At 42.6% G+C, this 238,186-nt stretch overlaps 3 protein-coding genes, 3 long non-coding RNA genes and 3 pseudogenes across 19 annotated transcripts; 4 read left to right on the forward strand and 5 right to left on the reverse strand.

The window, feature by feature from the left end:
* Positions 1-35,347: 35,347 nt before the first annotated feature.
* LOC147584095 (tax1-binding protein 1 pseudogene) lies at positions 35,348-39,270 on the reverse strand (annotated as a pseudogene).
* On the forward strand, positions 37,556-45,690 carry LOC147584096 (uncharacterized). Its single transcript, XR_015241060.1, has 3 exons — positions 37,556-37,644; positions 41,618-41,821; positions 45,185-45,690. It is a non-coding gene; the product is annotated as an uncharacterized LOC147584096 (long non-coding RNA).
* On the reverse strand, positions 39,033-40,083 carry LOC112860466 (tax1-binding protein 1 homolog pseudogene; annotated as a pseudogene).
* A 1,028-nt stretch (positions 45,691-46,718) lies between the features above and the next one.
* LOC147584097 (uncharacterized) lies at positions 46,719-51,993 on the reverse strand. Its single transcript, XR_015241061.1, has 2 exons — positions 51,898-51,993; positions 46,719-48,197 (listed from the first exon to the last, which is right to left on the reverse strand). It is a non-coding gene; the product is annotated as an uncharacterized LOC147584097 (long non-coding RNA).
* Positions 51,994-97,097: 45,104 nt separating this feature from the next.
* ZBTB35 (zinc finger and BTB domain containing 35) lies at positions 97,098-128,079 on the forward strand. 11 transcript variants are annotated; one of them, XM_025924661.2, is made up of 9 exons: positions 97,099-97,317; positions 97,564-97,701; positions 98,223-98,361; positions 99,393-99,494; positions 106,195-106,339; positions 117,456-117,816; positions 117,919-118,141; positions 125,328-125,458; positions 126,166-128,079. In XM_025924661.2, exons 3-9 carry the CDS (start codon positions 98,238-98,240, stop codon positions 126,850-126,852), a joined length of 1,773 nt encoding a protein of 590 aa, XP_025780446.1. In that variant the 5' UTR covers positions 97,099-97,317; positions 97,564-97,701; positions 98,223-98,237; the 3' UTR covers positions 126,853-128,079. The 11 variants fall into 11 exon arrangements, with proteins under 11 accessions (XP_086534327.1, XP_086534311.1, XP_086534376.1 ...); XM_086678201.1 differs by having other exon boundaries at positions 97,098-97,317; positions 97,564-97,741; positions 117,456-118,141; XM_086678185.1 differs by having other exon boundaries at positions 97,098-97,317; positions 117,456-118,141.
* Positions 128,080-137,943: 9,864 nt separating this feature from the next.
* On the forward strand, positions 137,944-203,847 carry NIM1K (NIM1 serine/threonine protein kinase). Of its 3 annotated transcripts, none has more exons than XM_086678267.1 (4): positions 137,944-138,141; positions 185,631-186,657; positions 200,728-200,996; positions 202,958-203,847. In XM_086678267.1, exons 2-4 carry the CDS (start codon positions 186,366-186,368, stop codon positions 203,705-203,707), a joined length of 1,311 nt encoding a protein of 436 aa, XP_086534393.1. In that variant the 5' UTR covers positions 137,944-138,141; positions 185,631-186,365; the 3' UTR covers positions 203,708-203,847. The 3 variants fall into 3 exon arrangements, with proteins under 3 accessions (XP_086534393.1, XP_086534407.1, XP_086534399.1); XM_086678281.1 differs by lacking the exon at positions 137,944-138,141 and adding an exon at positions 153,937-154,016; XM_086678273.1 differs by lacking the exon at positions 137,944-138,141 and adding an exon at positions 162,716-162,801.
* On the reverse strand, positions 142,156-142,802 carry LOC147584098 (N-alpha-acetyltransferase 20 pseudogene; annotated as a pseudogene).
* A 7,725-nt stretch (positions 203,848-211,572) lies between the features above and the next one.
* Positions 211,573-233,105, reverse strand: HMGCS1 (3-hydroxy-3-methylglutaryl-CoA synthase 1). 2 transcript variants are annotated; one of them, XM_086678302.1, is made up of 11 exons: positions 232,950-233,105; positions 227,170-227,230; positions 220,601-221,058; positions 220,149-220,274; positions 219,453-219,617; positions 217,938-218,103; positions 216,971-217,141; positions 216,390-216,496; positions 214,920-215,045; positions 214,530-214,693; positions 211,573-213,394 (listed from the first exon to the last, which is right to left on the reverse strand). In XM_086678302.1, the coding sequence occupies exons 3-11, from the start codon at positions 221,046-221,048 to the stop codon at positions 213,305-213,307; spliced, it is 1,563 nt and encodes a 520-aa protein (XP_086534428.1). In that variant the 5' UTR covers positions 221,049-221,058; positions 227,170-227,230; positions 232,950-233,105; the 3' UTR covers positions 211,573-213,304. The 2 variants fall into 2 exon arrangements, with proteins under 2 accessions (XP_086534428.1, XP_025779950.1); XM_025924165.2 differs by lacking the exon at positions 227,170-227,230 and having other exon boundaries at positions 232,950-233,103.
* A 307-nt stretch (positions 233,106-233,412) lies between these two features.
* LOC147584099 (uncharacterized) lies at positions 233,413-237,693 on the forward strand. Its single transcript, XR_015241080.1, has 3 exons — positions 233,413-233,648; positions 235,418-235,579; positions 237,414-237,693. It is a non-coding gene; the product is annotated as an uncharacterized LOC147584099 (long non-coding RNA).
* The last annotated feature ends 493 nt before the right edge of the window (positions 237,694-238,186 follow it).

The raw sequence follows: 238,186 nt of genomic DNA on the forward strand, positions 1-238,186 counted from the left end.
TTTATTGATTTTTAATATAGGATTATCAATGAATAAGTAAATACGTGGGGCACCTGGGTGACTCAGTCAGTTAAGTGTCTGAGTTCAGCTCAGGTCATGATCTCGCAGTTCATGAGTTCAAGCCACACATCTAGCTCTGTGCTGACAGCTCAGAGCCTGGAGCCTATTTCGGATTCTCTCTCTCTCTCTCTCTCTCTCTCTCTCTCTCTCTCTCTCTCTCTCTCAAGAATAAACAAATATTTAAAAAAAAGAATAAGTAAATACAAATGCAAGCACATATGTCTTCAAATAAGGACTATGATTACTCTATTACTCAATGCCATTCTTCTAATGACCAATTTCTTAAAGGAAAGCTTGTAATAAATGTTTTGTAATATTTTTATACTGAAAACACTTATGGATCAGGAAAAAATAATAGAATGGAGGGTGTAAGGAATTTAGTAATTGTGTGCTTGGCATAATACAATGTATTGATTCAAAGCCAGAATATAAACATCACAGACCTCTGGGTGTTATATTTCTTCTCACCATGTGTTACTTCCTGTGCAATCTTGTAAAAATAGATGACGTGACTCTCTGAGCCACCGTTTTCAGGAAAGGCGGTGAGTTACTGGGGACAGGTCTGGCCCAAACAGCTGCTAAATTCAAAGTACAGGATTTTTGTTTTTTTATTTTGAACCACATTTTAACACACATTGACTGTGCCCTAGGCTTTTGTCCCCCAGTTTTCCAAAATACAAAAGTAAATATAACTATGGCTACTATCGAAAAAGAAGAGAGCAGATACCTTAGCAAGGACATGGAGGAATTGGAACTCTTGTGCACTCCTGCTGGAATGTAAAAAATGGAACCACCGCAATGATAAACAGTACTGCAGTTCCTCAGAAATTACTGGGGCGCCTGGGTGGCGCAGTCGGTTAAGCGTCCGACTTCAGCCAGGTCACGATCTCGCGGTCCGTGAGTTCGAGCCCTGCGTCGGCTCTGGGCTGATGGCTCGGAGCCTGGAGCCTGTTTCCGATTCTGTGTCTCCCTCTCTGCCCCTCCCCCGTTCATGCTCTGTCTCTCTCTGTCCGAAAAATAAATAAACGTTGAAAAAAAAAATTAAAAAAAAAAAAAAAGAAATTACAAATAGGATTAGCATACAATCCAGCTAAATTCCCCTTTGGGGTAAAGACAGAAGAAGGGAATGCAGGAACTCAAACAGGTATCTTTACCGCCATGTTCACAGCAGCACTGTTCACAGCAGTCAGAGGGTGGAGGCAGGGGCATCTGGGCGGCTCAGTCCTTTAAGCGACTCTTGATTTTGGCTGAGGTCATGATCCCAGGATCTTGGGATCGAACCATCACCAAGCTACTCTGGTGGTGGATTCTCTTTGTCTCCCTCTGCCCCTCTGCCCCCTCCCCCTCTTGTTCTCTCTCTCTCTCTGTCTCAGCCTCTCAAAAAAAAAAAAAAAAAAAAAAAAAAAAAAAGAGTGGAAGCAACCCAGCACCCATCAGTAGATGAATGGCTAAGTAAAATAAGGAATATGCATACAATGAAGTATTATTTGGCCTTAAAAGGAAATTCTGACACCTGCTACAATACGGATGAAGGAAGAGGACACTATGCTAAGTGAAATAAGCCATTCAAAAAAGGCAAATTCTTGGGGCGCCTGGGTGGCTCCTCGGTTAAGCATCCGACTTCGGCTCAGGTCAGATCTCACACTCTGAGAGTTCGAGCCCCACATCAGGCTCTGTGCTGATAGCTCAGAGGCTGGAGCCTGCTTCAGATTCTGTGTCTCCCTCGCTCTGACCCTCCCCCATTCACGCTGTCTCTCTCTGTCTCAAAAATAAACATTAAAAAAATTTAAAAAAAATAATAAATACAAAAAAGGCAAGTTCTGTGTGATTCCACCTCTATGAGGCACCCGGAATTGTCAAAGTTACAGAGACACAAGGAAGAATGTGGATTGCCAAGGGCTAGGGGAGGGGCCAATGTGGAAATACTTTTTGTGAGCACGGAATTCAGTGTTGCTGGTTGCACAGCAACGTGCATGTAGTTAATGCCACTGACCACACACTTGAAAACATGTCAATGGTAAAGTCTACATGTGCGCCCTCACCACATTAAAAAAAATTTAATGGAAAAAAATGAGTGTAGACTCAGAACTAAAAAGAAAGAGACTGACACAATTGAATATATAAATGCTAAATATTCTTTGTTCTCTCCTCTTAAAAAATTTTTCAAGGGGCACCTGGGTGGCTCAGTCAGTTAAGCGCCGACTCTTGGTTTTGGCTCAGGTCATGGTCACGGTTTGTGGGTTCGAGCCCGATGTCAGGCTCTAGGCTGACATTGTGGAGCCTGCTTGGGACTCTCTCTCTCTCCTGCTCTCTGCCCTCCCCCACCTGTGCTTGCTCCCTTTCTCAAAATAAATAAATAAACTTAAAAAAATTTTTTTGGAGGGGCGCCTGGGTGGCTCAGTCGGTTAAGCGTCCAACTTCAGCTCAAGTCATGATCTCACAGTCTGTGGGTTCAAGCCCCGCATCGGGCTCTGTGCTGACAGCTCAGAGCCTGGAGCCTGCTTCTGATTCTGTGTCTCCCTCTCTCTCTGGCCCTCCCCTGCTCATGTTCTGTCTCTCTCTGTCGCAAAAATAAATAAAAACATTAAAAAAAATTTTTGGAAAGCCAAAGAAAAATTGGAGAAAATAATTGCTGACAAAAATTTAATTTCCATAAACTTAATTTTCAGAAAAGCGTCCTTCAAACCTTACCTCCAAAGGTAAGTTTAATCTCACTAAAATCAAAGAAATGCAATTTAAAACAATGACTATAATTTTGCCTAGGGCATTAGTACATATTACACTTTTGTTATTATTCCCCATTTTGGTGACAGCTTGGAAATTAGTAACTCCCAAACACCGCTGTGTTCTGTCCCCATGTCTTAATTGCTAAAAGTGACTGATTAACACCAAGGAGAGGTCAACCCCATTGAAAGAGAAGTGTACTGTTACTCCCAGTGCCCCTAGAAGTGAGAGGCGTAGTTCACCACTCAGGGCCAGTGGATTACACCCGGTTTTAGTCAGGAAGCAGAAGCAGGAGTAAGCAGTCAGTTAGGCCAGAGCCTTTATTGGAGTTTCCTTGGAGAAGACCAGGCATGCGGAGTAAATAGTTTAGGATTGGCAAGTTCGAATATTTAGGGCCAGCTTTGGGCTACAGGGGTGGTCCCCAGTTGCCTGGCACCTGGCCCTGCAATGATTAGACACAGGAATATTGCCTCCAGGAATGTACTGGCTGGGCCATAGGAAGTATGGCTGTGGATTGGTTTGTTTGCACAGCAACGGTAGGCTCCTGGCTGGGTCCTTTGCTACTTCTAAATGGGCTTGCTCTGGGAGGGGCGGTCTGTCCACAGACAGAGAGGTTTTCTAAGATGTCAAAACGTCACAAGACACAGAAAACAGAAAACGTGATTAATACACACCAGTAGGAATAAATTTCAGAGGATTTTTGTAAATTCAATAGGGCAATATGCATTAAATATTTAAAGGTGAATACTCTTTTTATCTAGAAATTGCTCTGCTTCTACAGGCATGAAACTGTAACAATTTCACTGCAGGTTCATAGATTGGAATAACTCTATCACCCTGGTGAAGGATGTTGACTGATTGTGGAGGAAGCGATGCCAGTGTAGAGGAAGGGATACATGGAACTCTCCCTCTTTACTGCTCAGTTTTGCTGTGCCCTACAACTGCTCTAAAAGAGAAAGTCTATTAGAACAAACAAATAAATGTGTTTTTCAGGAAAGAGTTGGGGGAAGCAATGGTACATCTGAAAACCCAAAACTATGCAGCCCTTAGAAGTAAAATGAAATAAATTATTTTGAAAGGCTGCCCTACAGAACCACAAACCCAGAACTGCGTGCACTAGCGGTGGCCACACCAAGGCTTGGAAGGAGTGGACAAACCCAAGTTAGAGAGGAAAGCACTATGGCTAAACCACCAGGTTAGGGTTAGAGGGGGCAGAGTCCCAGGACCTCTGCCTGCGTGGACACCAGGTCTCAGATCTCTCAGCTTCCACCAGCAATGGCATGGCCCAGCTTTTCTGGGTCCCACTCAGCCGTATGGTCTATAGGACTCACCTCCCCCGGGTCTACTATGGCCCAGTCAGAACCTCAGTATCAGTTCCCAGGTAAGCCCATCTAGGCAGTTTTTTAAAGAGTTGGGGGCACAGACACAGTCTCCACCTTCTCCTTATTCCCAGTAGTCTGGGGCATTCAACTGAGCCTCCTCTCTCAGTACCTGGATCCGTCCCAGACCCAGGCTGGTATCACGAGCGAGGGGGTAATAACCCGGGCTCTCAACTTTTGCAGGCAACAATCAAACCCACCGAGCAAGAGAGATGAAGCTCCAATCCTTCAGGCTCCTAGATGGTTAAATCATATGTCCGGGCCAAGAGAGAGGAGAAGGAAGCAGCAGGCTTCCAGCCTAGGACTAATAGTTGTCAGACACAAAGTGCTGAAAACTGGATGTTGATGTTAACCTTCAGTGCAATTTGCTTCAGAAAGCCTGGGCTGGTGAGATGAAGCACATAAACATGCTCTTTCTGCATGATTTTAATCAAAGGAAGTTCAGCATAGCTTTGCAAGTCTAATTGATTGGGTCACGCCAGCATTAGATGGTGGTGACAAGCTTATTTGCATCTTCCCAGAAGCAAAATGAAACAAACAAACAAAGCTTCCAAGGCAGATATTTACATCTGCCCTTCCTCTGTTGAGCCAATGGCTGGAGAGTATTTTGTATGCATTCATTCCTTCTTCATTCATGAACACCTTCTAAGTGCCTATATTGGGCTACATGGTAATCAAGGCCCTGGAAATACAGCAACTGACAAGGCAGACATGAGTTCTGCTGTAAAGTATCTGACACTTGCGTGGAAGGAAACAAGCAAGACACATGCTCACAAATTAAAGAAAGAAGACTATGTGTGAGTGACAGTGCTATCAAAAATGTTATGCAAGTTAATTAGAAAGGAATGTAGCTGGGAGGGTGCTGTCTTAGCTAGGGTAGTCAGGATAGAATTGTCAGAGATGTGCCAGTATCCTTTCAACTTAGATATGAATAATGTGATAGAGGGAGCCATGCAGAGCCTGAGAGAGGAGTTATCATCAAGAGAGAACATTAAACTGCAAAGGCTCTGAGTCTAGAACAAGTTTCATACAATCACGGACAGACAGAAGGCAAATGGTGGCTCAGGTGGGAGGTATCTGGACTGGAATGATCCTGTCCAAAGAGGGCCTGCTGGCCTCCAGGCAGACCTAAGAAATGATTTAGATGAAAGATGGAAGTTTTGGTTCACTTTCAATTGATTGCTGACAATAAGACCACTCAAATATATGACAGTGACCCAATCAATTATAAGATTGACCAGACATATACCCAAGAGATTGGCAAGGGAGATCCAACCAAATGTCTTTGGAGATGTGTTGTTACATTTTCTTCCTAAGTGTGTCAGATTATATTACCCCATTTCATTTGAGCTGTTTAGTTTCTACATTAAGACACACAGACATTTTCCAGAATAGAATAGAAAATAAAAAATGTGTAAGAATAAAACATTATTAAGAGATCCTTCAAGGAAACTTTCATGGTCACTGGAGACCAGGAAACCAGTACCATTTGATTTAAGAAGAAGAGTGTACTTTTAGATTGTGTAAATCAAGATTCCCTAATAGAGCATCTCCTGCTGCAGTGGGTGGTTTCTGTTTCCACGAGACTGACATGGAACTAAGGCTGCTCAGCAGGTCTCCGCCTGGGTAATGCAGGTTCCCACTGGGAGACCCTCTCCACTGTGTGTTACTGCCCTCCCCCGTCCCACCCACTCTCTACAATGCAAATGTCTACTGGCTCTTCACCCTCGGGAGACATATCCCTGCTCCTTAGCCCAGGAAATGCTGATGCCACCTTCCTGGGGTCACCACTACAATCCCCAACGACCACTTGCCAGTTGGGTCTGCTCTTGCTTTCAGGGTCCATCCTCCAGACAGCTGGAGTCCACCTCCAGGAATTCACATTTCTCAAGAGAGTTCCCATTCTTGTTTTTAAAGAAAGCTTCACAGGGTGCTTGTGTGGCTCAGTCAGTTAAGTGTCTGATTCTTGATTTAGGCTCAGGACATGATCTCACGGTTCAGTCCTAAGATCAAGCCCTGCAATTGGCCCCCCATTCCCTGTCCTGAGCATGGAGCCTGCTTAAGATTCTCCCCCTCTCCCTCTGCCCCTCCCCACTTTGTGCTCTCTCTCTCTCTCCAAAAAAATGAATAAAAATAAAGAAGGATTCATATTTGTTAATAACATAAATATTATTTGCCTCTTCTTTCTCTAGACTTGACACAGCAGTGGAGTGGGGGCTCATTTCTCTGGATTTCGCATTGGAGCAGGGAGGACTCTTTGGAAGCCACGTTATTTCCCCCCCCTCCCATCTTACAAGGAACGTACATCATTTTTATCTTCCTTAAAAGCAAATTGAATAGGTTCTATAGCCATTCAGCAGCCACATGACTTTAGATAATGTCTCTCCAGGTAGGAAAACAAAGGTGATGGCTTTAGATGGGGGCCCTGCTGACTATAACAGAGGTGTGGGGTCTCCCAATGGAGAGCCACATTACCAGACTAACCACTTGCTAAGCAGCCCCTCATGCCAACAAATACTTAGATTCTGGAAAGCTGCAATTCCTTACCTATAGAATAGACATAATAACATCTAAATAAATGATAAATAAATAACACAATAAAAATAAAACATATAGAATAGTACATAATATATAGTAAGTTCTTCAAAAATATCAGCATAATTTTTTTCTAATGTTTATTTATTTATTTATTTTTTTTTTTTTTCAACGTTTATTTATTTTTGGGACAGAGAGAGACAGAGCATGAACGGGGGAGGGGCAGAGAGAGAGGGAGACACAGAATCGGAAACAGGCTCCAGGCTCCGAGCCATCAGCCCAGAGCCTGACGCGGGGCTCGAACTCACGGACCGCGAGATCGTGACCTGGCTGAAGTCGGACGCCTAACCGACTGCGCCACCCAGGCGCCCCTAATGTTTATTTATTTTTGAGATAGAGAAAGACAGAATATGAGTTGGGGAGGGGGAGAGAGAGAGGAAGACACAAAATCAAAGCAGACTCCAGGCTCTAAGTTGTCAGCACAGAGCCTGACACGGGCTCCAACTCACAAACTGTGAAATCATGACCTGAGCTGAAGTTAGACACTTAACTGACTGAGCCACCGAGGTGTCCCTCAGGATAATTTTTTAAAGGAAAGTGAATAGAATTATTTTATTACTTTTGAGTTATCGCTAAACATTTTACCACCAAAATGATACATATTTCTTTCCAAGTGAAATAAAACAGTAAGATACAAAGTAAAAACACAAGTTATACCTTCCTTTTTCCTACCTCCCAACGGTTAAGTAACCACTATTGATATTTTTGGAGTATTTCTATAACGTATACAAATGCAAACAATCAACTTGTATTTCCCTCCAAGGAAATCGCATTACGTACAGGAATCAACAACTTGTCACTTATTCATATTTTGGACATCTTTCCTTTTTTACTCAAAAATAGTGTCTTCTACTTAAAGCAGCATGGTAATCCAATTTATAGACTACCCTCTAACATAAGTTCCTAGATGTAAACTTATCTAGAGAAAATACACCTCTTTGGAATTACTCTACTTATAGGGCACAATAATGGTTCAAATCCGAATCACAATATTACTGGTTCTGTGCAATAACCAGTGCTCACCAGATTATTTCCCATAAGCTCCACATCACAGCCTTCCTGTAAGTCAGGTGGGCCACAGATGCCACCTACTTGCATTACCAGAGTAAGAAACACCACTGTGGTTTTCCTGGGATGAATCCTGCTTTTTATCTGATTTCTTTCTCAAAAACCAAAAGATTAGCTGAAAGAAGGCAGTCACTCAGCAAGACCTTCTCACCAAAATCTAAGAGATAGGACAGCGTGGGGGGGGGGGGGGAGAACAGGTGGGTAAAAAAATACAATTAAGAGACCAGTGTTCCCCTGGGAGGCCTAGGACATTGTCCGTTAGAGTCTATCCTGAGGTGCCTCCTAGTACCTTTGGATTGTTTATCATTTGCACCAGTGTTTCTTGAACTTCCCTTCTCCCGCCAGAAACACATACACTTGTTCGCTTGTTCGGTGTCACCTTGGGAACTCAGAGGAAGTCCAAGGAAGAGAGGCCTCTGTCATCTGGGATTCCCGGTGAGGGGATGGGAGATAGGAGGGAGTCCACTGAGAATGGTGGCCCAGACATGGTGAAATTAGACACCTGGCCCATGTAGGCTGAAGGTTTCAGTGTTAGGATTCTGCTGTGGTCATTCTGTTGTTCAAATCTCTCGCCTCTTGACGTTCAAACGTTAGTTTATCTCTTCTGCTTCATTTTCCTCATTCAGGAAAACAACGTTCAATTATACATGCCGCCACATCAATGTGTTTAGACGGTGTACTCCCTTAAGCACACATCCAGCACTACGTGATGTCGATAAATATTAACTGGGATTTTATGCCATTTGCTCTTTTCCAGCAACTTTGGGAGGACAAATTTCACCAATTTGTGGTACTTGAATGCCCTAGGCTTTCATCCCCAAAAGCTATTTCCTAAACTCCTTTCACCCTACTTTATTTTCTGACTGGTCTGAGGCTGTATGGAGCTTATCCAGTAAACAAGCGTTGGCCTTTCTTGGAGAATTGAAAACCATTGTCTAGTCCACCTGTTTGGCGACAGGATGATATTCCTGCTGTTTCAAACTCAATGATGATTTCTCCGGTCATAGTTGGCTTGTGAACATACATTCTACCCCCTGAAGAATTGAAGACATTGACGTATGTTATAGATGCTAGTGTGCCTTTATTTAAACACAGTAATTTGTTGGTTCTGAGTGAGTGTATGTAAGAAAAGACACAATCATTGAAGATAAAATTGGCCACAAATTACACTGTTTCTTTTTTCTCTACCTTTCCTTTTCTTGTTTCCAAAGCAATAACTAATCAATGGGGGTTAGGGAGAAGGGATAAACTGCTCCTGTGTAGACAAGAAAAGAAAGGATTCTACAATCCTGCTTGCCAATAACCACTGGTAGAGTGTGGAATACAGTTCTAGAATGTCTTACTGGAGATTCTACAGTCCCAAACTTCTTAAAGCCTGGACTCTCTCCACACACACAATTGGCTCCAAAACTCTTTTGCATCAAAGCAGACCTGAAGTGAAGAGAAGGTATATCACACTCTTTGTTTCTCCCAGTTAACAGAGATAGTGATACTTTCCACAATGGAAACATCATGTGACAGAGTGGTACCAACCACAAGTCAAGATACTCAGGGTTATGTTCTATCAGGATGGGCACTCACTTGCCTGTCTAGAATTTTCTACCTTCTGAATTTTAAACCAAACGTGCTCTAAGTAATTCTTAAAAGCTATCATGTCCTGTATGTGTTCTAGTTATATATAAATATGTAATCATGATATAGACACCATTGTGACACACTTTTACTTTTTAACATGTTTAATACCCAGCCAACTTTTATTATGCCTACTAGTGAAACTGCTCTCTTTCTTTTACCAACTGTATATGTCATTTTGAGGGGTGCCAGAAATTTTTATTTCCAATTTCCTATTTTTAGACATTTCCCAGTTTCTCCCTTTTGGCTTAAATCATCTTAATCCTATGGAATGGTGGAATACATTGCTGGAAGTTAAATTTATATGTTGTATAAAGTTCTTGTGTTATAAATTTTATAAATTTAAATATAGTTTTACTGCTAATCAAAATTCAGCAGCAACAAATTTGACTTAGAGTATATGGCACTGCCCTACACTCTTAATGCTCTTAATAACATTGGGTATCATCAACTTAAAATACCGATTACAGGTAAAATATATATCCTCACCTCTTCTGTTCCAAGATCCCATCCCATGCCCCACTCTCTCCCTCCTCTCCTTCAGGATTTTCTGGGCCACCTCTGCTGGTGTGCATGCTGTTGCTGGACCACTGTGAACACCATGTCCTCAGTGAATTGCAAAGTACTTGCTCCTCCATGTCTTGGACCACAAGGGGATTTTCCCTTTGCAGTCTCAAAAAGACAAAACAAAACAAAAGTATCTAAGGGAGGGATTTTTTTTCCATATGAGCTAGCCTACCACCCTAGGAACTGTTATCATAGATGTGTTTTGGAGACATTAATTACTTGACGTCTCTCATTTTCTTTTTTGGCCTCCCCCCTCCCCCCACCCATTGGGAGGTTTGTTTAAGAGAGAAGATAAGTGAGGATGGGAGATAAATTATTGTCCAGAATTGAATTGTTTCTATATTTCATCCTCAGCTTTTCTGGGGAGTGATTTCAATAGTAACACTTAAGAGGAAGGGGGTAATAAATGAAACATGCTTTCAATTCACTGAGAGAATGACAGTCCCTTAAAAACCCACTTGTCCGTAACTGAGGGGATTCGGAGGAGAGTTCCACAGTTCTTTATTAGCAATGCCCAAATCCAAACGGTTCTGCCAGCCTACAGTGCAAGATGGAGGCAGGACTGTGGAACTCGTTTGGCATCAGACCCAACCTGCACGAAGTTTATTCTTTTGCTAATCCCAGCTTGCACAAAAATGCTTAGGAAGAATTGCTTACTGGATGCTGTCCATCTGTTTCATTCAGAAGAAAATTTTTTAGCGTGAAAACTTCACAATCTGCACCCTTTGGGGTGGAATAGGACAGGGAGAGGAAAACTGAAGGCTGCGCGATAACCGAACCCTTTGCCCTATCACACTCCCCACAGGAGCTCCCCACGGTGCCGGTGGCCTCGGGGAATTGTAGTTCTGCGGGTCGGGGTGAAGGCCCAGAGCGATCTGCACTGAGTAGGATGGGTCGAGGGCGGGCGTGCGCTCTGCTCCCTGACCTGCGGTGCGGGGGGGGGGGGGGAAGGGACCCACGCCTGGAGCCCGGCCGGACGCGACACAAAGTCCCCGCGCGCTGGGGCCCCGGGAGTGAGCCCGGGCGGGAAGGAGCCGCGCCCCCTGCCCGGACCCGCCGGGATTCGAGTCCACCCGGGGCTGGAGCCGGAGGCGGCACCAGGAGAGGGCGGGTTTGGCCCGCGGGCGGGTGGGAGCCGCAGAGCCGACCCCGCGTGCGCCCCGCGCGGCCCGGCGGCCCCGGCTGTGTCCAGAGAGCTTGGCGCGGGCGGACCCTGCGTCGCCAGAGCCAGCCCAGCGGGACCTTGGAGGGGGTTCCTCCCGGGCCTTGAGTCGTCAGGGACACTGAGGGAGCTCAAACCGGCGTGCATTCTGGATCCTTGTTAGGTTTTTGTGTTTCCACGCGAAATCACCTTCGTTTGCGCGAAGAGAATTTTACAGGCTTCACCTTTACAATGAGTGGACATTCAGGGAACTGGGGAACTGTTTCTGTTCCTTTTGCAAAATATCAAACTTTAAAAATTATTCTTCCCAACGTAAAAGCGCATTTGCCCGCAAAGGCGCGGGGCGGGGGGGGGGGGGGGGGGGGGGGTTGGGGGGGGTTCCCCACTGCGGGAGACGCGGAAGGCGGGGAAGCGCGGGAAAGGCCACTGAGCTCGGGATGAAAGGGGTCTCCCTGGGCCTGAGGGACCCGGAGCCGCCAGGGGAGGGGTTCCCTAGGCGTCGCTGCCGCCCGGGGGGGGGGGGGGGGGGGGGGGGGGAAGCGACGGCGGGACTGGGCTGAGGCGCAGCGCCCAGCAGGGCTGAAGAGGGATCTGGCAGGGGTGGGAACGATAAATGACCCCATGATGGTCTAGAATTTTAACAGGGAGAAAAAAAGAAAAAACAAAAACAAAACAGGTGATCTGATTCGGGCGAAATTGCCCAGCTTGAGCGCCCTTTGCGCCCCCAAAGTACCCGAGTGGGGCGCCCCGCATGCGCTCCCGGACCCGCTCCGCCCCCTTCGCCTTCCCCAGACTTTGAGAGTCCCGGAGGGTGGGGGGGGGGGGGCTTCTTCCCCTGGCTTCTCCCAGCTACGCCTCAGGGGGGTAAGTTACTTAACCGAAGGCCAAAACTGTTGTGAGGTGGCCATCTCTTCCGGCACTTCCTTTGTACACCACTCGTTCTCCTTTCTCCCGTGACCTAGGGGGCGACTGTTTCCTTCTGGTGCCAGCCCTGGCCTGGAGTGCTTCCCTGTCCATTTCCTTTAACCTGCCCCCACCCGCCCTTTGCGGGGAGTCACTCCGTTAAACGCTTCTCAGTTATCCCTGTGGAGTGTGCATTTGTTTTGTGGCAACGTTGATGCTTACAGGCCTCTTTTCCAACTGCACAATCACTCCAAGATATTTAGGAAACCAAAATATTTAGTCCTGGGGGCATTGCAGAAGCCGGGCACGGAAGAGACGCCCACCGACCCAGCTGAGAAGGAGCGTCTCCTTAAGTACAATAGAAACAAGGAGACTGGGACATCGTGGCAGCCAAGGACTATGAGGATGGCGAGGATAAGAGTCCCGTTGTGGAAATGACAGTGTTCTTGTAGACGTTAGGAGAGGCTGGGAAGGGAAAGATGGAGATGGTGAATGTGTGCCCTTAGGGTGACTTTTTAAAGATTTTCACTTGGGGGGAAGGGGGGCCTGGGTGGCTTCCTGGGTTGAGTATGGGACTCTTAATTTTGGCTCAGGTCATGATCCCAGGTGGTGGGATCAAGGCCCGGCATGAGGCTCTGCCCTGAGTGTGCAGCCTGCTTAAGATTCTCTCTCTCTCTCTCTCTCTCTCTCTCTCTCTCTCTCTCTCTCCCCCTCCCTCTCTCCCCCCTCCCCAACTTGAACTCTCTTTCTTTCTCTAAAATAAATAAATAAATAAATAAATAAATAAATAAATAAATAAATAAATAAAGTGGTTTTCACTTGGAAATAAGTTGGACTTCACAGGAAAGATGCAGGAATAGCCTATAGAAATCCAGCAGACCTTTTACCCATATGGCTCAAGGTTCAGGATGCCACGTTTCGTCTCTCTCTCTATCTCTGTCTCTTTCTCAGTCTCTCAGACACACATCCACACAACTTGAAACTAGATTGCATATATTATCTCCACCTATAGCTAAACATTTCAGTGTGTATCCTCACCTAAGGCTCTTACCTAATTAAGCACAGTACAGTTATTGGACTGAGGACATTTAACCTGTACACTATACTTCTATGGAATCTAAACTCCATAGTTCCACTTGGCCAATTTCCCTACTCATGTTAACAGCACTTTCACTACTCCAGTTCATGATCTGGTCCAGAATCAAATGTTAAATTTAGTTACCCTGCCTCTTCAGTCTTGCTTAAGATGGAAGAGTTCCTCACTCTCTCCGGCCTTGACATTTTAAACAATAGGGGCCAATCATTCTACTGAACAGTCCTCAATTTGGGTTTGTTTGATATTTCCTCATGATTTGATTGAGATTATGTGTCTCTGGCTGGAATGCTGCATAAGTGATGTGTGATTTCAAGGCATCGCCCTTGGAAGTATATAATGTCGCGCTCCCCACTGATGATGTTAACTTTGATAATGCCAGTAGGTTGTATGTGACGCCCCCACCCCACAGCTAATAAGCAATCTAAAGGAAGAGAAGTTGAGATAATGCAAATATTCTGCATCTCATTAAAGTCCCCTTTGCATATTAAGCATCCATTGGCAACTGCTGCCCAAGTAAACTTTTAATATATTGGTTGCAAATGATTTTCCAGTGCTAACACTCTCTGCACATTTGTCTACTGGAATTCTGCCGTAAGAATCCTTCATTCTTGCCTATTTTAAAATTAGTAGAGACTAACGGATTTCTATCTTAAGTATAACCCATTCTCTTCCTATTTTCATCTTCAAATTCTTAAGTGCTTTTGCAGTGAAATGGACAAATAAAGTAGCTGAAGAAAAGTGAGGATTTTCTAGATTTTTAAAAAATGTGTTCCATCCATGTGTGTTTATGTCCCAAGGGGAATAAATGCATAGTTAAGGAGAGATTCTTGATAAAGGACAGGGGGTATATTTTTCCTTTAAGTTGGGGAAAGGAGATGTAAAACAAAGAGGGTTTGGTCTTAAACAGAACACCTTTAAAGAAAAACTTTCTTTGAAATTCACCACCTACAGCTAACCTTCTTTATTCTTCCTCTACATCAGACACAGTGTGAAAGGGAAGCTCCTTCTGTGGTGGAAATTTACTTTGACCACAGTGCTGCACTGTCAGCCCTGTTGACAGTTTGTTTCAGCCATCTTTTAGCCTTGACCTTTTAGTCTTTGCTTATCTGGGCAAAGAGCAGGCAAGAGGTCTACAGTCTCTCTGAAAGTGCCTCACAACAGTGGCCATTCTGAGGTAATTCTGTCCTTTTCTGCCAATCAGGCAGCATCCAGTCAAGCAGCAAAATGTCTTACTTTCTTACAAGTGCTTCCTAAGTGTTCTGAACATTATTCCTAGGACTATACAACATCATTTGCCTTCTGAGAGATACATCTTGGTTACCTGTTGGATGGGATATTGATGTGAATGCCACAAATTTTTCTACTCCTAGGAATTCCCTCTGTGACTCTTCAATTTGTTGAGTTTATGTATATTGTCTGTAGAGGAAAAGGATCACGGTATTTTGAGTTACTTCCTGTTAATTCTGTGGGGATGTTTCTCGAATCTATAGTGCCTGTTACACATTGATTTCATTTTGAGAGCTTCTGTCATAATAAGAAAAATTAATTCCATGGGATGTAAACTCTCCTAGGACTTAACTATGTCAGGAACTTGAGCAGAGGGAATAGTAACTTGTTAAAGATAATGTTTGCTATGAAATTTTTAAAGAGACAAGGAAAGGTAGGAGTGCAAAAGCCAGGAAAAGCATATAATGTGTCATCCGGACCGGGACACTTGAGAATCAAGGGAGAGGGGGAATATTAATGATTTTACCAGGACAAGAAACCGGGACTATCTCAGGCACACTGAAATATGGCTGACCTAGTTTGGACCAAAATGGAATTTGAAATGGCTAAGAGTGAAAATTGACAGGAATATGATGCTTTCTAATTGAATAGTTTAAAGTAGTGCGTGGATGGAGAAGTGGAAGGACTGCACGAGAGACCATTCTGGGTAGTTCTAAGGAATTTGATCCATTAGAGAACTCAGCTGTGTTTCAAGTGTTAGGCTCAGTACATTGCCAGCATAATGGCTAATTTTCCCAGGCACTGGACCCGATACACCATTATCACGTGTATATTATCATTATGTGTGTACATTTGAGGTTCCGGTAGATCATATGATTCAAACCCATATTAAAATCCACAGTGATAACCACAGATATGGTGGTAGATCTGATAAATTAGATTTTGAGGCACCAGGGAGCACTGTGGCACAGCCAGGCGAAAGGCAGGCAGCAAGGAGGGCACTTGGGAATGGAGAGACTCATCTGTCATGTTGAGCAAGTGATTGTTTACTTTAGTACAATATTTTGAAGAACAACATAGAAATGCCAATCAACATTATGTTAGTCAAGTAACATGAAGAGTCTTAGGAATTAAATCTTCTAGAACTCTCTCCTACAAAAGTATTCCAACTTGTTGAGAACGGTGATAATATAGAGTGGGGAATATCAAGCAATTTTAAAAATTGATAAACACCATACACACCCTCATCACAAATCAGGCCAGGATTTCTTTACCAAAGAGTCTAAATACATTGTGTATACTCCCCAAAGAACAAAAGCAAAACCAGAAGCTTTAAAAAATGCGGGATTGTCAAGCGCTAATAAGGGAATGCACACCTATACTGCATACTCTGTCAGACTTCAGTTTTCAGTCCATACGGGAATATTTGGCATCCCCTCACCTCACGTCATTCCCCCCAGTGATGAAGTTGGTACCCTTTGCTGGTGCTGCTATAACACAACACCACAGACGACGTGACTTAAACAACAGAAGTTTATGATCTCACAGTTATGGAGAGTAGAAATCCAAGATCAAGGTATCTGCAGGTGTTTTCTCCTGAGACCTCTCTCCTTGGCTGGCAGATGGCTACCTTCTGCATGGTCCTCGTGCACTCTTTCCTCTGGGTGTCCCCATGCCTGCTGTCTTTGTGTTTGACCACATTTCCTCTCCCTGTAGGACAGCAGTCTGATTGGAGTAGGGCCCACCCTAATGGACTCATTTTAACTTAATCACCACTTAATGATTTTTATATCCAAATACACTCACATTCTGAGGTATGGGCAACAGGCCTTCAACATAGGAATTTGGGAAGACCGATGCAGCCCGTGAAATGCGTCTTACTCTTAAATCTAAGGGAAAAGATGAAAATAAATTCCTAGCAACTCTTCCACTTCAGCTTTGTGCCTTACCTTTCTTACAGGCATTCATTTGAAATAAAGGCCAATCGGAAAGATCACAGTACTTAAAGAACCACTAATGTCCTTAGTACCTATTGATTTCTTTCATTTCTTGGGTGTGTCAATGTGCTCTGAGCAAAGAACACCAGGAATACACTTGCAGTTGAATAAGTTTATTACTCTTCGTACAAGATCAACTTATGCCTGGGAGGAACCATGAGGCATCTCAAGACGAAGGGTGAGACTTACAGGATGTGAGTGGGCTTGTTTGCTGACCCTGTGGAGGATCTCAGCAAGCAGCTTTTGCTCTGCATTACATACTATGAGCAGACAGGGGTAATTCTATGATTCACTATCTTAATAAATCTCTCTGGAAGGATGGAAGTCCGGACAGAGAGGACAGCTAAAATTGGTAAAGAAGCAGCAATCCACTAATATCGTCGAGGACAGGTGTGTTTGCTTATTTTTGTGGTTAGGAAAAAGTTCATGATTTTGCCTCTGATCAGATACGATTATAGGGTGGTCTTGTTTTTTGTCCTGATCCATATATTGGCACTGGGTGGCCACATGTGATGGTGTTGTCGTATGAAACTGTTTATATTCAACTGAAGAACATCAATGCCTACCTGTGAGTGCCAGGCTAGCTCATGGAAATAGTAAGTCACAGTACATAGCACCATCCAACTCTTGGATGTCAGGACTCCTGTTTCCTTTTAGGTGCTAAAATATAATAAAATAGAGACTAGTCTCAAAAATCTTCCAAGCAGACATAAGGTTAGTCACATAAACAATGTAAGTCAACTGATATCATGAACATAAGCGAAAGGTAGGTTATTTCTTGTAAATGCCTCTGGTCTTCATAGATGATGCATACCTTCCCAAGATGTATAAAAATCACTTAACCAATCGCCAGCCATCTGGAAACCACAATTGTGATAACCAATCATTGTAAAGGTCAGATTCCTCTCTTTCATTTTATAAGCCGCCCTATAACATCAAGGCCCCGAAGTTCAGACCACTTTTGCATTTCAGTTTTCCCTCTTTGTGAACAGTTTGCTTCTCACTCACAGAAGTACTTATATTGATTTTATGGTATAATTTTTTTGTACAGTGACTAGCATCAGAAGTGGGATTTGAAAAAGACCCCTGAAGAACCCTGAGTCCAGTGAGTAATGAGTGCTGCACCCACGGAGTCCCCTGCGGTCACTGCTTTCTTGCTGATCATGGAGTTCCAGGTACTGTCTCCCAAATCCAAGCTCCACTCCCTTTATGTTGACCTTTCCAATTAATTGAGCAACTTCGTTAAAGCTTTTTGGTAAGTCACACTCTCGTCTGTAAGGCCAGAATACCCATGCTTCTCAGGTTTGGGGGCAGTGGTAAATTAGTGAGTTCTGGGCAGATTTTTTGTCTTCAGGAATCTAAAGGCAGAGATGGGTTCCACCTGGTCCCAAACTGGGAGCTGGATCTTGTTCCTTTTTGGAAAACTGGTAAACAGTTTGCAGTGGCCACTTTAGGGAAGCTTTAACTTACATAAGAAAGCCTATTTCAGGGAGGATGCCCTTAAAAAAAGAGAATCCCAAACCTCTCTAAGACAATGGAATGCATTCTTTTATTAGGATGTAGAAGTTTCTAAAAAAGCAAAATGACTCCAAAAATAGGTTCTCTAAAAAAATTCTTATGCTAAGGGCACCTGGGTGGCTGAGTAGGTTGGACTTCTGTTCAGGTTATGATCTCAGGGTTCCTGAGTTCAAACCCCACATTGGGCTTGCTGCTCTCAGTGCAGTGCAGAGCAGGCTTCTGATCCTCTCCCCCTCTCTCTGCCCCCACCTGCTTGCGTGCTCTTCAAAATAAATTTAAAAAACAAAAAAAAAATCTTATAGTAGTAAATTAAAAGCTTTACTGAAAAGCTGTACCCATCCAAGCAGGTAACCTTAACTTATACCACCTGCCAAAACCAGTTTAGACCCAACTATTCTTTTGAACTTTGAGTTATTGTACCTGACACATGGCTAAGATTTTTAAATGATTGCTATAATTTTTGCAATTGTGTGTTTATGTATATCTGTATAGTTATGTAAAACTATGCAGGGATATGTATTATCATGCACTAAAATGCAGTAGAGAACTGATGTTAGCCCTCAGTGGGCCATTTCAAGCAACCTCAAGGAGATCTCAGAAACAGGAAGAACTGGGGCAGGGGGAAGAAAAAGAAAAAACAAAAACAGAAAAAACTGGAAAGACAGTTAAGTGGAGGTATGCAATCAATCTTTTTGAAAAATCAGAGATGAAAGACACATAATGTATTAAAATGATCTAAGGGTCTTTCACGTGTCTATGTGGAAATCAGTAAACTTTAATTTTTACAACCGAACAAATTATACATTGCGATGTGCAAATATTTGGAAAAATGCTTGCAAGTACTAACCCCTTTATCCACTTTGTACATCAAATGTATTGTAGCTAACAAGCTTCAGAACAGTTCTTCAGAGCAATCTGAATATCTGCTTCCTGGGCTATAGTCCTCAATGAGACAATGAATAAAGCATTTGCTAGCCAAGATTGATATTGGCTTTCTTTCAGTTGACAATATGTATATGTGATATTCTTTGAGAGAGAGAGAGAGAGAATGAGGAGGAGGGCAGAGGGAGTAAGAGAGAGGATCTTAAGCAGGCTCCCCGCCCAGCCCGGAGCCCCACACCCTGGGACCAAGACATGAGCTAAAACCTAGAGTCAGGCACTCAATGCTCTGAGCCACCCAGGCACGATAAGTGTGATGTTTGTTAGAGACCTGTGATTAACTAGCATAAAGAAAAATATGTGCTTGTATGAATTATGTCTTAAAGTCTAAGAAATATGGAACAAACCTTGACGTTTTTGTATACAAAAACATACCTGTTCAGGTATACATGATTGAGATATTCTTCAGTAAATTTTAGCCCTGGATTACTTTTCGCTTCCCGTGGGAGCTCAGAGCCTAGCGGTGGAATGGGGGAGGCACAGCTCCCTTCCCTGAGACCAGCTCTCCGGCCCCTGCATTCACCAATCAGTGCTCTCTGCTGGCTTTTGCTCCTTCCATCATCGTCTGGCGCCCGGCGTTGGCAGGTGTCAGCCTCCCCTCCACTAGGTGCATGGCCCATGATGTGCGGTCACACACATCATGGGCCATTCTGGCAGAGCCGGGCTGGCGCTTTCCCGGTGGAGGTGGCTCTGCTTGGCGCGGAGCTGGGTGTGTTTCCCCGGTGTCGCCCATCCTTTCGCTTAGCGGGGTGTTCCGTTCCCGGCCCCACTGGCAGCCGGGAAATCGGGGTGGGGGTGGGTCAAGGGGCAGCACCTGTGCATGAGCCCAGCCAGGTGTTCCTCGGGGGCAGCTCCGCGCCGGTACCCAGCAGCCTGTTTCTCGTCACCACTTTCGCGAGCAGCGCCCACCAGATAACTCTGGGATTTCCGTGCCACCACTTGAACTCCGCCCAAAGTTCAGGGTCGTTGGGTGCCGTCCCTTCCTCTGCCCAGGAAGGCCTGTGCCGGCCTTCCGGTGGTCGCCCTTCCCGGCCGTCCCCTTGCCACTTTGGCCAGTAGCTCCAAGCCGGCGGTTTGTCTGTCACAGCCCGGATTGTGCACAGGCTCTGTGGCAGCACCGCCCACGACCCGGCCTGCACTGTTTCTCAGTGACGGCCCCTATTACGTGACTTCGCGGTGCGGGTGTTTGTCGTAGGCAGCACCGCTCGTCTCCCCCAGTTTGCATTTCTCTAATTGTCCCGATCTGGCCATTTGACAGGTGCAGTTTCCCTAGTTCCCCGGAGCATTCATTCTGTGTCTTGGTGGCTGCTCGGCGGCTAGCGTCCAGACCGCCGCTGCTCTTTGGCCCTTTGCTAGTGGAGATGCGCCGGCGCTCGCTCTTTTCGCAGAGAGGCCAGCGACGTCAGAACGCCTCCATCCGGACATTGGAACAATCACTGCCTGTGTTGGTCGGGTCTCGGTCTCCAACCCTCCAGGTTTCACCGTCATCATGCATTTCTTCCTTCTAGCACACCTGGAATTAGCGGTGCGTGGGATTTCCTTGTTGTAGCAGGTCCCGTGTAGTCGCGCCTGCGATTTCCAATCTTGGCCGAGTCCGAGAACAGCGGCCAATGAGATTTCTCCGCGGAGCAGATCCCGCTTTAGGCGAATCAAGGGTTTAGCCAGGCCTGGACTTCTTAGTCAAAGGAAGTCCATGTTGATTCTGGCAAATGAGTATTTAATCCTGCCTTGCAGATTTCTATGTCTGACCGGATCCCGGTTTAGCGACTTACCAGCGTAGCATGAGGTGGGTGCTTCAGTTCAGCCTAAGATTTCCAGTTGTAATAAGTCTGAATAAACCCATGTCTCTGGTATATCTGAGATCAGGTGAGCTCAATGTCAGACCGAATGTGTCCAGATTTGCAAGGAATCTGTACCTGTTCATCAGGCCTGCCATTTCTTTTTTCTTTCTTTAATAATTTATTTAACATTTATTTTTGAGAGAGAGAGCATGAATGGGGGAGGGGCAGATAGAGAGGGAGACAGAATCTGAAGCAGGCTCCAGGCTCTGAGCTGTCAGCACAGATCCTGATGTGAGGCTCAAACTCACAAACTGCAAGATCATGACCTGAGCCAAAGTCAGACCTTAACTGACTGAGCCACCCAGGCACCCCAGCCTGCCATTTCTTAATAGTAGCAAGTTGTGGTTTGGAAATGCCATGACCTGTCATATTTATGTTTGTTATTAGGTCCCACAGAAGTAGGAATAGATTGGCAAAACCAATTTCTTCTTTGTGCTTATTATGTTAGTTGTTTTTTTGTTTTGTTTTGCTTTGTTTTGTTTGCAATAGGAAGTCCACCTTAGCTATGTTTTTTATTACTAAATCTGGGAGAAGTCAATATCAACAGAATACAAAAATTTCTTATTTGTGGAAGTTTTAGGAAATTCAGACTTAACTGTTTTTGATTATTAGTCTCCTAGAAGTGGGTGTATATTTGCTAAAGAGATTTCTGACTTGGAGTCAGTTCTGGGGTGTTCTACTTTAACTATGTTTGCATCATTAAACCCTTAGAAGCCGATGTGTACTGGCAAAGCGATTTTTTAATCACAGCAATGCTAGATTCCACACCGGAAGTACCCTCCCCCCATTTACTAAGTCCTCTCAGTGTTGATATAAATTGGGGAAAATAATTTCTTCATCCCAGCAACTTCTGTAAATCAAGATTTAGCTGTGTTCCTGTTTATTATGCTGTGAAAGTCGGTGCGTATAGAGACAAAAGCAGTTTCTTAAAATTGGAAGTTAGGGGTTGGAAACACAAGGTCTGCCAATCATTTGTTAATAGGAAATCTGTGAAAATCAGTATACACTGCTGAAAACGATTTCTTCACTGTAGGCAGGTTTGGTTGTGCAAGTGACAGTCTGCCTTAGCTGTTCATTTTGTCGATTTCCTAGTCCTTCCAAAGTATGTTTTTGCAATAGGAAGTTCAAACTTAATTGGTTTTTATCATGAAGTCCCCTAGAGGTCAGTGTCCACCAGCTGAAAAGATTTCTTGTTTGCAGACAGTTCAAGGAAATTCTGATTTAGCTATGGTTTACTTTAAGGACACTGTAGAAGTCAATTTCTTAATTGCAACAATGCTGTATTTGCAACTGAAGTCGGCCCCTTCTCTTTAAATCCCGTGGAGTCCCTGCAGACTGGCTAATGAGATTTTTTTTTTAGGGTTAATAAATATTTGCTTAGCAGTGGCAGCTATTTCTTACTCCTGCTTCCTCTGGGTTTGTGCTTACGGAACACACGATTACGCCGATGGGAACATCTGGGAAAGCAGCATTTAGCATGTTTGCAATTTCTTTCTTTCTCTGAGGGGGAGGGGTTCTATGAATGCATTTGCTCCCTTAGTCTTCTATTCTCCTGCAGTGTATTTTCCTTGGAAATCGATGTGTTTTGGTTTCCTTTTGTGTTCACAAGGGTCAGGATCCATGTGTTTTGATTTCTATTTAGATTTAGGCAGTTTATGATCATTTTATTTGTTATTTCCTGAATTTAACTTTGTTATGTATCCTACTTATTTCCTTGCGTGTTTCACCACTCAGCTGCATGCTCTCTGACTTGCGTTCACCTACTGAGAGCAAGCTCAGTCTCAGCCCCGCAGATGCTGGGCTCCCTGTTTCCTGCAGGCTGCACCAGTCCTTCTGCCAGACGGGAGGCACACACTGTCTGCTTTATGGCCTGGAGCGCCAAGGACAGTTCCTGGTCTGGGCGCCGTTCCTAGTACATAGTTTCTCCCACTCAGGACCCCAGGGTTCTCTGTGCCATCTTCTCAACCCCAGCACAGCTGGTTCCCCTGGGCTGGCCTGACCTTTGTTGAGCATGGACATGTGAGGCCAGCCGGTGTAGAAATTGTGCTCCAAAGGCATCCTCTTCTTGCCCATAATATCGAATGTTTTATTTGTTGGGTTAGTTTCCGTATGGTTTGCTTTTGTTTCGGTTTCATTTCGGTTTGTTTTCCTCCTTTCGGTTTGTTTTCCGCCTGTCCGTTTGCTTTGCGCCTGTTGCTTGGTTTTAGTAATGGGCCTGTTGCTTTGGTTTATGCGTTCTCTGCCAGGTTCTCCTTTTTCCTGTAGTCTCCACTGATTTGTTACCACTCAGTCGCGTGACTTTCTCCAGACTTCTGCCTTGCTTCCGCCCACACCCGGAGACAGCATAAGTACCCAGGCTGCCGTACAGCTGAGGGCGTTGCCAGCTTCATCTGTGCAAATCTTCAATCATCCAGGTCAGAGACCCACGTGATGGAGCGGCGTTTTTCTGGATGTGTGAAAGGGGTTAGGATTTCACAGCAGTGATGCCAGAGTCCCAGGCCCCATCTTTGCTGTACGCAGAAGATTCTGGGTTTTGTCCACTCCCTTTCTATCCTGTGCTGGGAGAATCCTCAGGCCACGGTGGTGGTTTGGTTTTGGAACTGCTTTCCTGTCCTTGTTGGCGGCTTCGCTGGGTCTACCCGCAAAAGGAAGTCTTGCCCAGAGCCCAGAGCACCCCGGGGCCAAGAGCCACTGTGGGCCTTTGGCCAGGGACACAGAAGAATCCAGAGGCATCTGCAGGAGAGATGGACCCTGATGAGGAATGCCAGCAACTCTGTTTCCTCACCTCCTTTTTTCAGGTTAATATATACTGTTGTAAACAATTTCTTCATCCTAGCAAATTCTTGAAAAACAGGACTCAACTTTGTTTGCTCGCTAACCCGGGGAAGTCATTGTTTGCTGGTGAAAACAGTATCTTCCTCCTCACCAGGTCTAAAAAAACATAGGACTTAACGTTTGTGTTTCCTGTCTTCCTAGAAGTCCGTGTTCACCGGGGAAACTTCTCCTCCAGGCCAATTTTGTGCAACTGGGACTTGGGTTTGTTGATGTTTGTTAACCCCAGGGACACTGTCAGATATACTGGGGATAGCGGTTTCTTGTGTGAATACATGTTTGTTTCATTTATTATTTTACCTCTTCTTATTTCACTTTTTGATGGGCCTGAGCATTTCAGTTTTCACCCCTCTGCGCTCTAACCCAGGTTGGCTGCGCAGCTGGAGCACCCTGCTGGGTCTCCTTCCTCCTCGAGAAAGACCCCGAGAGTCCCTGTGCTCCTCCCCTACAGGCCCGAGTTTCCTGCAGCACTTTCGCCAGCAGCTCAGGAGGCTTCCTCCCTCAAGCCAGAGCCCTGGTTTTCAAGCTCTCTGGGATGGTTGGTGCTTCCTTCGGTGGCATCTCTGTCCCAGGGCACCTTCTGGTTGCGTCAGCTGGTTCCTAACGGCAGCCCTGCATCTGCATAGTGCCAGTGTTTGTTAGCACTTTCCCTAGTGGCGCGGGGTCACCATTTTTCCTGTCACTGGGCCTCTTGGCACCGAGGTGGCCTTTTCTCTGGAGCAGCACCATCATGCTGCCTTGCCCAGTGTTTTGGGTGTGAGCACTGCTCATTCCTGGGACTGGCTTCTCGGTCACAACAGTACCTTTCCTCCAAGCCCACTGGGTCTTGCCAGCCACACGCTGGGAGGTGGAATCTGGCACTTTGCCCTAAGGCTCTTACTAGCCCAGTGTAGCTGGGCTTCCTCGGTTCCAGTACCGTTATGATGCCTTCACGTTTTTTGTGGGTCTCAGAGCTGAGGGACAGATCGCCCCCACACACTGCTTTCCTCGGCCTGGCCCTTGGGCAAAATGTGCAGACCAGTGCCCAGCGATACCCTGGCAGGTTGGACCTTTGGCAGACCCTGGATGCTGCAGGGGGCTTTCTCCTCCCACCTGGAGAGCAGTGAGAGCTCTGCTCTCACCGCAGCATTGTCCACGGGGGTCCAGGTCTAGGAGCCTTGAGATTTCTGCTCACGGCTTCTATTGCATTTTTCTCTCCAAAATGAATATTATTTACAGTAACATCTCTTCGTTTCCAAAAAAAAAAAAGTTTGCCTTCATGTTTCTTTGCAAAATGCTGCCTGTCTTTCTTAGTATAATTACAGAGAAATATCAAAGGGGCGGGGAGGCATTTAGGTGCCTGTTTTTTGTTTATTTTTCTGCTTGACTTGTAGTACCACCCTGATGGCTGAGGGTGGCAGTGTGGAGAGTGTAAGGAGGAAGCAAGGGTCCCCTGATAACCTGAGGGCCTGGCTTCCCTAGGCGTTGAGACCTTTGACATCTGACTCTTGCCTGACTTTTTGAACGTTCCCTCTGGAGGAGCAGGTTTAGGGCCACTAACAAAAGTTGCTGCCCCACCTTACCTCAAAAAGTGAGCCTGAACATCTGAGCAGATCCAGTAGAATGCAGGTGGTAGAGAGGTCCTGACCTGCAAGAAGCACCCCCACTTGATATGCTGCAGCCCTTTCTTAGAGTTAAAGCCCTCAATGTTCAAGGCAGAGTGAAAAGGTGTTACTTTATTCCACAGTCTGACCACAGGGTGATATTTTTGCTATTTCAGTTCAAAATGAATTCCTCCTCATATTTGTACCTAGGCTTACCATTTGACAGCTATGGCTGAGAATATACTACCTGAGAGAGGTAAAAGCAATTCCAAAATCAAAGAGCGGGCGTGGTGCGTGAGTTCGAGCCCCGCATCAGGATCTGTGCGGACAGCTCAGAGCTTGGAGCCTGTTTCAGATTCTGTCTCCCTCTCTCTCTGCACCTCCCCCGCTTCCGCTCTGTTTCTCTCTCTCTCTCAAAAAAATAAATAAACATTTTTTTAATTTAAATTACAAAGTGTGAGGTGGTGCTCTGTACTATGCCTTAGTGTTGCCCGGAGCTGGCCTGGGACTCCCGGGTAGGCACTGGTGTTCTCCTCTTTAATATAAAGTTTCACAGGACACCAAATCAGAGAAAACTACTCAGTGCCATGGGTGGATTAAGACAAAAACAAAACCACTCTGCAGTCATATCTGAACACAAACTCAGGAACAATACCTAACCACAAAATGCTACCTGTTCGGCAGAAATGGGTAGACTTAAGTCCGAATAGCCACTAGGGGGAGGCATCCCAGGAGAGATCCTTGGATAATCTGATACCTTCCCCTAGAACTTTGGAGATCATGGATAGACCTGGAAGTAGTCTGAAGTTCAGAAGCATGACCTTACAGGGTGGCTTATAAAGTGAAAAGGAGAAACTTGTTTAACCTTTACAGTGATTGAATATTACAAGGGGAGTTTCCTGATGGCAGGGATTGGGTACAAGTGATTATATTACACTATTTTGGAAAGATGATAAATTTCATTTATGATTATCAAAGGCATTTAAAGAAATAACTTAAGATTTGCTATGTTCATGAAATAGGCTAAATTGAGTTTTCTTATGTGGCTTAAATGGTTTTATCTGCTCCAGGGGTTTTTCAACCCTGGTCTCCATTTAAATGTGTATGAACCACAAAGACACCAAATATCCAAGTCATTGTGAGGAAAAAGAACAAAGCTGGAAGCATCATACTTCCTCATTCTAACTGTGGTATGAAGCTATAAAAATAAAAAAATAATAATAAATTAATAAAAATAACATAATACTAGTACACGTGCAGACACATAGACCAATGGAACAGAACAGAGAGCTCAGATTTAAACCCCCCACATGTACAGTCAACTAATATTAGACAAGGGAGCCAAGAGCACCCAATTGGTAAAGGATAGTCTCTTCTACAAATGGTGTTGGGAAAACTGGATAAACAAGTACAGAACAATGAAATTAGACCTCTACCTTATACAACTCACAAAAATTAACTCAACATGGATTAAAGACTACATTATACTATTGTAATCATATTCTTTAGTATATTCACTACAAATTTTCTCCTTGTGGTTACCATGTGCTTATTAGTTTAAATGTGTAACACCCTATTTTTTAAAAATTATTTTTCAATTTATTTAAACTAAAAACAATACCCATTTCTCCCACCTCTAATCCCCCACCTCTGGCAACCATCCATCTGTTCTCTGTATGTATGACCTTAGTTTCAGTTATATTTATTTCAATATTAAAAATATATATTCGCTATATAAAATACATACATATTTTAGGTTCTACATACAAGGGATACCATGTGGTATTTGTCCTTATTTGTCTAATTTATTTCACTTAGCATAATGGCCTCTAGGGCCATCCATCTGGTTGCAAATGGTAAGATTTTATTCTTTCCTTATGGCCAAATCGCATTCTACTATGTGCATGTAACACCCTATTTTGAATTGATAACAAATTAATATTGATAGCATTTTTAACTTTACAGTTTTACTTTCCCTCACATTTAGGTTATTGATATTATAGTTTGCATATGTTATATTGCATATCCAATAACATATTGTTGCAGTTATGGCTTTAATACATTTGATTTAAAAATTTTATTTTCTTAACTTATTTATTTATTTTGACAACCACACACAAAGTAACCACTTGAGCTAAAGCCGACCCAATTATTTTGAGAAGGCAGGGAGGAGCAGAGAGAGAGACGGAGAGAATTCCAAGCAGACTCCTGCTGTCTGTATGCAGCCCATAGGTCTCCATCTCATGAACCGTGATATCAGGACCCGAGCCAAAATCAAGAGTCAGAAGCTTATGCTGATATCGCTAGCAGAAAGATATCTTGTTCACCTCTATGCAAGGACTTCGACTGAGGTGCCAAATGTAAACAAACTCTCAAATCATGATTTTGCAAAACTTGCGACAAGAAAGACATAGTTATAATATTTCCCTATTGTACACCAACTTCTGAAAAGTGAAAAAGGAAAAAAAAGAACACGTCTATGTCGTACTTTTAAAGATACAGGTCACCACTATACAGGTGGCAAATGTGAACAAAATTAAATCGTGATTTCCTAAAGCGACTAGGAACACAGAAAATATTTCTCCCCCCTGTTCACCAACATCTAGAAAGTGAAGAAAAAGGACCAACTCCACGTGGTAGTCTTTAGGACAGTGCTCACAGAAAGATATCATGTTCACCGCTGCACAACGACTTTCACTGAGGTGAAAAATAGCAACCAAGTTAAATCGTCATTTCCCAAAACCTGTGAGGAGAAAACAATTGTTTTTCACTACTGAAAAGGGAAGAAAAAGGAAAAACTACGTGTTGTACTTTTAGGGATACTGGTAGTAGGAAGATATCATGTTCCCCACTGTACAAAGGCATCCACTGAGGTGGCCAATGCAAAGTTAAATCGTGACTTTGCAGAACTCGTGAGGAGAAAGAAATCGTTTTTCACGCTGTATATCAACGTCTAAAGAGTGAAGACAAAGGAAAACGTCCACGTGTAATTTCTGTGGTATTTCTAGCAGAAAGATACACTGGTCACCATTTGACAAAGACTTCCACTGAGGTGGTAAAACTAGCAAAGTTAAATCGTGATTTTGCAGACAACATGTTACGAGAAGGAAATCCTTTTGCATGCTGTACACTGACTTCTAAAGAGTGAAGACAAAGGAAAACGTCCATGTGTAATTTCTGTGGTATTGCTAGCAGAGAGATACTGTGTTCACGGGTATACATGGAAGAGGCAGATACGAACAAAATTAAATCGTGATTTCCCAGAACTTGCCAGGAGAAATCCTTTTCACCACTGTAAACCAACTTCTACACAGTGAAGAATGAGGAACAAGTCCATGCGGTAACTTTAAAGATATTGGTAGTACGAGTTATCGTGTTCACCTGTATAAAACGACTTCCACTGAAATTGCAAACCTAAGCAAAGGTAAATCGTGATTTTGCAGAACTTGTGAGGAGAAAGTAATCGTTTCCTAAGCAGTAAACCGACTTCTAAAAGGGGAAGCAAAAAGAACAAGTCCATGCGGTAATTTCCATCATTCGGCTAGCAGAAAGATCCTGTGCTCACCAGTATACAAGGACTTCCGCTGAGGCGGCAAATACAAACAAAATTAAAGGCGATTTCGCAGAACGTGCCAGGAGACAAAAGTCGTTTTGCCCCAGTGTACACCGACTTCTAGGAATTTAAGAGAGAGGAACAAAGCCAAGTCCTACTTTTTACTATAAAATATGTAAGGGACCCGAATGTAGCAATCAACCAGAAACGAAAAGTAGAAACCTCAGAGAATGAGAAGAACTGGACAGAGAACTCTGAAGGGCACATCTTAAGAGATTTTTATTTTGTAAGTTTCACAAATGAGACTCTTTTCCGAGGGCAGCTAGGAAAGGCTCCCGCTGCAATCTCAGGGCTCCTTAGTCCCAAAGATGCTCCTGCAGAGGCCGCTCCTCAAGGTGTACACGGTGTGACCAATCCAGTCCAAGCAGCCTGAGAATGCTCCCACGGGACTCCACCGAGCGGGCAGGGGTCTGCGGTGCTCCGAAGGGTCCCCGCGGTCTGGTCTCCTCCAGCCTTCTGTCGCCAGGCGCTGCGTCCTGGTGCAGGGAAGCTGCTGGTGCGAGAGTCCTTCGGGTTCCTTCGCAGAGTCCGCCTCTCCTGAAGATGCCTCTGGCTTCGTCTGTGTCCCGGGCCAGAGGCCCACAGTGGGCAGAGCGGGTGTGGGTTCCGAGGTGCAGTGGGATCTGGGCAAGACTTCCTTTTGAGGGTAGACCCAGCGAAGCTGCCAACGAGGACTGGAAAGCAGTTCCGAAACCAAACCACCACCGTGGCCTGAGGATTCTCCCAGCACAGGATAGAAAGGGAGTGGGCAAAGCCCAGAATCTTCTGAGTTCAACAGAGATGCAGGCTGGGGCTCTGGCGCCCCCGCTGTGGAATCCCAAGCCTCTTTCACACGGCCAGGAAAATGCGGCTACATCGCGCTCGGGGCTCTGATCTCCAGGACTCAAGCTTTGCACAGATGAAGTAAGCTAACCTACAGCAGTACTGCAGCCTGGGTACTTATGCTGTCTCCGGGTGTGGGCGGAAGCAAGGCAGAAGTCTGGAGAAAGTCACGCGACTGAGTGGTAACAAATCAGTGGAGACTACAGGAAAAAGGAGAACCTGGCAGAGAACGCATAAACCAAAGCAACAGGCCCATTACTAAAACCAAGCAACAGGCGCAAAGCAAATGGACAGGCGGAAAACAAACCGAAAGGAGGAAAACAAACCGAAATGAAACCGAAACAAAAGCAAACCATACAGAAACTAACCCAACAAATAAAACATTCGATATTATGGGCAAGAAGAGGATGCCTTTGGAGCGCAATTTCTACACCGGCTGGCCTCACATGTCCATGCCCAACAGAGATCAGGCCAGCCCAGGGGAACCAGCTGTGCTGGGGTTGAGAAGGAGATGGCACAGAGAACCCTGGGGTCCTGAGTGGGAGAAACTATGTACTAGGAACGGTGCCCAGACCAAGAACTGTCCTTGGCGCTCCAGGCCATAAAGCAGGCAGTGTGTGCCTCCTGTCTGGCAGAAGGACTGGTGCAGCCTGCAGGAAACAGGGAGACCCAGCATCTGCGGGGCTGAGACTGAGCTTGCTCTCAGTAGGTGAAGGCAAGTCAGAGAGCATGCAGCTGAGTGGTGAAACACGCAAGGAAATAAGTAGGATACATAACAAAGTTAAATTCAGGAAGTAAAATAACATGAGCATTGGATAAACTACCAAGATGTAAATAGAAATCAAAACACATAGATCCCAACACAAATGAAACCAAACACATCGATTTCCAAGGAAAATACACTGCAGGAGAATAGAAGACTAAGGGAGCAAATGCATTCATAGAACCCCTCCCCCTCAGAGAAAGAAATTGCAAACATGCTAAATGCTCCTTTCCCAGATTATTATATTTCCGTCAGCGTCAGCATAATCGTGTGTTCCGTAAGCACAAACCCAGAGGAAGCAGGAGTAAGAAATAGCTGCCACTGCTAAGCCAGTATTTGTTACACCTAAAAAAAAAAACCTCATTAGCCAGTATGTAGGGACTCCACGGGATTTAAAGAGAAGGAGCCGACTTCAGTTGCAAATACAGTATTGTTGCGATTAAGAAATTGAGTTCTACAGTGTCCTTAAACAAAAACATAGCTAAATCAGAATTTCCTTGAACTTCTGCAAACAAGAAATCTTTTCAGCTGGTGGACAGTGACCTTTAGGGGACTTCATAATAAAAAGCACAGTTTGAACTTCTATTGCAAAAAATTAACTTGGTAGAACTAAGAAATCAATGTAATGAACAGCTAAGGCAGACTGTCACTTGCACAACCAAACCTGCCTACAGTGAAGAAATCATTTTCAGCAGTATATACTGATTTTCATGGGATTTCATATTAACAAATGATTGGCAGACCTTGTGTTTCCAACCCCTAACTTACTATGATTAAGAAACCGCTTTTGTCTCTATATGCACTGACTTTCACAGCATAATAAACAGGAACACAGCTAAATCTTGATTTACAGAAGTTGCTGGGATGAAGAAATTATTTTCCTCAGTTTATATCAACTCTGAGAGGACTTAGTAAGTGGAGAGAGGGTACTTCCTATGGCAAATGCAGCACTGCTACGATTAAAAAACCATTTTTGCATCACACCTTGACTTCTAAGGGCTTAAAGATGCAAACATACTTAAGGCAGAACACCCCAGAACTGACTCCAAATCAGAAATCTCTTTAGCAAATATACACCGACTTCTAGAAAACTAATAATCAAAAACAGTATGTCTGAATTTCCTAGAACGTCCGACCAATGAGCAATTTTTGTATTCTGTTGATATTGACTTCTCCCAGATTTAGTAATAAAATGTACTTCCTATTGCAAACAAAACAAAACAACTGTTCTAATACTACCCCCAAAAAAGGTAGTTTTGCCAATATACCCCTACTTCTGTGGGACCTAATAACAAACATAGGCATGGCAGGTCATCGCATTTCTGAGAAACACTTGCTACCATTGAAAAAGAAATGGCAGGCCTGATGAACAGGTACAGATTCCTTGCAAATCTGGACACATTCGGTCTGACATTGAGCTCACCTGATCTCAGATATACCAGAGACATGGGTTTATTCAGACTTATTACAACTGGAAATCTTAGGCTGAACTGAAGCACCCACCTCATGCTACGCTGGTAAGTCGCTAAACCGGGATCCGGTCAGACATAGAAATCTGCAAGGCAGGATTAAATACTCATTTGCCAGAATCAACATGGACTTCCTTTGACTAAGAAGTTCCAGGCCTGGCTAAACCCTTGATTCGCCTAAAGCGGGATCTGCTCCGCGGAGAAGTCTCATTGGCCGCTGTTCTCGGACTCGGCCAAGATTGGAAATCGCAGGCGCGACTACACGGGACCTGCTACAACAAGGAAATCCCACGCACCGCTAATTCCAGGTGTGCTAGAAGGAAGAAATGCATGATGACGGTGAAACCTGGAGGGTTGGAGACCGAGACCCGACCAACACAGGCAGTGATTGTTCCAATGTCCGGATGGAGGCGTTCTGACGTCGCTGGCCTCTCTGCGAAAAGAGCGAGCGCCGGCGCATCTCCACTAGCAAAGGGCCAAAGAGCAGCGGCGGTCTGGACGCTAGCCGCCGAGCAGCCACCAAGACACAGAATGAATGCTCCGGGGAACTAGGGAAACTGCACCTGTCAAATGGCCAGATCGGGACAATTAGAGAAATGCAAACTGGGGGAGACGAGCGGTGCTGCCTACGACAAACACCCGCACCGCGAAGTCACGTAATAGGGGCCGTCACTGAGAAACAGTGCAGGCCGGGTCGTGGGCGGTGCTGCCACAGAGCCTGTGCACAATCCGGGCTGTGACAGACAAACCGCCGGCTTGGAGCTACTGGCCAAAGTGGCAAGGGGACGGCCGGGAAGGGCGACCACCGGAAGGCCGGCACAGGCCTTCCTGGGCAGAGGAAGGGACGGCACCCAACGACCCTGAACTTTGGGCGGAGTTCAAGTGGTGGCGCAGAAATCCCAGAGGTATCTGGTGGGCGCTGCTCGCGAAAGTGGTGACGAGAAACAGGCTGCTGGGTACCGGCGCGGAGCTGCCCCGAGGAACACCTGGCTGGGCTCATGCACAGGTGCTGCCCCTTGACCCCCCCCCCCACCCCGATTTCCCGGCTGCCAGTGGGGCCGGGAACGGAACGCCCCGCTAAGCGAAAGGATGGGCGACACCGGGGAAACACACCCAGCTCCGCGCCAAGCAGAGCCACCTCCACCGGGAAAGCGCCAGCCCGGCTCTGCCAGAAACTGTGACCGCACATCTTGGGCCATGCACCTAGTGGAGGGGAGGCTGACACCTGCCAACGCTGGAAGGAGCAAGGGCCAGCAGAGAGCACTGATCAGTGCAGGGGCCCGACAGTTGGTCTCAGGGAAGGGAGATGTGCCTTCCCAATCCCCTGCTTGGATGGGTACTCCCAGGGGAAATAAGGAGAAACGGGCTGAGATCCCTCAACGGAGCTGCCTGAGCGACCTGCAGTTCCCTAGAAGGAGTGGTGCTGGGACACTCCCTGTGCCAGCACAGCAAATGGCTGTGGTGGAGCCAAAGATGAACATCCCTCCTCCCAGAGCAACTGTGGTGCCGGGAGGAACCAGCGGTTCTGAGCATTCTGGCAGCTCTAGTGGGAAACCCTTGGTTCTGAATCGGGGTTGCTGTAGCCCATAAACTAGCACCGGGTGCTACTCTTGAAAAGTGGTACAAGCACTACCGCTTCCACTGTCCGTTCCCAAATCAAAAGCACTGGGTGGAAGGAAATCGTCGTTTTGTTGTTTGTTTTGTTTCGTTTGTGGCAGAAGTAGTCCCCACTCCCTCCCCAGTAACACCCTACCCATCTAATGTTTCCTTGTTTGGGAATACACAGGCAAAGCCCTGCTGGGAGTTATGGAGACTCAGGGTTCCTGGCCACTTAATCTCTGGACAACCAGCTTCTAAACTTAGGAGCCTAAAACTAGATTCTGTCAGCCACAGCACCCTTCTGCTGGCCCTCCACTTCCACATAATAGCCCTCTACCTCCTCTGACCTTCCCCAGCTTGATTCCACTACCAACCTTGTCCCTTTCCCTAACCACCAGGCCTAGCAGCCACTCCAGGTTCTACCCCAGGAATTGGCGACTCCCTGGGGCTTGTCCCACCTTCCCAGGACAATTTCCTCTATGCCACTCTGGTAGTCCAGTGGGACAATAAAATTTCAGTCTTTTTTTTTTTGCCCCTATTAGATACCAGGGCCCAGGTCACTGTCATTCCATGAAATCCCTCTCGGTTCCCAAAAGGAAAGTCCTTATCCTTATAGGGAATTGCTGACAAAACAATCAAAGGTGTATAAACCCATTGGGATGTAGCTATTGGGACCATTCACTTCAAATGGCCTCCTCTGGTGGTGGCCCCCTGGCGCTTTCTTTCCTTACTATATGCATGGATGCCTTGACAGGATGCCATGCTCTTGTTCTTCCTAACTGGCCTGCCAAATGGATGCCTTGACCACTCCTCTCTAGTCAAGACAGTTAACACTCCCCAGTACGACTTAAACAAAGCACTGAAGGCCTATCCCATTATTAAAGATATGCTTCAGCCAAGAGCCATGGGGGGCCTGGGTGGCTCAGTCGGTTAAGTGGACTCTTGCTTTCCACTCAGGTCATGATCTCAAGGGTTCATAAGTTCCAGCCCCATATCCGGCTCTGCATGGTTGCTTGAGATTCTCTCTTTCTCTCCCCCCTCCTCCACGTATGCACACACACTCTTTCTCTCTCAAAAATAATATATAAACTTCTTTTAAAATTTTTTAATTTTTTAAATATTTTTTTAAATTTTATTTATTTTTTTAAACTTACATCCAAATTAGTTAGCATATAGTGAAACAATGATTTCAGGAGTAGATTCCTTAGTGCCCCTTACCCATTTAGCCCATCCCCCTCCCACCACCCCTCCAGTAACCCTCAGTTTGTTCTCCATATTTATGAGTCTCTTCTGTTTTGTCCCCCTCCCTGTTTTTGTATTCTTTTTGTTTCCCTTCGCTTATGTTCATCTGTTTTGTCTCTTAAAGTCCTCATATGAGTGAAGCCATATGATTTTTGTCTTTCTCTGACTAATTTCACTTAGCATAATACCCTCCAGTTCCGTCCACGTAGCTGCAAATGGCAAGATTTTATTCTTTTTGATTGCCGAGTCATACTCCATTGTGTATATATATACCACATCTTCTTTATCCATTCATCCATCGATGGCCATTTGGGCTCTTTCCATACTTTGGCTATTGTTGATAGTGCTGCTATAAACACGGGGGTGCATGTGTCCCTTTGAAACAGCACACCTGTGTCCCTTGGATAAAAGCCTAGTAGTGCAATTGCTGGGTGGTAGGGTAGGTCTATTTTTAGTTTTTTGAGGAACCTCCATACTGTTTTCCAGAGTGGCTGCACCAGCTTGCATTCCCAATCTTTATTTATTTTTGAGAGAGAGACAGAGTGTGAGCAGGGGAGGAGCAGAGAGAGGGAGACACAGAATCTGAAGCAGGCTCCAGGCCCTGAGCTGTCAGCACAGAGCCCAATGCGGGGCTCAAACTCACAAACCGTGAGATCCTGACCTGAGCTGAACTTGGACGCTTAACCGACTGAGCCACCCAGGCGCCCCTAAACTTTTTAAATTAAAAAAAAAAAAAAAAGTCATTATTCCCAAAGCTCCCCCCTTTCAATAGCCCCACAGGCTGGTATTAAGCCAACCACTAATGCATGACACCTCACCGTTGACTATCTATCCAAACCTCACTGCTTAGGTTCCCTGATTTAGGCTCCAATTCCTAATATTATAGAACTGATTATAGGACATACAACAGGCCCAAAGAACATCCTTCACAGTCACTGACCTAGCTAGTATGTTCTGTTTTGTTCCCACTGTGTACGAGTCCCAGGCCTAATTTTCTTTCACTTTTTAAGGGACTCAGTATACATTTTCTTAGCTCCCACTGGGATATTTTTAAACAGTCCTGCAATTGCACATCACCTCTGCGAGCAGGTTTGATAGGATGTAAGTACCTTACAATTGGAAAGATGCCTTTGGGCATTATATTGATGACATTATATGAGGACAAAATGATATAATTCCCTCTGAGGAGGCAATACAGGCATATTTGCACATCCTCACAGACACATTTACACAGGCCCAGTTTTATCTGTCATGTTTCCAGGCATCATCTAGTCCTTTCATCGCAGAAAAACTAAAAGTTACCCAGATATGTTAATGCTATCTGGGAAAACTGAAAAAAGAATATGCTTCTAGAAATTATGAAATGTATTTATAAATTTGCAAATTTAAAGAATGCTGCTATAACACTCAGTTCACAATTGCTTAGTTAGTTTTCACTAGAAATTAAGGTGATTTAAATAATATATGCAATTCAAACTACTGGAAATAATAAGGGAAGCATCTTCATGTGCCAAAAAAGTAGGATATGTTTCAATAAGAGAAGATATGAGGAAAGGAGGTACATTTTTTTCTTAAGGGAAAAGAAAGTAATTTTGTCTCCAAGTGAGGGTGTTTAAAGAAGAAAAACAGGAAAAAATTGGAATGCAGAAAAGAAAGTTTGTAGAAGGATTATAGATAAGGAATTTTAATGTTTAATTTATTTTTAGAGCAAGAGACAGAGCTTGAGTGGGGTAGGAGCAGAGAGAGAGGGAGACACAGAATCTGAAGCAGGCTCCAGGCTCTGAGCTGTCAGCACCATAGAAAAGGAATCTTTGAAAAGGAGTTGTAATGTGTAGTCAAACTAAGATTAAAATTAATTTACTTAAAAATGAGTTTTAATATCAAAAGTAAACTGGTGCGAAATTAAAATTTTGTTTTCTCTCTGTTAAAAGGACAGTTTTCTTGGGATTTATTGTATGATTATGATATACTGTGTAAAGTTTCTTTACCTTTTTTATGATAAATTACTTTTATTACATTATATTTGGTAATCACACTCAATCAACAAGGTCAACAGAAACTTGTAAATATTGTGCTAAATAACACACTCTATGTACATACATTTTCAGTACAGTAACGTTAAAATACTCCATTTCTTTTATTCATATACCTTTGCAAAGTGGGGAATAAATAAAGATACAAACACAGAGGGGCACCTGGGTGGCTCACTCAGGTAAGTAGCCAACTCTTGATTTCAGCTCAGGTCATGCTCTCATAGTTCTTGAGATCAAGTCCTGAGCCCTGCGCTGTCAGCACAGAGCCAGTTTGCAATTCTCTCTCTCCCTCTCTCTCTGCCCTTCCCCACCCTCAAAATAAATAAATAAACATTAGAAAAAAAAGATACAAACACAGAAAAACGTCTTATCTTGAGCTGGTAAGAGTAACAGAAGTTACAATTATATTTATTGATAAGCCAATGATTGACCCTGACACTAGCAACACATAACTAAAAAGTAGCCCTTGTTCAGAAAAGTGTGGTAGACGGTTCATGGAAGTGATACCGTGTGGTCTCCACAGTGGTCTATTTGAGGTGATTTTTTTTTTTTAATGGCTAAACTGGATTACTAACTCATAATAAAATGTAACTAGTCAAATTTAAACCATGATCAAAATGGGTCTACACATGCCTTTCAAAGCCCTGCTGGTCACAGGCAGGAGGGGACTGCTTGCTGCACATTGTGCACACCTGCCTGTGACTTTCAATATGTTCTTCAAATTTGCTCTGATTATAGTTGGGAGGGAACATTAATTCGCAGAGGGGACCCTTCTTGTGAACATCAAAGCTGGAATCAAAGCAAAAGCCTGTCCTGCGCCCATGTGCCCATGTAAATGCTGACTTGGAGGGTCAGGAGCAGTGGGCACACTCTCATCTTCTTTCTTGTCCTCAGATCTTCTAAACCATCAGGCCGACTAAGGTATCTGGCAGGCTGGCTGCAAAGACCATCATCTTCAGTCCTCAAGTGGGCTCTCACAGGTACCCTTCGGATTTCATCTGGGTAAAAAGCACCATCTGTGGGGTGCCTGGGTGGCTCTGTTAAGAGTCAGATTTCTGCTCAGGGCATGATCTCAGGGGTTCCTGAGTTGGAGCCCTGCACGTGCTCCATGATGCCAGCACAGAGCCTGCTTTGGATCCCCTGTTTCTCCTCTCTCTCTGCCCTCCCCCACTTGCTCTCTCTCAAACATAAAATACATTTTTTTAAAAAAAGCACCATCTGCTCCATCTCTGGTTTCCTGTGTTGCACAAGGATTAACATATTGCAGAACGGGTTGTATATTCAGCACTGCAGCAACATGACCATTTTGCTCTGAGCATATGTTGAGACACTGTGAAATCTTCTGAGAACCCTGGAAATTCTGACCTTCCGTTTCCTTTCTGCTTGATTTTCTAGAGTTCTTTCAAGTTCCTTGCTCCTGGAAAGGTTTTCCAAATGTGAAGTTAGACCATCTATTTCTTTGTCTCTCTCTCAAGCTTGTCATTGTCCTGTACTTCAACCACTGCTGGTTTTACATTTCCAGCAATCTTCACTTGTTCTTTCTATTTTGACTCCACTTTTGCAAGTTCATCAGCATATTTATTGCATTTTGTTTTCTCATCCTGCAAGAGTAGTTTACATTTATTATATTTTTGTCTTGTCAGCAATGTCCTTGGTCATTTCACAGACTTGCCCCTTTGTTACAAGGGCAGAAACTGTCTCAGCTGCAGACAGTGATGGCTTTTACATCTACAGTAGAGCCAGCAGTAGCTGGGTCTGTGTTTATTGAGGCATCCTTTACTTTCTGCCGATTCCCAATTTTCATGGTGAATACGCTGTTGCTACTGGCTGATTGGTCTGAAAGTGTATTTATTTGTTTTGGGCCCCTCTGGCATTCCTTGAATTATCTTTGTAATTAATGATCTGCTGCCATCTGAAGATGATGTTTCAAATCTTCCACTTCTCTTCTCATATCGTGCACCCATGTATCAGTCTCTTCCTGATCTCTTTTCACAGCATTTAGTTGACGTCCTGCCACTGCATCAGCTACCTGCTTTTTGACTTTCTCACTTTCCAGCTGTGCAGCATGCAGCTCTGCCATTGTTTGATCTCCCACATTCACAGCATCACTATGTTCTTTGGCCAGAAAGACCATTTCTTGCCCAGTTGCCTGAATCTGTTCCTCTGCTTTACAAAGTTGCTCCTTTAAAAGCAAACAAACAAACAAACCACACACACACACACACACACACACACACACACACACACACACACCCCGTAACTTCCTTACTTGAGGTTATAAACAAGAAAGCCCTTTGCAGATTTTCCTTTTCAGCCAAACAGAACTGCAGCCTCCCAATGTCTTCTTGGCAATAAGTAATCATGCTTTTTTTCTTAAGTTGTTTTTTTTTTTTTTTAATTTAAGTAATCTCTATACCCAACATGGGGCTCAAACTCACAACCCAGAGATCAAGAGGTGCATGTTCCCCTGGCTAAGTCAGCCAGGAGCCTGACTAATCATGCTTTCTTTGTTCCCATCTAAATTCTTTAACGTCTGGACCTCTGACACGGCTTGGTATTTTATATTTCGTATTCTTCAAAGGTACCTTAATAAAGTTCCTTCTCATCCTTTTCCATCTTCAACTAATGTTCCAGTTGTTCTCTTTCATATCATGCCTTCCTGAGTTTGTCCTTTAAACTGCCTCATGCAAAATAATAATAATAATAATAAAAAAATAAACTGCCTCATGCAGTTTCTTTTCAATTGCTTTCTGTGTCACTGACACAATATCTTCCTCAAGCTGGAGAGCTTTGCATGTAACATCACTGTATCTCTTCTTAAACCCTTCATTTTCCATTTCTAACTTTGTGATACTTCAACAAGACCCTCTTGCTCAGATTGCAATTAGTTGGTCACATCTTTCTTTCTCATGGTTACCTTCTCTTTGCATTCTTCCAACTTGTTCTGCAAGTTGTGCTGGTTCTTTTTCCAGAACACCAATGAAATGTAAGAGTTCTTCTTTTTCTTTCATGGTTTTCTCAATTTTCAACTCGAGAAGGCCAACTTTTGTGGTCACCACTAACATGTCAGAATTTCCTTCATCTTCCATAGTAAGTAACTCTTCAGCTGGAGAAGTTCTCAACTGGAAAGGTGTACTTGCTCCACGAATTTCACCCTAATGGGTAACATAACAGAACTAATAAAATGCTCCATCATCATTTGGAAGGCAATATCCTTGAAATGCAAATACACAACTAACGGTGGTTCCTTCTACATAATGTTCAGGCATACAAGGCCATAACAATGTGTGATAATCACAAGCAGTACTCCATCCAACCTTGAATATATCAACCCAATCTTTTGGATGTGGATGGACATACGGAGTTACGGTGCAATGACATTCCAGGTGTGAATTAGGAAGATAACTCTTGGGCACATATTTTTTTTAATGTTTATTTATTTCTGAGACAGAGAGAGACAGAGCATGAGTGGGGGAGGGGCAGAGAGAGAGGGAGACACAGAATCCAAAGCAGGCTCCAGGCTCTGAGCTGTCAGCACAGAGCCCAACGTGGGGCTCAAACTCACAGACCGTGAGATCATGACCTGAGCTGAAGTCAGGACGCTCAACCAACTGAGCCACCAAGGCGCCCCTCTTGGGCACGTATTGAAAGATGACATGGGCAAAGTTGGAAGTCTGCAAGGGGACTTGTTGAAAAGATGTCATTGTGAATCCTTCAAGGGGCTCTAGGACAGAGGGAGCATTAGAGAGCCTCTGAGCCTATACCACCATCAGCCTTTGACCTCTTCCACCTCACTGCCTCGCTCCACCAACTGGCTATACTCCCCAAGTTTCTTTACCTTTTAACTATTAGGTTTCATAATCATCTGTGGTCCTAAGTAGAGAAGGGCTTTAAAACTTTTTTTAAAATATTTTTTACAAATTTCCCAAAGTCAAATTGTAAATGAAGTCTTTTTGACCTACAATATTTCAAAGTATTTGCCAAACTAATTAGACTTATTTGATATGTATATTTCATGGGAAGTATTGTCAAATAATACTAAGCCTTCTTTACATTGTATTTGTAAGATTGTGTATTTGTAAGATGTAGAGGAAGTCCATTCTCTTTCTGCAAGAAATGGGCCCACACTGCCAGACTTTTGCCATCTTGATGTGTTTATGACATGGCAACGTTTTGCTCCTGAATCAGAGAAATTAAGATGGGTAAACAATTGGAGTATTACTCGGCAATCAAAAAGAAGGAAATCTTGCCATTTGCAATTACATGGATGGAACTGGATGGTATTATGCTAAGTGAAATTAGAGAAAGACAAAAATCGTATGGCTTCACTCATATGAGGACTTTAAGAGACAAAACAGATACATAAGGGAAGGGAAACAAAAAGAATATAAAAACAGGGAGGGGGACAAAACAGAAGAGACTCAAAAATATTGAGAACAAACTGAGGGTTACTGGAGGGGTGATGGGAGGAGGGATGGGCTAAATGGGTAAGGGGCACTAAGGAATCTACTCCTGAAATCATTGTTGCACTATATGCTAAATAATTTGGATGTAAGCTTTAAAAAATAAAAGATAAAATTTTAAAAAAAGAGATGGGTAAACAATGGTTGTAAATTAAATGAACACTCAGGGATATGGGAAACCCAAGACACTTGCTTGGTTCCTCCTACCTCCCTCGAAAACCCCATTTTTTGCTTTTTGCATTCCTTCACCATCCTAAATGACCCAACTTATGAATAAACATTGTGTGAAAAGCTTCAATAAAGTTGCAAAAAAAATTTTTACCAGCAATGTCTGATTTCCATCTAGGTCCATAATCCTATAAAACTGGTTTTGTTCCCAGAGGCTTCAGACCTCCTTCTGGACCCTTTGAACACCTACAGCTAGACTTCATTCAACTGCCACTCATTATTGGTTATGAATATGTTCTTGTTATTGTATGTGGTTTTCCAGAAGGGTTGAAGTTTTCTCCTGCTACAAGGCTGATGTCCTCATGGCAGCAAGGAAACTGTTAGAAATTGCGTTTCCCACCTGGTATACCTTTCCCAATCTCCAGCGACAGAAGAACCCACCTTCACCAGGCAAATCAAGGAACCTGGATGAAAACCTTGCAAACTTCTTGGAATTATCATTGTCCCTATCATCCTCAATCTTCAGGTAAGGCTGAGAGAACTAATGGGATCCTCTAACTTTAAACTAAACTTGCCAAAACAACTGTACTTTCCTGACCGAAGGTATTGCTTTTGATTTTGCTGACTACTCATGGTATCCCTCTTGGGAAACACAAACTCATTCCACATGAGATAGTCAGCAGGAGACCAATGTCTATGGGTATACAACTTTCTCCTGATCCTTTATTATCTCATGCTAATATGACTGGCTTCTTAAGTCTTCAATGTCTTATGGTAAAGCCTATCATCAACAGGTTAAAGAAGCCTCTCCAGACTCCAATTCAAAGGATCTTGTTGGTCATAGTGGGGAGATCGATGATTGGGTATTCTGGAAATAGCATTAGAGAAAACAGTGTTTGAGCCTCATTGAAAACGACCTTACCAAGTGCTCCTGACCACTGACACTGCTGCAAAATTGGAAGGCATTGAGCCTTGAGTACACATGTAACAACTGAAGAAGGATCCACCTGATATCTGGTGGTTTACAGACACTGGAGACCTCTGAAACAAATTGACAGGGAAGAGAAGTAGCTGGCATTGAGGTAAACTGCTTCTGCCCAAGACAATGGATCAAGACTTCATACTTTAAATATGAAATAGGTTGTCCCTCTTTTCCTTTTCTTTACTTTGGCATTGGCCTGGAAAGATAATGCCTCATTCGTAGCTCCCAGGCCATTGCTAAGGGAGGTAACCTTCCAGATTGCTGGATTTGTCATCAAAGATTCTGATCTTTCCATGATGCTAAAGATCCTCTAGTCTTCCATGTGACCAATTTATCTTCTTTTCCTCCTGTCCCTGTAAAATACAATCAGTCACCTCTAGAAGTCTCTTACTTTGTTCAACTTTTATGGACAGAGCATCCAATACCTTCTTTTTACCTTTCTCCAATAATAAATGTATTTACCAGTATGTGAGCCAGCCTAACACCATCTTGAACAAATCTACCTTGATGACCATTCCATGACCTGAAGCCTTCTTGAACATAGCATCCTCCCCATTTTTTTTTTCTGTTTAAGCACACCCTAAAGTACAGTTTTAGGGCATAACATCCTTGATATGTTCTGGAGATATGAATGTAATTTTCAAACACTTCCTCCTAGATGGTCCCCAGAACATACTCTCCAGCCTTTGAGACTATATTTAACATGCCTGCACTCTCTATACCATCAGGCAAAAAAGGGAGTGCATCAGCATTGGGAAGAAGAACATCAAGCTGCCTTTGACCGAGCTAAGGTAGTAGCTGCTCAAGCACAGGCTTTAGGGCACCTTTCCCTGGTATACCCCGACCTTAGATGTGACTGCTACACCAGATAAGGTGAACTGGGCTTGATGGAAGGAACAGCATGGGAAGTTAATTCCATTTAGCTTTTGGTCACAACTCTGGAAGGGAGCAGAGAGCTGAAATTCTCCTATTGAACAAGTGTTGAGTACATAAGGTCCTTTAACAAGGGGAGCCCTTAATGACCATCCCTCTGATAAATGCCTGGATCAGTCTGCCTATAAAGGGGTGGACAGATGGTATATTTGCAAGAATGGCATCTGCAGTAGCACAAGCCTCTAAGATGCTTACTTACAACAAAGGAGTGTTCTCTCCACTAGTCCATCGGGAGCTGAATTACATGCTAACTTTGGGCAGCAGAATGTGAAATCTTTAATGCCCCCCCAGCCTCCTATGGAGAGACCCCATAACACATAAAGAAAGGCAAATACCATATTCCTAAAGAAGCTTGCTATACAGAGGGGTTTATTAGAGAGAATCCCAGTACTGGACTACAGTAGCGATCTAGCCCCAGACTGATACTATCCGGTTTGAGACTTGGAATAGGCTAAAAGCAGCCAATGGGCTGAATTGAGAGCTGCCTGGATAGTATATATACACGCACCTTGGCTCCTTACCCTCTGCATGGACACTTGGGCTGTCTATAGGGGTTTGAAAACACAGGTGGCCCAATGGGCTAGGGACCCACAGAAATCATTATAAGTAGCAGAAATATGGAAAGATATATAGGAAAGGATACAGGACTCTGCTGCCTCCTATACTGATTTCCAGGTCTCGGAGCATAGGCCTCCCTCACCCCCTGAGAATATTGAGACAGACCCCTTAGCAAAGATCAGGGCTCTTACCCCCATACAAAGTTTAGAATTAGTTGCAGGGGTTCATAAGCACAGTGAGCATCTCAGTACAAGGGTGGGATGGAGCATAGTGAAGTGCTGTACTGACCTCCTAGCAGCTGTTAGCAACTGCCTGATCTCTTACAGTCTGAGACCTAGGAAGGTTCCACACACCACACAATCCTCCTGGGATCCAACCAGTTTTAGACTGGCAAATTGATTGTATTGGTCTTCTACCCACAAGTCAAGAAAAAAAGCACATCCGAACTTGTGGTGATACGCTTCTGGGCTCACACAAGCCACCCCTGCAAAAGAGCTAATCAAAATGCCAACATCAATGGCCTCGAACAACTTTGTGTCATGTATGGATAACCTCAAAGGATACATAGTGATAGGACATATATTTCACTGGACACAGGACTGGGCTCATGAACAGGACATACATGGGCAGTTTCATCTAACCTATAATCAACAAGCTGCTGGACTCACTACAAGGAAGAATGACATTCTCAAAGCTCAACTCAGAGCCCTCTTACAGTGGCACATCTTGCCAGAAGCCATGACCTTGTTAAATTTGACAGCCTGTAGCCACACCCCAAACCCACGGTTAGGTACCAAAACCAGCATGCCTTCTGGAAAACGAGGCCTGAAGCACTGGTTCCTGAGCTCAAAGCAGGCCAGAAACAACTGTATTCTGTGCTCCTCAGCCCATTCTCCCTGGGGGAGGGGACGCTTGAATGGGGCTTGGAATGGCAACTTCCCCCAAGTTGAACAGGCTGTTTCTTGCCAGAGTGTGAGAAATATCCTGGAGGGCTAAAGTGGTCCCTGTTGATCCTGCTGGAGTTGGGGCCAAAACAGTCAACATATACGTATTCCACACAGGCATCGATACCACAAAGCACGATATGGCTGGTTACCTGACATGCTTGTTTGCACCACCTTTAATTTTACACGGACAGGCTGACTCTTTGGCCTTAGGCAACGTGTCTGGTGTGTCCCTCCTGCTCATGCACCTCAGACTCCCTCTGTCCTCACGACAAAGAGTGAAGCCACTAGCATCATACTGAGGGAGAGGGTTTTCCCAGACAGTACCCACTAAGCATTTATTCTTTTGTCCTTAGCCTGCTGCTCCTCTCTCATGCTAGTGAAGGAAACCCTTTTCTGCAGTGGGCATAGACCTACAGAGATGGTTTACAGTGGGATTCATGCTAGCAATGAGGTTTGCTCCCTTTTTCAGGGGTTTCTTTTACTGCTGCTGTCTGTACTGCTGCTGTGGTTTAAGCCCTCAATTTGAACGCCGTCTGGCAAAAACACCTACCTCCAAAAGCCCCTCCATGATGGCTCAGGGAATATGGTGGAAGAGGTGGGCGTGTGAGGTCGCAAGAGCTGGACTTGAGGGGTGGAGTGTCTGAGCCAGACGAACACCATCTTGGACAAATCTGCCATGATGATCGTTCTGCGACCTGAAGACTTCTTCAGCACAGCAACACACCCCTTATTTTTTCTGTTTGTTTAACCGCACCCTTGAGTACACTCTTGGGGTAGAACATCCTTAACCTGCTGTAGAGGTATGACTGTGATCCTCAAACATTTCCTCCTGGGTAGCCTCCTCGGCACGTACTCCCCAGCCTGGAGTGCTATAAAAGCGAGTCTTACGGGAGGTGGGGTTGTGGAGATCTATTCACTTTGTAGCTACCCAAGACCTACCTCTGTCTGTAAGTCCCTTTAATAAACCATTTCTTGTCAAGCTGGACTTGTTGGCCTTTTTCTCCAGTCTTACAGCTCCTCCAGCCTCTGCGGGGTGTTTTCCTTTTCATGGAATACCCATCCTCCGTGGAAGGCATCCTTGCTTGCATACAAGGCAGGAAAAAGTCAAGCCACTTATGGCTTTGGCAGTGTAATCAGAGCACGGTTGCTCAGGCTCACACAGCATTGGCCGCTTGAGTTTCTCTTTTCCTGACTGAACTTGACAGGTAGAGTGTATGTGACCAGGAGTGGGTTCAGAAAACAATTTAAAAAGGAGAATTTAGAATTGGTTTTCAGACCCAGAAATCAACATAACCCTAGAGGATGAGTATTGGTAAATTTGCTAAACTTGAACATGAATGCTTCATTTCTACTGAAACATGGTAGACAGGTTATAACTTTTTATTATCTGCAGTGAAAAATTTACTGAAGTCAAAATACTGAAGTCAAAATACTGGTTGTCTTTGTAGACCACTTCGATGAGAGTGAGGGCTACAATAACCACAGGGTGTGATGGCTGCCTCCACTGAATTGTAGGAGTCACAAAAACAAAAGATACAAGGATTTAAATTTTTGAAAGAAAAAGTTTCAGTAATGCCCCTTTAAAAAGCCTTATTTCTCATAGGTACAGTGAAGAGAGGGCCAAAAATCAGACCCAAAATTGGAGCCTTTTAGAGGCTGAATTAAAATAGAAGGTGAATTCACATCTTTGCCACACCTCTCACGTGCAAGCAGGGGGACTGATGAGCAAGTAATAGGACTCTGTGGATTCAAATGGGTTAATGTGGGTGGATCTTTGTCAATATAAGAACCTTCAATCCCCATATCTCTCTGAGCTTCCCTTGAAGAACGAGTCCCTCGTCTCAGGAGGCTAGCCCTTCCTCGATTAAAGACACAGAGAAGATCTCACCTGAGAAAGTTAGCTTCTAGAAGAATGTCAATTCACCTAAAGTCATAAGCATCATAATTCATTCCAAACCCATAACTAGCTGCAGATACTAGAATGCCCCAAAGGGACAACTATAAAGTGTGAATTTGGATTTATTGCTCATGTATCAAAACAATTGCAACAAGTAGTTAACTTACATTGGCAGAAACCTTTGGAATGTGTACAGAAATGAATCTTAAAGGTTCTATACTAAGGTCAGAACATGACATGAAACATACAAAATTTATTTACATGGACGCAGATAGAATTTCTAGCTTTCTTGTACTTAAGCAGGCAAGAAAGTCTCCAGTAGGCTTAAATAGTTGGGTAAAGTATTTCTTCAATGGAAGCCTACATAGAATCAGGCTCAGTTGTCACAACTTGCCTGTAAAATGAGGAAGAACTTAAAAACTTAGGAGTATCTCATAACCAACCAATTCTATTCCAAGGTCGACACACAAGAGAAATTCTTACACATGTACACCAGGAAACATAGAATAGAAAGTCCAAATCTTCACTGTCTACAGCAACAAAATTCTGGTGGAGAGGGAGGAATCAAAGGCCCATCAATTGATGAGTGGATTAAATGATCTGTGGTATATTTACAGAATGGAATATTTTACAAGAATTCAAATAAACTACAACAATATTCAAAATCATGGTGGTGGTACACTATTCAGAGAAATAATAAGGGTAAAAGACCACAGGGTCACCCGAGTGACTCAGTTGGTTAAGTGTCCACTTCTTGCTGTCGGCTCAAGTCATGATCTCAAGCTTCATGAGTTCAACCCCTGCATCAGGCTCTGCACTGGCAGTGTGGAGGCTGCTTAGAATTCTCTCTCTCTCTCCCTGTCTCTCTCTCTGCCCCTCCCCTACTTGTGCTGTCTCCGTCTCTCTCAAAATAAATTAACTTAAAAATTTTTTTAATTTCAAAACTACATACAGCACAGTTCTGTTTTATAAGGAGAAAAACAAAAATATCATTAAAATATGTAAAATAATATTTAAAATATTAAATTATACTCATAAAAAGTAAAACTATACAAAAATGAAAGCGATGAATAAATCAACCCAATTGCAGCATTGGGAGGATGGAATACAGGAAAATCTTACCCACAAGAAACTAGACTTAAAGACTCATCTTATATATCTACACCAAAAATGGATTTCTCAACACTGAATGGCAAACTTACATCCATCCATCCAGCCACACGGACAGCTACACACCTCAAACTTCCCCAAATGGGGCTGTAGAGCATGGAGCAGCACGCACACTAGAAAATGTGTTTTCCATGGATAGCTGGCTCAAGTAAGAGTGGGATTGACGGGTGGGAATTTTCATATGCGGATTCACTTCCAAACTCTACAGACAGATAATCCACTCAAGCACTGTGGAGAAAACAAACGAAGCAAGAAACAAAAATTATTTCTGGAAAATTGCACCTTATAGAAATTGCAGGAGTGGAGAAGATGATTTCCCAGTAACATAATCCTTTCAGCCTCCTGAACCACTCTGTGAAAAGACAAACTTCTGTTCCAAATCTGGTGAATACAAAGCTGAGTATAAACTCAGAACCTAGGAAGAAAAAAGAGCGACACCTTTACCATACACAAAGCTACATATATTGTGCTCTCACCCAAAAAATACCCACCATCAATTTAGTTGAAAAGGAAAGAAAATTATGGGAAATTTTGAAATTGTTGACAAAAGGTGGTACAAAGAGCTCCTTCAACAGAAACTGTAAGCTGAAACCACAGGCTTCATCAGGAAGTACTTCTAGAATTGACCCCCCAGAAATAAGAATTCCCACTTATTTTTTTAAATAACAATTCAATTCTCTCAATTTTTAAATTTATTTACTGTTATTTTATCTTATTTATTTTTAACATAATGCCCTATCATGGGGTTCGATCCAACCAGGCATCCCTAGGAGGTTTTCTTTTCTTTTTTTTATTTTTTCCAATTTTTAAAAATATAACTTATTGCCAAATTGGCTTACATACAACACCCAGTGCTCATCCCAACAAGTGCCCTCCTCAGTGCCCATCACCCATTTTCCCCTCTCCCTCACCCCCCATCAACCCTGTTCTCTGTATTTAAGAGTCTCTTATGGTTTGCCTCCCTCTCTGTTTGTAACTATTTTTCCCCCTTTCCTTCCCCCATGGTCTTCTGTTCAGTTTCTCAAGATCCACATATGAGTGAAAACATATGATATCTGTCTTTCTCTGACTGACTTCACGTAGCACAATACCCTCCAGTTCCATCCACGTTGCTGCAAATGGCATGATTTCACTCTTTCTCATTGCCAAGTAGTATTCCATTGTGTATATAAACCACATCTTCTTTATCCATTCGTCAGTTGATGGACATTTAGGCTCTTTCCATAATTTGGCTATTGTTGAAAGTGCTGCTATAAACATTGGGGTACATGTGCCCCTATGCTTCAGCACTCCTGTATCCCTTGGGTGAATTCCTAGCAGTGCTATTGCTAGGTCATAGATCTATTTTTAATTTTTTGAGGAACTTCCACACTGTTTTCCAGAGCGGCTGCACCAGTTTGCATTCCCACCAACAGTGCAAGAGGGTTCCCGTTTCTCCTCCACATCAGGAGGTTTTCTTTTCTTTTATAAAAAAAAAATTTTTAACGTTTATTTATTTTTGAGACAGAGAGAGGCAGAGCATGAACAGGGGAGGGGCAGAGAGAGGGAGACACAGAATCTGAAACAGGCTCCGGGCTCTGAGCTGTCAGCACAGAGCCCGACGGACTCAAACTCACAGACCGCGAGATCATGACCTGAGCCGAAGTTGGCCGCTTAACCGACTGAGCCACCCAGGCGCCCCGAGGTTTTCTTTTCAAGGGGGGAATCTAAAGGAGGTATGAAGCCTAAGATCAAATAATTAAAGGCATATGGTAATATTTTAGTTTCAAAATTAATGCAAATTTTGTGCAAATTTTCATAGAAATTTCTTATAGACTGAAAGATAATATTCATGATAACCATTACAGTTTCTTTCTATTTTTTAATCTAAAAACACATAGTTTCTATATATACTAATATATATCGTTTTTAAACAAATCAAAAATTTAAGGTGTCTCTATTAATAACCTTCTATATTAGTACAATACTTATTTCCTATAAGCATTCAGATAAACCATGCTTTATTATTATTGTTTTTGATCCAGCACAGTGGCGCCCGAAAAAACATGCTGTAGAAAGAAAGAATTATTAAGGAAGCGGAGAGCCTCCTCTGGAACTTCAAGGAATAAAGTGCGGGGCATTTGGTCCTGTTAGCCCCACTGCGCACCCCGCGCAGTCACATTGAGACGCTGTTGTGGGAAAGCGGCTAGATAAGTTTTCTCCCACTTTTGGCTCCAAATCAAACAACCGGAAAATGAAAGCTATTACTCTCCTTCCCTTCACCATAAGAGGACCCCGACCGGACTGCGGGGATCTAACACAACCGCAGGAGGGTCTGGTGAGCTTAGGTTGTTAACATCAGAAGGGAACGAAGAGTGGAGGAATGAGAAAGACCGGGCGTGACTCTCGAGAAAGAAAGCAGAAAAGCTGCTAGTCCTTACAGTGGGCGGGAAACCAGCCCTAACTACGGCCAGAGTGGGGTCAATGCCAAGCCTCCTAAGCATTCCAAGCACTCCTATTTTGGTTTCTTCTGACCCTACTCCTAAACCTCCTCCCGCTCTTTTTGTCCTTTCTTTTCTTGTCATCTTTCTTCCTTCTTTTCTTCTTTCTTTCCTTCCTCCCTCCCTCCCTTCCTCAGACCTGCAACGAAGGAAAGCGGCACAGCCTGGAAGAAGGGCGCCTTTCCCCTTTTCCCCCAAATCTGCTCCTCCGCCGTGGGCCTCTGGGTGAGCTCGGCCCGGTCCTCACCGGTTCCTCCTCCCGGGTCATCGACCCGAGTCCGCGTGGGCCAGGCGCCGTTTCCTCGGACGCCTCAACCGAATGCAGGAGCCTAGACGTGGGACGGGAGGATGCCAAGATTCGCTCGGCGTCCGGGTCCCCGCCCACAACTGAGGTCCTACCTCCGTCCGGCGGCCCCCAGGCTCCCCTCCATGCCCCGGCGCTGCCCGCGCCCCCAGCCCTCGCTGCCCGGCCCCGCTCCCTGGAGGCTCCGGGTAGCCTAGGTCCAGAGAGGAGCCGCCCCCCCCCCTCCGGTCCCCACCTCCGCGGTAACTGCCAGCTCTGCTGCCCTCACGCCCACCCACCCGCTCCGAGGAACCCTCCTTCCGCCTCAACGGTCAAACTCTGAATCAACCACATCCGTAAAGCGAAAGAGAAAAGTTTTGGTATATGGTAAAATGTCATTACGAAATGATGTCCTCAAAACCAGTGAAATTTTTAGGCACTTAATTTTATGGATGATTTGGGGACACAGTTATGGAAGAAATGAAATGATTTAAAACTGAAGAGTTAAATAAATTTCGATAAGTAGATTTCAGGGAAGCAAAGTTTCGGAGCTGGAGGACCCAGCAAGGAAGCACTCCGCGCAGGCGCAGTTGCCGACCTGGCTGCCCGTCTTCCGCCTCCGCGGCAGTGCCTCACCGAGCTCCTGACTCCCACGTGTGCCCCGTGTCCAGAGACGGCGCGGTTCCCAGCCTGGGGAGTTTGAACAGCGCCCCCACACTTCCCGTGACTATATCCGGTCTTCGTGAGCCCCAGGCACGCTTTTGCATTCCTTGGGCCCTCAATCCATAAAAGAAAAAAAACCCATCTCTTTCAGGTTGGCATTGGTTTTAAGACCTTATATTTATATTAAATATTTTCTTTGACCAAGGACTTCATTTTTCCCTTTTGATTTTAAAAGAAACTAAAAGAATTTTGTGAGGCCGTGAACTTATTGTGAGGCCCCAGGCATTTTGCCTAGTGGAATAGTCAGCCCTGCTCGTTGTGCTGCTGATTCCTCTTGGCTCCGGGCAGTTGGTGCTCAATCTCCAGAGGTGGTGGGTTCTAAAGCTTCCCAAACAAGATTTTCCTTCCTCCGCCGCAGCCTCCACAGTTTTTGCGCTGAGAGATGCGGCAAAGGCTTCAACAACTGCCCAGCTATAAGGTTTTATGCTGCCTTCGAAGGACTCTATGGTTTTTGTAAATAAGCAAACCTCCCACAGATGGAAATTGTTCCTTCTCAGGTCATTCTGCTAACATTAGAACAGTAAACACAATAGTTTCTTTCATTGGAGTGAGTTGCGCAGATAAAAGAAACCTAAGTGAGTTTCCACCTGCGAACATGTGAAGCAACGTGCAGACGCCACGAGACTCACCGAGATGGAATCTGAGCACAGAAGGGCCAGGGCCACGGAGCGGGGACATTTCCCGGCTGCGTGGAGTTCTCCCGGCTGCTGGCTGCCCGGGTGCCGCGTCTCCCGGAAGTCCACCGCGCGCGGGCAAGTTGGACAACCCGCCACGCCCCCACTCGGCCGCCCCCGCGCGCACGGAGAAAACCCCCACCGCCCACCCCGTGCACTGCAAACCAGGCGCCCCAGGGTCCCCGCTCGGGGACCGGCACCGGCCACTCCCGCTCCTGCGCCTCGTCCTTCCCCAACAGCCAACCAAAAACGTAAGTGAAAAATCAGAATTAGAGCATTTTTTGTACCATTTTATTAAGAAAGCTAAAGGAAAATCTCCCAACGTCTGTGAAGGCCAAATTCTTACATTGAGTAATCAGAACAGATTACTAAACGGGGCGGTTACTGTAGCCTAGTTGTCCCAGGAGATTCGTGCCCGGAATGCTCGCAGGGGAAGTCTCAGGGGCCCTGGGCGCTTCAGACGGGCGGCGGCGCAGCCGCCCCGGGGATCCGGGCCACAGCGCGTGGGACCCAATCCACGGAGCCTTTGAAAGCCGAGGGGTAGCTCGTCTGGCAGGAGGAGGACGCCGCTCTCAAGCGTCTTCACCGCGAACGGCGGTCCCGGCGACGCCGGCGCAAGGAGGCTCTGCCGCGGGGCGCCTCTGGTTGCTTGCAGGCCTCGGGACATTGAGGCCGCGGCTGGCCGCCCTGAGCCTCGCCTCCACGTGCTCCGCTTCTGGGTCCGTGTCGCCAGCAGTACTGGTGCAGCAGCCCACAAGGGCGACGAAGCAGCTCTTGGTTGAAGTCCAGGTCGTCCCTAGAGAGCTGGCCAAGCTTCGGATACAAAGGGAGCGGCCAGGGCCCAGAGCTCAATGAGTGCAAAGTCAGCGGCGTGCTGGGTCCCTGCTCCCGCTGGGCCAAATCCCAGGCCTGGCGCACGCAGAGCGGATGGATGTGTCCCATGGATAGCTGTGCCCCATTGCTTCAGCTGCCCACGGGAGGGAAAGTGTGCACAGACTCCTTTCTTGCAAATTTATACTCTCCTGGGCGCAGGGCATAGGCCCACATCATATTAGGATGGGTGGGGACGTTTTCTAAGGTGTAAATTGCCTCGGAAGTCGGCGCCCGATGAAATTAAGGGCAAAGTCAATCATCTTGGATGGAGTTATCTGAAGTTGAATTGATTTTGTTGACTGACATTAAAGAGTGTTTGTTTTAAAAGAAAATTTGGGTAGAGGGGCTTGGTCAAAACAAGCTATTTACAGGGTTACTCTTTTATTTACGAAAATCCTAAGGGAACTGTGTGGCTCCGTCGTTAAGTGTCCGTCTTTGGCTTTGGTCATGATCTCAGGGTTGGTTAGGTCCAGCCCCAACTTGGGCTCTGTGCTGGTAGCTCAGAGCCTGGAGCCTGCTTCAGATTCTGCCTCTCTGCCCCTCTCCTGCTTGTGCGCTCGCTCTCTCTCTCTCTCTCTCTCTCTCAAAAATAAACATTTTTTATAACAAAAAAATAATTTTTTAAAAAATCCCACGTGACTGACAATTTTCGGTAACTTTCCATCCATTGATTCTCATGGACATGCTAGCAGATTTTACCCAGATGGCCAGAGTGAGAAGTGGCTGGCTATCTCTGCATGAAATCACACTGCTGGTTAGTGACAGAAGTCAGATTCACACCCTCATCTTATATTTGTCTGTTTCCAAGTTAAAATAGCTTCAGAATTTCAGCCAGTATGTATGATGGGGTGGGGGTCAAGATCTAAGGATCCAGATACTGTTTCTGTTCAAGGTCGGTCCATCATTTCTCTATATGGGACACTCAGCTAGGACCTAGCCTCTCTTATCAACATATTTTCATCTATTGGTTGGAGATAAAACTCAACATTTTACAAGGTAGCCTTTATGATTAAATTGGATACAAAGGCTATGTAATTAAATATCCCTGGCAGAAAATAAGTTGTTCTGTTACAATTACTATTTTCATTGTCATCATTGGTGATATGGCCACTGAGATAAATATAACATCGATAAATAAAATATAAAATGTCTTTTTGTATGTGATTACTCGTGGTGGATTGCTTTTTCCTTCCTGCATCATATCTATCGTGAAATTGAATCCTATTACATCCTTCCTCAAATATTTCAGACTTCGTACATCCATTTGGTAAATTTGTCAGTGCATCCTAACCTACATTTCCTTGATCAGACGTTTATCTTCAATGTAACAAAGTCAGTTTAATTCCAAGAGCATAACAAGCATGTTTTGAGCACCCGCCATGAGCAGGGTGCTGTGGTTGGTGCTGCACATGCAGAGTCGAAGAACGGGTTCCTGCTTTTGCATAACTCACATTTCAGGGGGAGAACAGAGTCACAGTCAGGAAACCATGGAGACACAGACAACTCTTACTCCCTGTGGTGGTTCATTTGATGCCAGGAAAGAAAACTTCTAATGTTTGAGATGACTCCCACCAAAGACCGTCTTTTTCATGAGCTGAGGAAAAAAGACAATGGTAGAGGTAAAATGAGAAATAAACAGGAAAAAAGAGGATAGGCAGTCAAAGCTGAGAGAGAGAGAGGGAGACAGAGGGTTGGAGGTAGAAATAAGGACATAGTAAGGATGAAAACATGGACAAGAGAAGAAGCAGAGGGTTGGAAGCTCTGGTCAAGGCAGCTAGTATCACTAAGTCGAAGGAATTCATTGGAATAACATGGTATCTTTGCAGCTAACTCAGGGCATGGGATACAGATACTCCAGACAGAAAGCTCTGTTGCGCTGAGTCCAAGAGTGGGACAAACATGGTTCAACATCCCTGTTCTCTTTGAAGGCTCAGCCTGCAGCTCACTGGGTTTGGTGGTGTAGAACCTTCCCAGAGAATTGTTTGAACCACAGTGATAGCTGCTTCCCACCAGTGAGGTTAGGGGGAGAAAGTCCGCATTGTAGATGCATCAGAAAGAAGCCTCTACAGTGAGAACCAGCAATGTGGACAGACTGCAGATGATTAGCCCCCTTCTCAACAAAGTGGGGATCGCCAGGATTCAGACAAGATCTACTCATTATATTCCATTGAGATGTCTTAAAATCTCTTTTCATCTATGAGATCCCCATCTCTTTCATTTTTTCCCTTTTATTTTGTGAAGAGAAGCATATGTTAAGTATAGCATCTCCTCTGTTTTTTAAAGTTTCATTCATAAACAACCTTTCTGAGCATCAAAGCTAGGAATATTCCACTGACCCTGTGTGTTGGCATGGAGCAAGTTCATCCTTCAATACTGGGCATGTGAAGCAGCAAGGTTTGCCTAGGTAGCAATTTTCTCAAGACAAGAATTAAGTGATTTCAAGAAGACAAGGCAGATGGGGCACCCGGGTGGCTCGATGGGTTAAGCGTCCGACTTCGGCTTAGGTCATGATCTCACGGTTTGTGAGTTCGAGCCCCACATAGGGCTCTGTGCTGACAGCTCAGAGCCTGGAGCCTGCTTCGGATTCTGTGTCTCATTCTCTCTCTGCCCCTCCCCCACTTGTGCTCTGTCTCTGTCTCTCAAAAATAAATAAATGTAAAATAAAAAAAGGGAAAAAGAAAAAAGAGAAGGTGGAACATGCACCCTAATGTCCATAGCAGCATTATCAAAAATAGCCAAACTATGGAGAGAGTCCAAGTGTCAATATATACAATATTCCATAATGGAATATTACTCAGCCATCAAAAGGAATCTTGCCATTTTCAGTGATGTGGATACAACTAGAAAGTATTAACGCTAAGTGAAATAAGTCAGAGAAACACAAATACCATATGATATCACTTATATGTGGAATTTAAGAAACAAAACAAAGGGACAAGGAGGAAAAAGAGAGGAAAGCAAACAATAAGAGTCTCAACTATAGAGAACAAACTGAGGGTTGATGGAGAGAGGTGGGCGGGGAATGGGCTAAATGGATGATGGGATTAAGGAAGGCATTTGTTGTGTTGAGCCCTGGGTGTTATATATAAGTAGTGAATCACTAAATTCTACTCCTGTAAACCAATATTACACTATATGTTAACTAACTAGAACTTAATTAAAACTTGAAAAAGAAGACAGAAAGAATATTTTATAGACTTCACAATCATTGAAATTGATATGCAAAAATGTAGATGGATTTTAGAATAAAACAACTCCATTTCTTATCCACCTATACCAAAAATAAGTTTTGGTCTATTGTTAAGGAAAAAGGTAGCATGAAAGAATATAGATTTGTGAGAATGGTTAACAAGAACATGTATAGGGAGGGATTGGACTTCCTCAGTGAGAAAATCAAGGACAGTCTCTGCGTGGGGCAAGAGGGTTCCTTTTTCTAGGGTTTGGGGTTCTGGTCTTAGAATGAGGAGGCCTTGCCTACTGATTGCTGTCTTATTGCTAATCTTTTTGCTTTTGAGAAAGAAGTCAGGTAAAATGCAAGCTCCTTAAGGGGGATAAACCACAGTAGAGTCTCTCACACCTAGTGCAGAAATTGGTGACAGCTGTGGGCCCACCTTACTTAATGAAGGGGCGGATGTGATTTGGAGCTTACAGGATATCCGGGTAGCACTAGTTATTGCATAGAATCGGTAAGTGTCTGATTCTAATTTGAACCCTTATTTTCCCCTATCAGTAGACTACTTCTAAAGGGGCTCATTTTTTTTCTAGAGGGCCATAGGGTACTCTCAGCAATGAGATTTAAAATGTAGCTTAATTTTCTCCATTTTATATTATAATTTCCTGCAATCCTGTCAAAATTGATACAGCTGTTTGTCTTCAACCTTGTGTAACAATCCTTGGTGAATTGCAGGGATTAAAGAAGGGGCAGTAGAGGAAATGCATCCTGAAACAGAATAACCCTTTTGTTGCTATCGGTGCACAGACAGTAGTATGCTCTTAGGGTGACTATGTCCTGGCACACAGCGGGTGACCAGCAGTGATGTGAGCGTTTCTTACAGAGAAGCTGGGAACGTTGGGGTGGACCACAGTGAGGACTGTGATGTGATGGCTCTGTGGACAATATAGGAAGACATGAGAAAAACTCATGTTTGCACATAAACTTGACATAGGTAACAATAAACGGGAAGGGAATTGACCCTTGGAGTCCATGTTATGATTAAATTGTAAGTCCCAGTTTCAAAACCAGGATAGGGACTTACAGGCTCAGCTTGGGAAAAGATGCCAAGACTTAGGCCAACACCCAGTACCCAATTAACACAAGGGTTAAGCATAAACTTGTCTACTCCTGTAGACATATGGATGGGGAAGAGGGGAGCAGTGGTCTAAGTACGGGAGGGGTTGGATGGTGAATCCCACAGTAATGCACCAGAGGCTGCTTCTTCCACTATTAAGCATGAAGACTGTGAGAATATTACTATTTTTGGCAAAGCTGGCTTTTTCACACGATTTTTGTTCTAGCAACTCATGCTGGAGTATAGTATGTAAATTGGATTGCCATGCTGCATTAAATAGAAGACAGTGTCTTCCAATAAAAACAGAAAGGTGTCCCAAACAGTAATACCTGACAAGTCAAATTATTGATGTGTGTGTGTGATATGATTTTCTGGAGGGGAATGATTTTTACATATTTGCATTTGTATTTGTGTGTTTGATTTTGTATAAAACTATAAATGCACTCCAAGGTATCAGTACTGGTTACCTATCATTTAGGAGGTTGGGAGAAGGAGGGGGGAAGTTCTGTTTTCACTTGACACCTTACTGTTCTATTCATGTAAAAATATATTTAAATTTTAACAGTAAAAGTATTTAGAAATTATTAAGAGACAAATAAAAGGATTCTAATGCCCATTTACTTTACCTTTAAATTATAATAGCTAATATTTACTGAGAAATTGCTATATGAGAGGCATTATATTAAGAGGTTTTATTATCCTATTTCATTAGGTGCTGGTATTAAATGCATTTTACGGGGCACCTGGGTGGCGCAGTCGGTTAAGCGTCCGACTTCAACCAGGTCACGATCTCACGGTCCGTGAGTTCGAGCCCCGCGTCGGGCTCTGGGCTGATGGCTCAGAGCCTGGAGCCTGTTTCCGATTCTGTGTCTCCCTCTCTCTCTGCCCCTCGCCCGTTCATGCTCTGTCTCTCTCTGTCCCAAAAATAAATAAACGTTGAAAAAAAAATTAAAAAAAAATGCATTTTACAGGCAAAAAATGTAGAGGTGCAAAATTTAAGTAATATTTCAGCATGAGGAACTGCCAAGCAAATGTTTGGCTGAGTAATGTGCATCCCCATTGGGAAATCCCCCCTTTGTGTGCTGTAGTCACCCAGGCACTGTCTACTCTCTACAACGCAGGTGTTCACACATTCTTGACGTCTGAAGACACACATTCAAAGTCACATGGCTAATGAGTGCCTATGCAATCTATTTAACTTCCCTTTTTTTCAATAAGGATTAAAATGATGCACATTTCTTTTTTTAATTTATGTTTTAGTTAGTTCATATATAGTGCAATTTTGGTTTCAGAAGTAGAATTCAGTGATTCATCACTTACCTACAACACCCAAACATACAACATCACAAGAAGTGCCCTTCTTGGGGCATCTGGGGGGCTCAGTCAGTTAAGCACCCAACTTTGGCTCAGGGCGTGATCTCACAGTTCATAATTTAGAGACCCTAGCTGGGCTCTGTGCTGACAGCCCAGAGCCTGGAGCCTACTTGGGATTCTGTGTTTCCTCTCTCACTGCCCTCCCCTGCTCACACTGTGTGTGTATCTCTCTCTCTCTCTCTCTCTCTCTCTCTCTCTCTCTCAAAAATAAATAAACATTAAAAAATCTTTTTTTAAAAATAAGTGCCCTTCTCAATACCCATCACCGTAAATGATGCACATTTCTTATAAGATATCAGGAAAATAATGGGAACTTTTACAACCAGAAATGGAAAGTATCCCTGTAAAGGGACTCTAGGTGTCTAGATAAAGGGTCCTGAGAGCAGGAGCAGCCTCAACCGGCAAGTTATCATCTACTTCAGCAGTGATCCCCAAAAGCAGGCTTCAGCTTTCTGTGTCACATAGCAGGGATATATCTATCCAGGTGTGAACCGTGAGTGGATGCTTGTGTTGTAGAGAGAAAAAGGTGCCTGGGTGGCCGTCACTCATAAGAGTGGGGTTTCCCAACGGGAAGCTCCATTACCCAGGCGAAGACCTAATGAGCAGCCCACAAGTTCACATGCCTCTCCCTCCAAACTGCACCAAACAGGGCACCAGTTCTTCTTAACTCTCCTAGGCAGAAACTGCTAAGACAGAGGATAATTTATTAGGGGATCTGGAATTTACACCATCTAAATTTACAATGTTACTTTTAAATCAAAATTCTGTGGGTCTCTAGTGCCAGGAAAGGCTTCTTGAATAGCCACTTATAACACTTTTTTTTTTTAATACTCTCTTTATTTTATATTCTACCTGGGAAGTATAGTGTCACAATACCTAAAAACTACAAAGCTCAGCGGATGTGTGTGTGTGTGGGGGGGGGGGGTCATACAATCTGACCAAATGAAGAAAAAAAAAATGTGAACACACTTTCCAACACTATCAGATCTCTCTTATCAATCCCTTGGTTATACTTCTGATCAATTTCATAATTTATTAGGTCAAGATCATATATTTGAGCAGTGTTATTATCAGTAATTAAATCTTTCAATCAAAATGAACTCAAAAATTTGATCCTTCTTTTAAATAATCTATCAAGTATGACTATGCAAGTAGGTCCTCTTAGATAGAGTACTCTGAGATTGTTATGGTCTATATAGATCCTATTTGGGCCACAGAAAGTCACCATTTGCCTGCCCTCTCTGTCCATGACTTTATTAATCTTGTTCTAGACTCAGAGTCCTTAAATTTGATGTTCTCTCTTGATAACTGCTCCCTCAGATTTTGTGTCGCGTTTTCATCACATTATTCTGATTTAACTTGAAAAGACACTCCCGTATCTCTAATAATTCTATTTTGACTCTCCAAGGTAACATGGAACCCTCCCTGTTACCTTCTTTTCAATGGATTTGTAGAACATTCTTGATAGCACTTATTATACTAAAATAGTCTAATGCATTTATTTGCTGGCATGCTTACTATCTGTTCCTTCGAACAGAGGAAAAGTAGATGTCACTGAAAAAAAGAGAAAAATACCTTTCCTGGAAGTTTTTTTTTTTTTTTTTCCATTTTGCTTCTCTGAAAACACTAGTAAGCTTGCTATGACCACCTAAATGCTAGCACGACCCAATCAGCAGACTCAACCAAAACCGCACTCAACGCAGTTCTGATTAATGTCATTCAGGAAGAGCATGTTTATGTATCTCCTCTCACCAAGCCAGGCTTCCTGAAACAATCTGCACTGAAGGTTAACACCAACATCTGTTTTCAGCACCTTGTTTTCTAACGACTAAACTTCCTAGGCTAGAAGACTGCTGCCTCCTTCTCATCTCTCTTGGCCTCTTGGCCCCGACATACTGTTTTACCATCTACAAGCCTGAGGGATTGGAGCTTCATCTGTCCTCGTGCTGCAAGGGTTTGGCTGTCGGCCTGCAGGAGGCAGGAGCCCTGCCTACTGCCTGCCCTGCACACCACAGAAGCCCGGGTCTGGGCCACCTCCAGCAGCTGAGAGGAGGCTCGGGGGAATGGCACACCTCCTGCAATGAGCACTGCCGGGACAGGGGGGAAAATGATGGGGACTCAGAGATTTTGTGCAGTGAGCAGCTGGAAAGCTACCAGACTGGCCTGCCTTAGAGCTGATACTTGGGTTCCTCTGTTCCAGCATTAGCCTCATGGAGCCTAATACTGGAGGTCAGGGGCTGATTTAGACCCAGAAAACACCAGGGCAGGTGGTTGTGGAGAGAACTGCAAGAGGGTATCCACATAGGGAAGAGTCCCCAGACTTTGCCCTTCTCTAAGCCTACCTGGCTGGCTGAGCCTCAGTGCTTCCCTCCCCACCTGGGTTAGAATAATACCTGCTTAGCCTCATTGCTAGTCACTGCCTTCCCAGGATTCAGAGGCCCGGAGCCTATTTAACCTCTAGGATGGCTTTTCAAAATCATGCCTTCCATTTTATTTCCAAGGGCTGCATAGTTTGGCATTGTACAGGTGTACGATGATTTTTTTTTCTAATCTTTTACTGCAAAGCACCCTTGTTTTTATTCTTTTTTTAATTTAAATTTTAGTTAGCATACAGTGCAATATTGGTTGCATGAGTAGATTTCAGTGATTCTTCACTTACATACAACACTCTGTGCTTATCATAACAAGTGCCCTCTTCAATACCCATCACCCATCTAGCGCATCCCATCTCCCTCTGTCAACCCTCAGTTTGTTCTCTATGGTTAAGAGTCTTTGTGGTTTGTTTTCCTCTCTTCTCTTTTTTCCCCCTTCCCATATGTTCATCTGTTTTGTTTCTTAAATTCCACCCACATATGAGTGAAATCATATGGTATTTGTCTTTCTCTGGTTGACTTATTTTGCTTAGCATAACATTCTAGCTCCATACATGTCATTGCAAATGACAAGATTTCATTCTTTTTGATGGCTGAGTAATATTCCATTGTGTGTATATATACCATATCTTCATTTGGGCTCTTTCCATAGTTTGGCTATTGTTGATAGTGCTTCTGTAAACATTGGGGTGCATTTACCCCTTCAAATCTCTATTTTTATGTCCTTTGGGTAACTCTGGTAGTGCAATTATTGGATCATAGGGTAGTCTAATTTTACTTTTTCAAGGAACTTCCATACTGTTCTCCAGAGTGGCTACACCAGTTTGCATTCCCTCCAACAGTGCAAAAGGGTTCCCCTTCTTCTGAATCCTCGCCAACACCAGTTGTTTCCTGTATTGTTAATTTTAGCCATTCTGACGGGTGTGAGTTGGTATCTCATTATGGTTTTGATTTGTATTTCCCTGATGATGACTGATGTTGAGCACCTTTTCATGTGTCTGTTAGCCATCCAGATGTCTTCTTTGGAAAAGTGTCTATTCATGTCTTCTGCCCATTTCTTCATTGGATTCTTTGTTTTTCAGGTGTTGAGTTTGGTAAGTTCTTTATAGATTTTGGATACTAACCCTTCATCTGATATGTCATTTGCAAATATCTTTTCCCATTCCATCGGTTGCCTTTTAGTTGTGTTGGTTGTTTCCTTCACTGTGTAGAAACTTTATATCTTGATAAGGTCCCAATGGTTCATCTTTGCTTTTATTTCCCTTGCCTCCAGAGACATGTCTAGTAAGAAGTTGCTGCAGCCGAGGTCAAAGACATTGCTGCCTGTGTTCTCCTCTAGGACTCTGATGATTTCCTGTCTTGTATTTAGGTCGTTCATCCATTTGGAATTTATTTTTGTGTATGGTGTAAGAAAGTGGTCCAGTTTCATTCTTCTGCTTGTTGCTGTCCAATTTTCCCAACACCATTTGTTGAGAAACTGTCTTTTTCTATTGGGTCCTCTTTCCTGCTTTGTCAAAGAATAGTTGACCATATAGTTGTTGGTCCAGTTCTGGGTTTTCTATTCTATTCCATTGATCTCTGTGTCTGTTTTTGTGCCAGAACCATATTGTCTTGATGACTACAGCTTTGTAATATAGCTTGAATTCTGGACTCAGCATGCCTTCAGTTGGTTTTTTCTTTTTCAGAATTGCTTTGGCTATTCAGGGTCTTTTGTGGTTTCATACAAATTTTAGAATTGTTTCTTCTAGCTCTGCAAAAAATGCTGGTGTTATTTTGATAGGGATTGCATTAAGCGTGTAGGTTGCTTTGGGTAGTATCGACATTTTAACAATGTTTGTTCTTCCAATCCATGGGCATGGAATGCTTTTCCATTTCTTTGTATCCACTTCAATTTCTTTCATACATGCTCTGGTTTTCAGAGTACAGATCTTTTACCTCTTTGGTTAGGTTTACTCTTATGTATCTAATTGTTTTTCATGCAATTGCAAATGGGATCAATTTTTTAATTTCTTTTTCTGCTTGCTTCATTATTGGTGTATAGAAATGCAAAAGATTTCTCCACACTAATATTATATCCTGTGACTTTGCTGAATTCATGTATTAGTTCTAGCAATTTTTTGGTGGAGTCTTTCACGTTTTCTGCATAGAATATCAGGTTGTGTGAAAATAGTGAAAGCTTGGCTTCTTCCTTGCCAATTTGGATACCTTTTATTTCTTTTTGTTGTCTGATTGTTGAGGCTAAGACTTCCAGTATATGTTAAATAGGAATTGTGAGAGTGGTCATCCTTGTTTTGTTCCTGACTATGGGGAAAGTTTTGCCCCATTGGAGATGACATTAGTTGTGGGTCTTTTGTATATGGCCTTTATAATGTTAAGATATGTTCCATCTATCCCTATACTTAATTAAGGGTTTTTATCAAGAATGGATGCTGTATTTTGTCAAATGCTTTTTCTGCATCTCTTGACAGGATCATCTGGTCCTCATTCTTTCTTTTGTTAATGTGCTGTATCATGTTAATTGATTTGCAAATATTGAATCAACCCTGCATCCGAGAAATAAATCCCACTTGACCAAGGTGAATATTCTTTTAATATAGTATTGAATTTTATTTGCTAGTGTTTTATTGAGAATTCTTGCATCCATGTTCATCAGGGACTTAGGCTTTTTATTCTCCTTTTTAGTGCAGTCTTTGGTTTTGGAATCAAGGTAATGCTGGCTTCATAGAATGAGTTTGGAAGTTTTCCTTCCATTTCTATTTTTTGGACAGATAGAGAAGAATTGGTAGTCATTCTTCTTTAAACTTCTAATAGAATTCCCCTGAGAAGCCATCTGGCTGAGGACTTTTGTTTGTTAGTAGATTTTTTTATTGCCATTTCAATTTCTTTGCTGGTTATGTGTCTGTTCAATTTTTATTTTTCTTCCTGTTTCAGTTTTGGCAGTTTGCAAGCTTCTAGAAATTTGTCCATTTCTTCCAGATCGCCCAGTATGTTCACATGTAATTTTTCATAGTATTCTAATTGTTTATATTTCTGTAATGCTGGTTGTGATCTCCCCTCTTTCATTCATGATTTTATCTATGTGGGCCCTTCCTCTCTTCTTTCTGATAGGTCTGGCTAGGGGTTATCCATTTTATCAATACTTTCAAAGAACGAGCTTTTAGTTTCATTGATCTGTTCTACTCCTTTTTGTTTGTTTCTATATCATTTATTTCTGTTCTAATCTTTATTATTTCCCTTCTTCTGCTGGCCTTCTTTAGGCTTTATTTCCTGTTCCTTTTCTTCCAGCTTAAGGTGTAAGGTTAGGTTGTGTATTGGGAACCTTTCTTGCTTCTTGAGATAGGCCCGAATTGCAATACACTTCCCTCTTAGGATTGCCTTTGCTGCATCCCAAAAGTTTCGGACTGTTGTGTTTTAATTTTCATTTGCTTCCATGTATATTTTTATTTCTTCTTCACTTTTCTGGTTAACCCATTCATTCTTTAGTAGGATGTTCTGTAACCTCCATGTATTTGAGCGCTTTCCAAGTTTTTTCTTGTGGTTGACTTCAGGTTTCATAGTGTTGTGGTCTGAAAATATGCATGGTATGATCTCAGTCCTTTTGTCCTTGTTGAGGACTGATTAGTGACCGGATGTGTGGTCTCTTCTGGAGAATGTTCCATGTGCACTGGAGAAAAGTGTGTATTCTGTGCTTTAGAATGAGGTATTCTGAATATATCTGTTAAGTCCATCTGGTCCAGTGTGTCATTCAAAGCCATTTTCTGCTTAAATACTCTGTCCATTGTTGTAAGTGGGGTGTTAACATCCCCACTACTGTTGTATTATTATCATTGAGTTTCTTTTCGTTTGTTATTAATTGATTTATATATTTGGGTGCTCCAAGTTGGGGAAATACATATTTACAATTGTTAGAATCTTGATGGATAGACCCCTTAATTATGATACAAGGTTCTTCTTCATCTCTTGTTACAGTTTGTTGAAAATCTAGTTTGTCTTATATAAATATGGATATTTTGGCTTTCTTTGATATCCATTATACAAAATGATATAATGGATAATGATATCCATTATAATGGATATCCTTGATATCCATTAACATGATAGATGGTTCTCCATCTCCTCACTTCCAATCTGCAGGTGTCTGTAGTTCTAAAATGAGTCTCTTGCAGGCAGCATACAGACAGATCTTGTTTTTTTATCCATTCTGATACCCTATGTCTTTTGATTGGAACATTTAGTTCATTTACATTCAGAGTGATTATTAAAAGATATGAATTTAGTGCCATTGTGTTACCTGTAGATTTGGTGCTTCTGGTGATGTTCTCTGTTCCTTTCTTGTCCTTATTGCTTTTGGTCTTTTTTTCTCCCCTCAAGGAGTCCTCTTAAGATTTCTTGCAGGGCTGGTTTAGTGGTCACTCACTCCTTCAGTTTTTGTTTGTCTGGGAAACTGTTTATCTCTTCTTCTATTCTGAATGACAGCCTTGCTGGGTAAAGAATTCTTGGCTGCATATTTTTCCCATTCAGTACGTTGAATATATCCTGCCACTCCTGTCTGGCCTGCCAAGTTTCTGTGGACAGATCTCCTGTAAACCTGATCTGTCTTCCCTTGTAGCTTAAGGACTTTTTTCCCTTGCTGCTTTCAAGATTCTTTCCTTGTCTGTGTATTTTGTGAATTTCACTATGATATGCCTTGGTGATGGTCAACTTTTATTGAATCTAATGGGAGTTCTCTGTGCTTTTTTTAATTTGATATCTGTGTCCTTCCCCAAATTAGGGAAGTTTTCAACTATACTTTGTTTGAATAAACCTTCTGCCCCTTTTTCTCTCTCTTCTCTTCTGAGACTCCTATGATAGGAATGTTATTCCATTTTAATAAGTCACTTAGTTCCATAAGTCTGCCTTGGGGATTTATTACCTTTCTTTCTTTTTTTTTTTTTTTTCAGCTTCATCTCCCCCCCCCCCCCCACACATAATTGTATCTTGTTTTTTACTGATTCTCTCCTATGCAAATCTTCTTATCTATCCTCTTTTGTATGGCCTCCATTTGGGTTTACATCTCAGTTTTAGTATTTTTAATTTCAACCTGACTAGATTTTAGTTCTTTTATCTCTGCATAAAGGGATTCTCTAGTGTCTTCTATGCTTTTTTCAAGCCCAGCTAGTATCTTCACAATCATTGTTTTCTATTCTAGTTCAGACATCATACTTATATCTGTACTGATTAAATCCCTGGCTGTGAGATTAACTTCCTGTTCTTTCTTCTGAGGTGAATTTGTACGTCTCCTCATTTTGTCCAGAAAAGAAGAAGGGAAAAAACAAAAAGGAAAAAAGAAAAATTTTTAAAAACCTAGATCTTGGATGTGTGTGGTCTGTGTGTTAAATGAATCTAGATCTGAAATAAAATAAAAAAATATATATAAGAATTAAAAATAATAAAATAAAAAAGGGATTGAAAAAAGAAACGAAATAAAAAACCCATAATAAAAAATCACAGAATAAAAGTGAAAAGGAAGCTAGATCCTATTTACCCTAGAGCGAAGGTTTTGCAGCACTCTGTGATCAGTAGACTCGGTGCCAGCACGTTGTTTGTGCTGGTCTCTAGAGGAGGGGCCTGTTGCACTGATTCTCAGGTGGACTTGCCCTAGTGGAGATTCACCTGTGGGGTGGGGAGTTTGGTGTAAGCGGCTCTGGCCTCCACTAGGTGCCGCTGTTTTGCTTCCTGAAGGTTTCAGCGCCGAGGGGTGGGATGAACGTGGCGGACCACTCTCTAGCCCCAGAGCTCAAAGTTTCCGCACCCCCAACGTTTCGGGGAACCCTCACAGAAAAGCAACCAATCACCCCTCTTGTGTCCCTGATTTCGGTCAGAACCCTGCATTCCCCCTGCCTATGTTTTTTATCTCAGGCGCGGGACTGGGTTTCAAAACACCCCATCTTAGGGACGGCCCAGCCTCGACCTGTGTGACCTGCGTTGTTCCCCTGGAGGACGGTATCACCCTGTTTTTGCTGCTTGCCGGGTGTGCAAGGAAGACGGTCCCACGACCAAGCAGCAGTTCGGAACTTACGGCAAAACAGAGCAGAGAGCAGACACCCCAGCTCACTGCTCTCCGCCCGAGTCCCTGCTCCGATGCCTTGGAACAGCGCGGCACATTGGAGCCACCCTTTCTTCTTGCGACCCAGGGGATCCTCAGGCCATGCTGGCACTCCTGGGACTCCATGCTGCTTTGCCACCTGAGCACGTTTGAGCCAGGCATGTCCTCACAGGAACCGACTTCCCAAAGTTGAGATTTTGTGTTCCACTGCTTGTGATGGTTGGCGGTGGCTTCCCTCCTTTCCTGCGGCCACACCCAGTGCTCTGTCTCCACCAAGCAACCCTCTCCACCTCGTCCCTTCCAAACCAAGGACCCTTTTCTACTGGTAGATTTGCAGTTTTTGTTCTCTCAGACCTCTGGTTGGTTTCTTGGGTCTTCTGAATGATTTGATAACCATCCAGCTGTCTTCAAGGAAGGAGACAAGCTTAGGGTCCCCCTCCACCATCTTTTTTTTTTTTTTAATTTTTTTTCAACGTTTATTTATTTTTGGGACAGAGAGAGACAGAGCATGAACGGGCGAGGGGCAGAGAGAGAGGGAGACACAGAATCGGAAACAGGCTCCAGGCTCTGAGCGGTCAGCACAGAGCCCGACGCAGGTCTCGAACTCACGGACCGTGAGATCATGACCTGAGCCGAAGTCGGACGCTCAACCGACAAGCCACCCAGGCGCCCCCTCCCCCATCTTAACTCCTCCAGCAGGCTTGTCTTTATAATTTCTTGCTTGTAAGAAGTAGAATTTCTGGGCCCAATTAGTGCTCATTGAGATGTTTAATATAAATTTGCCAGATTGCCTTCCCAAAGAGCTTTTCAAATTCATTCCCGAAGTGAGTAACTGAGAATTACTTCTTTCTATATGTTTACCAACATTGGGTAAATTCTACACATTACTCAGTGCTCCACGCTATAAATGAACTCAATCTCCTTCACCTGTTTCACCCATTATCCCTCCTCCCCTCTGGTATTCATTGTTTTAATTTGCATTTCTTTGACTTTAATGAGCTCCCACCAGCCTTTCAGCCCCGAACCCACCACTCCCTTCGGGTCCTGACCACACCCGCCCAAAATTAAATCCACAGGCTGAGAATAAGAGGAAAAGGCTTTAATTGTCGTGTGGAACTCGAGTAAGATTAGAATTTGTGTCGATTCTCAGTGGCTCTAGAAGTTTTTCAAGATACTGATTCCATGAAGAATGTTTTCTAATGTAAGAACCTGTAGGTAATTGAGGACAGGTAAAGTAAATAAGGAAGGTTCTCCACCAGAGACCTCAAGGTTCATCTCGGTCCGGCCAGTCCAGCGAGAAGTCCACACAGACAGAATGAGGGCCCCATAGGGTGTCTCGGGCTCCTTCCAGCGCATCGGTTGAAGGGGCGCTGTGGGCCCCGACGACGATGCTGGAATTCTTTCCCTCTCCGGCTTCCACCTTGCTTTGAGCCACGGTTTTCAGCAGCTTCCGGGGACGGCCTGGGCTCCTGGAGGCGGTCTGGCCGTGGGTCTGTCCACCTCCGCTGGCGCTGGCATCTCCTGGCCGGTTCAGGGTCCATCGGGCAACACGGTCTGTCGCATGTGCCTCTCGTGGAGGTGACTGTAGCTCCATCGCGGTCTCAGCTCGGACGTGAGGGTCTCGACAGCGTTTCTGGGCCCTCTCAAGCCGGGGACCATCTCCGTGCCAGGGGCCAGCGTGGCGCAGCCTCCCGCACGCACCGGGGTTCCAGTCCCCACACAACTGGGGGCGTTGGCAGGAGGGGCGGCTCAGCGCCGGGAAGTTATCCAGCGCCCAGGCCCAGGCCTGTTCTCGGTTCAGGCCCGGGGGCATGCGGGGCTCCGGACGTGCCCACCTGCAAGACGGCCCTTCCAGCGTGGGCAGATGGAGGTCCATGGCTTCCGCCTCTGACCAGGCCGAGACGTGCAGCCAGTCTGGGAGAAAGAAGATGCATCCAGCGCTGGGTGTGCCTTTTTATAGCGCTCTGTCGTGTGTAGGATCTCAGAAAGGACTGTCCTGATACTTGAGGCTGACCCTCATTAGCCTTGCAAATTACCTCGGAGCCGGATAAGATCAAGGAGAAAACTGCATCATTGTGGGCGGCGCTTTTGAGAGTTTGAAGGGTTTCAGTGATGGACTTAAGGGAGGAGCAGGGAGAAGGAAGGTCTTTGGGGAGAGAAGTCAAGTTCCTGGCTGTTTACAGTCGCTGTAGAAAGCCTCTCTCCTTGTCAGGCACATGTAGACAAATCACACTTCTCATGTCCCTTCTTTTAGAGTATCAGAGACGATTGCCTGGTGTTAGAGATGAGACCCTGAGCGTTAGATGAAAACAAGATCATAAACGTAGTTTATGCTGGAGCTGAACTGAGAGTATATGTAGGTCAACAAGTAAAGAAGTAATTCGGTAGAGGTGGGAAAAGGAAAATCCCATGCCTGCCTTAAAATTGTAATTTTTTAGTATTTTCCATTCATTTGCAAGTTTATAAAATTGTGACATGTACATTTCTGTCTTATTTTTTCTTTGTAAGTAGGCTTCACGCACAGAGCAGAGCCCAGTGCAGGGCTTGAAACCACACCATCAAGATCTAGACCTGAGCCTAGATCAAGAGTTGGACACACGTAACCGACTGAGCCACCCAGGTGCCCTACATTTCTCTTTTTTAAAATGTTTTTAGGGGCGCCTGGGTGGCTTAGTCGGTTAAGTGTCCGACTTCGGCTCAGGTCATGATCTCGTGGTTCACAAGTTCCATCCCCTCGTCGGGCTCTGTGCTGACAGCTCAGAGTCTGCTTCTGATTCTGTGTCTCCCTCTCTCTCTGACCCTCCCCCCATTCATGCTCTCTCTCTCTCTGTCTCAAAAATAAATAAACGTTAAAAAATTTTTTTAAATAAAAATGTTTTTAAGTTTATTTATTTATTTTTAGTAATCTCTACACCCAGCATGGGGCTTGAACTCATTACCCCACGATCAAGAGTCACATGCTCTTTGGACTGACCCAGCTAGACACCTCTGTTACATGTACATTTCATCTGTGGTTTCCACTGCTGACATACTAACCTCCCATGAGCCCCTGCCGCATTTTACCTATCTGCTGCCCCACAGTAGACGCTTAGAACGTCAGTTACCCAACTTCACCACATATGATAGTCCTTGTGAGAGAATTTCTCTAAAATATATATCCATGAACAGTTATGCCATGAAAAAGTGCAAAAACCTAAATTCGTTGAGTAATGCCATATTCTTCAGGAGACAGACAACACGTACCCTCCAACAATAATGCCTGAGGATTACTCCATGCACACATTCCGCACAAACACTTGGAATGACCCAGTATGCTAACACTTGCCAGGGATTTGGTGATTCTGAACAGATCAACAGTGGTAGTAGTTGTGGATTCGTGTTTTCTGATTACTCTTTGGGACCCGCTTTGCTCTGTGGTTCTAAAAGCCATTACTGTTGTTCAGTCTAAACTATGTCCTCATTATTCCATTAAATTAAAAAAAAATTATCCCCTAATAAGTTATTTGATGCTTCAACTATTTGAGCATATTTCATTTCTGTTCCTAAAAAGCATAAAAAGAATACAACAGTGATATCACATTCAACATTATATTTACTTATTATAATCTTTTCCTTTTAACCATCTTAGAAGAATGATTTAGACTTCCTTAATAACGTGTAAATATTGGAAGTTTTTCTTTCTGTTTTCAGGATATTTTAAGAATGTTTGTTTTATATTGATCGTGATTTTTTTAGATGAAACCATAAACTTTAAAGAAGAAAAATTTCTCTCAATATTTCATCTTGAAACCTGACATCTTTCCTTTCTTACACATCCTTCCATCAAGGATGGAAGCCAAGCCTGGGTGGCTCAGTTGGTTAAGCATCCGACCTCACCTAAGGTGATGATCTCCTGGTTCGTGAGTTCGAGCCCCTCATTGGGATCTGCACTGACAGCTTGGAGCCTGCTTCAGAATGTGTCTCCCTCTCTCTCTCCCTCCCTCCCCAGCTTGTGCACGCGTGCTCTCTCTCTCTCTCTTTCTCTCAAAAATAAATAAACATTAAAAAAAAGAAATAAGTCATTTTAATCAAGAATTTGAATCCCTTCTTTATGTGTTAATTTTCTTAGCATAGGGGTCCTGGGACAGGAACAAGGAGCTTCTCCAATCCCCGTTGGCACAAAGTAGTCCAAAGATAGAATCATGCAGAGTCTGATGTGGTTAGGAGCTGAGACTGGTGCTGCTGGTAAGGGTGGAGGGTTGAGAGGACCCTGAAACTAAAGACCAAAGTGTAGCTCCCTAGCTAGAGCAAGCAAGAAAATTATCGAGGAGAAAGACTACATGCTTAACCTGACTCCTGCCTCAGCCTGCTCACACAGCCTCTCCCGGACTTCTCTCTGGGGCTTGCTTTGCTGGGGCAGGATCTCTTGTGACCAGCTGACCTCTGCAGGAGCCCACTTGGCAAGGAACTCAGGGCAGTTTCCAGCCAATATCGCTCAGGGAACTTAAACTTCATCTCAAACAAGTAAAATTTAGTTCCTCGGTTTTGTTGAAAGCAAAATACCATTCATATTACATAATTTTCTTATTTTAAAAAAAGTTTATTAAACCAGGTTCAAACTCCTAAAAACAAAAAACACAGACATTGAAACAAGAGCACGTATCTTTCGCCTACCAAATTGAAAAGATATTTATTACCCATTGATATTACCAATGACTGTCACATTGTAGGGTAATACATATTTCTCACACTGCAGTTAGGACTGTATTTGGTAGAGTAACACAATGATGAAATTTACAAAGCACATATTCTCACACATATTCTCGAAAAACAAAACTTAAGTGGCAGTCTGTTACACACGGTGCACGAACAAGCACACATCTCCCCCTAGCACACACACAATCCTCCCACAAGATCGGCATGTTTATAGTCAAAACTAAGAACTGGGAAAAGCAATAGGAAGTACGAATTAAGTCGTTGTAAACCCCCAAAGAAATGTATCTAGGGTAAATGAAATTGAGAAAGTTATTTTGTAGGCAAAGCTGGCTACATAAAGGTATGTATATTATTGTTCAATTTCTGTGCTACATACTTACATACAGATATACTGTAACTAGAAAATTGACAGGTTCACAGTAGCTTCTCAGAAACCTTGGGGGTGGGGCAGATGCGTGTTAGAATTCATCTAGTTGGGGAATTCTAAAGTGGCCGCACCTGCTGAGCCCGACACTCTTGCCTTATTGTTCGGTATTGTTCTCAAGGGAGAGTTCCCTCCCACCTCCGGGATGGAGTCCGTTCGGTGCTGGGGGTTAAGGCACCTTGAGAAAGTCACCTCGCAGAGATGCAGATTGCAAATGAGCACGCCCGCGACCTCAAACCCTCCGCGACCGCAAACCCTCCGCTCTCAGCAGGGAGGCCGGTTTCTCAGGTCACGTGTCCAGGTCACGACGTCCATCACCTTGCACCTCAGCGACCTTGAGGCAGGTCAGCTCGGGGGACGCTGGCAGGCGCTGGGCAAAAAGGCAGCAGAGTCGAGGGATAAGGGGCACTCGTTGGGCTCTGGCCGGCGCCTGAGGGCCCCTGAACTTCTGGGGGAGTTTGGAGAGGGGGGTGGGGGAGTGCGGTGGTGGCGGGGCAGAGACATGTGCGGATGCCCCGAGGGCTTCTGAGACAGATCCCAGCTCCGAGCGGCCAGAGCCCTGCGGCGGGGCGTTCCCCGGCTGAGCGGAGTCCTGGAGGCCGCCGGCCGCCTGCCTGCTGTTCCAGGAGCCATCGTTTGCTGGACTCACCAAGCGCCACGCTGTACTCCTGGCCGCCCCCCGCTGCACCCCAATGCACCGCAGACCCCACCGCCTTCCCCGCGCGCAGCAGAGCCCGCCGGCCGAGGGTCCGGCGCGGGAACCGTCACCGGCCACCCGCACCCCTGCGCCTCGTCGCTCCCTGGCAGACGAACCGGGGACACGGGGAGAAATACTTTGGCGTTGTTCTTGGTCAGTGAGTAGCGGAAAGAAAATGGTCTGCGGACTCCGAAGACAAGACTGCTTCCGTGGTTATCCTGCAAACGCACAGGTGTCACCGTAACGCCTTCCGTGCGCGAAGGATGGTGAGCGGAGAAGGGTCTCGGCAGAAATCTCAGGGCTCCTTGGTGGCCAGGGGCGTCTGGGCCACAGCGCTTCGGATCCAGTGCCTTGGGACGTGCGGTGGTGGCTCCTGGGGTCAGGAACAGGGCGACCCTCTGAAGGGTCCCCACCGTCAGAGGCCTCGGGCTCCTCTCGTGGGTCCCGGAGAGAGGCGACCGCGCCGCGGGAGGCTGCGGGGGCCGGCGGCGGCCTGGCTCCTGGCTGGCGTCCGGCTGACGCGGGGCGCCTCTGGCTCCTAGGGGGTTTCCTGGTGGGGGGGGGGGCGGACGTCCTGGGTCATGTCTTCCAGGCTCTGCAAGTGTCGGTTACCGGAGCAGCGCCAGCGCAGAAGCCCACGGGGACTGGAAAGCGTTTTTCCCAGGGGAAGTCTTGGCGTTCCCATGAGAGCCCTCCCAGGTCCCGAGAGAAGGGAGCGGCTGAGCTCAGGGTGGTGGTGCACTCAGCTCACACCAGATAATTGCATCAAAAGACCTGATGATATTCATACAAAACCCAATCACCTTGGATGAAATTATCCAGGGTCAAATTCTCTTCGTGATAGATTGAATTGGGTTTGACAATAAAAAGGACTAGTGCACCTGAGAAAAGAAAAGTGGGGGGGACATTGGTTTGTAGTGTTGGAATGGACACAGAAACCTAGGTTTCCAGGCTGAACACTCTGAATGGGGGGAGTGACAAGGGAATTTGTGACGTGAAGGAGGTTGTAAGGGTGGTGACCCAGTTCTTACATTGGACTTTCACTTCCCAGTGTTGCCTTCTCCTGGTGATTGCTCAATTCCAAGGACCTCAGACTGTGTTTGGACCAGTGTTTCTCCCAGAAGCTGCAGAAACTGGACGGCTTGGGTGAAGGGGAAGTTCTCCTCAGCAGATTATCTCACCTCTCTAGGCCTCCTTTTGTCATCTGTGAAATGGGGACAAATCACCTCTCCTTACAAGGTAGCTGGAGCAGTGCAAGCGTGCACGTCCATGAATTTAATTTGCTCAATTATTACTGTGATTATCATCATTCTCAGTATTATCATGGGTAGAATTATAATGAGAACAAATGTTAAATACTGCCTCTGGGGGAATTGTCTTTCTCTAAATGGATTATGTTTTTCCTTAGTGTATCATGTCTATGGTGTATTGCATTGTAACACATTCCTCTTCATCTGTGTCTAACAACCTGTTGACAAACGCATCTGTGAATACATTATAGGTTTCCTCAACTAGATATTCATCTTACTGTAATAAAGTCTAGTTATCCCCAACACTTAGGAAGCAAATTTTGATATCCTTCTGTGTTCCGGGTGCTGTAAGGGGAGCCACCCAACACAAAGACAACCGGCTGTAGCTTTCAGACCCTACATTCTAGGGAGAGAGCAAAGACACAGTCAAGAGAACACAGCCAATGCTGTGAGCATCACCAGACGTATATTCCAAACATGATACCTCCCTTTAAAGTGAGACTTGTATTGTTTGTTTAATTGCAGGGGGAAAAAAATAGGCTACAGTAGAATACTAAATGAGAAATAACAAAACAGAAAAATCGAACAATAGACAGTGAAGATGGCAGATTGAAAGCTGTAGCTAGTTGAAAGGTTTATGGGAGCAATTTCGGATTCTCATAGCTGAGGTGAAGATCAGAACAAAGATACACAGAATAGGAGAGCTCAGCCTGGGTTCTTAGAAGGGGGAGGCCAAGTCAGAATTGTCTGAACCCAGTGACTGCTGAAATCCAAGGGAGAAGGAAGGCATAGCTGGCCTGTGTTACGGGTGCACCAGAAAGAAGTCGCTACAGAGAGAACCAGCAATGGCGTCCGTCTGCTCCGCATCCATTACCAACAAGGTACAATGGCAAAATGCATGATAATATCTCAGGGCCGGAACAAACAGGTATCTGGGCTCTCATACTGGGTTGTAAACATTGACCTCCCTTTCGAATTCAGATGAATAGTACGTGCATATCATGTTAGAGATTTGCTGAATCTGACATTGGGAGGTCAACCAATTTTTAAACATATTTGGAATGTATCTTTTACATACACACAGATAAACTGTGTCATCAAGTTTTGAATTACTTATATTTATATATCTTGGACACCTTTTGATATGGTTCTAAGTTTAAAAATTTCATTTTAAATGTTTATTATGGAGAAATCCAAATATACCCATGGAGAAAAATAGTTTAATGAACCTTAATGTATCTGTCAACCAGGTTTTAACTATTTTTCAACGTTTGGCAATCTTATTTCACCTGTCCCTCACATTTTTCCCCCAGAGTATTCTAAAGCAAATAATAGACATCGTATCATTCACTCTGTCACTACTACAGCATCTATCTAAAATACACCAGGACTTTCTCATAATCGTGTTGCTACTATTACATTTTATAGTTCTAACAATAATTTTAGTATTATATAATCAGTATGTGTTCAAATTGCCCCCAGTCTTAAAAATGTCCTTTTTTCACTTGATTTCTTTAAATCGGGATTCAAAGAAGATACACACATTACAACACATGTAGTTGATTTGCCTCATAAATATTTTTTATTTGTGGCAATTTACCAAGGCCTTTTTTCTTGCCTTTTATTGTTGAAAATGTAGGTAATTTATCCTGTAGAATTTTCCACTTCCTGGATTTGACTGATCTCTTCCGGTGTTAATTGTTCTTTTATTATTCATAACTATAAGAACATAAGATCTTGATATTTGTTAGATTTAGTTTGAATTTTATAGGCAAAAATACTTCATAAGTGATGCCGTTTACCTGTTAATGAAAAGGTACATAATATCTTACAGTGAGATTAAGAATTATAGCTGGATTTAGGCGATATATGTTTGATCCCTCAGTTACATATTCTCCCATTAATGTGTTTATTAGTGGCATTAGCATCTGTTAATGATTATTACCTAGATCCATTATATCATGGGGACATGTTACAAAATGATGATTACTTCATCCTATCTTTCACCTTCATGTATTAATAGAGGTCTACTATAAATATGTACTTTCTCTTACTAATTGTTTTCTTAGACTAAGATGCAATTCATATGGCAATGACTGAATAAATGCTTAATTCTTTTCCTTTATCAATTTGCAGAGAAAAGGTATGTCATAGCAACATCCAATGGTGATTAATAAATGTTCTGTTAGTTTAAAATTTTTTTAATGTTTTTATTTATTTTTGAGACAGAGAAAGAGCATGAGCAGGGGAGAGGCAGAGAGAGAGGGAGACACAGAATCCGAAGCAGGTTCCAGGCTGTGAGCTGTCAGCACAGAGCCCGACACGGGGCTTGAACTCACGGAGTGTGAGATCATGACCTGAGTTAAAGTCGGATGCTTAACTGACTGAGCCACCAGGGCGCCCAGTTTGGTTAGTTTTAAGTATCAGTATGAACACTGGTTTTCTGGTATATTTGATGAGTTTGATACTTACTGTTCAGTTCTCCCCTGAATAAAAAGACTCGATGCCCAGCTGTGAGGAGCATAGCTATCTGACAAACCTCCAGCTCTCAGCTTCAGCAGAGACTGACTCAGCTTTTGAATCTACCCAGCTATATTTGGAAGAAAATCACCAGGTCCAGCCCACCTCAACGGAAGATGAAAAGACAGACATGAATACTAGGAGATAGTGATCATTAAGGCCTGGCTTAAAGGCTACCTGCCCACTGGGAGAGGTTCTGAGCTCAAGTGGTGTGAAAAGAACATCCATTCATGAAAGCAATTAGGGTGTGAAGGTGGGGGGGGGTGGGTAGGAACTGGGAGGGACTGGGAGTGCCATAGATTAGGCATTGATTATATGCAGAGGAACTCTAAAATTTTTCTTATTTTAACATATTGGGAATCAGGATATGTCTCACAAATAGTGCTGTTTCTAGTCTATGAGACATGTGGTGTCCAGATTGTGCAGAGCTGTTTTTAGGCTCAATATTATGTTCCATTGGTCTGTTGGTCATGTCTCTCCATTTACATCACTGTAAATGGCATTTATATCATGGAATCTATTCTTTTCCATAACAGTGGACTCAGGTGTATCTGTGAGGGGCAGAGAGAAATGATAAAGAGAACAGGGAAGAATATGGGCTCATTTTATTATTTTTTTAAATATTTAAAGTTTATTTATTTTGAGAGAGAGGAAGTGTGCATGCACAAGTGGGGCAGGAGCAAGAGAGAGAAAGAGAGAGAGAGAGAGAGAGAGAGAGAGAATCCTAAGCAGGTTTTGTGCTGTTAGTATGGAGCATGATGGGGGGGGGGGGGGGCTCCATAAGATAGATCATGACCTGAGCCAAAATCAAGAGTCAGACACTTAACTGACTGAGCCACCCAGGTGCCTCCATGGGCTCATCTTGAATACACCTGCATTTATGCCACAACCCTTCAAGGGTGCACGAGTCTTGGTTCTAGACTTGGAAAAGAAGATGGCACCGAGGCTTAGAGCTATCAGAGCAGGTGAATCAAGGGAGAAAAATAAGGTGAAAAAAAAAATGGGAGAGAAGGAAACCGTAAGCGGGGTACAGGGGTGCAAGAGTACCTGGCTCGGGGGCCCCAAACAGACCAGGTTTGGCCACACTGACAAAATCCAAAGGCAGAGAGACCAGTGGTGGTGAAACAAGAAAGGAATGTATTTCAGTGAGGCCAGCACTGGGACAACAGTGGACTAATGTCACACAGCCTGTCCATGCTGGAAATACTTCTAGGTTTATATAAGGAAAATGTGAGACAAAGTTGCTGGGTATGTCCAGGTGGGCAGTAAAGGTCAGATCGGTCATCATCTTGGGATCGATCACAGGGTCTTGCTGGCACAGGGCAGTGCTTATTGCTTGAAGGGGTAATTTCGGTTCCCATCACAGGATGCTCTGTCCACAGGGTCTTTTGTTTAAGTTAAGAGATACGCTGGAAAGAAGAACTTAATCAATTAGAAAGTACAGACTGGGGTCAAAATAGGGGTAGTGGAAGTCCTCTTTCAAAACCTAGGCTGGGAAGCAAAACCAAATAAACAAACAACCCCAGACTAAAACAACCAAAACACCTGTAGAATTGAAAGGCGAACTAGAGTGTGACGCACGTGTCACTTTTGATCCGTTAGAGACACCCGCCCCCGCAAACCAACAGTCACCTGAATTCATTTGGAAAAAAAAAGAAAAAGACCATTTGGCCCTGGGTCACTGCGAGCAGATGCGCTCCGTTCTCTTTCCGAGTCGTGTTCATTTTGCATACACACAAGTAGGGGAATGGCACCGACAGATCCTGCAGCTCCACCGAAGAACCACATCTCAGCCCTCTTCCCAGTGCAGGCCCTGACGATTCCTCCTGCCTGACTCCAACATCTCCCGAGGCTTGAAGGGAGGATGGTGGACTGTGGCTGATTTCAATAGCCCAGCCAATTTCAACGTTTGCTAACTTTCTGCCTGGAAGTTTCGCATCCCCTCCAGCCTTAGAGAAAAGCTGTGAGGCCTGTGCCTGCTCACTCACCACTAGGGGGCAGCAGCACGCAGGGCTTCAAGCAGGACCTCCTGGTTCCCTGGAGAACCTGGGACTTGCAGGGGCCTAATGCTACGCAGTCTTGAAGATTGATCAACGTTGCCATTCTTGATACAGCCACTAGGAGGCGATGCTGCCTTCCCCCCAAAAAAGTGGAATTGAAAACTCATTTTGTTTTGGTTTTTCCAGCTTTACTGAGCTGTAATTGACATATAACATTGTGTCAGTTTAAGGTGTACAAGGTATTGATTTGACATATATTGCAAAATGATTATTACCATAGCCTCAATTAACAGTTCCATTACCTTGTATGATTACCATTTCTTTTTCGTGGTGAGAACATTTAAGATTTACTCTCTTAGCAACTTTCAGTACACAATGTAGTGTTGTTAACTATAGTCACCATGCTGTAGATTAGATTCCCAGAACTTTTTCATTTCTAACTGGACACTTGTACCTTTTGACTGACATCTCTGTATTTCTCCCTGCCCCCCCAGGCCCTAGCAACCACCATTCTACTCTATGTCTATCTTTTTTAGATTATACATGTAGAATCTACCAAACAATATTTATCTTCTCCACCTGACTTATTTCTCTTATATAATGTCCTCATGGGGCTCCTGAGTGGCTCAGTCGGTTAAGTGTCCAAATTTGGTTCAAGTCATGATCTCACGGTTCAGGAGTTTGGGCCCAGCATTGGGCTGTCTGCTTCCTGTTGACTGGGAACCTACTTCTCATATTCTCTCTCTCTCTCTCCCTCCCTCTCTCCTTTCCCTTCCCCCACTTGTGCCCTGTCTCAAAAATAAACATTAAAAAATACTTTAAAAATAATATAATGCCCTTAAGTTCCATCTATATTGTTGCAAATGGCAGGATTTCCTTCTTTTTCATGGCTGAATGGTATTCATATATGACACACACACACCATATCTTATCCACTCACCTTTTGAAGGACACTTAAGTTATTTCCATATCTTGGCTATTGTGAACAATGCTGCAATGAACATGGGAGTGCGGATATCTTTTTGAGATCCTGATTTCATTTGCTTTGGATGTATACCCAGAAGTGAGATTGATAAATCATGATAGTTCTAGTTCTAATTTTTTTAGGAATCTCCATACCATTTTTTATAATGGCTGTACTAATTTACATTCCCACCACGAGTGCACATCCACATCCTTAGTAACACTTATCTCTTGTTTTCTGATGACAGCCACTCTAAGAGCTGTAAGGCAGTATCTCATTGTGGTTTTGGTTTGCATTTCCCTGACGATTAATAATGGAGTATCTTTTCGTGCACCTATTGGCCATTTGTATGTCTTCTTGTTCAGTTCCTATGAACATTTTTTAATGAGTTTTTTTTTCCATTGTGTTGTAAGAGTTCTTCATATATTTGGATATTATCCCCTTATAAGACCTATAATTTGCTAATATTTTCTTAGATTCTGTAGGTTACCTTTCATTTTGTTGGTTGTTTCCTTGGCTATGCAGAAGCCTTTCATCAGATATACTCCTACTTACTAATTTTTGCTTTTGTTACTTGTGCTTCTGGTGCCATATCCAAAAAAATCATTGACAAGACCAAAGTTAAGATTTTCCCCTATAGCTTTTCCTATTTTCTTCTGGAAGTTTTAAGGTTTCAGGTCTTATGTTTAAGTCTTTCATCCATTTCGAGTTAATTTTTGTGAGGGGTGTAAGATAGGGATCCCATTTCATTCTTCTGAACGTGCTTTTCTTTAGACATAACACATATATAATATTTATATATTTATTTTATATTATATATGTTCATAACATTACATATATATGTATATATACACACACACATATATATATAATCATCTGTAAACAAAGACAGTTTTATTCTTCCTTTCATATTTAGATGCCCTTTATTTCTTTCTCTTGCCTGATTATTCTGGCTAGGACTTCCACTACTATGTTAATATGAGTGGTAGGAGTGAGCACCCTGTCTTCTTCCTGATCTTACAGTAAAAGGTTTCAAACTTTCACCATTATCATATTGGCATGGGCTTGTCATATGTGGCCTTTATTATGTTGAGGTATGTTCCTTCTACACCCAATTTGTTAGCAGTTTTTATCATGAAAGTATTTTTCTCACATGCTTTTTCTGAATCTACTAAGATTATAATAATTTTTACCTTCCATTCAATTAATGTGGTATATTACATTTATTAATTTGTGTATATTGAGCCATCCTTGTATCCCAGGGATAAATCCCACTTGATCATGGTGTATGATCCTCTTAATGTGCTGTTGAATTCCGTTTGCTAGAATTTTGTTGAGAATTTTTGCATCTGATTTATCAGGAATATTGGCCTGTAGTTTTCTCATATTCTTATCTGGCTTTGGTGTCAGGGTAATACTGACCTCTTAAAGTGAGTTTGGGAATGTTCCCTCCTTTTCAATTTTTTTTTTTTTTTTTTGAAAGAGTAAGGATTTATGTTAAATCTTCTTAAACATTTGGTAGAATTCACCAGTGAACCATCTGGTCTTGGGCTTTTCTTTGTTGAGAGGTTTTTGATTACTGATTCCATCTCCCTACTCATTATTTGTTCAAATTTTTAACTTCCTAATTCAGTCTTGGTAAACTTTATGTGTCTAGGAATTTATCCATTTCTTCTAGTTTATCCAATATATTGGTGTACAACTCTTCACAGTAATTTTTTATGATCCTTTGTATTTCTGTGGTATTCATTATAATGTTTCCTTTTCGTTTCTGGTTTTATTTATTTGAGTGTTATTTTTTTCTTGGTTAATCTAGCTAAAAGTTTGTCAATTTTGTTTAAAAACAAAATCTGCTCTCATCGGGCACCTGGGTGGCTCAGTTGGTTGGGCATCCGACTTAGGCTTAGGTCATGACTCAGAGCTCGTGGGTTTGAGCCCAGTGTCGGGCTCTGTGCTGACAGTGCAGAGCCTGGAGTCTGCTTCAGGTTCTGTGTCTCCCTCTCTCTCTGCCCCTCCCCTATTCATGCTGTCTTTCAAAAATAAATAAAAAGTTAAAAACAAAATCTGCTCTCAATTTCGTTGATTCCTTTTGTTGTTTTTCTGGTCTCTATTTCATTCTTTCTGCTCTGTTTGTTACTTCCTTCCTTTGCTAGCATGGGCTTAGTTTGTTCTTCGAGTTCCTTAAGATATGAGTTAGATTGTTTATTTGATAGATTTACTTTTTCTTAATGTGTAAGTTTATTTGTCACTGTAAACTTCCCCTAATATGGGATGTCTGGGTGGCTCAGTTGGTTAAGTGTCTGACTCTTGATTTCGGCTCAGGTGGTTCCTGGGATTGAGCCCCGCATCAGGCTCTGCACTGAGTATGGAGTCTGCTTAGGATTCTCTCTCTCCCTCCCTCTGCTCCTTCCCAGCTTGCACTCAGGCATGCGCAATCTCTCTCTCTCGGAGAGATTTCTTGGTTTCCATCTCTTTATAAATTAAAAAAAAAAAGAAAAAGAAAAAACTTCCCTCAGAACTGCTTTTGCTGCATCCTACAAATTTTGGTGTGCTGTGTTTAATTTTTGTTTCAAGATTTTTTTTTAATTTCCGTTTTAATATCTTCTTTGATGTGTTGGTTGTTTAGCTGTGGAATGTTTAATTTCCACATATTTGGTAAGTTTCCTGTTTTCATCCTGTTATTGATTTCTAGTTTCATAGCATGTGGTTGGGAAAGATATTTAGTATGACTTCAATCTTCTTAAATTTGCTAAGACTTGTTTTGTAACCTATCATATGGTCTATGCTTGGTATAGATCTTGTATTTTGGTGTATCCAAAATACATCACATGTGCTTGAGAAGAATGTGTTGGATTGAATATTCTGCATATGTCAATAAGGTCTATTTGGTCTACAATGTAGTTCAAGTCTAATGTTTCTGTAGTGATTTTCAGTATGGATGATCTATCCATTGTTAAAAATGGAGTATTTAAGTCCCCTACTCTCACTGAATTGCTGTCTATCTCTCTTCAGATCTGTTAGTATTTGATTAATATATTTAGGTGCTTGATGTTGGAGATATATATACATATATATATACATATATATATATATGCACATATATATATGCACATATATATATATATAACATATAATTGTTTTATCTTCCTGATGAATTGACCCTTTATGATTATATATTGACCCTCTTTGTCTCTTGTTACCACTTAGCTCAAAGTCTATTTCGTCTGATGTAAGCATAGCTAGTCCTGCTCTCTTCTGGTTCCACTTGCATGGAGTATCTTTTTCTAGCCTGCACTTTGAGCTTATGTGTGTCTTTAAAGGTGAGGAGACTCTTTGGCAGGCAGTATAGAGTTGGGTCTTATTTTTTTATTCATCCAACCTCTCTATACCTTTTTCTTTTTTAACGTATATTTATTTTTGAGAGAGAGTGAGAGCGCGCGCACACTAGTGGTGGAGGGTCAGAGAGAGAAGGAGACAGAAAATCTGAAGCAAGCTCTGTGCTGACAGCAAAGAGTCCTATGTGGGGCTCAAACTCAGGAGCCTCAAGATGATTTGCTGAGCCGACATCAGATGCTTAACAGATTGAGCCACCCAGGTACCCCTCTATACCTTTTGATTGGAGAATTTAATCCATTTACATAAGTAATTATTGATAGGGAAGGACTTACTAAAGCAATCTTATTCATTGCTTTCTGGCTTTCTTGTATTTCCCTTGTTCCCAATCTTTCTTGCTTGCTGCCTTCCTTCATGAATTGATGACCTTCTGTAGTGGTATGCTTTGATTCCTTTTTCTTCCTCTTTTGTGAAATCTACTATGGATTTTTGCTTTCTGGTTACCATGAGACTTATGTAAGACATCTTATAGCTATATCCATATTTTATGCTGAGAACAAGTGAACTTTATTCACATACAAAAACCCTACCCACTTACTTCCCTGTTTTATGTTTTTGAGGTCACAACTTACCACTTTGTATGCTGTGTATTCATTAACAAATTACAGCCATGCCTCATTTTGTTGCACTTCACTTTATTGTACTTCACGGATACTGTGTTTTTTACAAATTGAAGATTTGTGGCAACCCTGCCTTGAGGGAGTCTAATTGGTGCCATTTCTCAAACAACATTTGCCCCTGTCATATTTTGGTAATCTTCACAATATTCCAAACTTTTTCATTATTATTTGTTATGGTGACCTATGATCAGTTATTATGACTTGCTGAAAGTTCAGATGATGGCTAGCATTTTTTAACAATGAAGTTTTTTTTTTTGTTTTTTGGTTTTTTTTAGTTTGAGATAGAGCACAAGTGGGGGAAGGACAGAGAGAGAGAGACAGAGAGAGAGAGACAGAGAGAGAGAGAGACAGAATCCAAAGCAGGTTCCACACTGTCAGTGCAGAGCCCAACGCAGGGCTTCATCCCATGAACCAAGAAATCATAACCTGAGCTGAAATCAAGAGTCAGATGCTTAACTGACTGAGCCACCCAGGCGCACTAATAAAGTATTTTTTAAGTCTATTTATTTATTTTGAGGGAAGGGGAGGGGCTGAGAGAGAGAATCCTAAACAGGCTCCTCACCACCAGGGTGGAGCCCAATGTGGAGCTTGAACTCAGGAACCATGAGATCATGACCTGAGCTTCAGTTGGACACTTAACCAACTGAGCCATCCTGGTTCCCCTCCAATAAAGTATTTTTAAATTAAGATATATATATTAGAATGCTATTGCATAGTTAATAGACTACAGTACAGTGTAAACATAAAGTTTATATATGCACTGGGAAACCAAAAAATTCATTTGAGTCACTTTGTAATATTTGCCTTATCATGGTGGTCTGGACCTAAACCTGCAATATCTCTGAGGCATACCTGTATCGTAGCTATAGCTATTTTTAATATGCTTAGCCTTTATACTAGAGTAAGGGGTTAACATACCACCATTATTACAGTTTTAGAGTATTCTGAATTTGACCATGTATTTGTGTATATTTTCGTATTTTTCATGTTATTCATTAGTGCCCTTGCATTTCAGTTTACAGAACTCCTTTCAGCATTTCTTGTAAAGCAGGTCTCATGGCAATGAACTGCCATGAGTCTGGTCTCAGCTTTTGTTTATCTGGGAATATCTTTATCTCTCATTTCTGAAGGTTAACTTTACCAGATGGAGTATTCTTGATTGGCAGATTTTTCTTTCAGAACCTTGAATAGTATCATTCCACTCTCTCCTAACCTCTAACATTTCTGCTGGGAAATCTGCTGATAGCCTACCAGGCTTCTCTTGTAAGTGATGTTTTATTTCCCTTACTACTTTTATGATTCTCTCTTTGTCTTTGATTTTTGACATCTTTATTCAAATGCATCTTGGAGAACAATTTTTTAGGTTGAATTTGTTTGGGGTCCTATGAACTTCCTGAACTTGGCTGGACAAATCCCTCCTTCAGATTTGGGAGTCCAGTCATTATTTCTTTCAATTAACTTTCTTCCCCTTCTTCTGATTCTCCAGTAATTTGCAGATTGCTTCTCTTCTATCAAGAGAAAGCTTTCTTCACGCCTTCATTCTTCCTTTGTTCTTTTTTGTTCTCCTTTGAATTTCTCCTCCTGTTTTCTACCTCACAGATTCTTTATTCTGGTTGATTCATCCTGCTGTTGGTGCTGCTCTCTGTTGCATTTTTAAAAATTTTATTCCCTGTACTCTTTACCTCCAGAATTTGTTTTGTTCCATTTTATGTTTTTTATCTCTTTATTAAACTTCTCATTTGATAACACACTGTTTTCCTGATTTCCTTGAATTGTCTATTTTCTTATAGCTCAGTGACCTTCCTTAAAATTTTTTGAGTTCTTAATCAGGTAAATCACAGATTTCCATGCCTATGGGATTTGTTACTGGAAGATTAGTGTGATCCTTTGGTGGTGTCATGTTTTCTTGATTTTTCATGTTCCTTGAAGTTTTGCATTGCTGTCTTCCCAATTGAAATGGCAATCACTTTCTCCAGTCTTTACTGTTTTTGGGAGAGAAGTGCCTTGTCAGCTGTGCTAGAGATTCTTAATCTCTCTTAGACCTGCTAAAGGTACACCTGCTTCATGCTTTTTGCTCCCTATTGTGGCAGAATTCTCAAGTTAGTATGCCTTCTCTGGATCCTACAGTGAACCTCGCCTAGTGCCGACCTAGTGCTGAGAGTTTCTCTTTTGTTTTCCCAAAGGTGGCACTAAAGCTCAAGTTTATGGTCTCTGGCTTGCTGATTTGAACTGGCTTTCTGTGCATGCTCACTAGCCACCAGCCAAAACTTGTTCTTGCTGCCACAGTAGGGAGAGTGCCTCCTTCTGGGCATCCTGCATAGCTGGGGTGGTGTGGCAGGCAGGGCTCACTCACATGCGCATTCCCTGCCCCCACTCCAGAGAAATCACAGGCCAAGATCTTGGCCCCAAGCTGTGCTCGCTTAGGGGAGGGATGATGAAGATAAAATCAAGCTGTTTTCTTACTCTCTCCAATGCATCCAACGTCATGGTAGAACTTCTTCAGAAACCTAGATTTCCACAAAAGCTCTTTTTGTCTGTTGGTGATTGTGTAAGACAGTGTTCTCCAGGGTCTCCAGGACCACAGCTGAGAGGGGCTGGAGCTGGTTCATGGACCATTGCAGGGTCCACAGTCAGGACCAAGGTATGTATGCCTATTACCTCACATATAGGTGGGCAAGACTTCGCCTGGGTCCCTTGGTGTATGGTGCTGCCTTCCACAGCTCCCACAAACCACTTTTGTCTGCGGATGGATGTTGAATCAACGTTGTTGAGAGGGCAGCCAAAAAACAAAGGAAAATCTCTTATTCTACCATGATGCTAATGTCACTTCTCTGAAAACTCATTTTGGACCAATCTGCCTAGTAATGCCAGCAGAAGAACTTGAAAGGAAAGAATAGAGGGCAAATACTTGTAAGGTTGGGCAGAAAACAAAACAAAACAAAAAAAAAAACCAAGAGCCAGGAACCACTTCTGCAGGCATGGCCACTGCTGACCATGTCAGCCACAGGTGATCTAAAGGAAAGGATGAATAATTTATTAAAATAAGATACAATCCAAGAAGAGGATGAAATGGAATTTTAGTACATTTAATAATTTTCATATGACTTTTTACATGATAAAGATACATTCATTCAGGGCATCTGGGTGGCTCAGTCAGTTAAAGCATCTGACTTCGGCTCAGGTAATGATCTCGCGGTCTGTGAGTTCGATCCCCATGTCAGGCTCTGTGCTGACACTTCAGAGCCTGAAGTCTGCTTCAGATTCTGTCTCCCTTTCTCTCTGCTCCTCCCTGCTCACATTCTGTCTGTCTGTCTCTCTCAAGAGCAATCATGAACACATAGACTGAGAAACATAAAAAAAAAGATTCATTCATTCAACAAACAAATATTTATTAAGCACCTGCCATATATAAGATACTGTTCCAGAACTTCAAATACGTAAGTGAACAAAAAAATTGTATCTGACTTCATGGGACTCACATTGAATAACACATACTTGGTGTAAAACATTTAGAAAATACTGAACCTTGTAGAAAGAAAAATATTCTCTTATTCTACCATCAAAAGACAGCCAGTATTTTTTTTTCAATTTTTTTTAACATTTATTTATTTTTGAGACAGAGAGAGAGAGAGCATGAACAAGGGAGGGTCAGAAAAAGAGGGAGACACAGAATCTGAAACAGGCTCCAGGCTCTGAGCTGTCAGCACAGAGCCCAACGCAGGGCTCAAACCCATGGACCGTGAGATCATGACCTGAGCCAAAGTCGGACGCTTAACCGACTGAGCCACCCAGGCGCCCCAAAAGACAGCCAGTATTGATATATTGTTGCATTTTCTTAATGCCCACTCTTGCCATGCCCATACTCACATCTATATACTTTAAAATTGGGGATTTTACTGTACCCTTGACTTACATAACACTGTACAAATTGTGGGGCACCTGGATGGCTCAGTCAGTTAAGCACCTGACTCTGGATTTTGACACAAGTCACGATCTCACAGGTTCGTGGATTGGAGCACTGCATTGGGCTCTGTGCTGACAATAGAGCCTACTTAGGATTCTCTCTCTCTCTCCCCCCCTCCCCCATGTGCTCACAGGTGCTCTCTCTCTCAAAATAAATAAAATTTTAAAAAATATTATACAACTTGTGGAAGGATATGAAACTGTCAAACTTCCTCCATAAAAATGGCCAAACATCTTTCCAGAAATACCGTTAATCAGTTGCCTGAGAGTTATTAAGGTTTAAAGTAAACAGGACTGGGTAATATATCAATTAGATGTTTGTGTGGGAGAGAAGTAGGGAAAAAAAGAAAGTTTCAGGTTTCTGAATTATTCTACTAATGGGTAGATGTAGGTATCAATAACCAAGAATATAATTTTAATGAGGGTAATGAATCTTAATGTACATCAGACGTGGTTTTGAGGTACCCTAGGGGCATCCCAACAGAGCCACCAGCCTGGGGCTGAATATTAATGTCGAAGCTGGAGATATAGGTGTGGATTATATATTCAGCAAGACCAAGAATGAGCTTACCAGGCAAAAGATGGAATAAGATGATAGAAGCTGAGTTTCAGGGAATTCCCACTGTCCCAAAGACTTGGTGTTGGTCTTCCTAGTCTGGGGGAGCCTGGGATGGCTAGGATGTATCTAGTACATTCCAGAGTCTTTACCTACCCTAACATACACGTAAGATGGCTCTAGAGTTCCCTGATTCAGTCATCCCTTGGATTTATCCATAATAACATGGGCTCATGGGGTCAAAAGTTGAGGTAGAGATTTTCTGTGTTTATTTGTTCCCCTGCCCCTTTCTCATTACACATACAATCCTTGAATTCAGCTTAGATTTTTCCAAAGGCGAATTATGAATCATGCTAGGAAAGCCTGAGGGAAAGTCATGCACTGGAACTATAGTAAAAGCACTTCAAAGTCTCAAAATCATGTGTAAAATGGAATTTTAAGAGTCCTAATAGAAAACTCATATTCTGGTACCTTGACTTTCAGAAGTCAAATGAATTGAATCATTCTTGAAAGATTTGGTTTCAGAAAAAAATGTCAACAAACATTTGTTAAATGTCTGCTATGAACCAACCACTATCCTAGGCTTGAGAGTTGGTGCCAGAGGAGGCGGGAGGCCCCTCTGAAGCGAGGCTTCATCTACCTGAAAGGCCTCAACCACAGAGCTGCAGTGACAAGAATGATATATGGTAATTCTACAACTTTACATTTTGCGTGCCTGCTTGGCACTATGAATTAATATCTTCTTTCCGAAAATCCTGTCATTTATCTTTCGAAAAGCATAACTACACTGTATTATATTTTGATTTGTGAAAAAGTAGAAATCTGTTAAATATTTTAAAGAGGTCACAGTTTTTAGAAAGTTGTTTTGAGATTTCTTAATTTTTTTAATATACCTGGAACCTCAAAAGGTGAAAGTGGTCATGCCCTGTTGACTTCTGAGAGACCACAGATCAGACATATTATCAATCCTCAAGAAAATTCCAATCTCGGGGACAGACATATCAATGGGTCATTTCAGTATTGTGTGAACCCTATGCACAAATAGGGTTCTTTCTTAAGCCCTATGCACAAATCTTTCAAGAAAAACCAATAGCAACAACAATGATGAGTGGGTCAGAAACAGATCTTAAATTGCAGTGTTGAGGGCTGCTCACCAACTTCTACTGATCCTATCAATGCTACTGTGATATTACTATGCCCAAGATCCATTTCAAATCTTTTCCATTTTGTTCTGTGATAGGCGGCTTCAAAGATTGCTTACAATGATTACATCTCCTAGAATGTGCCTTCCTTTGGCTATGGGCTGCACACAGTGACTTGCTTTTAACAAAAAAGATACAGCAACAGTCGTGGAATGCCACTTCTCAGATTAGGTTACAAAAAGACTTTGGCTTCTGTCTTGCTCACTTTCTCTTGCTCTTTGATGGAATCTAGCTGTCATTCCCTATGGTGAGCCCCACATGGAGGGAGGCCTTGCAAAGAAAACTGAAGTCTTCAGTCTAATAGCCCAAGAGAAACTGAATTCTGTCAATAACCACTTGTTGTTCCAAGTGACCTTGGAAGCAGATCCTCCCCTAGCCAACCCTTGAGGTCACAGCAGCTGACATCTTGACTAGAACCTTGTTAAGAAACCCAGCTAAGTAACATCCATACTCCTGACTCACAGAAATTGTGAAATAATAATGTTTTAAGCCACTACATTTGGGGGCAATTTGTTACACAGTCTTAAATAACTAAAACATCTTCCAATCTCAAACTTCTTCTCCCCAGCACGTGCGCACTAGTGTGCGTATGCGCGCGCGCGCACACACACACATACACACACACACACCCCTCCTAATCTTGGCTTTTAGTAGATAACAGCCACCTATTTCATGGAAAAAGTAAATGTTTTCAGTTATAGAGGAATCTCAACCTCTTGAAAGCAAATCTACACTCCTAAGAGCATTCACTCTATTAATCTTTTCAATGATAAAACATGTCCTTCCTTCTGTCTAAGGTTGATTCATTCACATATCCTCTCAACATCACTTTCTCTAGTTTCTTCTTCTCTTACACAATTAGCCCCTTTTCCTTATGTATTTTCATCATCTTCCTCTACTGGATCCTTTTCCATCAGCTTTTAAATTGCTTAAGTTTCTCCCATCCCCAAACACAAAACTAGCTTGACCCACATGTACCCCTCTCTTTCCTCCCTCATTTTTTAATGAGAATTCTATCATTATCCTTTCATTTTATTTTTCTAGTTATTCCTTAACCTACTTGGATACAGGCTTCTCACCACCACTACCACCTTCCAGAGAAGTTAACTAAAAACTGTTCTTGCTAAGGTCTTCTACCAAACGCATCATGATACTAAATCTAATGGACCAACCCTTGCTAATCTTTATTTAGTTAGCTTGACCACTTGGCAGCATCTGGCACTGCTGACCACAACCTCTCTTTTGAAACATTGACCTGTTCTTCCTCCTTTCTTCAACTGCCATATTGTCCTTTGAGGTTCTTCTTTTGTACTCAACCCATAAACATCGATACTTAGCAGGGATAAAATTCTACACCCTCTTCCATTGTGATCGTGTGTACCAAGAGTCCAAACTCATATGCTCTAAAAACAAGGCAAGTAAAAATGAATGATATGAACTAGATTTAAGACCTTAGAAAGTGATGAAGACTGTGAACTAGATAGTTTGAATCCCAAATAGAGAGAGAGTTTCTATTTATCCTAACCCAATTGTTGTATAGGAAAGTAGTCCTATAGACTAGAATTTTCAAAAGCCTATTTCTGTGTGCAGTTTCTTCGCCTTGAAAAACACCATGTGAATAATGATGATAATTTTAAACAACAGCCAAGAATACTCTTTCCAGCAAGGCTATTATTCAGAATAGGAGAGATAAAGAGTTTTTCAGACAAACAAAAACTAAAGGAGTTCATGACCACTAAACTATCCCTACAAGAAATATTAAAGACTCTGTGGTGGAAACTAAAGGCCATACTTTACAGTAAGAAAAGAGAGTATAAAAAAAAGGAAACACAAAAGCAGTAAAAATAAGTATTTCTGTAAAAACTCAAAGGATTCACAAAATAAAAGGATATAAAATATGAAATACAAATACATAAAACATTGGGGAAAGAGTAGTAAAGAATGTGTTCAAACTTAAGCGACCATCAACTTAATACAGACTGCTATATGCAGAAGAGGTTATATACAAACCTAATGGTAACCACAAATCAAAAAACACTAACAGATATGCAAAGAATAAAGAGAAAGGAATCAAAGTATATCACTAAAGAAAAAGAGCAAACCAAAGGATCAGAGAAAAACTACAAAACAACCACATAACAAGTAACAAAACAGTAATAAATACATATCTATCAATAATTACTTTGAATGTAAATAGACTAAATGTTCCAATCAAAAGACATAGGATAAAAAAAAAAAACAAGACCTATCTATATGCTGCCTACGAGAGACACATTTCACACCTAAAGACACCTGCAGATTGAAAGTGAGGCTATGGAAAAATATTTATAATGCAAATGGATGTCAAAAGAAAGCCCGAGTAGCAATACTTATATCAGACAAAATAGATTTTAAGACAAAAATTGCAAGAAGAGACAAAGAAGGACTATATAATAATAAAGGTGACAATCCAACAAGAAATAACAATTGTAAAAATTTATTCACCCAACATGGGAGCACCCAACATAAAACAGTTAATAACAAACATAATGAGACTAATTGATAGTAATACAATAATAGTAGGGGACTTTAACACCCCACTTACATTGATGCATAGATCATCCAAACAGAAGACCATCAAAGAAACTGGGGCTTTGAATGGCACACACTCAAATGGATTTAACAGATATATTCAGAATGTTTGATCCTAAAACAGCAGAATACACATTCTTTTCAAGTGTACATGGAACGTTCTCCAGAACAGATCACATATTAGGCCACAAAACAAGCCACAACAGATTCAAAAAGATCAAAGTCATACCTGCATTTTTTCTGACCACAATGCTATGAAACTAGAAATCAACCACAAGAAAAAGTCTGGAAAGACCACAAATACATGGAGATTAAGTAACATGCTACTAAACAATGAATGGGTCAACCAATATATCAAAGAAGAAATCAAAAAGTACATACAAATAAATGAAAATGAAAACACATGAAATGGTCCAAAATCTCTGGGATGCAGCAAAGGTGGTTCTGAGAGGGAAGTTCATAGCAATATAGGCCTACCTGAAGAAGCAAGAAAAATCTCAAATAAACACCTTAACTATACACCTAAAGGAGCTAGAAAAAGAACAAAAAAACCCAAAACCAGGAGAAGAAAGGAAATAATAAAGATTAGAACAGAAATAAATGATATAGAAACTAAAAAAAAACCATAGAACAGATCGATGAAACCAGGAGCTGTTTCTTTCAAAACATGAGCAAAACTGATAAACCTCTAGCCAGATTCAGAGAGAGAGAGAGAGAGAGAGAGAGAGAAAGGATTCAAACAAAATCACAAATGAGGGAGGAGAAGTAACAACCAACACCACAGGAATACAAACAATTGTAAGAAAATAGTATGAAAACCTATATGCCAACAAACTGGACAACCTAGAAGAAATGGGTAAATTCCTAGAAATATATAACCTACCGAAAGTGAAGCAGGAACAAATAGAAAGTCTGAACAGACTGATTACCAGTAAGAATATTGAATCAGTAATCAAAAAACTCCCAACAAACAAAAGTCCAGGACCAGATGGCTTCACAGGCAAATTCTACCAAACACATTTAAAGAAGAGTTAATACCTATTCTCAAACTATTCCAAAAAATAGAAGGAAAAATTCTAAATTCATTCTATGAGGTCAGTATCATCCTGACACCCAAACCAGATAAAGATACCACAGGAAAAAATAACTACAGGCCAATATCTCTGATGAACATAGATGCAAAAATCCTCAACAAAATACTAGCAAACTGAATCCAACAATACATTAAAAAAAAATCATTCACCATGATCAAGTGGGATTTATTCCCAGATTGCCAGGGTAGTTTAATATTCTCAAATCAATCAACATAATACATCATCTCAATAAGAAAAAAGGATAAAAACCACATGATCATTTCAATAGACACAGAAAAAGCATTTGACAAAGAACAACATCCATCCATGATAAATGCCTTTAATAAGTAAGTTTAGAGGGAACATACCTCAACATAATAAAGGCCATCTGTGAAAAACCCACAACAAACATCATACTCAGTGGGGAAAAACTGAGAGCTCTTCCCTTACGATTAGGAAGAAGACAAGGATGCCAACTGTCACCACTTTTATTCAACATAGTACTGGAAATCCTAGCCACAGCAATCAGACAAGGAAAACAGTACACATTCAAATTGGTAAGGAAGTAAAACTGCTACTATTTGCAGATGACATGATACTCTATATATAGAAAACCCAAAAGACTCCACCAAAAAACTACTAGAACTGATAAATGCATTCAGTAAAGTTTCAGGATACAAAATCACTGGACAGAAATCTGTTGAATTTCTATACACCAATAATGAAGCAGCAGAAAGAGAGATTAAGAAAACAATCCCATTTACAACTGCACCAAAAATAATAACATACCTAGAAATAAACTTACGAAAGAGGTGAAAGACTTATACTTCGAAAACTACAAAATATTGATAAAAGATATTGAAGATAACACAAAGAAATGGAAAGACATTCCACGCTCATGGATTGGAAGAACAAGTATTGTTAAAATGTCTATACCACCCAGGGCACCTGGGTGGCTCAGTCGGTTGTGTCCAGCTCTTGGTTTCGGCTCAGGGCATGATCTCATGCTTTGTGAGTTCAAGCCCTGCATCAGGCTCTGTGCTGGCAGTGCGCAGCCAGCTTGGAATTCTTTTTCTGCCCCTCCCCAGCTCACACACACACCTCTCTCTCAAATAAATAAATGAAAACTTAAAAAAAAAAGTCTATACTACCCAAAGCAGTCTACAGATTTAATGTAATCTCTATCAAAATACCAACAGCATTTTTCACAGAAAGATAACAAACAATCCTAAAATTTATATGGACCCACGAAAGACCCCAATATTCAAAAATAATTTTGAAAAAGAAAGTTGGAGATTTCATGATTCTGGACTTCAAGTTATATTACAAAGCTGTAGTAATCAAAACAGTATTGTACTGGCACAAAAATAGACATATAGACCAATGGAACAGAATAGGAAACCCAATTATATGGTCAATTAACCTTTGACAAAGCAGGGCAGAGTACCCAATGGGAAAAGGACAGTCTCTTCAACAAATGGTTTTGGGAAAACTGGTCAGATAAATGTAAAAGAATAACACAGGACCACTTTCACACATCATAAACAAAAATAAACTCAAAATGGATTAAAGACCTAAATGGGAGTCCTGAAACCATAAAAATCCTACAGAGAGCACAGGCAGTACTGTCTCTGACATTGGCCATAGCAACATTTTTCTAGATATGTCTCTTGAAACAAGGGAAATAAACGTAAAAATAAACTATTGGAACTACATCAAAATAAAAACTTCTGCACAGTGAAGGAAACATCAACAAAACTAAAAGGCAACTTACTGAATGGAAGAAGATATTTGCAAATGACATCCAATAAAGGGTTAGTATCCAAAATATATAAAGAACTTACATAACTCAACACCAAAAAACCCCAAATAATCCAATTTAAAAATGGGCAGAAGACATGAAGAGACATTTCTCCAAAGAAGACACATAGATGGCCAACAGACACATGAAAATATGCTCAACATCACCCATCATCAGGGAAGTGCAAAGTAAAACCACAATGAGTTATCACCTCACACCTGTGAGGATGGCTAAAATCAAAAACACAAGAAACAACAAATATTGGTCAGGATGTGGAGAAAAAGGAACCCTCCTGCACTGTTGGTAGGAGTGCAAACTGGTACAGCCACTATAGAAAATGATATGGAGATTCCTCAAAAAATTAAAAATAGAACTACCCTGCAATCCAGTAATTGCACTAGTGAGTACCCACAGAATACAAAAACACTAATTCAAAGGGATACATGCAGGACAACTGCATGGCTCAGTCAGTTGAGTGACTTCAGCTCAAGTTATAATTTCATGGGTTCTTGAGTTGAAGCCCCACATTGGGCTCTTTGCTGTCAGTGCAGAGCCTGCTTCTGATCCTCCGTCCCACCTCCCCCCCCATCCCTCCCCCACTTGTGTACTCACTCTCCCCAAAATAAAAAAAACATTTTTTAAAAAAGGGATACATACACCTCTAAGTTTATAGCAGCATTATTTACAATAGCCAAATTATGAAAGTGGCTCAAGTATCCATTGATAGATGAAAGGATAAAGAAGTGACACACACACACTGGAATATTATTCAACGCTAAAAAGAATGAAATCTTGCCATTTGCAATGACATGGATAGAGCTACAGAGTATAATGCTAAGTGAAATAAGTGAGAGAAAGACAAACACCAGATGATTTCCCTCATGTAGAATTTAAGAAACAAAACAAATGAGCAAAGGAAAAGAGACAAACCAAAGAACAGACTCTTAACTATAACTATACAGAACAAACTGATGGTTACCAGGGGTAGGTGGGTGGAGAATGAGGTGAAATAGGGGATGTGTATTAAGAAGTGCACTTGTCCGATGAGCACTGGGGGATGTATGGAATTATTGAATTACTATGTTGCACACCTGAAACTAATACACTGTGTGTTAACTATATTGGAACTAAAGAATGAATGAATGAATAAATAAACAAAATTTGCATTAGGATAGATGAAAATAAAATCTTATCTGTTTCCATGGCTTTAATATCCACTTTATGCTAAAAATTTCCAAATCCCTATGGCTAGCTCTCTCCCCTAAATTCTATACAGGTCCATATATAAAATGCCTTGTTGACATCATCTGTATTTAGTTGTCTCCTTAAAATCATCTCTCCCCTTCCCATCCTTTCTCCCCAATCATTTTTTCCAGTTATATTCTCTATTTTGGTAAATTGTACCAACAATCCATCCACTCAAGCCAGAAATCTAGGACCCATTCTCTTACCATGAATATATCCAACATTATTTATTTAGTACCCATGACATGTTTCCAGTCAATGTTGATTCTATTTCTAGATTCCATCCAATTCTCTAATCCCATTTGCCACCATGATTTAATCCAGATTACTAACAGCTTCCCTCTGGTCTCTACTTGCATCTTCACCTATTAGACTATTGGGGCTGGAACTACCTCTTTAAAAAGTAAATCTTCGTATGTCACTATCCTGTTCAACCTTCAAGGTTTCCCTTTGTGATTATAAGAAAATCTATCATCTTTAACACTGTTTACCAGGCCCCGGTGGGTCTGCCCCACCAACATTCTTTTTTAGTTCTTCGAATGCTATAATCTCGCTATCTCTGAATGCGCTGTGTACCCTTGCGTAAAAACACTCAGACTTCATATTGCTTCTTACAGGTCACTAGTTTTCCTCAAGGAGCCCTACTCCCCGCCCCAGATTACCTTGTTCTTCACATCTCATATAACACTCAGAAATCTGCATCCAGGCAATTAACTGTACAAAAGATCAATCTACTCCATCAGACTAAGATTAGAAAGGAACAAACTACATACGCCTTATTCACCACTTAATTTCTCAGTCCCTTAAACAGTGCCTAGCACAGCGCTGGCTCTCAATAAATGTCTGTTGAAACAATGATTACACTCACCCTTGCATACAGCCAGGTATTTTGAGTCTTTCCCTAATCCTCACTCTATTTTCTTCTGAGAGAAAAAAGTAAATCTCGACCGTTACCCTCCAAAAGCATTTTTTTCGGATGAATGAATGAATGACCCAGGGAAGAGAGGCTGATTGTAGGTCACTGGTCTGTTTAAGCGCAGGGGTTGGGAGTGGAGAGCTGTAGTAATAGCATCATGTGTAAATAATCCGAGCAGATCCAGGTCCCAAGCCTAGCAAGCACGTGCCGCCTGCAGAGCGCGGAGAGGGCGGGCACCGGGGAGGAAGGTCCCAGGCGGCCGGAACGTGCTCGCGCCCGTGGCCGCCGCCCGCGCCGCGGCCGCCCGGGTCTCGGAGCGAGCGCACGTGTGCCGGTCGGACCCAGCAGAGGCAGTGCCCGGGCAATCGTGAGGAAATGGAGGGCGAGGCGCTATTTAGGGGTAGGGAACAGTGTGGGTTGAGTTTCGCCCAGAGGGTTGAGAGCGGGGAAGATCCGAGGGCCAGAAAGGAGAGAGGGAGGATCAAGAGCTAGGTAAGGCGGGCCCACCCAAGGCTTGGGAGGGAAGGGGGCGGGGCGGGAGGAGCCGCGGAATAAAAGCGCACCGGGGACGAGTTGTGAGTTTATTCCGAGGTCCGGGTCGGAAGCGCTCACACCTGGAGTCCTGCGAAGGTGGGTGGAAGGGCGGGGTTTAGGATTTATGATTTAGGATCCCTGCCCCGGGTACAGCCTGGCCCACAACTGGCTCTACCCTAGCACAGCCCGACTTCCTCCTCCCAGCGTTGGCCGCCTCACCCTCGCCGAACGCCAAATCCGCCACTAGCGGGGCGGTGGAGGTGTGGCCTCTTCGCTCCGTGGTCGGCGCTTGGTCGGCGTCCGCGTCAGCCGGAGCCCAGCGCGGTGACGCAGTACGTCGACGTAAGTGACGCGCAGGCCCGGGCCGCTCCTCCTTCGCTGAGTGAGTGCCGGCCCGGTCGGGGCGGGGGAGAAGAGGGAGGGCGGGGGAGGGAGAGGCGACCCGGGAGTCGTTGTGGGCCGCGGGCCGGACCGGGTCCGGGGCCGCAGGAGCCAGGGCCGGGCAGAGGGGCTTGGCGGGCCGTTAGGGCGCCGCCACGGCTGTCGGGTCCCTTCCCCTGCCGGACTTGCGCGCCCCGGCGCCCGGAGCCTCCGGCGCTCTGCCCACCCCGCTTCAGCTCGCGTCTCCCGACTCCAATTAGGTCAGGCTCGGAGTCCCGCGGCCGTGGCTCCGGCCCCCAACGCGCGGCGGCCACCCGGCTCGCCTTTCTTTCTTCCCTTGCCTTCCTCTCCTCTTGCCTCACCCTCCCCCCCGCCCTTCTTTTCACGTAGCTGGGGTTTTGGGTTTTGTTGTTTTATGCTTTAGGGGTTTTGTGCCTCGGCCCGAGCTCATGGGTGTACATTATCATGCTCCTCTTTTGTAGAGCAGCCCGACGGCCATGGAGGCCGAAGAGACGATGGAATGCCTTCAGGAGTTCCCGGAACATCATAAAATGATCTTGGACCGATTGAATGAACAGCGAGAGCAAGATCGGTTTACTGACATCACCCTGATTGTCGATGGTGGGTAGGGTGGTGGGCAGAGCAGTGAATTTGTGGCTACCGTTCTCTCCCCTTCCCCCGCCCGCCTTTTATACCCAACCCTCTGTGGACTGTGCCTATTGAGTGTGCGCTGGGACGAGGGGGGACTTGTCAGTGGCCACTCACATAGACCGTGTTGCAGAAGGCTAGTTGGCTAGTCATGCTTTCAACATAATCATCACATCTTAACTTGTTGCAGCCTCTTGAAGTTTCCCTATTGCACACATTAGTGTAAGATGATGGCGTGGAGATAGAGAGGATGTCTCTAAATGTTTGGTTAATAGCTTTCTGCTCATAAACTTCTTTGAGGAGCCTTTCACAACAATCATTTGAGAAGTGTTGATTGTTTCTACCTTCCCAAATGGTCTTGGAGGGAGAACGTGAGACATACCTTTGCAGCATTTGTACCCTCTTTGGGTACAAATCAAATGGGGTCTTTACCAGTGTTAGGAGTTGTCATTATAATGGAGACAAACATAGCTTGGGTATCTTTTCTGTTTAGTGAAAATAGACTCCTCAAGGCAAGCTATTTATTATAGATCTGCTTACTGTAGATCTGCTGCTTCCAAATATTAGGCATATTAACATGTTTTCCATAGCAGATACATCCAGCATTATGTTTATTCTGTTTTTTTTTTTTTTGTCTCTTTCCAAGTGATGTATAACTTTTTGGGTTGTGTTTATATTTAGCAGTTTAAACTGAATCCGATATGCCTTTCACTCTTTAAGTAGTAAGAAGCTTCTCTTATCTCTTTTAGTTTTATAAACTGGCTTTTATAAATTGACTTTATGAGGTCTTTGAGGTAAAGATTTGGGTTCATGTCTAATTGAAATTGAAATTTATCAAGATAGCTGCTTAGAATGTTCTGACTTTAGTTTCGTAATTTATAGTCTTATGATTGTATTATGAAGAAAGATCTTTATATAATTTACTACTTTGTTTTATGGTTTTACTTTTGATTTTTGAATACATATGATACTCTTTTTTTTTTTTTTTTTTTTTTTTAATCTAGGACACCATTTTAAGGCCCACAAAGCTGTTTTGGCTGCTTGCAGTAAGTTCTTCTACAAATTCTTTCAGGAGTTTACTCAGGAACCTTTGGTGGAGATTGAAGGTAAATGCTTGTTTTTGTTTGTTTGTTTTTTAATTAATTTACGTATTTGGAGAGAGGGCCCATGCGTGTGCACACATGCAAATGGGGGAGGGAGAGGCAGAGAAAGGGGAGGGAGAGAATCCCTGGCAGCCTCCTTGCTGGCAGTGCAAGCCCGACACAGGGGACGGGACACAGGGCTTGGGACTGGATCTCACGAACCCATGAGGTCATGACCTGAAGACGCTTAACCAACCGAGCTACCCAGGTGCCCTGGTAAATACTTGTTATAAATACAATATTTAGCAAACATTATAATTAATGAAGAAGTGTTAATTTAGCAGGATACTGTAGGAAGTAGGTATCAGTGGTTCCTATTACTTGACTGGATAAATTGTTCTTTTGACACTTGAGAATTCTTGCTTTCCGTAAAGTGCATGGTAAAATGATCCGCCAGGGAAAACCCTTACTTTAGATGGTAGATGTTGATCTCATAAAAGAGTCTTTTTCAACTTCTGAGACCAGTGCTCACTCTTTTGAAAACGTGTATTAGAAGTGAATTCCCATTTTTGTTCGGTGGGCTTATGTTTCAGACTGGTGGGGATGCCGCAGGTTACAGTAGAGCTGCTTTACTAGCAGAGGTACTTACGACATGCGCAAGATGAAGTGTGCTGCCACGATATGGAAAAGGCTAGGAAAGATGAACCGAAGCAGCATTCAGAAGTTGTAGTGGATATAGAGTCTGGGATGGAACGAATCGTTCAGTAGATACACTCTTAAAGTAGAAAGTGATTTTTGCACTTGTTTGACTTTTGTGATAATAGCTTCCCAAGTGCTAGCTATAGTGCTGTTTAGGTGCATTTTCTGAGGTTTAAAGCAATCCTTTGAAGTAAGTGGTATTATTTCCAATTTATACATCAGGGAACAGGCTCCAAATGGTTACTTGCTCAGTGTTGCCCAGCTAGTAAGGGATTCACTTTGTGTATTAATTACCATGCTTTTGTCTTTTGATATGACATTACTTACCCCTCCCCACCATCCAAAACTGTAGGAAATACTTGTCTACATAAATACAGAACTTTAGCTTTTCCAGTGTTCTTGAGCTTTGGTTTTGTATCTTCTTCATTGTGTGTGTGTGTGTGTGTGTGTGTGTGTGTGTGTGTGTGTGTGTGTGTATGTATATATATATATATATATATGTTATGAATGAGTTGCCTAGAAACACTGTTCTCTTGGGAAAATTTGGTGCTCTGGGGAGTAAAGAGAATGTGAAAACTTAAACATATTCCTTTTGGGGAGGTGGCTTTACATTCCAGTTTAGCATTCTGGCTGATACATCCATAGATAATCTTTTCATTATCTGTGATGGACAGCCACAGGCATAATGGAAATCCACGAAGCTTACTAAAGTGAGAATCTAGCTGCCTATACGGTATTAGTTTCTGTTACAGGGCAAGATTTCATCCATTTATTTACCTGAGGTACTTTGTGACGCCAGGCAGGTTACTTTACCTTAGTTGCATAGACAGCTTGCCTTGAGGCAGGGCTGAGAGGAATAAAATTTTCATCTGAAAATTCCTCATTTCTTTATAGGCTTGTCACAATTACTTGAAATAACATGTGCAGAGCGCTGAGCATAGTGTTTGGTACATTGTCAAAGTTTAATAAATTGGGACTGTTTGTCAGAATTAATACTTGTTATGTGTTATGTACTGGACCCAGGAAGTGAAAATTGATGAATGAGACAGACTTTAAAGAATTTGCAAATTTAATCACAGATGAGCAACAGATGCAGAAAAGAGAGCAAAGAGTGTTGCAGAGACTTTTATTGTGGAATGGTGTCGCCAAGGAGGGAGGACGAGTGGTTTAGTCTACCTTGGTGAGATAAAGATTTCAAAGAGGAGCTGACTTCTGCTTTTTAAGCAAATAAGTGGCCCAGTCTAGAATATGCACTGCTTTTGGAACAAGGAATATACCTGGAGAAGTAGGGTCTTTTCTTCTGGAGACTAATCACCTTGAGATTCTCTTGTACATCTTAGTACCTCTGACCTGCTGCCTTCATTATAGGATAGCACATACGAGCCTTCAGTACTTAACATGACAAATGAGAAAGTGTAAGAACATTTTCTGTTTTTGTTATTTGCCAGGTTCAGGTTTAAAGAATCAATTTGGCTCAGTGTGTTTTTGTTTTTCTTTTGGTGTTTTTTTTTTTTATTAAAAAATTGTTTTTAATGTTTTTATTCATCTTTGAGAGAGAGCACATGCACACGCGCATGTGAGCAGGGGAAGGGCAGAGAGAAAAGGAGAGACAGAATCTCAAGCAGGCTCCACACTGTCAGTGAGGAGCCTGAAGTGGGGCTCAAACTCATGGGCCACAAGATCATGACCCAAGCTGAAATCAAGAGTTGGATGCTTAACTGAGCCACCCAGGAACCCCTTGGCTTAGTGCTTGCTTTCTTTCTTTCTTTCTTTCTTTCTTTCTTTCTTTCTTTCTTTCTTTTTATTTTTTTTAACATTTATTTATTATTGAGAGACAGAGCATGAGCATGGGAGGGGCAGAGAGAGGAGACACAGAATACAAAGCAGGCTCCAGGCTCTGAGCTGTCAGCACAGAACCCAAAGTGGGGCTTGAACTCACAAACTGCGAGATCATGACCTGAGTCAAAGTTGGACACTCAACTGACTGACCCACCCATGCACCCCTTGGCTCAATGTTTTCTTAAGCCCTTAACTTCAGGATCACTGTACAATCTGTCTAAGTCACTTGGCTATAAAGAAAGCCCTGGACATGTCATTAGACAACCTGCCTTGTAGTCCTGGCTTCACTGTTTTGTCAGTTATATAACCTTGGACGTGTTGGCTTTTCTTTTTCATATCTGTGAGATATGTCAAGTTAAGTTTTCACTATGTCACGGACATTTTAATGTTATGACATGCTGTGCTGTTAAAATCCTCTGGAGAATGCTGCTGTTGTTGTTTTGATTTGGTTTTGTTTTTAGCAGGCAGTCAGCCTGGTTTAGGTTCAGTCTGGGCTTATGTGGGCTGTGGATGCAATGCCAGTTTATTTTTCAAAACCTTTGTTGTGCTGCTCGGGTGCCGGGTGTGCCAGCCTGGGTCCACATCATAGTGCAGGTCTCAGACCCTTTACTGTGCTGCCTCAGGTCAGTTCCACATGTGTAGCTCAGTGGCTAGTGCTAGGCTGCATTCACAAGGACCTTTCTCTAGCTCCCTCTTCTGACTTCTGTACTTTAGCTCCTCGGGGCAACTTTTCCTGATCCTCTGGCTGGAAAACTGGGATTTTTAGCTTCCCTGTGCTGACACAGACTTCCTGTAGTGGGATCCATTTTCTAGACAAAGTGATGAAAGGGGGGAAAAAATTCTCTCCATGTTCTTGGAGATCATTGCTAGTTTTCTGTCAGAAAGAAGAACCTTTTCTAAGAATTAGTGTCTGCTTGGCGGCCACCAGCCACAGGTGTGCAGCATCAGAACTGGGACTTGCCTTGAGGCAGGGCTGAGAGGAATAAATCCAAGTATCCCCGCCCCCCCCCCCCCCCCCCCCGGTGTATACTCTCTGTTCCCTTTCCTGATTCTCTAGCCAGAGTTTTCTTCTGTACCTGCTACACAGTTACAGGATTTGGGGCTGTCTTCAAGTGTAAGCTGGGATATGTGAGAGGAAAAATAAAAACCAGGAAACTCACTGCTGCTCTTTTGAGTTTTGATTTCTGTCCCCAGCCTGCTTGTTTCTATTTATGTTTCAGAGTCCTTATGTATTCTGCCCAGGATTTTTAATTGTAATCAGTGGACAAGATAGGGTGGAGTGTGCTTTCTCCATCTTAGTTATAATTTTAACCTCCCTCCGTAAAATATGAATAATGACCTCTATATGTCTAGAATGCTGCCCTGTTTTGCTTCTTCCTAAGGGAAAAAAAAGAAGATTCAGGCTAAGGTGTTCATATTAACAGTTTCCTTAGATAACTCAGAAAGACTATATTCTCTTGCCCACTTCTGTTATGAAAGGAGCAAGGGATTAGTGAAGTAGACTGAGATTTGGAAGTTACCAAAGTAGTCCTGATAGAGAACCAAGTGTTTTCGCAGCTGTGCATCATCTGTCACCACATCACTTCCCTGGGCACATGTTAGCCGTTTGGTCCATGTTAGCTAATTAGGTCAGTAGTTTATTCCTAGGACTAGTGCTGGACTGGCGACTTAAGCACCTAAGGTGCTTATAAAAAAAAAAAAGTTTCCTATCCCGGTTTTGATTCTAAGGATTGGAGACCCATGCTTTAAGTCTGCAATGATTCTAATTAAACAAAGTTGGGAACTAAGTCTGTAATTCCTTATTCAAATCCTTGGAGGCCAGATGTTTCTTGAAATTACAAATTTTCTAAAGATAATGCAGTCTGTGTAGTACATTATACTCCCAGTGGGGTCTAGGGGGGTGACATTCTATAACCAAATAATACTTCAGCAGAGTAGCATATTAATATTTACTCTAAGTGGGATAAAGACTAAAAATAGCCTGATGTCCATTCAGATCAAATATTGCTGCCAAATTAATGGGAAAACTTCTGGTCTTAAGAGATTTGGGGGACTTTGGAATTGTGAATAAGAGATTGTGGGCCAGTAGTGAATTAAGCTGTGGATATTCAAACTCTTCCAAGCAGGAGTGTTTCCTGCCATCATCTTATTTAAAAATCTTATGTTGGGGGCGCATGGGTGGCTCAGTTGGTTAAGCATCTGACTTCGGCTCAGGTCATGATGTCACGGTTTGTGAGTTTGAGCCCTGCGTGGGGCTCTGTGCTGACAGCTCAGAGCCTGGAGCCTGCTTCAGATTCTTTGTCTCCCTCTCTCTCTGCCTCTGCTCTCTCTCCCAAAAATAAATAAACATTATTTAAAAAAAAAAATCTTATGTTGGGCTTAAGAGTCGAGCCATCTGTGTTTGATTCTAGTTTCATCTCTTCAGTAACTTGCCAAAGTCACAGTTATTAACTTCTGTGTGCCTCAGTTTTCCTGTCTGTGAAATGGGGATTATTATAGTAAGTTCTCCATAGGATTGATATGAGGATGGAGTTAATACTTGTGACGTGTTTAGAGTCATGCCTGGTATTTGTAGTATTATATGTGTCATTCCATTTCAAGAAAAATACACATTTAAAAAAGTTTTTTTAATGTTTATTTTTGAGAAGGGGAGGGACAGAGAGAGAGGGAGACACAGAATCCAAAGCAGGTTCCAGGCTCTGACCTGTCAGCACATAGCCCAGCGTGAGGCTCAAACTCATGAACGGTGAGATCATATCCTGAGCTGAGATGAAGAGTCAGACACTTAAACGACTGAGCTACCCAGGCACCCCAACAAAGGTGTTTTGTTATACTTTTAAACATTTGATCAAAACTCCTTAAATTTAGTTATCTGTACCTCAGGCTGCTCTCATATAATAATGAATACCATGGTGAAAAGACAACAGGAAAACAAAGATTTAGGGGAGACCCAAATAAAAGCAACCTGAAAAGAATCCAGTCATTTTTAGATTTCTTATTCAGGTATATAAAGTGCATAGGAAGAAAATAAAAGTATTTTTGTATTTGCAGTTATGCAAATTGTGTGCAGTTTAGACTTGGGCATTTCTTAGTGTAAAAATTCAGTGTTGAAAGTAGCTTTCTCTTGGAGTGCCTGGCTGGCTCAGTCGGTTGAGCATGTGACTTTTGATTGTGGGGTTATAGGTTCAACCCCCCACTTTGAGTGTAGAGATTACTTAAAATCCTTAAATAAAAGTGGTTTTCTATTTGTTTCTTTCAATAGATTTTTGTAATCTTGCATTAGCAGACTGAAACAATAATATATAGCATTGAAGAGAACAAAGAAATAGAGTATCCTTTTGGGCCAAAATCTAACCATAAAACTTGAAAAGTTGGAATCATGGAAATTTAATTTTGGAAGTGACTTTAGCCCTTATTCACTCCTACTTTGTGTGTCTGCATTTTAGGGAGCATTGTTTTAGATACTGGGAGGTGAGTGTACAGAGACAAAAATCATTTCCCTCATGTAACTTAGAGTCCAGAGATGCCCATGGGTTTTAATTACCAGAACAGGTACAGAGTTCAGCCTGGGGGAAGTATTAGAAAGTTTCATTAAGGGTGTGGCATTAGAATTGGGCCTTCAAGGGTGATAGGACTTATACAGATACAAACTGAGCATTCATTAAGGAAGGTGAGTGTTAAGGCAAGGAAACTTTTAGAAGTGAAGGGTTTGTTTAAAGATCAGTATATAGTATGGGATTGATACAGTTTAAAATTTGGAAGGGAAATTAGTGGTAAATAGAAAAATAACGTGAAGTACCTTGAAATAAAGGCAGACTGGTTTGGAACTTTTTTGCTGAGCTGTGGAAAGCCCTTGAAGATTTGGAGCTGAGTTGATGTAGTGATCCCTGGCAAGAAACATAGCATGTCTGACATGTAATAGTTAGCCAATTCATGTATTTAAGTGATAGATTTTACTATTCAAAAGAATATTAGGAAACCTTTGGGAAAGATCTTAAAGTAGTTTGGTAGGAACTTTGACTATAGTATTACTGTACTGTTAATGAGAATTCCACCAGGAAATAATTTTCTGAAATTCAGATACTAATCAGGTTTTGAACACTGAGCTTTTGTTTTTTTTCTTTACTAAATGTTAGAAGTTTTGAATCAATGGGCAAACGTGCTAATGCACATCTTTTTTTTACAGGTGTTAGTAAAATGGCCTTCCGTCATTTAATTGAGTTCACATACACAGCAAAATTAATGATACAAGGAGAAGAAGAAGCCAATGATGTATGGAAAGCAGCAGAGTTTCTACAAATGCTAGAAGCTATCAAAGCCCTTGAAGTCAGGTAATTACTTATTTTCTTAGTGATGCACAGATAGTTCTGTTCAGTCATGTACATCCTATTAGTCAAGAATTTATTGTATGTGTTATGCCATAAAGGATTGACATTTTGAAATTAAGAATATTTAAGGATCTATAAAATTCTGGATACTGATTGCTCTTTCTCTCACACTTGATTTCTTGTCCTTCTGTAAAAACTGCTAAGGGTAATTAAAGTAGCATCTTTTGTATCTAATAAAATCGGGAAGACTAGGCAGCTTTTAAGGAGTTGTTTTGTTGGGTTTGAGTTGTTAATTGTACCAAGCTTTATTCTAAAAAGAATTTAGCTTACAAAGATTAACATAGTCCTGTTTAAAAATAGTGAGGAAATGGATGAAGATGAATAGGCCACATGAGGTGATAATCAGTGAAGTTAGAAATAACAGTAGCCAATATGCATGGCATTCAAGTCTATATACTTGCTAGGTGGGCTAAATCTAGCTCTGAATTCTGAAGCACCTAATGGAAAGAAAAAGGAAAGAAAAACCTTAAGTTACATTACTCATGGCTATGAGAACAAATCAGTTGCTTCGGAGCCATTCCTGGCATTAAGACACAAAATTTCTCAGCAAGTATTAAGAAAACATTAAATGACATAACAAAGACTCAACATCTTGCATAACAAACAGTGGCAATATAACAGTGACCAGGGTGCCTGAGTGGCTTAGACGGTTATGCATCTGACTCTTGATACTGGTCAGGTTGTGATCTCGCATTTGTGAGATCAAACCCCTCTTGGGACTCCGTGCTGAGCATGGAATCTGCTTAGGATGTTCTCTGCCCCACCCCTGCTCATGCACATGTGTACACACAGTCTCTTTTTAAAATAAAGATAATGCATATGTTAACAAAATAAAAATAAATACAGTGACTGAGAGCAAGAGTTCTGGAGTCAGGCTGCCTGGGTAATAGCCTAGCTCTCTACCACGTAATGAAGTTACTCAACTTGTCAGCACCTCAGTTTCCTCATCTGTCAAAGGAGGTAATAGTGGTACTTTCTACACAGGATTATTTATGGGCATTAAATGAATTAATGCATGTAAAATGCTCAGCATGGTGTCTGGTATAAGGTACTCCGAATGTGAACTGGCATTGTTATTAATATCTCCCGGCTGTGTTTCTTGTGATGTCATTGGTGTAACACTAAAGTGCAGTGTGGTAAAATCCATTTGCACGTGGGCAAAATAATTTAGTTCAACTTACTGGTATGGTTTAGTCAAAAGATGCAAATTAGAATAATTCTAAGAAATAATTGAATTATAATTATCCATAAGTACCATTTCTCCTAATGAACTTGTAATTAGTTTGATGACAGAGTTCAGGATTAAACCACGAGCTTGGTATGTATGTATTCTCTAATGCCTAGTGCCTGGCACATAGTATGTGTGTACACATTTGTGAATGGATGGGTGGATGCATACCAGTTAAAACCAGGTCAACACTCCTGCAGAGAGAGCTGAGACCTGGGTAGCAAAATAGAGGTATGTTGAAGATAGTACCTGATGTCATACCTTTTCAGAATGAAAGTAGAAAGGGAATATAATACGGATAGGGCAACATCAGATGTGGTTAAATCCTGGCTGAGAATCTACTGAAAAAGTGTTCTATCTGTGTAGTTCTCCTTGCTGCTCATACTAGTAAGTTAGTATCCAGCTGTGGGGAAAGTCCTTGGCAGCAGAACAGTGGAACACATTCTGACAGTCTAGGTTGGATTCGGGAGAGTTAGGACTTGAGTTCATTGTGTATAGTCACTGTGAGATGAAGGTAAGAACAACTGGGCATGGCTCTTTTCCCAGGCCTATTTAGAAACTTTGGGAAGATTTATTATTATAAGCATGGGATCCTTATAAGTAATTACAACCATCATTGAATGCTTTTCAATGTAAATACAGTAACATACTGAATTGTTTCTTGAAGCAGTTAGGCATGCAGCGTCCTCTGAAGAGTTTTTTTTTTTTTTTTTCAACGTTTATTTATTTTTGGGACAGAGAGAGACAGAGCATGAACGGGGGAGGGGCAGAGAGAGAGGGAGACACAGAATCGGAAACAGGCTCCAGGCTCTGAGCCATCAGCCCAGAGCCCGACGCGGGGCTCGAACTCACGGACCGCGAGATCGTGACCTGGCTGAAGTCGGACGCTTAACCGACTGCGCCACCCAGGCGCCCCACTCTGAAGAGTTCTTTAAAGACAAGAAGACAGCAAGCAGCATTACATGTTGGCTGTTACGATAATACAATTAAGGAATAAAAATTAATTTAGTTGTGGTTAAATTGACTGGTTAAGGCAATTCTATACTGAGAAGATTATTGTATAATTGTTTTGTGGATACAGAAGGTGAAATAAGTGCTCTTCTCACATTCGCATTATGCAAGTATTTTTGGCATACGGTGTCAACTTTTTGAATGACGCTGAGGAAAATATTAGGGACTTATTTTGCTTTGCTAGAATTGTGTATTTAAAGCTGTGTATGAGAAGCTTCCTGATACTTGTTAGGGAGCAGCAGTTGCCTTATAGATTTTTCCTCGCCAGCCTATTGAAGTGTAATTTACATGTCAAACAATTCACCCAGTTAGGATAGAGTTTGAATTTTGGCGTTTGTATACATTGGTGTAATCACCACCATAATCAAGACATAGGAACGTTTCCATCATTCTTAGTTTCTCATGACTCTCTAGTCAGCCCTAATCCCCAGCTTCAGTTATCCACTGCTTTGATTTTTATCACTGTAGTTTTATCTGGGATGTCATATGAATGGATTCCTACAGTGTAGTTTCTGGTTGACTTTTTTCACTTAGCATTATGTTTTAGAGATTTGTCAGTGTTGTCGTGGGTATTACTATTTCATTACCTTTTATTGCTGAGTAGTGTTCCCTTGTATGGCTATACCACCTGTTGATGGACATTTAGGATTCCACCTTTTACAAATAAAGTGGCTATGCTTTCATTTCTCAGTAAATACCTAGGAGTGGAATAGCTGGGTTGTATGATAGATGTTTTTAATTTTTTTTTAAGAAACCGCTAAACTGCTTTCCAAATTGCTGTGCCATTTTGTATTCCAAATTGAAGTGTATGAGAGTTCCTGTTGCTCCACAGCCCTGCTGATACTTGACATGATCAGGCCTTTTCATTTTAGCTCTGCTGATGTAGGTGTGTAGTGGTTTTAGTTGGCATTTCCCTTACGACTAATGATGAACATTACTTCATGTGCTTATCTTCTTTGGCAAGGTGTCTGTTCAGATCTTTTGCCCATTTTTAAATTGGGTTTATTGTCAAGAACTGTGAAGGGTCTGGGATTTTATCCTATTTGCAAACTAATAAATTGTCCTGCCACTGTTTTTTGAATGCTGGCAGAAGACAGGAGACTCCTGAGTCAGAGAAAAAAGGACTTCATTTCTCTCACAGCATAAGGAGCAGCATGAACTCTCACGTTCACATCAATTTTTCTTATCCTCCTTAGCCCATATGCAAGTCCCATGGGGGTGACAGGGTGGCCTAGGTGTGTGCTGTACTCACAGTGGTTTGCATCACATTTGAGGAACACTGAGCTGTAGAAAACCCAAATCTTTTATAATGAGCTATAGATGCACCTGTCCCCCACTTGGGGGAAGACCAGTTCTCTCTTCTAAGGCTATTTGCTATACAGGCAGCATTGAAAAGATCCAGAACAAAAGGCTATCAGTGTCTGTTTACAAGACATGCAGAAACATGAGGGATCCATAACTATCTTCCACAATATCCTTGTTTCTATATTATTTTAGCTTCTGGTAAATTGTTCCATGAGTACACTACTCTGACCACTCTGATTAATCTGACCAATAGGGACTGGGTCCTAATCCATTGAATTTTTTTCACACTGGATTTAATGAAGGCAACTATAAACAGAACTTGAAGCAGCAGGATGTGGCCACCCTGCACCACTGAGCTTACCCATCCACCCATTTTCCTAAGGTCCTAGACTCAGCCATCTGAACAAATTCCTAGAAAGCCAGGTAACTTTATTCTTTAGCCCTAAGTGAAAAGTGACCTTTTTCACTTAGCCCTAAGCATTAATCCAAGTATAGCAAGATCTTTTAGCACTTGCACAGTCCCTCATTGGCCCACAGGGAGGAGGTCTAGGGCAAGTCTATCCATAATAACTCTGGCCAGTGATTTGAAGCTGACATGAATGCCTTCCAGGGCCTAAGTGGTGTCCTTGATTACATAGGCTTATGTCAGGCACAAATTTTGTGCCGCTTTTTTATTTAGATGGTTCACATTGTTGGGAAAACTATGCGTGGAGCACACATAAATAACAAGTCAGTTATTCCTCCAGGAAGCTCCCCCAAATAACCAAAAGTTGCCTCGTTTTGGGGAGATCTCTGCAGTCATCTGAGAACTAAACTGATTTACTGGTGGTGTTTTGTTTAAACAGGATGATCTCTTCTACCCACTCCTGAAGTGCAGGTCGTCATACTTTAGAGAGGGAAAGAAGTTAGTACCTGGCTTGCACATGAGAAGTATGGTCCTAAGGGATTATAGGTAGGTTGGAAAGAAAGTGGTGTTTACAGTTGTTTGTGCCCAGTAGGACCTTCATCAGTCAGGGGCACAGGCCTCAAATGTGGCTTTCCCCTTTCCGTGATTGAATCTGGTCCTTGTTTTTAGAAGGGATTGTCTAAAGGTGGTCAACACCTGAGTTAATTACCTGAGTGGTAATTAATTATCCATCTCACGAACTGAGCCTCAGCTTTGGGAATGGTAGTGGGGCAAATACTTGTTTTTGCATGGAACATGCAGGAACTTGGCCATCCCCTGCTGTTTGCAGAAGACTTCTTGGTAAAGTTAAGGGAGATGATCATCAAATCATGGTCTGAGTCATCTGGCAGGGGAGGGCAGATCTAGCAGTCAGTTTAAACGTCGGCTTGCAACAGATGGGGAGAACTGCATCAGAGCATTTTCCTACCCAAGGAAGGCTGTGGGGGCAGTTTGGAAGGATAAGAGAAGGACAAGTCTCCTCCTTGCCAGGATTGTTGCTTTCTCTTCACCTCCACAGAATCATTGTGTTACATTCTGGTAGCTATAACCTCATTCTTTTCCAGTCATCCATTCCTCTTACCCAGACCTTTCATCCAGAAAGGTCAGGGACACAAGGGCATTTTCATAAAGCTTCTAGACCCATTGTGTCTTCCACTTTGGCTCACAAGGGCAGTCTTAAGTGTACTTGGCAACCAGTATATTCAGCCAAGTGGTCATTATTTTAGGATGTAAGATGATGTCAGTTCAAAAAGAGACTCCAGATGGCTGAACTAGAATTAAGTTTGAATCTCCTAAGCCCACTTTTGACTGGGCTGTCACCTGGAAGAGATACCAACCAGGCTGTGCCAGGGTTGCCATTGTGGTGGGAAAGAAAAGGATTGTGGCTAAGAATGGTCAGGGCAGAATTCAAATTTCTAATTAGGCTTCTATAACTTTCCACCCATTTTTGTCTTGATCATTACCCAGGAAGCAGATGAGAAGAGATAATCTCTTTCTGGGGACAGCTGAGTCTGGTCATCACAAAGTGCCTTACTCAGATTTTTGGACAAAGGATGGGAGGGAAGTAGAGTTAAAAATCTTCCTGAGTCAGTGTTTGAGGAGGCTTTGCACTGCTGTCTGTATTACAAGTGTCTGTGGATGGTGGGGAGCTTAAAGGGTTCCTCAATACCTTGACTGTTAGCCAATTATTGAGTAGGTTTTGGCACAAAATTATCAGACTGCAAATGATCTAGAAAGCTAAACAAGACACAGATTAGCCTCAGGGGCCACAGTGGGGTGGCCAGAACCAACAGATCAGTCTGGAACCGCAGCATTGTGACCTTAAAAAGTGTCAACACTGGTGAGGCAGTACTGATGGTTCTAAAGTGGGGTCAGAGGTCCAGTGGCCTCCTTCACGGTGAGACAAACAGGCCAGCTTTCGGTGGGTGTCACAAGTCTGGCATCCAGTGGCAACTTCCACATTGGAAACATAGGCTACTTTATGCTTAATCTATGATGGTGGATATGTCACCATGTTCAGAATAATATTGGATCCTAGGAGTCCGTGATGGAAGTCTAGGCAGTGCAGCCTTGATCAGCCTCTTCCTTCTGGTTGGTATCTGGTTGGTAGAGAACGGGTCCTTACCATGGGCATGAATCAGTGATCCAGATAGTTTTGATCAGCAGCTGCTATTTGTTTCCACAGTTGTGGTCCTGAAGATAGAGGTCTTTAATCTGCCAAGATTTCTGTGTCTTCCAAACAGCTAGGCCACTGGCAGCAGCCCAGGAGTCAATACAGTATAACATGGTTCATTGTGGAGAATGTTGTCTAGAGCTATGAAGAAAGCTTTTGAGTTCTGCCCTCTGAGCACAGCAACCGCATCCACTTTTGGTTTTGTGTAGTTGGTGCTAAAGCTGAGCATTCGCAGCAGCCCAGGGAATACCACCAGTCGTGAGTTTAGCCAAACCATTAGTGAATCAAAAACCCCATTGATCTAGTGGCTTTCTTTGGGCATCAGAGTGAGGGAGCAACCTTTTTTTTTTTTTTCTCCCCCATGTAGAGCCAAGAGGTCAATTGCTTTCTTGAGTATCTTATTTTGAGAAATGAGCCTTATTTTGAGAAATGAGACTTAGTGGGCTTGTTTTACCTTGCTATTCATTAAAGTCCTAGTTGATGTGCTCCCAAATGGCAATATCAGGCTAGAGAGCCTCAAAGCCTCACTGAATCAGGCATCAGTTTCAACAAGAGCCCAACAGCACACTGATCCTTTCTTTTCAAAGGGAGTGTGCTGTGCAGATGTGTCAGGGAATTGACCAGTACAAAACTACAAGGTCTACCTTGTGGGTGGAGCCTGCCTTGGTCAGAAGCTCTACTCTGCAAAAGAATCAATGTCAGACTTGTAGTTCAGAGGGGTCATTAAGAGTTATAGGACGGGGCGCCTGGGTGGCTCAGTCGGTTAAGCGTCTGACTTCGGCTCAGGTCACGATCTCGCGGTCCGTGAGATCGAGCCCCGCATCAGGCTTTGGGCTGATGGCTCAGAGCCTGGAGCCTGTTTCTGATTCTGTGTCTCCCTCTCTCTCTGCCCCTTCCCCATTCATGCTCTGTCTCTCTCTGTCTCAAAAATAAATAAAACGTTTTAAAAAAAAAAAGAGTTATAGGACCTCCGAAGTAGAGAATGTACCACAGCTTGATGGACAACTTCCAGTGCAGCCTTTTGATTAGAGCCTCACTTAGAAGATGCTGATTTGCAGATGAGCCGATACAAAGGAGTAGGATGCCCGAGTGAGGTACATGCTGTCTCCAGTAACCCCAAAAAGTACAATAAGATGCTGATCATCATTTTTAGTAGGGAGAGGAAGGAGGTGAAGGAACAGTTTTTCTTTTACTGCTGGAGGGATTGGGTGTTGTGAATCTACTCACTTAGTCCCAAGAAACGTCACTCGGTGAATAGGCCTCTGAATTTTGTTGGGGGTTTATCAGCAACACCTACTGATGGAGGTGTGCTAACACTGAAATCAGGGCCTTTGAGACAGACTTATAGCTTATAAGTCAACAGGACATCCGTATAGTGTAAACTTTAGGCATCACAAGATAGAGACACTTGTGCTAAACCTTGACCAGCTGTTGGTGTCATCTGTCAGGGGAGTTTCTTCCAATAGCTCCTCTCTACCTGTGGCTCTTTTCCATTTGGGACAGTCTATCTCTGGTACTTACAGAATAGAGCAATGTAAATACCATACCAATTCCTGCTATACATTCAGATGTTAAGGCAACACCAGTATGTAGAATCGGCTCTACCCACAGGGTTAAGACAGCCTCCCTTTCCTGCTGTGAACTTTGCCTAAACCCCTAAACCTTGAATGTAAGTGCCTCCTCTCCCTGTGATAGGATGGTTAGTTGGACACCTGAATCTAATGGAGCCATTAAAGTTTGAGTCTCTTCCATTCCTGAGTTTCCCTCAGCATACTTGGATACGTATATGGGGGTCTTCACTATACCCTTGGAAACAGGGAGACCTTGGCTCCACCCCTCATTATCTTCCTCCAAGCTGGTGAAGTCAAGGCATCAGGCGAGGGGAGGTAGAAGAGAAAGAGATATGGAGGGAGAAAGTAACTCCATGCCAGTGAGCTTTAAAGTGTGTACGTTCAGGGTGCCTGGCTGGCTCAGTCAGTTGAGTGTTGGACTCTTGATTTTAGCTCAGGTCATGGGGCCAAGCCTCACATCAGGCTCTGTGCTGAGCATGGAGCCTGCTTAGGATTCTTTCCCTCCCCAACTCGTACTCTGTTTCTTAAAAAAAAAGTATACCTTAATCCTAGACATTTGCTGCCCTGTTGTTACAAAACATCTCTTATGTTTTTACCTGGTTTAACATAAAAGTTGGGATTTTCAGGAGGCTTGACCACAGGAATTTATATTATTTTGGATTCTTATTCCCCAGTGACTCATCTTCATGAGCATTGTAAAATACAGTTGGCAAGAAGACTTACTAGACAGTGCTTCATCACGGGAGTTTGTCTCCGAGAAATCTCCCCAAGAGCACCATGGCACCTTTATGGCAGCCAGGACACACTGCAGGAAAAAACCCGAGACCTTTTACTGTCCTCTCCAAATGAATCTAAGGTAGATGTGACACTGCAGGAGAGAGAGCCCTGCCCAGGTGTTGCCATTCTTCCTTGGCAAGCATCGTGTTGCCTTTCATCTCTCATGTGGACCAGCCAAAGTTCTAATGACTCAACTTGTTTTTGTTAGTAGCAGTTGCAAATTTCCCTCTTGTCACCCTTGGTTTAGATAACTTGTCTGTAAAGGGGTGGAACCTTCTGTCTCCACCCCTGTTCCCACCTGTGGATCTTAGTTGTTTTGATGGATTGCACTTATAACAGACCACTAGGTTGGCAGAGAGGTCCTCTTCCAACACTGGGAGAGTTTGCAACAACCAGGAACCATTCTAGCAGCTGTCCTTGAACTTACTCTCTAGTATTCATCCTGCAACCACCCTCCTAGTTTTTCCTCATTAATAGATGTTTTAGTTTTCTGAGGCTGCCCTAACAAAGTACCACAAACTGGGTATAACAGAAATTTATTGTCTCACAGTTCTGGAGGCTAGAAATTTTAAACCATGGTATTGGCAGGGCCATGTTCCTTCAAAAGCCTGCAGGGGAAGATCCTTCCTTGCCTGTTCTAGCTTCTGTGAGCCCCAGGTGTTCTTGGCTTGTGGCAGTATGACTGCATTCTTTGCCCACATCTTCATTCACGTTGCTGTCTTCTGTCTCTTTGTATGGCTTTCTCGTGTGTGTGCCCAAATGAACCTCTACTTACAAGGACGGAGTTGTATTAGAGGAGGCCCACTCTAATGACCTCATCCTTGATTACATCTACAAAGACTGATTCCCAAATAAGGTTACATTCACAGGTATGAGGGGTCAGGACTTCAGTATATCTTTTTGAGGGACACAGTTTAACTCAAAGCAGTCGGCAACTAAATGGAAGACGACGCATTGCCCACTTGATCGTGCAGTTTGGTCAACATGTTTATTGCCAGCTCCAGTGGACTTCCTCAGATCCCATTAATTGCTCTGTGAGGCCTGATTCTTTGTCTTCTGGTAAACCTGCTCTTTTTCAGCATCTTGTCCTTGTTGCCAAAACCTGGCAAGAACTGTGACAGATCTGAGATGTTACCCTATTTGCAAGCCAACAGTTTATCCTGCACAGTTTTCATAGATACTGATAGAGGGTAGGAGACTTTTAGGTTAGAAAGATTTTCTTTTTTGCACAGCAAGCAGCATGAGTTTTGTATTTGTGCCAGTTTTCCCTTCTCCCTCACAGGGGTGACATAGAGTGGCCCAGGTGAAAGCTGTGCATGTGGTTGGCTTACATCACAGCCGAAGAAACTCCAGCTTAGGAAGCCCAATCTTAGATAACGGGCTGCAAGCAAACCTGACTGATGTTGCCCAAAGGGGGATATTATTATATGGACAGTAAGCACAGCTGCCCTCTGCTCTAGAGGGAGCCATACTCTCTGTCTTTCCAGATTGCTGGCTCTACTTCAGACATCTTTGAAGAGAGTCCAGAACAAAAGCTGTCAGTTCAGAAGATGTGCAGAAACATGAGACTCATGGATAATTGTCACCTAATAGTTATCTTCTTTGTGTTTATTGGATTGTGGCAGTTCTTTTTATACTGTCTATATAAGACCTTTGGCAGACATATATGTGCCCATGTTCTGGTCTGTGGTTTGCCATTTGTTTGGTTTGTGGCTTGCCTTTTTGTTAACTATTTCAAAGGGCAGAAGTTTTTAATTTTGATGAAATCTCTTTTGTTAATTTTTGCTATTAAGGTTTCTGTTTTTGTGTGCTATTTAAGAAATCTTTTTTTTTAATTTTTTTTTTTTAAACATTTATTTATTTTTGAGACAGAGAGAGACAGAGCATGAGCAGGGGAGGGTCAGAGAGAGAGGGAGACACAGAATCCGAAACAGGCTCCAGGCTCTGAGCTGTCAGCCCAGAGCCCGATGCGGGGCTCGAACTCACGGACCGCGAGATCATGACCTGAGCTGAAGTCGGACGCCCAACCGACTGAGCCACCCAGGCGCCTCTAAGAAATCTTTTAGTAACCCAATGTTACAAAGATTTTCTCCTATTTTTTCTAGAAGTTTAATTGTTTTAGTTCTTCCATTAAAGTCTGTGATCCATTTTAATTAATTTTGGGGGGTATGATTTGAAAGTGATGGTTGAGATTTATTTTCTCCATTTAAAGACCAGTTGTTCCAGTACCACTGTTAAAACATTCTTTCCTCCATTAAATTACCTTGGAGCCTTTTTTTCAAAAATCAGTTAACTGAATAAGTGTGGGTCTATTGATGAACTTCATTCTGTCCCACGAATCTTCACGCCTTGTCTGTCCTTTCACCAGTGTCGCATCTTAACTCACTGCATTCTACATTAAGTCTTGAAATCAGGTAGTATAAGTCGTCCAAGCTGGTGTTTTGCCTTTCCATATAAATTTTACTTTGAGCTTACCAGTTCTTCCCAAAAGCCTGCTAGGAATTTGATTGACCTTACAGATTTTTAAATCCATACATTATGTATTTCAGGAACAAAGAAAACTCAGCTCCACTAGAGGAAAATACCACAGGAAAAAGCGAGGCAAAAAAAAGAAAGATTGCAGAAACTTCAAATGTTATCACTGAGTCATTGCCATCTGCAGAGTCAGAACCTGTTGAGATTGAGGTGGAGATTGCCGAAGGCACAATCGAAGTGGAAGATGAAGGCATCGAAACGTTGGAGGAAGTGGCTTCTGCCAAACAGTCCATAAAGTACATTCAGAGCACAGGTTCTTCTGATGATTCTGCCCTGGCACTGTTGGCAGATATTACCAGCAAGTACCGTCAAGGTGATAGGAAAGGGCAGATTAAGGAAGAAGATGGTTGTGCATCTGACCCCACAAGCAAACAGGTAGAAGGTATTGAAATTGTGGAACTTCAGCTGTCACATGTGAAGGACTTGTTCCATTGTGAGAAATGTAACCGTTCATTTAAATTGTTTTACCATTTTAAGGAACACATGAAATCACACTCCACTGAGAGTTTCAAGTGTGAAATATGCAATAAAAGGTATCTTCGGGAGAGCGCATGGAAACAGCACCTCAACTGTTACCACCTCGAAGAAGGTGGAGTCAGTAAGAAGCAAAGAACTGGGAAAAAAATTCACATATGTCAATACTGTGAAAAACAGTTTGACCACTTTGGACATTTTAAAGAGCATCTTCGAAAACATACAGGTAATTAGCAAATACTTTATGTTAAAAGTATATTTTTCCACATTCACTTCAGGTCTCAATGTCTAAATCTTTTTTTTTTTTTTTTTTTTTATTACCACAGAAACCATCTCCTGTTTTTTCTAATATGCAGGTTGAGTTCACATTGTTCTTTTGGTATTAGTTTGTTGAAATATTGATACTTTAAAAGCAAAATCAGTATCAACTTTGAAAGTAGTTGTCACTTTTGCACCTTGCCAATTTTTATATATATATATATATTTTTTTTTTCCTGGTCCATTTTTATTTTTTTATTTTTTAAATACAATTTATTGTCAAATTGGCTTACATACAACACCCAGTGCTCATCCCAAAAGGTGCCCACCTCGATGCCCATCACCCACTTTCCCCTCTTCCCCACCCCCCATCAACCCTGTTCTCTGTATTTAAGAGTCTCTTATGGTTTGCCTCCCTCCCTCTCTGTTTGTAACTATTTTTCCCCTCTTCCTTTCCCCCATGGTCTTCTGTTCAGTTTTTCAGGATCCACATATGAGTGAAAACCTACAATATCTGCACTCAGCAGACTGACTGCACTTAGCATAATACCCTCCAGTTCCATCCACGTTGCTGCAAATGGCCAGATTTCATTCTTTCGCACTGCCAAGTAGTAGTCCATTGTATATATAAACCACATCTTCCTTATCCATTCGTCAGTTGATGGGCATTTAGGCTCTTTCCATAATTTGGCTATTGTTGAAAGTGCTGCTATAAACACTGGGGTACAGGTGCCCCTATGCTTCAGCACTCCTGTATCCCTTGGGTAAATTCCTAGCAGTGCTATTGCTGGGTCATAGGGTAGGTCTATTTTTAATTTTCTGAGGAACCTCCACACTGTTTTCCAGAGCAGCTGCACCAGTTTGCATTCCCACCAGCAGTGCAAGAGGGTTCCCGTTTCTCCACATCCTCTCCTGCATCTATAGTCTCCTGATCTGTTCATTTTAGCCACTCTAACCGGCATGAGGTGGTATCTCAGTGTGGTTTTGATTTGTATTTCCCTGATGAGGAGTGACATTGAGCATCTTTTCATGTGCCTGTTGGCCATCTGGATGTCTTCTTTGGAAAGTGTCTCTTCATGTCTTCTGCCCATTTCTTCACTGGATTATTTGTTTTACAGGACCAGTTTTTATATTTTTAAAAGAAATACATATAACACAGCTTGTGATTACTTACCAAGGATGATAAATTATGAAATCCTAATTATAGGGAAACTTCACTGTTCCTTTTTTTACATTTCCTATCTCATTTATATGTTACATAGATCAATATGTTTACAAAAATCCCTGGCATGTTTATCCATTTGTGTACACTTGGTCACCTGTTATGACCTGGTGGTGAAGTAGTCAGCATATGTTCATCTTCCCACCCCTCTCCGAGGGCACACAGTGTTGGCACTGATGGACAGCAAAGGGGATGAGAAAGGTAAAGTCTTTTACTGCCTTCCTCGTGGGAGCCATCTCAGGCATGCAGGAGTGATTCCAGGGAGTGTCCCACTCGGCCTCTGGTCCTTATAGCTCTGCATCCATCTCCTGTGCCTGTTTTTGTCCTGTCAGACACCCCGTCCTTCTGCCTCTCAAGCCTCTTTGCTAAGTCTCCTGTGCCACACACAGGAGCTTCTGCCAATGCTTTGAATCTCGGGTGTGGGGAGAGCAGTGGATAAGATGTGCCAAGTGTCAGACTCTGGACACGTGTTCCCAAGTTCTCTGTGGTGGCTAATGCTGTCTAGATTGTTTAATACAGTGAAGACAACACAGGGGTTCCATACTATTCAAAATCTTTCTCTTTGCTGGAGTTTGGAGAATTTTGAAGCAATTTTTTCATAGATTTCCTTGCTGTCCTGAGTTGCTTGCTGTATACTACTTGAAATTGAGGAAGCGGATAGATTCAGATAAATGTGGCATCCCTCACTTAAATGTTTAGTATCCATACTCGGGGACTGAATAAATGCCTAGGATCAATACTTAGTGGTTACATGAATAACAAGAGAATCTCATACTTTAATTTCATCTAGTATAGATGTAAAAAGCTTTAGGGTACTGGTTTGGGTAACTAATAGGTGTTTATGAAACCTTTTGGGAAAATGCTTTCTGATTTTCAAACATAGAGCTATATTGTATATTTAGAAACTGCCTATAGTAATAGTTTTTAGTCCTTAAAACAAACATTCATCTGTTTTAATGTAGTTTTGCAAAAACGATCGCTATACCATTAAACTAGTAAATAAATGTTAATTGGTAACTAGTGTGTTTTAATAAGGGTTTCCTGTGTCCCAACAGATAAACAGTCACTTTCATATTATTTTCTAGCATTGTAAAAGTAGAAGCAATTGTCTCTTTTACCTAAAACATAACCTGATAACTTGCCTGTTGAAAACAGGCAACACAGACTATTTTGGAAGTTAAAATGTGCCTTTCAAGTCCTATACGTTGTATTTTGGATTAAACACAGAATATAGAGCTAAAGTATATTATGTTGTATGTCTTTATCTTTAAAATTATGTGAGATAATTACGTTGTTACAAATTATAGAACTAGATGTCAATTTGAAGAACAGTTTAACACAAAGCAAACTGAACTTTTGTTGGCATTTAACCTCAATTAACTGTATTAGTAATTAGTAACAAGATAGTTGTAGATGTGATCAGTGACTTGGTGAATTCAAGAGGAGCGTAAGTAAACAGCTTTAAATTGTGCTTATGTTAATGAAGGATGGGTCGTTTTTTGCTTATAACAAACTAAGTGTAAAGATAAGGAACAATCCCATTCCTGTTTTCCTACCCTCAAAATATATATAAATCCCCCTCAGTTTCACATTTTGCATACTTTTATTAGTTTAGTGGTTTGATTTCTTCAGTGTTCTTAAAGCATGCGCTATAATCTATGACTTGAATTGCAAAATTTTGGCTGTTACTTGTCCTCTGAATTATTTTGTTCCCATTTGGAAAATAGTAATGGTAATGCCAACCTGCTAGGTCGTGGAGATAAGGAATTTTTAGAGTCTCTGCCTTCAAGGAGCTCACACTTATGTTGGGAGAGACAAGCAGGCACAGTCACATGTGACAGGCTAAGTGCTAATAGAGGTAAGCACACAGTCTTATGGGAATGCCTGCCTGTACTGTTTGTTTATGATGGAAGAGACCAGGATGGTTTCCTGGAGTATTCACCCTATAATGACACCCAAAGGAAAAGGAGTTTGCCAGGAGATGGGCATTCCAGGCAAAAGAAATGAAGCATGCACAGGAATGAAGCATGCACAGGCATAGAGGAAAGAGCGTAAGCAACTTGTTTGGAATGCTGCTGGTAGGTTGAGGCTGGGGGATTGGGTCCAAGTTGAGGAATGCCAGCATGTGTAGCTGTTAGGAACGGCTGCCCACATGGCATGCACTTAGGCATCATGGACAATCTACCAGTGGTTCAAGGGCAAGAGATGAGAAAGTGATGGGAGATAAAGCCAAGATCATATAGTTATTTTTCATAAGTGCTGTAAATGAATTCAGATTTTATTTTGGAAAACTGTGTCATTTTAAAGAAGTTTAAGCCAGGATCACATTTCTGTTTTAGAGTGATGACTGGCAGGATAGAGTGGAGCGAGATGAAACCTACAAGGTCTAATTAAGAAGCTGTTGGAGCAATCTAAGCAAGAAGGAGGGGCTGAGTAAAGGCAGTGATAGTGGAAGAGGGTTGGAAATGTGAAGAACATTAAGGAGGCAGAGTCAACAGGATTTGGTGACCATTGAGATATGGGGGTAAATCCTAGCTCTTTGGTTTGGGTGGCTACATAGTTGGAGGTTTATTATTAATTTAGAAAAATATAGAAGGGTAAGCACTTTAGCTGTGGGAGGAGATACCAGAACTTTTGACAGATTTACCAGTGGGACACCTCATATGAAAGAGAACCTAAAGGTGACCTTTAATCATGTCTTTAAATGATAGTACCTCGTTTGCCAGAGAGGTAATGTGGAATTATAGAAACAATGTGGGTCTGGAAATCCTGACCTGACCCGAAGTCAGATGCTTAACTGACTGAGCCACTCAGGGGCCCTGGGTGGGTCTGAAAATCAGATTGGATTGCAGCTCCAATTCCAACATTTGACAGTATGATGAACTTAAATGGTCGCTTTATCTCTGGGCCTCTTTCCTTGTTTGTGTAAATAAGGGCAATAACTTACTTTACAGGGAAAAGCACTTTGCAGGCTACTGTCCACACATCTAAAGTATAATTAATCTGTTGTCCACACATCTAAAGTATAATTAATCTGTTGCTATTTCTAGACTTCATCGGACTTACTAAGTTTTTAAAATGCAAAAGCTCAAATGACATAAAAGCTGAAATGACAATGAAAAATGAATCTCTTTTCTACTTCAGTAGATCTCTCCAAAAGCACTTACTGCCATCATTTTCTTACTTATCCTTCCATATCTATTCTTTGTGTTTTTGAGTAACCATACACAGGCAGGCACACAGAGGTTTTTTGGGGAAAAAAATAGAGGCATGTAGTACAGTGTGATGCCATTTTACACTATTTAATTTTTTTTTTTTTTTAACATTTTTGAGAGAGAGAGAGGGACAGAGTGGGAGAGGGGCAGAGAGAGGAGAGAGAATCCCAAACAGGCTCCACACCCAGTACAGAGTCTGACATGGGCCTTGAACCCACAAACCGTGAGATTATGACCTGATCTAACCAACTGAACCACCCAGGTGCCCCTGAAGTCTTTTAATACATGAAAATTCAGGAATCTACTTTTTTTTTTTTTTCCCCACTGTGGCTGCATGGTGTTTCAGTGTATGGGTATACCATAATTTATTTATATTGATACACATTTAGGTTGTTACTAGTCTTTTACTGTTACAGGCTATGCCTCAGTAAGCATACTTTTGCATATATCTTTGTGTACATGTTCAAGAGCAGAATTGCCAAGTCAAAGAATATGTACATTTTAAATCTTGGCATTGTTATGAAATTGCTATTTAAAGGAGCTATACCAATTTATATTTGTAGGTTTTATTTATAGTGAAAAATTATGTACTACTGAAACCACAAAACGTAACCATTGTGTTTAGCAGTATCTTGCAACATTGGGAGATATGATAAGGAATTTCTGTACCAGCACTAATTCTAGGTGATTAGGTCTTTCTAATTTTCCCATCTCATGAACATTATACAAAAAACAGAGGGTTTTTTTTGTCAGGGAAAAACTATAGCTCGAAGTAACTTGACTAGTATGAAGGTCACAACTAGGATCTCATCACTGGAGCCTGTTTCTCTGCAAGCGTCATGCTGTCCCTTGAATCCTCTCTCTTCTTGCCTTACTCCACACTGCTGGAGTCTACCTGTTAGCCTGCCAGTCCTTTCATATTTCTTCCCATCTAGCTTATTGCCCTATTTCTGACTTCTCTATTTTACCTTGTCCTCCTTGTATACAACTTGAATCACTTTTTCTTGTACTCTAAGCACATTCCCTTGGCTTTTAACCCACTTGCTCTAAAAAGGCCTCTAAAAAATCCTGGAATTATTGCAGTCAATTACCCCTACTCCCTGCTGAGCACTGTTGTAAAAAATTCATACCAGACCTTAAATTAGGCCTTTTTGGTGTCTGATTTAAAGCTTTCTTTGCCAGATTGCTATTTTGGGCCTTCAGTCCGATACTCAGGACTCTGCCCACACATCACCCCAGCAGATGACATATCTGTCATCTTTCAAAACCCTCCATCCCCTTTACTGTACTGTTTTCATGGGGTTGCCTCTCATCCCACTGTAGTCTGGCTTCTAACCCCACCATATTACTTACACTATTCCTACTAGAGTTAGTACAATCCCCTGTTGTTATTCTACCTGACATCTCTGTTCAGTTTAGCACTGTTTACTGCCCTCATCTTCCTGAAATTTCTTAATTTCCGCAGTGTTCGTTCCTTCTGCTTCTGGCTGTTCTGTTTCTGTTCTCTTTGCTGCTTCATTTACCTGGTGTTTTAACTTGGTGTTTCATTGAGTTCTGTCCTTGATTCTGTTATCACATAACATACTTAGGGTTTTCACCACATCAAAGGTTTTTATTACTACCTAAAGTAACTCCTGATCTGTATATCATTCCACCCTCTATTTGACTTCAGAGGAGTCTGTTCAACTATTTACCAGACTTTTCCACCTTGAGTACCTTCAAATCAACAGATACAAAACTAAATTTATAATCTTTCTCAATACACTGCATTCCAAACCTACTTGGATTTCTGTGTTCTTGATTCTGATTGGCATTCTAAGCTAGAGGTCTGAGAATCATTATTGATACCTTCTCCCTCTTACTCCTCACCCATGTTGTTCTGTACCTCTGTGTCTCTGCCTAGAATACATTTCCTGGGGCGCCCGGGTGGCGCTGTCGGTTAAGCGTCCGACTTCAGCCAGGTCACGATCTCGCGGTCCGTGAGTTCGAGCCCCGCGTCGGGCTCTGGGCTGATGGCTCAGAGCCTGGAGCCTGTTTCCGATTCTGTGTCTCCCTCTCTCTCCACCCCTCCCCCGTTCATGCTCTGTCTCTCTCTGTCCCAAAAATAAATAAACGTTGAAAAAAAAAAAGAATACATTTCCTTCTTTCCTTCACTTATTCCATTCCAGGCAGAATTAATCCCTCTCCTTTTGTGCTGCTGCCTTACATTTTCCATTGCCCTTTATTCTGAAACAGGTTTTCTACAGTATATTGCAGGTGTTAATTTGTATATATTTCACGTTCATAAGATACTGTGGCCTGTGATACGAAGTTTTTAAAGAAGGGCAATTTATCTTCATCACCTAGCACATGGTCTGGCACATAGTAAGTGCTCAAAAAATACTTGTGGAATGGATAGTGATGCATTTCCCCAAAATAGAGACTGAGCTTGATTTTTACCTAAGGGAAAATGTGCACTTTTAAGACATGCTAAAACATAGAACTCAGATCCAATTTTTATTTCTTCCTCAGAGTACAGATTCAATTATAATAATCACTGGAAACTTATTATTTCCACCTCTAGAAGAGTCTTTTGGATGTGATAGAAAACATCTGAATTACAAATTCAGACCTTCCTCTCAAGAAAGTGCTATTAGAATTAACCAAAAAGAAAAAAATTTATTTGCTTTTTCTGTTTTTCTTGATTTGCCAATAGAATTTTTTTTCTATTCAAATAGGTGAAAAACCTTTTGAATGTCCAAATTGTCATGAAAGATTTGCTAGAAATAGCACCCTCAAATGTCACCTGACTGCGTGCCAAACTGGAGTGGGGGCAAAAAAGGGAAGAAAGAAGCTTTATGAATGTCAGGTACGTGTGGGTGTATTCTGTCCTTAGCAAAGGAGTTGGGTGTTTGAAATCATTAAAATTGAAGGGTAGCAGAGTCTAGAGTAAAAGTGTAGAGCTGGCAGTTTGGAAAGAATGAGTAAAGAACATCATCCATCGTTTGATTTTATTTATTTATTTATTTATTTATTTCATCGTTTTGATTTTAGAAGGGAGATTAGAATAGGGTTTTTTGGGTTGTTGCCTTTTTTTTTTTTTTCCATCAATGTCAATAAAATTATGTCTTAAATAACAGGTAACCTGAAACTATTCTTCACCATTGAGCAAACAATAGAATTAGGGAGTGGAGCAGTGGAAGGCTCATTGGCTGTGATCAGCTCTTTTTCCATGATTAGTGTATATGTATCCCAAATAATGTAATGGTTCTAAATGCTAATGATATTATGTAGGAAATTATAATATTGGTACTTTATATCCCTTGAATTTATATGACATTTAAGCAATGAAGGCAGTATTATGTTTCCTACATTGCATCTAAGTTGTTAGCTACATCAGCTAAAAGACCAAATAAACAACATAATTATGAACTCTCTTAGATCACATTTTAATGTCATATTCATAACATTTTTCAGAAAAATCTTCAAATTTTTCCTTAACAGAGAATAAATGCATTCATGCTTTCTTCGGCTTGAATATTAGTAGTGTTAAAACCATATGTTTGGTTATTTCAGGTCTGTAACAGTGTGTTTAACAGCTGGGACCAGTTCAAAGATCATTTGGTAATACACACTGGTGATAAACCCAACCATTGTACTTTATGTGACTTGTGGTTTATGCAAGGAAATGAATTAAGGAGGCATCTCAGTGATACTCACAATATTTCAGAGCGTCTAGTAACCGAAGAAGTTCTTTCAGTAGAAACACGTGTGCAAACTGAACCTGTGACATCAATGACTATTATAGAACAAGTTGGGAAAGTGCATGTGTTACCATTGCTTCAGGTTCAAGTGGATTCAGCACAAGTGACTGTGGAACAGGTCCATCCAGATCTGCTCCAGGACAGCCAAGTGCATGATTCACATATGAGCGAGCTTCCAGAGCAGGTTCAGGTGAGTTATCTAGAAGTGGGTCGGATTCAGACTGAAGAAGGTACTGAAGTACATGTGGAGGAGCTGCACGTTGAACGGGTAAATCAGCTGCCAGTGGAAGTACAAACTGAACTTCTGGAAGCTGACTTGGAACAAGTGACCCCTGAAATCATGAACCAGGAGGAGAGCGAGACCACCCAAGCAGATGCTGCTGAAGCTGCCAGAGAAGATCATGAAGATGCTGAGGGTTTAGAGACCAAAACAACAGTGGATTCCCAAGCTGAAAGGGCAGGGAGTGAAAACAGAACACCTATGCCTGTTTTAGAGTGAAATAACAAATGAATATATTTTTAAATTAATGTGTTGGGTTTTTGAACTGATCATGGGCAGTGTGACTGTCCTTAAGCTAACAGACAAGTGGACCAAAGTTAAAGTCTTTCCTGTTGTGAACTGTTTCTATTGAAACAAACTGATTCCAATGCCCACCCCCCCCCCCCCCACACACACACACTTAATGCCACACAGGAGGGATCTTTCCCGTAAGTAATGGGAAGCTTTGAGAAGTATTATTTCTGGAAACTTAAATGGATTATATTCTTATTATATAGTTGGGTACGAATGTATCTATTTTCATTGTGATAAGGGTTCTCCCTTCTCTTTCCCAGGTCACGTCCTTTCTCAGATTTTTTCCATGTTGTAAAATCAAAAGTAAAATCATTAGAATACAAATTCGTGTATTCTAATGCATGTTAGAAAATTGAATATATAGGAAACACAAGGCTGCATGAAGAAAAGTACATTGTTACTGTGCAGTTAAATTTTGGCTTCTGGCTTTCTTTAGTTTGAACAAACTTCTTGTCTATACTGATAGTCACAAATGTCATCTCTGCAACGGAAACAGTGGTGGTGGCAAAATTTGTAGAATGTAAAACAAAAAACAAAAAAACCCCACACACACCCATGTGCCTTTTCAAAGCCAACTAAACTTCTATAAAACATCTCTGGTTCTTTCAAAGTTTGTGTTGTAAGGAGCGATGTAGGTGTTGCTGTAGTACTTTGTTTTTGCTTATAATGGCAACTAGCAATTCTTTTTCTTGGTAACTTAAGGTAGGGTGAGAAATAGCATTTAATGGCAACTGAAGGGCCATTTCCGATTGGGAAAATTCATTTATATCTGTGGTAAACTTTTTTTTTTTTTTTAATGAAAAGTTGCACTAATATTTTACCACCAGATGAAAAAAAGGAGCATCATTTAAAAATTAATGTATTTAAAGTAAAGTACAGAGAAAAACATGTATATAATATATCAGGCTTTGTTTTGAATGAATCTTTTTCCCCGATCCTTAATGTAAAGATCTTGTGCTATAACTTTTAAAGCCATACAAATAAGAGTGCTAAACTGTGGACTTAAAAGTAGGTGTGTAAATATTTTTAATCAGTATTACTTGGAAAATAAAATATAACAACCACATAAAATAAACCAATATGCTATTTTCTTTACCTGTTAAATATTGGGAGATATTTACATTTTTAAAGTAAAGTTTAAAATTATGTGTTCATGACTCGTTTTTCTCTTTACTAGTATAGAAGTGGTTTCGTGGTCCAAGATCTTCACTCATTTGTATTAACATGACTGATACGTGAATTAAGATATGCCGTTCTCAGTATGCACCTCTAATCCCCAAAAATCAGTTCAGAAGAACGGGAGGAGGAAGAGGTTGGCATTTGTGGTTCTTCCACAGTGGGGCACAACAGCCAATGGAATTTTTTAGGAAGAGCCTATTTTTAATACACTTTCTCCTCTTACCTAGTGTGTTTAGTTTAAAAGAGCAGTTCAGCTTCTCCTTTGGTAATCCTAGTGGCTCAGTGGTATCACATTTATGACCTGTCTCAAAGGGAATGGCTTCCAACAAGTGGAGAGGTCACAGATTTAGAGAATACAGGAAGAGGAGATTGAGTTTTTATTTTAAGGTTAAAAAAGTATATGAATATTTCCAAGTCTGTTCTGTTTGGCAATTGGACACTTACACAAAGCTTACATAGGTGTTTTCTTTCTTCAAAGTCAGAAAATGATAGAACTAAATTATATTACATGGAATTTTCAGTTTGCCTTAAGATATCCAGGTTCCTGAGTTAGTTATAACTTAAAAAGAAAAAAAAAAAAAATTCCTGACAGATCGTGGTTTCAGGTATGTAAGTTACTAGTTAGTATCTAGTGAATTTTGAATGCTGAAAATAGCTCATGATGTCCCCTTTAAGCCAAGATATGAAGCGAGATTTATTTTTAAACATAATCTTAAAAAGGCTCTGACCACAACGTCGAGATCATGGACAAAGGCACAACAAAGTATTGAAAAGCACAACAAAATACTAAAAATTTAACATTTGAGCGTTCAGATTTGGCAAGGCCTTTCAAAACAGGTTTGAGGGTCAGATACAGTTCCTTTTACTTTTCCCAAAAGGTATATAGGCTTTATCAGTGTATCCTGAATGCCGGTAAATTTGATTGCAGAAGGAGAGGAAAACTACCCACTGGTGGTAAACCATATGTTGATTAGGCTTTGCAGTTTGCAAAGCATTTTACATATAATAAAACAACTATGAAAACCCATGATGTGTATTTAAGAACTGAACTGAATATTTTGTTCCTCTCATTTTACTCCTAGTGGGGTTTTTAGGTCTACAGTGGCAGCTGGTCCTTAGAGTGCCAGACACTGATCAGCAAAGGAATCCCACGAGCACGGCAGAATGATAGATAGGAGAGCCTCTTCTGTCTCCCCTATTCCACCGATCTAACACACAGCAGTGCTTGGATTCTCTAACACCAACTGGGTGTCCAACAAGTCACTTTTGACAACAGCCAGAGTTAGCGTAGACTCCACAAGTTAAGTGATCAGTAGTAGTAGCACAAGACTGCCCTTGCTTCAGACGGTAGCCAAAAATGGGGTACCAAGGATACCTGCACTTCTGCCCTGCCGACTACAAATCAGGGGTCCCCGCCCCCTTGTCAGATTCAATACACTAGAACAACTCAGTACTGAGGAAGGCACCACACTTCTGAGTATAGTTTTATCATAAAGGATACAACCCAGGGGCTCCTGGCTGGCTCAGCTGATTAAGAGTATGTGTGCGACTCTTGATCTCTGAGTTGTAAGTTTGAGCCCCACGTTGGGTGTAGAGATTACTTAAAATCTCTTAAAAAAGAAAAAAGGAAAAAAGGAGGGCGGGGGGGGGGGTGGAAATCCAGGAACAGCCAAATGGTTGCAAAGGGCAAAGGGGGTTGGGGGAGTGGAGTGGGTAGAGCTTCCAGGCCCTCCTGGTGCTCCAGCCTCCCTGCACATGGATGTGTTCACCAACCTGGGAGCTCTCGTAACCCCTTAATCTTTTTCTTTTTCTTTACTAAGGTTTCATTACCTAGATGTGATTGATTAAATCATTAGCCCTTGATTACTGAATTCCCTGTCCAGCCCTTCCATCCTGGATATCTTGGGGTGTGGCTGGTAGTTCTAGCCCTCTAATCATGTGGTTAGTTCCTCTGGCGACCATTGCCAAGATCACCTCATTAGCATAAACTCAGGGATGAGCAAAAGGGAGTTTATGATTAAAGACATCAGGAAATCCCAAGGGTTTTAAGAGCTCTGTGCCAAGAACCAGGGTCAAAGACTGGATACATATTTTTTATTATACCACACCTACAATCTGAGATTCAAAGGAACACTAAACAGAACTCTAATAATACATGTAAAACCCAGAAGTTTTTTGAATATGTACAAAAAGAGAAGGTTCTTATAGTCTTACTAGTTTAAAAATGCTACCATCCTCATACACTATTGAAAGTAGGAATATTTTCGTGGAAATGTAAATGCTTCTGTTTCTGCTACATTCAACTTGGAATTAAAGATTTCAAGATTGAAAGGGTTTTTGAAGGTATAGACTACCCACTTGATAATTGGAATAAGCCAACAGTACTGAGGCCTAAATATAGATAAAAGTCTACACCAGAATATCAAGTGCGTCTTTAATGAACATCTTCAATTTAGCATGGGTTGTTTTATTTTTTATTAAAAAATTTTTTAACGTTTATTTATTATCGAGAGAGAGACACAGAGCATGAGCAGGGGAGGGGTCGAGAGAGGGGGAGACACAGAATCTGAAGCAGGCTCCAGGCCCTGAGCTGTCAGCACAGAGCCCGACATGGGGCTCGAACCCACAAACTGAGATCATGACCTGAGCCGAAGTCGGTTGCCTAGCCAACTGAGCCACCCAGGCACTCCTAGCATGGGTTGTTTTAAACACATGATCAGATGACCATTAAGGTGTTCACATGGAAATAATGTTTTATAACTACGTCATGCAAAATTAAAAGGAAATGCCTGACCCTAAAAGTTTAGTCTGATTCTGTTGGAGAAAATAGCTTTGCTTTCATTAGGTTAACACTGTTGGCTGCATCAGGAGAGGGGAGAACCTAAGCTCAATGTTTATCAGATATAATGTTCTGAGCTGTGCTATGGCTCTTACAGAATTTGTCATAAGAGATCTAAATGAGAAGCAGCAGGAATTAAAACTATTAAACTCTCACCACCAACAACAATCAATAGGATCCTCTGTAGTTAACTGGAGGCCCAGAAATGTATTGCTTTAAAATGGCAAATGTAGAGGCTGTCATTATAAATATATTCTGACCTTATGGGGATATCTTAAAACTACTCCGTGTTGTATAAACATTGCTTCGTTAATCCTGTTGACGCGGTAAATAGGAAGGCAGGCTGTGAATGCAGTGTTTTCTTCTTCTCACCTTTCCTAAAACCTAATATCACACATAATTATTCACCCACCTTGTTGGGCATTGCACCAAAATATAGGCCAGGATAGAAAAATCTTGTAACCTAAAAGCATCATTTATGAATCACTTAGTATATGCCAAACACTTAATCATCTCAATGACTTCATGAGGTAAATATAAATGGAGGAAATTAAGAGAAAGAGGAGATGAGAAACAGCTGGTAAAGAATGGAGCCAGTATTTGAAACCAAGGAAATTGACTCCATAGGCACAGTCTTGATCACTAAAATACAGTTACCTTTGTATGAGATCTCTTTGTGGTTGACAACATGGGATTGCACAGAGCAAAAGCTAAATATCCATTTTCTTTTTGGAATCCACATCAGCCCTTGATAGGTTTTGGGGCGGAGGGAGCAGGAGATCAGAAAAGCTGGCAAGATACGTGCAGCAAAGTGTCTTTTTTTTTTAATTTTTTTTTTTACATTTTATTTATTTTTGATAGAGACAGAGCACAAGTGGGGGAGGGGCAGAGAGAGAGGGAGACACAGAATCCGAAGCAGGCTCCAGGCTCTGAGCTGTCAGCACAGAGCCCGACGCGGGGCTCAAACTCACAAACCGCAAGATCATGACCTGAGCCGAAGTGGAATGCCCAACCGACTGAGCCACCCAGGCGCCCTGCGAATTGTCTTTTGATGTCTCCTTGCTGACTCCTTGCCCTGAGACCATACTGTCTAGGTAATTGTTCTCCAATTTAGTGTGCGTCAGAATCTTGCTAAAACACACATTGATAGATCCCACACCCGGAGTTGCAGATTCAATTGGTCTGGGTTAGGGCCCAAGAAATTGCATGTCTAACAAGTTCCTGGGTACTACTAATACCCTCAGTCCTGGAACCACTATCAGTTGAACAGCAGACATAGGACACTTCAAGAAAGCACAGATGAGTAGCCAGTGAAATGGACCTTTTTGACAGTCTTTTTTTTTATGGTGTAGTCAGGTGCTACTCTAAAAATATCCTGTTAACTATTGTTCACGTTTATCATTTATGTAATGGACTGAACTAAGGCAGTTGTCTTAGGTTTTATAATTTCAAGCAAGAACATTGTGCTTATTTTCTTTCTTTTTTTTTTTTTATAATTTTTTTTTTTTAACGTTTATTTATTTTTTTGGGACAGAGAGAGACAGAGCATGAACGGGGGAGGGGCAGAGAGAGAGGGAGACACAGAATCGGAAACAGGCTCCAGGCTCTGAGCCATCAGCCCAGAGCCCGACGCGGGGCTCGAACTCACGGACCGCAAGATCGTGACCTGGCTGAAGTCGGACGCTTAACCGACTGCGCCACCCAGGCGCCCCAAGAACATTGTGCTTATTTTCAATAAATCATTGCTTTTCTGTTTCTAAAGTGAAAATGCCACAAAGACAAGAAATGTTAGAGAATAATAAGAAATTAAAAGCCAGAAATTCAGAATAATGGACTAGGAATACTTTGCTTCTTCTGGGTAACTCAAATACACTTTAGACACAAAATCTTAGCTAATATCTGTTAAGAAGTAAATGCCAATATATGAATTCACTTAAGAGAATAGCTGATCATTAGCTGTGGTTTTGCGGTCTGGTAAACTGCCTATATGAGGACAGAAACTGTCCTGTAAAATAATAGTTATCTATTAGACACAGCTAGGAAACACTATGGAGGGAATACTATGGGTTCAGAACCCTGGCCCAATTAAAATGGGGCTTATTTAAAACTAAAGACTCAAAGGTAATGGTTCAAATTTGATTTTTATAAATTTTCATAAAAAATAATTTTGCTCAAATATCAATGGGCCCGGGGCTCTTAAACTATTCTTCCTTGCCCAATTGTAAGTAATACCCAAGTGCCAATTACAAGAACATATTACACTAATTGCTGTATGTGGTTACACAGTCAAGAAAAGTGTGGAGTAAAATTGCTACAACCGTGAGAATCTCAGCGACTCAAATTTCATGGTGAAAATTGCATTTTAATGAAAATTTCTCAAGATCGCAGTTTGATTTTTTTTTCTTTCTTTTTCTTCTCTATTTGTTGTATTTTACCTATGGAAGAACATTAGACTAAATGACGAGGCAGGAAGATCTCAAGTGAATTAGATAAATTACCAAGGATATCGATAGAATTTAAGCTGACTGGCAGAGGCAGGGGCAGTGGCCCCTCATTCAGCCACTGAAATTTGTGACCTCTTTCTTTTTTCATTTTGTTATTACACCTATACAAGTAAAAGATTCACATATTTTAGGAAATAAGAAAGTAAAAAAATCTACTCTAAGACCCATTAACCAGAAATAACTGTTGTTAACATTACATGAATATATGAATATCTATCTATACACACACACACACACACACACACGTGAGAGCAAGAGAGAGAGAAAGAGAAGGAAAAGGAGAAGAAGAAGAAAAAGAAGAAGGAAGAGGAGAGAGGGAGATGCAGAGAGGACTTTTTAAAGCAGGATTACCATGCTAGTTTTAATTCTTTCAGTTTTATTTTGCTTAATTTAACAAATAAGCAGAATAAAATGGTAAAGCTCAGAAAAAATCTTTCTTGCAAGAAATATTAGTTCCTTTTTTTAAATTTTTTTTAATGTTTATTTATTTTTGAGACAGAGAGAGACAGAGCATGAACGGGGGAGGGTCAGAGAGAGGGAGACACAGAATCTGAAACAGACTCCAGGCTCTGAGCTGTCAGCACAGAGCCTGACGCGGGGCTCGAACGCACGGACCATGAGCTCATGACCTGAGCCAAAGTCGGCCACTTAACCGACTGAGCCACCCAGGCGCCCCAAGAAATATTAGTTCTTAAAAGATTCTTATAAAGTTAAGGACAAAGGATTTCAATACTGATTGTGATTCATTTTTAAACTGTCAATTGACCTCCTGCTGTGAAATGATGAAATTGGCATTCTCATGCTTCCACCTTGTGATCTTGTTGTATTTGCACTGACAAGGCTTATAAAATCAGTGTGCAGGTTCAACAGCTAATCAATTACAGCCAAGAGAGAATTCGTGAAATATCAGATCTGAAGAAATTACCAGAGTGTAAAAGAAGTTAAACAGAAGGTAAAAATCTGGAAAACATGAAAAAGGACATGAGATAGAATGAGCTCTGACATACATAATGTCCAACTCGAAATCCTAAAAGAAAGGTAAAACATGGGAGAGGAGTCATATTCAAAGAGATTGGGAATTTTTCTGAATTGTGGAAAGACATGAATTGTCAGATTTAGGTAGCACAAAGATCCTAAACAGGATAAAGACATTTTTTTTTTTTTCTGGAACCACATACGCCTTTTGAGTTGCAGATCCAGCTCTACAGCGCTATGCAGTCTTAGAAAAGTTTTGTTTTATCTCCTCTCCCAAGATTTGTCAAATATCCCTATCAGAGGAAAGGAGGAAGGAGAGTAGGAATAGTCCAACCCCAGGAATAGCCCAGGTTCACATTCAGCAGGGATGCAGTGTACCAGGTAACAATATCCAGAAAATGAGTAGAATGTCCCCATATGCCCTAGAATAGTACCAAATGTGGAAAGATCCCTCAGAACTTGAAATAGCAAAAGCAGCTACCACTTATTAAGCACTTATTAGAAGAAGCGCTGACCTGCTTGGGGCCCCAACTACTTAGAGACTGTGATGAAAGGAGCATACTTTAAACACTTTCAGTGGGGGATCCTCCCACCAACCACTCCAAGCACATGGACTCCAGGTTAAGACAACCTAGTTAAACTGTTCGCCAGTAACTTTATCTCATTAATTCTCACAATTCCCAGAGGACAGATGAAAAAATTGAGGTTAGAAGATGCTTGCAACTAAAGAGTTCATACAGCTAATAAGTGGCAGAGCTGGGAGTCAAGGTGTAACTTTATGACTCAAAGGTCTAAACTTTTAGCCACTGCCAGGAGGCTCTCAAAGCATAGAACAAGTACCTCCTGGGTTGGAATCATCCAGGACTACTTTCTGCCAACACAATGGAGCAGGGTTTAGAAAACTGAGACTAAATGGACTTTATAGGTTTTTTCTTTTGGAAAGTAATATTTTTCTGACATTAAAATATTTTTTTCTGACATATACGTCCATTGTAGAAAAAAGAAAAAATGCTGAAAATATTAAGGTTATTTAAACCACCTGCAATTCCACCAGTTCACAAAAAACATTACCAATATCTAGTGTATTTCCTTCTGCTCAAACATATCACAAATTTGTATCATTCTGCTTTGTAACTTTTGCTTTCACTTAATATGTTGAAAATATTTCCCCATACTCTTCACAACAACAATTTTTAACTCCTATATGCTGTTACATTGTAATCAACCTACTGAATGGCCCTTTCTAGGAGAAAACAACACTTCTTTCAAGTGGAGGGAACTGAATGAACAGTCCGTCCTATATGACTGGGGTCCCAGGACTTTCAAGGGAAAGGAAAGCGTGAAGGAACAGTTCTGATTTGAAAGGGAGTAGACCCCAGCAGAATAGCTGCAGGAGAAATAGGGGTGCAGGAGGCTTCTGGAATGGAATCTGGCCAATGGACTTCAGAAGTCGTCTCTGATGCTGAAGTTTTCCTTTTCTGTGATAGCCTCAGGTCTTCAGTAACCTTCCAAGCCACTAGAATCTAGTATCTATGATATTCCATGGGGGCATGATGCAAGGGTCTATGAGAGAGTCCATGTTCGGTTGTGAGTTTGACGTTCTTGGCTTCCAGGCAGTTTCCTTATGAACTCCTATCCTGTGTATTGTCATGTTATAGGATTCAAGGAGTATTTTATATGACATTTGTAAACATGTAAACTCTTACCCTGCTTTAGAAAGAAAACAAGGGGCACCTGGCTGGCTCATTCAGCGGAGCATGTGACTTTTGATCTCCGAGTTCTGGGTTCCAGACCACAGATTACTTAAAAATAAAATCTTTCAAAAAAGAAAGAAAGAAAACAAACTGATGGCATGTGCTATCTTAGAGACTGCTCTTTGATAAGTTTATTTTTGAGAGAGAACGAGAGTGTGAGTGCATATGAGTTGGGGAGGGGCAGAGAGAGAGGAAGAGAGAGAATCGCAAGCAGGCTCCAGACTCAGCACGGAGCCCAATGCCGGGCTGGAACTCACAAATGGGGAGATCATGACCTGAGCCAAAATCAGGAGTTGGATGCTTAACCAACTAAGCCATCCAACTAAAGACTGCTCTTAAAAGAAAAAAAAAAAAATGCCTCTTATCTTTTAAGGAAAGGGCCTCCCTTTAAAGACAAACCTTTCTCACAGAGAACTTTTATCCTGTAAAGTAGATAACCACTCTCATCAAACAAGGAAGCAAACATTCCAGGTTGTTTTGGTTTCTCGCCAATCTCAGTGGCCAGTCCCTGGAGCTGTCCAAGGTTTTATTTCTTCCTCTTCCTCTTCCTGGCCCCTTCAATCACACAAAGAGGCATCAGAGTGAGGAAGAAAAGCACTGACTCTGGAGTCAGACTGCCTAGGTTTGAATTCCAGCACCAGCATTGGACAGCTGAGCAGTCAAATAACCTTTCTGAGCTGTTTCCTCATCTGTCCAAAGAGATGGTAATAATACCTAAAATAAGGTTATTGTGAGGATTTTTAATCAGTTACTCTTTTGAAAATATTTATAATAAGGCCTGGCAAATAGCAAAACAAGGAATCTTTGGGTTCCCTAATTTCTACCATAAATAGATTTAAAACTCACTCATCTACACTTTTGCTTTTGTAAATATTGCCCTGGCAATCAGGAAGACAGAATCTGGGAGCATGAGGAGGTGGAAAGAGTGCTTGCTGAGCTGCGACTTAGGGTGCTAGTCTTGGCTTTGCCATTAACCAAGCTGTGTGATCCTTGTTAACTGACCTCTCTGATCTCACTTTCCTCCTCTGTAAAATGAAGGACTTGAACTTCAGTGGATAACCTCTAGTTATCCTACGGGTTTTGCTAGTCTGTGAATCGCATTCTCCGCTCAACACTCAATTCAGTGACTTGGCTTCCTTGTTTGTAAACTGTAAAAATATTTGGCACCTACCATTAGCCGGAGGGTTATAGCTGGGGAGTAGGCAAGAGATTAGGGACTCACAGTCTAAATGACACCATAGGAACTGGATATATTGTATGGGAGGGATCCGGGCAGAGGGTGGCATTAGCACTTCTTTCTGCAGAGCCTAAACCCTGCCAGACTCACCCGAAGGAGCTGTCACGGTGGGTTTGCTGGAAACCCCGTTCTGCTGGTAAGCTTGCTGGGTCCCGGTCTCCCAAGGACACGGGAAACCTTTGATCAAGAGGCTCGAGAGGCTCAGTACGAGGCGTGAGCGGACGAGAGCTGTGTCAACCCTCTTTTGGCTGTGTCGCCGGTTCTCATCCATCCCGTAGGAGGGACTCTCTCTGTGAGAGGGCCAACCCCCCCCCCCTTCCTCCAGTGTCTGCGATGGGTGTCCCCGCGCCGCGCACCCCCCCCTCCCTCCAGCCCCTCCTTCCTGGCTGCCATAGAAACCGGCCTACGAGGTCCGGGCCCTAGTCCCGGAGCCTGACCGGCCCCTGGCCCCCTCCCCCGGGCCAGCCCCCCGCTCCCTATTGGTCCTCCGGGGAAACGCTGCGGGGCGCCTCTGTCCCCGCTGCAGAGCCCGAGCCGGGGCCAGCGGGCGGGGTTTGCCGGGGCCGCTGTCGGTCAGGTCCGCGGTCCCTGACAGCTCAGGGAGCCTCCCGCGTGGCCGCGGCGCCCGCCACCCACGCACCTCCCGCGCCGCGCCCGCTTCAGCTCCAACCGTCCCCAGCTCCTGGCCCCGCGCAGCCGAGTCCGTGAGCCGGGCTCGCCACGAAGGTAAGCGAGGGCCGCGGGGCTCGCAGCCAGCACCTCCACCCCTCCCGCCCCTCCTCCCCCAGGCTGCTGACCTGGTGGCGGGGGGAGAGGGGGGTGGCTGCGAGCAGCGCCCGTCCCCGGCAAGCCGAGGGGGAAAAGGGGGCACGGCTCCCGGAGGGGCGAGGGCGCGAGCTGGGCGCGGGAGAAGGGCAGGCGCTCCCAGGGGCGAGCGCGAGCAGAGGGCGTTGTAGCCGGAGGCGCAGGCGAGCCGGTACCCGTGCAGTGTGCGGCGCTCCTGGGTCTGCGCGCGCGTGTGTCCCCGCGTCCCGGCACCGTGCGGGCCCCCGCGTCGGAGTGCGCGCCTGCACCGGAGCCCGGGAGGGCGGCTTCGCGCCCGGCCCGGCGCGCACCTGGCGCGGGGACCCGAGCCCCAGGACGTGAGCCCAGGTGGGGACCTGCGTGACCCGGACTGGCAGAGAGGGCGCTGACAGCGAACGGCTGTGGCCCACCACACCCCACACCACGACGCTCCCTAAAGAATCGTGCTTTTTTAAAGACTGTACGAGTAAGGAGGAACCTCGTCTCTTCCCGGATGTCCCTTCGGGAGTATTAGGAGCTCCAGGATGACCAGGAAAGAATGGCAACGGGGTCTGTAAAATGACATTTCTGATCAGCTTTTGTGTTCCCGACACAACACCTGGGCAGATGGAGAGGTCAAAGTAACAGATAAAGGTGCTCTTGGGGCAGCAAAGATTCAGCCTTCCGCATTTTTTCCTTCCCTTCCTTCCCTCCCTCTTCTTCCTCCCTCCTTGCCTCTCCTCCCCCTACCCCCTACCCCCGTTTCACCCCCCCCACCCGCGTTTTCGTCCTCCAGAGTTTAGTAGACAAGAGGGTTCTCTGTTAGACCCACCCTCCCCCACCCCACTTCTCATCCCGTTTCAAAATGGGAGCAAATGAACCACATTCTTAGCTCTTACCCGTGCAATTCAGACAAGTTTGGAAATTAAACAAATCGCGTTTGCACTCGAGTCCGCGGGAATCCAAAAGGGAAACAAACAAAACCAGACCGAAAAATCTGTTCCAAGTTAAGTCAAGATTTCAACGCGGGATCTAAAAGGAGTATTTGTGTATGGCAATACGTTGTGTGTGTGTGTTTTAATGTTTGAAAAATATGTATCACTCAAGCTTGCATCATCAGTATTCAATGTGATTCACAGAAGCGCTTCAAAAGATGGTTTCTGTTAGTGTTGCAAAAAGCACTTCTAATTTTGGTTGCCATGGTAACCGAAGAAGTTGCCCCGCGCCGTTGATGCGCAGCCTGGCTGGAACCAGGAATTGTTCGTGAGATCTCCTCACGTCCCCTCATGTCACCATGGTAATAATAAATGAGCTTATAAGATACTTGTTTCTTTTCCTTAAAATACTAAAGCCCAAGCATGTTGTTTTCAAATTTTATCTTTCCAGAGTTTGCAATTTGTGACACAGATCTTCCTTCTTAGACAACTGAGTGTAAACACTGCCCTCCAGCCAATCAACCCCGCTGGCCCAGCTCTCTTCCCACAGCTGCTGCAATAAGGGGGGAAGCATGAAGGAGAGGAGTGTTTGGTGTTAAAGGAATCCCGGCCTTGCACCACATCCCCCTCCCCATTTAGCGTTTTATAATTTGGAGTCCTAATCAGCTCTCTAATTAGGAGATGGGGAATGTGGGTGGGGGTCCCAGAAAGAGGTGAATGGAGGAAAAGCTAAGTCCTGCTCTCCATGGACTCCTGTTTTGTGCGCCGTTGAATTTGCCTCATGGGTTTATTTTTGGCTTGACCACTGTTAAGTGGTGAGCCTGGAAAAACCTGTAGAGAGGCCTTCTTCTGTGTTAGGAAAAAATGTGGATTGGATATTTAGTTTGAGGTGTGCGCTTTTTTTCTAGTAACTACACTGCATTTAAAATAAAGGCAGGTTTGTATGAAATCTAAATTTCCCAGTAATAACAACATGTAGGCCATAGAGCCCTCTATGCTCTTGATTTAGCCTGAGGTTTTCAATTAAGATGGATTAATTTGGGGGAAGCAGTAGCATCATTCAGATACTTTTCAGTAGCAAATGTTGGTGTCTTCAAAGAACTATAATCCTTTATACAGTACATCCACAATTCCTGAGCAGTGAATCCTATAAAATCAATTTTGTACATTGATGGCACATGATTGGGAAGTTTGGAAGCTCCTAGACTTACAGTTTTAAGAGAAGAAAAAAAAATACTTCATCTTAGTAGGTTAATGTTTATAGCCAAATACGTAGGTTCATTTTGAAGAATTTAAAAATTAAAATATAACGTGAAATCCACCTTCATTTTTTGAGTCTCATTATGGTATTTCTCTAAGGACTAAAAAAACCTCAATTCATTGGCTGATTTTCTTTCGGTTGCTGAAAGGACCAGCTGTTTACAAAACTAGTCTCATTCTATTGTTGCCATGTCCTATCATCATTCTTTAAAAAGTTTTTGTGGAGAAAATAATTGTTTTTTACTTGCTTAATTTTTAAGAACCTCTGGCTCTTTCTTATCAAATATTCTAATGGCTCTGTAAAACACCTCTCCTTGGTATTTTCTATACAATGAAATGCATCAGACAGTCCTTAGATCCTTCTAGGCCCCCCAACCCCCACCCAGCTCTTCAAAATGGAGCCCCAGTCTGAACCAGTTCTTTCCTAGTCCTGACATACACCAGCATTCTGAGATTTCCCTTCACTTCCTTTTTGTCCCCATTCTCTGTTCTCTGGTTTTCCTCTGTGTTAGTTTACTGCTTCATTTTCTGAAGCACCCACTTTGGTAGCTTCTTAAGAAAGAGTTATGGGAAATAAAATTTTGAGACCTTGCATGTCTGAAAATGTCCTTATTTTACTCTTGCACTTAATTGATGGTTTGCTTGGGTGTAGGATTGACTGGAAATTAATTCCTGTCAATTTTGGAAGGTATCGGTTAATTGTTTTCAGCTTTCAATGTTGCTGAAAGTTCAATGCTATTCTGATTCTTGATTCTTGTCATGATATCTATTTTTTTTCTGTCTGGAACCTTGTAGGATTCTCTCATTGTTTTGTGAAGTTTCACTAAATATGAACTTGCTTTCTACAGATTATGTTTCTCTACCTACTGGTCCTGAGGAACTTGTATCCTGCTCTTCTGGGGAATTAATGATATAGACATACTTGGAAAATCATTCCATTTTATTGGTTACTTTTCATTGTCACATATTGATTATTCTTGGTTGCATCAACTCAAGATATTTAGTTTTGAATACTTGGTTGCTGCTCTTGGGAATCATGCATGCTGCCAGGCCATCCTGCATTCCATTTCTGTTTTCTTACCACTTTTTGTCTTTTAACAATGATCAGTGCTCTCATTCGTATAGGGTCCTACCCTTAGCTCTACAAATAGTTTTTATATTCTTTGTGTATTTGCTTTATGGGACATGTTGGTTTTACAATTAAATTAGAGCACAGCGACAGTACATTTGCTGTGGACTAATCAATGATGTGATGGCCAAGTCTAAAATAATGAGGCATCCTCCATGCCAACCATTGGTGACCTGCAAGGTAAATATTTCTCTAGAATGTAGACTTGTTCACCCTCTTGTTTTGCATGCGAGGCAACAAATCCAGAGATATTAAGTGTGCGGTCATTTCTCCGGAGTCCCTTTTATTTATTTATTTATTTTAGGGTCAACAATGCATTTTATTATACATCTTAGATTTGTACATTTCACATATGCTTTTAAAGCTTCAATTAACAGACAATATAAAACAAATATATATATATGTAGCAGTGGTTCTCAGGCACAAAATGTAGGAGGAGACTGGAGCATGTTTTTCCCCTTAACACAGAGTGAATATTCTGAACCCAAATAGTGAAATGTTTCCATCTGACCTAGCTGCCTTTTTGATTGAATTTTATTACACTGAACTGCTTTAGTAGGCACGATGTTGCTAACAGGAAACAATGAGACTCAAATTTGTAACCTGTATTTTCTTGAAGTCTGTAAGACCTAAATGATTACTTTTCTCCCGATAGAGCTCCAGGATCATCCCGTGAAAATAATATTGCCCCTAACATATCTGGAACATCAGCCTCAGAACCACTGCCCATGGTTATTCAACGTCTTCAGGCCTCACAGGATGAGGTAATGGTATGATGGATTTCTTCTCAGTGTTTCTGGAAGGTGCTTTCCTCATATCATAAGCGTCCTCATCACGTTCCCTGTTGCTGGCCAAATAGTACTCTATGACTGTCCCGTACACGCTGTAGCCCGACTGCTTGTACATGTTGACTGCAACTTGGTTAGATACTCTTACAAAGAGATCAACAAAAAATCCACCCTTTCTTTCTGAAGTCTCCTCTAATAACTCCATAAGTTTAGCAGCCAAACCAAGGCATCGAAATTCTGGGGGGGGGGGGGACGGACAGAGAGAGCCGTGACATGCCCGTGCCATTCTTCCCTAGCTTCAGAGCCTTCTGCTTTACCCGTGATCTAACCCGTTAACTCTCCACCAGGTGTCTCTGCAATGATGAAATACCCTGGCCAGTGGGCGAGGTACTGTAAGTAAAAAGGAATCCGTTACATTTCTGTAGGTGGATCTAAGTTAATGTTGTCGAAGCGGAACAGGTCGTTGCACGTGAAGGCCCAGAGTGTGGTCATCGGCCGCCTCCTAGGCCAGCTCGCCGGGATCCCCACCTGCCCTGCCTGAAGTCGTTCTGCCCTGACTCCCTTTTAAACACTCATTCTTTTACCCAGCCTCCTCTCTCTCCTTGGTTACTTTGTCATATATTCTTTTTTCATTTTTAAAGTTTACCTATTTATCTTGAGAGAGAGAAAGAGGTAGAGGGAGGGAGGGGCAGAGAGAGAAGGAGAGAGAGAGAACCCCAAGCAGGCTGTGCACCGTGAGCACGGAGCCCTTATGTGGGGCTCAAACCCACCAACCATGAGATCATGACCTGAACCAAAATCAAGAGTCAGAGGCTTAGCTCATTGAGCAAACCAGGCTCTCCTCTGTTCCTTTCTTTAAACCTGTTTTCTTTATTATAAAGAAATATTCTACTTCTTTGTTATAAACTATGTATCATAAAACAATATATATTCCACAGGTAGCAAGAAGTAGTTGTTAAGTCTTATTTAGTTTTGAAAATAAATTTTATAGTTAACATACAGTGTCATATTAGTTTCAGGGGTACAGTATAGTGATTCAGTAATTCTGTGCGTTACCTAGTGCTCACCACAAGTGCTCTCTCTAATCCCCATCACCTATTTCACCCATCCCCCTGTCCACCTCCCCTCTGGTAACCATCAGTTTGTTCTCTATGCCAAGGCTGTTTCCTGGTTTCTCTCTCTCTCTTTTCTTTGCTCATTTGTTTCCTAAATTCTACATGAGTGAAATCATATGGTATTTGCCTTTCTCTGACTGACTCACTTCACTTAGCAGTATATTATCTAGCTCTATCCATGTCATTGCAAATGACAAGATTTCGTTCTTTTTATGGCTGAATAATATTCCATTGTATATACATATGCCATTTCTTTATCCATTCATCTATTGATGGACACTTGAGCTGCTTCCATAATTCGGCTATTGTAAATAATGCTGCTACAAACATACAGGAGCATGTATCCCTTTGAATTAATGTTTTTGTATTTTTGGCATAAACACCCAGTAGGGTGATTTCTGGACTGTAAAGTAGTTCTATTTTTAACTTCTTGAAGAACCTCCATACTGTTTTCCACAGTGGTTGTACTGGTTTGCATTCCCACCAACAGTACACGAGGGTTCCTTTTTCTCCACATCCTCACCCACACTTGTTGTTTCTTGTGTTTTACTTTAGCAAGTGAAAGTATCTCTCATTGAGGTGTGAGGTGATATCTCATTGTAGTTTTGATTTGCATTTCCCCGATGATGAGTGATGCTGAGCATCTTTTCATGTGTTTGTTGGCTATCTGGATGTCTTCTTTGGAGAAATGCCTATTCATGTCTTCTGTCCATTTTTTAATCAGATTATTTGGGTTTTTTTTGAGTTGTATAAGTTCTTTATATATTTTGGATATTAACCCCTTATTGAACGTGTCATATGCAAGTATCTTTTCCCATTCAGTGGGTTACCTTTTAGTTTTGTGGATTGTTTCCTTCACTGTGCAGACGCTCTTTATTTTGATGTAGTCCTAATAGTTATACATTTGCATAGGGGTTAAGTCTTAATTCCGGAAATAGCTTTGCTGTATTTGAATCCTGGCTCTGTGACTTACTTACTATAAATGTGACCGTGGGCACATAGTTTGATCTCTTTGTGCCTCCCTTTTTTGGGCATAATAACAGCAGGTACCTTCTAGGATTGTTGTAAGACTTAAATGAGTTGGCTCATGTAAAGCTCTTAGAATGGTGCCCGGCACAAAATAAATGTCATTGGTGCTAGTGTTATTGTCAAAAATACAGAAATAAATGTTAAAATGAAAGAAATAATCATGTATAAATCTCTCTCTAATCCTGTGTATAATCCCAGCTAGAGAGATTATCATGGTTAACATTTCAGAGGGTTGTTTTTGGTAGTTAAAAACAAAGAAAAAAAATTGACATACCATACATACAATTTTATTTGTTGCTCTTTCCATTTATCTTTATGTTTTGAGCTTTTTGCCTTGTTGTTGGATAGTTAGTATTCTCTGTATGACATATTTGTTTTCTTTTCTGTATTGATCCTAACACAGAGCCTTACAAATTAGGCCCTCAATAAGTACTAATTGTCTGGGAAGCCAGCCCTTTCTTCTGGACCCTTTGGGCTTGGGGCAGGTGTAAAGAGAGTTCCTCCCATCATGAATTTGAGAAGTCCCCCTGCAACTAAGACAGGTCTTATCTTTTCCTACGCAATAAAAGCATTCTGGAGATGGCACCTGAAAAGTGTGGATTCAGCAGAATGAGGGAATACTCGTGTGAAAATATGATGGAGGAGTGGGGGGTGGCATGGACAAGAACCTGAATGGAAGTAGCGAGGCATGACTCAGTAGGGCCACCAAGCTGGGAGGTGTGGATCTTGGCACATGCACAGCAAAGGCCAAGAGAAATGGCCTGATGTTTTGGTTTTTCCTCGCAGCCTCAGTGATTAGTTGAGGCTAGGAAGCCAGTGAGAAAGCTTCTGTGTATAGACACTTCCAGAAGTCCAGCCTGCTTTGATCTCCCCCATCTCCTTCTGAGAGATCTGACCCAGTTTGGCTCTTCCACAGTACATGACAGTCGCCTGCCTGCTTTCCTCACACAGGACACGTGTGGCCAGAAACAGTCACTTAGCAACTCTTTCACGGTTTTGGAATTAAGCCTTGAGCAGCCCCAGTGAGGATTCGTGTCTCCTCAGAGCACTGCATGTAGCATGGAGGCAAATTTATGTTGGCGTTTTTGTGTTCTGTCATTTGCACATGCCAGAGAGTTACTATATCCCAGGAAGCAAAGATGTTATTCAGAAGAGTGTGGACTGGGTGGCTGGCTGTGGCCGGAGACATTTAACAGTTCATTTAGAGGAGTACTTCTGTCTTGCTTAAACTCAGGCTTCCTTAAGCATCACCCTTTCTGGGGGCACCTGGGTGGCTCAGTCAGTTAAGTGTCGACTTCAGCTCAGGTCATGATCTCGCGGTTCGTGGGTTCGAGCCCCGCGTCAGGCTCTATGCTGACAGCTCAGAGCCTGGAGCTTGCTTCAGATTCTGGGTGTCTGTCTCTCTCTCTCTCTGCCCTCCTCCACTTGCACTCTGTCTCTCTCGCTCTCTCTCTAAAAAATAATCATTAAAAAAATTAAAAAGAAAAAAGAATCACTCTGTGCAGCACATAACACCCATGTGAGAACCATTCTGTGTGGTCTGGTGGCTACTGTCTGGCAAGGAAGGTCAAAAAGATTTACCAAAGCTCTAAAACAATTGCATTGGTTAATATCTATAGAAAACAGGACATGACACTTTCAAAGGTTACTATATAGCAATGCTAAGTAAGGATGCTCTTGGCTTAAACCTGTTTGTCACACTGCTAGAATATTCAGTGAGTTGCAGATCAATGACTTAAAATTCTTTTGTTCAAGATTTTGTGCAAAATGCTAGATTATTTTGTGAACGTTGCCCACAGAGACAACGATTCAAATACAGACTATTAGTTCCATTCTTGGTTAACAAAGTACACTCTGATCATACTTATTGAATCACGAGGAATCCTTTTAAAGCCTTTTAGGGGCGCCTGGGTGGCTCAGTCGGTTAAGCGTCCGACTTCAGCTCAGGTCACGATCTCACGGTCCGTGAGTTCGAGCCCCGCATCGGGCTCTGGGCTGATGGCTCAGAGCCTGGAGCCTGCTTCCGATTCTGTGTCTCCCTCTCTCTCTGACCCTCCCCCGTTCATGCTCTGTCTCTCTGTCTCAAAAATAAATAAACGTTAAAAAAAATAAATAAATAAAGCCTTTTAAACTTGGGGTGCCTAGATGGCTCAGCCGGTTAAGCATCTGACTCATGATTTCAGCTCAGGTCATGATCTCACGGTTTGTGAAATTGAGCCCCGCATCAGGGTCTGTGCTACAGTGTGGAGCCTGCCTGGGGTTCTCTCCCCCCTTCCCCCCCAGCTCATGCACTCACACACACACTCTCTCAAAATAAATAAATATTTAAAAAATAAGAAAGCCTTTTAAACTTTTCTGAGCTTTTAGTTTAGACAAATACTCCTCGGACATAATCAACACCACCAGTTCGTGAGCTGGTGTAGAAAGCGAAGAGGTACAGATTTGCTCACCCTTTATATAAATGCCTTAAATTCAACAAGACATTTTAATTTTTTTTAACGTTTATTCAATTTTGAGACAGACAGAGCACAAACGGGGGAGGGGCAGAGAGCGAGGAGACACAGAATCTGAAACAGGCTCCAGGCTCTGAGCTGTCTGCACACAGCCCGATGTGGGGCTCGAACCCACAAACCATGAGATCATGACCTGAGCCGAAGTCCGTTGGTTAACCAACTGAGCCACCCAGGTGCCCCAACGATACATTTTTAGATGCCGCGTTTCCCTGTTTTCCTCACCTACGTTTCCTTACCTTAGTACTTGCTTGCCTTCAGGCCTCATCTGCTTCAGGAAGTTTTCCCTACACATTCACGACATGCTAGCTGTTCTCTGAGCACCCACTCTCCTGTGCGCATCTCTAGCCAACTGCTTTGTCCATTATATTTAACTGGTCTGTTTAGGTATCTACTTTGTCCCGCCAGCGGATGACTTATTCACATCCACATGACTCTTGGCGAGCACCTCAGACGGTTGGCATAAAGTAGGCAGGCACTTAAAAATAATGTTTGCTCAACTGGACATTTCATTGATGTTGACAGAATCTTCCATAATAGAGTGTGAAGGTAGCGAGCTCACATTGCTTAGGGTGGCAAGAAGGTCAGGGAGAATCATCTCGCTTTCATCCTTCTTTCTAGCAACATCTTTTCGGGGGATTGCCTGCGACACTCACGGCTCCTGCTCGTGAGACCAGGTAACACAGCAGCATCTGTTGTGTGTGAGGCACAGGCTCTGAGGTCAGAGAGGCCTGAGCTGGAAATCCAACTGATATTTCTTGCCTGTACAACTTTGGACAAGTTATCAAGTCCTTCTTGCGTTCAGTTTCTTCATCGTAAAAATGAGGGTAAATTGCAGGCACCTTTCAGGGCGGTTGTAAGGATTAAAGAAAATCTGTATCAACTAATTGGAACCAAATAATAGTAGCTATTCTAAGTTAAGGATGCTTTTGGCTGCAAGGAATAAAAAGAGGTCTGTTAGCTTGGCTAAAAGAGGTTTATTTTCACGTAGAAAAAGAGATCTAGATAGGTGTCTTGGTCTGCTCAGGCTGCCATAACAAAATACCATAAAATGGGACCCTTAAACAACAGAAACTGATTTTCTCACAGTTCTGGAGGTGGGAAGTCCGATACCAGGGTGCCAGCACGCTCGGGTTCTGATGAGCACCGTCTCTGTCTTTTAGATGGCCACGTTCTTGCTGTGTCCTCACATGGCAGAGAGAGGGAACTCTCTGATCTCCTAAGGACACGAATCCCATCGTGGGGGCCCTACCCTTGTGGCCTTATCTAAACCTAAATCCTGTCTCCAAATATCAACACACCAGGGCTTAGGGCATCAACGTGTGAATTCTGGGGAAGACACAATTCATATATAGCGAGAAATCATTGATAGGTTTGTTTTAGTTGCCATCAGAGACCTAGTTTATTGCTATCTTTCTGCTCTGCCATTCTTCCTCTTGCTCTCATGGTTATCATTTCAGTGTGTTTAGCTGGCCACGAAACCTCCAGACAAGGTCCACACAGGAAGAAAGGGAAAGGAGCTGGGCCACTTACAACTATGCCATTTTATGGGGAAGCATAAGATATTGAAAATCCCTTACTAAGGTCCCATTTGCCAGAACTGTGTCTCCAGGCCAGCCCTAGCTGTCGGGGAGAAAGAGCACGCGGGCTTCCAGCTTCTATAGCAGAAGTTGAGGAAGGGAGAAAAGAGTTAGTAAAGATGTTGAGTGAGCCAGCCAGCAGTGTTTGCCACACTCGTCACTTATTGATAGGGTGCTCATATGTCCCAGTTTGCCAGCGACAGCCCTGGTTTGCACCTGTTGTCCCAGTGTGATTATTAATAGCAACCCCTTCTATTCTCAAAAATGTCTTGGTTTGAATGACAAATGCTATGTTCGTTCCACTTATTAAGCGCTTGCTATTTACTGTAGGCTCTTATTAAATGGTAGTTACTAGTAAGATAGAAGGCAACCATACGATAAATAATAAGCCAAGATTACATGTGGCGAATGCCTGTGATGCCACTTCGTAATATGGGATACAATACTACGATACTGATTTGGCCTAGGAGTGTTTTGAGGACCGATGATGCAGACTAGAAAGCCACTTACATATTAAGGCAGATATACTTTTCTGCCATCACAAAATTTATCAGAGAAATTTTGCATATCAGAAGAAACATTATTTTATCTTCTAGATTATTCTCTTGTGGAGAATGTAGTAGAGTGTGACCTTGGGCTATTTAGTAATAAAGCCTTCCTTAATCAGGAGAAAATATTTGTATCTTCCAAATATTCTTTCGAGTTGATTTAAAATAAAACTATTTACTTAACTGTTTATTTTTTTTCCCCTTAGCTCGGTTTTAAAATCCTAACAATTTGTTTTACAAATGCATATATTCTGTTGGGCTGACAGTGGAAACAAACAAATTAAAGAAATTTGGTTCTTGTTTTGTCCCTGGCCACCAGTTAGTAAGTCTCTTTCCTCTCTGGATCTGTTTCTCATATACAAAGTGAGAGATGAAATAATCGTGGGGGGTCCTCTACTTTGTGTTCCTAAGAGTCCATGAGTGTGTTTGGGTCATCAAGGGAAACCAGGAAACAGCCAATCAGCTTGCGGCCTCAGGTCACTTTGGTCTGAAGATGTGTTAAGAAGTAAGACTGCAGAGGAAAACTGACATGAGGTCACAAAGCGCATGCATATCCATCCAGCCAAGCATCTTGCCGTTCATTTTTGGCAGAAGGAAGGCATTTCCTAAACAGCATGGAAGGTCAGTGGTACTTGATGGGCTGGAGGGAAGAAAGACACGGAAGGAAAAGACTTGTTTTATTCCGGGTTCTGAATTCTTTACACGTTCAATGACCTAACATCTCTGGTCCAAGGAGCAGAGTGGCCGTGAGGCGTAACTCACCTGTCCCTGGGTTTGTGTTTGAGAAATTCTAGCAGTACGTCACAGGTTAATAGTTTTGACACAGTGTGCTGTTGGTGGTTCAACTCCAGCCCTCCCACTCCCATTCTGCTCTTATAGGTATCCCCCGCTTTTCTAAGTTCACATTACACCATCCCGCTTTTACCAAAAAACCTACATCGGTACCTGTTTTCACTCACCGAGAGAAATCTGCAGAAGATTTTGGCTTTTATGAAAAAAAGGCAAAAAGTGAACATGCATTCAGCATCGGCTTTGCCGCGAGCCTCTATGGGGACAGTACACCCGGAACAGTGGCAGAGGCCACACCGAGCTCCTTCCTCGGGAACTACACTGGGCACACGAGCATCACAGAGCTTTGAGCTGTTGTCTGTGAGCATCTGTGCTTTGTCACAATTTATTTTGAGCATCTGCTAGCAAAACGTGTCCCAAAGGATTAGAAAAGCCCAAGAAGGGTATTTTGGGGGTCTGGGAATGCTAAAAAAAAATCCCATAAAAATGAATGGTAATGGCTCCTTCACTTTTCTGCCATTTCAGCTTATGAAAGGTTTCATACGAACCCTCTACTTTTGGAAAGTGGGGGAAAGCTTTATCTCCTTTCTAAATGACACCACCAATGTTCTACAACCTTAGTTCCTTATTACTTTTATTTTTGAAATGAAAGATTTAGAATCTAGATCATTTGCCTGCTCAGTCAACCCAACCAATTTTTGTTTAGATTTTCTCATGGGAAATAATGTTATCAAATAGCTGAAGAGATTAAGCATTCCAATGTCCTTCTGCCACTTTTAGGAGTAACTGCACCCTGGATTTTGATATCTAGGTTGCTTGTTGAAACAGCGATGCCTGATTGATATCTTCAAGGTTCTAAGGACTGCTGTTCTGAGGTCATTCCACGCTCCCCATCCCTGACCACCTTCAGTGTGGTTGGCAATTATTTTGGAGTTTTTTTTTTCTCCTTATAAGTCCTCATTGGCACTTCCTTTCCTACCTTATCTTCCCCCTTCCTAAAAGCTCATTTACTTTTATGAAATCTTCCTTAGGTAGATTTTGATTTTCTCAACTTTTTTTTCTTTAGTTTTTTTAAAATGTTTATTTATTCTGACAGAGAGACAGAGTGCGAGTGGCGGAAGGGTTGAGAAAGAGGCAGACGCAGAATCTGAAGCAGGCTCCAGGCTCTGAGCTGTCAGCACAGAGCCCAGCATGGGGCTCAAACCCACAAACTGAGATCATGACCTGAGCCAAAGTCAGATGCTTAACTGACTGAGCCACCCAGACACCCCATCTCAACTTTTCAACTTGTCAGGTTTACAGTCATCTGCTGAACATTTCCTGCTTTAGCTAATTCATGGAAATGCTGAAAAAGATTCCCCCCAGTTCCATGCCCAGTACAACTCATTGCCTTGTCCAAAATTGCTCAAAACTCTGGGTTTCTGCGGCTCTTCTGAACCACCCATATGTAATAGTTTTGCTCATACCTCTTTTAGAAGGTTTAGATGTTTGCAGTACCAGTCTATGTTGTGAAATTCAAACAGGTCTGTTTGCACGTAGGTGCCATGGAACAAAAGACCAAATATACCGTTTTAAGCATACCACCACGCAAAAACAGAGAACAGTAGAGATTTCGACTGAAATCCCTTAGGCTTATAGGTTCGTTTGGGGGAGAGTTTACATCTTTATGATGTTGAGCATTCCTTTACTAAACATGGTGTCTTTCCATTTATTAGAACTTCTTTTATGTTCTCCCATAAGCTTTCATAATTTTCCTAATTTATGTCTCTCTCAGCTCCTTTATTGGATTTATGCTTAGGTTTCTCAGGAATTTTATTGCTACTCTTGTCAATGGAATATATATTATTTCTTTATTGTTACCAGAGTATTATTGGTGAATACGAATGTTATTGGATTTACATTAATCTTGTATCTAGAAACACTGTTAAACCTACTTATTAGTTCTAACGGTTTCTGAGTAGGGACTCTGGGATTTTCTATGTTTAAAATATGTGTCTGAAAATAAGAATAATTTTATTTCTTTCTTTTCAATATTTAGTTATCGTCTTCTTTCATTGGCTAGAGGTTCCAATAAACATTGAATAGAAGCAGTACTGGAAGGCATCCTTGTTTTCTTCCTGACTTTGTAGGAAGAGACAGCTTGTTTTTTTTTTTTTTTAAGTTTATTTATTTTGAGAGAGACAGAGATAGCACGAGTGGGGGAAGGGCAGAGAAAGAGAGGGAGAGAGAGAGAGAATCCCAAGCAGGTTCCATGCCGCCAGCGCAGAGCCTGGTGTGGGGCTTGAGCCCACAGAGCCGTGAGATCATGACCTGAGCCAAAACCAAGAGTTGGACATTCAACTGACTGAGCCACCCAGGCACCCCAAGACTGCTTCTAATATTGAGCCACTTAAAAAGATATTTGCTATAGGTCTTTGGTAGATAGACTTAAGTTGTTTGAGCAAGTTCTCCTCTGCACCTAGTTTGCTGATATTTTATTAATGAGTGTACAGTTTTAGCAAATGCTTTTTCTGCACCTGCTGAGATACCCTTTTGATTTTCTCCTTTAATTAATTTATGTGCTTAATAAAATTCATACATCTTCTACTGTTAAGCAAGGCTTATATTCTTGAGAGACATTTTATTGAGAGATGCCTTTATAGATATATTGTTGGATTTGATTTAGTACTACTATTTTATTTTACATTTTTGATATCTATGGTTAGGGAGTGAAATTGGCTTATAATTTCACTTTCTTGTAGAGGCTGCCAAACTTTCAATCGGTATTGTATTCCAAAATGACCTGAGTTGTGGTTGTAGCTTAAAGTATAGCTTGTTTTTTCTATGGCATGTACATGTATAGCAAGGATTGCTCTTATTTATTTATAACCTCCTTTGAGGCATTTGGACTCATTTAGCAATAATGATAATAATCATGACCCATTTTGAACTTTCTCACTATAGGTTGTCATTCAAAAGCACAGAGTTATCTAGAGTTTCATCAAGTCAATTTGGCTACTTTGCAGTGGTGATAAGCCCATCACGAAGCTGGGAATGAAGAAAAAATTAATTTGTGTATTAACTGTTACTGATGTTGATCGGGCCCAGTGGTTTATCCAAAAACAAAGAATACTCCTTTCTGATTCTCCTGCCTGCCCTCGCTACTATGGCTGATTCATGTCATGCCCAAGTCTGGACTTCGTGGTGGTTGCTGGTTCCCTAGAGCATTAAGTTCCACAGTAATATACAGCAAATAGAGGCAGCAAATGGAGTCAGGTAGGCTTGGGTCCCTTGCTCTCCCTGCTACTTGCCAGCTCTTTGAGTTTGGACAAAGTCTTTCACCTCTCTAAAATGTTAGTTATTCATCAGTGCAACGGGAATTTTAATATCATCAAACAGAGTTTGTTATAATGATTAAATCCATAACAGAGTGCAGTATCTGGTATAGTGTAAACGCTTAAAAGAAGTACCTTTATTTTTTCACTGTTAGAATGAATAAAATGCTAACGATACTATGCTAACACCAACTGAAAGTGTGGCTTCTTTCAAATGTCCTTCAGAAGGTGCTATTAGTTTGCAGTTTACAAGTTTCTGTTACAGTGCCTTTCATATATTATGTCTTAATCCTTTTTCTTTTAAAAAATATTTATTTGGTGCCTCTCATATCCTAGGGTTAGATGCTGGGGAATATTGAAGACATGAGATAAATAAGCAGCAGAGATCAGTCTAGAGAGACAAAATACAATTAGAATATGAACTGATAGAACGTAAGATGTGGGATATCAAGATGGAACATAAGATATGGGAATATCAAGATTGAACTCAGTGGGACTGAGGAAGAAGCAACTAACTGTCTAGGTAAGTAGAGCAAAGAAAACATGAAGAAGGTCATATTTCAGTAGGGTCTTAAAGGCTGAAAGAGGTAAGGAGCAAATGTGTTCCAGTCCCAGCAAGCTAGGTAGGTAAAACTACCCCGGCAGGAAAAAGATAGTTTATGATAGGAAAGGTAAAACTTTAGGAATAAATTGCATAATTGATTCTGATCTCAGAACTTCCCTTCAGGGCTGGATATTTAACTATGAGTCTGAGCCTGTGGGAAGGAGAGCAGGGATGCCTTGGAACCCTGGGTAAACACTGACCCTCTGGTGTCCTGGAGGTAAGATTTAATTCACTGCTAATTAGTGTTGGCTTTGGCTCCCTTGGGGAAGTATAAACATAAAGAAGGAAAGGAGTGGGGAGAAGGGCAAAAGGCAAGTGCATGGATGTGTATTTTGCAGAACTGCTCTGGAGGAATTGAGACGTGCAGAGAAGGTCTTGAAAATAGAGCAGAGATTATTTCGCATGCTTTAAAATAAAGCAAATTCTGCTGGAGGCTGCTAACATATCACACCCTAAAAATAAAAACAAAGGAATATGGAGCCTTTTTTATTCTTACTGTGATCATTTTAACCTTCCAAAAGGAAGCCATAATTGGGCTGTTTTTATTGTCTGTGGGCTGGAGCAAATGCTGGTCTGTAAACATTCTGATGCTTCCAACTCAAATAGCCTTCTTAGGAATGTCTACCCACATTTGAGGTGTGCTTCACTGGGAACCTTAGAATGTTCTAGAAAAACAACAGGGCATCTCACCAAACCCACAATGTTTCAGAAATTTTCCAGCCAGAGTTATTCCGGCTGGGGGCACATGTAACAAATGTGCCCTTGTTTCAAGAGAAGATACTTCAAAGAGTTTTGGGATTTTGTTTGGTTGCTTTCAGTTTTTTTTTTTTTTTTTTTTTTGCCTTTATATTTTCTTTATCATAGAACAGTTGTTTTAGTGTTGTGGTTGCTGTTGCTGTTGTTTTTCCACCAGAGAAGTATATGAAAGAAATATCTATTTCTGTATCTTCTGGGATCCACACTACCCTTTAAAATATCTGCACAACTCAGATCAATTCACGTGGCACTTATGAACTCCTCCTGGGTACTCGGTGTCCAGAATCCTGAAGTTAATAAGATTGAGGACTTGCCCCATAGAACCCCACATTCCAGTAGGGAGGACAAATATGTGCACAAGTAGCACAAACACTAGACAGAATGTGAAGATGTTCAAGGAAAACACAGAGTTTGTGCGGGAAATACCAGAGGAAGAGCTGTGTTCTGCCTGAAGTTTCGAGAAGAGAAGAGAAGAGAAGAGAAGAGAAGAGAAGAGAAGAGACGAGAAGAGAAGAGAAGTTTGAATAATAAGTAGAATAAGTAGAATTTTAACCATTAGACGATTGAAATAAGAAAAAGAATGGAATTAATCTCTTATAAAACAAGAATTTAAAATAATTGTTGTGCCTTACCAACAAAATAACTCTGTTTTAATGTGTTTACTCATTCATCTATTCCATAAACAAGTATTGAGTACCTATGATGTGCCAGGCACTATTTAGAGAGAGAGGTGAATAGAACATCCTCTCTGCCCTCAGTACCCTTATTGCCTAGACAGATAGAGATGTTCACACAAGAGACAGATGTGCACAGACAGGCGCATGAAATACTCTGAGAGTACCACAGACTTAAAGGAGTCGAGGAAGACTGCACAGCGGGGTAGAGTTTGGAAGGTTCGAGGGGGAACAGGTTAAAGAAAACAGTCCATGTAGAAGGAATGTCATGTACAAAGGCGTGGAGGCGTGAAGCAGCATGGGATGCTTGTAGGCCCTCAAGTATTTTGATGTTCTCAAATATAGGGCTGTAGGGAAGGAAAAGTGCTCCTGGACCTTCCTAGAGTCCTTGGCTGGGTCTGAAAAGTAAATTGACAAAGATTAACAGGAGAAGAATGTACACAAGTGTTTAACCTAAGTTTGATGCGACATGGGAGCCTTTACAAGGAAAAGAAGACCTACAGAAACAGAGCTGAGTATTTTATGCTAGGTTTGATGAGGAGTGGAGAGTCGTGGAGGAACACTATGATAAGTCAAGGAGTACAGTGGTCCCCCCTTATCCGCGGGTTTGCTTTCCACGATTTCAGTTACCTGAGGTCAAGTGGGGCCCCGAAGTAGAAGATTCTCCTTCTGTCTTATCTGCAGAAGGTCAAGGGTAGCCTAACGGTAGGTCACCATGCCTACGTCATTCACCTCATCTCACCACACAGGCGTTTTATCATTTCACATCTTCACAAGAAAGGTGAGTACAGTCCAATAAGATATTTTGGCAGACCACATTCACATGGCTTTTATGACAGCATATTGTTGTAATTGTTCTATTTTATTATGAGCTATTGCTGTTAATCTCTTAGTGTTCCTAACTTATAAATTAAACCTTATCATAGATATACACATATAAGAAATATCATAGTATCCACAGAGCTCAGTAGTCTCTGTGGTTTCAGACATCCACTCAGGGTCTTGGGACACATCCCCCAAGGGTAAGGAGGGACCACTGTATGAGGTAAGTGTATAAATTGGGGGAAGCTTAGCAAGGCCTAATTGTTAGGATTCTAACTGGTGCCCCTTGTCTTCAGAGATAAGGATGCTCTTTTTCTTCAGGTACAGGGAGGGCACCCCTCACCTGAAGATTTTATAGCATGTTTCAGGGGAGAAGGAAGTCAAACGGACTCTCCTACTTAAAATACTCAATATATCAAGGTGCCGTATTTGGGGTAGCATGCCCTGAATCCTATCAGGGCATATGGAGTGGGGCAAGTGGGAGCAGGGGACATGAGAAATAAGACTAGAAATAAAATCAAAAGCCAGATCTCGAAGAGCTTTCTAGACCATGCAATGGAGATTGAATTCCACCCAATATTCATTTTAAATTTTGTTTAAAAGTTTACTTATTTCTTTTGAGAAAGACAGAGTCAGCACGAGTAGGGGAGGGGCAGAGAGCAAGGGAAACAGAGAATCCCAAGCAGGATCCTCACTGCCAGCACAGATCCCAATGTGGGGCTCGAACCCACGAAGCCGTGAGATCATGACCTGAGCCGAAACCAAGAGTTGGATGCTTAATCAACTGAGCCACCCAGGCGCCCCTGTTCCATATTCATTTTAGTGAAGTTCGTTTAAGCAGAGCAGTAATACCTAAATTTTAGAAAGCTCCTGCAGATGGTTTCCTGGAGGATAGAGTGGAGCTGGGAAAGACAGCATGCAGGAAAGGCTGTCAGGAGGCTGTTTCGGGCAGCTAGGTCCAGGGCAGGATTTAGACCATTAGGGGGCAATTGCCCTCATCAGCCTAACATGCAATTTAGAATTTAGGCAAAGATAACCATAAAATACCTAATAAAGTGCATGTTCTGATTTTTCTTATGATGATTATTGAGATGCCTTGAAAAAGATCAAATTTCAAAATATTTTAAGACTTTTATTGGCTCGTCCCTGCATGTGCCTCTCCATCTGCTGTGGGATCCAGTCGTGCAGGAGTCAGGCTGATGGGTGAAAAGCCTGGGGTAGTATTGAAGTGGGGGGGGGGCTTACAGGACTAGGTGAAGGGAAGAGAGAAACCTGGGATGGCGCTTAGATTCTGACCGGGCCCACAGGGTACTGGCCAAGCTCTGCCTTTGGAGTGCTACTGCCCGAGGCAGGCACACCTCTCACATCTGTTCCCCCTGCAGAGTCCCTCCATGTTTTGCACTTCGTCCAGGCTCCAAAGAGTGTTTTAAAATGCCCTCCTCTGGGGACCCTCACAGACTTTAAAATCCTCAGGACCAGATTCAGCCTCCGACACGACCACCATTTCAGCACAGCTCTGTCATGAGGCTCCTGACTCAAGTTGGCTCAGGAGAGGAGGGCTCAGCAGGGCCTCCCAATCCTCTCACCCATCGCTTGTCCTCCCCTGGCATGTGCTCCTCCACGCAGAGGTAACCTGGTCCCCTTACTCACTCTGGGACTCCTGCTCAGTGGCACAAAAGAGAAGATGCCGCCTGATAGAGACTCGTTTTTCTCCCAGCGTCATGCACCACCCACTCCCAGCCCCCAAATCTGTCTGGGAACAAAGCCCCAGGCAACAGCTAAATATATCTCTGGGATTGTTCCTGAATATACCAAAGCATCAGGGACTGAGAAGAGAATTTTCCCCATGATCCTTGGCCCAGGGCTCATTGCACTGTTTTCTTCAGGATTCCCAAAGCCCCAGCTTCAAGACAAAATATTTACAGATGCCTTCTCGAATAGAGGCTTAGCTCCCTCTCCATGGTCTTCCAGGCCCAGTGCAGGATACTGGCTCCCTAAGTGTCATTTATGTTCATCACCAACATTTGAGTGTCTACTTCTGTTTGGGAATCTATTCTGTATAAGCAATGTCACCATTTCAGCCACTTGATTTAATGTGGTGCCAGGTTTCATTTCTTTCTAAGCCATCTTATTTCTGAATTACAAACTTTTAAAAATCGCGACTTTGGAGTACTGGACTAGACCATCTCAGTCCGTGGTGGGGGGAGTGGTTTACCATATCGGGGAGGAGTCACTTTTACATCCATGGTCATCAGAGACAGGCCACAACCTCCAGATATTGGTGGAGATAAATGTATATTTTTAGCCCCTAGGCCAAGAAAATCTCTGTGGTGATCATAGTAAAAACGGCACACGCAGAAGTATACAGAGTAAAATATGATAGAGCTCCTCGGATTCTCCACCTTCAGCCCAATTTCATTTCACTGTCAACGGTTGGGAACTCATGGGTCCAGAACTTTTCCTGCACTTGGCAGATATCTTTCCTTATGTATGACTAGATCCCTGCTTCAGTGAATAGTGAGTGACTATTTTCATGAAGCTCTCAGAAATGTGCCCTTTCGTGGACCTTATGGCTGTTCGCCTATACACGCCTTATCTTTACAATTATAAATAATTCATAAAATTATTCCAACTAAGGTAGTACAGGGCCGGGAGAGCGGAGTGTGGGCTGAGAATCACAGTGGAAGCCTTGATGCACCTACCGAATCGTTTCGTGTTCAATCGGTGATCTTCTTGCCATTTGATGCACTGAAATAATATCTAGTCTCCAGAGCTCAAACTCTGCTTCTGAACTGCTCTGTGAGATGAGAGAACCTCATTATCTACTTTAACACCACTCCTTGGGGAAATTTTTTCATCCAGAAATACCGGGTCAATTAGCAAGCACTATGGAACAGTATGTAATTCTCAGAACTGGCTTCCAAAGCCTCCTGGCTCCCTGGTGGGCAGCACTTAACCTGCCTCTTCAGCATTGTGTAATCACTCCCTCAATCAGCCCCCAAACGGTGCCGCTCTAGGGAACAAAGTGTCTCTAATTACACTTGCCTTTCTCTTCCTCAATCACGAAGGTCCTCTGTGCAGAAGCCTGTGCCAAGCAGTTCTTGGAGCAGGAGAGACACAGTCAGACGTGGGAAGGCCCTGACTCTCCTTTTTTTTTTAATATTTAAATTTTTAATTATTTTTAATTTATTATTTTTTTTAATTTACATTCAAGTTAGTCCGCATATAGTGCAACAATGATTTCAGTAGATTCCTTAGTGCCCCTTATTCATTTAGCCCATCCCCCCTCCCACAACCCCTCCAGTAACCTTTAGTTTGTTCTCCGTATTTATGAGTCTCTTGTATTTTGTCCCCCTCCCTGTTTTTATATCATTTTTGCTTCCTTTCCCTTGTGTTCACCTGTTTTGTATCTTAAAGTCCTCATATGAGTGAAGTCATATGATATTTGTCTTTCTCTGACTGACTAATTTCGCTTAGCATAATACCCTCCGGTTCCATCCACATAGTTGTAAATGACAAGATTTCATTCTTTTTGATTGCTGAGTAATCCTCCATTGTGTATATATACCACATCTTCTTTATCCATTCCTCCATCGATGGACATTTGGGCTCTTTCCATACTTTGGCTATTGTTGATAGTGCTACTATAAACATGGGGGTGCATGTGTCCCTTCGAAACAGGACACCTGTATCCCTTGGATAAATACCTAGTAGTGCAATTGCTGGGTCATAGGGTAATTCTATTTTTAATTTTTTGAGGAACCTCCATACTGTTTTTCAGAGCAGTTTATTTTGCTTTTCCAAGCCAGGTAGGCCTGTGTGATTTTTGACTCCACAACTCGTGTTCATTAATGGATTTACATCACTATATACCAGGCTCCCTTCAGATGAAAGGCCAGTGGGGTTTTGATGTATTTTCTCTTCATGTAAAGTCCAGAATGACTGCATGATTTATGAATTTCCTCCCCCCCCCCCAGAAGCTTTTCTGTTTCCCATCAAGATGAATACTTATTTGGTTTTTAAAAAGCAACTTAATCTTTGATCCTGGTATACTTCTAGGTATAAATGGATAAAGAAATGTAAATGCCCTTTGTTACCATTTTCTTTCCTGAGAGCATTTAAAAATGTAGAGATGCGATATTTTATATGCACTAAAGTGCTCTTTTATGAAGACCTTAGGAATGGTTCTCTATGAGGTGAGTTGAGGGGGTGTCCTTTATGGAAACCAGGCAGGGAGTTGATCCCTATGTCTTCTCCAGGCTGTCCAAGCCAGGAGTCAACTTGGAGCTCATAGGAGCCAGCCTCCTGTGAATTTTGAATTGTTCCTCGTAACAACAAATGAAAAGCTGCAGCAGCTGAGAGCAGATGTAGTGGCTACAGAGATCAAAGAATTGCTTTTATCCTCTGGTATGCAAGATTTGAGTTTAAATGTGAATGATGTCTTGTAATCAATGCATTTGATACCTGTGAGTAATGCGGTAAAGAAAAGTATCAGAGGTAGGGTAGAAAGATAAGGAAACATTGGCTTAATTAAAGAGGGCTTTTGGGGGAAGGTGAGCAAGGACAAAGTATTTTGGAGACCATGGACAAGTCATATAACCTCTCTGGGCCTTTGTCCTCTCATCTCTGAAATGAAGAGGTGGGAGAGAGGAGCATGGAGATGTCTTCCATTTCTAACATTCCAGGATTGCATAATTCTTTATTCTATGCATTTAGACAGTCTGGGCAAAGACCTGTAGGCAAGAAAGGGGAGATAGCTATTAAGAATGTGAACAGGAATGGAAGTTACAGGTAGAGATATAAATGGCCGAAAAGAGAACATGAATCGTCTGGGAGCAGAAGGATATTTAATCCAAAACATGGTCAAGGTAGTTATGGAAAAAGATTTGGAGGCAGCTGGCTGGGTAGTCTGCATTAAGTGAATATTTTCTAGTGTAACATTTTAATTCCTCTTATTATTTTAAGTGTATTTTAGTAGCTTTATTGAGATATGTTTTAAATATACAATTTACTCATTTACAGTATACGATTCAATGGCTTTTCATACATTCACAGAGTTGTGCATCCATCACCACAATCAATCTTAGGACATTTTCATTACCCTAAAAAGAAACACTGCTCTGCCTAACAGCATTCCCAACTCCTCCCCGAAACCCCAGTCAACTACTAATCTGCTTTCTCTTTTTAAATATTTGCCTATTTTGAACAGTTTACATACATCGTATCATACAATATATAGTCCTTTGTGACTGGTTTCTTTCACTTAGCACGATGTTTTCAAGGTTTGTCTATGTCACAGCATATGTCAGTACTTCAATTCTTTTTATTGATGGCATAATAATATTCTATCATCTGGATATACCACATTTTATTGATCCCTTCTTCAGTTGATGGATATTTGGGTGTTTCTACTTTTTAGCTATTATGAATTATGTTGCTAGGAACACTTGTATAAAAGTTTGTGTGTCGACATATGTTTTCATTTCTTACAGGTATATACCGAGGAGTGAAATTGCTGATAACTATATTCAGCTGTTTTTAAAAATTGACCAATTGTTTTTCAAAGGGCTGAACCATTTTACATTCCCCTCAGCAGGATACAAGGGTTCTAGTTTCTCCACATCCTTGCTAACACTTGTTAGTATGTCTTTTTGATTCTAGCCATCCTAGTGGGTGTGAAGAGGTCTTACTATGATTTTGCATTCCCTGGTGACTAATGATGTTGAGCATCTTTTCATATGTTTATTGACCATTTATGTATCTTCTTAGATAAATGTCTATTCAGGTCCTTTGCAGGTTTTTAATTGGATTATTTATCTTTTTATTATTGCGTTCTATTTCTAGATTCTAGATACAAGTCCCTTACCAGATACATGATTTGCAAAAAAATTTTTTTCCTCCATTCTGCAGGTTGTATTTCACTTTCTCAATGGCATCCTTTGAAGCATTACAGTTTTTAATCAATGAGACCAGTTTCTATTTTTGTTTTTGTTGCTTGTACTTTTGTCACAGGCTGACAAATGATTGCCTAACCCACAGTTGTGAAGATTTATGCCTATGCTTTCTTCTAAGAGCTTTATAGGGTTAGCTCTTAATTTGGGTCTTTGATGCATTTTGAGACAACTTTTGTTTACGGCGTGAGGTAGAGGTCTAACTTCATTCTTCTGCATATAGATAGCCTTTTAATGATTTTTAACTATATATTTCTAGTTATTTTCTGAAAGGTTACTCTAGGGCTTAAAATATATTTTTAACTTATCAGAACCTAGTTTAAATTTATACTAACATAATTGCAGTGAGGTCTAGAAATTGTACTCCTTTATAGCTCCATTCCCATCTCCCCTTTGTTTTGCTATTATTGTTATAATTGCTACATCTGTATGTGTTAAAAATGCAACATACTGTTGTAATTGTTACCTTATGTAATTTTATGTTCTTTAAGGAAACTGAAAGAATGAAGGATAGTCTTGAATGAATAGATAGTCTTGGAGGTTATTATGAACCCCGTTAGTACAGAAATGCTTTCCACGTTGCTCATTATCATATCCCCTACACCTAGAACAGTCTTTGTCACATAGTAGGTGCTCACCTAATACATAAATGAATGAATAATGATCTCCATGCAGGTACTAAGTGGAGAGAGAGAAAGAGCATCCCCAAAAGATGTGGAGATCAATAATGAAGAGATTAAGAGAATAAGATTACATGATTGTGGAGCTGTTGTGGGAGAGGTAGTGATCACAGTAAAAAGTAAGACAATGTCTTTCTCATTCAATGTCTTATGTGTCTGATGTGTCTGATGTCGGGCACAGTTGACATTTGGGAGAGGCTCAGTAAATGTTGAATGAATAAGTGAAGCATCTTATGGCTGGTGCAGATCTTGGGGGATGAGGCAAGAGAGTTTCAGTCTTAGAAGTCCCTGTGCTCCCCAGATGGACAATCTCTGCTTCTTCTCAGTGACCCTGGTGCTTCTTCTGGGCTGACAGACCCCCCTGGATTGTCAGCTGCCTTTGTGTGTTCTCAGCAGGATGTCCGATCACTGAAAGATGAGAAGTACAAGCCTGTTGGTTAGGACTTAGCAGAGGGAAGACAGGATAAATTTATCATTAACCAAGTTGGTAGGGTGGAGGGTGGGCAATAAGAAGAGGAAGAAGGAAGAAGAAGGAAGAAGGAAGACAGTGAGGTAACTAAGAGGAAGCCTATGATAATTCTAGGCTTAATTAACTCATTCATTCACCCACAACACCTATTGAAAGCCTGCTTTGTACTAGACTAGAGATGGATATAACAACATATTCAACTTTCCTTATGCCAAATGTTAAACCCTAAACAAAAAAATGTACTTCCCTGTTGTAAGAACATTCTGGAAATAACTATATAGCCCTTTATAGTGGTTAAGATGCCCAAGACTGAAGCCTCACTGACTGGGTTTGAATCCCAGATGGGTAGAGTTGCCTGATGACCTCCCTATGCTGATTAAACCTCCCTTTTCTGTAAAGTAGAGATATTAATACTTACCTCCCAGACTTCTAGATTAAATCGTTAGTACACATAAAGCACATAAGATATTGCCTACCATGTAATATGTAATATATAAGAGCTAGCTATTATTATTGCTGTAACAATTATTATTAAACAAAGACCACAATAGTTAATTGAGATCATCTAGTAAATTTCAATGCAATTTTAAAGTTCCCATTATCCATAGTACCTAGCTACCTACCTAGAAATTTTCTTAGTAGCAGCCATTTATGTATATATGAATTGATTTTGAAGCTTGACCTGTTAAGAAGAAACAACCCTCTTCTTATGTATGCTTGTTTCATTTTGTTAAATGATTACTATGGCAAAGAGCTGTTTTCTACCTTTAAAAACCAACTCCATTGCAGAGGTTACCAGAACAGAGAGGAGCCCTCATAATTCAGAGGGCTGGAAAGCAGTTGATTTATTTTCAAATTAGGTTAATATGAATGGATTGCTGTCTGAGATTTCAAAGCTGTGGCAGATCAATTGGCTCAGGAATCAAAGACACCAAAGGTGATGCTGTTAATGTAAATGTATGAGCCATTCAAAATACTAATTAAAGACTGTAGTTGGTTTTATCATGTAAAAGAGCAGCATCATGAAACATTCTTTTTTTAAAGTTTATGTATTTATTTTAAGAGAGAGAAGGAGAGAGAGAGAGAGAGCTACCGAGAGCCAGGGAGGGGGCAGAGAGAGAGGGAGAGAGAATCCCAAGTAAGTTCCATGCTCTTAGCACAGAGCCTAACATGGGGCTCGAACTCACGAACTGTGAGACCATGACCTGAGCGGAAACCAAGAGTCAGATGTTTACCCGACTGAGCTACCCAGGTGCCCCTGAAGGATTCTTTTTGAGACTTACAAAAGATATTTAGATTAGAAAGATACAGTAGAAAGGTTGAATGTTATTTCCATTACTGGATGTAAGAACCTCTTCCCTCTGCCCATCAAAGTGCTCCATAACCCACTATTGCTTGGACCCCTAAAGTACAAATCGGGAGTACAAGTAAGATTTGTCTTACTGCAGGGGCACCGGAATGGCTCAGTCGGCTAAGTGTCCAACTCTTGATCTCGGCTCAGGTCATGATCTCACAGTTCATGAGTTCAAGCCCTGCATCGGCTCTGAGCTGATGGTGCGGAAACTGCTTGGGATTCCGTCTGTCCTTCTCTCTTCCCCTCACCTGCTTGTGCTCTCTCTCTCTCACTCTCTCCAAAAATAAATAAATAAACTTGAAAAAAAAAAGATTTGTCTTACTGTAGAACTGCAGGTTCCTTCTGGTCAATTTTTTTTTTTTTTTTTTTTTTAGTAGAAGCATGGAACTTACTTCAAACATTGAACATTAGCACCTGACATTCTTTTCTCAGCAACAGATTGCCTATGTTAGACCATGCGTATGCAGTGACTATCCAGGACTTAGGGTCCTGAATAACGCATCGTGTGGAGAGGACGTTGATGGCACATAATAGGTGTTTAATACGTGTTTGTTGAATGAATGATGGTGGTGAGGGTGAACTGAAAATAAATTGATCATAAATAGGAGTCTCATCTGATAATTTTACCCCAGATTATGATCCCAAACAAGTCATTTAACTAGATCATTCCATGCCTCAGTTTCCATGTCTTAAATCTTTTTTTTTTTTTTCAACGTTTATTTATTTTTGGGATAGAGAGAGACAGAGCATGAACGGGGGAGGGGCAGAGAGAGAGGGAGACACAGAATCGGAAACAGGCTCCAGGCTCTGAGCCATCAGCCCAGAGCCTGACGCGGGGCTCGAACTCACAGACCGCGAGATCATGACCTGGCTGAAGTCGGACGCTTAACCGACTGCGCCACCCAGGCGCCCCAGTTTCCATGTCTTTAAAAGAGAGTCCCGATGAATAATATATTGTGGTTTAAATTAAATTGTGGGTTAAAATATTGATTAAAAAGTTGGTGCTTTTCGGAATAAAACAAAACTGTATAATAACACTGAAGACTCCCACTGCCCAGCTCACCTGTTTAGAGTAGGGAGCAGGGAAACAATTTAAACACCAGCTTGTATAGTTGCTCAAACCAGTCTTACACTGGTCATCAGAATGAACACTCACTCTCATTTGGCATGAGGTTCCTTCCAGAGAGTGATGCTAACAGGTGAAACAAATAATACAACCGATATGCATCTACGTGATTATTTTTATCCTCAGTGACTACCCAAATAAGAGGAAGAAGAAAACAAACAAAGTAAGAGGAAGGAATGCCACATATAAGTAGGATGATCATATTATATATGGAAACAAGGACACTTTTGAGAGTGAAAAAGCAGCTACTGTTAATTGCATCAGGACATGCTTAGACAGTCTTATGCAAACCAGAATGTATGTTTAGCCTCGGTCTATGCCATGCCCAGAAGCAGTTTTTTAAGCATATAGGATCAGGGGCGCCTGGGTGGCGCAGTCGGTTAAGCGTCCGACTTCAGCCAGGTCACGATCTCGCGGTCCGTGAGTTCGAGCCCCGCGTCAGGCTCTGGGCTGATGGCTCAGAGCCTGGAGCCTGTTTCCGATTCTGTGTCTCCCTCTCTCTCTGCCCCTCCCCCGTTCATGCTCTGTCTCTCTCTGTCCCAAAAATAAATAAAAACGTGGAAAAAAGAAAAAAAAAATTTAAGCATATAGGATCAATTTAACCCTTTTTACCCAATGAAATTTTTTTCCTTCCTGACCCCTTGTTTTGTTGATAAAACTCCTCCCACTTCCTCTAGGTAGAACATTGGTAGCTTCACCATCATGTGCTAGTTTCAGTGTCTCTAGTTCTCATTATAACGTCATTGGCATTACTGAGGCAATGAGGAAGGAGGTATATGCTTCCTGCTCCATTTGGTGAAATTCCACCTGTATTTTTAGCTAATTTACTCATGTGAATGTTCTGCAGTTACCGACTCCTTATTTTGTGTGATTCACTACAGGTCCTTGTAACCTGTAGACAAGCTCTTGAGTTTGCTGACTTGACACATTTTATCTCAACTGATAAATAGCCTTGATAACTTTTCTTTCCCTCCAGTAGGATAGATTTTCCCTCTAACCGGCACTGCCCACTCAACAGTCAGAGTATTGACATCTCTTGCACCTGTCAGGATAGCTGTATGTTGTGACAAGAAGGAGGCAGGTCTTTTATACATGTGTTCAACAAATATTTAATTGAGCATGTATTGTGTGCCAGATGCTGTTTAGAGCCCTAGATTTTTAGTGTAGTCTGTGATTTCTCTATTGGTTTTCTTAATGGTATCTTTCGATAACCCAGAAAATTTTAAGTCTGATGATGTCGAACTAACCAAATTTTTTCTTTTCTATGGTTTGTGCTTTTTGTATCTAGTCCAAAAAGCTTGCCCTGCTTCAGCGTCATGGATTTATTATCCTGTGTATGCTTCCGGAAACTTTTTGGTCCTAGGTTTTAAGTCAATGATCCATCTCAAATTCATTTTTGTGTATGGTATAGGATAAAAGTCAAGGTTCAACTTTTATTTACACAGACATCTAGTTGATTCAGCACCATTTGTTAAAAAAAGACTTCCTTCTCCCCATTAAATTGGCTTGGTGCCTTGGTGGAAAAACAACTGACCATGTATGTGTAGGTCAATTTCTGGACTCTTTATTGTGATCTATTGGTCTATCCTTATACACCATCTTGATTACTGTAGCTCTTATGAATATAGTTTAAATAAGTCAAACACAATTACTACCCTTAATGGGTTTACAATCTGATGAGATGAACAGTCTGATGTAGAAGTCATAATGGTACAAAAAGGTGGAGAAAATCACAGTACTAGCCACAGATGTTGGAAGTACAAACGAGAACTCCACCAGGTTTAAGGTGGGCGGATGGGGAAGATTCCTGAAAGAGGTAATACTTAAAGTGATCCTTAAAGGGCAAGGAGGAGTTTGTAGAAGGTAGGAGCAGGCTTGATCCCCTCAAGGAAGAGAGAGAAGGCCAGTGTGGCTGGAGTGGAGTAGGTGAAAGGGAGACTGGAGATGATGCCGGAGGGAGGACCACCTTGGACAGAGCTTTGAAGGCCATTTTAAGGGTCTTGGCTTTTATTCTGAGGAAGAAGGGAAGCCACCAAAAGGGTTTGAATGGAGAAGTGATTGGACATCCTTTATTTATTTACTTGTAAGTTGATTTATTTTGAGAAAGAGAGAGAGAGAATGTGCATGCCAGTGGGGAGCAAGGTAGAGAGAGAGGGAGAGAGAATCCCAAGCAGGCTCTGAGCTGTCAGCACAGAGCCCAACATGGGGCGGCTCAATCTCACGAACCATGAGATCATGACTTGAGCTGAGATCAAGAGTCAGACGTTTAACTGACTGAGCCACCCAGGCGTCCCTGATCTGACATCTTTTAGAAGCATCTTCCCAGATGTTATGTTCAAGACAGACCATGTTGGGGGTCGGCAGGGGGCAGGTAAAGACAGAAGCTCTGAAACCAGCTGTAAAGACCACAACTGTAATCCAATTAAACCCGGCTGTGGCTTGGACTCTGGTAATAATGGGATGACTGTGATTTGGGTAATAATGGGATAAAATGATCCCATTCTGAATATATTTTGAAGGTAGAGCCAAGAAGATTTGCTGACAAATTGAACACAAGACATAAGGTAAAAAGAAGAATCAAGGGTTTTGGCTTCAGCTATAAAGATGTGTTGCAATTTACCAAGATGTGAAAGAAGCACATTTGGAGAAGAAAATCAGAAGCTTGATTTTTCTACTTTAGAGTAAATATGAGCGATTGCTACCCAAAGTACAAGCAATTTCCTCTACAGAGGAAGTAGTTGGAGGATGCAGTAGAGATAGTCATCTTGTGAGTCAAGCCCCATGCGAGCAGCACTGTTCTAGGTGATGGGGAATGGGAGAGGGTGGACGTGATGCCCTGCACATGGACCCTGCTCTCAAGGAGAGTTTGTGGGAAGGCTTGACTCCCACGAAATGGAAAAATCATGAAGTCAAGGACCAGATTATGAGATGCAGGTCTCAAGTGCTCCAGGATAGTAGTGGGGCCGTATGAAGTAGTCAAGAATGCTTCTAGAAGGAAATAAGAAAGGAACCATCTTCATAGGATGGGAAAGACTTAGAGGAAAAAGGGCATAATTGTGGGAATAATCAGGAGCCGCTCAGGACAGATGTTCTTGGCCTGGCTGGAAGAATTGTTGGAAGGATTTTTTTTAATCGGTTAAAAAATTGGTTTTTGGCACATAGTAGGCATTTGATAAAGACCAGCCAATACCACTTATTATATTGGGAGAAGAGATGGAGATAACTACTGTGTCCTGAGTCCACCCCCACCACCATATCAACACCTGCACCTGCTCCTTTAATGCTTTTTGCCCTTTCTCTTTCCTGGTTCGTCTTCTATTACTTCTATTGGAAAATACTCAAACTGGGTTTTCTAAATTGTTTGTGAGGGGGAAGGAGTTGGACTTAAATATATTCAGCATCATCATGTAGGCTTATGGGTTTTTAATAATCTCATTCAGGTGAATGTTACAAAGGTCCAGAAGGGGGCAATGTGACACTTGGACTTCAGGAGGGCTTTTTTCCTATGTTAAAATCAAGAATCTCAGGTCAGGAAATGATTCTGTAGACATCATGGGGTCCATCACTCTCACTTGCCAGTAGAGAAACTGAAGCCCAGAGAGGGGAAGGGACTTACTTAAGGTCACACAGGCATTTAGTGGGAAGGTCTAGACCCTAATCTCTTTCTAACCCTAAGTCTTTTTCCTTATAGCTTATATACAGCTGTGAAGCAAAACAAATTTTATCAAGTTAAATACAAACAAAACTTCAAACCAATGAAATTTAGATTAACAATATTACTTGAAAAGTATAGATGGTATTGTTTTGTTGAAATTAATTTGTTACTCATAAGTAAATTAAGTAAATGTGGTGCTTTTAAAAACAGCAATATAGTTATTCATATAACCTTAGTTTCTTTCATATGACCAGTCCTCCATAAATATTTGTCAATTTTCTGTGTATGAAAGTATAAATAATTTGGAATATTTTGGGATATCAGAAAACCAGTATCTGACGTCTGCAGTTCTTATTCTCTCCTTGACCCAGGTACTTTCTATCTATAGATATGTACATTTCTAATTTTTAAAGTAATTATACATGTTCTAAAACATTCAAACAATACAGAAACCCAGGAAGCAAGAAATGAAACAAGTTCATTTTGTAAACATTATAAACATTATATAACATTAGGTTGTGTAAACATTAAGTTGCTTTAGCAAAGGTCAAAACAACGGAGACTTAAAGAAGGTAGAATCTTAATTCTCTCACAACCAAATCTACTAGTAAGCAATCCAGGGCTGATATGGTGGCTGTGTAGTGTTGCGGGCCCAGGTTCCTCCTGTCTTGTGGCTCTGCCATTCTCAATTCATGGCTTCCATCTTGGTCTAAGATGGCTATTTCCATTTACACTGTCATATCCATATTCCAACCTACAAGAAGAATGGAAAAATGAAGAGGAGAATGACATGTTTCTTTCCTTTTAAAGGCACAACCTGGGGGCGCTTGAGTGGCTCAGTCAGTTAAATGTTCAACTCTTGATTATGGTCATGAGTGTTGGGCTCCATGCCAGGCCTGCTTGGGATTCTCTCCCTCCCTCGCTCTCAGCCCCTCCCCTGCTTGCACTCTCTCAATAAATAGAGACGAAAGAAAGAAAGAAAGTGAGAGAGAGAGAAAAAGAAAGATGATAGATAGATAGATAGATAGATAGATAGATAGATAGATAGAAACTTAAAGGCACAACCTGGTATTGCATTTATCACTTTTGCTCACAGCTCATGATCAGAACTCAGACACGTGGCCAAGCCAAACTAGAAGGGAGACTGGGAAATATATCAATTGGGTACCAGTGTTCCCAGACAAAACTTTGTCATAGAATAGTGTTTTTCAAAGCTGGCTATGCAATAGAATCACCTGAGAAACTTAAAAACACACAAAAAACCATGCCCTCTCTCAAGATCAATGAAGTCTGCATCTTTGGGAGCAGGGCTTGGGATTACCCATTTAAAAAAAGCTCTATGGTGACTTTGATGTGGGTCAGAGCTAAGAATCAGTGCCATAACAAAGAACCAATAGAGATGGGACAACTCACAGCCTCTACCATACCCTCCCTTCATTACTCTGCCCCTTCGGGTTGTCATCCACTAGTTCAGTCCAGATCTTTTACTGTGAATATGCAAATACTTTTTCTGTGGACACATACATACATACATACATATGTGCATGTCTAAACACCCAACAGTGACTTTAGAATTTCTATATGTATGGATCTTAGGGTAGTAATATTACTGGAAAAGATGTGAGCCTCTGTGTTAGTCGGCATGGCACTTTATATTAATTTAAGAAAATATGAATATCAAAGAATGGAGACATCTGATGGAGAATTTTGGGTGTTGGATGAGCTAACGCCTACCTGAGCCACCTTTTGGGTCAGTCTCCACAAGCATCATGTACTAAATCATTTATCTTTTGCCAGCGGTTTGGAATGCCATGTCAATTACATAGGAAATTTCCATGTCTATGAGATTTTTGGTTTTTAAATTCTCTATTCTGTTAGTGCAGATTGCTATTGTACACCATCCCAGGTCTTTTTTTTTTTTTTTTTTTTAAGTTTTTAAAGTGTATTTATTTTGAGAGAGAGAGAGCAGGATTCGAGAAGAGGCAGATAGAGGTGGAGAGAGAGAATTCCAAGCAGGCTCCATGCTCTCAGTGCAGAGCCCAACACGGGGCTCAAACTCTCAAACCGTGAGATCATGACCTGAGCCAAAATCAAAAATCTAACACTTAACCAACTGAGCCACCCAAGCACCCCCGGTTCACTTTTTTATATTCAATAACTTCTCTCCTGTTTACTGTCATCACTACCCCTCATTTACTTCCACTACTGGGTATATTTATGAATATTTAAGAATCTATTTATTTATTAAATATTTAAGAATTTATTTAAGAATTCCTTGTTTCGGATTCTGTCTCCCTCTCTCTCTGACCCTCCCCCGTTCATGCTCTGTCTCTCCCTGTCTCAAAAATAAATAAACATTAAAAAAAAAAAAAGAATTCTTGGATTTGTTGTTTATACTGTGTGAAGGGATCACTTATGAGGTATGGGAGACTTGTGATAAAGGTTTCAAATCCACCTGAACTTTTTACATGGTAAAAGTAAGAGCTTTTCTTCTGGAACACTATTCTCTCCCTCCCTGACCATAGCCCTTCAGCCTCCTGTCATGACAGACCTTCTTGAGTTCTGCTCAGATAGAGAAGAACAATGTTTTCCTATCACCTCCTAAGGCCATCCTTCAAATGTTATTCCCTGCTTCTCAGTGAACATACTACATCAGAGTTGAAGGAAGTTCTAAGGCAGAAAAGAGCAATGTCTGCTTTGACTTGCAAATATTTTTAGACCCCTAAAAATAAACGATAAGCTGCAAATAGGCATGAATGTTCGCACACTGTTTCCTAAATTCATTATTTCTGAGGAAACGAAGACTACATTTTGTTTTTCTGGTGTGATTCAATCCATGATTCCATTCTGTACCTTAATGCTATGCCTTACTCAACCCTGTGCCTTAATGTCCTTCCTTATTTCTTTAGAGGCTGGCATATTCCCTCAGAGGAGATGGGAAGATTTGTGTTTTGGAAATGAATTATGTATGAGATTGAAGTCTTTATGGGGAAGGCCCTGGGTTTCTGCTATGTCCTGATTGGAGCATGACAATGTTCTCTTCCCTATGTGTTTGAAATTCCTGGTTCCACATGTTATAAGGTTTACTTACACAGCCTCCACTCTTATGGAGTTAATAATCAGGACATCAAAGGCAACTTTCTTTCTCTCTCTCTCTCTTTTTACTTAAATGCATATTTCCATTTTTTTTTATCATTTTATTTTTTTCATCACAATAAGTGTACTCTTTAATCCTTTCCCTGTTTCCCTCATCCACCCCACTCCTCCCCCTGGTTACCATGAGTTTGTTCTCTATAGATAACAATCTATTTCTTGGGTTTTTTTCTTCTCTTTTTTTCCCCTTTGTTTTATTTCTTAAATTCTACATATGAGTGAAATTATATGGCATTTGTCTTTCTCTGACTTATTTCACTTACCATTATACTCTCTAACTCTATCCATTTCATTGAAAATGGCAAGATTTCATTCTTTTTTATGGCTGAGTAATATTCCATTGTATTTATATACCATATCTTCTTCCTTATCCATTCATCTATTGGTGGACACTTGGGCTGCTGCCGTAATTTGGCTGTTGTAAATAATGCTGCAACAAACATACAGGTGTGTGTATCCCTTTGAATTAGTGTTTTTGTGTTTTGGGGGTAAATGCCCAGTAGTGTGATTCCTGGATTGTAGGGTAATTCTATTTTTAACTCTCTGAGGAACCTCCATACTGTTTTCTACACTGGCTGCCCCGCTCTACATTCCCACCAACAGTGCACAAGGGTTCCTTTTTCCCCACGTCCTCGCCAACATTCGTTTCTTGTACTTTTGATTTTAGCCATCCTGACAGATGTGAGGTGACATCTCATTGTACTTGTGGTTTGTGGTTCCCTGATGGGCGATGCTGAGCACCTTGTGATGTGTCTGTTTGCACAATTAGTTTTTTTAACTTTCCTAGGGCTTCGTTTTGTTTTTTGTTTTTGCTTCAGTGTATGAAAAGAGAATGACAACCCCCCACATCGTAGGACCCACATCGTAGGACTGTCGTGTTACACATCCATCCATCCGTTTGGCACTGTCACCTGTTGTAAAATACCTAACGTTTTAAAACTACGAATGTATTTTTGACCTAGTGGATTGTAGCAATCTTCTTCTGAAGCGCATTATAGAAAAGTTTAAACAGATGCAAAAACGGTGCAAAGCATGTGGTAAGTCTCTGGGTGCTGGTCATGCAGCTTTGAAAGTGATCAATTCATGACCCGTCTTGTTTCATTTAAATTGCCATCATTCCCTTCACTCCTGATTATTTTGAAGGAAATTCCAGGCGTATCATTTCACCTAACAACGCTTTTTCCCAGAACTTTGATTTTTTTAAATTGACTTATAGCTGACACACAATGTTACGTTAGTTTCAAGTGTAGCACATAGGGATTCAACAAGTCTTTACCTTATGTTATGTTCACCACAGATGTCGCTACCACCTGTCACCACACATTTTTACAACACTATTGGCTATATCCCCTATGCTGTACCTTTTATCCCTGTGACGTATTTGTTCTATAACTGGACACCGTATCTCCCACTGCCTTTCACCCATTTTGCCCATCCCTCTCACCACCTCGGTCTGGCAACCATCCATTTGTTCTCTGTATTTATGGATCTGTTTCTGCTTTTTGCTTGTCTACTTGTTTTGTTTTGTTAGATTCCCTATGTAAGTGAAATTATAAGGTATTTGTCTTTCTCTGTCAGACTGATTTCACTTCACATTCTACACTCTAGGTCCATCCATGTTGTTGCAAATGGTAAGATCTCATTCTTTTTTATGGCTTAGTAATTTTTATGGCTTATTGCTTGTACATATGTACCACATCTTCTTTATCCATTCATCTATCAATGGACACTTGGATTGCTTCCAATCTTGGCTAACATAAATAATGTTGCAATAAACACTGGGGGTGCATATATCCTTTTGAATCGATGTTTTTGTTCTCCTTCCGTAAATACCCAATAGTAGAATCACTGGGTCATATGGTATTTCTGTTTTTGTAGGAACTCCATACTGTTTTCCACGGTGGCTGCACCAATTTACACTCCTACCCATAGTGTGTGAGAGTTCCTGTTTCTCCACATCCTCGCCAACACTTATTATTTTTGTCCTTTTGATTGTAGCCATTCTGACAGGTGTAAGGTGATACCTCATTGTGGTTTTCATTTGCATTTCCCTGATGATTAACAATGTTGGGCATCTTTTCATATGTCTGCTTTCCAGCTGTATGTCTTCTTTGGAAAAATGTCTGTTTAGGTCCTCTGCCCATTTTTTAAAAATTTTTTGAATGTGTATTTATTTCTGAGACAGAGACAGACAGAGCATGAGCGGCGAGGGGCAGAGAGAGAGAGGGAGACACAGAATCTGAAGCAGGCTCCAGGCTCTGAGCTGTCAGCACAGAGCCTGATGCAGGGCTCGAGCTCACAAACCGTGAGATCATGACCTGAGCCGAAGTTGGTCGCTCAACCGACTGAGCCACCCAGGAGCCCCGATTCTCTGCCCATTTTTAATGAGATTATTCGTGTTTTTATTGGTGTTGAATTGTATAAGTTCTTTATATATTTTGGATCTTAAACCCTTATCATTTATATCATTTGTGAGTACTTTCTCCCATTCAGTAGGTTGACTTTTTGTTTTGTTGGTGGTTTCCTATGCTGTGCAAAAGCTTTTTCTTTTGGTGTATTCCCAACAGTTTATTTCTGCTTTTGTTTCCCTTGCCTCAGGAGTCATATTTAGAAAAATGTCGCTAAGGCCAATGTCAAAGAAATTACTCCTTATATTTTCTTCTAGGAGTTTTATGGTTTCCGGTCTCACTTTTAGGCCTTTAATCCATTTTGAGTTTATTTCTGTGCAAGGTCTAAGAAAGTGGTCCAACTTCTCATCTAACAATTATTTTTAAAGATTTATGTTTGAGCCCACTTAAAACTTTAAACCTTTTTTTTAAACAATTTTTTTTAATGTTTCTTTATTTTTGAGAGAGACAGAGACAGAATGCGAGTGGGTTAGGGGCAGAGAGAGAGGGAGACACAGAATCCGAAACAGGCTCCAGGCTCTGAGCTGTCAGCACAGAGCCTGATTGTGGGGCTTGAACTCACAAGCTGTGAGATCATGACCTGAGCCGAAGTCGGTCGCTCAACCGACTGAGCCACCCAGGCACCCCTAAACCTTTTAAACATTTTAAACTGCATTTATAATTTATTTCATTTCCTTTTAAATAAAGCATTTTATATGATTAACAAAAAACTTCCAAAATACTAATAATTTTTTTAGTATAGATGACTTAAACATCTAAACAGGGTAAACCTTATGTTTTCTTAAATACAGTCCAATGCTATTTATAAACAATAAAATTCCAACTCAAAACCACAAATCTAAACCAATTATTCAATTCTTCATTGAAAATTAGCATCACAAGACTTTTTTTACTTTATTCTGCTAAATTTTCTTCACAAGTACATAAAATACCAGTTTTATACATCATCAAAACGAAAGTACTAATACTATGGGATTGAGTCTCTTAAACATTTCTGTTTTTAATGATAAATCTTCCCAGAGTTAAAGGATACTCGATCACTGAGGAACTACTATGTCATTCTAGATGTCACAGAGACAGGCATTTCCCAAGCCAGTCTGCTATGTGGATTAAACTCAACAAATTTGTTTTCTGTTTTGTTCCATACTGAATAGTTTTACTAATCTTCTTGGGACCCAAATTCCTACAGATATTTTAACCGACAGGTGAGCATTTTATAGCTTTGTCTAACTCTGATGTCAGAGTTATAAGAAAAATGCCCATGACAAAAAGATATTCTGGGAGAACAAATTACATGGCTAAATAAACTTCGAGGACATTGCATTAAACAAACAAATAAATAAAAGACTGATTGTGTGTGTGTGTGTGTGTGTGTGTGTGTGTGTGTGTTAAATATTACAAGGCTGTAAGGTACTAATGCAGATATCTGTGCCACTCCCAGGTGACCTTGACTGTGGACCTCTGGATGACCTCCCCTTTTCTTCTGGTGATGTCCCTAGAAAACCTAGAGCAGACTGCAAATTGGCAACCTGAATGCCAAATCTGGCCTGATGGTTCAGTTTCACTTGGCCACACAGTATTTTAAAAATATTTAATCCACACACACACACACACACACACACACACACACACAAACTCACACACTTAATCTACCATTTAAAAATTGAGAGAGTTCACCAAAGATTTCTTGATTTCCAGCTGCTTTTAACAAAAGACCAAGCAAAAGTAAGCCTGCATTCTAGCATGGCCTCTCTGGCTTAAACTGAGTCTGGACTTCCTTGTCATGCCGAGATGGGCACTGTGGAAGGCATGGGCCTTGCACTAAGCCCCACAGAACACCTGCATGGCCCTCTAGGTGTTTGAGTCTGTGACCTTGGTGGCTGAGGTTGACCTTGATGGCTGAGGGAACCTCAAGTGTGGTAGAATTCTGTGGGAGAAGAGCTGATGTCATAAGCTCGTCAGACTGGGTGGATTGGCCATGGGCGGTGGGTGTCCGTGGAATGGAGGAGACCTGGGCTGAGTGGCTGGCAAAGTAGCCTGGGATGTCAAGCAGGGCAAGGGGTAGTGTTAAGAACAGCTCTGCTATTTATTCATCAGTAGGGCACACCCAGTTCATACTGATTTTCCATTTGCTTCAAAATTTCCCAACTGCTCCCCATGGAGATCTTGACATGTGTGTTGAGAAATAAAGAGCTAAGAGCAAAAGCTAAGACAGTGCAGATGATTTTTAAGTTGTAAAATATATTTTTTAAATGAAGCCTATTTTGGGCGCCTGAGTGGCTCAGTCAGTTGAGCCTCTGACTTCGGCTCAGTTCATGGTCTCACAGTTCCTGGGTTCGAGCCACACATCTGGCTCTGTGCTGACAGCTCAGAGCCTGGAGCCTGCTTCAGAGTCTGTATCTCCCTCTCTCCTGCCCCTCACTGCTCATGCTCTATCAAAAATAAATAAACATTAAGAAGAATAATAACAAGTGAAGCAAACTATTTGCTAAAGGTTCTCCCAGAAAGGCACCATGCCTGAGAAGGATTACGTGGGATTCAGCTATCAGTGCAGCCAGTTGCCGCACAGAAAACCCAGCTTTTCTTCTAAGCAAACCAGTGCCTGCCCTTGCCAGCCAGGGGAAAAGGTCCTCAGAAAGCCTTGCCTAGTTTTGTAATTTAAACTCAGACAAAGAGAACAAAGGCCAGATGGTTTTCTTTGATTTACTCTTCGCAGTGGGTTGCAAGTCAAGAGCATGAATTACTAAGTAAGTTCAGTTTTCTTTAATCTTAATGCATTGCTATGCAACAGCACTAAGCTAATAATTAAGGACCGATCTGCCTCCTCCGGAAGCTTTGAGCTACAGTGATGTGCCTTCATGTTTTTGGCTGATGGGGTTTCTAAGCTTTCATAAACATTGGTCGAAATCAAATGGGCAAAAGGGAAAACCCTTAGCAAATGCATCTGAGAAAAGGAAGATTTCATCCACAACTAGATATGTCATCATTTCCATCATTTGCATATGTTTGGCATGATGTAACTTGACATTTTGGGCCACTACTAGAAAGTAATGTAAATGTAAGCTATTTGTAGCAAGCCCACGACCTGCAGTCAGGATTTCTGCTTCCAAACATCTAAGAAAAGTTTTTAGGGGAAAAAAAAAACATTCTGCAAAATAAAAACGAGTATTCACTATACACATATCCAAGTGGGATTTATCTTTCCGTTAGATTTTTTCTTCTACTTTTTTATTGTATTGGAATATCTGGGAATCTGGAGCTTTCCCTCATTCATTACTATTTTTGAAATTTGTTGGCAATTCGAGTACAATAGGAGTCATATGTCTTACTTTACTGGGGACACGATAGTGTGACTCTGGGAACTCTAATAATTAGATGTTGGACTTTCTTAAAAATTTTTTTTTAATATTTATTTATTTTTGAGAGAGACAGAGACAGGATGCGAGTGGGTTAGGGGCAGAGAGAGAGGGAGACACAGAATCCGAAGCAGGCTCCAGGCTCTGAGCTGTCAGCACAGAGCCCGACGTGGGGCTTGAAATCACAAGCTGTGAGATCATGACCTGAGCCGAAGTCGGTCGCTCAACCGACTGAGCCACCCAGGCACCCCAGATGTTGGACTTTCTAAATGGATTGCCAAATTTTCTTTTTTCTCTATTGTTCATCTCTTCTAGATTTTTTTTTTTTTTTTTTTTTACAAATCTTCAATTGATATATTTAATTTCCCTTTCCAAAAGAGTTTTCTTGTTCTCTGAGGGCTTGTGTTTGTCTGTTTTAGCATTTCGTCCTGGTTTTATGGATGCAATGTCTTATCTTTGGTCTCCTCCTTCCTGCATTGCTGTTCCCTTCCAGCTCTTTTTGGTTGTTGTCGTTTTAGTTGGGCATGGTTTCTTTCTTTCATTTCGGAGCCTTTCTTCAGGTGCCTGGTCCTTCTTGGCTGGACATGCATTGTAAGCAGAAGGCCCTAAAATCTGACTGGAAGCTCCCTGCCTGCCAGGGAACCTGGCATCTGGGGGACTGCATGGCAGGTGGTCAGGCGGCTTTTGTGTTGAAGAATTTGCGTATATTGGTTTCAGGAGGTCTTTTCTCTTGAGCTGTTTGGTTTATCCAAAAGAGGAATCCAGGGCACCTGGCTGGATCAGTCAGTAGTACAGTGACTCTTGATCTCAGAGTTGTCAGTTTGAGCCCCACGATGGGGGTAGAGTTTACTTAATCAACAAACAACGGGGGGGGGGGGGGGTGTTGAGAGGAATCCCCTGCCTGGAAGATTATATGCTTGTTTCCCTCCATTCTGGGAGCTCAGAGTGCAGGGGTGCAGAGAGAAGAAGGGGCCGGTGTATCCCACAAAGCAGAGTCTGACTGAACCCTCTGTCCTGCCTGGGCCTTGCATTCCTGAGCTGGGCTGGAGGTAGGAGGAGAAAGTAACAATCTGGCTTTGAAAAGGGAAAGGGCTGGGGCTCTAATTGCACCACATTTCAAACAATCCCCGTCATGTTTTTGTCTGCTTCATGCCCCCAAACGTGGAGGCACTTGGTCTATCCTGGTCTGAAATCTTCTGAGCATTCAGAAAGGTGACTCTCAAATCTCACTGGCATGCCAACGAGATGGAGGTTGCGGGTTTTGTCACTGTCTTTGCCAAATCACTCCCGGCTCCTCAGTTTGCTTTCCTACCCCGCAAAAACACGTTGACACCTCACATTGGCTGCTCTCCTCTCTCTTACTCTCTTTGTCCTTGTGAGTTTATACCCTTTTCCCTCCTATTCCTATTGTGGGTGTTTGGAAGGAAATAGAAATACGTGGAAGGGTAAAATTTCCTGTATTTAACCAGAATTCCTAATTATGTTTTGATTTTAAAAGCAATCCATTAGATATTAAGAGAATTAGGTATAATGATTTCCCTGCATAACCAAAAGAAAGCAAACCTATTGTGTAAGATGGCAACACATCACATTTTTTAAACTGTTTCCTTTTTTAAGTGTAAATACATGCACATGGAAAACATGTAAATCATATAAAAGAGTAAATAGTAAAAAGTACACCTTTCTCTCCCTCCAGCTGTCCATCCAGTTCTTTTCCCCAGATGCAGAACTTCCTGCCAGTTCCTTAGATATTGTCTCCTCTCTCTTACATTCTTTTTATTTTTTTTAATTTGTTTAATGTTTATTTATTTTTGAGAGACAGGGAGAGACAGAGCACAAGTAGGTGAGGGGTAGAGACAGAGGGGAAGACACAGAACCTGAAGCAGGCTCCGGGCTCCGAGCTGTCAGCACAGAGCCCGACGTGAGGCTTGAACCCACGAGCTGTGAGATCATGGCCTGAGCCAAAGCCAGACGCTTAACCGCCTCAGCCACCCAGGCGCCCCTCTTACATTCTTGCTACCCCATTTACATACAATTTTCTGTCTTCTTAACAGGACATTTTGCAGATTGCAACACATTCTTTTTCACAAGTGCATAGCAATCCATTATATACGTATTATCATTGATTTAACCTGTTCCCTATTGATGGCCACGTAAACAATTTCCAGCTTTTGCCGCAAAACAACCCGGTAGTGAGTATCAGTCTCTCAATCCTCATATTAGAAATAGGCATATTTTTGTGCAGCGTGCATAAGATAAACTCCAGAAGGGGACTCCCCGAAGTGAAGGGTACGTGCATGTGTGCTTTCAGAGCTAGAGCCCAGTCGCCCTCCAGGCACGTGGACTCACAGTAGTAATGAATGTAATGGATGAGAGTCCCTGTGTCCCCAAACCCTATCTTGCCGGGACATTACCAAAAATGTTTTTGTAGTTTCCAAATTTCTTTGTAAAAAAATCTAATTTCCGTGTAGTTTCATGTGTATTTCTCGGTTGTAAGTGAGGTTGAGCATCTTCTATATTTTAGAGCCATTTGTATTTTCTATGCAGTGTCTGCTCATGTTCTTTATCATTTTCTTTGGGGATATCGGCATTTTTCTGATCAATTTGTAAAATTTCTTTATCTAAAAATTAGGCCTTTGTCTGTCATACTTGCTGGAAAGCTTTTCCTACCAGTTTATCATTTAATTTGCCTTATTGGTTTATGTTACCTTTTGGCAAACAGAAAGTAAGCGTTTGATGTAGTCACATTTAATGTTTTCTTTTCTGACCATCTCTGAGATCATAAAAAAAAATTTTTTCTAGTCTTTCATGGTTTCATTTTTTTACATTTACTCAGGTGGTCTGTTTGGAATTTATTTTGGAGCAGGATGAGTTAGGGGTTCAGTTTTTTCCAGTCAGCTTGCAACTTGTTTCAACAGGTTGCAATTCATCCTCAATACAAACCCATGGCAACATTTTTAAAATTGCAAAATTTCTTTATCTGATATAAACAGAAGACTGTCTCCCTCGCCATTGTGGAAAGACAATTAGTCTTAAGGTCATTGCGCAAGAAATTTAATTTGCAGGTAGAGTGTGTGTTATGCAAGATAACGCCTGACACCTGACAACTGAGTCTGACCCTCTTTTGTCGAATTAGGAAGAGAAAGAGGAGCAATTCCTGGGGGCACCTGAAACTAATCAGGGTAGCAAGCCCAAAAGCCAATTGTAAATCCCAGGCCTGAATGGGGTTCCAGATACGGAGCCCAAATCAGGAGACGGGAGAACCAGCAGAGATGGCCGAGCTTGGGGAGTCAGAGAGTAGGTTCCAGGAGGCCTGGGTGGCGTGGGTGCCTGGGGAGAGCTGATCCTTTGGAAGGGGCAAGGAGGAGGAAGATTTTGCATTTCTAAGCAGCCCTATGGTAATTCTCCGTGGGATGTCGGAATTCCCATTAAACTCTCACCTACACTAGGTTGGGCCCAGAATCCTAACAGCTGGGAGAGGTTAGCTCTGGCCTCGGAAGTATGGACTGAAATAAGCTTTCTGAATAATTCAAGTAAATCTTGGGATAGCGTTATTATTTTATAAATAAAAATCTTTACCTCTACTAAATCATATCCAAATGTAATGGTTGATAAATTGGTAAATTAATGCATTCCCTCTTCGTCTACATTTATCAGATACGTGCCAGGCAATGTGCTGAGCTCTGGGAAATAGAATAAGGTGCAGGTCCTTTCCCTCCAGGTGCGTATCTAGTTGGGGTACGAGGAGGTCAGCAGCAGAGACTGCAGAGCGGTGAGGTGCTGTGGAGTTGCATGAAAGGCCCAGGAAGGACACCAAGCCAAGTTCTTCATAGAGTTTGCTGGAACAGGAGGTGATCAAGCACTGCTTCCTGTCTAAAATCCCTACTCTCTTTATGTAGGTAAAGCTAGAGTTATAATTTCAGAATTATAATTCATGTTACTCCACTTGTCATCTGTGTGGTAACTTTCTGCCAGGGATCCGGGGAGATCTAGTGCCACTCCATCTGCATTGAGATTCTTAGTCTGAGCATGGATTTCGGGGGGTCTGTTAACCCCTTAAAATTGGATGCAAATTATACGTGCGTGCTGTTTATTTCTGGGGATAGGACCATAGATTCCATGAGAACCTCAAAGGAGAGTGTGATCCCAGAAAGCTTAAGAACCAGTGACTAGGGGCACCTGGGTGGCTCAGTCGGTTAAGTGTCTGGCTGGTGATTTCAACTCAGGTCGTGATTTCAGGGTCATGGGATTGAGCACTATGTTGGGTTCCATGCTGAGTGTGGAATCTGTTTTGGATTCTCTCTCTTTCACCCTCTGTCCCTCTCCCCTGCTTATGCTCTCATTCTCTCTCTCTCTCTCTCTCTCTCTCTCTGAAAAAAAAAAAAAAGAACCAGTGGCTAGATTTTCCTAAACTTAATTAAGGATCTCTTGTCTTAACATTTTAAAAACATTGTAATCAGACCCTAATCTAGAGATGTGTGTGGTTCCTAACACCTGGTCCCTTTTAAACCTCTATCCCTTATCCTTTTTCCAGCTTCCTCTCTCCCTGTGCAAAAAGAGGAACAGAGCTGGGTGGCACTTGACTCTTTTCCTGTCTTTAGCTTATTTGGCAACCCCATACTTAATGACAGTAATAATGTAAGCAACTCTGTACTTAATTGTAATAATGTGATATTATCAAACAGAATTGGAAATTCACATTCCCAAGACAATCTCTTATGTTCACTCAGGCTTTTGGTTCAGAATGCTCAAGTTCAAAAATCATGCTCAACACACATTGGGCAAAGACTTTGTTTTTTTAGTTTTTTTTAATTTAATTTAATTTTTTTTAATTTACATCCAAATTAGTTAGCATATAGTGCAACAATGATTTCAGGGGTAGATTCCTTAATGCCCCTTACCCATTTAGCCCATCCCCCCTCCCACAAACCCTCCATAACCCTCAGTTTGTTCTCCATATTTATGAGTCTCTTGTGTTTTGTCCCCCTCCCTGTTTATATTATTTTTGTTTCCCTTCCCTTAAGTGTATCCGTTTTGTCTCTTAAAGTCCTCATATGAGTGAAGTCATATAATATTTGTCTTTCTCTGACTAATTTCACTCAGCATAAATATCCTCTGGTTCCATCCACGTAGTTGCAAATGGCAAGATTTCATTCTTTTTGATTGCCGAGTAATACTCCATTGTATATATATACCACATTTTCTTTTTTTTTTAAATTTTTTAATGTTTATTTATTTCTGAGACAGAGAGAGACAGAGAATGAGTGAGGGAGGGGCAGAGAGAGAAGAAGACACAGAATCTGAAGCAGGCTCCAGCCTCTGAGCTGTCAGCACAGAGCCCGATGCAGGGCTCCAACTCACAGACCATGAGATCATGACCTGAGCCGCAGTCGGACACTCAACCGACTGAGCCAACCAGGCACCCCTATACCACATTTTCTTTATCCATTACATCCATCGATAGACATTTGGGCTCCTTCCATACTTTGGCTATTGTTGATAGTGCTGCTATAAACATGGGGGTGCATGTGTCCCTTCAAAACAGCACACCTGTATCCCTTGGATAAATACCTAGTAGTACAATTGCTGGGTCGTAGGGTAGTTCTATTTTTAGTTTTTTTAGGATCCTCCATACTGTTTTTCAGAGTGGCTGTACCAGTTTGCATTCCCACCAGCAGTGCAAAAGAGATCCTCTTTCTCCACATCCTCGCCAACTGTTGTTGCCTGAGTTGTTAACCTTAGCCATTCTGACAGGTGTAAGGTGGTATCTCATTGTGGTTTTGATTTGTATTTCCCTGATGATGAGTGATGTTGAGCATTTTTTCATGTGTCGGTTGGCCATCTGGCTGTCTTCTTTAGAGAAGTGTCTATTCATGTCTTTTGTCCATTTGTTCACTGGATTATTTATCTTTTGGGTGTTGAGTTTGATAAGTTCTTTATAGACTTTGGATACTAACCCTTTATCTGATATGTCATTTGCAAATATTTTCTCCCATTCTGTCGGTTGCCTTTTAGTTTTGCTGATTGTTTCCTTTGCTGTGTGGAAGTTTTTTATTTTGATGAGGTCCCAGTAGTTCATTTTTGCTTTTGTTTCCCTTGCCTCTGGAGACATGTTGAGTAGGAAGTTGCTGCGGCCAAGATCAAAGAGGTTTTTGCCTGCTTTCTCCCCAAGAATTTTGATGGCTTCCTGTCTTACATTGAGGTCTTTCATCCATTTTGAGTTTATTTTTGTGTATGGTGTAAGAAAGTGGTCCAGGTTCATTCTTCTGCATGTCGCTGTCCAGTTTTCCCAGCACAATGTTGCTGAAGAGACTGTCTTTATTCCATTGGATGTTCTTTCCTGCTTTGTCAAAGATGAGTTTGTGGGTCCATTTCTGGGTTCTTTATTCTGTTCCATTGATCTGAGTGTCTGTTCTTGTGCCAGTACCATACTGTCTTGATGATTACACCTTTGTAGTATAGCTGGAAGTCTGGGATTGGGATGCCTCCTGCTTTGGTTTACTTTTTCAAGGTTGCTTTGGCTATTCGGGGTCTTTTCTGGTTCCATACAAATTTTAGGATTATTTGTTCTAGCTCTGTGAAGAATGCTAGTGTTATTTTGATAGGGAAAGACTTTCTTTATGTAAGACATTGTGCTCCATGCTGAGGGAGAGAGGAGGGGAGCAGGGAATACAGATGAGTTAAACCCAGTGCCCACTTTCATGGAGATAAGACATTTTGGAAAAAAGCACAAAGCACAGTAGGGATTCAGAAAGTGATTATTTCTTACTAGAAGATGCAGGAGAAAAAATCATGAAGATATTCACACTGGACAGTATTTCTTATCACTGAGGATGCCATAGACTTTTACCCTCCAGTAACATTATCCTCTGTTTCTGCACCTTCAGAATGAGCTGTTGGGCCTGGAGGCTAATACCTGATTAGAAATACCCAGAAAATAAGCTTGGAGAAAAATTAGCCTTTGTCATCAAATGGCACAGAAAAAAAGAGTGGGAACAAGCAATATACGAAAAATTGTAAAGAACATTGTTCTTTGAATCAATGTAAGAATTTTTGAAAACTGATATTAATAGGAAACCTTTATCATCATTAATGCCATATCATTATTTTAAAAGTCTGGCTTTAAAGCAATTTAAGGCAACATGCATATTTCCTAAACATCAAGAAACAGAAAAATAGTTTTGCTAAAACTATTTACAGGCTGTGAGTGCTTTTCTAAAGTGTAGATTGAGGAGTGTGTGTATACATTTTCTTCTTACTAAATCATCTATAATCAAGCATTTACTACTGACAGTCATAACTGAAATTTGTACAGTGCTTTTTTTTTTCTTTTTAGATCAATGCTTACAAGGCAGTTTCACATTCATTATAAATCCTGTACAGTACATTGGCATAGGCTAATAAATTTTCTTATTCTCTGTTCTTAGGGTGATTCAGCACCTGCCAAACTTTTGAGACAGCTCACGGCTTAGAGGAAGCCTCATCTAAATAAAGGCCGGCTAAAGTGACATTGCAGGGATTTAATCCTTCTCTGGCAGCCCGTGTGACCAGAAGGCTGATTTGCAAGTTTCCACTCTCCTAGGGTCCAGATCACTGGGTCTCGGGGGCCCTGAGGCTGGCCAGCAGGAGAAGTGCAAAATGAAGGAGGTCAGAAGGGAACGCCAGCAGCAGGGACCCGGGGGCCTCCACGGGGCTCTTACACACCACAATGAAAGATTCTCCGGCCATCAAAGGAAATAGCAAACTGGAGGCTTTGTCTTGGGACGCAGCCACCTTCCACAGAGCATCAGACCACATGGTGGGCCAGAAAGTTCCTGGAGCCTGAGCAGGAGAGTGGTTATGGTAACTGGATGTGCGGGCCTATACAGTGAGAGCTGGGAAGTGCCACGTGAGGGAAGGTGGGAAATGTCTTGAGTGAGGTGGGTGGCTCCTGGCCTGGCTGGGCAGACTCTGCTGGCCCGTGTGCCTCTGCCCCCCTCAGACCAAGAAGGGGTCTGCTCATCAAGGATCCTACCCGGATCTGCAGGCCAGCTGTCACAGACACGGGGCTCTGGCAGGCCCTAACTCCCATCTCCCATCCCCCGGGCCCTTGGCACTGCTCCCCAAGCCTGCCTTCGATTGGTGCCCTTGGCCGAGACGGAGATGTGAGCCTGGGGTGGACGATGACTGCAGTGTACGTGAATGGAGGCGGCCTGGTAACCCCCCACTATGCCAGGTGGGAACGGCGGGATAGCGTGGAAAGTGGCTGTCAGACGGAGTGCAGCAAGGAGGATGAGGAGGGGCAGCCCCGCCAGCTGACACCCTTCGAGAAGCTGACCCAGGACATGTCCCAAGATGAGAAGGTGGTGAGAGAGATCACGCTGGGGAAACGTATTGGCTTCTACAGAATCCGAGGGGAAATTGGAAGTGGGAACTTTTCCCAAGTCAAGCTCGGGATTCACTCCCTAACTAAAGGTAGGATCTGACCTTCCTGGATTGTCTCCTGTGGTATCAGGACCTAGTGTGGGGACAGGGTTAGGAGGTCAGAGCCAGGGAAGCAGGTGAAGCGACATTATGGTGGCCCTGCTGGGCGCAAGCCCTGTGCCACACGCCTTCCATTGTTACCTCAGCTGGTTTCCACGGTAATGGTGTGAGGTCAGGATTTGTATTTCCATTTGGAGATATGGAAACTAAGATCCAAAGAAGTCAAATGTGGTTTTTGGCAGTTCAATCTCAGAGGATTTTGACTCTAAAACCTCTCCCAACGTACCGTGTGGATGAGCTCATTCAACGTTGAGGGGACCGTGTCCAGTCAGGCCATGGAGAAGTGGGGTGGGGTAGGGCTTGGTTCCCAGGCAACTCATATTCCAAGTCCTTATTTATCACTTCTGTTTGTGTTTGTGTGTCAATGCAAATGGCACAGGAGGCCTCCCAGGTCACCACTGCCAGTAGCTAGCAGGGTTCAGTCTCCCCTCCTCACCTGAGGCTGCTGCTTCTGTTACCTTTGGGGGAAAGGCTTTTGATCTCAGGACCTTCTCTGCTTCAGTCTACTCTGTGCTAGTTCTCGTTGTTGCTTGGCTCCTTGCCGTCTAGCAAAGACCCATGTTTCCTTGGATCCAGACACTCAGGACCCCAGACCAGCAGTGCCCACGACTCTGGCTTCAAGGAAGAACTCTACAGAGAGCCCGGCAGCCCTTTGTTGGCCCAGCCCAGTGTGCACTCTCCCCCATGCCACGTGTAACTTAGCTGAAGCCTAGAGATTATCATAAGGGAGTTGTAAGGCAGGAAAATAACATTTGTGACTTGATATAATTTACCAACTTCCTAAACCCCATGGACTCTATCCTGTTCCTGAGAGTACTGTACTGACCTGTTCTCACCATAGGCCCAGCCTGCTACCCTATCTCCAGTGTCACTCTTCTCTCATATTAGAGTTGACTCTTACTTTCTTTTCTGCTCCAACCTTCAATTCCATCTCTATGTTCGGCCCCTATATAAAAGTCACCCCCGCCCCCCAACACATATACACACATGTGCACACATACATAGTCCCAAGTCACTGGAGCTCCAGGTCTCCTTCTGTCTTGCTCGGAGCCCAAGCATCTGGGTTCACATCCTCACATCTCAGCTACTCACCTTGCTTTCCTGGGTAAATGACAGTACTTCAGCAGACAGTGACAGTGCTGACTTTATCCACAAAAGTAGGTCTAGTGCTGTAACTCGAATCTAATTGGGACATGTGTTGCTTTTCAGTGGTCTGGAGCAAGAATGAAAGACAAAGGGACACAGGGAGACGAGGGGCCAGAAACTGGGAGAGAAGACATGATCAGGAAGGGGAGAAGAGAAGTTGGGTAAAGGCAAAACAGGGGAGGAACTCAGAAAGGAGAGCGTGTCCAGCGCATCAGAAAGGCCACGGGGCAAAGGCTGAGCAAAGGCTACCAGATGTGGCCAACTTGGATCTTTTTCCTGGGTGTGAGTTCAGGTGTTAGATTCCAGTGGTGAGGAAGCAGCGTGGGGCAATGGAAAGAACAGGGATTCAGAATCAGATGAATTTGTTTCAGGTCCTGGTTCAGTCCCTTCCTAGGCACTTACTCTTTGGTCCCTAGTTGCCTCAGCCATAAAATAGAGATAATGATTCTTACCTTAGAATTGTTGGGAAAATTAGAAAAAACGTATACAAAGTATATGGCACATAGTAGCCACTCAATAAAGGGTAGCTATCATTGGTGCAACTCGATTTTTTTACTTAAATAAACTTACTTCGGAAGGAAATGTAATGTTATTTAAATAATGAAAAACCAACGTCACTTGCTATGAATAGAAGGTAATGGCCAAAACAGATATGATGCAAACAAATTTAAAAGATCTATTATTTATGTATTTGCCCAGCTTTATTGAGACATAATTGACATATAACATTGGGTAGGTTTAAAATATGCACCGCAGTGATTTTATTATGTCTGTATATATTGAAAAATGATTACCTCAGTAAGGTTATTTAAAACATCTGTCACCTCACATAGTTAGGATTTTTTTGTGTATGGTGAGAACTTTTAAAATTTAGTCTCTTAGGAACTTCCACAAAGTTTTAAAGGAAAACCGCCAAGTAACAAAAAAGTAAAACATTCCAAAAACCGATCTGAGACTTTCTCTTTGCCTTAATTAGGAGAATTCAAGAATAACTGAAGCAGGAATAGTGTTTTTATGCTGTGCATCAGTGCCATTTAAGGCGGTTTCCATGCACAAAAATCATTTTGTGCCCCGTGAGTGTTACCGGCTCCACTTTGGGAAACACGGACCTCATCTAGCCCTCCCGCGTGTCCTAGAAGTGACACGGGTTCTTCCTGCAGCCTGCTTTCTGCCGGCCCTTCTCCCTGTTCAGACGGTGCCTAAGTGAGAGCCGTGTCATTAAGTAGCAGAAGGGCATGGAGTGAATACTGTGGAAAGACACTGGCTTTGGAATCAGTGAGACCTGGGTGGGATTATTATTCTTTTTACTTCTGTGTGACCCAGAACAAGTTACTTTATCATTCTGTGCAATTTTTTTTAATGTTTACCTATTTATTTTGAGGGGGCAGGGAGCATGAGCCGGGGAGAGGCAGAGAGAGAGGGAGAGAGAGAATCCCAAGCAGGCTTCTCGCTGTCAGTGCAGAGCCCGATGGGGGGCTCAGTCTCACAAACCGTGAGATCATGACCTGAACCGAAGTCGTGTGGGACACTTAACTGACCGAGCCACCCGGGCACCCCTGCGCCTCAATTTCTTCATGAGTAAAATTTAAAAATCTAACACACTGAATATCTACCATGTGCCTAGACAGAGCCACACTAACCATTCATCAGATGCTATTATTAGTCTGATTTCAAAAAAGTCTCTGTTCTTTAGGCCTGCCGAGTCACACATAGCTGGGTTCGTGGAACAGAAGCCTACTCAGATTAGCTCGTGTGTACGAGGGGAATTCTGTGGGCCCACAGCAGGAAGCAGAGCCGTGTCTCAAGATATCACACTCTCCATCTCTTCTTTCTCTGGGGCTCGTGGTTGCTCATTTCTGCTTCCCTTGATGAAAGTCTTGCCTCTCTATACTTCCTCCTGCAGAGTGGCTTTCTCTGCATGATTATCGGAAGACGCACGGCCACGAATGGTTGTTGCCAGTTCCACGTCTACACGATGTCCCAGCTTTATTACCCATCTCCGTACCACTAGTTTCATTCTATGACAGCTCAAATTTTGAGGAGAGAGAATGTGACTGCTCAGCCACCAACCGATGACAGGCCACCACTGAGTTCAAGGGCACGCCTGCATCGGGTCAGCTGCAGCCTCTAGGGCCACAGGTCCCACGGCTCTCTCAGCAGAGCCTGAGGTCCAAAGTAGTGTCTCTGAGAGGGGAGAGTAGAGAGCACAGCAAATCAATGGACACATCCGCCAGAGCCGATAAGCAGCTAAGCACAGAAATCAGCGCAAGCCCTTAGCAAGCGTCTAAGTCTGCAGACAGGCTGTTAAGTAAGGAGGGCAGAAGAAGACGCATGACAGCAACAACTGGCATTTACACGATGACTTCCTGCTCAAATGCCGAAGGCTTCTCGTCTGTTGTATTACAAAATTAACTGAATTCTAGTTCCTTGAGTTTCAGAGAACACGGCATTTTTCTGCTGTGCAAGTTGGGTGCCTCAGTGGCCTCACTGACATGCTCTCCTCAGTGCTGACCCACCACCGATCAGCCCTGTTGTCAAAGGTTCAGTGTCACCCTCTGGCTATGGGACATATGTGCAAAAGAGGGGGACGAAGGCCAAAAGCACAGGGAGTGGAAAAATCAGTTCAACAAGCAAGTTTGAACAACAGAAAACGTAATGGCAGGTAATTGAGCGACAGAAAAGGAAATCCTGGGCCTCACTGGTAGGCCCATCCTGTAACGGGCTCGTCCTGGCTCCGCGCCCCGCCTCTCTTGGGTGGTTCTGCCTTCGGTGGGCCCCCGGTCAGGAAGGAGCAGGAAGGTGAGAATGAAGGGAGCTGAGAGGTTGGGCGGGGGAGCAGGGGGAGCCCCCAGATGCAACGACAGGGAAGGCTCAGGAAAGAGGAGGGTGGTTCCGGTACTGGGAAGTGGAGTCTCAGGGATCCGAAGAACTGGCCTGAGGAAAAGAGGAGGGACATTTGGCCACCCTGAGCTGACTGGAAAAGAAAGAGAGAAGCAACGTTCCTTCCAAATCTTTACCTCTGAGAGAGGAAGGAGATTTACCAGCAAGTGGCTTAGAAAGCTTCGCTGGGAATTTCAAACAGCTGTCCCATTGCCCAGCCACATCAGATTGTACAATGTGGACAGTGATTGTGTAAGTATGGTCCCCATCAAAGCCAGCTGGCCTGGAATTGTTATCAGGCTTTCTAGGCAACGGGGACAGCCTGGACAAGACAATGGAGGAGATTCCCAGGAAAGCAGAGAGTTTCAGTGCTGGGGGAGGGCGGGGGGTGGGGCAGCTCCTAGGACAGTCGTTTTCAAAGGGCACCAGCTGTTTTGGATCTCTAGAAGGAAGGCTCCAGTGGAGGCCCCTGTTGGCTGGAGTTTATTTTTATAGCTAACAGCTTAGATTCCCTTGGGCCTTGCAAGCTGATAGGGCAGAGCTATGAGTCCCCTTTTAAGCTGATTAGAAATTTCTCAAAAGAGATGATGCACTCAGCCTCTGAATATTTTATGTTCCATCTGTTGTCACAAACAAAAGTAAATGAGGCCACGGGTGCCTGTCCCTTTCTCTGTTGCTGCCCCTCCTGACCTCTTCTTCCCTGGTCTTCCTGTGTGTTGCTCTAGTCTCATGTTTCTAGAACCCTTTCTTCTTTTCTCTCAATTTACTTATTCATCAGTTTATTCATGCCCCCTCACCTTCCTTTTTAAAAATATAATAAACACTCCCATACCGATATTTTGTTCTGGGCCTTACAGAGTCGAGTACAATATGGTGGTAGCCTATTAGGAACTCACAGTAGGTACTGGAGATGGGATATGACTGGAAGGTGTGGCCGCAGAGTAAGGTAAATGGGTGTGTTCAGCTGTGCTCAAGGGGAGCAGGAAAGGGTCATTGACCGGGACGGGCTTGCAGTAGGCCTAGAGGTTTATGAAGCGCATGGAGGTATGAGCTAGTGAGGGGAGTATTTGGAAATTTAAAAGGAATTCGGCAAGGGGGATGCAGAAGGTGACACAGGCAGGGACTAGATCATGGAGAGTCTTCCTGTGCATTTGGGTTTTGTCATTTAGGTATTGGGGAGCCACCGGAGAGCTTTAAGCAAGCAATTAATACAAAGTGATTAATATGATCAACTTTCAGTGAGGAAAGCAAATTGAAGTTGGGGCATGACAAGAGTCAGGGAAGTCAGAAAAAGTATTAGTCTAATAGTCCAGATGAACGATGATGTCCTCTCAACTAAAGAAGTGACAGGAAGGATGGAGAGAAGGAGATGCATTTGAGAAATATTTCAGAATATTGGAAAACCCTGTGGTCAGTTGCATGGGTGAGAGCAGGAAGGGAGAAGAGGTATTGAAAGTGATCCCCAGGGTCCCATTTATTTAGCAACTCAGAAGTGGGTAGTGACGATAGAAAAAGAAGCAGATTTGAGAGGGAAGATTTGGAAGCACTGATTTGGGGGAACATGAAGGTCATGGAGTCTAACAGCCACCCTGGAGCCTGAGGGAAAGTAAGAACGGGAAATAAAGAGTTGGGGCTTAACACATCCAGGGGGTAGCGAAAATCTTGGGTGTTCTGGTTACAGGCTCCTTGGTGTCATTGTATCATTTTGATCCTTAGAATTTCCCCACATGGGTTATAAATAGTAAACATTCAACTAAACGTTCAACGAATATTTGGTAACTTAAGTTAGTATAAAACTCCTCATGAGAACCCAGTGGGGACAGGGAAGAGATTTTAGAGGGAGCAATGCATGGCAGTACTCTCTGGTAAGTCCTCTCTGTTGTCACCTCCTGGCGGACAGGACTGGGGACTAACTCAGTCTAGAGTAAAGCTTCATAGAGAAGGCTCATGGATTTTAAAGAAATGATACCTCCTCTTGAACACATTCATTAAAACAGCAATGAAAGCTTGTTTTCTTATTTTATTTAAAAAAATTTTTTTTTCAACGTTTTTTATTTATTTTTGGGACAGAGAGAGACAGAGCATGAACGGGGGAGGGGCAGAGAGAGAGGGAGACACAGAATCGGAAACAGGCTCCAGGCTCCGAGCCATCAGCCCAGAGCCTGACGCGGGGCTCGAACTCACGGACCGCGAGATCGTGACCTGGCTGAAGTCGGACGCTTAACCGACTGCGCCACCCAGGCGCCCCAATGTTTTCTTATTTTAAAAATGGTTTAAAGCGGCTTTGGTGAATCCATCCTAAATAGGTCCAATATTGGAAATACTGTAACCAAAAAATGCTCATTGCGGGTGTTATTTATCATGCAAAGGACTAGAAATCCCTTATGTGATCCAATGATATAAGAATTGCCAGGTAAATGAGAGCATATACACTGGATAGAAGGTTACACAGCCATTAAAAATCAGGATTAATGAAGAGTCTACAGTAACGTGGAAGGTGCATGGAACAGAATAGTCAATGAAAAAGCAAAGTGCCAAATTGAGTTTACTCTGTGATGATATTCCTCACCCTGGGTTCTTGTGAGGTTAGATCAGAACATTCATTCCACAAATATTTGTGGAGCACCTGCTGTGTAACAGGTACTCTTCTAGGGACTGGGAATACAGCAGGGAACAAAATAGACAACAATATGGTGCTATGAAGCTTACTTTCTACTGGGGAGAGACAGACAAAAATAAGTCAGGAGAATATTCATTATGTTACATAGTGGTGAGTGATAAAAAGAAAATCAAACAAAGGGGACAGGGAACAGAGAAGGCCACATTTTAGATACGTTGGCAGGGACAGCCTTACTGAGGGGGTGATCCCTGACCTGAAAGAAGGTCACCGCCCACAGATGTGGGGGAGAAGTGGTCATGCGGAGGGGGTAGCAAGCCTAAGGAGGGGGTGTGACTGTAGTACTCCGGAACGGCCAGAGGGATGAGGCCATGGGACAGCAGTGACCAGATCATGTGGGGTCATTATGTCATAGGAAGGACTCCGGCTTTTCCTCTGAGTGAAACTGGAGCCAAGCATAGAAGTGACACGATCTGGCTTATGCTTTAACAGGATCACCCTGGCTGCTCTGTTGAAAATAGACTGCGAGGGGTCAAAGGCAGACAAGGAGAGATCAGGTAGGTGTCTGTGCCAGTTATCCAGGCAAGAGATTAGTGGTGGCTTGGAGCAGGAAGTTAGCAGTGGAATGCTGAGAAGCGGCTGGATTCTGGCTGTATCTAGTAGGGGTCCGCTGACAGATTCAAGGTGGGGTGTAAGAGAAGAGTCAAATCCTCAAAGGTTTTGGTCCTGACAAGTGTAAGAATAGAGTTTCCGTTTACTGAAACTGGGGAGACTGTAGGAGGAGCACGTCTGGGGGTGGGGGGAGGAGACCCAGAGTACGGAACATGTGTGTCGTGCGTACTTTTACACATCCATTACGCACACGTGTCGGGGCCTCACCCACGCCTCCAGGCACCTTACCACCTCGGTGCATGCAAGCCTAACCTTCACATGCCAGTCTCTCTATCTCTCTGCCTCTGGACTTTCTCTGGGTTCTGGAGCCTGCTCTTCCCGCAGGCACGGGAGGCCAGAAGGAGAGGGGAATTTACATCCCCCAGGAGTGGCCAAAAACCAATTACTGGCAGTAGTTGAATCATAAATACGCCAGCTCTTCTTGTGATATCGAGGCACAGTAACTCAGCAGGATGACCGATAACTTGCTTAGTAACACATCATTTACTGGCCATCTTTCCTTTCCCATCTCGGTTCCTCATTCTTCTATCTGTATTTCCTGGGGTTATCTCCTTCGTAAACTACTTGCACCTGCATCCCTGCCTCGGACTCTGCTTCAGGCAGAATCCAAACTAAGACAACTAAGTGGAGAGGTCATGCAGGCAGACATGCTTCTGCATCTGGAATCACCAAGGAAATGGTTGTAGGGAGGGAGTCCAAGGACTGTGCCTCCAGGTAGCCAACACTCAGAGGCTACCGAGATGAAAAGGACACAGCAAAAGAGGCTTAGAAGTAGAAGAGGCAGGAGAAAAGACACATACCATGTGCATTCACTAATATGTGGAATCTAAAAAACAAAACCAACAGACAGACTCTTAAATATAGAGAATAAACTGGTGATTACCGGAGGCAAGGAAGGTGGGGGGAGGATGGGTAAAATAGACAAAGGGGACTAAGAGGCACAAGCTTCCAGTTATAAAATAAATAAGTCACGGAGATGGAAAGCACAGCACAGGCAATATAGTCATTAATAGTGCAATAACGTTGCATGGTGACGGGTGGGGAGTACTTACCGAGGTGAGCGTTATGTGCGGAACTTGAATCACTATATGGTACACCAGAAACTAATATACCATCGTATGTCAGCTATACTTCAATAAGGAAAAAAAAAAAACAACAACACAAGAAAGAGGGAAGAGAAATGCCATAGACACCAAGTGATAAAGGTGTTTCAAGGAGAAGGCATAAAGCCTAAGAAATAACAATTGGTCTTAGCAAATTGGGGGTCATTGCTGACCCCGAGAGGCCTCCAAAGTAAGGTGCATATTCCCTAGGGGATGCCCAAGATGATCACTGGATAAGGGAAGGCAGTATTAGAATTTCCGGGGGCACCTGGGTGGCTCAGTCAGTTCAGCGGCTCACTCTTAATTTTGGCTCAGGTCATGGCCTCTCAGTTCGTGGGTTCAGGCTCCACACTGGGCTCTGTGTTGACAGCTCGGTGTCTGCTTGGGATTCTCTCTCTCCCTCTCTCTCTCTCTGCCCTTCCCCCGTGCTCTCTCTCTCTCTCTCTCTCTCAAAACAAATAAATAAACTTGGAAAAAAGAATTTCCATTTATATTTATTTGTCATGATATCTTTTGAATTTCCATGATTATATATACATTTATAATGTGTATATTAGTACACGTATATTATATATACACACATATATATGTGCCCTCTCTGTGTATATATATATATATACACACACATACATATATATGTGCCCTCTCTGTATATATATACACACATATATATATATATGTGTGTGTGATATACACACACATATATATATATATGTGTGTGTGTATATATATATACAGAGAGGGCCACATTTATTTGAGATAAGTTGGCAGAGACAGCCTTCCTGAGGGGGTGATCACTGATCTGAAAGAAATAAGGTTGCTGCCCACAGATGTGGGGGGGAAGCGGTCATGCAGAGAGGGTAGCAAGCCTAAGGAGGGAGTGTAGTACTGTAGTTCCTGTAGTAGTCCAGGAACGGCCAGAGGGATGAGGCCAGGGGACAGCAGCCACCAGATCCTGTGGGGTCATTATGTCATAGGAAGGACTCTGGCTTTTCCTCTGAGTGAAACCGGAGTAGTGCTCAAAAATATTTCATGGGTAAAGAAAGCCAATCAAAAGGTGTGTGGACCAATACCCCAAGGTATCAGGGCCTTTCCTGCTTCAAGATCTTCTTTCCTATACATCCCACCCACTAGAACCTTCCCTCACTGCCTCTGCACTACCTTCCTCTAGCTGACACTTAGTCAGATTCCAGGGAAAGCACAGCCTCTTGCTTTACACCCACATCACCTCCCGCACCTTTACCCTGCAAGCCTGCTGTGCCCAGCATCTTCCACCTGCCTCTCCAGATCCACTCTCCGCCCCCCATTCTGCTCTCTGCCCCAGACTGTGTTATGTCTCCGTAGTTCTCTGGGTTCCACTTGGCTTTGGTCTCGTGCAGGGGATCAAAGGAACGAGAGGGAGGACCTGATACCTATTCTCCCAGCCCCTGGCTCTGTGTCTGTAAAGACGATCTTAGATCCTCTTGTGGCAAATTTTTGACACCACCCTCTGTGTTCTAATATCGATTTTCTCCCCTTTTCCCTTTGGTCCTCCAGATATATTCTGCCTGGTTCACTTTAGGTTTAAAAATGTGAATTAGTTGCTGTCATTTAGCAATTGGAACGTTTGCATAAAAATTCAAAGGTCTGGCTTCTCTTGAAAAAAATCAGATGTGACAACACCGAGTCTCCGTGGCAAACAGCGACAACTGTCCGGAGTTGAGTTTGCACCGGGGCATGTCCTCCGCAGGACACCGTGGTCCCCACTGTTCCCGGTTGCTTTATGCAAGCTCGCCACCCTATCGCCACCCTGGCCTCTTGAGATATTCAAGTCTGCAAGTCCTAGTTTAAGGAATGTGTTGCCCACTACATGGGACCTGTGTCAGACTCCTGACCAGATTTGGAGAAAGGGGAGGGTTACTCAAGTGTGTCCAGTCTCTCTCCCTCCTGTCAGCACCAGGAGAGTCCTCTCTCTGGGATCTCCCAACCCGCCAACCTGCTCCCAGGCCTATTCTTCTATCCGTTTCCCTCAGTGCAGCCCGAGTACTCATTCAGACACAGAAGTCAGATTATCCCTCTCCCGAGAACCGTGGACTGTCTTCCCGCTGTCCCACAGGCAAAGCCTCCAAAGCCCCGGATTTTCTGATCCCGCGTACCCCACTGGGCTCCCTTCATTCTCTGTGTCCAGCACAGTGGGCTCCCGCTCGAGTCCTTGAGCACACATGGTGTCCCTCTGTCCCTCGCCTGGGCCTGGCACACATGTGATCCCACAGCCACGTGCCTGGCCTCCCTCCTCACCTCTCGGTCACGGCTCAAATGTCCTTTCCCAGGGAGGCCTTTCCATGCTCCACCCGCACCCCTTCCTCACACGTGCTGCACTTGTAATATGGGCTTTTTAAAAGTCTCTGTCCCTTGCTGAGCTGAAGGGACAGTGTCTTCCTCACGGCCTGGCACGTGGTGTCCGTGCTCACGGAACCCTTGTTGAAAGAGTGGATTTGGAGACCTCGCTCTCCTTGGAAGAGCAGTTTCTTTCACTTAGTGACAATCCAGGATGCTGGAGCCTTTTTCATGTTTTCTATGATCATACATTTATGTTAGGAGACATGGCAATAATCTGATTCGACACCAAGTAGCGGAAACAAGTGGACAGGAGTGAGGCCCGGGGGGATCCAGGGCACAGAGTTTAAGAAAGGCCTCCCTCGGGGCGCCTGGGTGGCTCAGTTGGTTGAGTGACCGACTTCGGCTCAGGTCATGATCTTGCAGTTTGTGAGTTCGAGCCCCGCGTCAGGCTCTGTGCTGACAGCTCAGAGCCTGGACCCTGCTTCGGGTTCTGTGTCTCCCCCTCTCTCTGCCCCTCCCTTGCTCATGGTCTGTGTCTGTCTCTCGATAATAAATAAACGTTAAAAAAATAATAATAATAAAAAAGAAAGGCCTCCCTCTCGCAGCTCCTCTCCTGCCTTATTCTGGTCCAGGCCCTGGGAGGGCAGCCTTTGCCAAGAGCCACTCACATATAAAATAAAATTAAAAAATGGGGCACCTGGGTGGCTCAGTGAGTTGAACGTCAACTCCTGACTTCGGCTCAGGTCATGATCTCATGGTTCATGGGAATGTGTCGGGCTCTGTGCTGTCAATGCAGAGCCTGCTTGGGATTCTCTCTCTCTCCCTCTCCCTCTGCCCCTCCCTTGCTTGCTCTCTCTCTCTTAAAATAAATTAAAAAAAAAAAAATTTTTTTTTAACGTTTATTTATTTTTGAGACAGAGAGAGACAGAGCATGAACGCGGGAGGGTCAGAGAGAGGGAGACACAGAATCTGAAACAGGGTCCAGGCTCTGAGCCGTCAGCACAGAGCCCGACGCGGGGCTCGAACTCACGGACCGCGAGATCATGACCTGAGCCGAAGTCGGACGCTTAACCGACCGAGCCACCCAGGCGCCCCTCTCTTAAAATAAATAAACTTTAAGAAATAAAAGAAAACAAAAAAATAAAATAAGACTCGAATTGTGCTCAAAGGAGGTTTGTGACAGCAGCCTGACCTCACCACGACCTGATTCTTGGGTGCCCGCAATGTGGGTGACCACGTGCCTCTGCCTGCCACGCAGCAAAGAGGATATGCACCCTAACAGGAGTCTGGGTCAGGTTCAGGGTCAGGATCAGGGAAGAGCGGCAGTGGGGGCTCTTCTGCAGCCGATCTGCCAGGTTAAAGGATGGGGCTCATCATTCCAGCTGTTAAAATAGCAGCTCTACCTAACAGGCTACCCAAGACCAAGAGTTTCTGCTTCTGGTAAGCAGGTGGAGTGAATCTTACTCCTAAGGACGGAACAGTAGAAAAGACATGACGGGGGAGGCAGAAGGCCCGGACGGCTGGTAGTGGCAGTGCATCCCCGGGGCCGATTGCCCGCTGAGGTGACACAAAACCCCAAGGGTTCTGCTCCGTTGTGACTCGCCTCCTTCTTCCCTAGTGTTGCCTCCTCTAGAGCAAGCATGACCTCAGAGACCAGAGAACCCTGCCCCTTTCCATTCCAGAAGCCCCGAGGAGCTACTTTAATATACAAACAACACTCCTATTTTTAACTAGCGGCATCTTTTTTTGCACCCACAGCCACTGTGCCCGACTTCTTCAAAGCAGTTGTGGGTCTCCAGGGGCCCTGCAATCCTGTTTTCCCATTTACTTGCCTGGAAACTTCTTTCTTCCTAATACAAAATGTGGTCCAATTCGAACCAAAAAAAAAAAAAAAAATTAATTGTTTTACTTTGGAGTAGATTCACTGTGTTCAAACATTAACCATTTTTATTATGCAATATATGTTAATTGTCTGATTAATTGTAGGAAAATTAGAGAATACAGATAAGTTAAAAAAAAATTAACGGAAAACCACCCGTGATCCCCCTATTAATAAAATAAGTATTCTAAACTTTTTGGTGAATAACTTGCCAGACTTTTTTCTATGCAAATGTGTATTTGTATTTTTTTCTCACTTGTTCTGTATTGAACATCACCTCATATCAATTAATAAAAATCAGCATCATTAAATTGACAGCTGCATGGTGTACCATTATAGAGATGGGTGGACCACACTTCATTTTAGCTGTCTCTCTTGCTGGGTGCTGTTCCCAATGTCACCAAAGTCTTCTGACATAGGGAGTCTTGTGCCCATGTCAGATTATTTCTTGAAGGTTAATCAACCAAAATGGCTGGCTCAAAACATGCAGCCATGCTTAAGGCTCTCAATACATAACAGTAAACTGCAGTCCAGAGCCATTATACCAGCGAACCCTCCCGCCAGCCACATGTCACCCTGCCGGTCAGTCTCGTGCACCCCCTGACCTCTGCACAGACCTCTGTGTGGCCCGTACTCTTACATCATGTGCTTTGTGCTGCCAAAGTCAGATAAAACGTAGCCACGTGGGAAGAGGGAGGAGGGGGAGACAGACAAGGAATCAGCATCTATAGGCCGGTGTGCTGAGATTATCGTACGGAGAATACACGGAATTGACGTCCTGGGACTGGTTCTGAGGCTAGCCTTGAAGGGTAATCAGGAGTTACCTGAGTACAGAACAGGGAAGCAGTGACGAGCCAAGCAGAGGAAATGATCCAGATGGAGGAAAGGTCCCAGGCATGAATGTTCAGTCCCTTTTCAGGGAACAACAAACAGTTGTGTAACGTTGTGCATGGGGCTGCGGGGACTGTGGACAGGAGTGATGCAGGATGAGGCAGAAGAGGGGGGTTGGGTCTGATGAGGAGGGGCTTTCTGGGCTAAGCAAAGAAGCTTACACTTTACCCAGACAACTAGATAAAGATCATCAAACTGAAACTTCCTTGGAAGACAGGAGTCTTGGAAGTCCGGAAGTCCTAGAAGACAGGAAAACACACAAAAGCTGTGTGAGGAAAACTCACACCGATCCCAGGAATGAGCACTGTTGTGAGCTCAAGGAACTCCCGTCTGTCTGTCATCACCACTGATGAGCTCCAGGAGCTTGAGAACAGCCATTTAACCTCTGTGTCCAGTAAAACAAAGGGGCCCATGTGGGTTCCTCACACTTCTAGCTATCTATGCACCTGTAAACATGGGCACATCGTCTCTCTCTTTTTTTTTTTTTTTTCCAGAAAAGGTGGCCATTAAGATCCTGGACAAGACCAAGCTGGACCAGAAAACCCAAAGGCTACTGTCCCGTGAAATTTCCAGCATGGAAAAACTGCACCATCCCAACATCATCCGTCTGTATGAAGTGGTGGAGACCCTATCCAAGCTCCACTTGGTGATGGAGTATGCAGGGGGTGGGGAACTCTTTGGGAAAATCAGCACTGAAGGGAAACTCTCAGAGCCAGAAAGCAAGCTCATCTTCTCCCAGATTGTGTCTGCCGTGAAGCACATGGTGAGTGGGTGTGAGGGATGGAGTCTTGCCCCCACGTGGCCCACAGTGGGAGCGTGGGCTCCAGTTGGCCACTCTCCAAGCGTCCCCAGAGGCTTTGGGTCCTGCAAAAGGCAGACAGTAGTCCCTTCTGTGAGAGTCTAGACGAGATTACACTCTTTGACCCCATCTTGTCACTGCCAGACAGCTGGCTCCACGCTGCTTCGGGGCCCTGTCTCCCTGCCTCTGTCTCTCTCTCTCCCCTCTTACCACGTCTCACATTCCAAATCCTCTCCACCCTTCATGATTCCGCTCAGTTTTGTCTCTGTCTGGAATTTTCTTCAATGTCACGTCAGCTCATACAGACCCTTCTTGCCTTTGGTGAATTCCTCCAGCTCTTGCTCCCTCTGTGCTCAGCTGATTAGCATTTATTATGTCATTCTTACTTCAGTCCTCTGATCATTTCTTTAGGTAAATGTGGACTCCTAAAACACACACACACACCCCTAGTTCCTCCCAGAACTGGTTCTGCTGTGCCCTCTCCACTGTTGGCTGTTTTGCCCCCACACACTGAGGAGCCTGACACGCGGGCCTGACCACCATCTTTACGGCTCCATTAGTGCAGAAGTCTGGGCTGTCCTCTTTACCTAGTGCAGTCTCAGTACAGTTGGCAGAAAAGAGACACTCGTCTGGGGTCTATGTGAGGCGAGAGGCTATTTCTAGTTCATTCTTCTGACTGGATGCTGTGGAGGCAAGGCTGTCATCAGTGACCTCCTGGACAAATTACTAAGGGAAATTAGTGACCCGGGGACCCGAGATAGGCATTGGGAGGGAGAAGAGAAGGAAAAGGAAGTGAGTGAGAGAGAAAAGCCCAACCATAATGGGGGTGGGTGCTTCAGATCTTCAGTTCCACCAGGTGTCATTTAAGTGGCCCCATGCTGTGGTGAACTGTCCCAGGGCCAGGCAGTAAGCCAGACCCACATTGAGCAATGGAGCAGATGGGCAAAGAGTCTTCCACATCCTATTTGGAAAAGAAATTGAGTGGGAGAGCAGAGGGAACTCAGACTGAGGCCTCTGAAGCTCCATGCCCTGACATTTCTCCCATCTGTCCAGTGGTGAGTCATGGACACAGATCCAGATTCCACTGAGCATGTCCACTCTGGGCTGGGACCTTGCTGAGCACTGCAAATACAGTACCACTGGCCACCCTCACAACAATCTCATGAGGTGGCTCCCGGTATCTCGTTTTACAAAGAAGGGAAACACTCATATTACGCTGCTGGGATCATTGAACCTAAAATTAACCCAGCCATCAGGCTCCAAAGCCCAGATTCTTACCCCAGGAAGCCCAGCAAAGTCACATTAAACCATCCCAAGAGCCCTCAGGACTAAGTAGGTCAGGGGTCTTCCAGGTTGTCTGTATGGGTCCAGAATGCAAGAGTGGGGGTGGGGTACATGCTCGCCACCCACAATGGGACTTGCTAGAACTTGCTGAATATAGCCTCTTTCCTTCTACTGAATTCTGGAGAGGAGCCCCCACAAAGGAGCAGGGTTGAAAAGTTGTGGAGGGCTCTAAGTCTCGTTGGTTTTGGCTCTAGTCAAGAGTTGCTCAGCCAGAAAAACTCATTCATGGCCTCAAACATGAAGGATTACCGTTTCGTTGTGTTTTGGAGCATGTAGTTTCAAAAGATCTAAGTTTCATTTCTGGCACTGATTCCTGAGTCACAAGTGTCAGACAGAGTCCAACCGTTGCCCCACGGAAGAACAGAACCTTTGGTCTGTTTGGGGGATGTGTGGGTGTCACGTTGGCTAAAGGGCATGGCCGGGTGGCCCTTGAGGCTTGCAATCTGAGTTAGGTTGACATCCGCTGAACTGGTTATTACTCCGTCATCTATCACTTCACTGTTTCAGAGCAACTGACACATTCGCTTCTGTTAGTATTATTCCTTGAAAATGATAGCTTTTCCCTGTGTCTTCTTCCACAGCATGAGAACCAAATTATTCATAGAGACCTGAAAGCAGAAAACGTGTTTTATACCAGTAATACTTGTGTGAAGGTGGGTGATTTTGGATTCAGCACAGTAAGTAAAAAAGGCGACATGCTCAACACTTTCTGCGGGTCGCCTCCCTACGCGGCGCCCGAGCTTTTCCGAGACGAGCATTATGTCGGCATTTATGTGGACATCTGGGCCTTGGGGGTGCTTCTGTACTTCATGGTGACCGGCACCATGCCGTTTCGGGCAGAGACCGTGGCCAAGCTGAAGAAGAGCATCCTGGAGGGCGCATACAGCGTGCCTCCGCACGTGTCCGAGCCCTGCCTCCGCCTCATCCGGGGCGTCCTTCAGCCCGTACCCACCGACAGGCACGGCATCGATTCCATCATGAGCAATGAGTGGATGCAAGGGGTGCCGTACCCCACCCCTCTGGAGCCTTTCCAACTGGATCCCAAACATTTGTCCGAAACCAGCACCCTCAAGGAAGAAGAAAATGAGGTCAAAAGCACTTTAGAACACTTGGGTATTACAGAAGAGCACATTCGAAACAACCAAGGGAGAGATGCCCGAAGCTCCATTACAGGGGTCTATCGGATCATATTACATAGAGTCCAAAGAAAAAAGGCTTTGGAAAGTGTCCCGATAATGATACTACCAGACCCGAAAGAAAGGGACCTGAAGAAAGGGTCCCGTGTCTATAGAGGCATAAGACACACATCTAAGTTTTGTTCAATTTTATAAATTGCGTTAACTGCTGATAATTAACCAAGAGCATTGTTGCTGCTTTTAAATTTTTTCATGGACAACTTGGGTGGAGACATTTTTGTAATTTTTAAATAAATTTAAATTTAAGATCTGCATTTCCCCCCCAGAAAAGCCTAGATTTGCTTTCTTGTTCTTCAACTCTTCAATTCATTTATTTAATCAAGAAATATTTCTGCCAGGAACTGTTTAAGGGGCCGAGGAAAGAGCAAAGAATGACACAGGCCCGGCCCCTCCCCTCCTGTGCAGGATATTCTCGTGCCGGACAAAGGCACCGACAAAGACATTTTTTACAGAAAAAATGTCAGATAGTGATAGATGCTTTAAAGAGAATGCAAATAGGGTGATGTGATATTAGAGGTTTGCTACCTTGGATGGGACTGTTAGGAGAGGATACTTGGAGTAGATAGTCTGAGATCTGAATAGGAAGCAGCAGTGACCCTTGGAAAGCAGGCCAAGAGCATTCCAGGCAGCTAGGGGTTCAAGACTGGGTTCCTCCCAAACAAAGCCTAGGACAGAGGCTCCATGTAGAATAGTTTCTTTGGGAAATGATCCTGGAGAGGAGAGAGGGGCAGGGGAGAGAAACAGGAAAAGCCAACACAGACTGGCCAGAGCTATGGGTGGTCGGCACTCAGTCCTGCAGGACGCTCTGAGGAGCCTTATGGAACACATCTCAGGTGTCTGCCTAGGGCACAAATGGAGAAACATTTACCCATCACCTCCTGTTCACCACTAGTCAAGAGTGGTCCCATGGTGTCACCTGCCCTGCATCCCCAGAATTTGCTGTGTGTAAGTACCCCTGGAGCATGCTTTGGAAGAACATTTGCAGATTATGATGTGTGAGTGCCAGATGAGTTCCTGGTGCTTCCCATGCCATAGTGTCAGAGAAGCCCCGGAGGTGGCCAGGGTCAGGTGACAAGATACGATCAAGTAGGACCTGTGTAAGGTTGTTCAAACTTGCATGGAAACAGTCACAGCCTCAGTGGCTGGAGGGAGAAGCGTGGCTGGAAGGATCTGATGGGCGCATAGCTGCTACCTGGCACACACACCACCCCAGGCTCTGCCCCGACCCACCCTCTGTTAAATCCAAGTCACTGCTGGCACTCCATGCAGGAGGATTAGTAGGACAAGTTACAACAGTGGTTCTCAGGTCCGGTGCATCAGAATCTCCTGGAGGCTTTGTTAAAACAGACCGTGAGAACCCACCCCCAGAGTTTTGATTCAGCACATCTGGGGAGGGGCCCAAGAACCTGCGTTTCTAACAAGTTCCTAGGTGATGCCGATGCCATTAGGGACCACGCTTTGAAGACTATGGAGCCACAGTCACTACCGCAGCTGGTCCCGAGGCTAGGATTGGATTCATCCCTTCCTCCTCTGTCACCCATTCTAAAGGTCCCTCACCTTTGGCCAACATTTCAGCTGGCCGAGATTGGTCTAATCATAAAGATTATTTATTTATTATTTATTTATTTATTACACCATAAAGATTATGGTGTAAATCTTTATCATCAAAGATTTGAGCCTCTAGGGGTGCGTGGATGGCTAAGTTGGTGGAGCATGTGACTCTCGATCTTGGGGTTGTGAGTTTGAGCCCTACATTTAGTGTAAAGATTCTAAAAAATCTTAAAAAAAAAAAAAAAAGGACTTGAGCCTTGAGTTGCCTTGCCCTTGTCAGGCCGTGGTTGCTGCAATTGCCTGTTCACTGGTATCATGAGGCCCCAAAGTTAGGCTCCAGTGAACTTCCTGGGTTCCAGACATTCTCCTCTTTATCCCCTTGTGGTGATCAGGGTGAATAATCTCCACGAGTATGATAGCTCCTCTCTTTGCTTGTCAACTGGCACAGAGACCTCAAAGTGACCATGCGATAGTCATGGATTCCAGTTCACTGGACCTTTACTGGGTCCCCTGGTGAAAGCATCCCCCTGCCCCTGGGAACCCAAACCTCTAATCTAGCTGAACCTGGGTTGTAGGAAAGAGAAGTACAAATTCTGCAAGTGGATCACTCTCACATCACTGATGTGAGAGAAGGCAATCCTACTTTTACCTGTTGATTCCCAGGCCTATAGTTTGTTTTTTTATAAAGATTTTCTTAAGTAATCTCTACCCCCAATGTGGGGCTTGAACTTACAACCCTGCAATCAAGAGTCCCATGCTCCACTGACCAAGCCAGCCAGGCACCCCACCAGGTCTGTGTATTTTAACAACAGGGGACACATATCCATCAGCCATGGTTAAAGTGCTTGTACCCAGTCCTGGAGACTGTCAGGATCCAACCTCAACCCTGCAGGATACTGTCCTATAGAGCCAGTGCCTTGGCTGAACCACTACATTGTCCTATTTATGCTGGCTGTTTCAGGTGTTGAGGTTTATAGTGAGATGAGTAGATCCCATGGTCAAGTGCCCATTGCCTTTGCCATGAAAGTCTTTGAGGAAATGCCATGAGAGATACCATGAAAACGGATCAGATATTCTCTGTGTCATAGCATGATTGTGTTAGAGGGTACGCTGCGGGCAGGAAAGGCAAACCTGTATCCTGAGTAGATGTCAATTCCAGTAAGGTCGCTGCTGTGCCATCTGCTTTTATGACTCCATGGATCTGATAGTGACCCAGTGCATGAGGAGATGGCTCCGTTTGCTTTGTCTCTTTGCGTCCCATAATCAGGTGCTTAGTCTCTCCTAGGGCCCCATAACACACCAGGAGCCCAAGCAGTTCTCTTTTGCAGAAAGTGTGGTGTCACTCCAGGACCCTACAGGGCTGTGCTGTAGCCTTCCACTGGAATTGCCGGACCCCCCCACAGTATCCCTCACCGTCGTGTAATACAGCCAGGGTGGCAATGCAGTTTGCTGCAAAGCCTGAAACTGGATCGTGTGTGTGTGTGTGTGTGTGTGTGTGTGTGTGTCTGTGAGAGAGAGAGAGAGAGAGAGAGATCTACTGGAAACGGGCAGCCATGACAGGTAGAACTGGAAGAATGTACTAAACGTAATGTACTTCCAAAACCCAGAGAGTCCTACTAAACCCTGTGCCTCTGTCTCAGCACTAAGGGGTAAAAGATGCAACAAATTGTCCTTTACCTTGGAATGTGTAGGCCTGCCCCAGGTCATTGGGCCTCTGAATACTTGGTCAATGTAACAGGCCCCTGATTCTTCAGGGCGTTTATCACCCACGCTCTGGCACACATAAGTCTCACTAGGGCATCTGAGTTCTTGCCACTTTCTGATGCTAAACCCGCCTAGGATGCTGTCACAATACAGTGGGCTAGCGTGATATTCCACGCTGTCAGGATAAAGTCCTTCAGAGGATATTGTGACCTCGAGCAGGAGATTGACAATTGCCTGGAGCAAATGAGACCAGCTGCCCGTCCCACGCATTGTTTTGATCCTCCTTTCTGATGCAAATTGAAAGGAATGCATTTTCCAAAGTAACAGCTGCCTATCAGTGCCAGAGGCTGCCAGTGAAGATGCCGCATCCTGCGTGGGGGCGACAACAGAGAACAGCCATCATCCTTTCTTATCTGCCTGCTCTCTTCTTAGAAGTCTGATGGATAAGTTAAAGGAGGTTTTGATGGAGCCCATTACCTTTGTGCCTTTAAATTTTTTTAGTAGTGAAGCTGAGTTTGGATGGTAATACTGATGGCTTCATTTCCTCGTGTGATTGCTCGTGATTTACGAACATGGCCTGGGAGAGGGTACAGCCCTGGAGGTTTCCACGTGGCTCTTCCTCCACAGGTCAGTGGTCTAAAAGTATCGATCCCAAGTAGATAGTTGGAGACTGGGGAAGGAACCCCAAGGTGGGACCCACTGGGAGACAGACTTTGGCCAGAACTCCACTCATCACCTGGTTTCTAAAGACGCCCATCCACACTTAGGGTCATAATAGTGTTTAGGATTTCCTGCTATCCAGTTCAGTTTGGACTTTTTAGCCAACAGTCCTTAAAAATTCTGGGCACGTATACCGTATATACTTGTGCCAGCAGGCTTTTCCTCAAGACCTGGCCTCCCAGTCACTGTGCACTGAGTCTATAACTTAGCTCTGGGACCATGATTTTCTCGTGACAGGCTGTATCAGCCTCTCCTCACCAGCTTGCCTCTTTTTCTTTCTTTCTTTTTCTTTTTCTTTTTTTTTTTTTTTGTTTTTGGTTATACAAGTCAGGTAACACTCTAGCCAGCTGTCACTCAGAACTCTGTGAACTATTAGCCTTTGTCACAAAACAAAGGCTCCTTGATTTTCACTCCAGCCAGACTGTCCATTCTATTATGTCCACCTCACCTCTGACATTTAAGTGATAATACATGGCCTCTGTCATTCTAGAATCCCATCATCCCCGCTGATCATAGCACGCCTGGTTCCTTGGCAGCATTTCCCACTGCCAAGGCCTGCTGGCAGTGTGTAGCCATCACTGACCTTTACATAAGTGCTGGTACACCCCTCCCAGAACATTCTTTATTGCCTCAAGTGAAGGTAATGTCCTCCTGGGGAATGTACGTAGGTGGTTCTTCAGTCTTACTTAATGAAACCTTTCTAATATTCGTACCTCCCGGAACTTTCTTACCTTTTCCTTAACACTGTGCCATCTCTGCCTCATTTACTGCAGGCCGCACTCATGTCCAAACCTCTATAGCCATCCTGGCTGCATGTTAGGACCAGTTTATGGTGTCCTCTCCAAGTCATGGGTAAATGCTCCCAGGATGATTAGCTCTCCCTTATCCCACCTGCTATTCTTCCCTCGACCTCCACCCCGGGCCCAATGTCTTCAAGATCCACTCGAACACATTTTGCCCTGGTTCCTGATAATACATATTAGCTTGATTCTGCAATTCCTCCTGTGCCCAAGCTACTTCTTCCCACACAGACGCTGTATTTCTCTCCTCAGTCTGTGTGGAAGCTGTTGAGGCCTGACCTGGTTCTGGGTTTGGAGAATAATAAGGGTATTGGAAGATGGTCTCGAGGAGGTCATGCCTCAGCTTGCAGGCATCTGCCGCACCAGAGACCTTGGCAGCGGCTCCAGGCAAGGGAGAACAGCTGCTTCTGCCGGTCCTGTGTAAGCAGAATCTTGTTCTCAGCATTTTCAGGTTCATCTACACTGTGGTTACTAACTCAGGCCCCAGTATCCCAATCTCTTCTTACCAAGGCTTGGACTTTGATAAAGAATTGTCAAATTCCTTGTCCACATTCCTTGGTTTGTGGCCCCGTCCTCCATCTGCAAAGTCAGCGATGTTACATCTCTCTGACCATCTTTCTATAACTCACATCTCCCTCTGATCACAGCCCAGAAAAGTTCTCGGCTTTTAAGGGCCTGCATGGTTAGCGTGGGCCTATCCAGACCACCTAGCATAATCTCCCCAGCTCAAGGTCCTTAATGACATTTGCTTCTGCCAAGTAAGGTAAACATATTCACAAGTTCTAGACATGGTCATCTTTGGGGATGTGGGGGAGTCGTATGCCTACTACAAACAGCAATGGGGTGATTGCCATGACTGGTGAGTAAGCCAGCCCTCAACCCCTACCCTGAGGGTCTGCAATATAGGGCTATTCTGGGTATCAATCGTCTTAGCCTGGATTCTAAAAAAAAAAAAAGAGAGAGAGAGAGAAAAGAAAAGAAAAAAAAGCCCGAGACAAAAGCTTACATGCAACTCACATATTTGGGAAATGACTCAGGACGCAGGAGACGCACAGGAGTAAAACTGAATAGAGGAAAGCCACATAAGGATGCACTGCAAATTGGCCATGGGCCAACTGGTGGCTGATTCTGTAGCATCTTCTGAGGAAACTTCTGGAACGCTTCTCAGAACTGTCTGCCCAAGGGAGAAAAGGAGGAAACATTTATCCGCCAGCCAAAGGTCCACCATTGGTCAAGGGTGGCCGTGGGAACTTAACTCCTCTGCACTTGCAGCCTGTTGAAATTAGTGCCATGTGAGTTCTGCGGGGACCCCACATCACAGTGAGGCTGAGGCGAAAGGTCTATAGCGGGAATCCAAAGGGAGACGTTATCACATTCTCCGGGGTCCTGGGCAAAGACTGAATGGAGACAGTTGCCACCCTTGTGGCTGGAGTTGAAGGCAAGGCAGAGAGCATCTGAAATGTGTGGAAGGGTTCTGATGCATAGACCAAAGGCTTTAAGGCCTGAATAAACCTGGCACATTTTGAGGAACCGAGAAGACAGGGTAGATGGAAACATTGTAAATCTTGGTGAGTGTGGTACTGAGTTGAAGTAGGCAGAGAACAGATCCTCTAGGAGTTTGCAAGCCTGAGTAAGGAATTTGATAGAGTGAAATGTAAGCACATTTGAAGTAAGCACATATGCAGTCTAGGCAGCCTTCAGGGAGGAAGCAACTCTTGAGGCCCTAAAGATCAAGAGTTTTGCTAAGGTGGGTTGGAGGTGCTTGCTTAATAGCATCTCAAAGACATGGAGGCACAGGGATGCTTTTGTAAAATCAGTCTAACAAAACTTTAATTTTTCCTTTTTAAAATTTTTTAACATTTATTCATTTTTTGAGAGAGCATGAGTGGGGGAGGGGCAGAGAGAGCGGTAGACACAGAATCCGAAGCAGGCTCCAGGCTCTGAACTGACAGCACAGAGCCCGACACGGGGTTCGAACTCACAAACCGTGAGATCATGACCTGAGCTAGTCAGACCCTTAACTGACTGAGCCACCCAGGTGCCCCTCATTTCTTTTTTTTTTTTTTTACTGTAGAGGCTTGCACAATGATGAAACATGGGCAAAGAAAAGTAAAAGATTAATTCCTTTTTACTTCTAAACATTTAAAATAAAAATGCATTATTATTATAAGCCAGAACTCTGATGATCTATAAACTTCTTGAGGATTGCTATTCATAATCTTCAGCACCAAATTACTACCATTATAATAATTTGGGGGAGGGGAATCACAGGACGACTGTTTTCTTTGACCACCAATTTGGAAAAACACAAGGAACCTAGGACTTAATTAAAAGTAGTTGCTGGAAATTTTAAAAGTGTTCGTTTTGATGTCAAGATTACCTCACTTGAAATGATTTCAAGACCCTGTTACATTCATTCCTTGCTCTATTGACGTCTTTAGTGTTTCAGGACATTTCAAACAGGAGGTAAGGGAAGAAGCGTTTCAACTGAATCACAGGAGGATCAAAAGTAGCTGTTTGCATCCGTTTGAGTTTGATCTACCGCTAATCTTAAACTTGCTCATTAGTGTTCATAAAAACAAAACCCCAGAAGGTTAAGAAATTATCACTAAGTATTGAATGTAGACATGACACGATGATATGAGCTGATTGGGATTAGCAAATAATCTGGGTTAATTCCTAATTCATATAATCCTAAGAGTTGATATGGCTCTTAGAGATGATCTGGTCCAGTATTACTGCCAATGTGAAAATTCTCTATAAAACCCCTGGGAGCACCAGCACCACGTTGGAGGCTCCTGCTGGTTGGAAGCAGTTCATTGGCTGTAAAGTTTGATCTTTAATTGGTAACTCTTAATCTTAGGTTGTTTCCGGGAAAACACAGTAACTCTCTTCATAAATATTTACAGCCAAATTTATACATGCTGACCACCCACTTTGTTTAAAAGGTAAAAATAATAAATTATGAGTACAAATTCTTCCACACTAGATGAATAGCTCCTTGAGGACAAGACATTATGCCTTATAACTCTTTAATTCTGACCTAAGCAGAGTGCCTTGCTTATATCAGGTTTTCAAATGTTTGCTGAGTGATGAATGAATAAATTAGTGAATGAATGAAATGAAATGAAACAAACGCCCACATTTAGAAATAGCACCTTGGCTGATTTCTTGCCTAAATTCTTAGTTCAGGAGGGAAAAAAAAGAATACTCAAATATCCGAAATATTTCTCTAAAACTTTATTCAAAGTTATTCACCTCACTGTCGATGAGGTGTACAGTTAATGCTCTGACAATTTCACCAGGCTTGCCCATTGCCGGCAATGGACTTTGAGAAACCCATTTCCTGACACCCAAAAGTTAAATTAACTCTTTTCAAAACATACCAAACTCCCAATACTTGTGAAAGTCTTACATGCACCATTTTCCCATTAATCTTTAAATGTGAACTTACATTATTAATCTACATCAGTAGATGTTAAAATGAAGTCATTTTAACAAATTATGACTGTACAAATCAAAATACCACTAGTTAATATTAGACAAGAGTATTTTACAAACACTACATTACATATTACCTTGCAATCTGAAACATTACAGTTCATATTTGTGTAAGTTTATCTGAGATAACTGAAACTTCACAGAATTTAACAGCAAATAAAGTTTAAAAAATTGAGTTCTGTACATTAGTTCCAACTATCTCTATGTTACAATCTATAAGGCTCATGTCATATTCAGCACCAAGAAGATCTACAAAACGATCTAACCAGTCTTATTCATCCTATGTGATAGTTTTTGTTGGTTTTTTAAGGTGAAAGTCTAAAAAAATGCTTTATAAATCCTACTTCCAGAACTTGAAATGGAATACTCTTTTTGGCTGGTCATACTATATAAAAACGTGGGTTGCAGTTTTTTGTTTTTTTTTTTTGTTTTTCATTGAAAAGATACCCAAAAAAGAAAACAAAAAAAGAAAAAAAAAAGGAATACTTACACCATGAATTTAGGCTGTCAGTCTTTAAGTTGAATTCATAACACTGAAGCATCAGAAGTCACCTAATAATGCCCTGCCTCATCCTTCCATCTTGTTTTAAAAGTTTTAAAGGCAGCCAGAAAGATGTTTTACTTATTCTTCAAAATAAGGTGCAAAGAAGGATCCCAACACTTCCTCATACACAGCTCCACCGACATCTCAGTGTTGTTCAGTATAATCCACCTTGAGCCACTGATCCAGAAGCAGACCCAGAGGTACAGCCACAGCTCCCAGTGCAGCACGCTGTCTATGCCAAACGTCCACTCAACGCTAGCATCTCTCTGTTCACAGAGGTCATTGCAATAACTCATCCCTGCTGGCCTGGATTTAAAGCAACATTCCGGTTTCCAGAACCAGTGCCATATCATCCCAACTCTTCTCCCTCTTCAGGATTTATAAATTATAGAAAAAGAGCAGGTTTGTCTTGCCATTTTTAAACAGGGTTTGTGCATATCACATTTTAAGACCATACGCCCTGAACTAGAAACTTTTTTCAAAAACCACAGGTACTTTCAGTAAGCTTGTTTGTTCAAAGTACAAAATTCTTACGTGTTTAAAAAAATTAAAATCGGAGACCAGTACCTCTGCTTTCTTCGCCCAAAGCGCACAATTCGTCATACCACATTTAAAAACTAAGCTTCATGCATACAAATGGCCAGAGAGGTATGAAGTTTACAGAGCCCTTAAACATCATTCCGGTACATTAAGCATTGGCTAGACCACGACAGGAAGCATGTTAGCAAATTGAGCAAAGAGACTTTCCCAAGAACACGATAGTTTTCCAGGCTCCATGTCAGTCACATAAAAAGTTACATAACATGTAATCCTTTAAAATTGTCCCCAGACATCCCATTCCCAGAACTGTTCCCATACATACCCCCCACCCGAACCCACACTGACTTAAGTCTTCCACTTCACACAAGTATCTTAATGCTCCCCGTTACTAATGACAGCCGCTTCGGGTTCTGCCGCTGTTGCAGGGAGCCTTGGCACTTTCTTAGCAGGACTTGGAATGTGCTAAAATCGAAGGAAAAAGAGTTGTTGACTCTTTGGGGTTTTTTTAGAGACAGAGTGCTAATTAAAATTCTCATTAAAGAAAAACCTGAGAAAGGACAACTTTGGAGAGGTTGATGCTAAACACATATCCTATAGAACCTTTCAGGGAAGGAACTCAATAGCGATTCGTTACCTAATGGTGAAGTAATACACAAATACTCAGAGCGAGGGAGAGAAGACCACCGAGACCTTCCATACACAGTATTCTACTTGCTACTCTTGCGTTGCCAACTCTCACTCTAGCGCCACGACTTGCTACCTAATTTGTGTAAGAGCAAGAAGCGAGCCTATGCATTCATCAAGTTTGTGATGAGCAGATAAAATAAACAACTTCAAGGTCATAAAGTCCTTAGTTTAAAGCGTGGCCTTGACTTGGCAAATCATCTAACTTCTTGCAGCTTCATCTGTAGAATGGGGATAGCATCATTTACTCAAGATGGATTTTGTAAGGACTAAATCAGAAAATGTAAATAGGGACGCCTGGATGGCTTAAGTCGGTTAAGCATCTGACTCTTGATTTTGGCTCAGGTCATGATCTCACAGTTCGTGAGTTCGAGCCCGACATCGGGCACTGCGTTGACAACACAGAGCCTGCTTAGGATTCTCTGTCTCCCTCTCTCTCTGTACCTCCCTGGTCTCTCTCTCTGCTCTTAAAACCAAATAAACATTAAAAAAATAAAATGTAAATGAAGTTCCTAGCATATAATAGGAATTCAAATCATTGCTATTATTGTTGCTGCTTGACAATTTATAGAGATTTGACAATGGCCTGAAGAGACGAGGGGGGCTCCTCTCTCACCAAGACATTACCACAAAATGAGCCTTCTCTCTACATCAGTTTTCCTTTAAATGTTGGTATTCTTAATAAAACCTAGTATTTACTATCCATTTTCAAATTGCTAATAATTTGAGTGCAAAGCACTTCATACAGTAGAAAATGGCACAGCTGGAATCCAACACCAGAGCCCTAGCTCTGAATTACTCTGCTTTCTCGACATTCCTTTAGGTGGCTCAGTCTCGGGTCCCCCGGAGATGTGGGGATGGAAATTTCTTATGCTGTCAAAGGCAGAGAACAAGCACGACGAGCTTTACCCACCTCAGTGGCTGTACTTGAATGCACAAGTCCCACTCCTTCCCCCAGGGTGTCGTCACTGGGAGAGGGGCGCCGGGCATAGGTCCTCCTGTGCTTCTCATCCACTCTGACCAAGTACCATGTTCCTTCAAAGAGTGAATCTACTGAACTCTGGGGAATATAGTTGACTAAAGGAAAGGAAGAGAATATGAAACGTTAGTTATGATATACAATTCACCTGGTAATAAAACTAGGGATAAAAAGTTGCGTATTTCCCCACAATTTTTACTGATACCGGATTAGTATCGAATAAAGCCTAGATATCCTTATCTTACATGTAACATGTTTCATATTATTAGAGCCCTCCAATAGGCTTTTGGGTATAAATGTTTAAACACAATTTGGTATTTTTACCCAAGTGATGAGTGTCCTCTCTGAGCTTCATGTTTTCAGCAAAGACATCTGGTGCCACACAAGTTCTTGAGTCAAGTCTTGATTTAAGATCACATAAACTTGCTGTTATTTTATCAAGAGCAGACCCTAAAACAGTAAACACCAAAATTAAAAGACAAAAGTAGCATGCCCCAAAGCCTGAACAAAATGCTACCAAATGGAAAAACAACTTTTTGTTCCTTGTAGAACTACCTGACATTGTTTAATTGAAAGATATGATAGTATTTGTTTGGTGCAGCCTCCCTATGACATTTGTTTGGTATCAGACAATAGACAAGTCGGGAAATCAGTGGGATCTGAAACTATAAGTAACTTGTCTATGGTCAATACATGATCCAGTCTTAGAGTAATGCCAAGTCTTCCACCAGTTTTTCACCATGTTTTGCTCCTTCCTACTCAGGGAAGGGGCAAAAGTTTCTCAAAATATAAGCCAAAAACTAGAAACCTATAAAAATCAAATATCTTAGTATGAAACCAAACCAAAAAGAAACGGTTTGCTATTACTCGTATGATCAGACTCAAAAGTTGCCTGTAAACAGATATGCATCCCTTTCCCTACCTATATCCCCTGGTTATAAATGCTTTAAAACTGACACAAAGGATAAAAATAGTTACTTGCTGAAGAAGGAAAAGTCAAACACTATGCCATAATAAGATTTTTTTTTTTTTTTTTTTTTTTTTTTTTTTAATGGGGCGCCTGGGTGGCTCAGTCGGTTGAGCATCCGACTTCAGGTCAGGTCATGATCTTGAGGTTTGTGAGTTCGAGACCCACATCGGGCTGTCTGCTGTCAGCACGGAGCCGGCTTCTGATCATCTATCCCCCTCTCTCTCTGCACCTCCCCCCTTGAGCTCTCTCTCTCAAAAATAAATAAAACCTCTAAAAATATATATATTTTAAAACTGTTGGGGAGGAGGAAGTATAGTGCAGTGCTGTGTTCTTTCTTTCTTTTTCTTTCTTTATTTTTAGATTGAGAGAGAGAGAGAGAGAACACTTGTGATCAGGGGAGGGCAGAGGGAGAGAGACAGAACCCTAAGCAGGCTACAGGCTCAGTGCTGAGTACAGAGCCCAACATGGGGCTCGATCTCGCAGACTATGAGATCATGACCTGAGCTGAAATCAAGAGATGGTCATTCAACTGACTGAGCCCCTAGGCACCCCACCATAATAAGATTTTTTAAGCTCATTATATATTTTTTCTGACTCAGATGAGAGGGAAAAAGATCTCCCAACTCAGACATAATCCTGCCATTTATTTACCCAGTTAAGGCAGATCATTCAAGAGTAAAACTCTGGCGACGTTGAAAGAAGTGATGAAGATTCAAATGTAATTATCTGCGGGACAGATTCAAGTGCTCACTTGGGAAGCCCGCTGAATGGACCGTGGTACGGCAGCTTCTCGATACACACTTGTTGGGAGTGTTGGCATTTACCTGGTGTGGCATCTTGTGTAACTTTAAGGGAATACATGGTGGCAGCCAGGCCAGAACCGTAAGAGAACACACCGATCCTCTTTCCTGCAAGCTGCTGAGGCGTGTACCTGCGCAGAGGGAAGAAATGTCATGAAAAAGTCCCACTGGTCTAAAACTACAAGGTGTGGGAAGACTGAGTTGGGAGTCAAAATTCATCCTGTAGCCGCAGGAAGCCAACCTAGCGCTTTACAACAAGCACACTGGAAACAAGACTATTCGCCTCTTTGGGAATGATGGGGCTTTATGAAAGTCATCATGTCATAAAATGAGTTACTCTGCCAACCAGGGATTTACAGTTCAACTGCGGGTCAAGAGTAAGAAGACCACGAGAACAGCAGCCAGGAAAGCCAGTATGAAACGAAGTACCCAGGAGTAACTGCAGCCTCGTCCCATTTCTCTTTGGGTCAATGGACAGTAGGTAGAGAGCCTAGCAATAAAATGTCATCCTGTGACCTGCCAACAACATGCCTGCCAGCAGCTTCAGTCTTCGAAATTGAACATCCCCAAATGAGAGGAGTGAAGCAGCCGAAATGGGTACTTACTGTGCCAGAACAGAAGCAAGGGAGCCATACACTGATGATGTGTACATATTTCCATTTTGATTTGACACAAGCAAAGATGCCTTTGTTTTCTGATTAAAGAGTTCAGAACTAGCCTTCATAAATGCCTTTTCCACATCTCTATCAAAGTAGGTATCTTCTAATTTAACATCCCTGAAAGATTAAGAAAAAAGACCATCTTACAATGCTCAAAGACTACATTTTTATTATACTAGTGGACGTAACTAATATTCTAATCGGTGTGTATGATTTAGTTTCCTTATTTATTAAAAGCCAAGTAGCAACATGCTAATGGTTATGGAAGATGTAACAGTTGCACACATACAGTCTTTTTGGTTGAAGTTTTTTATAATCATGTTAAGACAACTTAATTCTAGTGGGATTATAAACTCACTAAAGCTTCGTCGCCACCAAGCTGAATACACTACTCTTTCAAGTCCATAATAATGTCTATTTAGTTAGAAAAGTCACGATATTACAGGAGCCAGGTCTTAAAAAGTTGAGTAGAATTTTATTAGACGTAGAAGGGCCACAGGCAAGAAGGAACAGGCATGGCATTCTAGGGAGCCCCAAGAGTGGGGAAAATGTGGAAGGAGTAGGAAAGGCGACTTTGATAGCGGCAGCGTGTGAGATGGGATGGGGCACAGGGGCTTGAGAGGCAGGGAAAAGATTTCAGAGGCTGTAGTAGTAAATATGAGCACTCATCAGGCTATATTATTATGGTGACAACAGGAACAGATCTAAAAGGAGGAAATCAGAAAATATGAGAAATAACTAAAGAATTCATGTAGGTAAGCCACCACCTGTCTGGGACTCCGTTTCTTCACTAATGACATAGATGGGTTAGACTAGATGACTTTTAAGATCCTTTTGACTCTAAAATTTTCATGTCTATAAAAATAATGATACTCTCACACAAAAGGAAAAAAATCATAACAACTCCTCTTACCCAAAGGCTTCCAGGCCACTATAGGTACTGTTTTTATCTCTGTTCTGGTCATTAAGGAAGTCATTCAGCAACATCCGAGCTAGAGATTTCTGAACCAGCTTACAGTAGGGTGAGTGGAAGATCATGAAACCAAAATCATTCAAGGTAAAATCTCTATCATTTCCCTCTGAAAGAGAAACGCAAAGAAATTATGAAACTCATTTAAACCACTATCTTTGGAAGGCTGATTTTAGAACAAGGCTACGATGTTCTTATATCTTTAAAAAGCAACCAAAAATATACTGTATAATGAAATAATCTCTAATGGCTTAAAATGCAGATCAAAAAGACATCCAGAGATAGAACAATATCCACTACCACATCACTGTTTCCATACTTAAGAGTCTGTAATTAATTTAGTGGGTTGGGGCCAGCTTTTTCTGTTTTGTTTTTTTTTTAACCTTAGAGTATTTTTTTAATGAAAGACAATACAGTAGCAAATAGCAAACTGTATAACTTGTGGCATGGATAAGTAATTTCATGATATTTTTGTTTCCACTTAGCAAGCACAGACAAAGTAGAATGTACTTCTCACTATGGATCCTAATAAAAAGCTAGAAAATCACTGTATTGTTAAATACTGTTAAACAGTATGACATTTTACACAATGCAAGAATGCTTCTTCTCCAGGACCACCATGAATCTTACTATGTTATTCAATCTTACTATGTTATTCAATTTTTAACCCTCTCTCACAACCTCTATAAAAGCAAAGTTAGTTTATGGAAAAAGCCTGATTTATATGATACTGTGTGTTTTAATAGCACTAATTCAAATACTGTACTGTTGAGTATATCTCAAGAAATTTTTTTAGGATTAAAGATAGAGATTAATGAGGACACTGAAAAAGCAAGTATGAATTCACAGGTCAAATGCAAACAACCTATGGGGCGGAGGGAGTCACTTCAGCGATTTATTTTCATTAGAGTTTGCTCTGGATCACAGTTGCAAAGTAAAGCCTTATAAAAGTACCTCTGTCAAAAGATGAACAAAATTCAAGTTTTTTTATTTTGAAAGAGAGAGAGAGAGAGAGACAGACAGACAGACAGCACAAGCAGGGGAGGGGTAGGCCATAGAGGGAGGGAGAGAATCCCAGGCAGGCTCTGTACTGTAAGCTCAGAGCCCAACACAAGGCTCGAACTCATGAACTGTGAGATCCTGACCTGAGCTGAAATCAAGAGTCGGACACTTAATTGCCTGAGCCACCTAGGTGCCCCCAAGTCACTTTCTTTAACCCTAGTTTTAATTTTTTACTGAGGATAAATCTAAGTATTTTTGCACAGACATACCTCATTTCCAAAGCTTACCTGTTTTCCGAAATTACACATTCCCAAAAACTATGGGAAAATGCAATCTGGTAGGTGAGGAAGAAATGGTTAAAGGACACTCCTACAAAGCAACATCTCACTAAAGATACTTAGTATATCGCACTGCCCTCAACAGATACCAAAACCAAGGAGAATGGATGAAACCCACCTTTCTGCCACTGCGCGCGGATCTTTTTGCGGTAGACAGCATAGCAGCGGTCTAATGCACCGAGGTAGCACTGTATGGAGAGTTTTCCATCTACTATAGGATATTCAGAAAGCATATCGGGCTTGTAAAAGTCATAGGCATGTTGCATATGTGTCCCACGAAGTCCTATTAGAACAAAAAAGGAAGATGATATGTATTTCTGCTTCTTGATGTTTGTATGTTAGTAAGCATATCCCATTATATGGGGACTTTCCTTAATAATCTACTCTTGCCACTTGCAGTATAGAAATCACAAGGTGAGACCAACATGTAATTGAAATGAAACAACAGTATCCATGGATAGGCCTAAGACTTCTTTCACTGCAACATTTTACACAAGCTTCATATGTCTAAATGGGACATCACAATTGCTCTACTGAACTGAAAACAAATTAAACTTGTCACTAATGAGTGACTATGGGCCAGTTGCTCTTTTTGGTTGTTACTTAAACCCATCTTACTTCTCTGTAAAATGAGAATGATGTTACTTACCTCATAAAATCGCTGTAAAGACTAAATACAGTAACACAAATAAAGCACTGAGCAGGCAGTACCCGCATTTAATGAACACTCAGTAAATACTGGCTTCTGTTTCTGTTTTCAACTTTCCTGGCACACTTTGCTAATAAAAAAAGAAATGCTCTCTCAAACACTCACCTCGCTCAAAAATTAAAGGAGCATTTGGCCCAATGAGCAGAGCAACAGCTCCAACTCCCCCTGTAGGTCTAGCATTTCCTGTGGCATAGACAGCGATATCTCCTGCAACCACCAGGGCATACCGTCCTGAAAAATATTTTTGTTAATATATAAGAAGGTGATCACCACTATAAATATCACACATATAAACTGAAGTCTTCTATTTTTCTAGAATGTGCTTTCCTCATCTTTGGCAAAGAAAAAAATATTCCAAATTTTTATAATTTTGTCCTACATGATAAAGATAACAAGTTTATAATTCAGATTAGTTGAAAGAGCTATATTTCTGAGCATATTCAAACAAGCGTAACTGGCAAGATTGCACATGGCATTAATTAAAAGGTCGTTTGGGCCTATGCATCCTCAAGGAGAGTTTCTTTGGAATAACATGTAACATATAACATGTAACATACCATCCCAAGAGCTGGACTCAATCCAGTTAACAGCATTAAAGACAGCAGCCGTGCCTCCATAGCATGCATTAGTTGTATCTATTCCTTCTATATCTGTGTTCCCAGACTCCTCAAACAGCTGCATCAAATTAGTCTTCACGGACTTCGATTTGTCGATGATTGTCTCCGTTCCAACTTCTAAACGCCCAATGCAATCATACGAAAGGCTATTTCTCTCCATAAGATTCTGAACCACAGTCATGCAGAGAGAGTTGATATCTTCTCTATCGGTACAGAAGCCCATTCTGGCCTGGCCCAAGCCAATAGTATACTTTCCAGCATCTACACCATCATACTTTTCCAACTCTGCTTGATCAACATATTGAGAAGGAAAATAGATCTCAAGGGCAACAATTCCCACATCTTTTGGCCAGCAGGCTTCTGCATTCAAAGGAAGTGACCCAGGCATGGTGAAAGAGCTTGAGAAAGAAAAACAGAAAAAAAATGTTGTTTTAGGTTATAAATTCCAGATTGTCAAGTTCAAACTTAAGACATCAACATTAAAAGTTCAACTCTCACCCAAAATGTTAATTTAGGTTCTAAGTTTAGTATATTTTACTTAGGGCAGTCAAGTTTATTTTATAATAATAATAATAATAATAATAATTATTATTATTTTTATTGAAGTATAGCTGACATACAATGTTACATTAGTTTCAGGTGTACAACATAGAGATTCGACAACTCCATGCAATATGCTCTGCTCACAAGTGTAGCTACCATCTGTCACCACACAATGTTATTGCAATACCACTGACTATATTAGGGGCAATTTTAATATGTGAAAGTAGTCATTGTAGTATGAATGGAATACTATTATTTAAAATTACTGTCTTTTACAAAGATTTGCACCTGATTTAAAACTAGACCTTTTCAGGGGTGCCTGGCTGGCTCAGTTGATGGAACGTGTGACTCTTGATCTCGGAGTCATGAGTTTGAGCCCCATGCTGGGCACAGAGATTACTTAAAATAAAATCTTTAAAAAGCAAAACAAACAAAACCCTGGACCTCTTTAGATTTAAGAAATGATTATTAAAGGTAAAGAAAACTCAAATAAGATCCTTCTGTTGTAAAGAACTATAAGATAAAATACAATGACAATTAGTAATATGGTCCACAAATCAGAATTCAAGTACCTAATCCATTCCTGGCCACCCAAGAATGTTTAAATAAGTCAGTCAGTCACTCATCATAGATATATGGATTATTCACAGCTATTGACTTTAAGGGACTTTAAAAATTGTTAAATCAGGCGCGCTTGGGTGGCTCAGTCAGTTAAGCTTCTGAATCTTGATTTCGGCTCAGGTCATGGTTTCACAGTTCATGAATTCGAGCCCTGCACTGGGCTCTGCGCTGCCAGTGTGGAGCCTGCCCGGGATTCTCTCTGCCCCTCCCTGCCTCTAAATAAATAAACAAACAGACAAACAAACTTAAAGAAAAGCCATACTATAGAAGTCTACCAAATCAATCCGTACAAGGCCCCTGTTATTATAAAGAACCCCACTCCCTCACCCAGAACCCATATGATTAAAATTTTAAGCAAAAATAAGTTCCAGGACCCATCACAGGGTGATATGCCAATATCCTATACTTTCTACAGCCAGTATATAGGCAACAAATGATCACAAGGTATCACTTAGCTTCTAAATCAGGGGAAAAAAAAAAACTGATTCAAATTTGAAAACTGGTAATCCATATATTACTTATGTGGCATCTAGATAACACCTCTTAAAACCACCCCTTCTTGGGGCGCCTGGGTGGCTCAGTCGGTTAAGCGGCCGACTTCGGCTCAGGTCACGATCTCGCGGTCCGTGGGTTCGAGCCCCGCGTCAGGCTCTGGGCTGACAGCTCAGAGCCTGGAGCCTGTTTCCGATTCTGTGTCTCCCTCTCTCTGACCCTCCCCCGTTCATGCTCTGTCTCTCTCTGTCTCAAAAATACATAAACGTTAAAAAAAAAAATTTTTTTAAACCACCCCTTCTTTTTTTTAAAAGGGCACTATAGAAAACTGTTGCCACACTATACATACTTTCAGTAGTGCCTAGATTTATTTACTAACAGTAAAATAAATGTGCTAGCCACTCAGCACCATTGCTACGTGCCTGCCTACGGGCAAGTCACATGACCTACCAGAGTCTCAATTTTTTTTAAGAGATTGTATTCATTAAGAGAAGTTATTCTAAATTATTTCTCACAGGGGAGAATTTAATAGAGGGAAATGGTTTCAAATTTGTTGGCTGGGCTAGAGGAGCAAAAAGGGGAAGGAAGGTGGTTATTCAAATCCCCAGAGCTCACACTCCTGCTGAAGCCGCTGGGGCTGTCAGCACTAGCACCTCTGCTACTGAGCTAGAGCCAAGATACCCCTCCCAACCCAACCCTTCCTGCCACCGCCACTGACAACAAGACCGCCCCTTCTTCCCACCTTCCAATCTCTCTTGAGTACTTCCATGGGCAGTCTACCCAGAACCCAGCCGGCACAGGAGTCAGAGGAATATAGTCGTCAGGCTTTGAAGAATGGCACAGCCTGTTAGTTTTAGAGAAAGAACCTTTTCTTTGTTTAAACTTCCACAATGTGGGGAGCCGGGGTGGCTCTCAGTCAGTTGAGCATCCAACTCTTGATTTCAGCTCAGGTCATGATCTCGCGATTGGTGGGTTCGAGTCCTGCACCAGGCTCTGTGCTGACAGCATGGAGCTTGCTTGGGATTCTCTATCTCCCTCTTTCTCTGCCCCTCCCCCGCTCTCTCTCAAAATAAATAAACTTTAAAAAGATAAACTTCTACAACTCAATTTCCTTTTTAGGCATCACACAATTGGAAGGTGCTATTTAGGTGACAGAATTTCAGGTTTTCGTTGACCTAAAGGTCTTAGCTTATGAGAGTTACCTGGGTCCTACTGGTTCACCAACCTTCTACAGCATTGACCAACTCACTACTTTGACTCCTAAACGTGAAAATAAGATCCTATATTTATGTCATTTGTCCCCTGCCACTCTGCAAACTCTGGTATATTATCAGGTATAATGAATTACAAACTACGGACATAGTGAGTTGTTAATTATGGAAATCTTGACAGAATATCTAAAACAGAGAGGTTATCCTTAAATCATGTAATAATCTACTCTGAGCCCATAAGCCATCAAGCCATGAGTATATTAAAACTTAAAAAATAAGCCCCTAGAGATATAATCACAAAATCTAAGTTAAAGGTCTTAAGGGTGGGGCGCCTAGGGGGCTCCGTCAGTTATGTGTCTGACTCTTGATTTCAGCTCAGGTCATGATCACACAGTTGTGGGATCAAGCCCCCCACGTCAGGCTCTGCACTGACAGCACAGAGCCTGTTTGGGATTCTCCCCGCCCCTCCTCCACTCATGCTTACTCTCTAAAAATAAACAAACATTAAAAAAAAAAAAAGGTCTTAAGGGATATCATTGAATCTTCCTTCTAAATACAAGAATCTTATGTATATGTTTTTTTATTCACCTAAACAATGACAACATGTTATATGCCGAACATTTGGGACCAGTTTCATAGGAGATAACCCTTGCCCTTTCAAATAAATATTCACCATCTTGTGTGTAAGATACAAACACCTAATACTAAACAAGTGAAACAGCAGAGACAGATTATGTTATGGAGAACTACCCAGCCCAACCTGGTGGCGGGGCAAGAGTGGGGAGAGAGGCTTCTTGGTTACTGGTGTTGACTTGAGTCTTAGGAATGAGTAAGGAGTAATCAGTAAAGCTCTACAGAAGCAAATGGTGGTAGAAGATTTTCAGCAGGGTGAACAGCATACATAAAGGCACAGAGCAAAGAACTATGAAAAGTTTTACTAATTTACTAAGTGAAATGTGAGGCCCAGGGAGTAGATCAGACAAATAATACGTCAGTAGAACTAGGTCAGGGTCAGGTCATAACAGTTCTGCTATGCTAATGGTAAGGAGCTTCGACTTCATCATAAAGGCATTAAGGTGCCATCAAGGTTTTAAACAGGAATGACCTGGGTCATATTAGTGTTCGGATCAGTGTTTTTCCAACTCTGGAAATCAATTTAGTGGGTGGCAAACAACATTTTTTAAAATGTAATAGTAAAGAACAGAAAATATCAGATTGCATGGCACACAGTAAATTTAAGAATTTTTTCATGAAAATTATGTTTCAATTATTCACACATACCCTGGGTTGCAATATAAAGTATATTTCTTACTGAGGGTCATGGTCAAAAATTTTGAGAGTCAACATTTTGCACAATCACTGGTGCTGTGTAGAGAACAGATGTGAGTTGGGGAGCAGACACAGCAGTCCAGAGAAGACAGGTCATGAACCAGAGCAATTACTACATGATGGGTGAAGAAGGAACAGCTTCAAAAGATATGGAAGCAAAAAACTAGCAGAAATTGTGATTGACTAGAAGTTAAGAAAAGAAGGAAGTGTTTAGGATGGCTCCCAGATTTCTATCCTCAACCGTCATGACTAGACAGAAATTCTGTCAAATTGGCTACATTAACAGAGAGGCATCTGTTTTCTTCTTTTATTCTTTCCCCTCTTCCTTGGAAACCTAGCAGTTTATGATCATCTACACGGCGTTACACTGAAATTGAAATAAAGACATAATGGAACTAAAATGTCACTAGGCAGATTCTCAGTTTATAGTAAAATAACATGAAGTCCTCTGCATAATCCACAGAAAAGAGTTCTATAACTAGTGTTTAAAAACAAAGACCAGTCCATATCCCTAGAAGAGGAACCCCTCCTACATGCTATCCTCGAAGTCACCAGGGGCAGGAGGATCACCCACCTTCCCAGCCTTTCCCACAAGCTGAAACTTTAGGTTCTTTACAACTCTCCAAACTGCTCTAAACGTCCTGAGGACACTGTGATTTCCCTTGCCTGGCCCAACAGCTTGCAATGCTTTTGGAAAGAAAATGGACAAATATATACAATCTTCTGAAGGTATAAACCAGTTTATAAGAAGCCATAATGCAAGGCTTTGATCCCAGAATTAATCCATATTTACCATAATCTGACCAGCTCTGATCAGTTCTTATATTACGGTACTTAAGAAATAAGGTATAACTCTGTTATTCTTAAACCTCCGAGGGGTTAACTAAGTACCTTGTTTCATTTGGGGTAAAAAATGTAGCTTAACTAACCCACTCACATCAGGTTGAAAGTCAATCATGACCCTAATCTTGGTATGGAAAAAGTTTTACAGTATCTGACTCAATCAATATTGCTCATTGTTTGAGGGGTTTTGATGGCCAAGATGTTTATTATATTCCCAATAAAAAGCCATCTAATTTGAAATATTTAGCTTTTGGTTGAAATTAAGGGAGAGTAAGATTAAGTAGGAAAAGAATGGAAAATTAATACAAGGAAGTAATTGTTTCCATGGCATTTCAAACAACAAAAAATATGGTATAATTTCTGAACTGTAATCTTTACTTTTAACTATCCTATTAAGCATATGCTCTTGTGTTGTCCTCTCAATGCTCTCTGAAGCAGGCCAAAAATAAATTATAAAAAGGAAAAGAAAAAAGCCAGCTAAAGATCTCAGATTTTCACATTATGGTGTTAACTCCATACAGAATGGGTTAATTCACTATTCTAAATACCACAAAAAAACTCTAAATAGAATATAGTTTAAAAATCTGACAGTTTAGGGATGACTGGGTAGCTCAGATGGTTAACCATCTGACTCATGATGTCAGCTTGGGTCATGGTCTCACAGTTGAGGGATCGAACCCCACATCGGGCTCTGTCGGGTCTGCACTGAGCATGGTGCCTACTTGGGATTCTCTCTCCCCTCTCTCTCAGCCCCTCCCTCACTCGCACCTCTCTGTCTCTCTCAAAATAAATGAACTTAAAAAAAGATCTGACAGGGGCGCCTGGGTGGTGCAGTTGGTTAAGCGTCCGACTTCAGCCAGGTCACGATCTCGCGGTCCGTGAGTTCGAGCCCCGCGTCGGGCTCTGGGCTGATGGCTCAGAGCCTGGAGCCTGTTTCCGATTCTGTGTCTCCCTCTGTCTCTGCCCCTCCCCCGTTCATGCTCTGTCTCTCTCTGTCCCAAAAATAAATAAACGTTGAAAAAAAAAAAAAATTAAAAAAAAAAAAAAAAGATCTGACAGTTAAAAAATCCCCTTCAAATATTTTTAACCTTTTGCCCATAAAAAGGTATTTCGTTATTTTTCAGAGCACTGTATGCGCAATTAAAAAATATGTAAGTGGGATAATGGGGATTCTATTCTGCATTTATAATACAGAAATTTTCTTTCAAAATTTTAAAAAGGAGAGAAAAGGCACACTTTTTTAAAAAATCAGTTTCTAGATTTTAAACATCAGTCTGACAATCACAAAATTGAATGGTCTCCCAAGGCACTACAGCATTAACTCGTGTTTAAAGATAAGGTATAACTCTGTAATGGATTTTAAGAATGTGTGGGGCACACAAATGGTTATTAGCCCTGGGATGAAAATTAAATCTCCCCCTTCCATTGGAGAGGAACACTTTCCTTCGGCAGCACGACAGGATGCCATACCTGTGTGAGGGATAAAGGACTGTAGTCTCCAGGTCTGTCACTCTGGTTCCTCCTTCAGGCGCTAGGAATTTCAAATAAGAACTTCTTTTAAAGTCATAAACCACCACACGAATTCAAATAATGACTCCAATTCCAAGTGTGTTCAAATAAGCATTTCCTTGCCCAATCACATGCCATAGAACAAATTTGACTTTGCTTGGAAAAATGGTACTTAAAGCTTATTAAACATCTCCACGTTATTTCATTAGTGCTTATAATGGTAGGTTCGGTCCCGGTAATGACCTGACATACGAAGTTCGTATTACCGATTCAGGTTTTAAATCAAGTGTGATGCTGGGAGAGTTGTTAGTTGTCTTTACTAACTTTGCATTATTAAGAATTGAAGGAAAGAAATATCAATAAGTTGTACAGGACTAGCAAGCTCTGGAGTAATGAGATCGATACATTCAAGAGCTTGCTCTACACTTTTAAGAGTTGGTGGCTTTAGTGATTTGTGCCTCTTTGAGCTTCAATTTCCTCTTCTATAAAATGGAGTGAAGGGACTCCTGGGTGGCTCGGTCAATTAAATGATCGACTCTTTGATTTGGGGTCAGGTCATAACTGCACGGGTTCATCAGATTGAGCCACATATCCGCTCAGCACTGGGGCTCAGTGCAGACAGTGTGGAGCCTGCTTGGGATTCTCTCCCTCTCTGCCCCTACCCTGCTCATGTTCATTCTCTTGTGCTCTCTTTGTCTCAAAATTAATAAATAAGCTTAAAAAATGTTTTGTAATATCAAGCACCAACTCATCATTATCCTAGTTCTTAGAATTTTTCAAATGAAATATGTATCTTTCTAGCAAGACCTAATTACCTTCCTGTATTTAATCTTGTGCTCCTAGTTTTCAACAGGTCCGCCCTCACCCTTCCCAACTTTTTAAAAAGTAATTTTCCCTATAGTGCTTGTGTTAAAAAGATAAGCATGCAGTATCAAGACAAAGGAGCATTAAGCTTTATCATCATTTAAATTATGTGGAAATGCAATAGGAAGGTGACACTGGAGCACTTTCTTCAGGCCATCTGTTCTGAAGGAGTATTGCTCGAGACAATAGTTCCTATATTAACGAAAACACAATTACCTTTTCTCTCTATGTAATTATTGGCAAACTTAGCGTCTGCCCTTGACTGATTAACCAGAGACTGCATTCAGTAGTCTGAATTATTTTTAGTAAATAATTTAGTAAAGATTTATTTCTTTTCCATGATTACATTTAAGAGCTCCTCCCAGATTTAGTTCCTTTTATTTCATTAAGTTTAACCCCCCCACCCCAAATAAATAAACCCTGATAAGACTACTACATTCCAAAAAATCTCTTTGGGGCACCTGGGTGGCTCAATTGGTTAAGCATCCAACTTTGGCTCAGGTCATGATCTCACAGTTCGGTACGTGAGTTTGAGAACCACATCGGGCTCTCTTCTGTCAGTGCAGAGCTCACTCCAGATCCTCTCCTCCCTCTCTCCCTGCCCCTCCCCTGCTCATGCTCTCTCAAAAATAAAAAACATTAAAAAAAAAAAAAACTTTTCAAAAGATCTCTTTGATTACAGAATTATACATACACTTTGAGAAATAACCTGCATTTTGTTCTTTGCTATTTCAATTATGCTTTTGTAACTTGCAAATTAAGCAGACCACAGGGACTAGTCCTCACTGGTGAGGGGAAAACATGATTCCCCTTCCATGTTGAGACTATTTAAATAACTTAGTAATATTTCTTCTTGAAACCATGTAGGCATATGTATTTGACACTATTTTCCCAAGGAAATTTCTCCTGAACTTCCAATATTCCCTCTTTCAATTTTGATTATTTAAATTCGGGGGGGGGGGGGTGTGGGGGGTGACAGGCAGAGAGAAGAGGAGGGGAGGAGGAGAAAGGGGAGCAAGAGAAAGAGAGGAGAGGGAAGAGAAGAGGGGAAAGAAAAGGAGACAGAGAAAAGGGCATTAGAGCAAAGAAAGAAACACAAGAAAAAAGATTCACAGAGGACTGCTGTGCTACTTAAGCTCCCAGGAGAAGAAGAGGCCAGGAGACCGGGAAAGGAAATGGAGGGTGTAAATGCCACTTTGGGGAATAACCCATTAGAAAGGGATTTCCTTTCTCTTCTGCAACTGCTAGAAGGGTTCTCTATCGTGACTGAAACAGCAAGGCCAAAGTCTCCAGCTGACCATCAGCTTATTTCTAACAGAAGGTCCCTTCAGGGCAAATCATGGAGCAGCATGGGTCAGGATAATAAGCAGTTAATAAACCGCAAGCGGCTGGGCACTGTTACCACAAAGCCTGTTTGGAGCCTCCAGAGGCCCAATATAGGCATTTCTAGTTTGGCAAAGATTAAAACTGAAAACTGCTGAGACTGCCAGGGCCAACCAGGTTCATGCAGTGATGCTTTTTCCTGGGGTTTATTCAGAGTTCTGAATTCCATCTTTGGCATCCCTCTACAGCCTTGATTCAAACAAGTAGTCAGAAAAGTTCACCCAGCACACAGTTTGGTCCATGATAAATGGTAAGCAGTTGCCTGCTGATCTTTTTCGCTATAAAAGGAGAGAAATCCAGGACACCCTTTCTCATGAGAAAGAGCTGGCCATCTTTCCCCCTTAGGAGCAAGCATGCAAAACTACGGTGAAGGCTTTGGCAACGCCTGTACACTCTGGTCTAGTTCTCTAAGTAAAAAACTGACATTCCTGCCTCTCCCCAGAGTTACTGGTCTGCTTATAAATTCTACTCCTATTTCAAGGCCCTGTTCTAAGCTGCCTCTTCCAGCAAGGTTTCCTAGAGTTTTCTCATCAGGGTCCCGCACTTCTACAGCAAGTATGTGATTCACTCAAAGTCTTCATATTCTACTCTCAATGGAAAACTAGTTATTGACAGTCTTCTTATCCATACTAGATTCCTAGGCTCCTAATGGGAGAGGGGGTGTATTTTGATTCTTTTGAAATCCCTTTGAGACCTTGGAGTAAAGGGCATTCTACTGCCAGTTTTTGAGGAGTTAAATTTGGAGTTATCACAATTAGAGGACAAATCGTTTAGACTCAAGTACACAGAGCAGCCCTCATTAGTCAGTTCCTTTTGCTATCGCTTTGTAAATGAGCTGCAGCCCCAAATAGTGCCTAGAAGGTGTTTCAGAAGAGTGGCTTTCTACTGAAAAATGTAAGGAGTCTGTTGGTCTTAGCAACATTCCCGTATGTATACATCCCCAGGCACACACCCTGCCAAGATGAAGACTGAGCTCCTCTACTCTATCTACACTCGATTGACAGACAGCAACTGATCATCACATGCCAAGTGTCAGAATGAATAGATTATTAAGAATTGAGTCCTACCACCCTCTCATTAGATTGGGTAACATGTTTTCAAACCTTCTGAATCTATACCACCATCTTGAGAAACATAAAAATATCACACCCTTCTATTTGGTTTGTTAGTAACCCAACATAAAATTATAAGACTCTGTTCATTTCTACATGAAACTAAATATAGATTCTGAATATATAGCCGATCAAATTCCTCGAACCAGACCCTCAACTGCATCTCCCTTCAGCTCCACTGCTTTATGGGTTTAAATAATTTTAGGGTACCCAGGAAACACACATTACATCAATATCAGGGTTTTGCACTTCCTTCCAGAAAAGCTAGCTAAAATCTCAATTCAATCAAAAAATCTTAGTCATTCCCACAGTTAAGAATAACAATGTATTCCATTTGCAACTATGTGGATGGAACTAGAGGGTATTATGGTAAGTGAAATTAGTCAGAGAAAGACACATATCATATGACTTCACTCATAAGAGGAATTTGAGATACAAAACAGATGACCATAAGGGAAGGGAAGCAAAAATAATACAAAAACAAGGAGGGGGACAAAACATAGAGACTCTTAAATACAGAGAACAAACTGAGGGTTGCTGGAGGGGTTGTGGGTGGGGGGATGGGCTAAATGGGTGAGGGCTTTAAGGAAGACATTTGTTGGGATGAGCACTGGGTGTTATACACAGGGGATGAATCACTGGAATCTACTCCTGAAATCATTATTGTACTATATGCTAACTAACTTGGATGTAAATTAAAAATAAATAAAATAAAAAAGAATAACAAGGTATAAAAGCACTCTAGATAAATACTTAAAGAAAACGAAATGAAAAGCAAGGCCCAGAAACTACCAGTAGATGATGTGGCCTCTTATGGCCTCAAACATAATATCCCATAATTTCTCCCCATTGGAAACACCTTCCTGAGAACTGGGGTTCCTGACTAAACTAGAACTGAATAAAGGATAAACCTACACATTTAGGAGAAAGAGACTTGCAAAGGTTAAACACTAAGGAAATAAAGTCTTTCTCCTCTTCCATAAAATATGCTATCCCTACCCTCCCCACCCCCACAAAAATAACTGAAATTTTAAAAACAAAGTTTTGATCAAAGAAAGAACACAAACGGCTTAGACGTCTCAAGATGCAAAGAACCATTTGGCACAGATCCATGTTAAGGACTTCCAATCCGCCTTCTAACAGAATCTGTACAATGAAAGCCCAAGCTCCATCGCAGAAGGAAAAACCTGTTAACTATATGAGCACTTCCATTTGTCTTAATTTTGTCACGTAGCCTGCCACTGTTTTTCATAGTTCATCCGTGCAATCGAGCAAATGTGACTTAGCAGCAGCCAGAACATCTCCTTCTACTGCAGCTGGATGACAAGAGCATCAGGAGCAGGAAAGACATACCCCAGAGGTGAGCCTCGAAAAAAAAGCCTGTGATGGCCAAGGCCATAGGGCAAACATGACAAGCAGAGACAATCTCATTATCTGTTGTCCAAATCCCTCCTCCAGGGTAGGTGAGAATAATCTTTTTCTCCACCACTGGTCAAAGCAGGACGCACGTTTTTCAAAGACACCATATACTTGGCTTTGAAATGTCCCTGGCTTAATCCAAAACCCACTGTGTGTGAAGGCCCTGTGGGTGCCTGCCCATTACATCACCATATCAGGTCGGGCTGGCCCCGAAGCTATTAGCAGGAGGGAGGTACGGGATTTCAGAACACCAAGGAAACCGTTTTTTTTTTTTTTTTTTTTTTTTTTAATATGGGCATAAAAAATATGGAGGCGGGAAGGTGGGAGGCGGAATCTGTGATATCTGACGCAAGCTGCCTGAAGCAGTCAAGAGCCCAAGTATTCCTCCAGGCTAAATCACGGTTGTGATGCTTTCTTGCACCTGAGCCAGGGAACAAAAGTTATGCCCACTTGCCAGCAACTCTATGTGGCTGCAGGAGGACACACCCACTTGCCAACCTACAAGCCTCCATCTAATTATAATCTTCCCCATCCTTCGGCGTCCATCCTTAACCCAAAGCTCCAGGAACGTCCTGGCAGCCCAGCTCATCGTCCCCTCCTGATGCGCCTCCCTGCCCCCAAATCCCCTCCCGGCGATCACAGCCACGTCCCCGGCACCTCCAGCACCTGGCTATGTCATTTAGAACCCTAGCCCTCAACGCCCCTTCGCCTTCTTCCTTTTGCGACTCCTCGGCCCCTCGTCAGACCTACCGCGGTGAGAGCCCCAGGGCCCCTGGCAGGGGAGTCCCCTCACGGCCCTGCTCGCGGCGCCCCTTCCTCTCGGGCCGGGTCCATACCTCCTCCCCACCCGAACCAAGCAGGACCTCCTACGGGCCTAGTCAAGGACACCGCCTCGGCCCGGCCCTCACCTCGCCCGCCCGCAGCGCCGCAGCAACTTAGCTCTCTTCCGCGCGGGGCACTCACCCAAACGTGACCTCCGGGTGGTGGTCGTGGACAGGGAGCGAGCCACGAAAGGGCAGTACGCGGGGCCTCCCCTCCACCACCAGCTTTATAGCCGCCGACCCACCCGACTCCGGCAAGGCCGGCAGTCGGTGGGAGGCTGGGCAGTGGTTCCAGCAGCCAATCGTGGCCCACAGAGTAGCCCGGCAGCGCCCGCCCCCCAGCCCGGCTTCTACCAATCCGAAGAAAACTAGAGGCGGGATCTTGCTAGGGTTTTCCCTCGTGGCTGGAAGGGCGGGGGAAGGGGCGGGGATAAAGTTGGAGGGCCGAGGAAGTGGGGTGAGAGAGTGACGTGGGGTGGCCCGAGAGCCGGCCTGCCAATTACAGAGCGGCGAGAGACAGCGAGAGCCAACAGGAACGGAGTGAGAGGTTCTCCGACCAATGGGAGTTTAGTGAGAGGAGACGGGAGCCAATGAGGTCTCCGCGTCCCACCACTGGGGAGAGATGGTCAAGTGTGGGAGGCAAGTTGGTCCCCACTTGGGACTGTGTCAGGTTGCCTAGCAACAGATCTGGGTTTCACCTGTAAGATTTCTGAAATACTTATTTTGAATTCAATCTTAACGTTTTCTAGTTTCCAGAGAAGCCAAGCACGCCTACGTTACAAGTTGTAACAGGGTATCACTCAGAATTTGTAAATGTGTAAATATTCTAAACACCCGATTTGTGAGTACCTAATACCTCTATTCAAAACTACCTTGACTTAATTTTAAGAGACTGCTATTGGTACAATTCTTCCTAAGGAAACTGGAACAAAGTTTGGGGTTAGACACCAGTGAGGACGCCAGTGACTTCCTGGCCTGAGCAGGGAAGTTGATCACGATTGTAGGAGTTTTGGTAGCCCACGCACTCTGAGGAAAGGAGCTCCATCTGACCCCACTGTACCTTCTGAGCTTGATATGTGGTAGATGCCAAATAAAAGGTTGTTGAAAGAAGGAAGGGCCCCATAATTGCCGGTGTAGCGAATCTATGGGATATAAACTACCTAACTAACCCAGAAAAGAGAAAGGAGCAAGAGAGGAGCAAGCTGGAGGAAATCGCCGGGAACACCATTTGGGAGAATCCAAAGGAGGATAATTATGGCCTTAAATTAGACTCTGCCCCATCTCCTCCTCAGACTGAGAATCTGTAAACTTTGCTTTGGTGGGGGACCCTGAGAGTTGTTCGTATCCCTCCCCCTCTGTTTCGTTGAGACCCAGGAATGCTGCTAATACGTGGTCATTGATGATTCTGTGCATCGCACAACTACTGTTATATGAAATTTATTATCCACTATAGATATTAACCTAGTAAAAGACATTCTCAACAGCGAAGTGGCAAAATATACTGGCAATGGAACCACTGTGAACTGGTGGCATAAATTACTTGGGGGGAACAGGCCACTCAATGGCTGTCACTCCATAGTATTGCCCAATTCATACACTCAAAAAGTAGATGTTAAAGAGAGACAAAAATTGGCTGGTTGTGATCAACAGCAATTGGCGGGGGGGGGGGGGGGGGGGGGGGGGGATTAAACATTCTTGGCATAGAATGCATTGAAAAGCAGTAAAGACAACCAGAAGAAAGAAGATACAGCTTTATTCTTAGAAAGGGAGAGCAAATAGTTCCAACTCCGGGAGTTCACAGTAGGATATGATTAGCCAGATAGTCGTGAGAATGATCATCTTGCACAACAGGAAATTCCCACAAGGCACAGATTGTCTTTTTGATCGAATTAATCTTCAGTTAAGCAAAATGAGCACAGTTATTGATAACTGGGAAGCTAAGCAATAAACCATGAAATGGGTTAATAATTAGATACAGAGCATCTTAATTGAATTTTTAAGAACAAGCCTCAGAGATTCTGTGAAACATAATAGATAATACCAAGCTACACAAATATTAGCTCTGGCCCATGCAGTTGAGGACAAAATATACATATATTTATCTCGGAAGGGGCTGCAAGTTTTTTTTGAGTTACGATTTTATACAAGCATAGTCAAGTCAACGTCATACTTGAATGTGCATTTTTAAGACATTAAGATCTATGTTTCCTTATAGTTTCTAAGTTGAATGCTAAGTCATGTTGGTCAAGCACTATAGATGCTACACATCAAAGGCAAAATATAGTTTATTGTTCGGCCCTGCTTTGAAAGGAACAAAAATTTTATTAGAGGCAGGAAGATGTTATGATAGCATTTAGTATTATAAATTCACCCATTGGACAAACACTTACTTTTTTACTTGCTCTGCAGCAGGGATTGTGCCCGGCCTATGCTGTCCAATAAAACAAGGATTAGCTGTATGTGGCTCTTGAGTACTTGAAAAGTGGCTAGCACAAAGTGAGAGAAGTGTAAATTACATCCCCGATTTTAAAGACTTGGTACAAAAACAGAGGAGGGTAGGGCGCTCAGCCATGCCCATGGGTCCTCATACTGGCCTCCCTGTGCTCACAGGAACCCGGGCTCACCTCTGCACAGTCCTAAGGCTCATCATGGCTTTCATTGGATGCCCTACCAGCAGTCCTACAGCAGACTTCTGCTAGAGGCTCCCTCAGCCCCTTTTGCAGCACAGCCCCTCAACATGGTCAGTTTCAGCTCTTCTGTGCTCTGCGCAAGGTGAGGAGTTTCTGTACTGCTTCCACACAACTCGGGACCTGTCCCTACCTGACAGCACAATGACACTAGTTCACCTCCACTGCTGCACTCCACAGTAGGCTTGTGGTGCCCAGGGATATAGTCTCCTCTCTCCAGAACCATCGCCTACCCCCTTCCCAAAATTTCTTAATGGGAACTTGATTGAAAACCCTACTGACTTAGCACTTTTACCCCCACAAACAGGTGGTGTTTCCAACACAACTCCTCTCTAGGGTTTTATCTCTTGCCTTTCCTCTTTCCCACCTTACCCCTGAAAGGGTTGCTACTGTGTGAGGACGCATGACAGGTATTTCTTAAATAACACAATTAGTAATCACAACATAGTTCAAGCGTTATACAAAGAAGCATGCCCAAAGGACACTGGAGGTTCAGAGGAGGAGGACCTAACTCATCCTGGTGGCAAAGGAAGGCTTTCCAGAGCAAGTGGTATTTGTCCATTTATCACATTCAGAGATCTTTATTGAACACTAGAGTGTGCCAGGCACTGTTCTAGGCTCAAGGGTTCATTGTGGCACACAAGACAGACACAGTTTCTGATCCAGTCAAGCTTAGTGGAGGAAAACCAAACATTATGTAGGAAAAAGAATAAGTTGATGTCTCTTCAGGCAGGGATCATACCGTGAAGAAAAGAATGCAGTGGAGTAATGAAACAAGAAAATGCCTGTTGGGTGGACAGGTCCATGAGGTGGAGAGGAAGAACCTCTCTCTAGCTCTGGAGTCAGAGGGATGCCGAGTGAAAGGGCCAGGAAGGGCAAAGGTTTGCCCAGTTGAAGAATAGAAAACAAAAGGCCCATGTGTCTGAGCTGAGTTTTGGAGGAGTGACAGGAGATATCTGGGTCGTGGACCAGGGAGGGGGCATCATTTCAGGGAAAGGGAACCATCAACTGTATAATGTGGGAACTGCAACTTCAATCAAGAGTGATAGCCTAAGTCCAAGTGGTGGTGAGTTCCAGTAAAATTTCCCTCGTGCTGGGTTTTTCAGGTAAAAGGAGTGTTAAGAGAGCAAGAGTATGATATTTTTTCCATATAATTTGGGAGGCAAGGGAGTGAGTTCAATGGAATGTTCTTCCTACAGTGTGAGGTTAATCTACTTGAGGTTAATCTACTTCTCACTTGTCAACATTTGTAGTAAGGGTTTATTGAGTGTATAGTGTTTTTCAGAGATTATAATATGTGTATTGTATACACTATCCCTCTAATTCACCACTGTGTAAAACCCAATTTACAAACGAGGAGAATGAGGTGCAGAGAAGTTAGGTAACTTGTTTCAAGTTACTCAATTAAAAAGTAGCAAAAATGGAATTCAAATCCAGGTCTTGTGATGTCAAAACCCATGTTCCTTCTACTATTGTGTATACAGAAACACAGTTGTGTTCAAAGAGGGTAGACTGGGGTGGGGTGGTAGATGTCGAGTAAGGCAATGTAGGTAACTTCTCCCAAGAGGCTTCAGAGGACAGCACCGAGTACCCTGGGGACTCTTTTGGTGCCTGGCTCCTGGGCTCAGCAGACGTCTTCTATCAGCCTGCTAAGAACAAGTCCGTCTCTGAGGGGTGCACTACATTGACCACGTTTATGATGCATAAATCAGAATGCCAGTTCACTACTGATAGTACAAAAGGGACCCCAGCCCTCAAAGTCCGCATGACTCACCCTCTAGGTTAACCAACACGGGAGGTCGTGTCATCCTTGGACATTGACTGTACACATGGAATTGGGAAGAAAATTAGAAACACAGCTCTTTCAAGCTCCTCTTCCCATCAGGTTACAGTGACATGACGTATCCATTTTTCAATAGGACGGTCTTCCAAATAGGAATGAAGATATGCCAAGGCCACGAAACTACCAATGAACTTCGCCCATGCCACTTGAAGACTGGCTTTGCCAATGGCTCAAGAACACTGGATACACAATCCACTCCTAATCTCTTCTGTGACCCATTCTTAATTGGGCATAGTTTGCGTTTGTATCTGTGACTTCTTTTTTATGAAGCCATGACTGACCATCTCTACTTCCCATTCTGTTCCCTAAACAAGTCAGTACAATCAATCAGGTTAAAGTCTAGTCTTACTGCCTGAGTAACATTTGGTTTCTTTGAAGTGACGTTTTCTATCTCTGCTTCAGTATGTGTCAACTTCTTAAAGGTTATTCTTCAGCGGATGACCCAGTTTCCGGGTCCTTAGGGGGTACCTCACCGAAGACTCCACCTCCTGAAAACACATATTGCCCTCACTGTCCCTCACAGTAGTGTATGGAAGGAATATGTTAAGATAGTGTCCAGCTCACAGATAGCCTGAGTTACTCAATGTGAGTCACCCTAGATTTGGAGCACCCAGGCCGGCACTGAGCATTGGGGCCCAAAGCTGAGAAATAAAGACGCACTAAATACCTTACAGTCTATAAAGAGCAACACTGGAGCCAGTTTCATTCCTACAAAGGGATTTTGAATTGGTGAAAGAAAAACCTTTCTGCAATCAACCACCACCTACTATACCTCCACAACATAAAAGAAAAGAGGGTGGTGAGGGTAGGAAGAGGGGGAGGTCACGAGACATAAGTCCAGAGAGAAGT

The sequence above is a fragment of the Puma concolor genome, chromosome A1 (genome assembly GCF_028749965.1).
Source record: "Puma concolor isolate L17-30 chromosome A1, mPumCon1.1.hap2, whole genome shotgun sequence".
NCBI classification, from domain to species: domain Eukaryota; kingdom Metazoa; phylum Chordata; class Mammalia; order Carnivora; family Felidae; genus Puma; species Puma concolor.

Bases quoted from the DNA above. Each gene is read 5' to 3' on its own strand.
- ZBTB35 (XM_086678201.1), top strand. From the start codon at position 98,238: ATGGAGGCCGAAGAGACGATGGAATGCCTTCAGGAGTTCCCGGAACAT. The intron at 98,362-99,392 runs GTGGGTAGGGTG...TTTTTAATCTAG, and splicing joins CATCACCCTGATTGTCGATG to GACACCATTTTAAGGCCCAC. The intron at 99,495-106,194 runs GTAAATGCTTGT...TTTTTTTTACAG, and splicing joins ACCTTTGGTGGAGATTGAAG to GTGTTAGTAAAATGGCCTTC.
- NIM1K (XM_086678267.1), top strand. From the start codon at position 186,366: ATGACTGCAGTGTACGTGAATGGAGGCGGCCTGGTAACCCCCCACTAT. The intron at 186,658-200,727 runs GTAGGATCTGAC...TTTTTTTTCCAG, and splicing joins GATTCACTCCCTAACTAAAG to AAAAGGTGGCCATTAAGATC. The intron at 200,997-202,957 runs GTGAGTGGGTGT...CTTCTTCCACAG, and splicing joins TGTCTGCCGTGAAGCACATG to CATGAGAACCAAATTATTCA.
- HMGCS1 (XM_086678302.1), bottom strand. From the start codon at position 221,048: ATGCCTGGGTCACTTCCTTTGAATGCAGAAGCCTGCTGGCCAAAAGAT. The intron at 219,618-220,148 runs GTGAGTGTTTGA...TTGTTCTAATAG, and splicing joins TCCTTTAATTTTTGAGCGAG to GACTTCGTGGGACACATATG. The intron at 213,395-214,529 runs GTGGGTAAAGCT...CTTCGATTTTAG, and splicing joins ATTCAAGTACAGCCACTGAG to CACATTCCAAGTCCTGCTAA.